Below are 261,235 nucleotides of genomic sequence, written 5' to 3'. Positions count from 1 at the left end.
TCCCCAGAGTCTGGCTGAGATGCAAGAGGAGAGGTGGCATCCCAGAGAGGAGGTGTTCAGGACAACAGATGCCAGCCCTTGCAAACCCAGCCCCAGATCTGCAAGCCTAGGTGGCCCGGGGAAGGCAGCAGCCCTGGGGCACCCATCTGAGCGCTGGATGGGCTGCCAGGTTTCCTTGCTCATCTCACTAATTTTTTGGTAGAGCCACCATGGAGGTGAACACTCTTCCTGAAGGAAGACAACACACCACCAACTCGTCACCTGCGTCAAACTGCTTGCATTTTTGGGGCATTCTCTTTTCAGCAATAAGCTGCTGCTCATGTGAGTGCACTTATTATCCCAGCCCAGCAGATGTGTGCAGCTCAGGGTGCTCCTCTGATGGAGGTGGAAGCTAGGGATGAAAACGTGAGAACGTGCCTAGGGAGGGCTGGCCAAAAGCAGGCATCTCTGTGTACCTGTCAGCACCCACTGAAGCTCTAGAGTTTATTTCAGTTAATGCAAAAACAAGTAGCAGCCAACAAGACAGTATTTGCTCTCAGGCAGAGAGGAATTAACTCCAGGGCAGAGATGTAGCCATTCCTCCAGGAGCACAAGATCAAGTGTTGATCATAACTCACGGAAAGCTGGAAAAAAGCCTCAGCTAGTCACACATCCATTTGGTACTTTGAAAAAGCCAGTTTCACAATGCAAAACAATTATGTACTAGGGCAAACTGTGAAATAGAACTCAGAAAATACAGAAATACCTTTGTAGGCTACTGCAACCAAAGCCTCTGAAAGCCACAGTCCCTCCGCTGACAAAGGATCCTTGAGATGGTTACAGAAATCGAACGTGTCTCAGAGAAACAATGAAAGGAGCAATGTTTGCATCCAAATAGAAAACAAACAGAAAAGGGGAAAGTTGCAATTAGTGTAATTTGGAAATTAGAAACTGGATAAATTAGATAAGGGAAGGAAAATAATACAAGAGACAAGCTGCAGCTACAGAGAAAAGAGCAGTAAGAAAAAGTCTTTAAAATATATTAGGGATGAAGAGAAGCCAAACAATGTCTTTGGACTATTACCAAATTGAAATTATAGAAATGGTAATAATTATGCAGGAAGGCAAATGTTTTTAATGAACAAATATTCCTGTTCTGAATCTGGGGAGAAAAACAACCACAAATGATGCATTCCCATCAGATGATGATGATACAAAAATTTGCATAACAGCAGAAGTTCAGGGGGTAGCAAGCAATGGTTACAACAGCTAAGCATCTTCAAATCAGCAGTCTAAGTAGTTTGCATAGAAGTGTTTTGAAGAGAACTTACTGGTTTTTCTAGACTGCTAATGCTGTTTTTGCAGAGATCATGGAGCACAGGCAAAATTACAGCAGGAGAGGAAAAGCTGCTATTTAAGGGAAAGTGGAATGATTTGGATATTGATAGGCCTGCTGAGCTTTGATCCTGGGGAGATAATGGATCCCAGACAATGAGAAACAACTGCAGAAATTAAAAAATAGGAAGGGATAATATTATTAATGCCCATCAACAGGGGCTGATGAGGAATAGATCTTCTAAAACTAACTGGATTTTTTTTTATAATGAGATTACAATTTTGCTTAATAAAGGAAATAGTGTTGATTTAAGCTTCTGTAAAATATTTGACTTGGTATTCCACAATGTAACGTTCAAGAAGCCAGTTCAGTACAAAATCAACACAGCACACAAAGAGAATTAAATACGAGCTAAAAGAATTACCTGTAAAAGACCAGTTGACGTGGGTATGTTTCAAGTGGGATCTCCACAGAAATCACTCCTTGGCCTCGAGGCAGGCAATGTTTTATTGGTTACCTGTAAAAAATCACATGAAATCGCATCAGATCTGGCTGGTCGCTGATCCGTGCTGGCGTGAGCGGTGAGCAGTGGAGAGGAGAGGTCCCTGATGCAGGAGCAAGCGTCCTGCTTAGCTGAACGTGATGAAACTGCGCACGTTTTCTTTTAGTTATAGGTAAGGTCATGCGCTGAAAGAGATTGTGGCACTTGTGCTTGGCAAGAATGGGGATGTGGTGGAGCTGTGCCCAGGAGATCAGCTTCCAAGAGAGAGATTTGGGTCCGAGGATGGGTAATTAGATATAAAATGGCTAAAGGGCTAATACAGGGGGGGCCTGAGACAATTATTTCTGAAACACGGTGCAGTGGGAAGGCTGCTGGCCGCAGCAGCACACTCGTAAGTGCTGAGGTGGATCCACTTCCATGTTTTCATCAGGCTTTGCAGTGAAAAACAGGATCTTTTATTAGAGCGATGGCACAGCTGGAGACTGCAGCCACTGCTATCAGGACTCTACCTATTGAACCGAGATCTCTATGTTTTCCAACGTCAAGTTCAATGGTTTTCTTTTTTAGCAGTTACTTCAGTGCAACAAAACTAGTGTCTCATCTCTTGGAGAGGGCTCAGTTTGGTGTAGGCAGATTCTTCTGTCTTTCCCCTTCCCCTCTCTTTCATAGAGTGGTTTCATCTCTTCCATGCTCAACTGCTGAAGCACCTCATCATGCATCACTTAATAGCTGGCACATGTAATGATTTTTCAGTCATTTGGCTTCCATACAGTAATGATGGATTTTTGGTTATTTTTCTTTCTAGTAGCTGATGATGGCTGAAGAGCTTTAGGATGTATTTGCATCCAAGCAGCTCATTTTGCGCAGCCTTTGGATCACTAACTGCAGATCCTCGCTGCGGGGGTCCAGGCACCCTGGCACCAAGCCTTGGCTGCAGTTCACCTGGGTGATGCACTGCTGGTACGGACAAGGTGAACAGCCTGCTCTCTGCACCAACATAGCACATTGCTCCTTTGGGAACACAACATATTTACAAAGTACCCTCTGGATCCATGTCTCCATATATTTCTTCAAATCTTTTCTTTTAAGCTGTGGAGATCTGTGAAGAGCTGGTAAAAATCAAGTATCCTGAGTTCAGTTCTCATGAAGGTCTGGATGTCACAGACCTATCCTGAAGCCAGAAGATCACCCCTCATGTAACTGAGGTGATGTCAGCAAGCTGTTTTTTGGATTGAACATGTTAATCATAGTTTAAAAGTATTCCCCAGCCTTTTTCTCCCCTGTCTTTTTGCCATTCTTCAAACAAAGCCACACCAGAATACCCGAGGTGGTCTGCTGTGTTCATGTGTCAGGCAGCAGCTCTGAGATGCCCATTTTTAACCCGATTTGCTGTGGTTGCAAGAACAAGCATTTGAGCTCTGGCAGATTAAACCACACCATAATGTCTGCTGGACCCCCCAGATTTAAATTCAGTAAGAAAAGCAGCAGTGCCGGTCCTTCCCATTGCAGAGAAGCAGTGCTGGAGCTGCTGCATCTCAATCCCCGGCCAAGCTGGGAGGCCATCTCACTGCGGTGGCTGCGGTCCCACATCATGGCTGCATTGCTCATGCTTTCTGCCCTCTCGTGCTGCCGAGTGCCGTGCAAGGAACGAACCCACCTTCACTTGGTTGCTTCTTTGGGGAACAAAAATGCTCCAGTGCAGACGTTTATTGCATTTCTAATGGATACGCACAGCCTTCATACCAGCAAATAGCTTTTTGGGGTGAGGGCCTGTGAATTAAAATTGAAATAAAGAATAAATCAACCTGTACCGTCACTGACAAATAAAACAAATCAGCCCTTGGCACCAACATAGAGGTCTGAAAGCAAATGGGGTCCTCATCTCCCCTCCTGATCGTATGCTGGGTGCCAGCACAGAGCTGGGCAGCGAGGAGACGAGACCCGTGCAGAGGCAACATGCTCACTGTCTTGGAGCATACGTGTGGATTTCGGCAAAGGCAGTTCTGTGCAGATGCATCTGCCAGTGGGAGGGCGGAGGAGAAGAAAGGCAATTAGAGCCATTATTAATCACTTGTGGACTGACTGATTACATGGCATTAATAAGGAGGGAGTAGTGATGAAAAATGTTGCACTGACCCGACTGCCTTTGCTTTTACCTCTCCGGGGATGTGCTGTGCTCCCTGTGCAGCAAGGTGCTGGCGGGGATGGAAAGCTCTGTGGGGTGCAGGGACAGTGGCCCTCGCCCTGTCCCCAGGCACAGCCACAGGGCTGGGGGAGCCCGGCTGTGCTGGCTGCCATGGGACACACCGAGCCTCTGCATGCCAGAGCCAGCTGGGACTGCTGCTAGTCCCTCCAAACAAAGCCCCTGGCTACGAGGCACCTCGGTAGGTACCGGCCATCCCGTGCAGGGTGCCCTGGAGACGAGTCCTCTGACGGCACGTCCTTCCCCCGATGCAGTCGTGGGGACGCTGCAGGACACACGGGCTCAAAGTCAGACCTTGATGTATTCGTGGAATTAGGGCTGTGCCAAAGGCAACCGAGGATGCCGAGCTCCCAAAGTGAAAATCTCCCCAGAGATGAAAAATTGCTTTTCCAATTTAATTTTTTTTTTTCCCCAGCTGAACATAGCAGAGAGATCAGAGCCTAAAAGTAGAGAGCTTTTAAAGAGCAGATTTCCCGATGACAGGGAGGGTTGCAAAAGTATTTGATGGCTGTTTTGACTGAAGATGAAAGCATTGCATTGCTCAGCCACACAGGAGGCCACAATCCTGTGACGGAAACAGTTACGTTAGAAAGGAGGAAAACCTAAATATTTGATACTGTTTCTTGGAAGTAATGATCAGAGATTTTATTTATATTTTTTAAAGATGCTGAATTATTTATTTTGTGATAAATATTACTTTAAAAAATTCTGGGAAAACTAATGCAAAACAAATGACTTAATGGAGATCCCCAAAAGCTTTCCTGCATAGCTATTATTTCTCATCCTTTTTGCAAGGAAAAGTCTATTTAAAGTTTCTATTTATGATAGTATTCAGAGGGCTTTATCTGAGCATGTGAAGTATTTCTTCATTTCATCTGTCAGTGGCTGCCACTGAAATCAAAGGCTTTACCAGGAGGCCAAACCTGTTGTGCTGCTTTAGTACATATTAGTCATCCCTAACTCTCCTCCAGCAGCTGAAGATCACAGTGTGACTTGTCCCCAGTGAAGCGCAGCGCCGTGCTGCTCCTCCCACGCCTTGCCAAAAGGGTATTTCCTTTTGATTAGATATCAGCTGAAAGCAGCTTGTCTGCAGGATCCTCCTAAACATCGCCCTTGCTGCGCTAACAAAGCAGGAGTTTGCGGGGGAGCAAACAGCTCCCCTGGGGATGGAGGAAAGCACCCGGCTCTGCTCCGCCGGACCAGCCCAGGGGCCTGATGTGCATAGCGGAGAGTCTCAAATAGAGTCCCGGCTCTCGCAGGGGGGGTGGTCTGATACATAAGTAATAAGAAATATATTAAAATATATTAAAATATTTAATATATAAAGCCAGCCCAGCAGCCAGCCCGGTCCACGGGCCAATCTCTTGAGGTGCTTGTCTCAAAACTAACTTCTGCTTTTGATGCTGCTCTTCTTCCTTGTGGAAAGCTTGCTGCTGCTGAGCATTCGTACGTGAACAAGAGTCGCTTCAGCTTCCATCATCTGGAAGCCAAGAGAGGAGAAGAGTCTCAGCTCCCAGGGCTGAGAAGAGAGCAGGACCCAGTGCCCTCCTGCAACACCATGTCCCCTGGGGAGGGCAGCACCGCCACCTCCTGCTGCTGAGCAGACAGGTGAGGTCAGTGTAAGCTGGAAACGCAGGAGTGCAAGGTGTCACATCAACCTTTGAGCTTGACTTCTCCAGCATTTCAGTTAATGCAAGCTCATTTTATTACCCCATGCAACAAGTGTCACAGGAGAGCACCTTCCCCTCCTCCTCCTTCCCCAAAGAAGCAAACCAAGGCCACTATGTCGCTGAGCTGGTCTAGAGACGCCTCTGCTCTTCTCTACTCCATGCCCAAGTGTCCTGGCCATGGAGATGGGGAATACCTTTTGCAGGAGAAACTCTACCCAAATATCTGGTACCCAGATGGGTCAGAGGTGGCACTGGGTTCACTGGGGTCTGAAAGCCTGGTTTGGTGTTCTGGGATGAGGCTTCCTTTTTGTTTTGTGGCCTCAGAAAATCTGCATCGAAAAAGCAAGTCCCCTGCCCCGGTTTTTATGCAGTCCAGCCGTGGGCGTGAAGCCAGGCGGGATGGAGCTGCAGCCATCTCATCTTCTCATTCAGCTGCACTCGAGCTGCTACATTTCTTCTCGTATTCTCGCACTTGCAGGAAGAGGCTCCCAGCATATGCCAGGAACCTGTCACAGATGTTCTTTGGAGCTCATTTACATTTAAGTGTCTTGTCCATAGCAACCTTGCAATTAAATGGGGCGACATTTTCCTCACTGAATCCGAAACCTGCCTGTCATGGCTGGTGGCCAACACTCAGAGACTGTCGGTACCGCACGCTGTGTCCTTTGTCCCCAGCAGAAGATGCCGAGAAACGGAAACCTGCGCAGAAGTGAGGCAGCACACTGTTTTGTTCCCATTCTGAGAGCAGAGCAGGAAAACGTATAAGGAGAGACAATATTTTACATATTTGATGCAAAAGTATAAAAGGTTCATAGCATGAAGAAATATATAGAAATATGTATGTTCAGTCAAGCCTGAATGGTTTGTGGGGATTACCCTGATGATGGATGTGAGTGCTGGGGCGCTCTGGCTCAGACACAGCCTAAGGACCAGGATTTGATGGGAGCTATGGCAACACTAACCCAGAGCAGCTCGGTGGGGGTGCAGCTGGTAGTAGAGTCTGTGTGTAATGGGGTTAAGGTCACAACTCTCACTCACTAAAACTACCAGGCAGACACTTGTGTGTGGGAATAGCACCACTGAAGTCAATGAGGCAATGTTAAGTACTTGCATGGCAGTAGCTTTAAGTGCAGACTGAATCTGTTTCTACAACATCACGGTCCTGTAACCCCCATTTCAGGAATAGAAAATGTTCAGGAACCGGGCAAATTTTGCACAAAGTTATTTCAAGGTATTCACCCTCCCTTCATAAAAATATCAAAACTTTTAGGAATTTTGAAGTCTTCTCCGTAACCAAATACCTCCAGGGTGGAAGTCAGAGATGTATTTTGGGGGTTTACTGTTGGGCTGGGGGGATGACAGGGAGTGCACAGGCAAGATGGGAGACACACAATGCAGTGACATTATAGTGTCAAAATCTATGAAATTTGAAAGCCTCTATCAGCCCTAAAGTTGCTGAACATCCCCACTGGTGTGCATACCTCCAGATACCTGCATGGCCACAACTAGCTCTGGTGTCTCTGGGACAGGCAGCTGGTCTGGGGGCTCGAGCTGACCAGGCTCACTCGTCAGGGATGTGATGGGAACGGAGATCAAGTATCTCAGCCGCAGCAGGAGGCTGTGCCAGCAGTGTGTTAGGAGTGTGCAATAGCCAAGGGTGGGAAACATTACAGGTTCGCTGCCCCCCTACTCACGCTCTGCGGATGCATCCTGCCGATAACTTCAGGCCCTTATTAACCCTGCCTTTCTTTTCATATAGGATTTATTAAAATATTTATCAGAATCTCAGTGCCATTTTTCAGGGATAAAGCTTATTGTCAATCCAGGCAGAAATCAGAAAGGTTTCTGTGCTCACAGGCAGTGGCCAGTGCCCAGCAGCCCCGAGGAGCTTTGTTATCAGATACCGTACCGGTGGAGCAGCCCAGGGTGTTGCTGGTGGGCACGAGAAAGCAGCACCAGCCTCTTCAAGAATTTAATACAGTCATCGGTAACAGGGAAACAACATAGCATATGTCTGCCTGCACGTTAGGTTTGGGGTAGATAGGAACGTGTGAAGGCACACACATTTTCTGGCGTTCCTTGTGTATTATTGAATTTTTTAAAGTTGCTCCTTTTTTATTTTAACAATTTGGGTGAAGACTTGTTCTTAGAATGATGTTTTTTTTTCCCTAATGGGCTGAAGATGTTATGTCTCTGCTGTGTTTGTTGCACTGCAAGGGAAAATATGAACGCAAAAAAAATAAACACATAAAATGGATTTTGAACCCACATTTTTTGAGTGATTCATAGTAATTGTAGCGCTTCAGATTTTCAAGAGTGCTTTGGGTTTCTGGGCTTGTACAGTTTAGAGCAATTTAAAATTAATGGAGTACTTAAAGTTTTTAAGAGCACTTCAATTTGCAAGTGATCAGAGTTCGGGGATGCAGAGAATAAAGTAATTTAAAATAACTGGAAGTGCTTTTCAGAGTGTTTATCGTAACTCTGGCATAAACGGCACCATGTTCATGGGCTGCCAACACTTCCATTGTGTCCTGTGTGCCACAGAGTTTTATCTCTATGACAATCAGCTCTTCAATATAATCACCTGGCTGATCATGGCCTCTTAAGAGACAATCTATATTTTTAAACAGCCAAAAAGCTGCGTACACTTTGGGCACCATTTCTTTGTCAAAGGCTTCTTTCCACTTACTTGAAAGGACTTAGGCTCAGCTGAAAAATTAGAGAAATCCTCAAGGTCAAATTGAAATCCGCCACCACACTTGCTGCTGGTTGGATTTGCTGCACAACAACCCTCATGTGCACACTCATGCTCATGACAGCTTTCCACCTTTTCTTGCCTCATTACACGTTTAGGCTTTATTTCCAGTTCTCTGGTTTCCCCTGAATATCCTGCTGCAGAAATACAGCAGGAATTGCATTCTCTCCTTTGCACAGGAGTATCTATAGTCATACCTATAGGCATGTAGATACAGCCTAAAAAAGCTGTTTCTGAACACAGAAGTTTAACTTAAAAAGAAGTGAAACAATTAGATCTTACAAAAAATTAGATCTTACAAAACCAAACCAAAATAAAATAACCCTTTGAGATTTCCTGGAAAAACACAGTTGTGAAAAACACAATCTTTTCATGGTAGGCGGGAGGTAGATACACTGCTATGAGAGCACTTGCACAAATTACATGTGATATAGCTCCTCAATGGACTATCAGGGCATTTCCTTGCTTATCTATTGAAACTTGTGACTAAGAAATTACTTCTCAGTTGTTCCATTCATCTGCAATAAATCTCATGACTGTAGAGAGAAAGATGCCATCCTGAAATTACAGCTTTCCTGTCAATGAGCTTGAACAGGTTACCCAGGGATTGTCATTTTTCATCTGAAAGCAGACATCAGAGTTCCTTTTCAAAGCGTTATTTGAAGTAGTAAATGATGTGGAGAAAAGAGCTGACAGCAGAAAGGAAAATAACATTTGTAAGTCTTCCGCAGCAATTTGAGACAAGGCAGGTGTCAGGGGAAGAGCTGATCTGCAGGGAGGTTTTGCCAAACTGGAGGAGGGGAGTTACCTGGGCTTGAACCCCGATTTGACATCTCTCTAAGGGTTCAAAGCTTTTGCTGTTTGTTTTCTTTAAGCAGGCGCTTAACAAATCTTGTCAAGAAAAGCTGATAAGATAATTAGGCTCAGAAATAACTCAGACCACAGAAAGTGCCCACAAACCTCAGCACAGTGAGTCCTTCTGCCCACGACTGTGGTTTCTGAACATTGCAAGAAAAGAGGAGGAGGAGGATTTTCCTGCTAAGAGAGCACTGGAAAGGAAGAAGGGATCAGCTGGAAGAAGCAAAGGGTTCAGCAGACCTGCCCAATCTTGGAAACGGGGAGTGGAAAAGGTGAAATAAAGAGAATTTCAATGAGAAAGTTTCTAAAGTTTCTCATCACCAAACCACGTATTCTTAAGAGGGCAAAAGAGCAACAAAAAGCATAGCAGAGAACGCAGAGAGAACCTCAGATGCTAACAGATATTACTGTAGCCCTTCCACTCCCCCAGATCAATGCTATGAAGCTACCATCATGCCCTGCCTTTGAGATGGAGCCTAATTTATGGAAAAGCAGTCACCTGAATTTGCCTCCAGTACCTGATTGAGCAAGGCAAGTGCAGGTGGGAGCATTCTTCCCCAAGAGGTATTCAAAGACCCACCAAACAAAGACATCCAAACAGCTGGATTAAAGCCAACAGATTCCCTATTGAGTAGTGTGCACAACCCAACTGTATGTGAATTCCCATGTGGAAAAAGTAACTGGGTTGGAGCAGAGCCTCCCACTGAGCAGCACCAGGAGCCCTGCCATCAAGGCCTGCATGGTCTCAGACCCTGGTGGAGCACATACCTGATAGCTGCTGGCCTTCAGGAGCAAACCAAACCTACCTCTCAAGAGTCAAGAGGATGAATCTCTTGGCAGCTTGGCAAAGGAGCCTCCTCTTATGTGAGCCATGATAGACATGCAGCTTCTGCAGCCTAGCATGGGGAGATGGAGGACACCAAGCAGGGAGTCATAAGGGACGGTTCCCCGGTGCCTACGTGAGTGCTGTCTCCTTGCCCTGCTCCTTCACCCACCCTCCTGTGAGCATAGCATGGTCAGCCACAGAAGAAGACCATTGGGACACCTGCCTCTAGGAAATGGAGGTTGCCTGATTTTTTAATGATTCCAACATCCCAGTCCCACCCCTTCCTAATTTGCACTTGATTATCAAGCTGTTTAAAGTTAATCACTCATTGCAAAACTCTGTACAGTATCAGGTAGCAGCAATATGTGCCCTGTTAATTAGTAGTCTTCATAGATGGATGATGTGTGCATGCTCACAGGGAATATTGCTGTCCTCTGGAAGGGTATAATCAGGCCTCTTTGTTTCCCGTGGCCTTCAGAAATAGCTTAAAATTCAGTAGTGCTGCTTTTAGACAGCTACAGGTAGCTGTAATATAACTTATCTAACCTATGTTCTGACTTATGAAAACATTGGAGCCTAGATACTGCACCTAAAAATGTGAGACACAAAGGGTATTAGTTATGGCATATGATACATAAGTCTACATACCTGATTTTAAGATATTTATAGTTAGATTTTTAGAAGGGAAAAAAAAAAACCATGCCTGAGATGCAAATGGGCAGTTTGTGGGATTTTGTAAATTGCCCGCGTATCTGGAAGTTGTGAGCAAGAAAATGCAAATGACTGCTTTGTGCATGGGTTGTTATTACAATTAACAAGTACCTTTGGCTTTACAGAACTCTATGATGGAAAGCCTCTATAGGATAAACAATGCAATTATATCTGCAAAAGGCAATCACATCTCCTGCAGAATAATTTACAAGGACATTAACTCAACAGGCAAATCATAATTAATTAAGAAGCTTAATGTGTTGACTTTTTAATGTCTAATTATACCTCTATTTATATCAGTTACAGGTAAGAGTCAAAGAAGTGGAGGTAGAATGCTTTTTAAAGAGTTGTCCCTGTTTTTAAAAAAAACATTTCCCAGAAGAATGTGAGATGAGAGCTTGAATTATGAAAGGGGTAAAAGAAGTGATGAGGTGGTGAAGCAAGAGTTTAATAAATCAAAATTTAAGCATATTGTATAATAAAATATTTTTATCATTCAAATACCTGAATGTAAACTTAGCTTCCCTATCAAAATAAAGTACTGCCTTTCCAAACACAAACATCAAACAATTTGGCTTTAAATTTAAAACAGTTCTTGTATGACAGACTTGGGCTTTCTGTTCCTCAGGACTGTGGAATGAGGCCAGTTCATCAGCCAGAAATGCTGCCACCTTCTTCCATCACAAACTAGATTATGGAGATGAACCTTTTTTTTTTTTTTTGTTTTTTCCAGTCTCCAGTGAATGCAGCCCTTTGGGATTTTCCCAGCCTTGGTAGGGTGGAGGAGCTCCACTGGAGTGAGATGGCAGTGATAGACCCCAGAATTTACCAGGAACAGTAAAGGGGCTGCAGTTGTCCTCTTCTTTGTCCCTTCCTTCTTCCCATGTGCTCCAACTGAGTGGGTGACCGGTGCCCAACACGGGACACCTGTCCTCACGGTGTCTGAACATGCTCTGCGTCTTGCTACAGGCAATGACCAGAAGACCATGCTCCTGAGGGCTGATGGACCAGGGCTGAGTGGGTGATGGATCATCCACGAGGTGCACAGTGCGGTAGGAGCTGGGGCTGAGCCCAGCTGGGAGGGCAGACTGCCTTCCCTCCGGCTCCTCGCAAAGCCAAAGCCTCTCTCTGCACATCTGGATCCGAGCAAAGCGCTTGTTCCTCTATCCATGTCATCGCTGTAAGGCGGCATCCAGCGCAGCGGCACCAAGCGTGGTGTGTCCCCACTGCGTCCTGGAGCTCAGCACGGCGGGGCTGGCCTCCCGCTCCCTACTGAACACCCAGCAAAAACACATCCCTGCTGTGTTGTTAGGCTGGCACCGCGGCGCGCTGCTTTCGTGTGCGTGCAGGCGTGACCCGTGTGCGTGGGGATCCTGGTAGCGAACCTGTTTTACAGAAAACCCACAAACTATGATAAGTAATTAACGCCTGCTAAACGATGATCTTTTCACCAGGTGTAATTTCCTGATTGCAGTCTGGTTTTATCTCAGTTTCAATCTATGGCCCCCAGATTCATAAAGCCGGCTTGTCATTATAAAGCACTACGAAGCACAGAATATGAATTCTTCATCTTCAGGGTTGAAAAAATGTTACAAATTGTATGAAGAGGCGTTAAGTTTTTTATGAAGAGCAGGATTTTGTATCTATTTAATGAAGAACAACATTAAAACAGGAAAAAGGAAAGAAGGGAGGGAGAAAAGAAGGAAAATGTCAAGAAGGAAAGAAAAACCTTTTTTTTAAAAAAAGAAAGTTGATTTGCAGGAGAAAATGTTTGAGTTACTTGCTAGCTTGCTTCTTTTCCCCATCATGGGCTGGTGTCACATCTTCAGTCCTAATTGTAGGCTAATCTGCCAGGCTGCCCATGGCAAGGGATGAGGAATGCAGACTCACTCGCCGCATCCCAGACATTGGTGGTATTCCTGTAGGGTTTAAGTCGCAAACCTGCTCTGATTCACAAACCCTACTAGATTTAGCTGCGGCTGCTAGCTTGAAGCTATCTGACCTGCTTTCTCACTTCAGGTCTCCCCCTCTTTATCGCTGCAGGCGGAACAGGCAGGGCGTCTTCAGAACATGTGGCCCTGTCCATTGATTTATATCACCACTGGTTTAAATCTGCATAATTTCTCTGAAGATTATTAATTCTCCACTTTCCCAAGGACAGAATTGCTCACTATAAATCAGAGGTCGTCTTCATAAATTCTTTTTGTCATCTGTGAGAAGCATGGATTGAAGTTCTTTTGCAGTCCTGATGTGATGCCTGTTGTCGCTCAAGCTCTCCAGGTACTCAGCTTCAGTAAAAATTACAGCAATACAAATACTTCCCAGAAAACTATAAAACACAGAGAACCTTCTACAAATTCAGCTAAAGTCTTCGCCTGCAGGAGCCTTACCGGCTTTCCCCTGTCCCCTGTTTGGCAGCGGAGGTGATTCATAGCTACACAAATAATGCTAAGCACAAAACAGGAGAATGTGAATAGTTTTATCATCACTCCCACCAAGATATTTTTCAGAGAATGAGTAAGTCTTCATCTATTAAACTACATGTGTTTTATTAGTTCTAGTAAGAATGTGTTAGACTGACAAGGATCTCGGAGGTATTTGTCTTTTTTTAATACCCAGGCTGCTATTGTATTGAGAGCTCCAGAGCCAGGCGGGCCAGAAACCATTGTGCTTCATCTAGTTGGGAAATTAAGTGGTGGACGCAGGGTGCATTCAAATGAGGAGTGCTGCAGTAGGTCTGGAGACCTTAGGGGAAGATTAGCTACAGCATTTTAAAGCTCTCTCCAGCCAGCAAAACGTGGAAAAGAGTTGCATTAAAGAAGGATCCCCATAAAACTGTTGTTGGACTCTGATAGCAGTAACAGAGCAACAGGAGAGAGTTAACAGTAATATCCTTTTAGATATTGACGTTTGTTTATTGTGAGCAGTTTGTTGCAAAAATTTCATTTTCAGAAGTAGCCTCAGGAAGGCAGAGAGGTTCGCAACCACCGAGCTCTGGGAGGGGAAATCAGCTCCACAGATGTAAGGTGGCACAGGCTGAGGATCTCTTGGAGAAGAAAAGGCCAAGCAGACTGGAGGGATGAGAAAATTCAGGATGTTCTGGGAAAGGCAATTTTTCTCTCTGAAGAAAGTGAAGGTATAATAATAATGTCAGTTACTTCTCGTAAAGTCACCTAAACAAAAGATTTGAGTTAGTTGAAATGAAGATCCGAGAAGAATTTTGTTCACTGTTGTAACAGTTTTTCCTTAGTTGATGACTCCTGAAGGGTACCTGCAAGCCAGTCAAAAATGACTTTTTTCACTGGTGGCAATGTGGCCAAAGCACTCAGCAGCTTCTTTTCCTCACTGCTGAGGTATCCCTCATGCATATGAATTCTCTGTGTTTGAAGAAAGCTGGTTAGAATAAATGGACTTAATTATCAAGCAGAATGAACTGGAACAAAGATGATTAATTAAGTGAACCCAGAAACCTCGAGGAAAGAAAAAAGCCTATAAAACATGTGAAGGTGGCCAGATCTGTCAGTAGTGGTGCAAGGGTTTGGAAGTCCCTAACGCTAGTGGTGGTACAAAGGGAGGAGGAGAGCAATGTTTTTGCTCAGCCAAGCCTGCAAGCAACAAAAATTACTGAACTAGAAAGACAACCTGTGCTGCTTCAGCAGGGCCATTTCAAAAGAAAACTTTCAGCAACCTCTGCCAATATTTTGCCACGCACAGACAGCTAACAAAGATCTCCAGTTAAAGAAGATACTAATATTGGATGAAAGCTGGCTCACTGGGCATGTTACTCACCCTGTAGCTCGAAGATAAATCCTGTAGCTGAAAGCACAGCCAGGCAACGAGCGTGTGGTATCGATGGTTATTAAAGCCCATCAAGAGGATGCAATATAGGTAACTATTAACTACGATTTTAAAAAAGTTTTTGAATTGTTAAACTCTGACAGTCTGTAAAATTGATTGATTAATCATTCATAAACTAGCAGCTGGTTCTTTATAATCTATAAATTCACCTTTACTATTAAGCGTAATGACAACTGCTGTTTGCCACGGCATCCACGCCACCACTGTGTACAAAAGCACAGTCCCTTGCTTACTCTGCTCGGTCACCCCACAGTCATCCCCCTCGCTCTGCCTGGGTTGATCTCTCATGAGGAAAAGGAGATTCCTGACTAGCACCTTTCCAATCCTGCCATGCTGAGAAACATAAAGTCTGGTGCTCCACGCTCCAGCCAGGAGCAGATATGTTGCTGTCATGAGCGGTATTTTTCCCTGTTGACTGAAGATGCATCACAGAATTTAGCTTATTTTCCAAAAGCAATCCCACTACTAATTATTCATGTAGAGTGAAAACCAGAGGCCTTTTAAAATTTTTACTGCCTCTCTCTTGCTGGCAAAATGGTTACTGGTTCAGCTCCATTGAAATCACCAGCCAAGGACAGCCAAATTACTTCTACAGCATGAAAAGCAGAAAACAAAGAGTCCCTGTTAATTTAATTGGGCCCTTTCAAGTGCTTCAGAGATTTTGTTAGCAGAGGTGCTAACATTATCATCTTGTGCTACTTAAAACCCAACACATTTCTCACTATGTTTTCAAACATAACACTTGATTTTATTTTTAAATATTGATGTGGCCTGTGAAAATTTCTTAGAAATCTTCTATGGAAAGGGCAATTCTGAGCAATTCTGGTTTTAACTTTAAGGGACCTTTCAAGTGCTGTGTGTGTTTTTCTCTTCTGGGAGAATGATAGGCAAACACTTTTCTTAATTAGCAAATGCTTATATAACTTGCCTAAATATAAAATTAGACTTTATTTTCAAGCTGCTGACCTACTAGATTTCTTTGTGTCATGTGGAGTTCTGGCACAATAGTAACTGTGAAAATACTGCTAAAATTGGAGCTGCAAAAATTGACTGCTTTATTTTTTGCTTTCTTATGTACACAACAGAAATGGAGGGTCTAGCAACACTGACGGTGCAGAGGAAAGCTGGAGTGGGATGTATCAAGCGTGGAGCAGGAGGGGTTTGGCCTTCTCTAAAAAGACTGAAATCTGTCTCCGTTACAGCAAGGACTTGTTTTGTACTGGACTGTCTGGGTGGAGGATAAAGTCTCTTTAATTTTCAACAGAGCTGAGCATCTGCTACTTTTAACTCCAGTTGTCATTACTTCTGCAAGCACTGAAAGCATGTTAGTACACAAGATACTATTTGGGAGATTTTATTCAACCAAACTCCAGCCAGACCCAGTATCTGCATACTTCTGTGAGGCAGGCTAACCCCCTGTTGTACACCCTTTGGGAATATCCCACCTCAGCTTTGCATCAGCTGCTCATCCCTGCAGGAGCCCCGGACCCCCAAGCACTGAACGTTGCAGACATCCAGTCCAAAAGATCCAAAGCTGCAGCTCTCCAGACTCTGAGTCACAGTCCATGAAAACGACAGTTTAACTGGGGTTTGCAGGAGGCTAAATTAACTGCAATTCAAGCTTTCCTGTGAATAATTCACTGCCCTGTGAAGTATGTGACTAGTCAATTCAATTTAGTATTCCAGTCAAAGAAATCAAATGAAGGAAACCCAATACATATATTGCAATCTCGTTTGGAACGTGCTGTTACTTTAATTTGTCTTGTAACCTCAAGCACTGAATAAAAATAATATACTTTCACTATTCCAACTGCCTTAAAGAAGGAAAGATGCTGGAACAAAATGTTTTCCACTTTGAAATTAACTGACCGATCAATTTATTCTTCCATGTATTGATCACGGAGAAGCTACAGATATAGTACAAATGGCACACACATGTCTGAGCATAAGCCATAGATAACCAACCTCGCTAGCACGTGCCTGAGTCTGCAAGGGGCCGAAGGCAACAGTCCAGGAGCAGAAGTGTGGATAAGGCATTGATGTCTTCCCAAGGAGCAAGGATGCTGCCAGAGCCCAGCCACGTGCTTATCAGCCCTGTCCTTATCTCACTGCCAGAAAAGCATTCAAGAAATACCATGTTGTGATGACCTGTGTCATCTAACAGTAATCTTCTCCAGTGGCACCTTCAGGGCGTGCAGCTGGGGTTGAGGGTGCAGGCTGGGAGACCCAGGTCACTTGGTCTCATAATTACATGATGCTGGGCATTTGTTCTTCAAAATTTTTAAATTACAGCTTTTGAAAAATGCACAGGAGAACATGAAACCTCCTGTGAAACTCACAGCTCATGGAAATCCATAAACTCTCTAAAAAGGTTGTTCATACTGGGAATGAGATAGGCCAGTATCTGAATATTGGAGGTTTTGCTTGCTTTAGTCATAAAACCAAGGAAAACAAAACATTTTGCCTGAACAGTGACTGTGCTAGAAAGTTGAGGACTCCCACCTCATGTTCTGACCTGAAGTTTTTCAAGCTTTTTTTTTTATGCATCATTGTGGAAAAAAATAAAAAGGAAAACCCACCGAAGAGTCCGGTGACTGCTCCCCCGGGTCATCCAAAGAAGCCAGCAAAGAGCACAAAAACAAGCTCTGGCCATTTGGTAAGGAAGAGGGGAAACGGAGGACAAATGGCAGATCTCAGTTCTGTCAGTCTCCTCATGAGGAAATTGAATTTGCTGGTCTAATGGGTTTTGCTTGACCTAGCTTTCAGTAAGTTTGAGTGACACTGTCGAGATCATTTATGGCAGTGAAGACCAGAAAATCATTATAGTTAAAAGTTTTCAAACACATGTTTTGTAATTTAAGACCAGGGAGGGATTTCATCCTTTCCTCTTGCAAGCAGGACTTTCCTTGGTGTTGATGGGTTGTAATAAGGACTCAGCTTTTATCAAAATATCTCCCTGTCAACTTTTCCTGTAGGACAATTATGAATACAGATATTTCTAAATCTTTATAAGACTCAGGCTGGGAGTTGCCAGGAGCCAGGGATGCTCAGAAATTGGGCTGAGCTGCAGCTGCAGGTGAGGAGGAGCTCAGGGCTGAGCTGAGGCTGATAACCATTCCACTTGCTGAATAAGTAAAAGTAAAAAAAAAGTAGAAGTCCCATTCAGCGGGGTCTGTTCCCAGCTATGGACGCTGAGCTGCTCCACGCCAGCATGTCAGCGGCCAGACTTCATTTAGTTCAGCATCTTGGGCTCTGTAACAGGTTTGGCTGAAACAGCGCTAAGGAGAAGAGCCAAGATTCAATTATGGAGAGCTAATTGATCAGCAGTCTGGGTGCGATGTCTTGCAGTTCAGTTGTCCATGGGCAGGTGGGAATAGGGTTGCTGTGAATAATGCGGCCACGAATGGGCATCTCCGTGCTGCATTTTGGCTGCTGAACTGGCTAAATGCTGGCGAACTCTTTCAAAGGAGCCTGATCCCAGGGAGAGTCTGAGGACGCCCTTTAGCCACCCTGGGGCTCAGCATCTGTGCAAAATGGGATACTTTTCCCTCTGGACCTTGGGCAGAGATTGCAGCAGAGGGAAATCCCTCCCGGTGCCTCCTCATGGCCATGTCCTGGCTGCTACGAGCTGACCTTAGGGCAGGACTTTCTCAGCCCTGCACCGAGACCCTCAAAGGCAAAGTAAGGCGCAGGCAGCATTTGAAAAACCTGCAGCTCACAGTCATTTCATGCTAGACCTTGCCTAGTCCTACCCCAGATGCTAATATACTGAAGTTCATGATACATAAAATAAGCACAACAATATCAATAACTATTAGAATGATAATAAACGCAGCAATAACAATAAATTTTAATCCAGAGAAGTACCTAATAAATGACAGCATTGCAAAGATATCGGGCAACCTAATGCACAACTAATGACTCCTTGTGGTAACAAAACTACAAATAAATTATAAACTATTAGAGCCCAATCTGTGCTGTCTCTAGAGCTGGGAGCTTTTGGAGCTGTGCTCCCTGGGGAGCGTGGGGCCACCGAGGCCACTGCCTGAGCTACCGCAGCCTCGGGACTGTCCCAAATCCTGCACACTGTGGCAAGATCACTGCATTTATTAACCATTCTCAACTCAGCATCTGTTACCTGTATCCAAGTACGGACATTTTGCCACACCAGATGCTTTAAGAAATCCATGGCAGTAAGCAGGTTCTGACTCATTTTTTGGTGTGTTTAACACAAAATTGTATTAAACTGAATGAATGTGTTATAAACTAATCACTGCACATCTCTGGATGTGGCCCCAAACTCGCTAAGCTGTATGTGGACAAGGGCACAGGGCCATCCAGCGAAATATTCACATTACAGCAATTTTGTCACACCTTCCACAGCTGTAGGGTGAGTTGGGCCTTTTCCTATCAAAGAAATGGGTGCTACAGCAAAGGCTGAGATTAGGCAGATGAACAGGCAGACTGGTAGAATATAGACCTCAGCGTTGCTTCATACCTAGAACAAAACATCACTTGAAGTAATCAGATGTTAAAGACAAAGCAATAACAACAGCCTGATTCATACACTTCCAGTTTGTAAATGTTTACATTGTAAATAAATAGATGAAATATGCTGTTTATCCCAGACATAAGCAATGCCTCAAAAAGTAAAAGCAAATACGAGTTATGCATTACAATACTTATATTTCTCATTTTTCATCAGCAGTTTTCATTTTCGAATTTCAATCTGTTGAGAGTACTTAGGAATCTTGTTGCAAAAATGCTTCATTGGTTGCTTGAGATTGCTTTCTTGATGCAATATTGAAAGGGAAACAAAATCCCTCCCGTTAGGGCTGCTCAGGCAGTGATATATTTGGGTGTAGTTTGACAGACTTTTCTTTAAGGGCCTGCTTACAAATAAATGAACAGTTTTAAACCTACATAATGAACTCTTTGTTCTTTAAGAGCTTTACATTATTTAAAGTCTTTCACCCAGCTTAGGTCTGCAATTTCTTTCAAAGCATTTTCTTTTGGATATCATGGTATCTGAAGAAGGATGTAAAGGTTAAAATGCAAACTATTAATCTGCTGAGCAGCTGGAAATTGCATGGACTGAAGGTGCCAAACCTAAAATAATTCCTCCTTGGAATGATCAGTCACTCTGCTTTTTTTATAGAAGTAATTTCAAGCATATTGTGGTGATGTCAAGACAACGCATTAGCATGGCAGCACGAATAAACTAGCTACTGAACTTTGCATGTGGCTGAAGATGTATCACGGCCCCCGGTGTACAGCAGAGCTGGCGTGGGGCCAGCCGATTCGCTCTCTTCTCCGTAAGTTAAGGACAAGTGTAAAACTTTACCATAGTCATTAGCTCTTCCCAGAGCACTTCAGACCCAGCAATCCTTATGGCCGCTGTGGAGAAGATTGCCTAACAGCAGCTCCCCAGAGAAAATGGGAATGAAGAATGTAAAAAACCCCATGAAATCCGTATGGACATAAAGGGCTTCCCAGAGGGCTGAAGTTGCAGGAATGGTGATTAAATATATGCATTAGCCAATATCTCACTGTATGGCTTGGGCTCTTTGCTCATTTTTTGCTGGACAAAGGTTTTTGTTTAACACTACTCTGATTAAAAAAAACAGTAAGTAGAGTCAATGAGACTGCAGTAAGTCATGAATTGTCTCAGTTTTAAAGTCAAATGGCACTATCTTCTCCCTTCACTCACCTAGCTTTGGTTATAAGACTAGAATTAAAGTTGATATTTAATCCCAGCCCTTCCTTAGCTGTCCTAATCACACTGCTTGTTTTGTTGTACGGACTGTGCAGTCGCTTGCAAGGTACATTGTAAAGCCATAAATAATGGTCATAATTGTGGTAATTGAGTGCAAGATTATTCTCCTGCTAACAAGGGATACTCAAATGGTTATCTTTTGATGAAAAAAACCAAGAAAAACAAGATTAATTGCTATATTTCCATCCCAAGCCTGGAGCAATGATTGGTTAAACTGCAGGGAAGTCTAATTAATACACCAGCTTTCCTTGAACTCCCCAGTGACATGATGAAATGCAGTTTTCTAGCTTTTCACGGAGTAAAAAGAGAGCCCTTCAGAACTGATGGTGCAGAGTGAAGGGGACGCCACTGAATTATTGCCAGGGAGTGTCAGATAATGTTTCACAAACACGTCTGGCTGATTTTCTGATTCCTGGAGTTCCTGGACCAAGTCCTAGATGTGGTGCAGTGGCTGGAGATCCCCTCGCAGCAGCGGTGCTGACAGGCATCCTGCCATCCCAGTGAGTTATCTTGCCCAGCTTTGGTCTCACTGGGACTGCCAGCACCATCCTCCCGCTGCCAGAGGCACTCAGAAGCTCTCAGTGACGGCAGGTCGTGTGGGTCCCCGTCAGTGTTCACACAGACCCCCTCAGCCCTTCAAAAATGGGAGGTAAATTGCCTCATATGAAGCCTTTGTGTAGGGATGGCTGATGCGCCGTACATTGTGGAGCCTGGCTGACTTGACCATGCGTCAGAGCCTCGCACTGACTGCCCACCACCATGTCCTGCTGAAAGGCCCTAGCCCCGGAAGGTCAAAGCATCTCTAGCCTCTAGCTAAATAAAGGACTAAGTTCCATGTAAAAAGCCATACTCTCTGTGTAGCACCTCTCCACCTTGTCTGAGGGAGCCAAGTGCATGAGTCAGGGCTGCGGGGAGGGAGTGGGACTCATCCTACTTTTCTTCTTATCCTCCTCATCCTGAAATTAATGGCAAAGCTCTGGAGAAGCTTGAGTACCTGTGGGTCAGGTCAGCCATGACATGTCATAGTGTGTGCCAGTACTACAGAATTTGAAGATGATGCCAGCTAATTTACTCACAAATTCTTCTTGAAATCCTCTTCTAGGAATATAAATGTTATTGAGAGGCACATTTCATACACTGGTTATTTTTCCTTTCTCTTGTTGGAGTAGCGAAGCACCAAGCCAGAGGCTGAAAAGCTTGAGGGAGGGTTATCTCATCTGTTCAAAGTATTTTTTAAAATCACAGGCCTATAGGAATCCCATATCCTGGTGGAAATCAAGTTCTTATCCATTTTTGTCATGTGCTCCGTGTCCCCTGGTCCTGAGAGCAAAGTGAAGCGGAAGAACTTCATAATGGGCTGAAAGATGGATGCTTGCAAGAAGTCAGACTGCAGGCATAATCTGTGCTTCACCTTTGTGCCTCGTGGCTTCAGAGCTTTCCTCTCTCCCTGTCAGCTGTAGTCTCCTTGCCTTGATCCTTAGGAAACAGAGAGAGCAATAAGATTGTGAATTATTTTTTGCAGGGGAATAAATTGGAGGCCACATCTAAAGATCTCCTGCTTACTAGCAGCTTGAGAAGTTCAAGGAATTTGTTCTGTTCAAGCAACTGAATGGAGTTGAAAGTGTTTCTGTGCATGCAAATTCACAGTGACACCATTGATTATGATATCAGAAAACAAGAAGCTGAAATAATATATTTGCTAGTAACCCAATTATGCAAAAGAAATAATTGCCAGTCATTCTTATCTGCACTGCGAATGTCACCAGCTAACAGACCTGAATACGACCCAAATTGTAGTACGATGCATGGTCATTTAAACTAGGAGGTTTTGTTGTGCATGCACAGATTTCCCTTCCACATAATAGAGACAGACCTTATTTGGGTTTTATTTATTTTTTAAGGAGATCTGCCCTAAGGGTATGGACTGTTTGTGATACTCATAGGCTAACAGGATCAGAAGTCATTATTTAGGATGAGAAATAACTTACAGAGACATGAGGAGCTGGAGCTGGTGATAACGTTAATTTTCTTAAAACTCATTTGTACCTTTAACTATGCCAAAGACTAACTAAACAGCAAAAATATTTGTTTGCATTATACAGTGGCATGGGGAAGTTAATCACGAAAAGATATTTTCAAGCTAGATTTATTTATTTATTGCTAATATTCTCATTAGCAGATTTGTTTCTGATATCCATCAAGGTTGCCACAGAGGTTCATTTATGGTCTGATTCAAAGCCTATTCAGTGAATCAGTGAGAAGACTCATTGATTTCAAATAAGTTTGAGTCTGACTTTTAATTTTATTGGCTCATGTGGCCATTTATTCTAACGTTTCTTCTGCTTATGCGTTACACTTCAAGGATTATTTCTTCCTGGATCATTCATTGTGCTATATATCTAATGCCTGAATTGCCAAATGCCTTGGGATATACATGTCAGAACTACTCGTATTTTCTTAGTATGAATTCTAGTTTGCTTTGGGCACAGGAATGGGTTGCCAAACTCAGTGGCATAAACAGAGCTCTCTCTTATATGAGAAAAGATGGATCGAGCCCTGCGAGTGTTTTGATAGGGACGTTGGGGGGAGAGCCCAACCAAAATCAGTTTAGATCAATGACTTTGAGCAATTTAACTGATCAAGTCCTGGTGACTGGCCCTGGGGGGGGGGAGGGGGGCGGTGATGCTTCAGTCTTCAAAGCGCTGTAGTTTTCAACTTTCTTCCTAATTAATTACCCAAATCTTGTTTGAAGAGCAACATAAAACAGCAACAAGAATCCTTTTCATTCAGTGGCTCAGAGCACTGTGCAGGGATTACTCTGAGCTCTACTATTAGGGTGAAGCTGGGAAGGTTTTTTTTAAGAAGTAGGCAAAAGCATTTCTGACTGTCATAAGCCCAACTTCTCCTTTCATGTGACACATCTGGGTTACGGTGAGCCTCCCCGAGGCAGACGGCTGGCGGTGGTTGTGTAATGTTACAGTTCAACAGCCCGGTGCCAAGCACAAAGGAGCAAAGGAAGAAAAATATATAGAAAAAAAATGAAATCATTTTGCAATTAAAATATAATGATGCAGGGGATAAGGAGGATGAAGGGTGTTTTTCATCCTGCAGTGGGTCTCATTACCAGAGGAAATGTTGCTCGTTGCTGCTTTTCTGAGCTGAAATGTTATTTTTGGCAGGGCTGAGGCAGCCGAGCAGGCAATGGTGTGCGGGGCTCCTGGGGCTGAGCCTCCCGGCCCCACCGGAGGAGACGCATGGTGCTGCCGGGGAGCTGGCAGGGTTTGCTCAGAGCCACAGCATCCAGCCTGCTGCCCAAGGGCTCCTGTGGCTGGCATGGAGGAAGCGGAAAGCAAGGGCTGAAATCTCCTGCCTAGGTTTTTCAGACTGAGACCAGCAATACGGGGAGGGAAATAACTGCTGTTGCCTCTGCCTCGCTCCTGGCAGCCTCAGGAGCAGTGTTTCACTGTGACACACTCATGCCCTTGAAAAACATTCTGCTCTTTTCAGGCGATGTGAGCATTTACATTCACTCCACATTGGGCAATTCCCTGTTATCCAGACCTGTGTTCTCAGTCCAGGGTACCGCAGTGCATCACCGTACAAAACCACTACAGGAAACAGTTTTTCACATTTTTAAATTAATGTAAAACAAAAAGTCATCAAGCAACAGTTGTAACATGAACTGGGCTTTCGAACAGGCATACTTGCCTTTGCATCTGGTGTCCAGCTTCCCCGCAGTGCTCTGCTCCATATATGCCACAGGTGCCATTGCAGGGGTGGAGGAAACCAAGGAGCAACCGAAGGCACCCCTTCACCCTACGGACAAGGCGATGAACAGCAATGCACATTTGCTGAGTGGTCCATAGGGTCACGAAATTTTGAACTACAACAGTAGTGAACTGGCAACTACGGCTTTCCTCCAATGACAGTAAGCCACAGCCACAATGATCATTATTCACTGCTCAGAAATGTCATCCCCTAATAACGCATTCACTTTCTGTGCTCGGGTTCCTTTAATGCTTTTATCTTAGTGAATAAAGAACATGAGTTACTTTTCATTTTAAATAGCCTCCTCTGGTAATGTTATTAAAATGCAAACTGAAGAATGATGAAATGGACAAACTCTAAATAAAAATGGAAATGCCAGCTAGCTTGGAAGCACTCATAGCTTTTAAGAAAGGCAAAATTAAACAGAAAAATAATTCTAGAAGTGCTTATGATTTTGCAGAAAGCAGAAAATACACCGTCATTTCTAAAGTCTAGGTTCCCCCTTGTCCCATAACTTCCTTAACTTGAACATCAAATCTTTCACTGTGATAGTGTTTATAGAGTCATGAGAAGGGAACAACAGTTCAGTCACCAAAGCCTGAGAAAAGAAACTGCAGATGTGGATTAGCAATTCTCTGTAAGATCCCTTACAGCCTTCCTGCCTAGCCTTGTAGCGCCATTGCTATTTTTAACCGATTCTTGAAGAATTGCCACCAAACGTCCTCTTCTGTGACCATCAGGAATATCAATAAAAGCACTATCATTAGATAACCTTGTTGAAGGGCAGGTGACGAACGCCGTCACCGGAGCGTGGCACACGATGACTGACTGCAAAGCAACCTCTACAGCACTTTCGGAGGATGCGAGGCTCTGCCTCATCTCTGCTGCAGTGGATTTGTTGCCGTCAGAATCTAGAGGCTCTTCAGCAAAACAGGGCAGTTTTCCCACCGGCTCCCATTCCCTCTCCCAGCAAAGGCGTTATTCTCATCACTCGCTACATCTTCGTCCCAAAGTATCAGCAATAAATATTCAGCACTCCAAAAGAAACAGCCATACATGGCTAGGATCACTCAGGGAACATGAAAATATTTACACTTCAGAGCTAGAAAAGCAATTTCAATGCTATAGGACATCATCTGTATGAATTTATTCATATAACTACTTTCCAGAGAGAGAAAATGCCTCTGAGCCTTCCCTGCTACTGAAAAATACTATAGATAGTCTATGAGCACATAGAAAGTTGACGGTAAGCTCTTTCCCTTTATTTTCACAGATTTTACAAAGCAAGCAAAGTATTTGATGTTTCAAATGCTATGGTGACATTTTTTGGGTGCCTTCTCCCCAGAACCATGATTTATGCTTTGGAAAGGGGGGAGGCTGCTTTAGGTAAACAGGAAGGGGAAGATCTGGAGATGTGCTCTGGCTGGCTGGAGCAAAGAGATGGTTATGGTTTTGTAACAGGACAGTAAAAAAATAAAAGCACAAGAAAAATGCCAGTGGGCCCTTAGGGTAACTGGGGATAGAGATGACCTCCCCAGACACGTTCCTTGCAGTGCTCATCAGCTGCAGTGAATTTCCCATACAGCTCCGAGGCTGCAGGTGCCATGCTTTGGATGGCTTATTTTAATGCAAATTGATCATCCAAATGCTTTTTGCAGTATAAAAATTACAGCCAAGATTAAAGTGCCTTTTAATGATGACTGCTCTGGTTTACAACCTTGAGACAGCCAGGAGCCTGAGCTTTGGAGAGTATGTCCAGGATCCACAGAAAATTTTCTGGTATGCTGGTAGAGATACAAGTCTGACAGACATTTCAGGCATAAGATTCTTTGCTCTATGAATCCTACTAATTTTGTGAGTCTGTGGCATCTGAAAGCACATGAGGATGCCAGTAGTTGGAAGAAATTCCTTAAAATCAATTTTCTTAAGCTTTTTTTTAATCTCACCAATATCAAGTCACTAAAGGAAATTATATAAGACTGGGGGGAAAAGTGTTTTTTTAAATCTCTTTTAATGAAAGTCCAAAAAGAGTTTAGATGCAACCAGAAATGTGCACTTCTCCAAAGCATGATTTGGCTCAGGCATCTGCTATGTGTGCTATGATGGGCATCTGCTACGGTCCTTTGGGCTGAAATCTGGAATTTATGCCCCTTCTTACTCCATAAATCCAACCAGGAGGTACTTGGCTAATTCTGCTGAGCACAGGAGGTTTAAAATGTCCAGCTTTTTATCCCACCACAGTGTTTGTTTGTTGAAGAAGACCAAGGAAAAAGATTATATGGGAACTCTGCCTGGCTGGGCATGGCCAGTGCAGACGAGACCCCTGTGGGCTGTGTGTCTCCTTCTCTGGAGCATAAACCTTGTGGTTTTATGGTCCTCTCTCATTTTTTTTTCCACCTTTGATCATTCCCATAAGCATTAGCCAGTGCTGACAGCAGGAATTTGTGCGAGCACAGCTCTGCCTACCTTTCTTTCTAACTCTTTCTTCAGATTTTCTTTTGGCTCTCCTTAGCCAGAGTTAATTCTGATCCTCCCCTCCTACTACTGGGAAATGACATAGCTATATATTGCGTATCTCCTTTCATATTTTAATGAAGGGCATGAAAGATAATGGCTGAATTTGTATAGCGGCAGAAGAAAGGACTTGGTAGATGACGCTGTTGTCTACACACGCACTGGGTCTCTATAAATACAGAAAGTCTGTAATTATCATTAGAAGGTTTGTTAAAATTGAAAAGTAGAGGAATGCCAGTTACCCATTAATGAAAATCTCTCTCTTCCCCTGTTACCCTCGGAGGAATCTGGCAAGCTGTTCCCTATTCTGAATATTGTTCCCCTACCTCAATCCTTTTTCCTCCCTTCCTCTCATTTCCGTTGCTGTCAAAGCCTGCAGTGCCTTCAGCATGATAAACACACTGCTCGTGTTCCTCCACTCCTATCTCACAGAAAAAGATGAGGCTCATTAAGCGCCAGCATTTTTATTTAACACAAATGCATTGTCTCAGTACCATTTTATTTCCTGCATATACCCCAGTGACCATGTGCTCAGAGTTAAATGTCTGGGAGCTTGTGTATGCCAGTCCCAGCCTGGAGCCCACGTCCCTTCTCTGAACGGGAGCATCTCCATGGGGGCCAGCAGTGGCAATCGTCACCTTGTTTTTACAGCTGCACCCTGTAAGATGTGGGCATGGTATCAGGATCCAGATTTGCATCCAGGTGTTTCTTCAAGAGACTGCATCTGCTCAAAGAGCACTTTATATATATATATATGTATATGTATATTTACACACACATACATGCACACACACACACATCTATGAACACATATATATTTATAAATTTATATAAATACATATAATATATATATAATTGCAAACCTTGGGACTAAATGTCAAAACCTGGACACAATTATGGGTGAAACTAGGCAAACTATTTTGGTTATTATTTTAGACTATTGAAAGCACTCCATCTCAGTGTCAAACTTTATTAAAATTTTTATTTCTATAACCAGCTTCACAGTTGACGTTAATATCACTTGGAAGATGAAGTGCAGGATTTTGTACTACATGATAAACATCAGCGCCAAAACATTTGGACAGTTTCAGAGACTTTTTCCTCTATTTTGAGCTAAGGAATCCAGCAAAACTAGTCCATTCCCATGAACAGTTTCATTTGTGAAGACCTACTATTTCCAGGGAATATGTGTATAATCAAAATACATAATTCATGCTCAGGTCTAGTTTTAATCTGAAATTTGAAAATTCAGATACGAAAACTCAAACAAGATTTCTCCTACACTTGCCAGTAGGACGTCTACAAAGAAAAAGCTTTTCTCACTGTGTTTCTCAAGCCCCATCCTGAGCCAGGAGTGAAGAAGTGAGTAAATACACGCAGTTGTCTGAACATCATCTGTGCATAAAGAAATGCCCGTTCCGTTAGTGAGACAGGGAGTGACTCATCCGTGCCCTGCAGAGGTGTGTAGCTGGATCAGAAACCCAACGCCGGGAGCAGAAGTCATTCTGCTGCTGTGAGCTCTTCTTCGTCAATGGGATGAGTATGTTACAGCCCATGGGGAGATGATTTCCCTGAATCTTAGCCATCCTTCAATATTGCGGTTTACCCAGTTCTGAGTAAGTGCCTGCTCTGTTTTGGGGCACTTAGCTGAAGCATGACAAGACTTCCAAAAATGTGTAATTTAAAATAATTTTTGGCGAGTCACTGTTAGACCTCTTTCACAGAGATTATGATAATGTCTTTTCATCTCACATCTTCTTTCAGCTAAGAGCACACTTGCAGTTACTGCATCTCAGAAGCTGTGGGGTAAGGTGTGATGTGTCAGGGTCCCAAGCACAGGCGGAATAACACAACACAACACGCACACAAACTCACCCTTTAATTTATATTGAATATATATTTTAAGCACCTTCACTTTAAAGACCTTGACTTATGCATTGTGGATGACATAGAAATGCCCCAGATCTGTTTGACATTTAGACTGGAGCCACAGACCACTGATAATCACGTAGCCACATGCTAAAATATCTGCAGCGATGAATATACAGTATTTACACGCACTGATCTTTGGGGCTGTAATCAGTCAGCTGGGGAAAATCTGCTCTGCTTATTGCTATTTGCATCCCTTATTATTATTTAGCATTCAGATGCCTAGGCATCAGTTTAGGATCTAAAATTTAGACATCAGTTTTTAAAAATATCCTTCTAACTCTTTTCATGGAAAGGTCACTGTACTGCTTGTTGTATCGCCAATTCTGAGGATGCCACAGCTGCTGGGAGAGGCAGAAGCCCCACTTGCAGACTTTCAGATCCAGAGCATTCACACTGTTGGGCTGAATTTCATATTATCCTTGTATTATTTTTTCCTTTCATCTGAACTGGGATGTTAATCATCAAGGTTATCCAGGAAATGCTATATATTCACAAGCTGCTGTGTCTCAAGAGTAAGGTAGAAAAGATAAATTTCAGAGAAATATCAGTAATGTAATAATTCATATCTATATATATGTAGATTTTTATCCTAACATACGCTGCTGGTATGTATAATAAAGTTGTTGGATTTTTTTTCTTTTCAATATACCATACACTTGAGATAATGTGATTATACTAGAATTAAAATAAATATAATTCCAGCTCTGAAGCGCATTTAGCATTGCAGAGGTGAATCTCATTTGGGTATTGTTATGCATTTCATTTCTTCTGAAGCTTTGCTGCCCAAGGCCAGAAACGTTTAAATAGGTCAGGGATAACTGCCCTTATCACACTGCATTTAGACGCTCCCTTTATATGACAGCACTTGTTTCACTTTGATCATCAACTTGTCTTGATGTGCATTTCAATAGTTATTTGAATTATCCCCTAGAACTACCCTGTAATCCCCCCTTTTAAAAAGTGCTGCTTGCAAGGGGAGGAGAGATCTAGAGACAGCAGAATGACTTTTGGCAATACATGCCCTTCCCAAGTTCAAGTTCTCTGTCCCTACTTTTTCATAACCAGAACGAGAGCAAGTGATCGGTTTGACTGCCACAGCAGCAGACAAGCATCCTTTCTTACTAACTTGGGATGCAAAGCTCCAAAGGAGTTGCTTAAAACTGATTTTTTTCCAAAAAACTTTGTGAGCTCCCGCATCGGCAAATCGCTCCGAGCACCTCATCAGCCTGGCCATAACCCTGCCTCTCCAGAACAAAAGATGGAAAAATGGAACCCCCACTCACATTCGTTGTATTGCTCAGAGCAGGTTTGTCCTTTCCGTTGCTTGGGCAATATTTGTTTCGTTGTATTTGAGTATGCAAACAGCGGCAATATTAGTCTCTGGTGCTCATCCAGTGCCTGTTCAAGTCAAATAAAAGACCTTCCCCGACAGCAGTGGGAGTTGGCATGGCCCAGAATGGCTCTAATGAGCTTCCAACAAGCACTTATGAGACTTAATTTTAGGAGAAATCTGTCTGCAGTTACTTAAACAGATGCTCATTTCTCTAAGCATTACAAACTTGTCTTACTACTTTCCAAGACCAGGCACTTTTGGATTTATGTTATCAACCAGAGGTAGAAGAAACTCAAAATCAATCAGAGTTAGGTTGGAAAGGGGGAGAATTGCTTTCCCAAACCAACTGGATGCTCTGTGCCTTGAGCCAAGCTGCAGGAGGGGTCCCTGCGGTGGGAGAGGGCCGGGGCTTGCACTGGCCTAATCCTTGGACGTGGCACGGATGGGACCTGGGAGGTCCGAGTGGTGCCTGTAAATATTAATGTACCAATGTCCAAAATATCCACTTCCAGGCAAAAACAGGAGGGCGGAATTTCTGGGAAAATGGGAGGGGAGGAACAAAAGGCATGTTGCAGAAATTGAAATGGAAATTAAATGCTTGTTGGAAAAGGTTTGAAACTGAACATCAGAGAAATTGAATCAAACCGACACCAAACATTGGAGAAATCAGAGCAGCCCCCATCTCTGCTTGTTCTCTCCCCTGCTCCACAGGTGTCCAAGCGCGGTTGGTCGTAAGAGCAATGCATGTCCAAACTGACCATATGAACAGCAGAATTTCAGCCAGCAGCACACACATCCCATTAAAGGAGATTGTTCGGCCTGTGCCATCTCTTCACTTGTGGCATGCTGGCTAACAAAAAATAATACCAGAAGCAAGATAAATAAAAATATGTTAAAAATTAACAAAATGTGCTTACCTCCTATTTACCCTTGTTGTTTAAACATCAAGACTTTGGACTTCAGTTAATCAGAGGCAGGGAGTCTGTCACCCACATTTTTGCAAGCACGAAAAGGTTTTTGACTGGAGACACCATGAGCACTATCTGACAGCGCAAGGCCACTGCCAGGAACATGCAGGCATGTCAAATCTGCATCATTTGTCTCATTTAGCATCTGTGGACACATGAATTTTTAACCTATTTTAAATTGAGTTGCAAGACCACGGCCATTTGGCAGCAAATAACCCCAAAGTGACTGGCCGCTGTGTATGATGTGCAGTTGATCAAGAGCTCCCGCGACCGTGCCAGGGGAGAGCTGGCGCACGGCTGACCTTTCCTGCAATAACTCGGGGAATGACTCAGCTGACATAATATTCCCGGGGACGAAATGCCCACTGCAGCTTCAGCCAGAAAAGGCAGAAGCACCGGGAGGCAGGACAGCTGATGGCCACCACGGGCTGTTTGGTCGATGGGTGATGCAGTGATGGATGGGGCAGCGGTTGGGACCATAGGAGATTAAATCCCAGCACAGCAGAGCAAGGCCAGTTGCAAACCCCAGGGCTCGAGGGATCTCTGACTTCCCTCCAGCACTGCCTCCAGGCAGTGGCACTGCCACTGCCATCACCCTGCTCTTCATGAAGCTTTACAGACCATCTTTTTAGCACTCCATTAAAAGAGCTTTTATACCCCAACCACAGTGGTGTATTCTCCAGTGTAATGGTGGAGAAGCATCACCTCCGTCCTTCCTCCTTTCCTAAGCTGTAGGCAAGGCCTGAACTCTTTTCTACCCCTCCTTGGGAACGCTGCCCTTCCTAAAATTTTCATTTCATTACCTGACTTGGCAAAAGCCAGGTGTGTGCTTTTCTTCTAAATGATCTTTTCAACTCTGGTAGTTTAGCACAAATTTAAACTAGCAATTCTGGAAAAAATTTTGTTTAATAGTGCTCCTGATACGCACCCTTGCTTCATGGTGGAAGCAGTCAAAGTCATTATGCACAGCAAGTATTCATTTCTGCAGTCAGATTTAAAGGAACTTGGACTACAAGATGCAAACACTGCCTTTACAAATAAAACTGAGCATTTACAGAATCTTTGTAAATACATGTGGAATTGTCCAGAAATTGTCCTTCTCCCATGGGCAGCCCCCTTTTGTCCCAAGACCCCAAGTGTGCCCTGTCAGCTTGTAATCAGTGGGGCTTGTGCCAACTGCATACAGGACTCTCAGAGTTACCCACTCCTCTCTTCTTGATTAATTAGAAATGAAAAATAATTTGTTTGCCCTCTGCCATTCCTTTCCTGTCATACCATCGTGCATAGGATTATATCACACTTGCAAAGTTAGACTGAAATAGTACTTTTCATGAAACATAAAGAATTTTATTGACTATCTAGTTAATATCTCTCTAAAATTTTGGGCTTTTCTGATCCCAGCTGACATGTTCGAGTAGTGCGATATACATCTCAGTGGTTTGACTTCCCCACAAAGGTTTACCTTGCTCATAGGTTCCTACAGGCCTGTTGGTCTGAGGCTTAAAATAGAGCTGTCAATACTGCTTTTCTTGGAAGAATGCAGTGCTGCTAAGCCGTTGTTCAGTATAAAAAGAGTAGAGCTTCCAAAGAAAACATTCTGTTTAACATGGAAAAAAATGACACAAAACCTACTGAATCAACAACTGGACCTCTCTCCTTTTTGGTCTGGGTTCCTGCCGTGAGTTACCCTAAGGGAATCAATGGTGTCCCAATATCAAAAACAAAAGAATAAATGTTATTCTTCCTTGCCCTCCTCAAGCAAAGATGATCTGATATGAAATTTGTTTGGCAGATGAGACAAATAACCTTTTGTGACTGCAACTTTTGCATGTGAAGAAGTGGACAGGTCTGTGATGGCTCCTTGTGCATCTGCCCGTGGTAGTTGCACATTGCTTACTTGACTGTGCAGCCCATGAGCTCCATGAGTAACGAGGCACGTCTGCCCAGGAGCTCGGGAGGGCACCGCCGGACCCTCAGCCAGGCACCGGGCACACCCTGCATGGGCCTGGGCTACCACACGCGGCTACAGATGTGCAAGGGGGTCTCTGTGCACTTTGGGATATGGGCTCTCTGTGCCCTTAGCTACTCAAATCCCCCTGAAATCCATGCTGTTTAAGCATCCCAATTCCTTTAGATATCTTGCCGTCAAACCAGACTCAGTTTTGGGTTAGGCTACTAGACTGTTCTGAGGCTTGCGAAGATATAAGTAGGCAAAACGGACTCCTCGAGCAGTTCCTTTCTTCTTTTTCTCATCCTCCCGCATCCTCTTCCGTGTGGCACATTTGCAAGTGAGCTGCCTTGCTTCACGGACTGTTAGGAATGTGGTTTTATTCCCCTATGGAAATCTTATATAATATGTTCAGAAAAATTAAATATAATCCTTTAGAAGACTTATTTAGTAGGGATATTCATGGGGCACATTTATAACTTGCTGTGTCACTAGGAATTTGTCAAGAGATAAGTGATTAGCAAATGATTAGTCATGTCCCTATGAAAATTTCTTCTGTGCTTTCCAAACACAAAGGAAGTAGGACCTACCATAAAGGTGCTTATGATTTATGTCACATGATAAAGTGGGATTAAAGGCTTTTATAAATGTTTCTGTTAACACATTTAATATCATTAAGACCTTAAAGACCAGCCCATTACTAAGTCAAAAAAACAATTTGTTGACAATGTCCTTTGAGATTTTAGGTATGACCTTGGAGTTTTTCTCATGAGCAACTGAAAAACAGAAGCAGGGAATGCATAAGAATGGCAATTTTCTGGATTAATTGCCCTAATGGGAAGGAGGTTCATGTTCAGGACCAGGACTCGGGGAACCCAGGGCTTCTTCTGCTGTGCTGCCCATAACACCTTGCCTCCGGGCTGTCCTGATGGGAGAGGAGAGGCGTGGGAGCAGAGCAAGCCCTGTACAGCTCTTCGGCTGTGCTTCGGCTTTCCCTGCTGCAGGCACAGTCCCTCACAGCCCCTTGGCCCAGGTAGCGAAGTAAATGAAGGTGAGAGACCTAGATTATTTCCAAACAGCTTGAGAGAGTATATTGTTACAGAGGGGTCTTGCAGAAAATGTTCTCCTCTATTTGCCCATATAGTGTCTCTCTCTCTGGTATCTGGAAAAGACAACATCATTGCATCTCCCATGAAAAATGAAAGAAACAGCACTGCATTTGGAGTTGGAGTCCTCCAAGGTAAACCTCCTCATAGCTTGCAGAAAGGTTTCCTTAAAGCCCTGGAAGCTGAGCTGAGTTCCTCTTCAGACTCTCAGCTTTTTCCTTCTTAAATCTGCAAGCACTGGAGAGCTAAAACCCCACCATTTCCTCCTAGTTGCCAGAATCCAAACAGGGCTTTTAGGACATCTTCCATTCTCCTTCACTCTGGTGCTAAAGGTAGCACTAGTAAATAATTGTCATCCCCACAGTACAGATGAGGAGGCCAAAAGAGCAAGTGAGTTGCTCAAGGTCAAAGAGGAGAAGAAGGAGACGACATGTTCTCTGGCCAACTTGCCTTCCCCTTCAGCCCTCAGCACCTTCCTCCTCTTATTATATCACATTAGTAGTGCATCTCAGATTTTGTCAGATAAGAGAAGTTTTGAGCTGATATATGTGTGTCTCTACCTTTCCAATCCTCTAAGCATCTTGCCTAATTAACACAAACAGTTGCAGAACCAGCAAAACCAACACTGTCTGTTCTACAGGTCTGTGCCTCGAGGGAAGCTCTCCCACATGCTGTCCCTGCTCTAACACAGCTTGGAGCTTGGGAAGAGCCTTCCCTTGAGAGCAGGCTCCTCTTGCCACCAGGACTGACCAGGGGATTACAAGGAGACAGTCTGAAAGAAGATGAACATGCACACACCTGTAGCACACAATGTACATAGCTACAGCACATCATGCATATACCTACAGCATGACCATGCATGAAAAACCAAAAAAGTTTAAAAAGATACCCTTCTATACAAACAGTATTATTTACTGAAATGGATTCAGAAGATGTTTTGCTGCCCTGAAACCTCTGAGGCCGAGTGTTGCTCCCATAAGGCAGCGAGAGCCTTGCCTGGGTGCAAGTCCCCTTTCCTTACGGACTGGATCTGGTCTCTGCTGGAAAGCAGATAAGCAACCAGACATGCATTGGCCTCAGGGAGCTGCAGAAGGGCCATGGGTTGGGGGCAGCCTCCGTGCACCCACCGCAGCCCCGGCTGCCGCCGCTACTGCTGTTGCCTCTGCCACCCGAGCCGTGTCCCAGCTTCCCGTTCCTGAGTACAGCGAAGTACAGAAATGGCATTGCCTCCGAGCAGCATCTCCCTGCAGCTCTCTGCTGGCAGCCCTGGCTTCCCATTAGTCTCAGTCAGTGATTTAAATTGGCTCAAGGAGTTTTTCTCGGCATCAGCAGGCTGGGCTGGGAGCAGCTTTCATAAAATGGGGATGCCAGCCCAAAATCAGGGTGCAGAGGTGCTCTGAGCAGACATCGGCAATAGCGGCACGTTCAGCTGCTGTAGAAAACCCAGCCATATGGGCGTTTTAGACACATAATTACCAATAAGCTTTCTTGGGCTGAGGTACTAAATCCAGCCACAGCTGCCCCACCGCCAGCTCATGACTTTGTTTAAATTTTTATGAGCTGTTCAATGGTTATTAAACTTGGTGCACTTGCTATTCAGCACAAAATTGTCATAATATGTCACAAGGAGAGAGTACTTGAGGAAGAATAGACTCTGGCGACATGCGAGAGGGATGAGCTCCCTGGGCTCTCCGCAGCACCCTTTATGTTGCAGGCCCAGAGCCATCTCGAGGACCGCAGGGGAGGTGGCATGAGCCCCTCCATCACTGCCTGCCAGGGGCTGGTGATTGCCATACTGCAGCGGCGTGGCTGAGTCAGGATGGCAGAAATCAGATAAGTTATTTGCAGAGTGAGTCATACCAGAAGCAATTGTTTCCCAGAACGAAAACTTGCAAGGGGGTAGGGAAGGCTTTGGAGTTAAATAAACAATGAAGGAAGCGATGGAAAACCACTGAAGTTGGTGGAAAACTTGTTGATGGCTTGGAGCCACATGGAAAGAGGGACAGGGCAGTGTGCTGAGATGAACACCTGGAAACAGCAACCTGGGAGATAAGGATAATGGCTTTGCTCGGTGTTGAACGGCAATTGTTCCAAGAAGAAGAATGAAAGAGGAGATTGCCATTGCTGAGTGAAATCTGCTATTTCTGAAATGTTCACTTCATCTAGGATTTTTCTTTTTTTTTTTAGCATTATTGCTCCATTTTTTTCACTTGGAACAAATGGCTCTTTCATGCATGCTGAATTCCATTCCAGCATCCCAGGCCACAACCCCAGATATGAGAGGTATTTTAGGCACCTAAGCTTGGACAGATAGACTCACCCTTGCTCTCCCAAATCCTGTGCATGATGACCTTTGCTGGATTTTCCTGAAGCTGAAAAAGGTCCCAGTGGAAACACCTTGTCTCAGGGAACCTCAGCATATGGTGGTCCCTGCACTGTGCCATGGACCAGGCAGGCTATTGACCACGTCTGAATGAATGACTAACCTTTGCCTTAAATTTTCTATGCTAATGGCAGCAGTGACAGTGAAAATTGTTTAAAGTTTGTAGCTGTCTAGAGGGTTTTTGATGAATCACTGAAATGAAGATCTTCTGTGTGTAAGATCAGAGCAAATAAAAACCAAGCTGCGTTTTGTTTTGATCTGACACCAACATGGCTAAGTTATACACATCTTAGCTCTCCTCAGCAAGTCTCTGAGATTTCTGCAGAACAAATACAGTCATTAAGGTGATATGCAGCCTCACAGACTCATTTAAGCTACCCTACCCCCAAACCGAGCCCTAGCAATTTGGGATTCTTCAATCTGATTGACTTTAAGTTGGCTAATTCCTCATGTAATGAGCTTTCTGGTGTGTATTGCAGTTCTGTCAAACACTTTGTCTGACACTTCACATTGTCTTCTTCTGTTAGAGTCCATCTTTTTTGTTCTTATCTTTGCTTTTCTTTGAACTTGAGCCATTTCTGTTATTGAGGTTTCTATCTGGGTGTGGGACTCTGTTGCCTTTACTCACTTTGAAGGTAATATTTTCAGGCCATTTTGGAAATAGACTCTCTACATTTCACATTCTGAATTTATTTTCATTGCTTGTAAGTTCCTGCACAGATTTCCTCTGTAACTAATCAGCTTTGCCATTAATTTTGTACCTGAATGTCATCTTTATTCCAGTGCCTTGCTTAGCTCAGTCTTTCTGCCACAACAATATCTTCAATCCCCTCCTTACCACGGCCTTCCTCAGTTGTTACTCGGCCATCAGAGAATCACCAGCTGGGATTTTTCTTAGAGGAAACAGGGAGTTTTGCATTTGATTTTCACAAGGTCACTAGAATGAGATGACAGTAACTGGGATGTCACCAAAATGTCTATTCAGGCCTTTGATCCAGAGGTGGGATGATATCACTTCATATGCTAGAAACTGCTGACTTAAAATAAAAAGATGTTTTGTAAGCTTTAACAAATTTGTGGAAGCGAATTTCTTTTGGCAAGGAGGAGGTAAATAACTTTTTACATAGAAAGTTATAGGTCCAATTTTAAAATCCTACAACCAAATGATTTCAGTAACCCTCCTGCCCCGAGCCAACAAGTGCTTTTGAAAATCCAGTCTCAGTATTGCACTGGACACAGGTAATGAAACCGTTTCCTAATATTGCTTTTCCCTGGGTTGTAAACACTAGAGACAGATACCAGAGGAAAGGAAATCCATCGGACACGGAAAGATGAGAAGATGAAACCTTCTCACTGCAACTAGTGAAAAGTTGCAGACATGTTTGGTCTTGGTTGGTCCCACTAAGTATTGTGCTTTATTTTTATCAGATAAACTTTCCATGAACTCAGAACTGTTCATAACGATAGACACAGCATAGAGAGCTCACTCAAATATTCGCTTCCACATATCCTTTGCTGACATCCATCATCATTTAGAAGAGAGAAGATGAAAATTCCCATTAGACCTCTTTGTTTAATTCCTCTTATTGCTTCTGTCGCTTGATGAGAGCTTAAGCGGTACGTGCGCTGATCCAAGGATACCCTGTCCATCAGAGGAGTGTGACATCCATCCAGACGCATCATGGAAAGGGTGCGCCAAAAAGGCGTATCTATGGGGAGAAGGTATAAAATGCAGAGTTGCTCCTTGGTGATTAGCTGGTTTAATGCAGAGGATCAACCAACATTTATTTATAGGGTCAAGAACCTGTTTGTGAGACCGCTGATGCAGCAACAATGCTCACCATTTGTTTGCCATTAAAATTCAATTTGTAATCTGTCATTAAAATACTCTTCTGTTCCCAAACCAACTGCTCCCAGAAGCTATGTGAAACTACCCGTTCCATACATCAATTTGCGCCCACCTTGGATGTCTGCGAAGCATACGGAGAAGGCAGTACATCAGGGGGCAGCAAGCAAGCAGCAGTGTCTGAGCTGCGGGGGCTCAACTGCCTTCCTGAGAGAGCTGGCAGGGAGCAGAGCCAGAGCATCCGTCCATGTCCCACCGATGGGATGCCGTCCTTGGGCTGGTCCCCACATAAGCCTTATACAGGGGTTCACAGAGGAGCATTCTGAGAAAGCATTTTCCTTTTTTGCTCCTTACAGCTCTCACTAAGGATAATTCAGTTCAGAACAAAGGACATCAGGTGGTTTTGAACTCACGTGCCAGCCTTAGCAGGGTGCCACCAAACCCTGCTGGCCTGCCCTTGGAGCAGTTATCTATACGAAGACCAAGTGCAGGTTTGGTCTGGAAGTCCCTTTAGGTTTAGTGTAGCCAATCCAGGCCACATCTTATTTTGTCTTCATTTCTTTGGACAATGAATTCCAGGCAAAACACACATAAAAAATAATAGGTAGCTTGCAGGTTGGGCATGTCCCACATATACCTGATCTATCTGTCTGATACTCTTTCGGGCATGGTGAGCTGCATGCTAAGAGCTTCTTTGGGAAGTTTCTGTAAGCACCACGAATGTGGGCAGCACACACAGGGTAGAGAGCCCTTGTATGTATTTATTTGTTTCAAATAAAAATAATACAGGGTGTGACAGGCAGTCGGTGTGCTCTGCACTACCATATGTCTCTTCTGCCTTGTGCTCGCAGTAGGCCACAGGACTCATCAGACAGGTGAAGCACCAATCCCTCCATCTTTTGTCCTCCAGGAATATCCAGGAGCTCAATCTGTCTGCAGGCAGAGCCTGCACTGAGAGGTGCTGTGGAAACTGGTCGCCACGAAAAGCCTTCCTGGAGGGGACATCTCTGAGTCAAGACGTCTCCGCTGCGCCCTCCTCCCACAGCCAGGAGGGAAGTGGCTGCAATTCCCCTCTCTGGAGGAATAGATGCGATCCTTTCTCCTGCTAAGCATCAGCGGAGGTCTCCAAGGAAGCTACAATGAATATGCTGCTTTGATTTTCTTTGACCTTGTTCTACCTAATCAGCTAAACCAACCTGCTGATGAAATGAAAGTGGGCCTGGCAGATAGGAAATGGGGCACTGGAAGTTATTTTTTAATATACTTCAGGATTTGCAATATACTAGATCCAAATTATGATATCTGCAAGTGGGTCAAATCTCCTTCCTCTAAGAGGGAAAAGGAGCAGAAAAACACTGCAAGACTAAATTTCTGCTCAAATTTCCAGAACAGTTAGGGTAAGTGTTTCCAGGGAGCAACAACTACATAAGTGACACGGGTAGTTTCAGGAAGTACATGTGGGACAGGCTCTGACAAGGGACAGTTGTCACACGAGGATACAGATGGCACTTCTAATGTCTACAGTGACTTCTACATGCGAATGCATCATCACTCATAGCATAACCTAACCAACCATATGAGGAGCCAACATATGCCAGCCTACATATTGCAGGGCTTTTGAGGTTTTCCAGCTCTGCTGTTTGTCATCTTGGAGATGCTTTTTCTTAACCACTTCCCTGCTGGTCTCCCATGGGGCTCCTTGGGATCAGGATCTCCTGGGGGCCTGAGGTCCAGCCCAGAGCGCTGCAGGGGCCTCATCCGCCCAAAGATGTGCCTTTCCACACCAAATAGCTGATGTTGCCTGGTTGCAGGTGTTGCACACTTTCTGGGGAACACATTGCCACTAAGTGCTGGTGAGATGTTCACGTACAAGTCTTCTAGATGAAAAGGACAGTTCGAGTGACAGGAATGGTAATTTGTCTCTGCTGGGAATAGGAAAAGCAGTATTTGGCACCTGGGGGTTTGTCCTTATTTTCTTTTTAAAGAATTCTGGCCCTCTAAGTACCTCTCCTGGTTTGTTTTCTCACCATCTGAAAAATGGAGCCCCATGAAATGACACAAAAGAGACACCAAAACCAGAGCAAATCTGCAGCAGAATTGATGCCCTGCAAGCTTGGAGCAGATATCACCAGGACTTTCTGAGTGACTGCTGCATTCATGTGGGAAGGCTTCTGCCTGACAAATGTGTTTGAATTCTGTAAGTACATTGGGGCATTGCTAGATAAGTAGGTAATAGAGGACATCATCTATCATGATTTCAGGGAAGCATTTGACAGTGTGCTACAAAGGGAATATGATTTACAAAGTAAGACAAAAATGGTATAAGGAAACTATTGATATCACTTACAAATCAGATTGGCAGTTTGAGGGAGAGGATAGGGATGGGACATATAGCAGAAGCAGAAGGCTGGACAAAGGCTGGATTTCTCTGAATAATGCTCAAAGTAACACTAATCTAATCACCCTGAGTACTTGGGACAAGGAGAAAAGAGAAAGCAAATGTGTAGAAGCTGAGCAAGCTTGCCTGAAATGAAATTGCATTCCAATATTCAGCAAGGCAAAGGAATAGGAGGCAAAAGCAGTCAGGAACCATAATCCACAAGCCATCAATGAAACCTAATTTGGAGGGCGACTCAGCATAGCAGACTGCCACAGGACTCTGCAGCCACTCCACATCAGAGACAGGACTGCTCTGACCCCGTTGGGAGCAGGCTGACCAGTAAATATGAACAGAGTGAGTAAATTGCTATTGCAAAATAATCTAGCACTGGATTACTGAAAGGTACATATGAAAACCTTGTTACAAACAGGCTTTGCCAAAGTATCTGATTGTCTCTGGCATAGCCATTCTGGCTGAAGGGTGCCTGGGTGCCCTGGGTGCACGTTCCCCAGCACAGGGGCATTTTGCAAAAAACATCTGCCCTGAGCTGGTCCGCTCACAAAGTCCATCACAGCAGAGTACTGGGCAAATGTAAAGCAGTGGGATTTAATCAGGCTACTGACAGCACTGTTTGGGGAAGAGGGATGTTTTTGTTATCATCAGGCAGAGGGATTTAAACACCTAACCCTCATAATCATTGCATGAGTTGTGCACACTAGTTTTGGTGCGCTGAGGTGAGCACGCCATGCTCACCATCATGGGCAAGCTTTCCTGAGCCTCTGCCAGGGGCAGGCAGCAGGGGAGCATCGCTGAAGTTGTTTTGGCTGGAAACAGCTGGCAGTTTGGTCCAGCATATTTTACAAAGAAAGATCACTTGGAAGAGGGAGGCAGAGAGCTGCTGATTTCCTAGTGCCTCTAAGACATGCAGTTGGGGAGTTATTTGTGGCTGCAGCTCAGGAAACCTGGATCAGCTCCTCAGTCCTGCCTCCTGCCTTGCCTTCGTCTCCCTCGCCTGTTAGGGCAGGAAGCTCTCTGGAGCGGGACCGTCTCTTTCTGGGGGGTTCTGCAACAATTTTGCAAGTGGACTCCTGGCCCTTGTGGCTGCTGAGCTGCTACCAAGTGATGCCGTCCCTGACGGGCTCTGGAAAGGTCCCTCCTGGCTCTCTTGCAGCCGGCTGGTCGGGAGCGATGCTCCTTGCCCCCATGCAGGCTCGCACCGCTGCCTGGGTGGATAGCAAATGTCAGACTGTACCAGCAGTGCACAGCCCAAAATGGCAGAGGGAAAGGTGCAACAAGAAATTTCTCATTTTCGCTCCTGCAAGGCTGGGGGTGCAAAGCCTACAATTTGTGCTTGTTCTCTGTTTTTTTCCACTGCCTGATTATTGCCAAGTATTTCATATAGACACAGCAATTTAGTTAGATTGATAGCCCTTGTCTCCCTAGTGACAAATGCAATGCCTGCCAGACGCTTGGCTCTAAACTGTCTTTACAATCATTCTGCTTTTTTAAAAGTTTAAATGCCCACTAGAGAAAAACTTAGTTTGTCATTTAGATTGGCCTTGGCTAAATTAGTTCATTCCTGAGCAACCATAAGACACAAAATGAGTACACTAGTCTGGGAGGCAAGGGGGCTTCTCATAAAGAGCAGCTACAGGGTGGATTTAAATTCACATCAAGGAAAACCATTAGAGAGGAGTTTGGGGCAGGAAGATAATGTTGGAAAGCAGGTATGCACCCAGCAAGCATGTCATGAGAGTCCGGGCTGCATCAGACGGGCAGCGAAAGACAGAGGATGGTATCAGTGAACAAGGGAGGGACGAAACCTTGGTCTTACTGCAGTCACCAGGAGCAGTGTCACAGCATCTCACCGAGGTGCTGCATCAGCATCAGGGTCTTGTGAAGCTGCACAATTTGCAGAGGAACCTTCTCCTTCATTTAAGGGCACCAGCGTATAAACCCCTTGTGGGAGCAGGAGCAGTGTCTGGCCACCTAGGCTTTATTAGCGATGTATGGGAAAAGGGAATACTCGTAGAGCATGTAGGATCAACTGGATGCTTAAAGGATCTTCCTGCATACATCAGAAATGTTAATTGCTGGCGCCTCATAAAAAATTGTATTTGAGATCCTTGATTTTATACTTTTGGGAGAGTAAAAGTGCAGGCAGGGACCTGAGACCCATGCTAAGAAGTATTCACCCATGTGCTTAACAGAGTTAGGTCTCAGGTTAGGAGCGGAGGCTACCCACACTGCCAGTGCAAGGAGACTGGTTTGCAGGTAGGTGCTCTTCGCTTCTCTGTCCTTGTGAGAGCACAGCTGCCTGGCACAAACCTCCCAGGTGGCTTTTACCTGCAGTCTGCTGCCCATGGGGCTCCCTTCTCTCTCCTGCCACGGACAGAGGTGGGCAGTCTGTACTGGAGCCATTCGATCCCTGCTAGTTGCATGGAGCATCTTCTGCATGGGCTTTGTTGGGTAAGAGCTAACAGTGCATGTGGAGTGATTCCCTCTTGAAATCTGACATGTCAGGCCAGTTTCTACCCCCCCCCCAGGTTTTCTACCCTGGTCAAGCCCTTGACGAGTGAGAACAAAGTCTATGCCTTAAATAAAAACAAAACTAGAAGGTTCCTCGGGGAAGTGAAAATATTTATTACTAGGAAAAGCACCCCAACCTGTCAACTTCCAATTCCCTTTATTTTCATGCAGCTTTAAAGAAACCCGGCATACACATTCAAAAATACACTTCAAGAATTAATCTCTTCTTAGCTGACACTTTAAATGTCAACTCTGAGCCTGGAGTAAATTTTCACAGGCAAGTTATAAAACTCTGAAAACAGGATTTAATAATGGTAATGCTGACAAAGCCTCAGCCGCAGCAAAGCTAGTAGGTGCCTCTGCGTATACCCACCAGACAGCTGGGCTGAAAAACAGATAGAGGGAGGGCTAATTTATTGTTATTAGGTAGGTGCACTTCTGAAAGTTTCAGAATTTGGAGACCTTCCTTTTCAGACTGGTAAAAGTCTGGATCTGGAGACAGATTAATGATTCTAATGTCTCCACCTATATTATTTTATTAGACTCGCTATGGAAACTGTTATTGTCGTTGTTAATGGGCCCTGCATACCTATTTCTCTATACGCCACGTGCAGAATGTGCTCCATTGTGCCCATCAGAATAACGGTGTTAAAAATACCAAAGCTGAGCCTGCTGTGCCTGTTAGTAGAGCTGAAATGAAAAATATCTGGCAGGAACCGAGTCTGGAGCAAACAAGAATTTACTTAGACTAGGGGAGAAAGTACGCTCTGATTTAGTGTTCAGCTCGGGTGCATGTTTTATGCATGTGCATATAGAAAGGGAAAATTCATTGATTTGCTTCAGAGCTAGTTTATGTCTTGATGGAGCAAAGCATGTAAGTGCCTGCTTAAGTCTATTCCTGTTCAATAAAGTGTTTAAGCAGCTGCCTATGTCCTACTGATACTAATATACGATTTAAGTGTCTACTTAGAGTAAAATGTTCTCAGAAGCTTTGTTGTATTGAGGCCTGATGCATGCTGCTGTATTCTGGACACGGCTGGTCACGCAGACTAAGGATGCAGAAATGAAGACCGGAGTGTCATTACCTCGTCACCACATGATGGCTTGTTCAGACTTTCTCCAGATAAAGCTCTGGGGACATATTTTAAGTGTTATCAGCACACGTACACAGGGATTTATTTTTAAATCATTCGCAAGTTCTCAGTCAATCATGTGAGTAGTTCATCCCCAGAACTGTAGCAGAAATTTGCAGGATCAAGACTGGTATGGGAATGCTCTCCATGCCAGTGATGGGTGTGAGAAAGCCAGCACCAACCCCTCTGTGGTTATCCAAACCCCTCCTCCTCTTTTTTGCTTTTTTTCTCTCATCTGGAATGGTCTGGGAAGGGATTTTTCTCAGAGTTACTTGATATTCAGAACGATTTTTGCAGCACATTGCTGTATTTCAGACAGTGCTGCAGTGGGCTGCTTTACATGGGTGGGAGAGAAGGGGACACATGGGCCACTCCTGCTTGGGATTGTAACACACCGTGGTGTGATGTGACTGACAGGTGATAGCAAGGAAAACCCTAAAAATATTTGGCATGATATTTGTGAAACTGTCTTCTTTGGGAAGGAGGCCATGGCAAGCCCCTGGGACAACCTGCCACCCCACAACCAATGGGGTTTCGAACAAGGTAACGAGTCTGCTGGCAGCATCAGGGAATTTGTGCAAAATGATCAATACCCCCCCAAAAACAGTAAAAAAATATGGAGTGCTAATTTTGAGGATCAAAGTCACCTAATAATTTTGCTTGCAATATCTATGAATGAAAACCGGCCAATTTTTCAATGTCGAGTTCGCTTTTCCAGCTCAGATGGGACATTCAGGGTTCAGTCCTGCTTGGGGCACATCACAGTGGTTATCGTCACCCTTATTTCTTGGTTTATCCCTAGGAATAGGCAGCTCAGCAGAAGCAGCAGCTCTCAGGGTCTGACCCGCACGCTGATAGAAGTAGAAACTCTAGAAGCGATGACGAAACCTTGTTGCTTTTCCAAGCTTTGTAACAGCTTTGGGAAGGGTTCTTATTTTTGCTTTCTCCCATGCAATCAGCACTGAGATTAAAATTTACTGTTGCTGCTATTTCCGGGGAAGAGTTGGGAGCTGAGCTGAGGTTTCCTTTTTTCAAGTGGTTTTTAGTGTTGATAGTGCGGAAGAGTCATTTGTGACAATTTTGTTTTTTCTGTCAGTGCAGCTTCCTACACGGGATTTATTTTTACAGCCAGGATCCTTCAGAATATTTCTTTTTTTCAATTCCATTTTCATTTAGCAAAGTAGCTTCTGTGGGTTGTCCCCACACAGACATTTTTATACACTCTAGAAAGCTGAGTTGCTTTGCCGATTCTGGAAATGAATTCCCATCTTCTGTGCATTGCAGCAGGATTATTTTAAATCCATATTAGTGTTGCGGATTTCAATAGGAATTTTGCCTTGGTCATTGCCAATGTCAATCTATACAGAGATTTGAGTCGCACACAACAATGAGTTTTTTTCTGAGGTGTGATATCTATGGATTACTTGACCATGAAATTAGTTTATCAGATAAAACATCATCATCTCTTCTCTTCTTTCTGGTCATCTTTCTTGCTCTTTTTTTTTGCTCGTTTTCCATATCTCATCTTATGTTAAAATTGTAGATAATTTGTGGCAAGGATCATCATGTTTTATTAGCAAAATTGCAAGCCAATTTTGAGTAGAATATATGTACAAATGTAAACCTTTATGTTTTAGGGAAAGGAATAGCTGTATAACAGCAACTGTAAGCATTCAGCTGTCCAGCGGCTCATTAGTCTTCTGTGCTTCCCTGGAGTCAAATTAAATGGTGAACACCAGTGTGCCCTTATATCACACAACAAAGCTTTCCACGGGGCATGGGATTACACAGTCACAGTGCCATATATACTACCAAGCCTCTGGTGTGGATTTTGCAGTGACTGCCATTATATTTCAGATACCAAGCAAATAAAAACATGTATTTCCATAGAAACTGTAATGTGTTGCCGAATACTGCCCTTAAGTATGCAAATATCTCTTCTAGTATAGTCAAGTGAGGCTGTTACTATATTCTAAAGAAGAATTTGGTGCCATATGCTGATACATAAATGCCAATCAGTTGCATATATCCCAATATCTGTATTTCACCTATTATTTCTACCTTTGCATGGTGCATGACAACTTCTACACAACGTGACTTAGCGAGCACCCATGGCGCAGGGCTGGCTGGACACCAGGACCCAGACTAAAGGACTGCCAGGGAAGGGGCACAGGTCTAAAACAGCCGTGGTCCCGTGGGCACCTCGAGGAACCTGGGTTGTTTAAAATTAAAGATTTAAAAAGAGGTGTCATTGCACAGCCGCTAATAGTCACAGGATTAAACAGCTAATATGAGAAAAGCGGAGGGACTAGTAATGTCTGCTGTAATGTAGTCTGTTGTCTCAGTTATTCCCAGGCAGATCTCTAATTTTAAATCATCGTCACATCTTATCTTTTCCCTCACAGTGCAAGTGCAATTGCCACGTGCCCGCTCTGAAACCCTGCAGGTGGAAATGGGAGGCTAATGCATTCATCTTCCCATGGGCAAAGTAAATCAGGTTTAACCAAAATGAGAATAATAACCATTAGATGAAACAATTAAAGAAAAAAAATTGAGTACACCTGAAACTTTTTGTTTGGCTTGGAATGAAAAGCTCTGATTCACTGTAAACAATTTCGTTATTTTCTTTCATTAAAAATTCAGGTCAGATTTTAAAAGAAAAAAGCTCTTATTTCAAATGAAGAGTCCGACAGCAGTTTGAAAGTGTTGAGACAAAATGCTTTACATTTCTAAAAACTTTGTATTTTTAATATTGACAAAATGCCATATTTTCCCCTATTTTATTTCCCCCCGGTTCTTTTCAGCTGGAAGTTTCACATTCATAGTTTTTTCTCTCTGAAATGCACCTTGTGCAGAGATTTTAATAGTTATTTCAATGAGTAAGATCATTATCCAAAAAATAGCCTTTGCTGCATGCAAAATGCTAAAATGCTAGCAAAACCCAGAAGGAAGCATGGCAATGGTTTCCATGTTTCACTCGCAATCAACAAACTCTCCCCAGGCAGGGACGATATCTCAGTGTTTTTTGCTTCCCAATCTTTATTACATCAAAAGAATCTGCCATAGGTGGATGTTGCTCCTTAATGATCATAATGGTATTTCCAAACATTTAATCATCAAGTTGACTGGGAACAAAATGAGGATAGAAGTAGATTATATGCTGTCTGTTGGAGAACATGTAGTCTTGGCTTTAAGAATTTGGATAAGATTTGGGCTAAGTTTACTTACTCATTTCTAAAAAATTACTTCTGTTTTGAACTGATGTTGGGGTTAAAAACCTTGAATTTTTTAGTATGTTTCAGTTCCAAAATCTCCTGTTTGAAGGCAATGTTAATAATTAATGACAGTGAACAAGCACAGCATATGAAAACACTTCCCCAAATTACAACTTGAAAGTCACGGTCTTTTAATGCACCCCTGTTCACACTGCTGCATCACTTTTGGGGGTTCAAAGCCAGGGAATCACCTCTTATCCTTCTCTGGAATATTGAAATATTTAATGAATCCCTTACATGAATGCTTAGAAAATGAACCATCAATGCATAGACTGGCTGCTGTCTCTTTACATGCCATTTTTCGTGTTGTTCTGGCTTTTATTAACTACAATAAAATTCAGTCTTTCAGGCCCAGCCATACAGAGTATCTTCCAGGGCAGCTGGGCTTGCTGTCAGATGTAAATAGTCCTTCAAGAGGCTCTGCAACACGCTAAAACTGAAAAAATCGATATGTATTCTAATAGACAGGAACAAACTGGGTCTTAAAGTGTAAATAGGACTGTGTGAAATACAATAAGGTAAATTTAACTAGTGAACTGTATTAACTGCAGTGATTATTCTGCATTCAGGGAGGATAATTTATATAATGATCGTCAGTGCTGTTGGACTTTCCACCATAGATCTTGAAGGTCATCGGCTGCGCTGGGACCTGAACCTTTCCAAAGGTAAAGAAAATCTTTTCAATTAGATTAAACCTCATTATTATTTTCCAACTCTTCTCACCTCCATTACACAGCTGACTTCTGGAAACAGTGCGGGAGGGTGGCTTGTAGTCTGAAAGCACACTCGGCAGCGCGCAGCGTTTGCCCGGTCCCTTGGGCCAGCAGCCCCGTCACAGCACGGGAGCTACAGCTACTGAATCACCAAACGACGATTTATCGACTCCCTCAGCTCAGGGCTGGTTTTCTCCACAGCAGACATAGTAGAAGAAAGAGTTCGGGAAATGTGGCTCTCTTCCCCTAGGCTGTATTTGCAAAAGAAGGCTGTGATTTTATGCTGATAAATAACAAGCGAACACATTTCCAAAGTAGCAGGTTTCTGCCTTAGAAATGCTCTTTTAAAGAAGAGTGGCTTTGGCTGAAGTTTTTGAAATCTGAAGTGAATCATTTTGACTTACTCATTTCTCTATTGTATCAAAAGACTTTGTTTCATAATAGCTCGAAGCTGTTTCACCTGGACTTTGATATAGTAGAATATTAGCTGTAATAATAGGGTAAGTACTAGACTATAGCTGTTTTCATGTTATTGAAACAAAAGTTAGTGCTGTATCAGAACTACATGATCCAGTATTAGTCAAAAGAAACACTCCCATGTTCCCAAACCAAATAAAAACAAAAAACATGTTTACAGGAAAATTCTGGTTTTGGATTTTTTTTCCATTTTGGAATGAATACAAACCTCAGGATTTTCTTCAGAGCTGAAAACTTGGCCAGTGTCCCCAGTGATTGCCACGTGCATGGGTTCAGCTGCTGAAGACATGCTAGATGAAGTCTCCAAACGCAGAGCATCTTGCCAAGACCCAGCACCAGCCTCTAGTCTTAAAGTGGCCTTTGGGGGTCTTCACTCTGAGTTGAATCTGGTCAGTGCTCTTCATTAATTTATGGTACTCTTTATCACAGCTTCCTGACTACATGATTGACATATAATACAAGCAAAAAGGTAGGCTGGTAGAGAAAACACTTACTGCATTAAGGAAGAAAAAATTTTGTTACCAGTATGGGTAGTATGGGTAGGTACCCCATTGATTTGAAAATAATAAACACCAGCAGAGGTAGAGGGAGGAACTGTGCCTTATAAAATAAGCAAATAAAGAAAATTAGACAAAAAGTCAATGACCCCTAAAAGGAAAAGGCAGGTCCACTCTCCCTGCAAATAGCCCTAGGAATGATCCCAGGGGTTTTCAAAACGATGCCCTCACTGCTGCAAGTGCAATATGGCCTAAGCAGCTTGTTGGTATTTAAAAAAATATTTTAATAAAAATAAATTGGTCAAATAATACTTCTGAAATTATCTTGCTAATTTCTGTGTAGTTAAGACCTGAAGCAATTTCTATATTTAAATGACATATACTGTGTGAGTAATGTCTTTTTCATTTTGGAATGGTCTTCTAGCATTAGTGCTTCACAAAATAAGGACAGCTAAAGGGATTTCTAATTGATAAATCTGACTGCATTTTAGGCATGGCCATTAGACTAATTAAAATCCAGTGTGACCAATGCCTTTCAGTTGATTTTTATTGTAAGTATACTCAATGAAGCTGTTTCCATTGCCAGCTCTGTAATACCACCCTGGCAACCAGTCCAGCTGGGTTTCAGTAATTTCCCCTTTTTTGCATATTCTGCTGTTCAGCCTTACCATATTACGGTGCTATTTAGATGTATTTTCTTATGAGAAGAAAAAGTTATGCAGGGTCATATTCTTGTCTGGTGGGAGGTGGCATCGCTCCACCGAAACCACTGGTGAGAGCCTGATCCAGAGAGGTTTCGTGATGCACTTCCCACGTACTGCGTTTCTGCATGTTTGTACCTCAGTGTCTGTTAAGAAACTCTGGTGGGGTCTTTGGAGGGTGGAAACAGGGTCCCCTGTCGCTAATGCAAATCATGGAGAGAGTCAATGAAAACTAAAGAAAACCGAAAGTGGGAGCCGATGGGAGCGTAGGAAATTTTGGGGAGAAATTACCCAGGTATTTGCCTTCTGGTAGTGTGAAGGAAGAGTTCAGTTTCTATTAACAGTATGCTCCCTAATTCTCCCAAACGCTAACATATGGATTACCTGTGTCTTAAAGTGCTAATCTTCAGCTGAAAATAATTTTTCATAACTCTGTCTGTAATGGTCTTCCTACATGGGATGAACTTGGCCTGACCCACAAAGGTAAAGAATAACAACAGACTTCTTTCTGTCTAGCGGTAAAGATTATGTGAATATGGTCTAACAATAACGTCCTTCCTTCAGCTGTTTTATTTCACCATAGCATTGCCAGCCAAGGTGACATCTGACCCAGGGAAATGGTTTGACACCTGAGTTCAGAAACCAACATAGGATGTACAGGACACAATGGCCTGGGGATCCTTTTATTGCTTTTAAGATTGATTAAAGCTGAAGAACAAATATTTATTTTCCGGGTAATTGTTCCAGTTAAAATGTTAAATCTATTTTTTTTTAAATCATATTTTGCATTCCCTCAACATCTGACTGCCCTCACCTGTGACACAAGACATGCTGTGTTTCAGTGTCCTCAGGCAGCAGGACCAACACCCTGGCTTGGTACAAAGCTCCTATTAGAGCATTTTTTCAATGATCTTGAGCAAAAGCGGAAGGGTCCAGACAGATTTTAAGCCCTGCAGGATCCTCGGCACCCTCAAGGAGAGAAAAGCAGCGTTGTGGGGAGGCTTCTGCAGATAACTGAAGGATCTTGGCAAAACTGAGATACTCTAATAACAGATGGTGGGGAAAAGGCTTAGCCAGTTCTCTTTCCATCATTCTTCAGTGCAGAAGATCCCTCCACATGACATCCTGCGCTGTTGTCTCAGATCTATTATTAAACGGCCCTCGCAGTACGTGTGCTCCACTCCCTTCCTCGGGAGACAGTCTCATGGGATCAGGCTTTGATTTCCACACCGGTGTGTCTGGCTGAGCCATCCCACCTCTGCGGGATTCGCAAGGTGGAAACATTTAACTCCTCTCCCAACACAGCCAAAGGTTCAATCCAAACCAGCGCAGAAGTGCAGGAACACCGAGGTGTAGTCACTGCGTATCTAGTCACTGCGTATCAGGCTCTACATCTGCTTCTCCTGCTTCTTTACAAGACCAAGGTGCTCTGTAAAGTCAGTTGTTCTGTGGCACTGGGATTCTCTTCTCTTTATCAGCATTTAATGAAAACAAACACAAAGGAGAAGGGTGATAACAGAAGGATGACAGTGTTACTCTTCCTCTGGGCACAAGCTCCAAGCTGCATCATGACCTTTTATGGCTCCGTGCGCTACAGGCTGAGAGATAAAAAAAATTAAAATCCTGCTTTTGAAAAGAGCATTCTTGTAACGGCACAACACCATGTCCATCACCTTCACAAACAAGCGATAGCTGGAAAGAGAAACCCTCCTGGCACTGGGCATGGGGACCAGCATCTGTGCCAGGACACCTCAAGGACTCTCACTTCTACTCCCCACAAGAATTCCCTGAAATCCCAAGCCTTTACTAAGATATTTGAGCTTAAAATGGCCAAGGGACATTGAAAGTGAGCAGAAACTGGCTCATGGTCAGTTAGAGATGCCCTGGGAAGAAAATAGTCTCTTTTTAATTTGCAGCACACTATCTCAGCTCTTGCAGTCTCGGATAGGTTTACAGGACAGTCTAAACTCTACAGTAAAGTATTATACATATTAAAATATTGTGCATTAAAAATCACATTAATATACAGGTAATAATACAGGGAAGCACCGTGGCAACTAATAACACACAGGAGACACATCTGTCCTTGCAGTCCCACCCCCAACGGCCAAAGAAGCAGGGTTGAGCCTGAAGTCCCTGGGCCTGATAGCATCCTGCATCCAAACTGAGTGACTTGAACAGTAGCCCTGCCCTGTTATGCCAGAGCTAAATCTGTGTCCAAGTATTTGAACAAATCCAAGGGGTTTGTCCCAGCAGTGATTGAAGGAGAGTTTTTCCACAGCTCTTTATCTTCACGTTCTGAACCTTGAAAGGAAATGTACCAGCCTTGAGCTGGAAAGGACTTAATAATGCCCTAGCACTGATGAAAAATAGCCCATATATTGCTGTGAATGGTAATGCGGCCCTTTCTGAGTGTCTGAGCACAGGAAGGTGATCGAGGTGTTGCTCCACAGCTCTGCTAGGCAGGTGGCTGCAGGCAGCGAGCAAAGGCTGGGCTGCGGGAGCTGTGAAATTCCACTTCCAGAGGAGTCTGAGAAAAGCAGGTTTAAAAATAAGCAATCAGGCTGGTTTCCTTTGTTAATGACTCAGTGATTCACCCAAGATAACGCATTTCAGCTTTGAAGGGCTTCACTCCTGGGAGTAGCTTTCTTTGGAATCCATTGTTTTGAATGAAAATGGGAAACGCATTTATAACCAGTACTGATGAGACTGTATCCACTGTGTCTAGCTTCTTTTCTTCACCTTATTTTCCCCTTTTTCTCCTCCTCCTCAACCATAGACCTACTCAGTCACTAATAGCCCCCTGCCAGGGGAAGCAGACCTTTTGCTCTTGTCTTACCTTTTAAAATGCTGACCACCACTACCCTACACTACCTGCTTTGGCTGGGAAACGTAGAGCTCAAGTAATCCCTCCGTCTTGTGCCATGCTAATAAACTGGTGTTACAGATTGCAGCCAGGGAAGTTTCACTGTGGCTTTTCTCCCACAGCTACAACAGGAACAAGAGGGACCAGAAGGAATGAACGTGCAACATGCCGAATTACTAGCGAGAGCTATGATCCACTTGAGGATGGTGTGCATAAATCCCAACGGCAGACTCTGGGAAAATACATTCAGTTCCCATCTTTGCCCTAGGCCCAGTGCATAATGCTGGGCAAAACTCCTGGCCAGCCTGTGCCTCTGTTCTCTAGCCACAAGTGGGGGGTTCCTGTGCGCCTCAACTTCCCTTTCACCAGGTATGAAATTCCCATCGAGAGGAATGGGGCAAGAGATTTTAGACTGATTCCTCCATACATGCAAAACTGCGATCAGGAGAAAGCCAGTAAGGAGAGGCAACACCTTTACTGGAGCAGCTGGTCCAGCTGGAACAAGCAGACCTGCTTTCAGATCTGCAGCCCCTTCTTCTGGGCTGAAGATTTAGCTCCAAAGACAAGCTGGACCCTGTAGAGGAACAACGTGGGAATAAAGGCTCATTCAACGTAGGTTTTGTTTCTACCTTTCTTTGTTCTCTTTGCAGTGCTCAGCCCACACAGCCCTACATTGGTAAGATTTCAGAGCTGAAGAAGAGCTCGTGTTGCCTCTTCTTCCAGCTGTTAGAGATGATGTAAACCAAGATGTTACCTCTCCCTACAGGTCTTGTCCTGTTTACATCCTTAGACTACTGGAGTTACAACACAGGAGAGACAGGTACTTCAGCCTTGGTTATCATGATAAGCAGATAAAGGAGTAAATGATGAGCTAAACCCCAGTGGATGCTGAAGCCCCTTGGTTGGATCTGTTGTACCAAAATCCAGGGAGCCAGCAGCCTCTAGGGCTGATCTCTTCGACAAGTGTCACGGTCTCACATTGTTCCATATTCACTTTTTAAACCATCTCCCAGGTTTGCACCCACAGGGATTTCACCCTGTGATAACGGAGGAAACGCAGAGTTTTGCAGAGGAACAGTGATGCACTAAATAACCCCTGCCAATAGCAGGCTAGTTCACTGCCAGCTCCAGATGGGTTTTTTAATCAGGCAGAGCAATATTGATGGCCTCTGCTCAAGCTCTTTCACTAATTGCCTTCCAACATGAACTCAGCAAAAGGTATGATAAATCCAAATTTCCACCAAACATAAGGCTGGGATGAAGATGTATTTTGCCTGTGTACAGGCAGCAGGCAGCTGTCGTGGAGCAAACAGGGAATCTTGATACTTAAGTCTTTCTTTTGAAGATGTGTTCACTGACTTCTCTGGATCTTGAAATGCGTAATTTAACGTGTTATGTTTTACCGTGTTTAAAAGAAGCTGCCAAGCCCTCACCTCCTTACCCACAGTTTTAAGGCAGTCTTTAACACTTCCAGAGGAGCTATATTAAGTATTCAATGCTCTCTGCTCATTTCCATTATGTTTACTAAGCAGTTAGTATTATTAGGTTGCTGCTATTTCTCATACCACAATACGTACTATGTAAGTTCTCAGATCTTCAGCACTCATCTACAGAAATATCTAATCAATTTCAGCTTCAGGAACTTGTGTTTAAATTGGTATTTAAGAGGGATTATTAGCATAAATATGAACATAGCTCTAAACTGGTGAAATATGTTCGAGCATTACAGAAAGCTTGGAACCTGCCAGAAGACCTTTTCCAACTTACCTGCCGTTTCTAACAGGAAATATGCATTAAACATCAACCTACGGATGAAAAGGAGGAGACATTTTAGCTGACATTTTTACCAGCTGAGTTAACTCTGCTCTGTTCTCTAACTGTGATGAAGATGACACTGTTTTCAATTATACACTTTATTTCATGTTCCTGAGAGTTATCACTAGTCCACTCTGTGCTTGGAGATTTTCTGGGCTTGGGCTGTGCTGCAAGTTTGGATGAACAAAGCTAGCTCTTTTTTTATACTTGTTTATTTCTCTTCATGGTTATTTCCACTCAGGGACCTTTTCATGCCCTCTCTCCATTGCCTTCAACATTTTCAGTCTTCCAAGGAAAGAGTGAGGAAAGTCCTTTTCTTTCAGCAGCCGTACTCCATTGCATGATTTCAAAGCTAAAACTGCTGGAGAGCTGAAAGGTTGGAGGCACCCTCACCTGCAGAGAGGGTCAGTACGAGGTTCGGGTTAGATGATGCTTGCTGCCCGTGGGGAGATGAAGAAGGATGAATCTGGCAAAACGCTAGTGCAAAGTGCTGCCTTGTGCCAGCTCCTTGGGTTGAGAAAAGCTCATTCTGCAGCTCCTTTCCTGGAGAGATGGCACAGGAGAAAGTGCATGCATTGATCACCGGCCGATCGCCCCAAAAGTGCCAGTCTGAGCAAGCACCAGGGAGGGGAGCTGATTGCAAAGAAGGTGAGGACGTGTGCTGCTGAGACGTGTTTGCAGAGGGGAAACCATCCTGATTTTAGGTGTGTCTGAAGCCTGTCCTCGAGGCTCAGAAGCAACCCCAACTGCATCCAGGCTTGAGGAGGGTTGCAGGGAGATGCCAGCTCTGCCCCAGGACAGAGGGGACCGCATGCATCAGGGCCTGCTGGGGCTGTGCAGGGACTGTCGCCTGCTGATGCTGGAACATCGGCCCTCTCCCATCAGTCTCCTGCAAACAAATGGAAGGAGGCTGATCTGATGCTTTGGAGCCGTCTGCCACCTCTAAGCATTCAATAGCTCACTGTCTAACTGTGCCTGCTTATGTTGCCCCTTCCAGTGCTTGGACTCATCCTGAGCATCTCCCTTTACAAACCTCCTTGTGCTCTGGGCGTCTAAGGCAATCTGCCCAGCTGCCCTGGGGCCTGGCTGTTTAACTACGTTAAGGGACAGTAATTTCCTGGTGAGACAGCCAACAATCTCCCTCATTTCAAATTTTCTGTTTAATTTCATTTTCTGTTTAAATTAATGTTGTTTCCTCTGTGCATGTCTCGAAGCGATCTCTCTCTCATAGATGCTCTCTGGGATTTCTGCCTTGGGCAGGCTGAAGGCAGCTCTGCAGCTTTTGGTGTCCTCGGACAGCAGGTCCCTGGGCGATGCTGCCAGCAGGAGGGTGCGGAGGTGGTGGGCACCTCCCTCCCTCCCTCTCCTTCTTGCTGGACCTGGAGAGTCAGGGCATCAGGCACTCGGCTTTCGCTGTGCAAGGGAAGGGAGGTTTTGACATGGACCTTGGACACACTTGACTCCTGCTGAGCACCAGAGACGTACACACTCCTTCCCAGCATGTCCGTGCCATGCTCTGAGAGGATGGCAACTCTGCTTTGCCTTTTGGTTCTGCAAACCCTGGTTTTGGAAGCAGAAAGGCCCCAGCCGTCCCATGCAGCAGGGATTTGGTTCCATTCCTGCAAAAGTGAGCGGGTTTCTTGTCCTGAAACCAAGACCGTCCTACAGAGACCCCTTGGGTACATTTCCCAAAGGTTCCCAGGTGCCACCCAGAGAGGCGGTGGGACAGACGGTTCCCAACTCATTTTGGTATAAGCTGTTCTGCGGGTGAATGCCTCAGGGTGCATGGCTGCACCCTAGCTCTCCTTCGTTAAACAAACAACTGCCACTTTTTACCAAGCAGAGAGAGCCTGGCTTCACACATCTTGCCTTCGCTCCCTGACGATTTCTCTGTCAAGGAAAGTCTGAGTGTTAACCCATCTTTGTAAATATACTTTGAGATGTTTGGCTACAATAAAAGCAGTGCCATGCAGGCGCTAGGTGTTTTCATTAAGCCCTGTGGGGTGCTGTAATTTTCATTATGTAGAAACCACTCAAACAACTCTTCAAGGATGAGAATGCAGTGCTAATAGGGCTTTCAAAGAGGGACAATTTATTGACATTACTGGAAGTCTCAGAGGTCAGCCTTCCAATGCACTCGATACTCCATGGCACAACTAAAAATACCAGGTCTCCTGCAGGTATTTTCCATTTTAACTTACCGGCAGAGCAAAGTGAGGAAAAACTGAATGCGCAGAATAGTGGGAGAGTTATGCAGTGCCATGGCATTTGCTTCAGCTCTGTGAGCAGAGAAATAAACTTCCCAGCAAACACTTTTAGGCATTTATTTGTGTTTTAGGACTAACAGGTTTCTATGGAATGAGTCATGGTGCCATATTCTGTTTTTAAGCACGGTGACGCATCCAGCATAAGCCTTTCTGAAAGTATAGCAGAGGACCTGCCTGAAGAAACCAGGCCCGCGATTAGCAGGGTGGTCACCTATGGCTTGCACAGCCTGCCTCCTCACTCCAAGCACGGAGCAGTCTGAGGGTGGGGATCTGCCATGCTGAGGGCTGGGGTACGTCCCGTGCCCACGTGGGGGGCAACGCCAGCCTCCGTGGACATGAGTGGGAATCCTGCAGTGATGGAAGTCTTCAAGTAGCTGAACTGCAAAGCATCAGGTCCCCTTCTTTTGAGATAATCTTTCAATTCGTGACAAATGGCATAGAGTGAAACAGTCAGTTTTGGAAGTGTGCATGGGCCAAGTTCCCAGAGGCCCGGGCAAGGTGCCCTCACATATGTCCCCTCCTGATTTGTCCACTTATTCGATCTCTTGTTAAACTTAATGAGACAAAGACCAGCTAAATCATCTTGGGATTTTTTTCAACTGATTAATCAAAACTGAAACGTGCAGTAAAAAGCTTTTCCAACAAAATTAATGAAAAGATGGGTTTGTAGATGCTGCAATATTGTGTTTGAATGAAGTGCAACCTTGATTTTCATTTTGAAACAACTTTCATTCTTCAAGTCCACGTAATTTTTCACCTCAGTCTTCTCCATGCAAAGATCTTTTCAAAAGGATTTCTTTTTAGTGAAAATTAATTAACTCAGTTGCCCAGAGCTGACTTCTGCTTTCAGTTTGACAAGCCAAAAATGTTTTCATTTGGATGAAAACTTGGAAAACATCATGAGATGGAGAAAAACTTCCTGGCTTTCCAAAATGGAAATCACTTCGTCCATTGATTTTCTTCCATGTAAGTGTGGGGTGAGTCATATTGAGGTCTGCCTCCCACAGTGGCTGGTAGCAAAGGACCAGGAGGAGATTAGAAGAATTAAAATGGATATGAATTGATGAAGTAAAAGGTAGGAAAATCCCAAATGCTTCTGCATTTGCAGCAAATACTGGCTGCTCCCGTGTTGTGCCAACCTCCCTGAGAAGCATTTAAAGGTGCAATAAGGATTTTTTGTTAGTAAGGAGTCATTACGGAGTCTCTGCTGAGCAAATGGAAGAAAATCGGTCTGGCCTTCGTTGCAGCTGGTTCAGGTAGACGCTCCCGGGAGCCCCATGTACTCGCTGGCACGGAGAGAAACTACGTGGTGCTGTGCAGGGTCCTTCACATCGGTATTTTCTCCTCCACATGCAAGCAGCAATGAATCACAATGCATATTATTTCTTACCTAAGTTTCACCTCCAGGGAATTCAAATGAAATACAGGCGCGGAGGAAAGCTGGCTCACTGCTGTGGGAGTGTGTCAATACCTTAACTTCAATTTGGAAAGATGAGCTCCCCCAGTTTTAAATCTTTCCTAAGATCAGCCCGTGCCCTGAGGCAGGGTATACAGAAAGTACACAAAACTAAGATTTCTTTCTTTGCAATAGAGGCATAAAAAACCCTCTTTTGGGTTAATAGATGACCTGTTGCTTCAGACTGGAGAGCCCAATCAACCAACACCAAGCTCAGGGGAGCTCTTCCTCTCACTTCTATCCCGTTCAAGTACTCCTCTGTGAGGCTCAGGTCCTACGGCTTTTAAAATGTGCCAATATGATGTCTATTCATACGAATCATCAATTACATATAGAATCCCATTCGGCTTGACATTCAATCCCATCTCTAGGCTAAGGCTTATGGTAGCATATCAAATGCTTTACCATTGCCCAAAAACTGAACAGCAAAGGGATTTTTGGCTGCTCAGGGAATTACTCTCGCGTAACTGCAGTGACAGCACAGCAGCAAAATATAGCAATTGCTTTCCTCTGGATGTTTTCTAACTTCTTTCCAAAAGAGCACAGAGGCTGGCAAGACCTGGCGTTCAGCTCAGAGGTGGCCAGGGAAGGTTTATGTGCAATGGATCCGAGTACATCCCATAAACAAGGTATGTGGTTTAGTCTGGGACTTAGCAAGGGACCTTGGAAAGAACAAGTAGCCAAAGGACAACACTCAATTTTTTCACCTGTTCAGGACACATTCTCAAACATTTTGGAGCCAGTGGGATCTTGGAAATGCTCTCCTGGGTTTTCAGCTCGTTCTTGCCTGCTTCATTATGTCAAATTACCCAAAAGAGCCTCTGATGGATTGAAATGCAGAGAATGGTCTTGGTGCCAGTAAAGACTGAGCAGATGCTTTATGCTTACTCTAGCTGCTCATACATTAAATTTTCTCCTGGGTAAATGTTGGACAGCCATTACCTCCTTGTCCTTTAATGACCTCATTTTTCCAACAGAATTTAGTATTAGACTTTAAAAAAAAACAGGTGGAAAACAGGCCCAAGAATCAACCAATTTTTGTTGCATCATCTCCATTTTTAACAGAATTGTCTCAAAATACTGCAGTGAGCACCTGCCTCTCACAACCACTGTGACGATTACCTAAAGTAGGAGCATGCCTTGAAGACAAATCATATGTAGGAAGGCTAACTATCATTACTGTGTTACTAATAAGGTTATTTAAAACTCAAAGTAGGTCACTGAAGGAGTTTCATAAAAAGACCCTGAAAAACACAGTATTTAAAACAATGTTAGCTGAGAACAAAGGACTAACAGTCTCAAATGAAAGAAGTAGATCAAGAATTAGGCAGTGTCTTTTAACGGGCACAATGCAGCAGCTACTGCAACCCGGGTGCAGCTAGTGGCTGTGCCAGAGCCAGCCTGCATGGTGAGACCGGTCCTGCACTGTGAGAGCTCTGCCCCGTCCTGTCTCCCCTCCCAGTCCCAATCGCCCCTCCAAAACTCAGCATATCTGAGCACGTCCCAAAGGCCATGATGGATTTCATTGGTTTTTTGGCTCTGTGCCCTTCTGGGAAGGAGAGGAAAGCTGTGAAGCCCAAGTTGATGCACTGCGTGGTTTCTTGGGCTGATTTGTGGATCTATACAAAATGGAGTGGGACAAGGGGTTTAGTTGCATTTGAAAAGTTTTATGTCAGATTGAGTCCTTAGTCATGGTGCTGTCACAGAGCGGGGCTTGGCCACCAGAGCCCGACAGAGCCTGGATTTGCTCCCTTCCCTGTGCAAGGTTGTTTGGGCAACTGCTCAGACGATTCCCGAAGATTGCCATCGCTGGTCCCTGGAGAAAGGAGCGTAGGTGTCCCAAGCCTAGCGACCCCACGGGTTCGCGAGAACCAGCTCCTGGCCTCGGAGCCACGCAGCCTGGGTGTCTCACCTGACCCGTATATCATTACTTTTTCACACTAAAGAATTGGAGTCCTGACAAATGGGGATGAAAGTTAAGCCACCTTGCTTTTGTCTAAAATCCAATGTATTAAATGCACCAGTAACACAGTTAAGCGACACAGGATGTTCTCTTTTTGTCTGCGTGTCTTTCTCGAGTGGGGGTGACTTGGTCAGCGTTGGTGGGAGAGCAGCAGTGAGGAACAGCCCCCTCGATATGAGCCCAGCATCGTCATGGCCATGAGGCATGACAAAACCAGCCCATAACCTAAAACCCCCTGAATGACAAAATAAGTTAGAAATGTGCACATGGGGAAAAAAACCCAACCAAACCAAAACCATCCTCTTACACTTTACTAGCTAAGTTCACACTGTAGTTGCAGCTATGCTTACCCACAAGCTTATACCGGATTTTACAAGAGATTGCATGGTATGTGCTAATACACACGTTATTTTGCCTGTCAACAAGCCACGATTAGCTTTGCTGATGAAGCCTCTCCCCCCACCCCACAGGCTGTGGACCCCCTGGGTGTCACAGGGTCCCGAAGGGTTTGTACACCCACAAACCCCATTTTTTCCCAAGCAAGCAGCTCATCCTGGGATGATTGCTGGAGCTACTAGCAAAGAGCGTGGATGAGGTACATTACTGACGTAATGATAATAAATGGAGGCTTTCACTAATCCGCGTGGTGCAATGAGCCATTGCCCTTCCATAAAATGAGCCAGATGCTGATGGTATGATTTAAAACTGGGAAAAGTACGAGCATTTCAGTTCATCCTGGGTTTTCAGAAGGACACACTTGCAGGAGAAGGGATCTTTTCCCCTAATTCTTGATGCATGAAGCTACATGACACCTCACAGGCAGCCTGGACTTAGCTTGTAACTAAACGGGACTAGACCAGGGCAGCCGGGGGGAAGGCTGGTGCTGGATGAGCTGCTGGTGTAGCACAAAAGTGTAGCTGCGATGTGCAGACCTGGCTGGAGAGTGGCTGGTTGCGGTGTTTGATTGCAAACGTTTGCCAGGAGGGAGGCTGAGCTGCTCTCTGGGGCGATCCATAATTAAGTTCAGGTTAAGGACCACAAGGTCCTGTGCAGTGCTCTGTCATCTGTTTTAATCAGACTGCAGGAGATAATAAACCCCCTTGTCTGGAGTGCAACCTGAGGGGAGAGGGGACTCATATCTGACAAAGAGACAGAGTGCAGGCTAGTGCTAAGTGACTGATCCACAGCAGCCCCCTCGTGCCATTGGGGCTGCTTGCTTTTTTCCTCAGAAATGGTTATTGCTGCAATGTTTTTCTCCTGAAAAGCACAGAAATGGACACCCAGTCCTGGCTGCACCTGGAAAACTTGCAGAAAGGAGTGCACGCCAGGGGTTTGTCTGTTCCTGGGACACCGGCGCTGGGAGGACATGCCAGCTGGAAGCTGTACCCAGGCATGATGCTCAATAGCCACGGATGAAATTATCATCCACAGATGCAGCTGATCCCACTTGAACCCATTGACACTTTTGGGTCCCATAGCTTTTCCCATGGTGAGTCTCCCAGTGCATTGATGGCACTGCTAGAAGAAAGGACCTACCTTGCCATAGGCACCTTGTCCGGTGATTTCCATGGAGGTCCCTGCAAACTCAGTTGAGCTGGGTAATCAATGACTATTTCCTTATGAAATATCTGAAGTGAAACTCAAAGGTGTTGCTAACAACTCATTAAGTTAAATCTAAGTAACAGCAGACACCTGAATGCCTGGATCAAATATCCCTGTCCAAGCCAATGGTGAGAGTGCTGAGCACAGGCTGGGAAGCAGGATAGGTGTATTGGCCCAGCAGCACTGGACCTACCCTGTTAGGTGTGTGCATTAAAAAATGGGCAAGGAGGTTCAGGTGCAAGATGATACCTCAGCTAAGACATGAGTGTAGGTGTATCTTTTCTGCGACTGGGAAAAAAGTTGATTTCTGGAATTTGGAAGGCTTCCTTACCTGATTCACTTTGGCCTTCTAATACTCTAATACTTGTCCATGACTGTACCTACCTGTAAATAAATTAGGCTGAAATATTATACTGCACCTGAGTCAACTGATTTCTTTGCTGACAGTGAGATATTCCTTTTCTGCAGCCCAGCATTTCCTGGCCAGTGCTATAATCACTATATTTTTTAAGTTCAGTTGAAGCAGCTTTCTGGAGCTCCTTGGTACCCACTCCTATTTTTATTCACTTCAGTTCACTGTCCCCGAATTTATGTCTTAGATGAGAGCCCCCAAACTCTCATCAATTCTTCCTCTGAGTTCTTATTTACAGCTACCCAGTCAAGTAGGACCTCAGATTATTTATTTCTTTAAATAATTATTTAAACCATTTTTATTCCTATATCCATGTACTGTCTGCAAACCAAAATATCGTGACAGGTTGGGAGCTCTTTGTTTTATCATCGGCATTAAGGAATAAAGGTTGGACCAGATGATCTTTCGAGGTGCTCTCCAACCTGGGCTGTTCTATGGTTCTGTGAAAAGAACATATAAAAACCTTGTAAAACCAGAAATGAGGAGGATAGATTTCTAGTTCATCCATTCCTATTAGCCTGAAAGGTATGTGCAACATAAGTTTGTTTTTATACAATATAATTTTAAACCTAATTGTCATTTTAAGATGCAGTAATTAAGAACAAAATCACTACTGATTGGTGTGGCAGCAGGCTGGGTTAGGTACCATGAGGATGAAGCAAACATTAGGGAATGCCATAACAAATTGGCCCTAAATTACATGAAGCTGCTAAAAAGATAAAGCTTTAATTATTAGCTCATAACACCAAGTGAGAAAAGAAAATGCTGCCATAGTGACAAGGTGCAACACCAGCACATCTGCACTTTGTAATCACATTTGTTAATTATGGTGGCACACGCTGATGAGGAGTAATCGGTTGGAGACCGCTGGTCCAGCATGCAGAAAGGCACTTGCAGGTAGGGAGCTGCCAAAACGCAGAGGGGAGGGCCCGGCGGAGGCAGGGAGAGGGTAACCTTTCCTCCCGGGGCTGCTGCACAGGCAGAACAGGGGTGTGCAGCCCCCCACTCACGCTTAGTGTGCGTGGGCTGCTTCGTTCCTACCTGCCCGGCTTTGGGGTGACACGGGTGCGTACGCAATGTACAGGTGGGACCTCATTTTTCTCCAGTCCTCAACCAGGCTTTTCCATGTGCACGCTGCCGTGTACGCAGGCGATCGGAGGAGACTGCGGTGCCCGGCAGAGGAACGCACCCGACTGTCCCCCCGCTCCTCACCCGTGGCGTGGGGAGGACCCTGCTGCGGAGCACACCCCGAGGACCTTATAGGGAGGCCTTCTGCAAGTACTTGAGATGCATATTAGGTAGGATGCTGCCTAATATATACCTGGAGTCTTCCACATTTGTATTTCACACTCCTCCATACACTCAGATGGACGTTCTCCCAATTAGCTTAACTTCTGCTAAAGCTGGCAGAACCAAGACAGCAGGAAATATTATCGTGAATGTCAGGGACTTAAAATATAACCTTTTCAGAGCACTGTCAGACTCTGACCACAGCTGAGGCCTCTAAATGATACTTTAAAGGAGATAAATAATATAATAATAGATAATAACAAATGTCAAGTTTGTCATAACTTGAAAATGCAATTTACCTTCTCAGCCAGAGGGAATATAAGCTTGTATGTTGTTCTTTGCCATTAATGTTCTGCCAGTTAATGTACTAGGTTTCTATAATTATCAACCCTCCTTTCATTATATTGGTGGTTGATTGAATGTTTGGAGATACACGCTTGCACCTCAGCCCACATCTTGGCCCTTGATTTATCAAATCTCAGCAGCCAAGACTCTGCCTATTTAATAAAGATGGAACGACTCAAGGCAGCTCTGGAGATTGTTGCTGTTTGCAACAGAAAAAATAAATTGTTACAGCTTTGATCTGAGCGGTTACCCCTGTCCACAGCACACTCGTTAATTATATCTAATGATGGGATGCTGCAGACAGATTTTGAGAAACTTCTTAATAAAGTTTGGGAGACAAGTGCTTGTAATTGTGTTATCTGTGCACAGGACTGAACAAGTCTGGGAAATATTTTGCACCCTTCTCAGCACTACCGAAATATCGACGAGGTCCTGCCTCAGACCTGTGCCGGGATCAGAGAGGAGGGAGGCGTGAGCTGCACTGCAGGCAGGGCTGTGCACTGCCTGCCCACACACCTCATCCCACCGGCAGCGCTGCGGAGCTGCCTGGCTTTTCCTCGAAGCATCTGCTGGTCCCTGATGGGGCAGGAGCCTCCTCCCTGATGGACTTCTTATATTGAATGTGCCCATCCAGGTCAGAGCGGTTTGATCTGCGGGAAAAAACGGTACAAAGATCTTTTATTTAAAGTCTCTAATGTCCCCCTTTTTTTGCAATTTTTTGTGCATAGGTTATAGAATGAAAATCTAAAAGGCAAGTAATTTACAGAAGTATAGTCTCTAAATGGAAATATTTTTTAAAATGTGAAGGGTTTTGGTGCGTTGCATATTTTTGCATACTTTCTTGATGTTTTTTCTGATGTACATGTTTTTTGGGATGGAAATCATGGCCCTTTCCAAAATAGATGGTCCTTCCACCTCGAACGCATTTTAAAACTAAAGATCACTTCAAAAAACTGTCATTTTTGAAGCACATTATCATTTTCAGCCACGTTAACATCTTCTGCAATGGTGGCTTTTTCTTCCTCCCTAAAACTCCCTGCCCTGAAGACATTTTGTATTTCCACACCCAAGAAAATGATGTGAAGTGTGTTTAGATATGCCGCACTCAATTCTGCTTTGGGTAGATCAGCAAATCCACCCGTGTGTACCAGCTCCTGCTGAGCCAAGGCCAGTGCTGGCAGCTGCGGTGGGGACAGCAGTGACAGAGATGGCAGGGAGATGGGCTTTATCTGCAGAGCATCACGTGCATTTGTGTCCTTACCTTCAGCATTGCCAAGAAATACCGTCAGAACGGGGACCTCAATTATCATAAGAGCTCATAAGGTAATTAACTGTACAGATAAAACCAGCGAACAAATTGATCCAAAGCAAAAAGACAGAGAGGGGAGATGTCAACTGTCAATTAGGAAAATATCCTCTTATCTGCAGGCTGGCAGCAGTGCAGCCGCTGCTGTTTTCGAAGCATGGCAAAAAGAGACAGGAAACCACCAGAGAAACATTAAGGTGGTTCAGATGTTAACTGCGGCATTAATAGCTGTGTGAGTAGTAGAACTTAAAATATGGGATCAGATACTTTAACGATGAAGTCCTGTAATCCATAAAGTAAAATGTAAAGATACTTCTGAAAGCTAGGAGACTTGACGATTCAGAAAAAGAACTACCTAATAAAAAGACCTAACTGGCGGGTCGCATCTTTGGAGCACAGAGCTCTGCTTCACAATTTTAATAAGCAATTTGAAAATCGCAACAGGAGTTGGTCTGGCAAAATAAATACATCTACTGATAAAATAATTTGCAAAAATACATCTAAACAGAAATTAAGGCCAACTGTTTCACAAAGCTAAGTGTGAGAACAAAGAGGTTTTCATTTGAATCCAGCATGCTGCCAAAGCATCTCTCGTTCACAAGTGCTATCTAGAAGATTAAAGAGAATGAAGTTTGCATGTTATAAGGCACAGCTAACCTTACATTTCTCCTGAAATTCAGATGATGTAAGATTCCCCATCTGCTCAGATTTGCCCTGCTGTGAGACTCGCTGTATTGCCTTGAATAGACAGAGGCACGTGGTCCATCAGACGGGCATCTCATCTGGGAGACAGGCTGCCTGCTAGGCTCAGGGCAAGGACACAGAGCAGTGTCCCGCAGCCTGGCCCTCCTGCCATGCTACCCACCCTCACACACCCTCCTCCCTCACTTTTCTCTTTCAGATAAATAAGTAAAATACGAATCAGATCAGAGAGAGTCTGAATCACATGCAAAATGTGGATCTGGAGTAAAAATCCCTGTTTTTCAGTAGTTATACTTAAAGCCCCATCCAAAGATTCTTGCCAGTAAGGGCAGTGCTTGCATGGACTTCAGCAGCCTGCAGCCTGGGTGTTTGCTGCTGGAAAGTGTCTTCTGCGTCTCCCTGGTTCTCTCGTGTCTCTGAGATAATACCCAGTGCAGCCAGTTGGTCTGAGCAAGCGGCTTCAACGGGGAGCTGGGGACGGCAGCTCGGAGCCATCTGGGTGCATGGATATTAATAATGCCTCTAATGTTGCAGGGTGATTAAGGCAGAGACGATAAGCAGCCAGAATCGCTGCTTTTGGGGATGTGGCAGCCGCTGGCGGGGAGATGCAGACTGTGCAAACCCGAGCGCGTCACCAGAGCTGCGGCCTCGTGCCCATCCCCTTCAGGGACCCAAATTCTCTCTCCCAGGAAGATGCAGACTTGGACAGAGCTGGGCGGTGAAAATCAGCCTCTGGAAGACATTTCATCTTCTCCTGCAGCTTACGAGGCATCTGCTGTATTCTGGTTTTCTGAAATGCTGCTAATATTGGCTATCTCAGCTTGCAAATGAGGGTGAGCCATCCATTAGCATGAGCCTTAGCCAGGGCTGAGGCCGCTCCCATGCTGCCAGGCTTTCAGATGAAATCGGCTCATTTTCACCTGCAGACTTGCGAAGGGCCTGCATAATCTTTCTATAGGCATCGTAGACTGTCTTGGCTCTTTCACAGGTTGTGGGAAGATGGAGCACAGAGCAAGTCCAAGGAGAGGCCTGTGCATTTTAAACACCTGATGTAACTGCAGAATTTTTAAAAAGCCATGAACCCAACGGTGATTTTTTTAAACTAATTCAACAGCACTGTCCATTCATAAAATAGCAGCTATCCCTCCATTGTAATTTCTAGGAATATGAAGTGTGAAAAAATGCACTTTGAGGAAAAAAAGCAGCGAGATGCAAGAAAAAAACGCCAAAATAGAGTGCTTTTTATAATACACAGCAGTTCATCATGAGCATCTGATGATGGCTGCTCACAAAGCCGACAAGCAGTCACTAGCAGGACCGTGGCCTGTTTGCCCCTGCGTAGCGTCTGGGGTGATGCAGAAGGTGACCGTGCGGCACGTTTCTGTGCACAGTGCTTCTCGTGGCATCCTCACTAGCACAGTGCTCCAGCAACCTGCAGCATCATCATGTCCCCCTCCGGTTCCCAGACTTTAGAAACAGCTCATGCAAGGAAACACCCCCTGCCCTGGCCCAATTCTGCCTCCTGACGGGTGGGAGCTGGAGGAAGCCTCAGCTCCCCGAGCAGGTCAGGGAACTCAGCACCTGGAATCTGGGCCGTGTCTGAGCCAACGTCTGCAGTGGATCATGCATAAAGCATCCCCCACGAAGCCTGCATCTCTCCGCTGATTTTAGACCCCAGGGAGGCCCCAGGCACAGCTCCTGCTGCCTAATGTTGGCTGAGACAAACTTCCTCCACCCTGGCAAGGTAAGAAGGATTCAGCTTTATATGGGAAAATGTTACGTGGAATCAAACAAGAGACTCATGACCTCAGTTGATGGTCCCCTGCTTCAGGGACATACATGCCTGGCGCCTCAGGGATGCTGGGGCTCCGCTCCCCACCACCGTGGTTGTTCCCCCCTCAGCTCAGCACCCAGCACCCACCATGCAAAGGCGATTAAAGCCCACAGTCACCAGCATCCTTTTACAAGAAGCCTTCGCTCGCCCGGAGCGTCTCCTGCCCACTCTTGCTGTGCTCCCACTTCTGCCGGTGCTTTTGGTTTCCCGGATTTCAGCAGCATCTGACACCTCCCAGCAGCAGCAGCAACACAACTGATGGCTGTCTCCTGCAGCTCCTACCACCCAGACCTGTCTGCCGGCCGTGGGAAGCGTATCGCTGGCACCGAGTCTGCGTCTAACCAGCTGCGTGCAAACGCGGGAGGGAGAGATGCAATTCATGATAGCTTTTCTTTTTTTTTTTCCCCCCTCTTCCCTGCTTCTTCTATGAGAAATGCCACCCATTCCCACCCTGATTCCCTATTAACTTTGCAGAGCTGGGCTGTCTCCTCCTGGAGACCCTGCAGGAGCGAGGAGGGGGAGCAGGAGCAAACTGCACAGCTGTGCTGGCCGCGTGTGTGAGTCTGTGTGTGTGTGTCTGTGTGTGTCTGTGTGAGTCTGTGTGTGTGTGTCTGTGTGTGTCTGTGTGTGTGTGTCTGTGTGCATATCCGTGTGTGTGCAGGGACAGGGGATGGCGCAGCCTGGATCCTGCCTAATGCCAGACTGCTCCTGGCTTCATTCACATCTCTCTGTAACTGCTCTCTGGTTAAACCCACAATTTTCATGAGCTAAATCCCTTCCCTGCACCCCTTAACACATCCTGGGCTCCAAAAGGCTTCCTACACTGCTAAATCATTGCTAGAAAAAGAGCTCTTCACCTATTGTCATATTTGATCTGTCCTCCTCCTAAAGGCATTTCCTTGAGATGAACTGAAAACGTAAGAGCAGGAACCTTCTAAGAGGTTTGTTAAGTGTAAAATATTGAGATGACTTAATGACACAATTATCTTTTCTCTTTTTCTGCTCAGATACGATCTAAGCTGCACCCACTGTATCAGCCTTTCAAAGATTCAGCCAAGCCGGTGCTATTTCACGCATGAAGCTGTCACATCCATGTCACATCAAATGCAATCATCCAGTGTGGTGGGCTGACCCTGGCTGGATGCTAGGTGCCCACCAAAGCCGCTCTGGTGGGACAGGGGAGAGAAAATATAACGAAAGGCTCATGGGTCGAGATAAGGACAAGGAGAGATCACTCAGCAATTACCATCACGGGCAAAACAGGCTTGATTTGGGGAAATTAGTTTAATTTATTACCAATCAAATTGGAGTAGGATAATGAGAAAATAAAACCAAATCTTAAAACACCTTCCCCCCACCCCTCCCTTCTTTCTGGGCTTAACTTTACTCCCGATTTTCTCTGCCTCCTCCCCCCAGCAGCACAGGGGGACGAGGAATGGGGGTTTGGGTCAGTTCATCACACATTGTCTCTGCCGCTCCTTCCTCCTCAGGGGGAGGGCTCCTCACACTCTTCCCCTGCTCCAGCGTGGGGTCACTCCCACGGCAGACAGTCCTCCACGAGCTTCCCCAACGTGAGTCCTTCCCACGGGCTGCAGTTCTTCACCAACTGCTCCAGCGTGGGTCCTTTCCATGGGGTGCAGTCCCTCAGGAACAGACTGCTCCAGCGTGGGTCCCCCGCGGGGTCACAAGCCCTGCCAGCAAACCTGCTCCAGCCTGGGCTCCTCTTCTCCATGGGTCCACAGGTCCTGCCAGGAGCCTGCTCCAGCACGGGCTTCCCACGGGGTCACAGCCTCCTTCGGGCTCATCTGCCTGCTCCGGCGTGGGGTCCTCCATGGGCTGCAGGTGGATATCTGCTCCCCCATGGACCTCCATGGGCTGCCAGGGGACAGCCTGCCTTACCATGGTCTTCCCCACGGGCTGCAGGGGAATCTCCGCTCCGGTGCCTGGAGCACCTCCTCCCCCTCCTTCTTCCCTGACCTTGGTGTCTGCAGAGCTGTTCCTCTCACATATTCTCACTCCTCTCTCTGGCTGCAATTGCCGCTGCGCAGTAACATTTTCCCCTTCTTAAATCTGTTATCCCAGAGGTGCTACCACCATCGCTGATGGGCTCGGCCTTGGCCAGCGGCGGGTCCATCTTGGAGCCGGCTGGCGCTGGCTCTGTCAGACATGGGGGAAGCTTCTAGCAGCTTCTTACAGAAGCCACCCCTGTAGCCCCCCCTGCTACCAAAACCTTGCCACGCAAACCCAGTACATCCAGTTAAGCAGGAACGTTTCTCCTAGACGCTGATGACAGGCGCCAAAGTCCCCTTAGGTTTGAAAGTCGGTGCTGTGTGTTCCTGCGTTACATAAACCTCTGCCCTGATCTGCACCCTTGGTGAAAGCACTGAGTGCCCAACATCACACGGGCTGGGGAAACACATCTCAGTCGTCTCACACGGCGCAGCGGTGCCAGCAGCAGTGGGCAAACTGCTTCTCTCTTCCACCTTTTGTTATCATATATTTCCTTTTTTTTTTGCCTTCCAAGAGACTCTCGCTATCTCAGCCATCCTCATCATTTTTCAGAGTTTTTTTAATGCATCTTCCCAATTTTCCCTTCAGTTGTCTTTCACATGTCACATATGTGGAAGCTCATATGGCTGGGGCTCGTTGTAACGCCATGTGTGTCTATCCATTTGTCTTCCTAAATCCCTGCAGGTTTTAGGGGTGGTATCTCAGTATTTCTGAGTTGTCTTCTCTTTGTACTGTAACGTTTCGTAAGAAAACTTGCTGGTGTTGAGATCTGTCAAGAGAGAGAGAGACAGCAACAAGTTAAACAGCTTCATGTACTCAGGAGAGCGATGACAGCGTATGAAGAACCAAGTGTTCAGAGAGCCTTGGGATATGAAAAGCCAAAGAGGCATAGAAATCGCAGGTCAAAAGCGGAGTCCCTCCTTCCCTTGCCGTGGGGGCTTTTGTAACATTATATATTGCTCTACAGTGTTGCAGAGCCTGAACGTGCCTGAATGTGGGATATTGGGTAACAGCTATTTCCCTGTGAAACTCCCCACTGATGCTTGTTGAACACCTGTATACATCCACAAATACATGAAAAATAAAATAAATGAAAATTCCACAAATCAGTTGTGCTCTGAGAGGAGTAAATGAGTTTCTTGGGTAATCAAAGTCCAAAGCATTTTGTTTTGGCTGAAAGTTTGTAAGCACTGTCCGAGTAGAGGACCCCTTCCAGATGAAGATATCTTCCTGATCAGGCCTTGGCAGTTCTTCTTTTCCCTCTCCTCCCCAGCTGCTCTCCTGCACTTCTTCAAATAAATTATGCAAAGATTTCTCTAATGGCCCCTCACTAATACATCATGGCTTGGATTAGTCTCTTTCTTTGCCAATATTGAAGGCAGCAGCGGTTGCTCTCAGGCTGAGCAAGGTAGTCAAGTGACACCTCTTGCATAATGTTGATCTAATGAAGGATCATCACTTATTAGATGGAGGGAAGAGAGCAGAAGAGAGCCAGAAAAGTATTCTAAGCAAAAAGGGGTTTAATTAGCAATCCAAGCCTCTAAGCCAAAGGAGAGCTTTCAAATCACATGCTACATGCTGTTACTCTGAATTATGCTGGGCCCTGTTTCAGCCCTGTAGCAGCAGAGGGCATAATTGAACCAAATCTGAATTTCCTGATCCTTCCTATTGCATTTTCTTTCTGGTAAGAAAAAAAAAAAAAAATTAGTGTGCAGACGTAAGACAGAGACCCTCTCACCTCCCAGCTTCAGACTTTCTACTTCCACTACCAAATCAGTGTATTAAAAATCAATGCAGTCTCCTTATGGTCAAAGACTGTCCCCTTCATTTCAAATTTTGAGAGGAAATCACGTCAACGTTTCAGAAGTCCCCTGTTCCTCATTTCTCTGTAACAGCTATGGAGAGGTCTTTTTAAACGGATTTTAGCCTGTGTTTTGTGTGAAGCAGGCACAAGAAGCTGTTTGGCAGCAACACTTTCCATGAAGATAGCAATCTCCTAGAAGAAGCTCAGAAGAAATGGAGAACTGCCTTTCCCGGATACATGGCCAGGGCGAACCTCTGCAGTGCTCTGACGTGGAGCCGTTCCTGCATCCCCGCCTTGGGCAGCATCCCTGGCTGGAGGCACAGCAGTGTGCACCCACTCAACCGGGGCAAATTAAACACGCCGTCTTGAAACCAAGCTGCCTTCTCTGAACTGAGGCATGAACCTGCCCTGGATAAGAGAGTTTTCTAGGAAATTTTGGCAGGTTTCCATGCAAAAAGGGCTTTTTTTGCAGGTAGGATTTCACTGCATTATACTCTAAAACATAGAGAGCAAGAAGGGACCTACTCCAAAGAGCTGACAAGTGTCAAGAGGTGGTTCCTGACAGATGAGGGAGCAGGAGGAAACACAAATCAAAAAGGAGTGGGGAAATAGGTCATGCTGTTGCTATTTTTGTAAGCATACTATTGATTAACCAACAGACTCAAGCAGTGCTTAAACTAGGTATGTGCTCATATTCCCTTGACTTTTTAGTGATGCTTTATTAAAAAAATTACATTCCTGTATGAAACTCTCAAAGCCCTGAAAGCATGGCCAAGCTGAAGCCAGTTTTCTGTGCCCCAGCTCCTAGGCTGGGGGCAGGAAAGTTTGTGCAAACTCTCAGTGCATTAGTGTATGAACCTCTCATTTTGTTAAACTCAGCACAACATTACTACAAATAGTTGGACAATGTGCAGATATTGGAATGGTATTTGTACAGAAAGTTCTAAAAATATTCCACTGTTATTTTATGCTCAACTGCTGTTGAAATCAGCGGGGTAGTACTGTAGGTAACAGGGTACTTAACAAATATCCAACAGTTACATTATGGTAAATGTGCCTCAAAATACATGCTTCAATATTCAAATAATCAGCACGGGCACATCAAAAGAAGAGCCCCATTATTAAGCTGACAATAAACCCCTAACTGGCATCATCCACGCAGGGCTGCTCTGTGATGATTGGCATTACGCCTTGCCCATAGCTTGGCGCAGGCAAGCGCAGGCTCTAGTGGCACTAGCCATAATTAATATCTCCTTGAGCGCGGTGCCAAGTCTTCCAAAGCCAAGTTGTACACCATGCCAGGCACTTGGGAGCATGCTCTCTTGCACTGCCATTTTCTGCCCTTAGACGGCACCCAACAAAATGATGTGTCCTTCTCGTTGGCAGGAAAGGTCTTCTCCAGCGACGTGTTGGCTTGGCATGAGGAGGAGGTCAGAGACTACCCTGAGAGCTGTACCCTACCGAGGCACTTGGAGAAACAGCCAAGCTTGGTGCTCTTCTCTTTTGCTTTCCAATCCTGCTGTTGAGTGCTTCTGTCTGAAATTTCTTGAGCTTTCTAAGCCATAGGACTCGATGGGCATTTTAGGAACATTTTAAAGGAGGAAAAGTGCTTGCAGGCAACTAAGGGAGCCCACCAGCACTGGCAGAGACAATGACAGGGGTGCAGGGAGGCTCACAGAAACTTCTATGAAGTTGATGTACTCTTTGGAGGTTTCTACCTTTATTTAATTAAGATAGGGATGATAATATAGCCTTTTTCATTAAACACTCTGAAAGCCCTGTAAGTTCCCCTGATGGAAGGTGCTGTGAAAGTGGCTGAGACTTGCTCTCATTCAAGTCTCCCACACTACAGAGAACCCCTCGGTCTAGGTGTGCTGCCCCCAAAGCATTATAAGCCAGTCGGAGACCTGGGATCCATTCAATGACCAGGCACCCAGCGGCCCTTCCCTGGAATAACATGGTCAAGAACAGTTACCTTTCAAAATATCTTAATTACCAGGTCAGCCTCAGAAATGGTACCAAGCAAATCACTGTGTATATAAAATAACTAGGAAAATCCTTTGTTTCTGAAGCAATTTTGAAAGAGGAAATGAAAAAAAATTATTAAGTCTTTCTTTCAAAGGGGGAGCCTTTTGCTAGCTGTCTCAAACCCAGAGAAAATCAAAATGACTGGGGATGAAATGAATGTGGATGGCTGGGTGCTGCGTTACACTGATAAGAGCCTCTCCAGTTCTGCTGGCAGCGCCATGCGCCCTTGCTCTCAGGCTCCCTGCATCCCTCCTGCTCCCCAAGGCAGCACCCAGCCGATGAGAGCTGCCCACACAGCGAGGAGGAGTGTGAGGAGGAAGGAGCAGAGCCAGCAGCACCATCACAGGGGCTTTGGCTTTCAGAGCCCCCCATGCACTGCTTTTGTAGCTGGATGCAAACATGCAATATCACCGCAGCAGTGCTCACCCCTCTGAGGGAGGCTTTCCCCTCTCAGCCCCACAATTTCAAGGGAGGGGAGGCACAGAGGGATCGGCAGAACAAAGCAATGGTCTCAGCTGCAAACGCAGTAGGCATCTGCAGGCCCTACAGCGTCCCCGTCACCTGGGGATGGAGAGGAGGGGTCTGGAAGAAGCACTCGCTCTGCTCCTTCAGCTGCAGCAATCTCACTGTCCCAGAAAGTTAATCAACCAAATATTGTTCTTTTGTACTTAATCTACAACTGCTTATTTTTTCCAATTATCCTAATTTCCCACTCCCCCCTGCCCCCCAGTGCTGGCAAACCGCCAGGAGCCTCCTTGTTGGACACGCAGCCCCGTGGCCAGCAAAGCCTTGAGGTCTCAGCATCACTCAGAGGCGTGCTTGGTGGGGCAAAGCGAGGTGACGTGCCACGCTGCGCCCTGCTGTGCCACGCTGCCTGTCACCACCTACATCACCTGCTGAGGCAAGGAGCCATGCTGTGAGCTGAGCAAGTCCCACAGGCACCGTGCTGCTCGCGGCTGGGGCTGCTGGGTGAGGTGCTTCCCTCGAGCACAATACACAGCCTTGGTTTTGCTTAGCTAAAGCAGCCTAGCTCTCACAGACCCCTCTCATATCCCCTCAGCACCCTAATACTCCCACCCAGCACCTTCTTGTTTGAGATGAGGGCTCACCAGTGCCTGGTTAGATCCATGCTATCATTAGAAGCAGCTCTCTGCTGCCACACCCTTGGATCCCATTTCCTTGATCCATACTTCATGTCTCTCAGTCTGTTAGCAACAGATACATGGAGAGCAATCATTTCCAAATAATAAGCCCTCGACTTACAGCAGAAGTGCTTGTTAAGTGCATTACCTGGTGCTTTGGTTCTACTAAATTACATCCCATATTTATTCCCCAGTGGTCAGATATTCTCTGTGGTAAAAATGCCTCCAGCTTTCTTTCCTTGCTAAACTTCATTAGCACACGCTGTTTGCAAAGGCTGTTAATACACGAAACAGGCTAAAGCCTGGGCTGCTTTTTGAGGAACACCCCCTTTATCATCTCTTTAGCCTGATATTGTGCTAAAAAGATGCTGATTTCTCACCTTTATCCAACTTTTTTAAATCATCACCCAGTTTTCACACGAGTCCTTTCTTAACTATCATATCCAATAAACTCCCTGGGGACACCATCAGCAAGCAATTTGCGGATGTCCAAGCCTGTTAAACCTGCCGCACTTCTCTTGGTTTACAAATCAGCTATTGTATTTGACTGACAGAGATCACAACCTCTTTAATGCCTCTTTTCCCCAGATCCTTGGAGGCTTCAGTGCAATTCACTGTTGAGTAGTTCAAGGTAATAAACTTTGGTGGAAGCAACTAGAAGTACTTGGCTGCAAGTAGCTGTGATCATGTAAGGGAGGAAAAAGCCTATGTTTAGTCCATCCCTAGCGAGTCGTGGTCCCTTGACCCAGTGGTGCTGTTGCCATCCTGCCTCGTTCCTCCCATGGGCTGGTAATGAGCTACATTCTCCGTGTTCATCACATGAAGATGGTTCTGGTGTTATAAAAAGACCTCTATGTTTAAGCTCATATTCAGAGTTGATAGAATTTAGCACCACTCCTTTGCCTGCCAGCATACGGCATGTTTGCACAATATAAGGGAGTTTCTTTACAGACAGCAAAGTATTAAGATAGCGACGTTGGCCCAATTGGGTGGTGTGCTCCAAAAGCGATGCCAAGTAATGAGTGGGAAGTTTGAAGCCCTCACCCTCAACCAGATCATGAATGCTGCACAGCATGGTAACTCAGGAGCACGGAAATGCTAAAATAGTATGCAAAATCAGTCCCTCTCCCAAAGCCTATACACCTTATCTGTGCACAGACACTGGTCTAATTTCTTTTTTCCTTCAAGTCCTCAGATGGTTATTCTTCATTAACATATCATATGACTTTCATGTACTTGCCAGTTCAGCCAAGGAGATTCTAGGTTAGAGCACATGTAATGAAATACTGGCTTTTTATTGAGTATGTCTGAGCCTCAGACTCACCGCCAGCTCAGACAGAGATACTTCCAAGTGCCGTTGTACCTTTCTGCAGCCTGTTCATCTCCTTCAGCAGAAAACAAAGGATCGAAAGAACTCAAACTGTTTCTGAATTGAGAAAGTACCCCCCCAACCTTCCTGATACTTGCGAGTTGGTACTGGAATGGCAGGAAAGCAGCGCAAAGGGGGTCATCTCAAACCTCAACTCAAGCTGGGAAAATAGTGACTCTGCTGGGAATAACAAGGGCAGAAGTGGAGCCCCATTCCCTGAGCGCGTGGCTTTCCTCGGCCACCCAGCTACAGCTGTACCAGGCCTGGGGTTGGATGCTCTCCTTCTCATCCACTCTTGACACTCATAGCTTTCTTTACATCAGTTCTAGCAAGCTTAAGGCCATAAAAATGGATGGTTTGTGGTCAACTCAGCTGATATCCTGTGACTCCACAGCTGTCTGATCCAGCAAGAAGGGAACAGAGCACAACTGCTTCTTTCAGCAGCAGCCCCAAGGCATATATTTACAAGCTATGATTTTCTGATGCTGTGCCCCTCACCACGTGCCCCAGTCCCCTGCCATCTTAGCAGCTCTCCAGGAGTCCACCTCCTCTTTTTCCACATCTCTTTTCAACTGGAGAACCCAAAACTGGATGATTTACACCAAGTGCATTGAGGGGTGGGGGGAAATAACTTCTCTTGATCTGCTGGCAAGGCTTTCATGGAAGCTTTTAGACATACTTAGCAAGTAAAGTTAGGAAAATAAATTCCCCTGGCTTCTGCGGAGAAGTCAGCTACATGCATGTGCATTTTGTGAGGCGTTTGACCTGTCCAAAAGAGCCAGATGCTCCATGCCAGCCCTTTGTCATCAGCTGCGGGATGGGTACCACTGCCTTTTTCCTCGGGCAAAGCCGAGGGTTTTAGAGAGCCACTTCGATGTGCAACCATGAATTAGTGCAGGAGGAGGCAAAGCAAGCACAGTGAGATTTGGGAAGGGATGACAGGCTCCCAATACGGCGATGGATTCCAAAGCAGAGGCGGGGGGGGGGGGTGAGCTGTCGCCCCCGGGCCGCCCGGCGAAGCGCGCCAGCCCCGCCCGCCCCCCCGGCGCCCGGCGGGGACAGCGGAGGGGCGGCTCTCGCAAAAGGAGACGTTCGGCCCCATCAAGTGGCAGCTCCGCAAATTGCAGGAAACCCCAACTGAATGAGTTGTGCTCCAGGATTAAGTATTCACGCGTTTCATTTTCCTATTGCCCTGCCACAATCAGAGTTACCAATGCTACTCTCTTTTGCAAATAAAAAGGGTGCTGGCCATTTTTAGCAGCGCCGATTTAAATGGTTACACTTGCTGAAGGGAAAGCTTAGAAACGGTCACTTTCTTTGCAACAATAAGTTCAGTTAATTTAAGAAGTACTAATTTGTTTTTTTCCAAGTACCACTATTTATAATAGCTGTTCTTCACTGAAAGTGTTGTCAGCTTTGTAAGGTTCTAGTATAATATACGTGCAATTATTTAGTGTAATGCTTAGAAATGTAGCTAAGACTACAGTATGTGTCTGTGCCTCACACATAAGAGTGTACAACTACCCTATGATGTGCTGCATAAGTGGGTTACAAATGATACAGTTTTGGTGAAAGGCAAGGTGGCTGGTTTTAGCTCCAGCCGAGGCTGCAAACTGCCCCATTCCCTGACCCTTACCCCAGCACAACCCAGGCAGGGGCACAAGTGCAACCTTCAAATACAGTTTCCCATTATTGGAAGCTTAGTACAAAATGAATTTTGGATTATTAGATGTATTACCCATCGCACGAACTACAGGCTTAGAAACCTCAAGCGCGTATTTCAGCACTTGAACGTTGTCACAGCAGTAAATGGATATGAAATGATGCTGTTACTGGCATTGAAGTGTTGTCCAGGGTTACGAAACACAGGGCTTGTAACGAATCAACAAATAGTTGAGATGCTTGATGTCCTGATTTCTAATGCTGCCTACACAGGTAGAGATGAGTAGAGAACAGGCTCTGCTGTTAGCAAGTCCCTGCATCCCAGCTCAGCTCCATTTCAAGTACACTCAAGAAATCTTCATAGGACAGAAAGTCATGAGAAAGTCTACAAGACTCTTGCACAGGAGAAAAGTTTCCAGTGGCCCTTGCTGTGGCTCACAAGCTGTGTTCCCTCCTCCACGTGCTGATCTGTCAGCAATGAAATGGCTCCTTGGCATCGCTAGAAGGGGCCTGTCCGGCTGGGAAAGCAGCTCCATCTCCAGCTGGAGATCTGCAGTTTAAACTCGACCGACCTGAGACCATTTGTGATTACCATCAGCATACTCAAAATCTTCCCATCCGTTAGGTACTTTCCTTCTCACATACCTGTGAAGAGCTTTGAAAGCAAGTCTGTGATTGAATCTGTTAATTATTTTCTCTCTTCCTCACCTTCTGTTATGTTCATTCAAGGAAATATCAATCTAAAACCTACTTCTCCTGTGCAAATGAATGCAGACACCTAAAGAAAAGACCAGCTAATTTGTGTCCACCTCAGCATGAAGTATCCCACAAGAAAAAACCTGCGCCTCTGCTACCGAAAACCAAAAATCCCACTTTTGTTGAATATTGATCATGACAGTCTTGCTGCTTTTGGATTCAGAGCACAACTTTTCTGATGGATCACACAGATGGAAAGCCACCACACCAGCCACCCAGCCAGAAGGACTCTTCCTGTTGCCTCGGCTCCAGCAGCATGTGCTGGCCAGCTCAGAGATTTAACAGAGGGCAGAGAGAGCAGGCCTGAAAGTGATGAAGGCTCCAGCAACCTCCACTGAAATTCAATATAATTCCAATAATCTGCTAAAAGGTCACTGAATAGTGAGTAATTCAGCACGCAGCCGATAGCAAGATGATAGTGTTACTGGCACACAGCCTACATGCTCTCACAGATAACTTGCTAAGTGAGGCCATTTTCCCTGAAAGACAAAGCTCGGGCTAGAAACACAGCCCTCTCACTGGGAGCTGGGATTTTCGGTTTAATTTCATGTTAGAGGATTTCTAACGCCCCCAAGGCACCCAGCTGGATCCTGGAAAGAGAAAACAAGCGGGTGCATACGCCTAACCGCTGCGCTAGTAAGTTATCACGCGTCTGAAAGAGCAGCCAAAAAACAATAGCATCGCTGGGGAAATCACTTGTCTGGAGGGAGAAAGCAGGGCCCTTGTTTCTGGGTGTGTTTAGGCAAAGAGGGAAGGTGCTCAGAGGGTGCTGTGACCGGGTGCCTCCCCTCTGCCCTGCCACGATGCCTGCCCACAGCGGGCAGCTCTGCAAAGTGCCCCTGCCTGCTCCTGCACCGAATCGTGGCTCGAGCAGGTGCCTGATGCTCATGGCATACCCACCCAGCCAGGGGGTCTCCAGGTGACCCGAGCTGTCCCCCAGTGTCCTCGCTGCTGGAGAGTCTGGCGCTGGCACCGGCACCACCTGAGCACCAGATACTGCCTCTTGCAGCACCCGGGGGGATGCATCCTCCGGCGCAGGGGAGAGTCTTTGCTCTCCAGCCCAGCCACAGCTGACTGGCATGTGTGTAAGGCATTTGGGGTCAAATTCTCAGCCAGCGTCAAGGACCTTCATTCCTGAGGTCAGATTTTGAACAAGGACCCAGTTCAGTCTGAGAAAACAGCTGAGTTTTGTGTTGAGGCAGGAGAAAATATGCAACTGCTGCTTTGCTCTAACAAACTCACTGTTCTTTACATTCCCAAGGATCTCAGACAAAACCTCTGATCTACTGTAATAAATAGAGCATGAAAATCAGGTTTGGGCTTCAATTTTATCCATGACGTTAGCTCTGCTTTCCTTTTTTTCTCCTGCAGGGTGAAGTCCTAATGAAAAAGGCAAAAGTCAATGCTAATAATCTGGGTATTATTTTTCCCTTCCTTTCTTTCAAACCTGAGTAAGGTGGATTTCAGCGAGAACGGATTTACAGTTCAGAGCTCTCCCGCAAGCCCTCACTGCGCTGCTGGCTAAGTCACCGCAACATTGGCATCTCCTAACCGCAGGATCTTCCCAGTGCCCACCGCCAGCAAGGATTTGCCTAACTCCCAACTTCTCACCTCCTCCTCCTGCAGAGAAATGGCTGATAAAAAAGTAAAATAAAATAAAAAAATCCATTGATCAACTTCTTTCCTACCAAGAAGCCCCATTTTCTCAAAATGGAAGGGTTGCATGGGAATTATCCACTTTGGCCAGTTTTTACAAGGTTTCTGGGGCCTGGGAGAGCACTGACATTAGAGGCCCCAGGTTTGGGTCACTCACCCAGGACACAGGACACATCTCCTGCCCCTTTCGCATCCTCACCAGGCAAGACTTTTTATAGTCTTTTATATCCAGGCTGATATCCACCCTGGGCATCCAGGGTGGGAGGCAGTTTGCCGGAGAGGTCCTGGCTTTGGGACGTGCTGGGAGCATCCCTGAACACACTCAGCTGCTCAGAAGCAAAGTCGGGATAAAGTCATAGTCAGGCTTGTCCAAAGCTGTAAAAAGCCTGATGGACTCATCTCGCTGCGTGTTTTGCTGTACTCGCTCATCAAAAGCAAAGCATGGCAGAGAGGCGTCTTGCTCTTGAAAGGGACTGGCAGCGAGCGTGGGTGGAAACACAGTCGTGGCTCCGATCAGGTTATCAATCATCCCTTCGCAACGTGGCCGTTGGTGCCACTCAAGTCGCTGCTTGACTGAGCATCCCGCAGTTGCCAGAAAACCACATGGCCCAAGCAGCTGCTGAGCAGTCAGCCAAGCAAATGTCGAGGACGGCGAGGGGAGAAGCAAAGACTTCAGCCACTTTTCCTGATTAAGAGAAGAACTAAATTTAAATTTGATGCTAGGCTTGGTTATTACCCCGCAGTTTAACTGACCAGGGGGTTTCCATCCAGGTTGGATGGCTGCTGAATTCAACCCCAGCGGGAAGCTGCCCCGAGCTCTGCTGAGGCAGAGAAGGATGGTTTCCTGAAGCGCAAAGTGCTGTGGGACTGTCTGTGCGAAGCCAGGCAAGGTCCTGGCTTTGCAAAGTGATTTGTTGTAGACATTAGAGTCATCTTCTAATTTAGGAGGTGAGAGTTAATGGCATTACTTAAATAATATTGCACGGTGGTGAATTAATAGTGTCTGGATAGTAAAACACTCCCTGGCTTAGCAGAAGTCCCCCTTTGATGCTTATCTATAGAAAGGAAGATTACTTTCCAGAAATTCACAAGCAGCAGTTCCTTTGCATCATAAAAGTCTCCTATTGCTCCAATAACATTTTCCAGAGGATTATTTTGGAACAACTTGTAGGATCAAGGCCTCTGTGTGACTGCACGGTCCATTTGCTAGCTACAGTCCTATTAGTACTCCTTTCAGCTCTGCTTTCTGTGGGAAACCTTGCCTGTCGCTAATGCTACTGACCTCCCAAAAGGCTTTGAGGTCCAGCGATGGCAAACGGTGTATAAGAGCAAGATGTTATTGCAATTAGCCAGAGTCGTTAAGCGCATCCTGGCAGGTAATGAGTACATGACATATGTCTGTACAATAATTCAGCAGCTTAAGAGTGTTGAAAAAGAGTTTGTTTTCTAAATGCCTTAGGTTTTAAAGAAGGGAATGAGGTCACAGCTGCTTTTCACAGAGGAGCCACGTGAGGGTGAGGTTGAGAGATGCTAAGGCTGTGGGAAAGGACAGACCTAGCCTAGCATCCCTCTTCATCCCCGTCATTTAACACCCTTTACATTCAGACCATCCAAGTGAAGGCTGTCCTGCGGTGAGCTTTTGCCCTGGAGGTAACCTTTAGGCAATGAAACCAGCCACCCTGGGGAAGTTGGGAAGCCACCATGGGAGGGTGGCAGAGGACCCATGTCCTGAACATGCCCATGGGGCCATGCCCAGCCACCACAACAAGCCGGGCCTCAATGCGGGCTCCTAAAAGTTGTAGGACTGAACCGTGACATGAAGTGCCTTCAGCTCCTGCTGCCAGCCCAAAAGTCCCTGCTGGCTTCTCTTGCATGGCAGGGTGCTTCTCATGTCAGCGGGAGGAAACCCTCCTCTCTTCAGCTGTTCTGTCCGGGTTGGTCCAAACAGTAAATGTACAGCTTGAGTGTGAATCAACATCATGATTCATCCTTCCTGCAATGTATCCTTTCACTGTGATTAAACAGCTATTCTGTAAGACATGAACTTCACTTAAGACTACACGGTTTATTTGGGTTTGGAAATACAGATGTGGTCCTGTTCAAACTGCCATGCCCGGGAGCCAATGACAGAATATAAAAATAGCTTATGCTGTCAGCATGGCTTTTTCTTATTTGTATTCTGAGTATCATCACTTTGGCAGGCACAGGAAGCTCTTCTTGTTTGCATTTTATTTTGCCTGCAGAAAATTTACAGTTCAAATGACTTCTCTATGCTTCATCAGACTAATCGGATGACAAATTGCTTGAGCTACAGAGAAGAGACCTCAGACAACAGAAAATTGTAATGGAAGAAAAAATTAAATGCCTGCTTTTGGTAGGAGCAAAGATTTTGCTTCGTACTAATCTAAGTTTTCATTTTTTTCTTCTATGTTAGTGCAAAGCTTTGTGAAATGGAAATCAGATTATTTAATCTGATTACAAGGATCTACAGGCTCGACATCATCATTTTCTTCAGTAACACAAAGCCTCAGAAATGCCTCCCTTCCTTAACCGAAAGAAACAGCTACGTACTCTATTTATGCTGCACTTCCTACTTCCACTGAAGCCTCATAAAGCATCCAGAGAGACGCTTATTTTGTCCTCATCTTATTTATTGTTTTTGATGGCTTGCTGCTACCCAGAAAGAGCAGTTTAACAAATACCCAAGATTTGTCCCTTTTTCAGAAGGGAATGGGGAGATGAGATGGGTTTTCTCTTCCTTGCCGTGCTGGCCGACCTTGCCTGGAGTGACACAGAGCAAAAGCAATGAAGATACATTGCCCTAGTTTTCAATAAGAGCCTTAACACAGACTAAATGTCAGGTTTTGAGCTCTGAACTGCCCGTGAAAATAAGTTTGCTCTTAAATTTCTATGAAGTATTATTTTCCGTGCAAGGACTCTCTTCTGGGCTGGCATTCATTTCACAGGCAGAACTGTGGCACCATCTTCTGGATGACTCTTTAGACAATAAAAAATAACCCACCTAAAGAGAAGATGTTTCTTTATCATCCCTAACAATGAGAGCAGCTTGAATATTCATTGACTGTGCACTCCTGATTACAGCAGGCTTTAAATCATTTAATTATGCCATCCATTTTGGAAACACTAAGAGCTAGTCAAGCTCTTGATTGCTGAATATTGTTGCGAGGGAATACAGATTTTGCTTCTCAAAGGATATTTCTACTCACAGAGTGGTAACAAGAAGTGCCCCATATATTAAACACAGGGGCATAACTCTGCCTGTTGTGAGGTTATGAGCTCAGGCTATTCTGTAATGAAACAGGGGTGAGTTATTCCGCCTCAGATGGTTACTCATGAAAAATTTGCATTTTCTAAGAGGAAAATTGAAGAAAGAAGTGCAAAAGGAGCCTTGAAAAGCAGCCTGGGAATGCCTGTAAATGTAATGCACAGCCCCAAACTACCTGCTACAGCCTAACACAGGTCTAAGGAATTAGAAAAGTTTACAAACTTCTTATAATCACAGCTTTCCTGAACACAGCTTTTAGACCAGTAATTACAGTTAAACCCCTAAGGCATCCAGCTACCTAAGGATAGCAAGCAGCTTTTTGGCCCTAGGGAGTTTTAGGAAGATACTGGTGCACGGCAGCTCTGCTGCCCCTCGGCTGCAAGGCTGCCAGTTCTGCGCATCTTCCCAGTGCAAGTGATCTTCAAAAAGCATTTTTTACTTGTGTACTTGTGTTATTTTCACGTGTTTTATTTGGTGGTGACCACTGAAAACTCTGTAACAGGTGAGATTACTGGTTGGATTCCAATTATTGACTGTGGGTCATCCATCAAGTTATTTTTTTCTTTATTTCTTATGAGACCCTGATGTCTTTTTTGATTCTTTGTGACTAAAATAGAAAGCTCTTTGGATTGTGTTTTTGCTGGAGATATGGGACTGAAGACGGCAGAGGTTTCTCACCTCTGCTGACTTTTCCTCTGCAAGTTCCACACTGAGAAAGATGAAGTAGGTGGGCTGCAGCTTTCCCCCTTCTGCCTCCCCCAGGTACCGCATCCCAGAGCCCTCACTGCACCCCCTTGGGAACTCATTGCACCAGGTATCATATAAATCTTGTGTGAAAAGCAAACCTAAATACCCAAACCATACTTGGGGCTGACACTTGATAAATCCTCTGCAGCCTCAGTCAGCATGAGGTGGCAGGCAGAGCTCTGTGCCCCTCCTGCCTCAGGTGAGCACCAATGCTGCTTTTCCTTGCAATGCAAATGTTTCAGGGTATATTCATTTGCACAATCAGTCTTCATTCTTAAATCCAGAGTACAAAGGCATCAGCCCATCTAAAGGATCCTTTTTTCTCTGTGCTTGAAACCATGCTCCGTGCACTGGGAAGCACAAACAACATAGATAGCTCCCATCCAAACGAAGCCAGAGAGCCTTAACTGTGTGTGCCGTATTGTGCTCTGCCTTTGATAGCTCTCGTATGTTATATGTGATCACTATAATCATGCCATTTATCTTGGATGAGTGATAACCGGGTTGTTTTTCATAGTTCTATGTTATGAGATACACAATCATTCCAAAGGAGCGCCATGACTGGTGTAGCCTGACATTTATGCTGTGCGACTGAGCTGCTCATCCACGTATGGAGACCTGCTACGGTTCCCAGAACCAGCAGCATATTATCACATCAGATGAGATTTCTGGGGGTCATGCTGCTCTATTTATAAGCACAAGAGACAACTTAGGTTGTCTCCTTCAGTGGCAGCTTGAAGATGCAATATCTTGCTTGAAATAATGCAGGGGATCAGGAACCTGATCCCAACCCTGCCCCCAGGAAATTCACGGGACTCCTATCGCCACCAGCAGCAGTTTCTGGGCTCGCTCTCACGCTCCTGCAGCATGCAATACTCCATCCCTCCCGAATTCAGCAGCTACAACTGCCCAGCTCACCCTGGTATGATGAGCAGGACCCCGGCCACCCGGCACTGACTGCACAGCCCTGCTCCTGCTGCAGAAATCAGCTCCTGGAACTGCTCCGAGGTCCCCACGGGTCACTGCGTGCCACTTACCCTGCACCACTGTTAATCCTATCAGCAGCAGTTTCTTCACTCAGATATCCAGTAATTGAAAGCACTGGGAATTTTGACTTGCATGCTGGGTTATAGAAAAATATTATGGCTAGGCATTAAACTCCTGCTGTGAAATACGACATATGCCAGAGGAGAATATCAGATATTCCTGCTCCTTTCCCTTTGAGGTTATACGTGGTCAAGGTACAGCAGAGATTGGAGGAACATGGGCAAAGGTTGCCTCTCTCAGCTGGCACAATAGGTACGAACTTTCAGGGAAAAACCATTGCTTAGACCTCTGTTCTCTCTCCCCCAAATTAAACTCTAGCTATAGAGTGGAGCACAGACCTCTGCTCTATTTCTCTCTGTTCAAAATTAAACTCAAGCTATGTAACAGAGCACAGATGTCTGCTCCATTTCTCTCCCCCCCAAATTGAAGTCTACATGCACAAAATGGCTCCAAAGAGAGCTTTTCATGCCGTGGCTATAAAACGTATTAGGGAAAACACACACATAGTGTGATTTGGGAGTCTATACAATGAAAAATGATGTATACTTTAGCCACTTACTATCCCTGGTGTTATTTTGATGTCTTCCTATGTCTGAAACTGAAGCAAAAGGGAAGTTCATTTGACATAAAAGTGCTTTGCTCTTCAAAACCTCCAAAGAATACACGTCCAGATGCTACACTGTTGATTAGAGAGGGACCAAGAGTGTGCAAATGACATGCAAATATATTTGCAGTCTCTAAATCTTGATGATATCTAGTCATGTTTGGATCACCTTCTCTCTTTTGCTTTTCCCACAATAATGTGTGTGACAGGGTCTGACTGCACAGATGTTTAGGAAGAAGCTTTTACCTGTGCAAATTCAAGGGCTCCTTCACGAGCGAATGCATTCTGATCTGTGCCAGAAGTTCTTACAGAACCATCTTTTCTCCCTCAGCAACTACACAATTACCTATGGCAAATGCAACTGAAGAAAATCAAATATCAAATCTGCTAAACATCCAGTACGTACTTCGTTTTCTTGGCAAAGCTTTCAAACAAAGCATTTTTGTTCTCCATTCCTACAGCTCCTAGCACATGACCAAGACTGTAAACTACTCTCCAATACAAGTAATAAATCCCATCTCTATTTCACTCAGAGATAAATACAGCCAGCTTTGAAATTCATATGCTCATGCAGAGCCAGGCAAGGTTTTTCTTTATTCAGGAAGAAAAGATGAATCGCCCAGCTAGTGGCTTTGGGCAGTACGCGGCTCCTTTGCTCACATCCTCTGGGAGAGGCACAGCGATGCTCCTGGAAAGAGCCCAGGACCTCAGGCGGGTTTGCTGCTGTTGGAGGGTCTGTTCAATAGGAGAAAATAGTTTTGTGTGTGGCTAGACTGTGGCCAGCACCAGAGCTAGGGATGGTAGATGAAATGCCATGATCGTGTTAGGCCAAGAGACTAAAAGGGGCTGTTCTGCACGCTCCGGTGCCAACAGATCTCATGATTTAATCACAAGCCTCGCAATGCTTAGGGATTTTCCTAGAGCTGTGGTGGCTTGAGGAACGATTTCAGGCTTTTGTTTGATGAAAAGAAAGATTTCACCCTTCAAGACTGTAAAAAATGTTGATCCCTGTGTATCCTAAGTTTGACTGTGAAGAATCCTAACTTTATTTTAGCAAAACATGTTTTAAGGAGCCAGGCCTGTAGTTATGAACAACAAAACCTGAATAATAAGGTAGACAAACAAGAAATGATAGCAAGCTCTCCTGGATCCTCAAGCTGAAGCTAAAGTGAGTGCAAGAGCCCAATAAAAGCTGAGAAGGCTGCAGACAGTCATACCTGCACCCTGCAGGAGCCGGCAGCGGCTGCAGAAAGTGACATCTGGTCTGGGATAATCTGCCTTCCCGGACAGTGGCTTTATGCGAGGGAAACGCCACTGATCTCGGAGGACTTGTTCCAGATTTAGCTCCGTGTGGGATCAGAACGAAACCAGCTGCAGCTGCTCCGGGCTGCCAGCCCCGAAGCACTGAGCAGCCTTGGGCGGGTGCTGCAGCATCCTCCGGGCCAGCGGTCCCCCGGGAGAACCCGGGAGGCTCCGGGTACTGTGGGAGCAGGGCAGCTGGATGGCTTCAGTGCCTTACGCCGCATTGGAAAGGAAGTGGCCAGGAAAGGACTTTCTGTTGGTTAAATGAACCATCCTCGGGCAGAAATTTGGCTCGCCCCAACTTCTTGACGCACATCCCAGCCCCGCAGCAGCAAATGGCGCTGGAAATGGCCTGCGAGAAGGGTGGTGAGTTAACCACCCGGTGCTGGTGCTCGATTCAAACCCAACGGTTTGAAAATCATTCTCTCTGGAGCTCACATCACTGATTTAAAGTGTTTGAGTGACAGCTTTCTCCCCCCAATCCTTTCATCAGTATCTGGACACTGGTCTTTTTATTTGCTCTCTGCCATCCCAAACCCACTAAGAATTTCAAAAGCAGAGGTGGAAAAAAGCCCCTCCTCTGCCCTGCTGGGTATGGCCACGCAGGAGAGAAATGGAGATGATAGCTAGTATGTGTTGCCAGGCGTGTCAAGGCAGCATGATGGCAACACAGAGGAAATTTGACTAAAAATATCCACCGTGACAAATTGCACAATAAAGCAAAAAAGAAATTAATATTTATAAAATATTTAGGCTTCCCTGATTTTCACTTTGAACATTATATTTTTTTTGCAAGCTCAGATTAACATGTAAATATGCATATAATCAGGCCATTATTTTCAAAAATTATTCCTGCCATCACAGAATACAAGCAGGTTTTTCTTTTTGATGCACTTTAGGTAAGGGGTCTGATTCTTACTCATGCTGCATTCTTTATGCTGTGCCAGCAAATTACTCTTATTTTTAGGCCCTTTTTGCTTTACCAAAAAGGTGTAAAAAGGCTTTTGTACAAATGAGGATTGGGAATGAACTGTTCATTTGTGAAATGGAATTATACTTCATCTGAATTATAAAAGATAGAAAAAATAGCTCAAATATTGAAGGAGTTAAAATACAAAACTCATGACCTTTAACATGTATTGCTGAAATGTTTATAGCTTATCAATAGTCCTCAATTCATGTTTTTCCCCATGATCTAAATGTTTTGTTTTTATAAAAGAAATATGATCATGGATTTCCTCACAACGAACTGAGTTGCTCTGAAAGAATTAGATAAAAGACAACTAAACAACCCCAAATCCTGCTGCTTTCATATTTGCACTGAACACCACAGAGCAGATTTTGCACTAGATGTCCTGCTTGAGAGCCGTGAAAATCTTCCTAAGAACCTATTTCGTCCTGTTGTATGCACATAATTTTCATTACTGCTAAGGTTTGTACCAAAAAAAATAATATATCCTTTTAAAACACGAAGAATGTTGTTCTGTTTGTGTTCATTCAATGACTTAAGTGCTTTCTTCTTTTAGTGGCATGGTGGTTTCTGGCAATAGAGATTTTATTGTAAAACAAAGGAAGCTGTCCCCCGTTTTCACATCAAAGGAAAGGAACATGTTATGAAATATTTTCTGAAAAGCATTTTAATCGCCTAACCTGTATCTTTTTAAATTAATCCAATTATTTAAATTGATAGAGTGTTTAATACGGCACTGTAAAGATAAGGCCTTGCTTTTAAATCAATAAGCCCCAATAAGAAGGCATTTAATATCAACCTTTTCACATCAATTACCATGGTTTTTACTTCTGAAATGTAGCAACTCCTGTGGGTCCTGGGCCTGCATGCTCAGACAGTGAATACTGAATGTGAGGGAGATCAGATCTTCAGCTGGAGGAGTCCTTTCTTTTGCTCCTTCAATCTGTTACCTGCCCATGATGGATTTTCTTAAATCTTTTCCTCCAGCACAACAGGACCGGATCAGGCACTTGTACACACGCATACACTCATCCGCTTTGCTTAAGACCTGTATAATATTTTAGGATTAAAAATTCATTGATTTAGCAAAGTATTCTTCAGGTTTTATGCTTATTTCCCTTTTTCCCTTCATTTCACTCATGTGATGGAGACAAAAAGAGTCCAGCCACGTCAGTCGCTGCTGTCCCAAATCTGAGCCCCTGCTCTCCCTCGGGGCAGCAACAGGACTAGGGAGCAGAGCATTGGATGCAACACTCCTCTTTTCTCATGCACGTATTTGGATTTCAGATTTGCAGGTAGTCTACATTAAATTCAGGAAGAGAGGAAGGAGACTGTCTCGAGGAGGCTCATTAGCCTTTTGCTTTATTTATAGAGCATCCAAACCCAGGTTATTAAATATGACTGAGACACAAGCCTGGGCAAAACAGATTTTGGGATTTGCTCCTCTCCATCACACCAGGAAAAGCTGTTGTCAAAACACAATTGAGCTTTCCGTCTAAACGCTACCAGCACTGTCAGATCCATCCTCAGAGAGAAACCACGAAGCAGCCTAAGTTTCAGTAGATGATCTTAACACCCTCCCAGGGCATCCCTCTGTCAGGAACCGATTCAGCCAGACCCAGTTTCAGGTTTGAACTGAAACCCCAGCACCAAACTCTCACCCCACAACCGCTGTTTCACAAGGCTTGCTCCCACATCAGTGACAGCTGCCAGAAACCCAGGAGAAAAGGAGCAGAGGAGAATCACATGGTGAGTTCCCCAGCTGGAAGTACCAAAATTTGCCCATTGAAGCCTTGATTTGCCCATTTTTTTTCTAGATTGACAGTTTCCACGCCATGGTACCTATCCAGGGAGGTGTAGGGATACACTTACACAGTCAAGGGCTGCTTTCAAGCCTCTCGGCCAAGGGGCCAGCAGTAAGTGCGTGGGAACTGCTGTTCCTGGCCAGAGAGACTTGAGCCTTCAGTATGTTTGCACACTCAGGACACTTGGATAGGAGTAACGCTCCCTTGCAGGTCTTGTTTTGCTCAGATAAGCAACTAAACTCTTTCCACTCTGCACCTTTCCCTGTGGTTACACCTTTCTCCTTCCTGGGTGGCCATAAGATCACACAACATCCAAAATTGTACAGGGGTACAAACACTTTATCCCCACTGAAAATACCACCCCTCAGAGGGTCCATAACTGTGTCTGCTTTTTCGTGGCCATATCGCACCACTGGCTCATAGCTGTTCTCTGACACATGAATAGCCAGACCCTGTCCTTCTAGTCACACTTGCTGAGCTCCCTGCTTCAGGCCAGAACAGCTGGATTTGGTCCTTTGGTCACACACGTGCCGTCTATAGCTTACACTACTATGCGGAGACACTGCCAATGAAGTCACTGTTCCTTTTAAGTGCTAGGACTGTCACCCACTAAGGTATGTGTATGAATATATATATATACACGCACACATTGGGCTTCTCTACAGATCTCCAGCCTCGCCATGAAATTCTGGTGTGTACAGGTCATTGCAATAAAGTATATGGCCTTCATAAAGATCAAGCTGCTCTAGAAGTTGCTTCTGCCAAGGCAGGTTTGGAGAAAAGCAGCGCAATGTCACTACACTGCCTTTTGTTGACAACAGCCTGGGAGGAAAGGAGCCTTCTTTATTTTCTTCTCCAGCCCCCCAAATGCTCTCAGACAGCCTAAGCTTATCATTTCTCCCGGATAAGTTATTTCAGAGACTCAAGCCTTTGTTTTCCATCTCCCAGACTGATTCTGTGAGAGCTGCCATAGCCCCCAGCTCCTTCTGCACCTGAAGACATGTCCTTGCAGGACTTCAAATGTTTCTGAAAACTGTAGCAGGAAATATAGCCAAAAGCCAAAGTTTGAGGAAGAGAGACAAGAGGTGACAAAATTCAAGGAGAAGAACAGAAAGAAAAAAGATGCTGCAGAATTCCCTTCTGCTACCCCCCCCCCCTTTTTTTTAAGGCCTCAAAACTCAAGATTTTTCTTATTTTTAAGAAAAATGACCTTCAGCAAGAAAAGAAAATTTATTTCTCTTAGGAAGCACATAGCTATAAAGAAGACTAAACCAGGAGATGCTCAGTAGATGTAGCCAGACTTTGGAATAGCTCAGTGCATAACCCTCTACTGCACTGCTGCCTCATGCAAAGCCCTACCTGCCTGCCTCCCTCATTCCACACACCCCAGAGCCGCCCCCCCCCCCCCAAAAAAAAAGCCAGAAGAAAAAAGCCAGAAGGCCCTCTCAGGCACTATACATGGCCTTCCCCACTCCTTGCTAATTGACTTATGATGCCTCTGGGAGGAGCTAACTCAATATAATCCCTCCCTCCAGCAAAGCTCTTTGTATCTTCTGCCCAACTGCAGCTGCTTGAGATTCTTGTGCTGGGCTGTGTCTGCTTTCTTTTTAATTGCTTTTTTGGTTATATTTGTGGTTTTTAATTCCTTTTCATTTTTTCTCCATCCTACTTTTCCATTTCAGTTTTCATGCTGTTTCTTGTGTTTGGTAACACCCTTTCACCAGGGTTTTTGTGTTAGTGGGCTTTGCCTACTCTCTGTCCTGCTGGGTTCCCTGGTGTTTCTCTTTCCAGCAAAGAAGGGGAGTTGAAATTCTTCAAAACAAAAGACAATTATTTGCTCTGCAATTTCATGGACTGTGGGTGTTTGGACAACTCTAAAAGGCTATTTCTAGCTAGATGGGAAAGCTAATTTATCCTGATAAAAACTGTGCGTTGTTTGGTAAGTAGGAATAATACACTGGCTGGTTCTCTGTGCTTTACAGTGCTTAAACAATAACTTCAGGAGTATTAACTAGATTCCCTCAGAAACAAATTGAGAAGAGGGGCTTTCCCCTTTCACACTGTCCTTGGGGCAGAGGAGAGCCCGGTCAGGATTTGACTAGTTGTGAGGATCTAGGCTCTGCTCCACCTTTGTGGGCACCTCTGAAGCTGCACAGCCAGCTTTACCTGTGAGTACCTGAGTCCTCATTTGAAACGAGGATGCAGCAGGGCCTGGAAGTCCTTGGTGGGGAGGGGAGACTTCAGCGCTGCCCACCTTGGGCTGGGGAGAGCTGGTGCTGTGCTGGGGAGCTGCACCCCTCCCTGCGAGTGTCTTGCAAGGCACAGTGCTGCAAGAAAAAAAGAACTCAACAGACTGTTGGAATGGGCAGTAAAAGTTGCTCTTTTTTCTTTTTTTTTTTTTTCATTTTAATCCTTCCAGCAAACCTCAAAAAAACCCTTGAATTATTTTACTAGTTTCAATTTGATGAAACACATTTAAAACCCCACAAGTTTAAAAACATAGTCCTGGGAGGAGGGAATGGATTTCAGTGTTCTCAACAGTGTTATAAATAGTATGTCAGCAAGCAGCATGACTGTTGAAACAGCTTTAGCCAGATTGCAGATCTGAAGGAAATTCAGATAAAGTTTAGCATGAGAAAGGGATGTTATGTTAATTGTTATGAAAAGGAATGTCTCCAGTTGTTTTTTGGTGATTATCTATTGTTTTAAATAGTTCTCTTTATGACAGGTAATAAGTCTTCTGTTTTGAGGTGCTACTGACAATCTGACTTCAGCACATGCTGGCAAACTATTCATATTGCTAACAAAATTTCCAATGAAATCCATCAAAGTTCCTTATTAAAACCTGAAGGTTTATAGCACTGTTTCTTGTTCAACCCCAAAGCTTGAGAAATCAGTTGGGAAAACTGTAGTCAGTGTGAGGAAAGCAAAGATAATGTGTGAATTGCCTGGAACGAGAACAAGAGGAATGGGGGCTGATGTTCAGGGATGTTATAGGCAGTCTCTTTTTGAGATCTGTAGGTTCTTGCTTTCCAATAATTTACACTTGTCTGTCTATTTTCTGTTTCTGATCTCAAAAAGGGGGATGTAGAGAGCTGCTCATTTCCTAAAAGTTTCTTGAAATCCTGTTGCAGATTACAGGAACTGGCGCCATGCTTAACTCTCCTATCCACACCTCAAGTACTAATTAGATGCCTTTTACAAGAACATCCAAGTGGGTCACTGTCTTTAATGCCTAGCATGGCCAGGCTTTCACCAGTGAAACCTGCTGAGTATTTTGATCTTATTTGGAGCATCCCCCTTGCTGCTGTGACCTTGCCTGGGCGGCACAGCAGATGATGCTTTGCCTCTCAGCCTGGCCTCATCTGCAGCCCTCTCCTTGGGGCACCCTCTGGAAAGGATGATGTGAGTTTGAATTTTCCCTGGCTGGAGAAGAGACTAGACTTTCCTCCCATGCTTTGCATGAGAGCTCAGACGAGCAGGCAGCAGGGTAAAAGGCAAGTAGCGGTTTTAAGGAGAAGGGGCTGTCGTCGCTCTCTGAAGTGATAGGGCACCCGCTCCTAGCTCCAGGCTGTGGGTGCACGTGGAGTTACATGGGTATGCTTTGGAGAGCAATGGTGTTTGGGATGTTTCCTATCCTTTGCATTTCTATTAGCTATCTTACATGGGCAGCTGTGAAAAATGCCTTCCAACTTGCAGGGCTGTGCTGGTGTGAATATGGGGATTTCGGTGAGTTTGTTTTTTTCCACTTTGTGTTTTGGGAGATTTGCACCTCCTGTGCTGCCAAATTGCAGAGCTGTAACCCAGACTAAGGGAGACAAATAGATGCTCCCCTAGCAAGGAAAGGACAGGGGAAATACCTCTTGGGATACAGAGACGTGCATGCAATATGCTTACCTCATCCCTTTCTAAGGATGTAAGTGGGGTGCATGTCCTTTATACCAGTATTGAGGGGCAAAGTTTGGGTTTGCAGTATTCCTCATTCAATCCTGGAGCTGGCAAGGTGAATCCTCCCCACTGCTGGCTAGCTCTGACCTTCTAATCCCTTACCCTGAAAAGAGCTTTTCCTCATGCAAAACAGCAGCAAGGTGGGTTTAGGGTTTTGCTATTGCTCTGGTGCCCTAAACGGGCATGGGGCCAGGGCACAGCACGGATGTGCAGACGTGTCCCTTGTGGGGCTGGGACAGCTGAGCGCATCATCTCCATGCAGGACATGGTGCAAGCATCTTCCTCTGTGGTTAGCCAAAGCAGCTCTGGTTTCTGCAGCTGTACCTTGGAGCCAGTGCACTGACATTTTCCCTCTTCCTTTAAGAAAAAAAACCCTAGCATTTAAACATTTGCTTTGGTAAAGGATGAAATGGAAAAGTAGGTCGGATTTGAAGGATCCCAGCCCTGACAGCGTCCCTTCTAGAGCTCCAGACCCAGGTTTTTGGAGAGAGACAGAACATGACTGCAGCGGTGCTTCTCACGCTCATTTGTGCTCTTTGTGTTCCTGTGTACAACATCACCCTCAAAAAGCCCAGGATAAATTATATCTCCATGCTTTTAAGGAAGGATTTGGTTGCCAGCAATATATTTATGAAATGAAGCTACCCCTGTTCAGCTCCTTTGAAACTTAGCTGGATTTTACCAGGAAGCAAGGTTATTTCTTGCTTTTAAATAGTCTAAGCTAAATTAGCTGGAACCTAATTACAGAATGCTTTTGATTAAAGCCAGACAATGCGCTCTGGAAGCTAGGATCAAAAATGACAAGACTTGATGTCAGTGAAGGATTAAGAAGGAAAAGGAAAATGACTGATTAATTTTCAAAATCAAATCAGGATCGCTCTTTGTACATGGAACAAAGGTTGCAGCGAAGACAGGCAAACCTTCTGGACTCAGGAAAACTTGACTTTCAGTAATATGACTTTTAATTTCATTTCATGGGCACATAACTAAAATCCAAAAAGAAACATCAAAGATGATTTCTGCAGCTATTCTTGGAGATCAGGAGAGAAATAATTGTAAGTCTTGTGTGAGATCTAGAAATCTTATTAATATAGTTTGACTTGTAGACATGATACTTTTCGGTCAGCATCAGCTGTGCAGCCAAACAGCTGGCTGCTTGCCTTAATCACTGAACCTTTAGAAAGTGCTCCATAATTATTTTCATATCATACTCTGAAAATAACCCCGCTTAAAGGAATTGTGCATGTTGCTAGAAAAATAAATGCTGATTCAAAAAAGCTCCTTTTAAAAATACTTTTGTACCTTTAGCTTAATAATGAGCAATGGCCTCATTGCTCTACTGATTTGAATCCTGAAGACTTCTTTTTATTGTCTATCTGGCAACATATTGAGACATGCATTTTTTTTTCCCAAGCTATTTTGCTCTGAAACAAGCACATGTGGGTTTCTGTATGCAGACTTTTTTCACCTTCTGAGGGTGGGGTATTCTGCAATACTGTGGAATTTTAGTTCATTGACCTTAACATATGGTGGGGGGGATTGATGTCCCTGCTTGGCCCTATCCTCTGGACACAAGGAGAATTGGGAAATGAGGTTCCTTGGGAAGTCAGGTTTATTAAGGATTATCTATAGGCAGGGGTGCAAACCTAGAATTTGAAAATGGAACAAGGGGGGAGGATTATGGGTGCTGGAAAATGTGGTACAGGAGCTGGCTGGGACCTAAGGGACAGAGACTGGTCTCTCCCACAGATCCCCACATGTGGTTCCTAGTCACATGGAAGGCAGTTCTTGGCTATCTCAAGGCCTCATATTTTGTTGCTTATCTGTTATTAAATTTTAGAGTGAAGACACCAAACAAATGAAGCCAAGCCATGAAATGACTGGCAATTGGCATTAGGATGGGAGAGTGAACTCCCCTGTGCCAGGAAAAGGTTAAAAGCTCCCTGGTGCAGAATCCAGCCCCAGGGGAAAATATTGTAACCTAATCAAAATGACTGGTAGCTTTAAAAACAGCAGAAAGATCCGAGAGGTGGCACCAAGCTCTCCCTTTCTGGGGATAATGTATTGCGAACAAATTTGATGGAGACCCTGAGAGGATGAAATGACCCTCGACAGTGCGGATCTTGAGAAGTTGACAGGTAGAGTGTGAGACTGAGGCCTGGCTGGAGCTGGGAAATCTGGTGTGCTAAGCGCCATATGGTCCTCCTAGCGCGTGTGCGAGACCTCTTTTCCACACCCAACTGCTCACAAAAAAAATAGCACTGGTGCTATCACCAGTTGCCTTAAACTCGCTTCAAACTGGGTGACCCCACCGTCTGGTCCTCGCTGCTGCAGCCTGGATGATCCATGGGTCATAGGCTTTGTGCTCTGCCACATGCAAGGAGAAATGCATTTTCAGCTATTTACTTTTTATAGGTGTGCATGCCTATATCTGTACGTGAGTATATCTGGCTTACATTTAATGTCCAGTCTAGCAGAACAAGAGATCATTCCTTACCACTTCCCCATTAGCAGATGGAAGTAAGATTTAAACCAAAGATAGCCCAAGCAAAGACAAATCCCCGCTGTCCTCTTTCAGCCCCTCAAGGCTGGCGTGGGTCTGCCTGCCGCAGCCCTGGGCAGGGGCAGCATCACTACCATCCCCAAAGTTAGTGTCCTCTTCTTGCAATGACTGTTTCTCCGTTCCCACAGGGACAATTTGATCCTGAGCCACGTGCTCAGGAGCAGCGCTGGCACAGCCGTGCTTGCATTGATCTGCTGCTTGCATTGATCTGATGCTTTCCAACGCGGCGTGGTCTGCAGTCCATGGGTGTGGAGCAAAAGGCTGAATTTAGTTGACTTGGTGCTTGGAGGAGACAGTAGGAAATTATTTGCCAGAATACAGGTTCAGGCAGGTCAGAAGTCTAACGCAGATCTTTTGGTAAAGCCCTGGGAAGAAAACCTTTCCAAGGTAAGAGTGAGAAGTAAGTACATCTTGATGCTTTGCCTACTGATATATAACATCTAACAAATGTAGTTCTTACACTTGCCATTAATCAGGGAAGCTTCCCACTCTCTGTACCCAAATGAAAAATCAGGGTACATGCTTCCTAGAAACAGGAAAGAAATCACTGCTTGTAGCTGATCAAGATGCTAATCCTGAAATGAGGGCTTTAGCTTTTAAACTTGCCATATCAGGATTTGTGCCAATTACATTTCTTTTTCCAAAGTGAAGAGGGAAGAGCAGTAAAGCAATAGGGTCCTGTGGGGGACTTTGGCCCCCAGCAGTGATGCAGGACTGGTGTTGCCGCTTCCCCTACGGCACTGGTGGACCCTCTCCAAGGAAAGGAAAGGTGGTGAGGCTCCTGTCTTTAGGCAGCACATTCATGGTGTGAGGTCCTGTCCCTGTGAAACACTTCTGGTCTCCTCAGACTATTTTTCATTCATCGTGGAGATTTGTAATTGCACCTCTAATGGCATTTTTTGATTAATGCATGTCAAGCACAGCCTCACAGGTGTGAGAACAGTGAATATAATTTAGTATTTTGCTGTAGAAGTTCTTGCTGTCTCTCCAGTAATTGCAGACATACCATCTCTGCTAGTTTGAACACACATTTCAGAGTGTGTCTTATTATGTAGTATCAAAAAAGTGTGGATCTTCACTGTCACTTGCAGAGCAAGGTTTGTGCTAGGAGGCTCAAGAACTGGGAAGGAGATGCTCTTACTTGTAAGCTAACTGGGACCGTGTATAAAGAGAGCAGCTGTGAAAACCAAAGAGAGACACTCTGCTGTATTGAAGTACAAATGCTAACAGCCATCTGGAAGACTTAATAACGGCTAGAAGAGGCACCGAGCCCTGACTATAAAATCAGTTTGCTGCCACAGTTCTGCAAGGATTTCCAGCCAAAGGGGGAGCTGAGGTGGGGATGGCCGAGCACGGCAGAGCACCAAGCCAAAATACAGCTGGGATGGTAGAAAGAGAATGGAAAACACAGCATGAGGGAGCTCCTGTAGCCGCTGCAAGCCCAAGTGTGCGGAGCTAGAGAGCAGCGGGAAACAAACCCAGTCTTCAAGAGGGCCCAACCTGTCAGTGGTGAAGGTCTTAAGAATATTTGCTTTTGTTTTTCTGTCTTTGACAATTTTTGAAAACTGAAGTTCAAGTGCTACTAAAAATCTCAACATTATAATAGGAGGTAATTAAAGGGTGAGTGAATCAGGCTTCCAGTTCTCCATGGCAGTCAATGGAGATTGGGCATATGTTTTTTCCAGAATACACTACCAATAAAATTAAGGAAAAAAGATTCTCCACACCTCCCCAGTCTACTGCTCAGTTATGCCTTTACTAAATGTTTTAGTATTTTTTTTCAGTCTCTCAGGAGGTTTTTGAACTGCTTCAATACATCCACAACTGTAAGTCCCTCCATTGAAGAAACCTATTAAAGGGCAACAGCACATGAGAGTCACGGTAAACCACAAGCAATGAAACTTCCCACGGCCAAGAACTTTGGTGCTGGCGCAAACTACCTATGGCTGATATCAGATACCAGAGCTGGAAATCTCTGCAGGAAGGAGCATGGTTACCCTGCTCTTCCTGGGGACTGAACTAATTTCTTCAGGCGTGAGAGCTGAAGGGAGGTGGCTTGCAGTGACCTGGCCCTGCAGCTCTGCACCAGTGGGAGAAGTTCTGGCTGAAAGTCAGAGGGGTAATTGTGTGTTCCTGCCTGCTTCTGCCTTTTGGAGATTTAGGGATGCTCAGTCCCTACTCCTCTGTGAAAGGATGCTGCCTCCCATGGCACTAGGCCACCAGCAGGCAGTTACTAGAATTGCTGAGAAGTGTTTTGTATTTCCTAGAGGTTGTTATTTAAATAAATAAAAAAAGCTTACTTGATAACATTTTGTAAGGAAAACTTCTTCATTTTTCTTTCCTGATTTTTCTCCTAGAGCAGAAAGAAAGGCACAAAATACAACCGTGGGTTTTTTCTCTTGAAAAAATGAAATGTAATTGTAATTCTGACCTCAAAGCTGGTTTTGATGGGGTAAAAAAGATTATTTAAAAAAAAAAAAACTGGACCCAGTCTCATTGCTACCACAGACTTCAGCTGGGCTTGTTGCAGATCCATGACTTCGACACAAAATCCTCTGCCTCAAATTCCAATGAAACCTTCAGAAATTCATTCCCCCCACATGCATCTTGTTTACTCCAAGAATACGTTTGAATTTTTTTTTTAAATAGAGCTTTAGTCTGGGCAAAACTAATTGACTTATTAAACTTTTGCAGATGGCTGATTCCTTACAGGGCGTAAAAGATTCAGGTATTTTTTAGGCAGATATCGCAGTCTCTGACCTACTTAGGGCCCAAATCCTATTTGAGCACTGGTGTCCTTCTGGTGGCACAACTGGTTGTCAGGGTGGCAGTTAAGTGAATATGCAAATGTTTGCAGAATCGGAGCCTAAATCTAGTTGTTGGATATGTGCTGTTAAATAGGATGATGGGTTTGTGCCCTCAGCACTTCCCTGAGCCTTTGCTGGAGCACGGCCTGGCTCCATCACAAAACCCTCATGGTCATGTTTTGATGCCATGAGGAACTGGAAGCGCTGTCAGCAAGCGTGGATGGACACAGGGAACCGCTGCTCCTGCCAGGCTGTGCCACCCAGGATGTATTATAATTATTAAGGTTATGTTAGGAAACGAGGCCAGAACAACAGCAAGACAGAAAACGCTGTTCTGCTGTCAAGGAAAAGGTACAAAAGCAAGAGGGAGCGAGCACTTCGAGAGCAGGCAGGCTAGCAGAGCTGCAGCCCTGCTGCCGCGGGGGGCCAGGGGCGGCAGGCGAGTTCGCCCCGGGAGAGTGAGAGGGGCAAGAAGGACACGGTGCAATGTGGTGCCATCCCCTGGCCCTGCTGCTTCCACAAAAATATTAACAGTTTCTTTGCAGGCGGTGGGGAAGGCAGTTTGTTTTCTTCTTTTTTTTTTTCCCCTTTCCCCGACGTCTTCCTTTCCCTTCCTGCCCCGAAACAAAAAATTATCTTAAAAAAAAAAAAAAAAAATTAATACTGATTTAAAAAGTGCCGGAGCGACGGGGGCAAAGCGGCGCGGAGGCGGCGGGCGGAGGCCGGGGCGCTGCCCGGGCGCGGGGCGGCTCCGCGGGGCGGCGCGGGGGGCGCGGGGCCCCGCCCGGCTGCTCCGCCCGGCGTGCGCGGGGGCAGCGCCGCGCATCCCCGGCTGGCGGGCGGCTCCGCTCCGCTCCGCTCGGCTCCGCGGGGCTGCGGCGCCATGGAGGCGGTGGACCAGGTACGCGGAGCCCCCCCCCCCCCCCCCCCCCCCGGGCGGGCGGAATGCGGCGGAGGGTGGGGAGCGCGGAGCGGGCGCGGTGCTGACTCCCTCTCTCTGCCCCGCAGCTCGCCTCCGCGGGCACTTTCCGCGTGGTGAAGGAGCCGCTGGCCTTCCTCAGGGTGCTCGAGTGGGTGAGTCCCGGGGGGGGGGGGGGGGGGATAAGTGCTTCGGCCGCGGGTGGGGGCTGTCCCCAAAGTGCGCTGCGCCCCGCGGAACAGGTGGGAACCGGGCTGGGACGGCGGCGGGGGCTGCGGAGGGGCTGGGGACTTTCATCCTACAGCGATGTGGCTGGCGGGGTGGGCTGGGAGCTGGGTTTGTGGGTGCCCCCCCCCCCCCCCCCGTGCTGGATGTAAACGAGTTTTTTTAAAAAACGAGGCGGGGGGGGGTAGGGGGGGAATCCTCATTATGCATTTAGCAAACTTGTCTCTGGGCCGAGCGGGAAGGAGGCAGATAATTGGTTTGCGGAGCAATGTCACTGTTTGTTGCTCTGATGCTCATTCGTAGTGAAGTCTGCAGGTCAAATGACATTCATCGCCAGTAGGTCTGCGGGGGGAGAGAGCCTCTCTGAACGGAAAGTTCAGAACATGTCATGGAGGATTAATCACATTCCCCTAATGCCAACTGGCTGGGGAATTATGTAAGCCGCGTATTTTGGGGGGCACGTCCCCGTGCCGGTGTGTTTATCCACATGTTTGCACCTGCTGTGTGCAGCCTGGCCACAGGGTGTTTGCAAGGGGGTGTTTTGGTGTGTTGAGGGCAGCTGCTTGCCCCAGACCCGGTCTCTGCCCACGGTCAGCAGCTCTTCTCCACTGGGCGCCTCGAAGCACCAGGCCCTGCGGAGCTGGGTGATGGGGATGTGGCGGTGCCATGGGCTTGGGACGAGGTGGCCCCGCAGCGGGGTGACCTGCGTGTTCAGGATGGACAAGGTCCCTTGTGTTCCTCGCCCAGAGCTCCCGCAAACCCACCCGGCGCTGCTGCTCCTGCCTTGAGGAGAAGTCAGGACGTTCAGGGGTTGAACCCCGGACACCGGTCTGGGGGTGCTTCAGCCACTCTGCAGCGCTCGCCGCGGGGCAGAAGAACGGGGAGCAAAGCTATTTCTATGGCAAATAGCTGCTGGGAGCATGGTCTTTTGACTATCTGCCATCTGCCCAGTGAAGCTATTTCTGGTGGTGGCTGGGAAGCGAGCTTCTCCAGGAAGGGCTCTGGGCCGAGGGGCGCAGGCTGTGCCCTCAAGGAAACTGTTCCCTCCAGTGCGTTGGCGTCCTCGGGACAGCAAGTGGGAACTCTTTTCTCTTGGCAGTTTCCTACGTCTGTAAGTTCTTCCAACAGCCGAATATAAAAGCTGCCTTTGTCATGGTTGAAAGCCACATGTAGAACTCTTCTGGCTGCTCTATCTGCACATTGCCTGGTTGTACATATATAAATGTACATGTGGCTGTATGTAAACAGAGCTCTTCTGACACGGCTGAGGTGTGTCGGTCCTTAGCAATAAGGGAATGCGGGAGAAGGGGGCAGAGCGTGTTAACATGTAAGATGGTCTGAGAAATTACTTTTTACCTTTTTGACATGTATGTGTAAGTAGAATTAAGCACATTTTAGTGTATGGTATCTCAGAGTGTGGAAGACTTTTTTTTTTTTTTTTTTTTTTTTAAATATACTTGAAGGGCTTTTTGGATTGCCCAAATTCCAGCTCTGTTCACTTCATCTTGTTGCTCCCATCTTCCTTCTCCTCTCACCATGCCTACCAACTGCTATCCACCTCTCTCTACCATCTCCGGTCTCAAGTAAGTGTCTATCTCTCCCTCAGACTCCTTTTATCAGCCTAATTATCATTTTAGCTTTAAAAAAAGACCAAATGCTCCAGCCGATTCTGCGGCTGCTGCCACGTTCCCCAGCAGCCTCGCAGCCCTTGGTGCGCTTGATCAGAACAGTCAAATTACACCGCTAATTGCTGGATTTACAGCTGTTTCATTTCAGGTGTTAAATGATGTGTGAGTGGGGTTTTTTATGCAAAAAGTGCTGGTGGCAGTGGAATTTATTAAACCGGCTCTTGTTAACGCTGATGAGTTTTTTTCGGAGCTTTACAGTAATCACCTGTCAGAGGGCGTGACCAGTTTCATGTGAGTGACCTGGCAGCTGAATCGTAACACCCGGTTTTGCAGAGTTTTAGGATTTGGGAAAGCAAGTGCAAGTAATTTTAATGTTGTCGTCTTTGTCATCTAAAAGGGAGGTGTTAACTTCTGCTTTTGGAAAACTTAAGCTTTTTTTAATGCATATTTCCCAGAAAGCCAAGTTTTGGATTTCTAGTGTGAAAAGCAAGCAGGTAGGACACAGAGGTGGGGAAAGCCCTTTCTGCAATCTAAGAAGGGGAAAACTGGCATTTCTGCCCTGTTGTTTGTGTACTATAGCCCATATGCTTCTCATGGCACCTCTTAACACCTCCTACTTGAGTCCTAGATTGCATCTGCAAAGAAATAAAGTTCATAGCCCAGCTGGTGACGCAGCGATTCTGGGCGTTGGGTGGCTCTGGGGGGCTTTGTGGTGTTGCAGCACAGATGGCAGAGGTATGGGAGTTCCTCAGAAAGGCTGGTAGGGTGGAGATGGTGTAGACTGAACATGTCCTCAGCTGGTCCAGGCAGCCCAGCCTTGAATTTGCACTCTCATCTCTTGGGCAATTTGGGTAGGCCCACGGTGGCTCAGGCAGGGGTCAGCACGTCTTTATTAATAAACCTCTCGTACAACGGTGCTGCTGAAATTTGTGCATTAACAAGTGCAAACATTTGCAAGTCTGGAGACAACTGAGGTGGCTGTAGTTTCTCAGGTGTGAAACTGTAACTGTTGCAGAATTAATCTATAGGTGTGCAAATTCTGGTTTACCTGTAGTCTGGCTCAGCCATGGACCTCTGTCTCGAGGAGCAGGGACTTTATCTGACCTTCTTCAATCTTCTACTTTGACTGTCACCTAACACCCAGAGAGAAGATGCTGAGATAGGACTGATTCTTCTGAATATTCACAGCACTGTAATATGTTTTCATTTGTATTGCCCATGTACTTTGTAATCTTATTTCCAGCCAAGAAATTGCATTTAGAAGCCATTAAGAGACAACATTGGCTCAGGCCCAGGAAAGGTTAAGCGAAAGGGGTGGGAAAAAAAAGTGACTTGTAGCAATTAAGCAAGAGTTGCATTTTTTGAACTCTACCTTGGTAATAGGTTGTGTACTTAAAGTATGTGGATCACAAATCTGGGCTTGGAAAACTGCACACAGCTGTACAACGTAGGCCCTGGGTGTTTCCAGCTTTGAGTCAACTCTTGCTTTGTGGCATGTGCTGGGGGCAGGGAAAAGCTGTTTAAAAGCCTTGTTTGTTCTTGCTCCTCTTTATTCCCCTGGCTGTTACTCCACAGATCTTTGCATGAGAAGAGGGTGTCCTTCTGAAGCTTATTTCTCATGATAATGTACTGCGGCACTACAACCACTTGCAATGTCACAAACACTATTACAACTTCACTTGAGAAATGACTCTCCTATATGCGCACCTGACAATAATGAATAAGGAAAGGTGAAAGAGAAGAAATATCTTCATTCATCTCCCTGGATTAATTTCAGTCCTGTGAATCTCTGGATGTGTTTAGACTGCTTTTATTGGGGTCCGCAAAAAGGGAGCAAGACAAGCAAGTTTGTCAGTTGTGGTCTGTTTGTTTTGCAGTTGTTGCCTCTCTGGAGCCCTACAGAAGCAAATTAAGTGAAAAGCAGGGCTCTGTGCATTGCAGTGTGATGTGTATATGAACTATCTCATGTATAATCAGGTGGTTACCTGAAAAAATATTTTTGTAAAAATGGAAACTTTGTATCACTGGGCTGAGGTTTTTAATTAGTTCTGCTGCTTCCTCGCAGTGATTTGCCACAAACAACTTTCCTCCTGCAGACCCAAAGCAACCTGACATCTGTCCAGTTTCTGTGTAAAATGACAGGAGCTGCAGTGCTGTCCGTAACACCTTTCCCTGTAATCCTTGATAAATAGCAGAGATGCAGCAACTCCACCATTTTGCAAGTTGGGAGGCGCTGTGATTGCCTTGCTGATTAGCTGCAGGTTGTTGCTCTAGAATACCGTGCAGCAAGCTCCCTGGTCTGCCAGCTTGCAGCCCTGTCTCGGCCGGTATGGGCACGGCAGAGGGGGTATTTTGGGCACAAAGACCGTACAAGCAGCTCTGTCTAAGCCAGTGCTGCTTCTATCAGGGCAGATGTGAGTCATTTATGTTGCAGGACAAATCTTGTGGACACTGGGTCTCTTCTTGATAGGACAACTTGGAAGTGGACATTAGGATGTTCAGTGAACCCAAATGTGCCTGAGGAGTTGCTTTAATTCTTGCCTTTGTGCAGAAAAAGTACATTCCAGGCCTTGCATGACTGCAGATCATCACTGCTCACAAGCGTCTTCATGGGATGTGCCAAAGATTTCCAAAGCAGTGCAGGGCATTTGGACAACAAATCCCCATTCATGGCTGGTGGAAATTGGACAAAGGAATTGCAAGGCGGTTTGAAAAAATCTGTGTGTACGTGGACGAAGCTAACCTTGCTTTGCTTCCTTGCCTTCACGATGTGATCATTTGACTGGTGAGCCAGGAAAAAGGCCAGGCCGTTGCCAGCCTGGCAAGAGTCAAGCTTGCTTTGATTGTATAGATTCTGAAAGGGTTAGCACCCCTTGCCTTGCAAGCAGATGTGTATTTGGAAGGCGAAGGGAATCTGAATCTTGAAAGACTGATAATAAGTCTTATCTTTTGTCCTAATGCTGATTGCTCATCTGGCCATGGAGCGCTTTTGTTGGATTATATTTGCATGCATATGAATGGACATAAGTAGAGGCATGCTATCAAGTGTGTCCTAGAAAAGCCTAGATATCTTGAGATGCTGAAAATAAATGAAAAAAAAATTAAGAAGGTAATGCTTGCATGAGGCATGTGTATTTTGCAAACAGTAGTTTGCCCTGTATAGTGTATTATGGCCTGAGATATTTCATAGTTGCTTGAGACTCTTCATCACACTTGCTTGTGTGTGTTTGGCTTTTGCTTAACCAGAAGGCTGCTGTCTCCTCTGGCATGGGCAGAGACTTTAGGTGATGGAGCAGGGTAACCTTGCTGAAGCTTAGTGCTCCTCGTGGATGCAGGGCTGGAGGAGTGTTTGATCTTCTCTACCCTCATATTGAAAGAAAAGCCTCGATAAAAAGAATATTTCTTTCTGCCTGCTGACGTTGCTTATGCAATACCAGGATCAGATGCTGCATTTAGTGCTGGGTCCATCCATCTTGATGTGTAAGATACACAAACACATGTAAAAAATGTATTGTCAATTTTTTTGATGTCTGCCTTGGGATGTAGGTACCTAGCTCTTCTTGAAAACCTGGTCCCAGTTACTACCTCAAAGGTCTTGTATGTGTAGCGTCAGGTCAATGAAACATGTGCCACTTAATCAAAAAATGTAAATCCATTTCTATGGTATTTTAATATTAGAAAGGTAATTACCATGTAACTAACCCTTCTCTGTAAGCTGTCATTAATTGGATGATTTCTTACAGGCAGCTTAGCATAATGCATGCAAAATACACTGCAGCTCTGTACAGACAAAAATTGCCACAGTGAAACAACGAGATGTGAGCGTCCAAGAGACCCGGGCCCTGTGAACAGGTTTTATTGGTCCTTGTCATTGAACCTACAACTTCTGAACGCATATTGGTGCATCGGTAATCTGCAGGCAGGGAACTCTGTTGGACAAGTTATTTTTATTAGGAAGAACTGGGAGGTGGATTTTGCCGATAGACATCAGGCTCTGTTGTGTGCGATAGGAAAGATCTGAAAAGTTTTTGTAGTCTCCCTGAAGACAGATGTGAAAGCCATATGTCGCTCTGTCAGTGGGACTGGGATAAAGGCAGCAGAGGCAATACCAGTGCCTACATGGTATTTTACCTTGTGGTCTTGAAGTCTCAACTTCTGGGAGTCTTGTGATTCTGAAACCTTTGGCTTTGATAAACCATATGCTTTTAGATCAGGGTAGCAGAAGAAGCATGGAAGCCCTAAAGACTGAAAACCCAGAACACAAGTGAAAGAGCAGAAAATCTGTCTTGTGATCCCATGGTTTTACGCAGACTGCAGAGCTGGCTGTTCTGCACACTGTTCACATGCATGTTTATCTGTGTGCATATCTTGTTGGAAATTGAGTACTGTGCTAATCTTGTCCCATTGAAAAGTTGCTGTTGAAATGGTACAAATGCTGGTACAGGCACGAGGGAAGGAGAAAAGTTCAGCAATGCCTGACCACATTGCAAATAAATGACATCTTTCATCTGAAAAGTGCCTACCATTTTCCACTTAGGCTCACGTTGTGATCATGGAAGAGTTGATTTTAAAAGGTCACTTAACAATTCATTTAAATCCTGATGATTCTCAAGCAGCTGAGAGTGGGACCTGATATAAACGAGTTATGTAGGATTAGCACATATGGTTGAGATACAGTGCTCCAGGAGGCAGGAGTTTTTGGAGTTATGTACTGCTTCCATGGAAATCCCTGGGTGAAACTGGTAAAATCTCCTCATGGTAAGCCACCTTCTTGATGGCAGAATCTGCTGGCGTTATCGGAATGTGGCTGTTGGAAGCGTTAGGAATAGAAGATGAGGAGAGAGACTCATTAATGCTAAATCTGATTATATATGCAAACCAGGTTTCTATGAAATGAAGAACAAAAATGATCTGACTTTCAAACTAGCAAGAAGATGCATGGAGATAGAGGGTTCTGCCATTAGACATACACAGTTAAAGTCTCCTTGGCAATCTTTATGAGGGAGATGTTTCAGTCGTCGCTCCTGTAAATCGGCATGTGCGTAATTGGAGCCCTCGGGTAAAAGCGCTGCATGTTGACATCTCTGGATTCAAATGTTGCAGTCAGGGGAGGACAGGCTTGGAGGTGCTTGTGATAAAACCCTTTCATCATTTGGGTCCTGTGGTCCCTGAGTTAACCTGGATTCGTGGCACTACGTGTGATCCCACGGGGGCAGGAGACCTCCTGGTCGCTGGCTGAAGTCTCCACTATGCTCTGGGAGAGAGGACCTCCTCCTGACGCAGGAGAAGGGGAGAAGCAGAGAGCAGGTTACATTGGGCTCTGCACAGGGCTGGCAATGGAAGGCAAAGTGCTCACGCCACACCTCTGCAAGCGCAGCTTTCTCCTTCAGCACCGAATAAAAGTGGTTAAGTAGTATTATGGTCCTGGGGTGCAGTGTGGAAAACAGCGGTTGGCTGTCTGTCTGGCTGTCCGGCCCAGCAACTGGCCAAAGAGGTCTTAATGGCTTTTACTCTCAGGGGGGGATCTGCAAAGTGCTGTAAAGAACATTATGGAAAGAACATACAGCGTGGAGGTGCTGCTTTTAAGGTATTTGTTGAAAGTGGCATATGTACTGCAAAGTGTGACATAGTTGCTAAGGTGACAGCTTGCTTGCTTTTTGGCAAAAGCAAAAGAATACTGAATATAGACAAACTGTAAGCTTTTGCTGTGTTTAATTGCACGGTTTTATCTTCTGGCCATTGTAGAGACTTCTCAGGTTTGTCTTTGGAAGCAGTGTTTTCCCATTTAGAATACTTTACTCGGTTAGAAAAGCTAATATTGCTCCCCATTCTTAAGGAAATGCTTAAATTGCATAAAATGGAGGTTTCAATGATTGTAATTGTAGATACAAATTATGGCATTGAAAGAGTTTGGTAATGGCATTCAGTCAAGTAAGGAAGTATTCTCTTAAGAACCTTTTATATAAACAAAAGATATTAGGTGTTGCCTCGTTAGCAGCCTATGGATGTGGGCACATCCATGAGCGCGCAGTCCAGAATGTTTTTTGCATGTAGTATTTGCGTGCATTTGCAAACTGCTCAAATCTAAGCTGAAATGCATGGTGAGGTGAGAACTCCTGTCAGTCAGGCTCAGAGGTTGGTTGTGATGAGAGGGAGCGAAGTCCAGACAGGGAGTCTTGCATCAGACGGCTCGGTTACTGCCGTGGTTGAGTATTTTCATAATGCTGCTGGGGAGAAGGATCAGCAGAGGATTAGACTGATGTGGCCCCTCAGGAGAGGGGGTTTTCCAGATGAGCAGCCATCTGTGGCATGAAGCAATGTTATGGTCCTCAGCGTGGAGAGGAAAGCAGAAAGGTCTCACAAGGCTAATGTCAACTTTGGTCCTTAAAGCAGCGGGGCACATGCACGATCCAGGACAATAGCCAGGAAATGCTGAAGTAATGTGCTCATTGCCCTTTATTGTTTTATCTTTTATTTCTTCGTGATGTTCTAATGGATAGATAAATGTGTTTCTCTGAACGAGCTGTTCTGTCTGTGCCTTTTCCAAAATGCCTTAGCATCTGGGGAGAAGGCTGTGTTAGATGCAGAGCCTGCAGGAGCTGCCGAGCTAATGCTGTGGGGAGCAGAAAGTGCTGCAGCCTGGAGCTTGGGATAAAAGTCAGGGGGAGCTCTGTGGGCTCCTGTTCCCAGATAAGTGCTGGTGCAGATGTGCCAGCCCCAGTTTGGTGGTGCCATCGCAAGGCAGAAGTTAGCGAGGGTATTTTCAGAGCGGTCAGAGATCCTGACACGCTACACAGGAGGCTTTTGCTGGGGGATAAGGGATGTCTCTTTGCTAAGAAGACCCCAGCAAGCATCCTAGGCACTGAGATGTGCAGGGGGGAGGTAGTCTCCTGTTCCTCTGTGTTAAGGAAGCAGGAGAAAAACTGTGGAGCAGGAAGATTTCAATAAAGTGTTATACATTTTCAGATGAGAGGTGTACAGTCCCAGAGCCACTGTCAGAAATAAATCTGATTCGACTGTCTTGCAAAACTCCTGGACCTGTCAACTTGATCTTTATTCCATAAGAGATACCAGAGCCTGCTGCAAACAGCCTGACTGAATATTCACTAGAAGTGCTCAAGAACCTGAAGTATTGAGGGTGAAATTCTGCCCAGAAGATCTCGGAAAGAAATGCTACCTAACATTGGCAAAATCATTGGTACATCAGGAAGTAATTTATAGTAACAGCTCTTCAGTAGCTCTTTGAATTCAAAAAAAAAATTTTATTGTGTCTGTCCTCAGTCTTCACTTTTCCTGATGTTAATGCTCTGCCCTCCTGTTATTTCTCAGGTGATGCAAATCCAAAGTATCTTTGGCTTGGAGTGATAAGCCTCAGCTCAAATCCTTTGGCACTTCCACGTTGGGTGCTTGTATTGGGGCCCCATGTTTGACACTGCATTTGCCAAGCTTCCTAAGATTAGGTGAAAAGCCTCTGTGGCACCCCAAATAATACTACAGAAGTAGCAAAATCTTCCTTGCCAGGTTCCCAAAAAGCAAAGAGACAACTGGCTTCTTGGTTCAGCCTCCCTGATGTGGGCCGTATGATGGCCTATGGCTGCCTTCAGCATCCAAGTCAAAATACCCCAGGATGCCAGGAAATATCTTCCAGTTATTTAACAAGCAAACTTGAGCCTTGCTTGGACTGTTTTCAGAATAATCTTCTCCCTGGCTGTGTGCTGGAGGTATGCTCGAAGCAAAACAAAACAAGACAAGTCCCCCATCTGTATGCAAGTTTAAAACCACATAGTTGCTTACTCCTGCTACTCCTCATGCAGAGGCTATGTTGCACACGCAAAAGCACTGCTCTGTGTCAGTTTTTTTCCCCCATTTAAAACAGCCTTCGTATGGAGAGTGGTGGCTGGGAGCGGTTGAACGTGGCAAGGTCACAGCTCCCTGTTGGGACTGTAAGGGGGAATGATGCCTGTGTATTGTGCCCAGCCCAATGGGGTTAGGTTTGATCCTGGAAATCGGCTTATTACTGCAGAATAAGTATATTGCAATAATTATCCTTTGGAGTTGAGCAGTTTCTCCAAGTGCTTTTTTAGACACTGGGCTTGAAAAACAAAGCAAGTGTGGGATTCCCCCACCGCCAAATCCAGCAGCCAATAAATCCGGCAGAGCTCTCCTGATTGCCATCTCCAAGGGCAGTCAGCGTGCTGGAGTGGAATTAGGTCCTGGTTTGAAAGAACACGCCTGCCAAAAAATTAAACAATGGATGCCTTCCTGTTTAATTTTAACATTTTAATTAAATTCTTTGCTGCTGCGTGCCTTTGATCTCAGCGAGCTGCTATACATGATGTCTGCTGTTGTGTGGTAGCAGCGTTTTGTTCTAATCTTGCATGCAGACGTAAGGATGCATTTGAGTATGGATAAAAGTGCAAAAGCTGCATGCTGCCAAGTACTGAGTGCATCGCAAACTGACTTTTCCAACTGGTGACCAAAGGCATGAGGACAGAGAGATTAGTCACGAGTATGGCTCAATAGAGCTTCTTTCTGAACATATTCTCTCCCCATTTTTAATCTACTTCTGTGAATGGTGCTGCAAGAAGAGTTTGCTGCAAGAAGAGTTTCCTTGATGGAATTACTCATTGAGAGGGTTGAGGCCAGGAGCTGAGATTTTATTGCAAAACAGAATCAGTTTCAAGTGAGATAATTAATAAAGTTTGATCCCTCAGTCAGAGAGCAGAAGCAACACTGTGTGATGTTGACTGGGCACATCTATTGATTAGTCCCAGCCGAGTGCCCAGTTTGAGGGCATTTGGCAGGCTGCTGGCTTTCTATGCAGCCATGCAACACGTGGGTACGAGCAGCATGTAGCCAAGCAGCCCCACTGCAGCTGATTTCTAAATGTGTGGAAAAGCCTTCAAATAAAGACGTGGTTACACGTTGTTTCCCCTGCGCTGTTGGTGGCTGGGCTTTGATGATGGCGGGAGGAGGTAAGCGAGCTGGGAGCACGTGGTATTTTCATGGCAAGGAAAGATATTAGAGTGAGTTTCTTCATGTATTATAGCCTGGGGCAGGTGACTGAGGAGGGTGTGGAGTATTTGTCCTTTGCTATTTGGGATGTACCTAGATGGCAGGGAAGCATCTGTCATTGCTGCATCAAAAAGAGTCATTGGTGGAGCTGATTTGGGAAAAGGAAATTCATTTCCTTGGGGGAAAAAATAAGTTTTTATCTAGATTTCCATTGGAGACTGGCATTCTGGTGAGATCATAAATGAAGAAATATTTGTGCCAGAAACTACAATATTTCATCACAAAATATGTCTGTAAAGAAACAGTGGTCAGGTTGTAGTCTCCTTCTCTCCACACCCCACTGCGATGCCCCAGGCTCGCTCCTCCTGGAGGAGTTGGTGATAGATCCCATGAGCGTGACCCTCCTGCCCATCGGGGCGGCGTAGTCCGACGGTGGAGCCTGATTTACAGAGCAGGGGCAGCGCGAGGGGCCAACCCAAACTCCTTGGAGGCACAGCAGTAACGTTCCCAGGGTAGATACTGCAAGCCCTTAGCACTGGGACTTGCAAAGAAGAGTCAACGTTTTTTGAGAGACGACAACTTTTTTGGAAAAAGATGGGTGTGTCTAAAATGCAGAAAATTGTTTTGGTGGAAAATTTGCATCTGACTTTTAAGACAGTGTGTGCGTATTGGTGTCGTAGCCTATGCTTATATTGTGTGCCTAGCCCTTTTTTTGGTCAAACGTGGAGTTTTTCAGAGCTGCGCAGAGGCAGCGCAGTCCACTTAAGAGAATCAGCGAGCCGCGTTCGTAAGCCTCCTTGTTTTGCTGCGTTGGCTCCGTGGGCTGTGCGCGCTCCCGCTGCTGCCATTGCAGCCTGTCACTCGTGGCAGGCGGCTCGGCGGAGAGGGCGCCCGTTCCAGCACAAAATCTGTGCCTGTCCAGATTGCGAGGCCCTGGCAGGCAGCAGGAGCTGGCTTCGCGGCGGGCCGACATATGCAGGGGACGCTGGGTGTGCCACGCGGCAGAAAGCCGCCTGCCACCGCCGCCGTGCGCGTTAGGGTGCTTGCTGGGGAGGGACGATGCCGTGAAAATGAGGTCCTTGCTTGCGGTCCTCCGCGGCCCGGTGGCACTCCCCACTGCGGGGACCAAGTGCTGTTACTGTTTTTTTTTTTTCTTTTCTTTTTTTCATCCCTTTCATCATGGTTTTCACAGCAGAACGACAGCAACAGGAGACTGAGACGGGGCTCAGGTCTCATCGCAGAACCGATCCAGCACAGCTTGCATTGCTGAGGAGTTTAATAGAAAAGCTCTTTCTGCCATATAGCCCACCATGGCATAGTCACTCATTTTTAAAAATAGTTTTACATCTTTTTGTTTATGTGCTCATTAGCGCTGGCCACCCATGGGTGCAGCGTTGGTTGTTAATGCAGCTGAAGAGGCTCTGACAGAGCTAATAAATGTTTTTTGCGCAGCTTAGTCCCCCAAAAGTAGTGACTCAGCAATGATCAAACATCTCTCGTGGGACAAACAGTTCCCAGCTATTCCCAACTCGCAATAAAACCTGCGTGTCACTGGGCTGCCGGGAGGCAGGGCTCGAGTACCCCACATCTGTATTACTTCTGCACAGAGAGATTGCTAAGCATGTCCTGGGTGTTAGGACAAGAGTACTCTTGCTTGGTTTAAAAGGGATTTTTTTTTCTGGGGATTTTTACATTCCACCCCGTGATGCGCTTTGGGATGCATTCAGCTTTCTCTTCTGAATAGGGCTCCAGATGATGGAAATAAATTATCATAAATTAGAATAGATTGCACTCTTCAGCATCTCTACATCTGTCATTATGTTTCTTTAACAGTTCAGTTTAACATTTATACACACTCTGACAGCAGCTACTGGTGTGTATGCTATAAATATTGGCTTGGAGAAGACATTAATGGAGTTTAGGTAAACGTTTGATGCCGCTGAGATTCTGTTCCATATGGTGGTACGCAGCAAAATCGGATTCAACGTGCCACGTATAGCGCTCATGTATTCCCTATAGACGGGTCTCCTGGCGTTTCATCAGCTTACCGCGTTACCAAGAAAGCGCAGGTGCCTTCAAAGAAGAAAATGACCTTCTTGCAGTCTGTTCTGTTTTTTACCACCCGTGTTGTTTGCGATGTTTCAAGCCAACGTGTAGCATGTACAGATGGGAAGGGCTCAGGAAAAAGAGACGTCTCGCAGGAGCAGCAGTCAGGAATTAGGCACGAGCTGTGGGAGCGCTCTGCTTTGAACATGTGTCAAGAAAACCCATGGGGTTTTCTGGCCAAGGTGCCATTTCGTTGGACAGTAACTGAGTAACAGAGCGAAAGCTTTGCGTGTTGGTTGGTCACAGTTGCTAAACCTGAAATTTGTGACTCTTAACCCCTGATGAAACTGTCACCAAAACTACACGTGGGGAGCGTGGCTTCAGGGTTTGAGGAGTCTGGCTTGCATCCCACTGACTTGCAGGAGGACAAATAGCCGAGAACATCATGGCAAGAGGCAGGAAGAAATACATTCTGGTCCCTCTGGTGTTCCTTCCATAGTTCAACAGAATTTGGATGTCTCCCACAAGTTTTTTTGGTTTGTTTTGTTGGTTTGGGTTGGGTTTTTTTTGGATTTGCCAATTGCAACACCTTGATTAGTGTAGCCTGATGATGTGGCTGCCTCCTCTACAGTATTTCTCTGATTTACCCCGCTTTCAAGCTAGCGTGGGGGTAAGAAGTGTGTTGTCCGGCTCGACACTGCGGAGGGGCAGTTGGGGTAAAGCAGCCGGGCAGCCCAGCCTCTGCGCCTGATGTGGGGCCCTGGGAAACATCTGGCTCGTGCCGGCCCCGGGGCACGTCTGCTGCAGAGGGGAGCGCGGCTGCTTCATCTGCCCCTGTGTAATGCAATGTAAGTAATGAAGTAACCGTAATGTACAAACTGGCTCAAAGCAGGGCAATCCGAAGAGAAAGTGCTCTTCACACTGTAAATTGCCAAAGGTCTTTATGATGCCAGTGAATTAAAAATCTGAGAAGAAAAAAACCCTCCAGTGCTGTAAGTTCAAGACACATCTTTTAAAAGCTGCTGGTGGGGAGGGGAAGAGATAACTTATCTGAATGGAAATGTATTTAAACTCTGTATCTTGTACAGTTCTGGGTTACTGCAAAGAAAACAGTGTATTCCCTGTCCCTTGGAGAGCTGGAGAAATTGTTGTATAGACTGAATGGGTTTCTGTGATCTGAATCGTTAGCCAAATTTTCAGATGTTTGCAGGTTGTTTCTTTTAAAAGAAGTTGCTTCAGATGTTTCGGTGATGCACTCCTGTTTATTCGTACTGGCAATACAGAGGAGCCTGGTGCGCTCCTGCATCCAGTGAGGGACACTGCGTCCGCAGCCTCCTTCCTCCCTGGCTGGGCAGAACCCCCTCTCTTACCTTTTCTCAAGTTTCCAGGGTTTATTGTTGTTCTGACTGCTTGTGTGGTTCTTCTGCCTCAGCTTTCCTCTTCTCTCTGGCTCCTGCAGTAAAAAATGTTTTGCAAAACATTAGCAAAATCCTTCTGCCCAGAGCAAAATCTTGCTTGTGATTTTCCTTTGGATAGCTAGTTGTGTCTGTCTGAGCTTGAGGCTGGCATTTATGCCTCTTGAATGATGCTATAAAGGAACTAAACTGTATTTAAAGAGAGGCAGCATTTACATTTGCCTGATTTTAAAGACATTTTAGCCCATCCAACAAGATTTCATGGTGAGCCTTGCTCCAGCAAGGAACCCTTCAGCCTTCTCCAAGCTGAAAGAGAAGCTGGACGCCGGGGAGCAGTTTCAAAGCATTGAAACTCTCTTATCGTTATTTGTTGTATTTCTTTTCTGCATCTTTTGGCTCTTTGAGGCCTGGACACTTCAGACCTGGACACTCTGGGTGCAGCCCCTACCATGTAGCTATGACAGGCATGGGTTTCTCCATGATGCCGTCACACGAGCATGCTGAATTTGAGAAGGGATGTGCAGCAGGAGGAAATTCATGTAAACAGTCTCCATTGGATCACTTGTCATGAGAACATCTCCTTGAATTGTTTGTTTAATTAATTGCATTTTTTAAATTTAGCTCTGATCTAGACTGTAAAGATACTCTTGGGTGGAGGGGAGAGAAAGGAGCCCTTATTCTGGGTGGGTTTTTCTGTTCATTTTCAAATATACGTGATGTCCTCATAGGAAATGGGTCTATGTACTCCTTTTTCATTAAACCTGCCAGGTTTTAGCTTTCACATATGACTGACGTTCGTAAATCCCAAAGCTATTTCTTTTAGGCTTTCTGTCCCCATAGTAAACCTGGAGATGACCCATTCCCAGTTCCTGCTGTCACCTGTACCTGGCTGAAAGGCCCTTCGGGGTAGGACAGGAGAAAAGTCACAGTTTTGCACTCCGGTCGGTGCTGGATCTTGGAGTTTAAAAATATCACAAGTGAAAAACATGGATGTGAGTCATACAGAAAACACCCTTCATTTCTAAGGGAATATAAATATCAGAAAAACACATTCTTCAGATGTTTCCTCCTCCTGAGAGGTAGCCACATCTAAGATTTCTGTTTGAAGTATTCAATCATAAACATCGGTCCCCTGCTGTCAGAGTGACCACTAGATACAGGAGACGCCTATTAAATGTTAATAGCTAATACTGTGCCAGAACTACATCAGTTGTGAGGGTCTGAGTGAGCTTTGCACAAAAGGAAAAGGCAGAGAAGGCCGCGACTTCACTTCTTGGGTCAAGATGCTCCAGCGATCACAGTCTGCAGTAAATGCCTCACTTCTGGAAAGTTTGGTGCTCACTTTGGACCTAAATGCTTATCCACATCTAACACATCTGGTGTCATATTCCAGGACAGCATATCTGCATGCTTTTGGGGGAGTGAGCTCTTTCTTTTCAGTCATCCCCTTTGCCCCTCAGCAGCTGGGAGACTATGATTTTGTATCTGCTGGGCTTAGTGGTATTTTTGAAGCAAGCATGTGTTAAAATGCATATGCATTTCCCTGTGTTTTTACAAGATTAATATTTTAAAGGCTATTTAATACAAAATTGCTGAAAATTATTTAAATCTGAGACATGCTGGAGAGATCAGAGAACTCGTATCAACTGTTGAATTAGTAATGTTGAATTAGACATGAGAAAATCCTTTTCAATTTAAGTGGCTTTTCTCAGAACTTTTTACATGTTTAATATCTTCATTCATCCTTCTAATAATTGTTCCAGTTTTTGCTCTCCCTGAGTATCTATGCAGATGTGCACAATGCATACAGTTCAGGCCCTGATCCATTCAGCCAAGCTGTACATCCCTGAGGACCATCAGGGAGCCCCAAAACCACTTGTCTCAGGGGTACGTTTTCCTCCTGTGGATGCAGTGCAAAGACTGAGCCCTTCATGGATAATTTCATGCTTGTATTTGAAAAAACTGGTTGTGCTGCTGTCTGAGAGAATGGAGATCATGAGTGCTCTTCAGTGTAGACACTTCAGCATTATCTTCCAAGAATCTTCGACTTAAAAATTTGAACTAGAAATAACGTTCGCATAATATTTTGCAAGAATGCTACCGTGAGGGTCTGCAAGGGGAATTACAAATATTGCTGCTTTTCCTTCATAACTCTTGGAGGCGGTCAGCCTCTCTCCAGCCCCCCTTGATAACAAGCTGCTGTGAGAGCTTAGCGGAGCAATGCATGTCCTGGTCACATTAGATGGATCTCATTTGTGTTGCTGTTCATAGTCATGATAGGCAGCAAATGGAGTGGAGCCTGAGGCAGCACTTTGCTGCCTGAAGTTGGTGCCTGATGAATTACGGAGATAAATAAGGCGAGAGTCTGCCTTTGCTTTTCCCTTTGAGTGTGCACGTAAGTGTTAGGTGGCCCATGTTTGAAGAGACAATGTGAAATGAGCTTTCAAATATTTCCTTGAAGTTGTCTTAATTATTTCATTATAATGGTGAGGAACAAAGCAGAAGAATCAATACACCTAATTATTACATCTAAATGCAAGAGAAATTAGCCAGTGAACTCTCCCTTCTCTGGGGAGGATTAATCTTCCTATGCTCTATTTCAAATGTCTTCCAGAAAAATGAAAGGCTTATCACCTAGGAAACACGCAGTCCTAATCACCCAGGTCTGGCACTGGGTTTTACAGACGGTGAGGGGACTCTTAGTTGGTCTTCTGAAGCACAAAATTAGGTTGTTTTGCTTGTGTTTAACCATTGTAGTTGGAGTTTTGTAGCTGGGTGATTTGAATGACAAATGCTAGCGGGGCATGCCCCACGTGGCATCCAGATATGCCTTGGCCAGCTCTGGATGAGCTGGTGGACCTACTCAATACCAGACAGTGCCGTGTGGAGGGGATGGGTTGGATCCTAATGTGATGCTGTCGATGGGGCAGTGCTAATTAGCTCAGCCTCTCAGCAATGAAGTGCTGTATTGATGAGTCTGTAATGCTTACAGAGCTATCTCATTTACCTTTGCACTGTGTAACAATACATGCTTTTTTGATAGCTGTATGAGACCCTGAGAAGATAACATTTTGCTGTGGCCTGGTGGCAAATAGCCACAAGATGCTTACAGGTGATCCTGGTGGGACTTGATTCTTCACCCTTGAATTAGTCACTGAAATGAAATGACAAAAGCATGTCCTGCGTACTAGGTTTAGTATGGCAATAAATTCTGGTTCTAGCTCCTTCCTATTGACTTGCACCAAGCCAATGATAATCTTGTGATATTTTCTACTAGGTTGATTATAACAATTTCAAGCTGTGACACAGATGTAAGATGATTTCAGATGAAGTGTTAAATGAATAAATCCATCTTTATATAAAATGTGTTTAACCTCCGCCCCCCATAAGGTCTGACTTTCTTTAGATTTTGTCATTTGTCGTCTTGTGTCATCCTGGTGGAAATCCAAGTCTGGAAGTACTAAGATGTGCTTCCCCAGAATATTACCACATTTTTGCACAGGAGGATCATACCCAGGAGAGAAGGGTTAGGTTTATTCCTTGCCTGCAAACCCACCTCATTGTAAAGAAGACTCAGCAGCTACAATATGAAGTCTAAATAAAAGGAAAAAAGGGGCCATTTCTTTGCATAACGCTGGGGAAATCAGCCTTACAGTTCACAAACCGAGATGACAGCTCGCTGTAGGGAAAACTTCAGTCCATCATTATTTTGCATTTTTGGGTTGCATTACTCATGGCAGTTCATTAATTAGTTTCCATTTGCACTCTTTTTTAGAAGAAAAAGATTTCAACTCATTATGTATCACCCTTGTACCTTTCTTCCTTCCCAAATTACTCTTTGCATCATGGTCAGTTCCCCATCTTTCCTGGCTGTCGAGTTGATTAACTGGGTGATGCTGACTGGAGGGCATGGGATGGGCCACTGATGCACCACCTGATTATGTGGTCATGGAAACCCCTGGAGGTAAGACCTCTGTTATCAAAATAAATTGGGATTTTCTGCCCACTAATGGTTGGCGAAGCTTGTGCTAATGCTAGATTCTGCTGGATGATGCACTATGGAAGCCAATTAGCCTTTGCTGATAAGCTAGGCTTTGATTAAGCTTTTCCAGGCTTTCTCATCGCAAGAAACATGTATTACTCATTGGACATGCAAATGCATTTGCAGTGTGTAATTACAAAATTTTCTAAAGGAGCGACCTGTTTTAAACAGGGCTTTTGTTTCACTCTTATTCCTTCATTGCGCTTACCAACTCAGTCACACAGTCTAATTCAGCAAACATAATTGACTGGTTTTAGGAGTTAAAATATCCTGTTGAATGTTTTATGCTTCAAATACCGAATATAATGAAGACCACTGCGGTGGGCGCGTAAGCTATCTGCAGCCACTCTGAAAGCCTTGCCCTTTGCAGCAAGCCTTTGGGAAGCAGTGGGCTGGCAATGCTGTGATCTGCAGCTTGAGCCAATTTAGAAGTGATCTTGTCCCAAAAATGCTGAGAACGAACTCTTTTTCTGTAGCCATAGGCAGGGATAACTTATCCTGCTGAATATGCAGCTCATTGCACTTGATGGGAATTCACTTATTGATCCAATTAGCTCCAGACCTGTTTACAGGGTGATTGTGGATGAAACAATGTAATTAAAATTGATTATGACTATGTATCATGTCTTAAATCTTTGCGACTCGGGATTTGGATATTATGACATGCCTTCTGTAGCTGATAATGGATTGTGAAGAGCATCAAGGAGTTAACGTATTTTCACACTCCTTAGGGATGCATTTTCTGTGTTACATTCTCATTTATCCTGTTGCTAACTGAGTGGCAGTATCATGTTTCTTACCCGGTCATACCTATTATGATAGCTTTAGTCACTTCATCTAAGAGATAGTGTGAGCTTGTATATCTGCGTCTATATCCATATGATGGTGCTTTAGAAAAAAGCCTAGGAAATGGAAATTTTGTTTCCAGGTCTAATTCATAGTTATAGTCCTCGAATGTAACAAAGGCATTCCTATAGCTAGATGCATATATTTCCTATTTGTGGTGCCTTCATTTTATTGCATGCCTAATAACATGGAAATCAGTTTTCCTATTCAGAATTATACACTGTGGTACACTGATGTGATCTAAGTTTGGCATAGTTGGCGTTTTCTGATTGAAACGCCTTGCAAAATTCTCAAATCAGAGCAGAAAGAAACGCAGAGGTGGGCAGTGTAATGCTCCATCTGCATTTCCCCCGTTGTACATCTCATCTCCTGTGGCATGGCTGCAGAGCCAGAGGCGAGCAATGGCAGGAACAGAGCTGCTCTATCCGCTGGGCCCACCATCGCGTGCACTTTCTCCCCCAAACTCCCAGTGCTGCACCGACACCTGGGGCAGGGGTAATGCTCTGCAGCGGTTGTCCCCGCCGCAGGGGGACCAAATCTACCGCTGCTGTCACAGAGCCTCTGAGTCCATCAGCATTAGTGCCTTGGCACTTTAGCAGATGCTTTTTTTTTTTTTTAAATGCTTTTTTGTGGGGGAGGGAACCAAGGGTTTGACCCCTGCAGAAAACTCTGGTTGAGAGTCATTACAAGCCGCAATCCTGCAGGAGTAATCTTGTGTGTGATACAAGGTTTTGTCCCTTTTGCAGATTATGATTGGCCTCAGCCTCCCATACCTTAGCACTGGGGCTGGTGGGTTCAAGAAATGCTTGATATGAAGATGTCCATAGAGCGTGGGCATCCTTCACTTGTGGGGCTTTGCTCTCCCAGCCCGTGCCCTCTTGCTAAGCCAGCTCCCTCTGCTAATCGCGCAGGTACTCCCGGGATTTCAGCTAATGATCACAGAGCAGACTTCTCTTCTTGCTCTAAAGTCATGTGTCTGTCCTCTTCCAAATTAGCAGTTTTCAAGTGTCCCACTGGACATTTGGCCTAAAATAGTCTGAACACTTCTGCTGTTTTATTGTCATCACCAGCTTTCATGCATGTACGCAGGCTCCGGTGAGGCCACAGTCTAAACACGTGCACCATTGCAGCCTTTATTTAAATTAAATTCCATCTATGGTAGGAATTTTGCAAGGGAAGGTTCCAGGACTGATGTTTGAGTGTGAATATCTGAATTATAATTTAAATTCTACAGCGTTTAGGCTTAAAAAGATTTTTTGTAAAATCTTAAGAATTGTAATTCTTTCCCATTCTATCAATAGTAACTGCAAACTTGAGCATATGCTGCAAAAGGCATGGAGGCAAAGCGTTCAGTTAGAGAACACAAGTGCCTTTTTCATCTGAGGAAAATTAGCAAAAACGAGACAACTTCCAGCAAACTGTGGCTTCCGATCCACAAGCTGATAAAATCTGCATATTAGTCACAAGTTGTTTTCCAGATTTCTAGTTCATTCTGTTTTCTTAATTAAAGATGCTGAAATTCTCTTTCAGCCTCTGTTTCATAACTACTATACTTGGTGAGGGGGAAAAAAAACAAACTCAAAATCATCAGCACCACCATTATTATAGCTCACATCTGGCAGGTTGTGATTTGTTTTTGTCTCAACCAACAAAGGTGCCGAGCTGCTTTTTATTCAGGAGTAAATCTAAGGAAGAATGCATTTTTTTATTGGGACCACGTTCTGTAAAAATAAGATTTTTCCCAAAGAGAAGGTGTTATTTTATGACAAAAAAAACCCCACAAGATTAAATTATTAAATCCAAACTCTTCATTGCGTGGGTGCTCAGCATCCCAGGACATCCAGTATTTGCACACTGGACTTTTTAAAATCTGAGGTAGATCTGCACATTTTATGCCAGTGTGGAAGCACATAGCCATTCTGAGTCTTTGCAGCGGTGGATGTGTGTCTGTCCAGGGCTTGCTCCACACTGAATTAATTGCTGTGAGGATTAATGGTACTTCACTGATTTCACTTGCCTGTCAAGGGGTTTAAGTGCCATAAGCTTTTCCTAATTATAGGAGACGTCCCTGGCTTGGGGAAGGGGTAACATCACTTGCCTTGTCTTGTAGCAGTGCAATCAAAGGCTCAGGGAAACGGTTCCTTATCAGGAAAGGTGGTCCATTTTGGTGTAGCAGTAGTGTCATCAGAGAATCGGCTTTTCTGCCAGAAATAGTAACCACTGGCTACAGCGTGGGCATTGCTGCTTAGGATAATATGTAAGAGTATTCTGGCTGCAAAGCTTAGCTTTTTACAACTTTGTAGCATTACAGTGACTGAGGAAATCTCTTGCTCTTCGCTTCAGTCACAGAAGGTGTTTTCTGCACTCTTTTGGCATGTGGTGGTTTGTGTAAAAGTTGTTCAGGTGGTGCTGCTGAGCCTGAGTTTCTGCCACATCATCACCTCTGGAAAAGCCTCGGCGTTCTCAGTGTTGTCTGTAGAGCAGCTGGCACGATCAAAGCAAGTACCATAAAATCTGTTGGCTCTCGTGGTTTCCTAATACTCCTCTAAGTTTGGTCCTGCCTGTTGTTAGTGTCTGTAAATTTTTGATTGGCTTTTACTGTGTTTTCTATCCTAAATTTAAATGTTATTCATTTCTGTAACATGGAGGGATGCACAGTGGGGAGGGTGCATCAGAGGTTATCAGAGAACGTACGCAGAACTTACAGACTGGGAATATTGACCTACAAGCAGAAGACAGCCTTCAGCAAGGGCCAGTTTAATATGTACAGCACATAGTTCCAGTTTAGTTTGTGGCAGAAAACTGTTCCACTGTATTATGCATTATTTTTCCTGCCAAGGAATCATCCATACTTGTGCTTTTCACTGGCCATTTTTCTTCCTTGCACCCCTCTCTTGCCCCATTTTCACTGCTATCAGCCTGATCATTGCCTAGAGACGTACATGCATTGGTCCATCACTCATGAGGGTGATTTTTTTGGTTGAAACAAGACTTCCCAAAAGGGCTGACATAGGGTTTGTATTTTATTCTTCAATCTGTAACAGAGAAACTTAAATATTTTCCAATGCACTCTGACTGATATAGGAGTTGAAGTGTATCTGCACATTTAGATACAGCAGTGAAGACTTTTTTTATCCCCTGAAAATGCCATTAAAGCAGAATGTTTGTAGTAATTTTATGTGTATGTATGCATAAAGACCGTAAAGGGAAGTGAACCTTATCGATTTGATGGCACTGATTATCCTAGAGCTATTTTTTCACAGGGTCCTTCTACCACATTTCTAGACCTTTTTTATTTTCTCTTAAAATTTGCCTTGACGTGTTTTGTCTTTTGGAGGAATTTTCCCTCCACGAGATGAAACGCCATCCTGTCATCTAATTTATTTCTTTATTTTTTTCACTTGTGGCAAACTCTTAGAAGTTAAATGCTGAATTCATGGTGGGCTAGGAGGAATACATGATTAAGTTAACCTTTATGCATTGTTCTGTACTGAAAATGTCCTCTATTCAATTAGTTTGCCTTAATAGAAAATAATTTGCCCATGCAAGATTTTACCTCCCCGGTGACATGTCATTAATAAAGACAGTGTTTTCTAATAGCTATAGCGTTGTGTCTTCTTTTATTATTATTATTTTCAGTGTGACCTTCATGTTGGTTTTGTTTGTTGTTAGGTTGAGCAAGTAACAATGTTCTGCAGTGTTACAACACTATCTGTAACAGTGATGTTGGGGTATAAATTGTGACTATTGTTGTTGCACCGTGTGTGGAGGTGATGGGCGATTTCTGTACTCCAAGATACCGCTCTTCTGAAAAGGCCGATAGAAGTAACACATCTCTTGGCTAAAGGAGCATTTCAGGAAAAAACAAATGCAAAGAAATGTTTTACAAAAGCAGCCTATGCTGGAGGAGTTGGCCTAAACAAACAGCGTCAACTAACACCTCAGTGTCTGCACCTGCAAAATCTGGGTGGAAATCATGCTGGGTTGGATACCGATTCCCTCCGAGTCATTTCTACTAGGTGGCATCACCATAGATTGCCATGACCATCTTCTTGACTTTGCAGCAAACCTGTCACTGGCAATGGATAAAAGTTGATTTTTTTTTTTTTTTTCCCTCCCTTCATGTTATTGTGGTAAGACATTTACAGTCACTGCTCTGGATGCATGCGAGAGAGAATGAGGGACTGTGTATGTGTGCCCAGCGTGGAGCTGGGCTGGTATCTGTCACCTGAGCAGGATACGTGCTGCTTTCTGGAGCAGTCGCAGCTGGGATACTGCTGTGCTGATGCTATAATATTTAGATCTCTGGAAAAGATGGTTGGTTGCTATAAAAGTTGGACCTCCTACAAAAATAAACGCAAAGTCTTTTGGATGATGGGAGAAGCTTAAGACATGGTTCACAGGGGAGCAGCTCCTCTGGATCCAGGCAAAGCAGGTGAGACAGCCAGATTTGGTGGTGATTTTGGATAACAAGGCTTTGGCATGTGCCCTTGCCCTGCATCTCCTGGAGGCAGGGAGGCTTCTGCTTGGGGGCTGGGACACAGAAAAGCCTGCAGGAAACCTTCCCTGCAAGCCAGAGGAATTACTGTGCCCATTTTAAAAATGAATCCCGATATTCGTAATTTAAATTTATCTCACCTCTGACATGCTTGAGACTTCACTACCTGAAATGTGCAATGGAGAGCCATTCTGCGGGGCTCTGTAGGTAAAAAAACAACGTATTTCCATGGACGCACTGATTTTTACTTTCTAAAGGCAGAGACTGTGATTGCAGTCTGTGTCCCCCAGGAGCTTGTTTAGAGCAGATATACCCTCTGAAGATTTAACTACCAGAAGCATTTTCCTCTTGTTTCACTATTGCCTTTTTTTTTTTTTTTTTAAGTGAAAGCTTGTAAAACATGGGCAAAATGTAAAGCTGAAAGGAAGAGAAGCCAGGAATACTAAAGAGAGAGAGAGAGCTTGCTCGAAAGTGTTGGCCAAGCAGCTGTTCATGCCTCCTATTTAGCATGAATGGAAGCCATAGCCCTGATTAAAAATGGTAGGTAGCAGCTGCACAGCCTGGGCTAAGGATTACCAGATGGTTAACTGTGATTGACTTGTCTCCATGGAGCTCAGTGGGGAGGGAGGAATGGAATATCTGAAATGTGATGAACATGCTAGGTACACAATTTTTTTTATAATGAATGTGCCAGATTTGTTTACATGCTTCTTGAATAAAATATGGCTGCTAGTTTGACTTAAGACAGACATCTTTAGTACACGCTATGTTGCAAAACCTTGCTCTTTTGATTGTAGGTGTGATGATTCCCCCTCATCTCTCCCCCCCCCCCCCCTCCCCCAGTGCTGTGATACAGCATAAAATAATTGGTTGACAGAATGTTGATTCTGCAGCACGGGGAGGATTTGCACAGATGGGAGTCAAAATATGTCTCTTTGCCTTATGCTAATGCCACCACAAAGGTTAGGGAGAAGTTCAGAACTGAATGTGGAATCCTTGTGCTGCTTTAGCTGTTGCAAAGTGTTTAAAGTCGGTACCTGAAGGAAGAAGATCTGGATCCAAATGCTCCGGTTGTCTGCTCCTTCTGTTTTACAGCAAAAGGGGACCAGCGCTTGCTACATATTCATAGTACAATGGTGGGTACGTGGCTGCTTTTCCTTGACATGTGCCCATCATGGCCAAAGTGGGATTTTTTTTTTCTAGCTCGGAAAGGGCTAGAAATCACAGATATCTCTAAAAATACCGTGGCAAGAGGATGACGCATCAGCATGATTCCAAACAGCATCTTCTAACGGGGCTTGGCCAAATTTCTCGCGAGTGCCAAACAATTGGCACTTGTTTTAAGCAATATGTTCTGCAGAGGCTGTAGCCACGTGCAAGGTGGTGTATTCATCGTACAACCTGCTCACGGGGGAGAAAGCAGGCATCGGTCAGGTCCGTGGCCAGAATGCCTCACCCACCTCTTCTCCTGGGTGATCCCTGGGAAGTGACTGCTCCATGACTCAGTTTCCCTTCCCCTCCCTCTGATCTCAACCCCTTTGCTATGGGCAGCAGCTCTCACGGTGTGTTTTTGGGGGAGTCCCAGAGCCCTCACTCTTCCAGCCTTTAGTTCCACGTGACTGCCCTGACTTTTGCGGTAGATGGAAATTACAAGTAAGAATAGAGGCCAGTAATTTGGAAAGTAATACCTTGGCATGTCTTTAGGAAAAAAAAAAAAAATAGTAATAACAGTGAATAATTTAGAAATGCCAAGATAAATACTGTGTTTGAGGGAATGTGTCGCCTCCAGCTGAGGGGAGTGGGAGACATTGATCGTGTGTTTCTTTATCCTCTATGTTGAATATTTTTACTCTGTGTTTGCATTAATTTTTTAAAGCAAATTACAAATATGTCAAAAAGATGGAGTTGTCAATTATGCCAACTCATTCCCTTGGATTTGAGTATGAATGAAATTGTGATGCAGATTTGTCTTCATAAATGCTTTGTTACCTAGAAAACATTATTTTTGAGCCTGTGACACTTAGTACTTTATTATTAGTCTCACCTGAACGTCATCACTGTATATAAACACAAATAAAATGCTAGTTCAATCTTCCGATATTGATAAGCAAATGGTTTATTTTGACTTAGTTGGATTTTTTTTTTTTTGGTGTTTTGGCAATATGAGAGCCTCTCTCCTTCTCCTTTCCAAAATAGAAAACCAAACCAAGACCCCATCTGATTGATTGAAAGTGGCAGAGTCTTAAAAGCAATGATTTAAAGGCTCATTATCCTCAAACAATACACATAAGTGCCGAAGGGAGGAGGTTGGGCTGGGGATGGCAGCCACAACCTCTGCCTCTACGTGGGATAAAACATTTGGCTGTGGGTCTGGTGGTCCCGCTGTAATGAGTGTCCTGGCTGCAGGGGCACAACCGCATTTCCTACATGTTTGAAGTGCAGAAGGAGAAGCTCATGAGGAAAACAAACCCGTGTTTGCCAGGCTGAGCACGAAGCCCATGAGGTTTGTGGTGCCTTCGTAAGGGAGCAACAAGCTTTTGGTCTCCCCTTGGGCACAAGCCGTTTGGATGCTGGGGTGCAGTGGACGCCCACGGCCGGCTCACTGGAGCGGATAGCGAGGTGCTTGTCGGAGGTCCCTGTACCTCCCTTTCTTCTGCGTGCTGCTGGAAGTCTGATTTCTGGGAAAAACTCATCCTCGGCATGGTCTGCTTCTCAATGTACTAGACACTGAATTAATCTTAACGCTGTCATAGGCCAGGTAATAGATGGAGATGATAAACCTGTAAGCAATCACGCCAAAAAGGCTGAAGTGTTCTACGTTTATGGAGGTTAGGCATTATTTGTGGAAGGTAAATGTTTACGGTTGGGCCACACCTTGCAAAAAGAGCAAAAGAGGTGGCCAAGGAGAGCTTTCCTGCCTGGTGTTTGATTTTAAATTGTTTTCTGATAGCAGGGAAAGGTGCAAAAAAGTGCTGGTGTGATGGGAAATGGATACTGCTGGGCAAGAGGGAGACAAAAGAGGGCTTGGCTTGGTTTTTCTGGTGTAATGGGCACACTTAAAAATAACTTTGCTCTTTAAATACATGAAGAGCAGAGCAGCTGTTTGAGCTAATGAACCAACTTTGTGTGGCTATAGGCACACCGTAGGTTAGAGGAACACTGCAGCCCTTGGGAGGAGGAGGCTCCTCTGCCAGCATGGTGGGAAGAAAGGAAGCAAAGCTAGTTTTGTGGGAAAACTAAGAAATTTATGAGAGTGATGATGCGGTGCTTCCTCAGCAGCAGGAGACTTGGTGACCCTCGTGGTTGCTTCCAGCCCTGTGAGAGCCAGGAGAGCGCAGTGGTCACGATGCCCTCGGGGCAGGACGGGGCAGAGGGTGGCCCTGGTCGCCACAGCTGGGCATTTCCTTCTGTGGCCACCACCGCGCTCTCAAGGGCTTGTCGCAGAGTGCGGGGCATGGGAGGAGAAAAATCTGCCCTCTCCCTACACGTGAGGGTAATTTCTTCCTCAGTGGTGCTTGGCAAAGCCACGTGTGAAACAGCCTTCACGTCTCACTGAAAAAAGGCAAGACTGCCAAAATGTTGTCTGTTTTGAGTCAGGAAGAAATGTTGAAATCTTGGAAGTCTGTTTGCCTTGAAAAAGATACCAACACCCCAAAACTCAGATCTGGTCAGCTGAAGTATTTTGATTTTGATCCATTATTCTTTCTTTTTTATGTGTGTTAAAATTTTCTAACATGGTATTTTTCAACCAAAACTGTTCATTTTGAAAACTTCAGAACAAGAATTTTGACAATGTAAAAAAATTTCTGTACAGAACATGTCATCCTTCCTGTCTACAATTATTTGTGACAAATCAAAGTTTTAAGGGGAAAACACACATGCGCAATAATAGTTCTTGGGAAAATTCCTTTCCAGCTGCATCGCTTAATACATATTTCAATTTTAATGGAAAAGGAAATGGCTAGTATAGACCTGTAGTGTATGTTGAGAATCAATGGTGGCAATTCCTCTTGAGGCGCAGTCAGCCAGTCTCTTGTTGATAGGAAGGGAAGATGGGTCTTCTGCTGTCCCAACAGCGCTTGGGGGAGCTCTCAGGAAATCATCTCCCACTGCTGTCCTCCTGTTAGCAGAAGCCAGGAGGTTTCAGAAGGACGTGGCTGATGGCACCGCTGTCACAGTCCCAGTGGGAGACGTGGCTTTATCTGCTGAAGAGCGAAGAAATGTTGAGGCATTTGGAAATGGAAAGACAAAACCGAGGAGCCAGCAGCTCTGCAACCTTGGCTCTGTGCAGGTGACTGATTGCAAATGGAAAGGTAAGGAGGAGAGAAGGTCAGGCTGGCACCTTTTGGGAAGAAATATGATTCATAAGGTGATCTTGGGAGAAATGCCAGGGTTTGGGGAGTACGGGTTCGCACAGTGCCTCCTCATGGGTCCTGCTCTTGCCTTCCAAAAGCAGCAGGCACCTCTGTTATCAGCTGTGGGGGCAGAGCGGTCAGGAGCAAGTGCACCCTACCAAAAGTGCATTCCCAGATCGAGAGGAGCCTCCTGTCCCTCAGGGGAAACTACCCATGTGCAGCACTGTGTCCGGTACTAGTTTTGTAGCTAATATGCCTGGCCATCAGAAAGTGGTGAAAGTGAGGGGAGGTAGAGCAGCACCGCTGAGCTGTCTGCCGGCATAGCTGCAGCTCAGGCTTTCCTGTTTGCTTTCAAAATGGTCAGCAAATACACGTTAATGACATGTCACTGAAGCTACCCTTGAAGGTAAGTGCCTATAGCCATGTTTTTTATGTGTCGTTTACTGCTGTGTGTTGTAAATACCAATATATGTGAAGAGAAGTGTTTATACCATATTGCTTCGGCACAGTATTGTGTTCTGCTCGTGCAAGGATGCCATAAAATATTTTCATCTTAGTGAGCTACACATCAATAAGTGCTTGATAGCAAACAAAAAATATCTGACTGCTGTTTATGACTCCATCATAAACAAAACAGATGCAAGTGGTTTTTCCTTTTAGTGTTGTGTGCTGAACTTCAGGCTTTGGAAAAAACAGTGCCTCCAAACCTATTTACATTCTGTATTTTGCCATTTTGCTCTCAGCACAAAACCCATCGTCTCCATGTCATTCCATCACATATAGCTCATTGCTTGACATTTTCCCAGCAATATTTCTAAGCAGACTTTTTGTCCCCAGTAGCATAAACACTGTGGATCAGGATTTATGCTTTGTAACTCAAGGCCTGGTATTCTGTACTGAGAATAACATCTCACCATGAATAAAAGCTCAATGTCCACATGTCAGGTGACTACAGCATCCTGCCTTCTGCACCACAAGATTTGTCTCAGAAAGGGTATGATGAATTAGCTCTTTGACGCGTAACTTCTACACGTGTAGTTGCTTTATGGGTGCTTGGGTGACTCACTAGGGCTCACACAATGTAAATCAAATCTCTCTCTCGCTGGCTGAATGCTACCTTGAATGTAGACAATAACTTCAGAAGTTGTCTTGTTAGAAACGGCATTGTTTATCAGCTTAAATTAACTGTTAAAATGAATTGTTTGCAGTGATATAGAAAAATGCGGACAATTGATGCAGTTTAAGACAAGTATACATTGATTTTGTCTAAACTTATTCCATGTTTTGAGAGTACAAAGCAATATAGAATTGGCTTAAAAGAGATTGCATCTATAATGTGTGATTTTGCCTTAGCCAGATTAACTAAAGAAGTAAATTTTTTTCGTCGCCCTGCTACAATGTAGAACCGGTCTATGTATAGATTATAGAAAATATGTATATGTAGGGAGAATATATATATATTTACACACACGCATGCACGTGCACATATATATAGGAATTAAGTATAGAGTGCCTGTGTGGATGGCTGTAGGAATCTGGATTTGAAGCATCACCTCTGAGTTTGAAATCCATACCAAACCTTGACGGGGCAAGATGTCACTCTGCTGCAGTTTGTATTTGGATGTGCCAAGAGTAGGCTGCATTAAACGAGGCTGGATTAAATCTCGTCAGTGCTGTACAGGTCATTAGCAATATGGGTTGGCCCTTGGCCCCCCTCCTTGCTCCAGTATTCACCATTTCTTTCAGTTGGGTACTTCCATGTAGTCATCCTTAAGAGTAATCTATGGATGGAAAATAAAGACCCTTTCTGACCTGGCTCGCAAAGACTGCTATAGTGCAAGCCCTGCATTTGGGATCATTCATGATGAACACGTGCAGACATCCCAGCATTGCTCTTGTGATGTGTGTGATCCCTAAAGCCTGGTATTTAAAGCTTGGATAGCATGGGGAGGCTGGGCAGCAGGTTTTACATGCATCTGTGTCTTGCATGCCTGCATTTTTGTCTCCAAAAGCAGCATTCCTTCTGTCACCTGTGTCTGTGATGTAAGGTGGTGCTGGGCTCTAATACTGATCCTGGGGGTGTGTTAAGCCACATGGGGCTCAGTGCCATTTGCACACGTGGAGAGGTGCCTCAGGACCTTGCTGCCCAGATACAGCGTCTCTTCTTGTGGTACCCTCTGTCTTCGTACAGCACAAAAATCTCATCACAGGGGATTAGAGGGTTTAGTTCTGCATTGTGCGGTTGAACCAGTTAAGCTGCACTTGGTTTATCCACGTGCCCAGATATCTTGATGAATTCATTCTGCCCTACAGCATGTGCACGTTCTGCTGAGAATTAGATTTATGTTTTTAAATTCCTTAAAAAAATCTTAAATAAACTGAGTTGAGCAATTGATCTGGATTAATGGGGACCAACTCTATTAGCCTAATACAACACTAATCTGATTCCAAACTGTTAACATATTAAAGCTGCTTAATTATATGTTTGTTTGACACAATGTAGTAATCCTGTATGATTTAGGGTATATTGTCACAGCTCTTGACTTGCAGTGCCTTACCATTGATAAAAACACAATTAAAACCCTTCAGTATGGGTTAGGCATTCACCTCACCCTTTGCTGTATTGAAACGTGGCTTGTAAGCCCTGCCAAACATCCTCCCCGCTTTTATACGCTGGAGAAACAGAGTCACCACCTCTGTTTAATGCATGGAAAAGCAAGGGGCAGGAAAGGCTGGTGTTTGCTTATGCAGGAAATAGGTGTCGGAGCTGGGAATTTAATCCAGGGTTCCCGAGTCCCCATCACTGATTTAATGATGCAACAACCTTCTTCCCCTACTGATGCTGCTAACAAAGCTGGGTTTCATCATACAGCAAGAAAAACAAAACTTCAATAGAGGAGGAGGTCTGGAATTACTTCTAGATTAACCAGGAGGTTAAGGGACAAGAGGATATAGCACTTTGTATTTGGGCAGTTGTCTGGTGTCGTGCAGTATTTTCTACCCGGTCTGGATACAGCAATGCTCCAAAAAGTGAAAAGCCTCCTCACATCTGCTCACTGTGAAGAGTGGGATAACGAGATGCAAAATCAAAGCAGAACACAAGCCCTCTTTGCTTGTTTGAGCCAGGCACTGTCAGAGGAGAAGGTTCCTTCACTGAGAAAATTGCTCAGCCATTTCTGAGTGCTGTTTATGCAAAGGACCTGATCGTGGGCTTGGGAGGAAGATGCTGCCCTGATCCACTGCGGGAGCAGGGCCAAACCTGGGACATTTCTGCCTGCCTCACTGCGCATCTCCGTAGTGCATTATGGTTTTTGCAGCAGAATATGCAGTGTGAAATGTACCATGGGCTGAAAGGCATGATGTGCGTTTCCTTGTGCAGAATACAGCATCTTTCTGGCTCTGCAGAGAACCAGAGAGAGCTGCAAGATTTGTGGCTCCTGGTGACAAATGAACTGAACATGCCGAGGTCACTCACTATTGAAGATCTTACCAGAACAATTCAGCTAATATGCCTGTCTTAAAACCACAGTTAGCACCTCTGCTTTTCAGACTGTCAAAATCTCCGCTGTCCCAGATTACAAGGGTTTTTTGACACCTTGTACAATACCATTGAGATTTTGCATTGCTATCAGGCGAGGCTGGGCTGCAAATTTTACATAGCATCTTTGAAATCAATACAGATTGGAGGCATTTTTACTTACAGCTTTGCAATGAATTGAAAATTTTTAGATTTTTAAATACAATTGAAAATCTTGAAGGATTTCTTGCAGTTTTGGTATGAAGATCTTACCTTAAGCTTGATGTAGAGGACACGGGGCTTTGGTGGCCATCTGAAGTGAAAATATTCCTGGAATGGATGCCGTATAAAGTGATGCCTTGAAAACAAAGTTAAACATTTCTGGTCTTGTGTCCGTCTCTTGAATTCAGCACCTGCATGGCCTAATGAAGCATCTGCAAAAAATTCAGATTCCAGGGATTGTCTTATATGAAGATATGGACAGCAACATCCCTGAACCTAACGGATAGTGTCTGCAGTGATGGTGCCTTCAGTGGACATTATAGTGACAATCTCAAAGAGTAAGATGACATGAGGACCCATCAGATGGATGCTATAAGTTCTGGGGTGTTTGACAAGGCTCTGGCATTGGGATGGATACTCAGAGGGAGAGAGAGGAAGAACAGAAAAGCCTAATTTTCATATGATTCTGAAGGTTTCAAGGCTGCTGTTAAGTTTTGTCACTCTCCAAGGGTTTGCTTGCTTGAACCAAAGGACCTGGGGCTTATCGACCAGTAAGGAAGGTCTATTCCCAGTTAAAGACATTTGTATCCATGGCAGGTCAAATCAGAATAAAAAGAGAGTTTTGAGTCCCTCCGGGAGTGTCTTTCACATGAGGAGGCAGTGTCAAGATGCTGCAAGAATATTTCCTCATTGATCATCTTCAAAGCATGGCAATGTCTGTAGGCACTGAGTATGGTGGCAGCATTCCCAGAGCTAGTGCTGGGTGCTGCTTTAGTGTATCCCTGCCTCCATGCGTGGCATTGCACTGGGAGCCTGGGATACATTATCTCCTGTGATAACTGGGGTTTTTTTCAGGTAGTTTTGTAACGGTTGCAGAAGTATTAGTAACTCATATTTTCTCTCTAGTTCTTGCATTGTGCTGATTGTAGAAACATCATGCATGTACTCAAAGATATGAGACTGTTTGGAAAGATGATTTCCCCCATCTGATTTGTTTTTCTTTCAGTCGCTCCCACTTTTGTGTTACTTCGGATTGCAATAGGAAGTCTCTGTCTCAGCACCGTTTGTTCCAGACACCAGGATAGGTAACTGCTTTTTACAGTTATCACTTACCTTTTTCCAAGGTGCTTTTTAACTCTCATGTCTTATACCTTGCTTTACACATCTAGGGGCTAACTCCTCCTCAGCTGGAGTTGTGGGATTGATCGAGACCAGTTCCCGTCTGGCAGACTGGACCATAACTGCTCTGTAGGTTGGTTTTTGACAGTAAAGCAAAGGCTGCAATACTGGGTTTCATCAAAGACTATCTCAGGCTTCAGTCTGCCTTGTTCAGAGGCAGCACACGACACCCCCAAGCCCCCACATCCTTCACGGGGAAGAGAGTTAAACTCAATGGTCAGGTTAGGTTTTCCTTTTCTATAAGGCGGCAGGCTATAGGAATGACTGCAAACACAAGATAATTATTCAGAGGCAACTGTACTGAAAGCTTTTGTACAAGAACGGAGACAAACAGCATCCGATTTTGGAGGGGAAAGTGGCTGTCTTTTCTGGTTATTCATGGTACGTGTGAAAATCGTCCCCTTGAGTAACAAATAGCCTGATAAAGGAGCATTTTCAGATCTGATCTGCGTTAACCAAGAAGTTAGTGACATCTGGTGGCAGGCTCCGGCCGGCTGTGAGACCTGCCGAAAAACATGCGCTTTTCTGCCTGACCCGGATTGAACAATTGCCCTGCTTCTGCAGAATTTGCTGCTGTTTTCTGACAGGGGCAAAATGCTCCACGTTAGAGTTATTGTTTGCCAGGGTTTTGCAGCGATAAAACCTGGTAGGTAGTTGTGTGCGGCAACGGGAGCATCCCGACTCTGATGTGGTTCCCGCCTGCACAGGCAGGATGATGTCCCGTGACCATCCATGCCTTTTTCTAGCTGCTTGAATTCAGCTGATCCCCTCCTCTCAAGTCACACAGAGTATGTTTTCTGTAAAAGATGAGGAATTTGGGGAAGAATAGACTGCAGCAGAGGTTAAGCTCAACTGACTTCTTATCTAGTGTATTTCGGAGTAACTAAATGCCATTTCTACTTATCAGGATGCGTAAGCTTTGCATTGCTTGTGGGTATCTGGCTCATCTTACAGAGACATAGGGAATCGGTTAAAAAGAAGATAATAGCATGCTTGCGTTTATCCATACCTGCTATACTTGCCAGCATCTAACTCGGAAGAATACTTTTGCCTGGTTAGGGTAGGTTTGGAGTCACCGACCCTTTTTGGTGTGAGCACCCTTCCTGCACACGCCCGGAGCCTGCCGGGCTCGTGCACGTATGGAGCAGCGGTTTGGGATGAGCAACAGCCACCATTCAGGGTGGTGTTCACCACTGCAGAGCCGAAGGGCGAGCCTCAGCAAGGTCGCAGTCGGGATCCTTCTGCATCTCAGAGAGTAAAATGGTTCCAAGTCCCAAAACCCTGTAAAATGAAAACCAAGTAAAATATTTATGAAGACTTCTTGAAAGTGACTTTTCATCCTTTACCATCACATCTTCTGGTCGATAGAAGTGTAGCATCATTATATCAGAGGAGTGACATGAAAGTATTATTCAGAAGGTATTGCTGCTGATGTCCTTCTCCAGTGATGGCTTTATTGCAAGAGATTAACTATGAAACATATTTCTTGGATGGCCTAAAACCGACAGTGTTTTAAGATCAGAGAAATAGAGACTTTTCCAAAATCCAGTCAGTTCAGTTGTACTAAGGTGTCTTTTCAGACATTATTTAATGTTTTGGAAGTCTTTTATGCTCTCAGTTTAATTAGTTTCCTCCAGTTGAATTTGGATTTTGCATGTTGACGAAGTGATTCTTCCCCAAACCGCCTGAGGCGTCAAGTTGATCTCGACAGAAATGCTGAAGTAAACATTATTATTTGGTAGCTGCAACCGTTCAGAGCCGCATCACTGGTGCCGAACTGTTACTCGCTGTGACAGCTCATTATCTCCCTGCTTTCCCAGGCACGGTAATATCAAAATCACTCTATCTGTGTTCTTAGTAGATCTTTTCATTTATCCTGGTGGGCTGAAAATAGATTTGTGTCTGTTTTGCCTGTATTGCTGTTTTCTATACAGTAGTATAACCACGTTTATTAAGTGTACAACATCTTACTTGTGTAGTTTTATTGGTGCAGAGGCCAATGGGGAGGCATGTACTGGTGTAAGCTTGTTTTATGAAGTCCAGGGTATTATTCATATATATATAAAATACAGCATATATTATTTTTTTACATATATACACATTTATAATAGTGTGTGAGCAGCTCAGCCTGTGCATGGATGAAGATGACAGCTATTTCCAGTCAAAGTCAAGTCTGTGTATATCTCCCAGAAACAGTCAATAAAGAGCTTTCCTGGTCTAAAATACTTAGAGATGTCTTTTTGAGCTCATCTGGCTTCTGCGATGGACAAAGACAGTAACGTGGTCCACTCTAGGTGATGACTTTAATAATACACAAGCCAAGTATATCTGTGGGGATCCATTGGGTGTTTGCTGGAATCGCTGTAAACTTTTGGAACTGTTCTGAATCTGTGTTAGATTTTTTTTTTCCTAATGCTCCATCTCAATAAAGGTGAAAATATTAAGCACTGAAACTCACTTCTATACTGTATGATTCAGATGGAATACGAAGATATAAAAGCCCATGTTTAATTGGCAGGTTTTCCCTCTTTTGGTTTGGAAGATGGCCTTTCATGCACATGTGTCAGGAAAATGGAATAGAGGGAAAACCAATGTTTCCTTCTCGGGCTGGGGGTTTGTGTTTCATCGTGCTTTATTGCAGCTGGGTCATCTTGGCAATCAAGCTTATTTTGAATGGGAGTTTCCTGGTTTTGCACAGGTGGCTATATTTACATTGAATCCCATAAAATGTTGCTAAAAGCAAACCAAAAAGACTTATTTCTCTTTACGTAAGAACGTATTAGGGGGAACAGTGATGGGATCATAATTGCAGAGACTTTTCCAGGTCAAAAATGCTGTGATTGGGGTTATGCCACGTGGATGGAGGACTCTGAATACAGAATGTATGTTCGATAAAACCTCTCTCAGCTTGAACAGCTAGTGCAGCGTCACCAGGTTGATGAAAGTCACTAATTTTAATTACTCTTTTAAAATTTTTAAGGAAAGATGTTGCCTTTTTGTTCATGACCTGGGACAACCTTGTGATTCTGACCTTTTGACCAAGCAAGTAGCCATTTTTACATGTACACAGAGTCTGTAATCTGCATTATACATATCAGTAGATCATGCCATATTTGGGAAAAAAAAAACCCAAACCAGATACCTGGCCTTACCTATGCAACCAACTGCTTTCCACTCTCATCAGAAATAGGAATGGAGCCATCTTGAAGGCTGCAGGTTTGCCTGCAGTTGTGGTTTAGAAACCACTTTAGAAAGCCACCAGTTGTGGCTGGTGCTGGGAAATGCCATGGCAGGGGAAGGATGTCCTGCTCTCATCTCTGCCCTAAGCAGATCCCAGGTGCAACAGGTTGAACTTTGCTGGCAGCCTGGTCTTTCAAGGCTTGACTGAAGGGATTATTCTCTTGCAAGGCGCTGGCCTGAGGATCTCTACTAACGTGATCTGCCTGGGTCTCGAGCCCTTACGGTGATGTCTCTTGAAGCAGTAATGTGATTTTATTTAATCAGATAGGGGACATCGTTCTCAAAGCTCTGAGATAACAAATGCACAGCTTAATGTGTTACAGATGTGTGTGATGGTGAATCAGGGCCTTGGAAAGCTTCCAAAGAGGGATGCTTTGCTGCTGACAGTCGTGTGTTACACGAGCTCGCGTCGGAAACCAGCCCTGTCATCCTTGCATACTTTGGTGTGGTGTAAATGGCAAGCAAGCTCCGAGGGGTGGTTTGCAGAGGGTGGTCGTTAAGAGACTTACTTGCTTCTCCTTAATTGTGTTTTCTTTTCCTTCATTTGCAATAAATTTCACCAGTGAAGGAACCAATGAATAATTTTATGAAGATACTGACAGTCATTCCAGACCAGAATATTTTTTCCCTAAATCTTTCTAATTTTCTCAGAAATGCTTGCCTTTTTCTTCAGCAGAGTCGATTCATTGCATTATGTATGTATCCATTGTCATAAAAATGCTGACAAAAGAATTTGCCAAAATAGCATTTGTTTGCATAAATTTAGCATATAAGAACCTACTTCTGATGAAGTTGAATACAGGGGAAAAGCTATTTGGTATGAAGAGCAATGGTCCCCATTTGCTGTGCCATTGGTTATAACTTCGGTATCAGAGACAGCAAAAGGTATTCCTATGCATGGATTAGTGCACATTTATGTGTATCGTATGGTAAGAGTGGTATTTTAATGGTATTTAAAATAGTGTGGAAGGAGCCTGTCTTGCTGCAGTGAGACAGTGAGATGCTGAGGGTGAAGGTTTGCATGCAACCCAACTCTCCTCTGGGGTGAGCTCCTATTGCCCATGCTGTGACCAAGCTCCTGTACTTGGCAGCAGCTGTGGAGCTGTAAGGATTTGAGAAACCCACAATTTCCCATGTTCTTCTCCTGTAACGTCCAAAATGTGGTAAATGCCTCAATCCCCACTCCCCTGCCTGTTCACCTACTGCCACAGTTGTATCTCCCCATCTGCAACGTACATGCTGTCTATGGTGTAAGAATATGGGAAAAAAACCCAAAACAAAACCAACAAACCAACAAAAAACCAAACCAAACCAAAAACCAGAAAAGGAATATGGGGCAGTTTGAAGGCTCGGCCTTATATTGAATGTACACAGCTCTCAGCCGCATTTAAATCCTCTTGCTCCTGTCACAACTGAACCTGTGCCATGGGGGATAATTCCATACGAGCAGAATCTATGTTTATCTGGGGAACTTCAACCACCCTGATATTAAAGGCAAGTACCAGGATGCTCTTTGCATGGGGCTCGGAGGTGAGAAAGGGAGCAGCCTGACCTTCTCTAGCAGTGAGGACTGATGACAAATAAGCGACTGTGTGTAAAAGGCAGGATCACATCCAGCCGTTCCTCAACAGATGTGTGTATGTTATATTTGGAGTGGTCACACTGGAAGCCTGGCCCAGAGGGGACTGTCTTCATGGATGGAGCATACAAAAAGAACAAACATGTCTTTCCCTGATGCAGCCCAGATCCAACGCTATTTTCTCAGAAAAATGCTAACAGACTGAGCTCGGCTGCTGCTGCTTGTGAAGCAGGGACAGGTTAGAGAAAATCAAACTCTTCTAAATGGGCTCTGCCCCAGCATGGTTCACTGCTTTGAGGGTGCTGATGTCCTGGGCCGGGCCCTTCTCCTGGGCAGGGCAGGGGGGCAATGCCTTGTCCTGAGAGCTGCTTGTCTCTGAAGTACCCCAGAGGAACCAGGTATACAGCCAGCGTAGATGGAGGCTGGAGGATAACTCTAGAGTGGGATTGACACAGGAAATGTTTGCTGAGAGCTCTTTAATGAACTTCACTCTCTGTCCTTCATGGGGTCTGCGGTGACTGCAGCTTTCCCTGACAGTAGTGGCACTGTAACGCACTTAGGAGTCTTCCCTTACTTTTAATAGACTTTTTTTCTGTGCTTCTTGGTGCTCTGAGCTATTAAATTACCCAGTTGTCTGCAGTGCCAGAGGGATGATGCAAAAAAGGCTGCCTCACAAGAGGTGAACACTAGCATTTCTGGGTATAGCAAATTATCCCACGCCGAGCTCTCCGTGCGTGCCAAAAGCACCTCACTCCATGCGCATCCAGAGAGTCAGAAAAGTCAGAAGTTTAAGAAGCTGCTTAAAAAGCCCTGTCTGAAGTCCATCACAAGGAAGGCATCATTCTCTGGTTGCTCCTCGCTCGCTGCTGCTTTTCCCAGCAGGTGAAAGCGGGGTGCAAGCAGGGCTGTCCCCAGCCCCGGGCTGGCGGCGTGGGGAGCACATCTGCCGGCAGCAGCGGTGCGGGATGCCTGTGGTCCGGTGGGTGGCACAGCCGCCCCTCCGACAGCACCGCCCGCATCCCAGCCACCGCAGGTTTGCCCTGTGAAACTCTCTGCCATCGTTTCCTCATCTCCATGGGCTTTTTATGGTAAGTGCCTCTCTGCATTGCCAGTTTTTCATGGCTCGGCTGTCGAAGCGGCACCCGCGGAGATGCTCCCCGAAGTCAGGCTGGTGCTGCAGAAGTCCTGTGGGTAATCCCACACTCACACTTTGGGAAACTTGCCTCTGGGTGTTACGTATTGATTCAGGTTAAGGGAATGGTAATTGAAAATATTTTTTCCTGGTTACCTATGTTTTGACACCGTACTGCACAGTTTCATTTCGGTTGTCTCCATAGTTATTACAAGCGTTTTAGTGTGTTTTTTTCAGTGGGTGCACAAATGGTGCTCCCTTACAGTAGAATTTAAAGCAAAGCATCTGTTTTCTGTTCTGTGCTTGTTTAAGCAACTGTGACAAACTCCCTGGCTTTACGGGCACTCTCCCTGCTTTCCTGTGGTACGTCAAACGAGTTTCCTCCTCGTTGCTGATCATCAGAAAATTCCTGTTCCTCTCCCAAGTGCTCCACTCCTGACCTTGCCCATGAATCTTGCAGGGAGACTCATGTTGTTGGTGTCTGGCACCTATGGGGTGATGTGGGCTAGGCAGTTATTAAGCTGAGCAGCCACCCCCGCAGGTGAGGTATGGCTCTGTGACACACTTCAGCCTTCAGATTCATACGTCACCCGGATAGATACATAAAATAATGCTTTTGATAGAAAGTTTTTATTTATGAAAGTAGAAGAAAACTGCAAACTGATAAACGGGCAAAAGCAGTATGGTGACTGTAAAGGATTTTTTGTTCAGCATCTCAACTAACCTTCAGTTCTTCCCTTTAGGTCAAGCTGGAATCTCCCTCCATTAGTTTAAGGTGAGGTTTCTTGCTTATATTTTCTAGAGGTTGCAGCTGTACCTTCTTTTTCCACATGGAGAAGGGAATGACCTGGGCAGGAAAAAAAACCTGAGTCCTGCACCATCCCAGGCAAGAACGCAGCACTTGTTCCTATTTCGGAGTATTTCCTGCAGTTGGGTATTGAACCGACCCGGCACATGGCGGGAGTGGTTTTCCTCCATCCCTCCTAAGGGTTTGGAGGTTTTTTTCTCAATTAACATGTTGCTTGAACTTAATAACTGGCCCAGTTCTGGTTTCTGGCTGCTATATTCTTCCACAGCCTTCTGAGGACACACTGTAGATCGTATCATGATAGGTACTAAGGGAATCATTTTCGTAACAGATTTGTAACTACTCTTCCTCTGTGAGTGTTACATGAGAGCAGGTATGTGACACAGACAGTGAATTTGGGAATAGGATGCTTGATATGAGCAGTTCTTTCCACAGCAGTGTGACCACACTTGACTTTACAGGATCTCTTCTCATTTAGAGAAATACAAAGATAATCAAGTAATTGCTCAATTTTGTCCGTCCAATGAGTAATAATTTTTCCATGTAATTCAGCTGTTTCACATCCTTTTTGATCTCAAGACTTCATTTAATCCATTCTCCTGCCCCAAGACAGGATCAGCCTAAACTATTCCTGACAGGGATTTATCTAACCTACATATTCCCAATGTGTCCTGTGATGGAGACCCATTACCTCCCTAAAAGGAACACAGTGCTTCAGTATCCCCAACTACTTATTTCCATTTATTTCATGGGAGTAGCATACTATGAAGAAGATAGAAGTTTGAAACAGATGGCTGTCAGTCTCAGGATAGTGTGCTTTGACATAAATTAAGCTGCGTAGCTTTTTATATTGTATGTAAAAAGTGCGCGATAGAGTATGTAAAAAAAAATTAAAGCATTTCAGTCACAGCCATAACCACATAGCAGTACTACGGCACCTGTTGCTGTAGGATTTCAAATGATACAGAAAACAAACACTTCAGTTTCTAAACTCAAATGTGTGACTTGGGAGTAACTGGATGTATGATAGCAGGCAATGGTGAACAGTCTTTTAAACAGCTGAGTCCTAAATAAATGAATAGCTTTTTATTTGAGGGAACTTGAGTGAAGTTGTAGGAGTCATTGCCTGATAATGGCATGAAAGTGAAAAGCAAAAAGGAGCAGGCAGATTTAAGGAAGAGAAGAGAAAAAAGTGGCTTTTTAAGATGATTTCCAGCTCAGCAAGTCTTTAACCCACTCATTGACAGAAATGGGGAAAGTGAGAATCAGTCTGTGCATGCCCTGCTTCCCCCCCTCTCCTCCTCTTTTCCCAAGTATTAGCTGGCATTGGTCATTTCTCAGCTGGGCAATGTGACGAAAGGACATTGAGCTGGGTGGACCTGCGGGCTGACCCCGGGTGGCCGTTCCTGTTTGCCGTATGGAGGATGCCGTGGAGTGACTGCTTGGTGCTGTGCCACGGTTGCCGTATTTCTCTCCACATCCCTTCAGACCTCTACCAACACGTTGCTGAGGTAGCGCAGAGCAGTGTGAGGCGTACGTGACGTTTATGAGACAACAAGACAAATTCCTTTTGACCTGTAGTAATAGATTTCACAGACACGGAGGAGTATTTTCTTAATTAGGTAGGTTTAATTTTCTTGTATGGATTTGCACTGCCAGGGCATTTCTTCCAGCCTTCCTTTGATAGGAAGGATGTGTTCATGATGCTGGACTGCCACCGAGAAATCTGGGCTCAGCTCTTGGCTAAGTCACAGACTTTGTGAGAAGCTGGCAAGCAGTTTCTTCTTGTGCCTCGGCTGTAAATGAGGAGATCTTCTTTTCCTCTATCAGGAGCTCAAGGCTGTTCCTTTTAATAATGCACCAGCCTCATTGCTGTGATATAAATAAGGCTTTCTCTTGCGTATTTCTGTGCAGTAGTTTCATTCATCACTTCAAAGTTATCTCCAGGTTTTTCATTGTTTCTTTATTGAGCAGTAGTATCCTGTCTCACATTTTCATTTGCCTTTGCCTAACACTGATGAAGAAGGGATACACACGGTGATAAAGTACAGCTGCTGGTGTTCGCCTTGCAGGGAGGGCTAAGGTGAAGAGCTTATCTGTTGCAAGCCTCCTCTCTTGTAATCCTGAAACGTTGGTTGGAGCACAAAAAGGACTCTTTCTGAATGATGTTGGAGGCAGCGTTCAACTCATAAATATTTGTGTTTCATCACCACATCAACGAAAATCTGGAAGGCTGTTATACCCAGTCGGTTCTGTCTTCAGTGACAGTAAAATTTTAATTGGTTTTACTTCTGGTGCTTGTTAACCCAAATGTAATGTCTGCTTTCATGTCGAGTGCAAGGGGAAATGAAATCCCTTCCAAAATTTTGGAAAGAAATTGTTTAAATAGAGGCCTGTTTTTGTGATTAATTTTTTCAAGCCAAACTGTTTTCTGCTCTTTGCAGAGGAAAAGCCTCCCACTGCCTTTATCCGTATCCTTAGTTCAGCCAACTTGTTTACAAGGATTGAGCTTTAAAATCAAAGCACCATAAGGACTCAGCTGTGACTTTGCCTGGATTATAGCAGTGACAAGATCACTAAATACCTGCATTGTGTTATTGCTTGCTGTAAGCTCTGTGGAAGAGGCAGCCTTTGCTCTTTTTTTTTTTTTTTTTTGTATACCACCTCCTCCAAAACACGCTGGCCTGTGCCCCAGGTGACACATCCACCCTGACCTTCCCATGGGAAGCTCTGGTCTGATACTATCTCCATAAGCCCCAAACTGGGACCAGGGTTAACAGAGCAGCGTTTTACCCTAACGGCAACAGGAACCGCCAACCTGCTTGAGATGAAACCTGGGGAGAACGAGGCGGATCTGCAGAAGAGAAGACTGATGAGCAAACCAGGCTCTGGAGAAGACCATCGCTCGCCACTGGGTCAGCGTCATCTCTGTTGGTGGAGCTGGATCTCGTTGTGATAAACTACTCTGCACTTGACTGGCCTCAGCCTGGGTTTAGGGAGTCCCTGCAGCAGAGCCAGCCCCGGTGCATTGCCCTGGGGCATCCCACTGGTCAGGGGGCTGCCAAATACCGGGGGGACGGAGAGCTGGAGAATGAATGAGTATGGTTTTTTAACAAAAAAATCTCTTCAAAGAGGGATTGACGTGTTTGAGAACTGAATGTTTTGGTAGCATGTGAGATTTCTGCACAAATTCCTCTGCTCAAGGTGCCTCTAGGACTGCTTTCCTGTGGAGCAGTGAGCGTTGGCCATGCCTCCAGCCGACCCCACAGGGTGCTCCTGGGGGGGCTCCCACACCGGAGTGGGCTGGCACCAAAATAAACTCCTCCAGCAGCAAAGCCAGCTTTCCCAGGAGTCCTGCACATGGCGGTTTCAAAGCTTCTGTGCCTTTCCTGGGTCCAAACCTCAAGGAGGGGGAGAGAGCAAAATTGCCGTGCTCTCTTTCTTTAATTAGCTAAAATCTTAAAGATTCAGTACAGCCGCCCTGGGTTGGAGTGGATAGTGACTGAACTCTGCCCTTCCAGGATAATCAAGCTCCAGAGAAACAAGGAAAACCATTGCAGAAGAAGCCAGAGATTTCTCCCAGCGTGTGGATACGTGGCCCCAGGTTGGGCCATGCACGGCATCCCCCGTGGGAACTGCATTTCAATCCCCAGTGTTAATTTGGGAATGTGCTGGCAGCGGAGAGCTTTAGCCATGGGCTTGGAAAACATGACACCCGGTTTTTAGAGGGTTTTTTGTGATGGCTCAAAAAGAAATAACTGTAATTAATTTTGCAGTGCTGTGGTTATTTCAGAGGGCTGGCTGAAATCATATGCCATATGAGTAATGGCCTGTTTCCCCCATCACCTCCCAGCACTTAATGGATGTAAAAGTGAGGGCAGAGTCTGACTTCTATTTGATTATGATGCAACTAGTTTTAGTCACAAACAGTGTCGATTCCCCCAAAGCTGAGTGAATGCACTCATTTTGACACCCCTTAGTATCATTGTCTACAAAGCCTCATTTAAGCTTGTGTATGTTTGAAGTCATGCACTTGCAGAATATGACTGAATTTTGTTGCTGACAATCCTTACACGGAGGAGCCAGCAAACTCTAGTTAGAAACAATGAAAAGAAAATGTAATAAAATAGTATAATACTACATGACTGGCTGAAATAAACATAGGACTAGAGATTTTTTCCTTATTTCCCACTCTTTCCTTCTCAAGGTACAGTGAAGTATTTGCAGTTTGAGTTAATCCAAAACATGAGCCCTGGTGTCATCTGCTGTAAGTGACCTGGCTGATTCAAACATTTCTAACCCTGCCCCAAATTGCCCAGTACAAACAGTAAGATGTCACCTCCAAAGCAGGTGTTAAAATCACAGTTGAGGTAAGAACCAGCAGTCCATTGATGACTGTAATTATTAGTCTTAACTGAAACTGGCAGGCTGGAAATGTTCTTTCCTGCTTTAAAATGTCTTCAGGCGATGGTACAATTTTGCAGAGCTCTATAAAACCTATTGTCTCTAGTGAAATCAGTCTCTTTGATCTCAGTCTCCATTTCGGGTTTCTACAAAATTAAACAAAACTATGCAAATATTTGAGAAGAGAATCAAATAGTTATATTACAAATAAAGCGACTTTTTTTTCTTTCATATGGAACGCGTTTTTATTAAAGCTGGTATTCCTGAATTTAAAAATACTTGCATGATAGAAGAGGAGAAAATGTGTTTGCTAATGATGTGGATTTGCAGCTACAAGGTGATTCTCAGTTTTTAAATGTCACATCCAATATTCTTTAATCCTTTTTTTTTTCCCCCTAACTGATGAGATAACTCTTCAAAAATACTTGGCAGCCAAATGAGACAGAAGAAGTGAGCTGCAGGTGCGAGGCAGAGAGACAATAAAGGGAGCGACCCAGGGGCACGAGGAGAGCAGTACGGCGTCTGCTGACCTGCCGGGGAGTGCGCAGGGAGCGTACGGCTGCAGCTCCCACCACCCATGCCTGCTGCCCCAGGCCATCGCTTGGAGGCTGGCCGCCGCCTGTCCCACCCCATCCCCACTGCATGGCTGCTCGCACCCATCTGCCCACCCAGCCGCTCCGGATGCCTCGCGGCACTGTCTGCCTTGTGAGGCTGCTTAGAAAGGGCACGTTCCCCAGCCTACAGGCCCAGGTCCTCTGCACCGGAGACTCTGAGCTGGGTCCCTTTCCTCCCCGCCATGGGATGCAGCACTGGCTGCCTCTGCAGGCGCCAGGAGAGGCAGCCTTTATGGGCATGGGAAGCATCACATAGGCGAGGATGGGCACAGTCTGCTCCGAAACCGCTGCGTGAAATGGCACCTGCATGCTCCCTCCACAAGCTCCTCCTGGATGGCCAGCTATGCCTAAACATTACATAAGCATGTATTATACATGTCATGTTTAATATGATAATATGTATAGCCAAATGCACAGACATAGAGATTTGTGCATTAAATTGTTTGAGGACTCTTGTTTACCACTATTGACTTATGCCAGCTCTGCTCTGATTTTAAATCCATCCAGGCCTTGGTGTTCTTGGGCTTTGATGGTTCATGCTCCTCAGATAGCAATTTGCATGTGTTTCATTTATAACTTCATGACAGGCCACAGTTTGCAGTAACAAAAAGGGTGCTTTACACTAAAATGATTAAATTGTCAAACAGCTTCTGAGCATCCACTGAAAAATTGTCTAAGCTAATTGTGTGTTTATGATTTTCATGAGAATTTGCATGTGCAAATCAGATATTTTGTTGCACAAGCACCATATGAGTTGCTGCAAATGCATACAAGCAGGTTTGGCAGGTATATTTGGGCTAGAGTCAAGAATTGCTATATGCTAAAAACCTGGAGGGTGGCTGGAACCAGGCTCAGTCTTGGTAATTAACATTAGAGGAATGTTATCTTTGTAATGCTGTTTAAACCTTGTCTGGCTTAATTTCATTTTATGCAGGGGTGCTAGTATTTTGTGTTCTCCTTGGTAGGGAGCTAGTCCTTTTATATTGTTTTTGAATTTATTACTTATATGCATATACAGTTTATCACTTCTGATTTTCATAAGCTTTTTTTCCCTGAGTGATCTGTAATTCAGAGTCAGCTTCTATGAAAAAATGAAGGGTTTATTTCAGACTGGTCATGAGACTTTGCAGCAGACCTGGAGGTAAAGTATAAGTTCAACGAGGCCAGCACAGTGCTCCAACACCACCATACATGATAACCACAGTCACAGTTAGAGGGATGACCATGCAGCTGGTGAAAGAAATGTATCTAATATTAGTATACTACTGTTGCTTTCCAGGAGTAATTTGTTAGTAATTATTTGGGGAACAGGGACAGTATCCATCTTAGTGCTCTGCCCAGCTCTGTTTAAAGAAGATAACTGCATGCCAAATTGTTCAGTACATAGAAAGGAGTGAAGGAAGTTTATCTGCAAATCTAAACGTTGCTCAAGTTTTGCACAAACCCGAAGTTGCCCGTGCTGTGCACAGCCTCTCGGTGAGGCCGAGCCAGGTGCCGAGGGATGGAGTGCGCGAGCGGTGATTGATGAGCTGAGGAGGAGCCCGGCCACACCTACAGCGAGTTTGGGATTTGTGAGAATGAAATTAAATCACCAAACCCTGAATGCCTAAGTCAGTGCAGGTGAGCTCAGGTTAACCAGACTGAAAGTTGAGGAGACTGTCATTAACCACATCTGCAGAATCTCTTTCAGCCATTGCTTTTAAGGGAGGAAGAGGAGGGAGTAGTGGTTTTGACCGAGTGGCTGGTGCAGATGCAAGCTGAGCAGGCGATGTGCTCGTGTAAGTCAGACCTGCCTGGGCCTTGCTGTTGCCTTTATCTGCAGCACAACTCCTGTGCAGCCATATATGAGGCAGGACTGAAAACGTGCACAAGGCAAGCCAAAGTGCCCAGTGAATAAGGGGATCAAGAGATTTTAGGATAATTAAATTGTGCTGTGCAGTCTGGCTGGGCTTTTTATGTAGCCAGTGGAAAGAAGTAGGCTGCTCCTTAGGGTAATTTAAGGGATGACTTTGCTGAGAAAGTATCTGGAGCCATCTGATTTTGTTTAAGCATCCTTTGGGGAGGTGCAGGAGCAGCTTCGGAAGTACAGCCTGGGGTGGGGCTCTGCAGGGAGGAGAGCTTTGAGGAAAGGGTTTGGTTATGACACAATGCTTCATAGACTGGAAGTAACAAGTATTCTTCTGCAAAGCAGCCAAATAGGTGTGGGGCTACAGCAAACTGGGAGGGCTGCCTAATGGGGAGGTGAGGCAATCCTTCCTGCTTTACGCTGTGCTGGTTAGACCTTGGGAAAGCATCCCACTTTGGGCTTCATCCTCAAAGGAAGAAATGATTGAGGAAGCGGAGTCCAGAAGGGTACAGAAAAAATAAGCTGAGAACAGAGGCTGTGGGGAGAAAAGTTGTGGGACTAAGGCTGTTTACTGTCAAGAAGAGAAAACTACAAAGAGACGAGATCACTGTGAGTTCTCCTGGGCTGCTGCAGAAAAGAGAATGGGCAGTTCTCTATGTCTGTGGTGGCTGGGATGAGAAGAAGTGATATTAAGGGATATATAATTTTAAGATGAGGATGGAGAAGCATTGGGATAGGTTTGCCCTGGGAAGTTGTGGAGTTGCAGTCACTGGGGGTCAGAAGTTAGACAAACGTCTGCCAGAAAAGATAGAGCGGACCTTGCCTCAGGTGGGGCGATGGGCTGCCTGGCCTCTGCTCTGAGGCTCCTTCCAACCCTCTTTGCTATGATGACATTGAAAGGAAATTCTACACGAAAATAGGTCAATGTGTTGCCTTTCCCCTGCAAGGAAGGAGATGCAGGATGTGCCCGGGAGGAAGAGATGTGGAATAAAATAACTGTGGCAAGGGGCAAAACGTGACTGAGACCTGAAACCAATATAATTATTATTTCCTTCCTTCTCTTTAAATATTAATAATAGACTTTTTTTTTCCACACTATCAAGATAGCCAGCATTCTTATATGCTGTTGCCTAAGCCATTAATGCACTGTGCTCTGAGTTATATTTTGCAGGCATTTTCTTTCCCCTCTCAGGAGAGATTTTTTTATGAAGTGCCATCGTAGGCAGTGGAGCCGGGTGCTCAGGTACAATGCAGTGTGGTACTTTATGAACGAGTTCCTCGGGTTCTGGAACAAACAGTGACTTTCTGACGAAAGACTCCTTTGCTTCCCTACTCAACAGTAGGCAGGCCTGCAGGATGATTGATTTGATAATAGTAAAGAAAAGCACACTGTGTGCACTGGGGAAATAAGAAGAAAAGGATTTGTGAGTGGTTTGGAGTGGGATTCTCAGGGCCGGCATCCTCGTCCGAGGGAGCTGTCTGTACCAGGAACGCCGCAGCAAAGTGCAATAAAAAAGTTAGCAAGTGTATACTGTCCAAAAACCTTTGCATGTGACAGCACAAGTGTGTCAGGTTTGGGAATTATGGTTCCTCCCAGCCCTCCTGAGTGAGGTGCAGCGAGCTGAGGTCTGGCAGCCATAGTGGTGGCTGGTGGAGTTGCTCTCTGGAATGCAGATCCTGCTGTAGGTGGGGTGGATGTGCCCTCAAACAGTCCTGCTTGCCCAGCTACAGGGGTTCCCATGGGCTGTGGTCATCTGCTTGAAACCAAAGCTAAATAAAGCCTGGAAGGTTTTGTCTGGAAGCATTTTTCATCTGTTGAGATGCTTAGCAGCAAGCCTGGACAGCGGAGTATCAGTGTGGCCCATAATTTCAGGTCTGTGTGATCAAAGCTTCCTGATGAGTAAAGCCTTTTTAGCAACGTCGGTGATGGGAAGAAAACAGGCTTTGTTCTCTCCCTGGTGCAGAGATTATTTGTATTGCCCTGTGCACCCTGGACTGCAAGGAGCCGGGACTGGCCCTGGCTGGCAGTGCTGCTGCTGTGTTGGCAAGAGACCGTGCCGCACCTGGAGGTCTTCCAATCTTAGTAAAGACCATCAAAGTAAGGAAATGCAGGCTCTCAGTTGGCTCACTAATGCCTGTGCTTGTCACTTCTAAGTGGAAATATGTTGTGTGGCTTTTGCACATTAACAGGCTTTTGATATTGGACAGGATTGTGGAGAATTCAGAAGCTGCTTGCAAGTCATGGGTTTTTTCCGTGTCTCAGATATGCTGAGGGTAAACAGCTCTGCCCTCTAGTGCCGTTTGCCAAATCTGCTAAAACCTAACACATCGGTGATCCTGGGAACCCAGAGCATCCCCTGGAGCACAGTGACCTGTGCCAGTCCGGGGCTGCTCTGGGCATCGTGCTGGCGGAGCCGGGAACGGCTGAAACCCGGCAGCTTCCAGGTAGGAGGGTTTTAGGCCCATGCCAGGCAGGGAGGCATGGCACATGTTGGCATACCCTCTGCACAGCATCCGCAAGTTCATTTCTGTATTTTCACTCAGGCAACCCCGTCGAGTCTGATATTTGCTTTCCCATAATGTTTATTATGCCTTTGAGAGACATGTAGAAGAGCTAAATGATGAACAACCATTTCAGCAGCTTTGCTCTTTCAGCCCCATAAATAATGAATTCATCGGGGTGAGAAAACACATGCCCAGACACAAACACATGCAGAGCCTTGCGGAGGAAAGGGAATAAGCACAGAAGCTTGAGATCCAAATGCAGAGCCCTGTGCCAGTAAAATGGGAACTGCTTTTTGGAATGAGAAAGTGTCAGAGCGTGGGTATGCAGTTAATTGCCTCAAGAGGAGACAAAAAGCAATTAGGAATGCAGGTGAGTGCTAGCTGAGGTTTGAAGTGATAGGTTGCTACCTGCTTGGCTTTTGGAGAGGGCCATTAGTTCGAAGGGGATGTTTGTTTTGTTGTCTCTAAGTCCTGTCTTTAAGCATCAGCTGGAATAATTCGGTTGTGACTCAGCTTGCGCGGCGGCTGGCTCCCTGCAGCCCGACGAGGTGTACAAATATATTTTGAACCTGCTGGCCAGCTTCAACTGGATGGGACAGGGTGATGTGGTTTCAAAGAGTCTGCGTTTCTAGAAGTTTTGTGAAAGTAAATAAATGAAACCCCACAATTCCCACACTGCTTCTGCTGAGAGTACTTGCAGACGTAGTGTACGTGCAACTTTTTAGAGACACCAGAGAATCCACAGTGGAGAGGACTGGAAAGGCAGCTCCATGGGGCTTCTTTAGCCCCAGTGCTCACAAACAAGTCGCTGTGGCTGGAGAAGCAAGTGTTGCGTGGCAAGGCATCGCATTGCGGAGCATGCCACACGTCCAGGGCTAATGCGAGGGGAAGGGAAGAGCTGGCTTCTTCCGCTTCGTTGACAATTAAAATGGGCAAGCACAGCGGGGTGAGGTCTGGTGTGCGCTGGCAGAGCATGTCAGTGGAGCCCCGCAGACCCAAGTCTAATCGGCTGAAATGCAGAGCTGCTACTGCTAGCCAGGGGCTGGGGAGACTGTTGGGATTTAATGCTTCATGCTTTTCTTTGCTCTGATGTATTTTCCCCAATTTCTTAGCACCGCCAGCTCCTGCCTTCAAAAAAGCGCCTGCCTGCTCTTTTGATCAACAAATTGCACATGGCTTGACGGTGACAGCCTCTGTCAGAGGCCGTGTCTCCTCTTTGGCCGTGGGAGCATGCATGAAAGACCCAAGCCTGCTGAATGTGAGAGGTGGCAGGCTGATTGCCGGCGCTACTGAGTCCTCATGGTGGTGGTGGTGGAGCTGCAAGGCAGCTGCGCTGTGCCAGACACCGTCACCCCTCCTGCTCTGCCGGGCCGGTTGTGGACCTCTGGGGTCTGCAAGGGCTCTCTCCCTGCTGATGCTCTTGGGTGCCTTTCCCAGGAGAACCGATGGGCAGCGGGAGGTTTGAGCCCAGCCGGTGTCGGGAGCCGCTGGGTGGGATGCTGGGCGGGATGCTGGGCAGGGCAGCGTGCGGGGTGAGCTGCCAGCGCCTGCAGGGCTGCCCAAAAACCAGGTGTCTGCAAAACTGGGCTGCATTGGGAAGGTAAATGAGATGCAAGTGGTTCACCTGGGCAACCTTAGCAATGTTTTGCTGGCTGGAGAATACTGTCTTGGTGATAACTCTCTGAAGTTCTTTTCTGGAAAAATAGGAAGGAAAAATGTACTGGTTTGCAATTAGTCCTTCAAACACAAGTGCTCCTGGACAGCCAGCGGAGCACATAGGCAGCTCTTTGATTTATGAATCACTGAGACTTCAGTTCTCTGATCCATCTTATCTTGATTTGCCCTGATAAGAGCTAGGGCATTTTCATAAAGTTTGATCATCTGCTTATAGCCTTGTTTAAAACATTTCACAAGTCAGTTCCCGAGATTATCTTTTGTGGAGCTGGAAATTTGTTTGGGGAGGGCTGGACAATTCAATTTGGAGGCACTTCACCACTCAGCGGGTGGTGATGGGGGGGGGGGAATTCATGCAGAGTTTAAAGATTCTGAATTTCTGAGCTTAACTGGGGCTTGCAGTTCCCATGTTGGCATCAAAACCATAACTACTTGACTATTGCATAAATAGCCCACCAATCTGCATGCACTGATTTATTTTTTTATTTTCCCTTGAAACTCAGGCCATCTATGACAACTCCTGATCTGCTGTATTTTTCTCATTGATCTCTGAAGCAAGTGAAGCCTACGAGATCGTGCTGTCTGAGCTCCTTCCTTCTCCCCATAGATTTTGGACTTCGTTAGCCTGTCTTAACCAAATTTGACTGGGGGTAAATACTGCGTCGCTGTGGGTTTTGTGACCCTAGGTGGCTGGGCTGAGCAGAGACCTTAGTGCCTGCAGAGGTTCACGCCAAAGATGACAAATGAAAGCAGGGGAGAAGGGAAAGAAAGAGGCATTAGTAATTCCCGAGTTCGGGAGAAGTTCAGCCAGAGCTTCCCCTGGTAACTGTCAGTTCCCTCATCCCTCCTTATATATCTAGTTGGTGTAATGATGAAAGCTCAAATGTGAATGCAAACACAAGGTAATTTTGCAGAGCATCATTCCTACGAGTGCTACAATCATTACAGGCTGAAATAATAAAAGTAGAGAGATAATAGCAAAGAGAGAGGAAAATGGAGAGGCATGAGCAAAAGAGAAAATAAGTTTTCAGCCGAGTTTTGGAAAGAAACAGGGAGCTAATGAGTTGGATCTCATCTAGGTGGCAGCAGCACGCATTGCTTTTCCTACCAAGAGAGGTGATGTGTGTCTGGAGAATAAAAGAGAATTAAAAAGTTGCCTGATTAGTGGATGGGGGTAGAAGGAGCTACAGAAAAGGACTAGGAGTAGACTGAAACAAACATGGATGTGTATGTACTGCAGTTTATTCAGAATGAGTGCCTGATACTGGGCAGTTAATAAAAACAGGCTGCTTTATCTGTCTAATCCCTATGTGCCTTTATTTTTAAATTAATGTTTGGGTGGAGCGGTTTTGGTCCTGTTGCTGCTACAGAGTGGCCAGGGAAGGAGAACGAAGGTGACAGCAGAGGGTTTGCCTCAGCCTGGAGACCAGCACCAGGACACGCCAGAGTTTGGGGCCATCAGCACGCCCACCCTGACCCCATTGCCTCCTGGCTGATGGGAGTAAATTTTTGGCAGCCGTTAGACTGAGCCGTGCCCTCGGTGTGGGCGCAGGGTGGTGCCCCAGCTGCAGGCAGCGCGGGCGTAGGCAGAGCCCTCCTGCTCGGCTGCGGTACCCCAGACAGCCAGGGTGGCCCGCGGATATGGGAAAGGGCAAATAGCCCCCAGCATCCTCAGGAACAAGAGGCACGTGTGTTTTGTGGGCTTGTTTATCCTCTGCCCTCTCCCATGAGGTCGGTCCCGGAGCACTGAGTGCCTCGGGGTGGCTGCAGCCTTTTGCCCCAGCGATGGTGCCAAGCAGGGGCTATTTTGCATTTGATGTAGGCAGCTCCTTTGCCTTTTTTTCTTTTTCTTTTCTTTTTTTTTTCCTTTGTGAATCCTGGTCAAGGAAGCTAATAGAGCCAGCAGCTGTATAATTAGTGGGAGCAGGTCCCCTCATTTGCGCGGGGCATTTGTTAGCAAGCCTGTTGCAGGCTGAGTGCACGCGGTGCGTGCGGAGGTGCTCGCTTGGCTCGCTCAGCCCTCTTGCCGCTGTGCCAGACAGAGACGTCGGTGAAGACAGACACAGGTGGGCTGCTTAGTGTGATGGAAAATAATTAGGAGAGCATTAGTTATAGGTTGAAATAAATGGGTTGTCCAGCTGTAGCTGCTGTAGAGAGGAAGTTGAATGTTAATTAGATGCCACCAGTAATTATGGTGATTATGTATTTTTTGAGTGGCTGTTGGGAATAGCTCAATTCACATCCAGAGGGTAACGTGAATGACATTTCTAATCGCTTTAAGGAAGAGGGAAGGTACTTTGGGGGTTTTTTTGCCTTAAAAAAAACCCCCAAAATGCCAAGGACAATTACAGTAAAACAAAGCTACAGTAGGATGCAAAGAACTGTAAATGGTTTGATGTAACTGCTCAGGAAAAATGAGTCTCGGTTGAAGTAAGAGAAAATGCTTTGTGTCTGGTGCAAGAAATACATCCTGCTTTTCTACATAGAAAGAACAGACTGTGGCAAAGATGGGACCTACGCCTGTTCTTCCATCTCCTGGTGCATTTTCTCAACTGTGAGACAGCAGTCCTCTTGAAAATAACTCTGAATTTATTTTGCTGACTTTCAGGCCTGTCTGATGCTTCCCTCCCACCCTTACACAGATAAACAGTGATGCTGCCAGTAAAATTCATGGAAACAGTGATTTCGTAAGAGACTATTACCTTATATTATTTGCAGATAGTCAGTTTTAATATTTAGACGAGAAACTTAATTTTACAGCCTTGTCCATACACAGGGCTACTCTGAAACAGTCGCTCCATGCATATTTAAGTAGGCATTGTGATAAAACAAGTGCCCATGTGCGAATCTATTCAGGAATAGCTGTTGTGCTCTAAATTCAATTTTTCTTTCAGTTTTTTCTTTCAGTTGTAGATCAAACCTCTCACTTATACCCACTAGTTAAGAAGTGAACTCATTAACATGCCACCCACTGTGTCTGATAACCTAACACCTTCGATCTCAGACAGTCTCAGCTCAAATTTACTCTTAGCATTATTTGTCAAGATTATTTGTAGAATAAATTTGCATAAATTCCCAACAAGCATGTACTGGACACCCAGACTTTTGTGCAATACCTTACTGGAAATTACTGATTCAGACCCAATAGGTGAGAGCTTGCATGCACTGTGCAAGAATGTTGTCTTCCGTGCAAACCCACTAAGTGCTTCTGGGGGTTCCTCACTTCAAGAAATAATAACAAACACTTGAATCTTATACATACGAAAATGTGCAAAAGCCCAAGGACAATGAGCTTATTTGCACGGAAACCCTCTGATGGTTGGACAAGGACAGTCTTCTGCGATCCACAGGGAAGGTCCACCTAAAGCACTTGTGCGGCTGCCTAAGATGAAACTTAAAAAGTAGAATCATAGAATCATTTAGGTTGGAAAAGACCCTTAAGATCATCGAGTCCAACCGTTAACCTAACGCTGCCGAGTCCACCCCTAAACCATGTCCGTAAGCGCCATGTCTACACGTCTTCTAAATACCTCCAGGGATGGTGATTCAACCACTTCCCTGGGCAGCCTGTTCCAGTGCTTGATAACCCTTTCAGTGAAGATGCACCATTCCCCTTCGTTCACAGGGGAAACACAGTACCTCACTACCTGACCTTCCTGAAGCTGATGTTTGGAAGACCCCTGCTACTGATGATTCAGGTAAGATATTATCTGGTTTTTGCATCAGCTGTGTTACTTGATGTCAGGGGCATGACTGATTTTTCTGAGCGTTGGGACCATACAAGATACATCCATGACATTCAATGGTTAGCATGTCTCAGACAGAACAAAACAGATACCCAGCACAGTGGCTTAGGCACCTTCTTGGTCTTGCACTGCACTATCTGCCTGGACATCAATTGGAGAGATGTAATCTTGCACCAAATGGCCAACCCCTTACCTTCCTCCAGCTTCTTTCTCCATCTGGAGGTTCTTCGGTGGTCCCTGGTCTTGTCACGTGGGACCACCTACTCCTTTGGGTGTGACTAGAAGTGCATCCATCACAGGGCCAAAGGGCAAGTGTCCTGCATCGTGAGATGGGTGCATGCAGTCACCACCTGTCCCCTGCAGCCAGGCACATGAGCATGTCTGTCCCATGGTGTGCGCTCGTCAGAAGCAGCTGTGTTTTGCTCCCATAATGGATGTAGTCGTGTGGCAGGGGAAGGATTGCAGATCTGAGGGAGCTGGAGCAGTGGGGGATTGATTGCTGGAGCAGTGGGGTGCCCCACATCTGGGAACAAGCCTTGGGTTAACAGCTGGCTGAAAACTTTTGGTGGGTTGGATGCATCCAGGGGCACAAGATTTGCCAAAGGAAAGGCTCCCCTCAACCGCAAACGCAACAGCCCTTGCATTCCTTAATTACTTCCATCTAGGAAAGTTGATGGCCTCTTTGATTCAACTATGTTAAGTGAAAAGTAGGTGGCAAGATGAATACTTTGCATCTAAAATCCCACTGCTAATTAGATGTTATCGAAACAGGAATGCACTTTTTTTTCCTTTTTTCTCTGGCCAACCAGTCAGTTGAAATCATTTTTACCCTTTCATCTATAGTACTTAAATTTGGGGAATAGTGAGACCCTGCACACATTTTCTTACATGCTCAGACCACTGTGCAAATTTGAAAGTTGGGCTGGCCTTGATTTACCTGGTGCTTATGCAGCCTGTGCTCTCCTCTTCCAGATTCCTCCTGAAGGATCTACTGCTGGTTGATGGGAAGTTGCCGAAAAACGTTGTGCCACATCGGGAAGAGCACAGGATAGCCTGGGACTCTCGTCCCTCTTCTTTGAGGATGAATGGTCACACCACGAGCAGTAGAGTCTGGGGGAGATGGAGGAAGATCGGGAGCCCCTGGCAGTGTTTGAGACTTTGAAGAATCGGTCCCGAAGAATATTCATCTAGATATTAAGGCCTGTGTTTACAAGAGTGATTGCTTTGCCATGCTGTCCTTGAGGACCTGGCTGAGCATCCAAAGAGAGGGTATATGCTGTCACCTCCAGCGGAGTTAGGCTGGCTCATGCCACTCTATCTGTTCTGGTGCTCTAAGCTTCTCTGCATGCTGTGCCATCAACAACGCTTATTTCCTTAGGAGTTTTCGGTGCCCCTGTGTCTGGCAGCTTCAGTTTTCCTCGTTTGCCCTTTACTCTTCTCCTTTCATCCTGTACTTGGACACAGGGATAGTTCTCAGTCACGCTAATGGGTTTGCTTCAGCCCTGATGCATCAGTGCTTCCCTCCTTCGTCCTTTCTATGTCCGGCACAGATGTGGAGGCTGTGGGCTCTGCTCGCTGGCCAGGGACTGGCAGTTCAGTGACACAGCCATCGCCAGGGGTAACTGGCTATCACACAGTTTCTCTGGGTCTCTGCAGCTTTCTGGGTGAGGAGACCCATCAGCCTGAGGGTTCATTTGCACAAACACCATGGGTGAGAAAATGAGCACTGCGTCAGGCTGTGTTTATTTTAATTCTGAGGGGCTGCTGAGAGCTGTGTCAGCCAAGGTAGTCCCACAGGCCCTGCTGACTCCAGGGGTGTCCTCTTGTAGTCTTGCTGTCTGCAAGCTGTGAGGACCACCTCCTGGGAGGCAGTCATACATGGTGTTGAGGCTCCTGGGGAGGCACCCCCCACCCACCCCACCTAAGCCCCAGCCCCTGGGAGCACTGGGGCTCTCCAGGCTGGGCTTGCTGGGAGCTCTCCTGGTTTGCCTGAGAGCACCGTGGTGCCACTTGGCAGCCCAGGCAGTGGCATAAATGATTTTTCTATCCTCTTGTCTCAAACAGTAAAGTGAGTACAGTGATGGAGGGAGGAAGGAGTAATACAGCTCAGGGAAGAGCTGTGTTCCTGCAGAGGGTTCCACTGGGCGCACTCGTGCTCTCACAGTGCACGCAGAGGGGTTTTTTAACCCTGGGATAGCTCTTGAGTGCTGGTACGAGTGTGTCAGGCTTGCGTGGGAAGCAGTAGTTTCCATGTGGCTGCAAAGCCTTGTGCTGGGGCTGGTCCCTCCTTGCTGTGGAGTGGGGGAGAGGGTGAGCAATTCTTCTTTTTGCGCAGATTTTTAAACTGCTTCTCTGCTTTTCTCACTCCTGGGTTGATGGACGCTGCTGCCATCCATCCTGAGGATGGCTCCAGCTGCAGAGCATGAGTGAAGGTTGCAGTACCGCAGCTCCGTGCAGTATCACCTGCCTGTGGCTGTAATAGGCAGAGCAGCAGCTCTTCCAGGAGGAAAAACCCCTCAGCTGAAGCAGTCTCCTGTGATTCCCCCATGGACCTGGTGGTACAGCGAGTGTGCCGGTGTGCTTTCTGCTGTTGGGCTGCACACATGAGTTGCAGCAAAGCGAGGGGCTGTTCCAGCAGTGGCTGAGCAGAGTAGAGGCAAGTGCGATGAATCCAGAGCTGGTTCAGGTGCATGCAGAGCCCTGGCGCTGGCTCCCTCCTGGCATGGGCACCCCGGGCCCTTGCTCTGGGACAGCACTTTGGGAAATGTGTTGTTTCCCTGTCTGTTCCTCTCCAGCTCTCAGCAATTTCTGTGCGTGCCCACCAGAGAGCAACCCCGGCACAGGGTTGTTGTCTCCAGAGAGAGAGAGACAGGGATGGTAGGTCTGGGTCTGAGGCCAAATCCATCTTCCCTCCCCCCTTCCAGCCCTATCACCTCATCCCAAACCTGAGCGGAACGGTGAGTTTGGCCCCAATGTGCATGCTGTGTCCTGGGCAAGAGGAGCATCCCACTGGGCAGGGAGGACATGCTGCCATGTGAAGCTCTGGGAAGAGACCCTGCCTGGGTCTTCTGCAGCAAACCCAGTGCCATCTCCAGGGAAGGACCATGCTGGGAGTTAGCAAGGAGCATCAGTCCAATGCACAGGGAGCAAGTAGGGGTTCAGGCAGAGCTTACAAAACTTGGATGAGTAAAAATCTGGTGCTTTATGCAGTCTCCTGAGTAAGTGCACAGACAAATTGTGCTCATCTCATAGAATCATTTAGGCTGGAAAAGACCCTTAAGATCGAGTCCAACAGATATCTCAGTGGCTATCTTTGGTGCTTGAACATGTAGCTGGGTGTCTCGGTCTGGTTTTGTATGTGAGATACCATCCCAGCACTTGGTTTGGGGAAGGAGGAAACCCGTGCTTTTCAGGCATCCACAGACTTTGCAAGTGTCAGCTGAACTTCAGTGCTGGCACAAAGTCCCAGGGCAGGCAGTCACATCTGGGCTTGGAGGTTGGGCTTAGCTATGCAACGTCAAACGTCTTACCTGAGCTGCTTGTGTCAGGAGGGAGAGATGGACAGGATTTATCTTGTCCGGGACAGACACACAGTGCAGGGGGATGGAATGGCCTTCTGGAAGGACCCATCCCTCTCCTCTGTGCTTTGCTTGAGCCGGAGGAGCAGCGTTCACGTGTCAGTGATGGGTGCAACGGTTCGTGGCACCACTGAGCTGCAGCCCCGGTACTTGCAGAAATGGGCTTTGGAAGAAAGCTAAGGGAAGAAACAACTCCTTGCTATTTTTATCCTTGCACCAGCCCCCGGGGATTTCGATTGACAGGATTAGTTATGAAGCCAATATTATGAGTTTAACTATGAGTGAAATAACACAACTTCTGTGGGAAGCGGACTAAAAGAGGCAATTATACAGTAGTTTAATAACAGCGCTCTGCTGGCTGGGTAGCTGAAAACTTACAGTTGACAGTAATTAGATTTTTTCATTCTTCCTGTTAAATAGCTATAAAAATGACAATAGAAATTCATCTGATTCTCTTTTATTCCATGCTGTTTTCATCATCCAGTCTGTGCCCATTTGGCCTTCAGATTATTATTTTATATGTTTTTAGTGTCTGGTATTTAAGACATGCAGAAACAGGACTTAATGTTGAAAAATGCAGAAAGCACTAAGAATAAGGGGGTGGCAGTAACACTCTTCTGAGCATCAGAAATCCAGGGGATGCTTGCATGGACAGTGAGGTCTTTCGAAATTGACCCACGCTGAATAACAGCTGGACTTCTAACCACAAGAGTTATTCCAAATCATGTAAAATTACAGTAAAAATGAGATGTTAGAAATTAAGCACTCTTTTGCCTGCCTGTTACTGTAATGTGCCATGCGTAGATGAACTGTCAGGAGGGAGGGAGGGAAGTGCTGTGGTGTATCAGTCTGTACGCTGGTTGCTCGCTGCCCTCGCCTCCCTTGTGGGATGGGATGGGATGGGAGTCAATGCGGTGATCTGGTTTTGGGCTTCGCTCCCACCTCGGGCTCTGTACTGGGATGGCAGCGTGAGTGGTGGGGGGTATTTGTTGGCTGGCAAAGAGCTGGACTTGCACTAGTTCAGGCAAGAACCTGTGCGGTCCCTCAGGTCTGCAGGGCGTCTTCTGTTCCCAATCTTTGCTGCTCCTCTGCAGCCCTGCAGTGCTGCAATGTGCACTGACGTGCCAGCAAGCTGGGGCTGTACAGGCATCTCATCTCCCTGATCATCCCAAGTGATGCTTACTTGTCAGCTGCCCTCCTTTCAAGAACTGTCCTTTTCTTTTTTGTGTCTAGACAGTAGTAAGTTTTCTCTTATGCCATAAAAACTTGAAATACTTTAGCACCTGTGTATTTCCAAACTTGCAGGGTAAAACTTGATGAGCCAGCAAACGTGTGGCATTTCGGCTGCTTATGATCATAGCTTGAAAGCGCTACACAGCACAAAGGAAAGAGCTCTCAGGTTTGCTCTCATCATTGAAATCTCAGGATGGGATATTTGGTTGGAGGCTAAAAGTATTCTTCCTCTTGCTCTCCTTTATAATGTAAAAGAGCCAGGTATGATAAATGATACCCTGGTCCTGATGTTGTGAAGGGGATTGAATGTGAGGTTGTGTTTTGCAGCTCCGGTGCGTGGTGGGATCTCTGACACGTGCAGTAAATATGCTCTGCAGCAACACGCCCAACCTCACAGCAGAGCATGTCTCATTTTATTTCTTTTCTTCTGCCATGGCAGGAATATCACAGTTCAACTTCACACTCGTGTTTTAGTTTTAAAACACTCTGGAGATGCCCAGAGCCGTTAGCAGGGCAAAGGCCACCTCCAGGTATGCTGCTACCCCATTTGCTTCCACTTGTCGACAGAAATACGCTGTGCTTTTGGCAGATGCAAATGCTCCAGATGGTACTGGGAAAAGTGCAAATGAAAGATTTGATTCCAGCCCTTCCTCACTTTAATAAAATCCTGTTCATCTCTCTGGTAGAGCCTTTTTTTTCAGGGGCTTTTAAAAATGCATCCCTCCTCCTTTCTCCTACCCCTAACTCTGAGCTTGTGACCTTCAGCCCATCTCTGTGTCATTGGAAGGCATGCTGCTGGTCGTTGCAGTCTGCCATCCAATGCGTGTGCCTTCCAGCACATCATTCTGGTGCTGAGATCATAGTCTGTAAAAACTGGATGTAATCCATTAATGAGGGTGTCCAACTGTCTCTGTGGTGGGGCCAGTTGCCAGGTTTGGGCCAGGTGGACAAGGTAGCGAGTGGTTCACGGGCTCTTGGCACCCAACCGTGCACTGGTGTGGTGCAGACCTTCAGTGTGTGCCGAGACAAATATTCCCTCATGCCCTGGGTTCCCACCACCCCCAGCGTAACCGCAGCAGGGGCAGCATGTGGCTCGAAATGCCCGGTGATGCTCTTGGGCTTTGCCTGCTGCCCAGGTAGGCAACATCCTTCTGCAAAGCCACGGTGGAAGAGCAGGGAGGCTGAAAGGAGTCACCCTCTGGGGGTGGTCCAACCCATGGGGCACTACCCGGACCTAAATTCGGCTTGGGAGGATGAGGGAGAGGAGAGCTGTCGTCTCCCCCATTAGCTCCATTTGGAATGGCATGTGTGCTCCCGATCGTGTGCTGTGCTGATGCTCATACAGTGCCCGAGTCACCACCCTGCATTAGCTTACACCAGCACATTTCCTTGTTACAAAATTAGATCCATTTTGCAAATTGCTGCTGCACTAGTCATTGAATTGAAGGGTGTTTTTTTGTTGTTTTTGTTTTTTTTTTCTTTTTTCGCTGGAGTAAATCAGGAATAAGTCAACAGAATCAAGCCCTTAGTGCTTTCAGCAACATGCTCATTTAAATTGGATGCAAGAGGGTGTCTGTGTTTACATTTGGCCTGCCAAGAATCTCTGTTTCAGAAACTGGCTTACATAATATGTCAAAATTGGTTTACTCATTAGCATTGCAAACTGCGTGAAACAAGCCGCAGATTGATAAACTCGCAGCAATATTTGCATCCAGAGCCGAACAGCACAGGGGGAGGGGAGGTTCATTAGGAAACGTTCCATTTCCACAAGAAAAACAAATGGTTTCCAGTTATATATCTCAGACTTCATTAATTTTCTGTCTTCCCAAATTTAAATAAAGATTGAGAGGGAAATGTGAAAATCTCTGTTGGCAAACAGACAGCTCATCTTAATATTTCCTGGGCTGGTGGGTTATTTGTAGCAGCAGCTCCAGGTTGGCTGATTCTTCTCTCCCCGGCCGGGGCTGCAGCCCCTCTGCCAGGCTCCAGCCTGCTCACACAGCCGCTGCTGCCTTGATTGATGTTTTCTCTGCAGCACGGGTGGCATGGAGGCTCTGATATTATTAATTAGCTCCTCCAAATGTGGAGTGGGCACAGATGCAGTAGCATGGTCCAAAGGGCCCGTGGCGGTGCTGCCTGCTCCTGCCTTAGCCTGGCCAGGGTGACTGTGGGCACGATGCAGCCTCGGGCAGAGCTGAGGACCGTGATGCTGAAAAAACTCCAGCTCAGGTCCTCCATGGCAAGACCAACAGAACTTCATCTCCACCATACAGTGTGTGATTTTATAGGCATCTGTAAATCTGCACACACACATGCAAGCATGAACAGGGCTGCTGGGGTAATATGAATGAATATGTTAAGAGTAAAGCAACACAGCAATGAGAGGGTCTAAGTGTAACCAGTGCTTTTGGGCTCCCAGTGTGGGCTTTAGGTGCCCTGCAGTGGGCTGGGGCCTGGGGGAAGAGACAGCAAAGCGTGGTGGGGAGCCAGAAGAGCAGCCCTATCTCACGCTGTGCTCGTGCAGATGCAGATGCCTCCCGTCACTACTGCTGTACCCGGGGAGGAGAATTTTCTCCCCAGGCTGCAGCCCTCACCGTTACTGGTGTCGCTGCATCCTTTTTAGCTGCATTGGCCATGAACCTCATACAGGCAGGGATTAAATCTCTTCAGACCCTGAGTGATGTGGCAAAGCTGGCGGAAATCTGCTGGATGTGTACAGCTTTTCAGTAGTATCTAAAGGAGTTTGGGGCTTTAAATCCCATGAAGCTTTTTAGTTTGCTTTGAAACTCCCAACTTAAAAATCAAAGGTGGAAAGCTCTGATACAGCATAGAGAGAGACATGGGATAACAGCACTGGCATTGGCAGCGGCTGTTTTTATGCTTGGCAATGCTGAGTGCCCCATCCAGTATTTCAGATAAATTTTTGAAAAGGAATCTAATAAAGCTGAAGAAAGCACCAGCCTGCCATGCTGCAGGGTCCGCCGCAGCCCGACAAGTGTTTTGCCTCGTCAACAAACACCGACACATCTGCTTTCAGCAATGTTAGACCCGATCCACAGCATTCATGGTGTGCCACCAGTTCAGAAAAAAAAGCAGGCTCTGATCTCCTTATGCCGTGGAGTCCGTGTTGCAGTATTGTTTGAAGGAGCTGTGCGACAGGACAAGTCATTGCCTGCTGCTCTGGCTAAAACTGCATCCTGCACCCCCACGTCCTGCATAGGTACCCAAGTGGGCACGTATTTTAGAGGGCTGAGACAGCAGCTCTCAGGGGCGCCTCTGCAAAACTATTTTAATGGATGTTTTTCAAAGTTTTCAGAAGACTTTAGTGAGTTTAAGTAACAGCAGTTGTTAGCTGTGGGAAGGGAAAATAAAATTATCTCACTGGAAAATGAAAATGAGAGGTGTTTGCATTTCACTTGCTGTCACACCTTGCAGCAAGAGGCTGGTCACCACGAGATACAGCGAGTTTCAGCGCCAGCTGGAGAGCTGAATGCAATGAAAAAGGCCAGGAGCAATGAGATGTATCAGCTGGGGAGCTCAGGCAGGCTGAACATCCTCCTGCCATCCTCTGCCAATGTGTGGGAGCAACACAGGCACCCGCAGGCTGGAGAAGAGCTCTCCCAGGGGTGTGGGAGAGCCAGCATCACCCCCTGTGCTGATGCAGTGGGTGGTAAGTTTTGTGTGGTCCTCAATCACCTTTGCCCATTTCTGGCTTTTGGTTCATGTTCCTCTTCGGGTCTGTGTTATTCCTACAAAACCTCCTCCACGCCTTGTCTGGGCTGCTCTGTCTTTTCCAGAGATGGCAAGGAAGAAGGAGTGAGATGTGTGAGCCCTGTCCTCGGGGAGGAAGGCGTGTTGGCCAACGCTAACCAGGCAAATGCCGAGACACTACTGCAGCCTGTGTGGTGTGAGCGTGGCTGCAGAGTGCAGTTCCTGCATGGATAAGGCATCAAAGGGCTGCTCACGGTACAGTGGGAGGAAAATGCTGCCCAGCTCTGCAGACCAGAGGCACTGAGTTGTTTAATCTTTGTGGCTGGGACTCAGGCAGTGTGCACGGTAGCTGGCGAATGCTTTCACATACGTTAAAATGCACCGAGCAGCAGAGCGGTGCTTCAGCCTGGAGAACTCTCTCAGCACCACGATGTCTCCTCATTACAGCATCAGCCGGCATCAGGCTGGTTCTGTTGGAAGCGCGGGGCCACATTGTCAGCTGTGACATCTGTCAGCGTGGCAATGCGGCTGTTTCTCGTGGGAAAGGGGCCTGGAGGTTCAGTGCTCCGAAAGGGCTGTTGGAGTCTCCTCTGTGCCTGGGTTGTGCTAGAAGTGCCAGCCCCAAACAGATAAATTGAATTATCAGATTAATTCAGTCTCCTTGGTTTTGTCTTCAGGATTTTCCCTGTGAATTCCAGCTCTTCTTGCACAATGTAAATCCCAAGCCGCTGGGGAAAAGCAATTGTGCTCCAATTTTGCTGCCTAGAGAACTGTTGTCACCCAGCAGGTGTTTCTGTATACCAGCATGTAACTTCTGTCTCCAAATAAAAGAGAAAGTTCACCTTGTGTCTCATCCGTTAAGTCACATGTATTTGAAAATATTTGATGCAGCGTGTAGAAAAGAGGGCAAAACAGTGATAAACCCAGGGCTGATAAATAAATAGCATAGAGCGTGATTCACAGTCTCAGTTACGCCAAACAGTGCTGGGGCGATGGGCTGGTGATGACGGAGGCTCACAGGGGAAGCGCAGAGCCGGGTGCCTTGCAGAGAGGGATCCGTGGATCCATTTTGTGCTTTTAACATGCTGAAGTCCTGAAGGCAGAGTGGAGACATGGGACCAGCCTGAAATCCCTCTCGTGAGGAGGTTTGCAGTGACCGGGCCTGGGGTTTGTGTCTTTGTACAGCTGCCGGAGGGAAGCAAATGTGGCATCTTTCCAAAGAAGTGGCATGCCTTTGCCACCGATGTGTCCCATTCCCAAGCGGGTGCCTGTATGTCAGAGGCAATGAGCTTACCTCCTGCTACCTTCTCCTCCTCCTCCTTCCAACACTCAAGGGAGGCACAGCAGAGGTTTTGTTTGGGTAATAGCACAGAAATTTTCCCTTTTGGCGCAAGGGAACCCATGCGTTTCCCGTAGGTTTTCTCTGATACACAAAAAGGGGCAAAAGCTCAAGTTCCAGGAAGACGCTTTGGAAGTCTGGTCCTGTGTGAGCACAGGAGGAGCTCAGTGCACATTAAAGTATGGGAGACCTGAGAGGTCTTTTCCCCTTTCTGGATGGGCTCCTTGCTGTAGCTGCAGGACAGCTTTCTGAGATGCAGTGAAAGGCATCTCAAAATATAACAGAGAGTCCAAAAAGCCCCCAAACCCAGCAATGAAGAAGCACTGCTCTGATGACAGTCTGTAAGTGTCAGAGCTTTGGAGGATCTTTAAGCTTAGTACAACTTTAGCCCAGAATTGTGAACTGTTTCTTTCCTATAGAGCACGCACAAGGACGAAAGCGATGCTGCATTAGCAGTGGGGAGGAAGGGGTTGCATCTCCCAGCCCGCTGTGGTGGTACCTGCACCACAACAAAGCAATCAGCCTCTCACCGAGGGGAAAGTATTCGCTTTCTCTACTTAGGCTGTGTGTAGTCATTGTCTAATAATATGAGCATTTTCCATCCCTGTGCAAATAAGGCTAGAGGCTGCTGCCTGATTGGTATATCATCTCACTTTCTCTCGGCATTGATTTTCTTGCTCTTCTTATTTGCTTCATAAAAAGCGAGGCAAGGAGCTGGTGCTCGCTCGCTCCCTCTCCCTCCCTCCCTTTCCCTCCCTCTCTCTCTCTCTCCTGTGAGAAGCTTTTGGGAGCCTTTATTTTTAGTATGAGACAAACCTTGCTTTATTTCAGGAGACGCAAGTTGGATTATAAATCCTTTTGTAAATGTGTATGGTGATATTTGCTCCGGTAAGTTACATGCATCTCTATTTATTTGTGTAACTGTACTGTTTGGGGGAGAAGTGGGGTTTTACAGGAATCATGAAGCCCACAAAATTGTTTTTAGGTTTGGTTTCTTTGTACTCTCATGCTGAGCCCAGCTGTTCCATGGTTTTTAGATACGTTGAAATATTTTCAGGTTGTATTTTGCTTTACAGAGGGGGAGTACCTGCTTTGAAAACTTGTTTTGCACTTCATTTTACAGCAGAAACGTGGAGAGTGAGGATTAAAGCGAAAAGGAATTCTGATTTATGGTGTTCCTTCTGGCATTTTAAATCAAAGATGCCTCAAAAATAATGCAGCAATATTTGATATAAAAAAAATCAGTAAAAGCTATTTAATATTGATCAAGCCGAAGTATGAATATCTGACTGCATATTACCTTAGAAAGATCAATCTAAAGTATGGCAGGTTGGCAGCAACATGCTCCTCATCAAAATGTATTAATGAAATAAAGAAAATCTTTGAAGTGATTAAGAAAATAGCTTGCTTTTCAGAGTGTGGCATCATTAATCCAGGTCAATAGACTGTTGCTCTGACTTTCTGCTCCCTGCCTCTGCTTTGTACAGCTCAGCAGCCTCATTCCTCAGCACTCTCAGCTAACTTGGAGACCTCTTTGTTACCTGTAAATAACCGTGAGGTGCAGTTATTTATCTCTCCCTGTCGTAGCTCCTGGTGTGCTTTCCAGGCAGTAGAAGACAGTGATTGTAATAGTACGGCTGAGGAAAACAAGATGTATAGCTGTAATACTTTTGGACTACATAATAAATACTTGAATTTGCAGCGTTATATTGACTAATTTATTGGCACTCTGATTCTTTCATATTTGAATCATATCCATGGGAGTTGATCACTTTGGTGTTTCAGAAGTCTTTAAAAACTCCAGCTGTAGCACAAGCTGGAGCTGCTGTGAGAACATGCTTGAGTATATACCTGCTCAGAAAATCAGCATATTAGACCCAGAATAATCTGCCTACTCTCGTGATACCAGGGTATGCTAATAGATATATGAAGTGTACTTTAATAAGATGTTAGAAGACTGTAACTGGAGAAGGTAAGGATGTCGTGTCTGCCAGTCCAAGCTAAACTCTACCAGCGAGAAATTTCAAATTGCCAATAACTGCTTAGTCATTTGGACCAGTTGAATTGTTCCTGCTTTTTCAAAACGGAATAGTTGCACTTGCCTGAAGAGCAGCTGATGGGAATATTTTGCGGCGTGCCCCTCCGCAGCAAGCTCATGAGCTCTGCTGCGCTCTGTGCCGTGGCTGCCCGAGCCCTGGCTGGGCAGGACCGGCGTGCAGCATCCCACGGGCAGCCAGCTGGGCGCAGGGCGTCGTACAGGCGAGCCCACGCACTCCCTTCCCAAAAATGTAGTTAATAGGCACCCAGTTCAGTGGCTTTTTGGTTTTTTTATGATTGCTGTTTCATAAGGACCATATATATTGATGCCAGCTGCATAACTTGAATATATGTGCTCGCCACAGTGTTAGAGAACATGGTACATAAAATGTGTTACGTACCACAGTGTTAGAGAACATGGTACATAACAGTAATTGTCTTTTTCACAGTCGTTTAACTCCTCAGGTGTGGAAGGCATGGGTGTCTGAGCAATGCACATCTCACACACTTTTTAAGCATAATCCTGCTTGCCTGAGGACAGCATTAAGCATTTCTAACTTTGCCAAGCCTTGGTATCTGGCTCAGTGCAGTGTCCTCCAGGTGAGCAGAAGAACGATGGTCAAAGAGCACATTTGGGTGATCCTGGAGGGGATGGGGCTGGGTAGCATGAACCGAGGAGGATGATTCCTGCTTCCTACCCTGCAAAACTAAAGGCTTGGGTTTTTTGTGCCACATAACTCATCATAGCAGGGGTGCCAGACTGCCCTGAAAGCTGGGCTCCAGTTTATTAAGAAAGCCAGTTGAGCTCATCTTAATAGCTTTGAAGCAGGAAAAGTGGCCAGGGATGGCTGGTTTGACTGCAGGCACGGGGAGGTCTCACCCCTGCCCCCAAAGGCAGGTCACCAGCGGCCAAGGGAGTGTAAGGCACAAAGTGAATAATGCGGTTAAGTCCGTCGCTGCAAGACTTTTCCTTGGCAGAGGAGCTTGTGGCCGAGCAGAAATGATCCCTTCAGCCCTTCAGCCCTACATGCCGTCTCCACAGGATACAGCTGAGACAAACTTGGGGGGACAGGAGAGTTTGCCCTGCTCCTCATGTTGTACATACAAAAGTCTTCAGTGTTCATGGTTTTCCATCTGTTGCCTTTTGCCCATCCTAGCGTTGCAATGTGTGGTGCTCCTTCATCTCCAGCTACTTGGCGGTAGCAGGTCTGGGGGCAGCCTCTCGGACCTTGGAGCAGGCTCCATCCCCTCCCCAAGAGCATGACATCCTCTCTGCAAGATGATCTCCGGCTGATGTGCAAACCAGGGCTTGGTGCAGCTGCAGGGACAGGTTCACAGCACGGTGCTCCACAAGCTCCAGGGCTGAAAACGTGAGATTTGTGCCAGTGGGATGGAGGAGTTGCTGTCCCTTTCTAGCAGGTGCATCAGGGTTTGAAAGGAGTTTGAAGCATTATTTTAGGGGTGCCTGGATCCTGGGGAGCTTCTTTTCCTTTGAGACCTGTCTCCCTGGCTGCTCCTCTAGCAGATCAAGCAGTTCCTAGAGAAAGTCCTTAAACTCTTAAAAAATTGATTTCTCAAATATCTGGCTCCTCCTGAATGGCAGATACTCTTTTTTTAGCCAAGTCCTTGGAAGACTTAATGAGTGCTTTCCTCACCTCTGTTAATCCTGTTCAGATCAATAGGCACTCTACAGGGGGAAAGGTATTTGCGTTGATATTGGATAGCAGCTGCCTGTCACTGCTGGTGATGGCAGGTGGTGGTTTATTCCTCATGTCACTCTTGATTAGGAGTTCCTGTACAATTATATGACCATTTTTTTCAGGTAATATTTCCCTGTACATAGGATGGCAGATGGCAACTTGACCTAGAGTTTGGTCTTTCCTGATTTTGCTTTTGGGCTCTCTTTCCCTCCGCAAGCTGAACACAAGTCATTTCAAATAGTAGCGTGGTACACCCTCGTAAATACAACGTGTTTGTGTGTGGTGGGCTGGGGGCTCAGCCCAGCTAGTCTGAGCAGAACCGAGGTCCCCGGGTCCCTGCCTGAGCTCTGCCTGCATGGATACCACCGCGGGATGCAGGCATACGGGAGGGCGTGAGGAGAGCCGTGGATTGGGGATAGGCAAGAGCCACGTCCCCGTTCAGCGCATCCCTACTCCTTCATCTGGAGCTGGCGTGGGCAGCCTGATGTAAGATGAAGAGATGAAGCTGCTGCCTGCCAGCACAGCACACACGTGTCCATACGCGGGACGCAGGGTTGCTAGAGAGCCCAGGCAGGCTTGAAGGAGAGATTTAGCTCCTCACCAGGGCGTGCGGTGGCATAGCGCCAGCCCTGAAGAAGTTGGAAGGGGCCCATCGGTGTGTCTGGGCTGCAGGCGAGGTTGGGGCTGGGCACACACACTCCTGCCCAGGCTCGCAGGGTCAGCAGGAGCAGAACTGTGGAGCGCTTGCTCAGTTTTTATTTAATTCAGTGTCCAGTGCAGATGGAGGGTCTGAGTCTGCCTGTCCTTAGTTTGCAAATGTGACTGTCGCCCTTCACCCGAAGGGCTCTCAGAGCCCTTGAACCTGCAGTGAAACTCCTCGGTAAGTGAGCTCTGGGGCCAGAGACATGACGATGCTGTGAAACTCTTCAGTCTTCCTCTCCTGTCATGTGCAACCTCTTATTTTGGAGGGAAAAAAAAAAAGAAAAGGAAAGAAAGGAAAATGAGAAAGATGTGCTGAGCCCTTCTGTAGAGACAGGGGAAGAGACAAGCGATCAGCATGGGGTGCCATATCTGCAGTGCTGCGCCTTTCCTCTCCTCTCCAAACCACGGGGTGCCGGGGCTGTCTGTCTGTCTGTCCATCCATGCCGTGCACGGGCTGTCTGGGTGGAAGGGCTCTGCGCCACCTGAATGGCTGCGCAGCGGCTCATCTGTCACTAAACTTCCCCGGCGCCGTGGCAAAGCAAATATGCTGCAGCAGGCTGGAAAGCTGTAAACATATGGGCACTAACAACAGATTAAGTGAGTGATTTAGTCTAAGGGGCTTGGTAGATTACCATAAAATGTATCTTAATTAGAAAAGCAATCAAACTTGCACAGAGTCAATGAGGATGAAACGTCCCTGTTGGCAACAGTGAGCGCTCTGTCCCCCACGCCGAGGGATAGGAATAGCGATGGATGTATCTCATGCCCACTTTGGGGGGTTTGCTGTGGTTTGCCCAATCCAGCTATGGGTGGAGGGTGCCCTCATGCTGAATTATTTGTTCTTTGAGCCATGAGGCCATCCCACGAGCTGCTCAGAATGAGACTGATGGTGAACTCGGACTCCTTTAACAGCATTAACAAACCAGAAACTGCTGAAGGTGAAAGAACAGAACATTTGCACATTTTCCTTAAAACTGTGTGCAATTACCCAAAGATATATTTGAGTGTTTCCCATGTATAGCACAGCTAGTCCCAGATAAAGGATTGGGGCTTCTAAGTGCTACCATAACACAAATAATTAATAAGTCTATCTCCCTCACTGTGTCGTCATCTTTTTAGTGAGCCTGGCCATAATTAGCTTTCACCTGATTCTGAATTTATAGTATGTTCAATTGCTTTTTTTATTCTGCTTGTGTTTTCTTTGCTTCCTTATTTTATTGGCCCTGGTTTTATTCCACAGGCCTGAATCTACAGATAAAAAAAGCTAGATAATCATCTCCAGCAGTGCAGATATAAAGATTGCAACAGCCGAAAACATATTGATGCATTATTGGTTTTGTACAAGTGCCTGCTTTTTTCTGGGGTCTGGGAGGATTTCAAGTACATTGGGAAGCGGCGCAGAAGATGTACAGCAGCTGCTAGCAGTTGAGAGAAAGGAAAGGATGCCTGGTTATTTCAGAATTAAGTACTTTGAACCACGAAGGAAATGGAGAACATTCAGGCAAGGTTTTTGCCAAGGTTTTTTTGTTACCTTTTTTTGTGTTTAGAAGCAGGTATGGCTGCAGATTTCAGGGAACGTGAATGAAAGGGTGTGAAAAGAAAAAGAGATAGGCAAGAGGTGTGGAGGAGCACAGTAAGGGGGAGGATGTAGAGGAAACAGGACAACTTAAGCTGTCCAGATGAAGTGTGTCAAGAGCTAGTGAGATAAGGAATATTTTTTAGTTTCAATTTAAAGACAATGTTATTAGCATTTCCTAAAAATGTTCGTGTTTAGGTGTTGCTTTTTATGATTAAGTGTGGGGAAGGAGAGCAATGCCATCTCTGGGGACAGAGTATAAGAGGAATGGCAGAAAAGAAGAGGAAAGGGAGGTATTAATTTTAAAAATGTTTCTTGCTCAAAATGTTCCCTGTGAATTCCCAGAGCTCAGCAAAGCAAACGTTCATTTATAGCCCATCATTTTAATTATTAGAAAAGAGATTATTTTTACCATGTGGGCTGATAGTTAGCCAGGAGCAAATTATTCTTCCAGCCTTTTGCACAGAGGTGGGTGCCGAGGTCGGAGCCAGCTCCAGTGGAATTTTCCATCCAAAACTGGTTTGAGATGAGCCGACGGGTCCTGCGTTTGGGTCCCACCTGCACGGGATGCCAGACAGCATCGTAATCGAGCCGTCCTCCATCGTAAAAGGTGCCATGGTGAGGCTGGGTCTGGAGCAAGAAGGGGACATCTGCGATGGTCAGATTAATGAAGGACTCCCCTAATGGGCCTCAGTGGCCAGGGCTGGGTGGTCCCTGGAGGGCTTTGCAGGTGTACTGCCTAGAAAACCAGCCATGCTTTTCCAAAAGCAGAGCCTTGGTTCCCAGTGGTCCTGCTCGTATGAGCACTGTGGGGCTGAAAAAAAGGAAAAAAATGGCCAGACATCATCTGAAAGAGTGCTGCTGGGTGTGTAAGAAGGATTGGAAGCCCCATTGCTTAGCAATTTGGAAGCACTCTCAAATCCTCATGGGAAAAAGCTGTTGCGCCAGATTATTAATCCCAAGGGTTTTCTGGATTCCTTCCCAAGCTAAATAATTTTCACCCATTTCCTTAAATCTGCTTAAGAAAGGAGACAGAGCTGAATGCAGGCATGCATGCGTGTGGGGCAAGCGGGTGGAGAAGCAGCAGATGACACCGAATAGCTACACAGCAGCACAGGGAGCCGAGAGGAAGCTACTAATGGCCTCTGATGAGCACAGACGTGGTAATAATGAAGTTAATGCCCTTTCATTCACCCAGAAACATCTTAGAGAACGTATAATCCCTGCTAGTCAATGGGCAATCATTAGGTCATAAATAATACAGCGTGATTGAAGGACAGGAGCCTTTCCTGTAATAATCATTTTCAGTCAGCGGTGATCCGGGGAGGGTTTTGTTGCAGCCCCCATGCTGTGCTGCGCTGTGGGGACCGAGCTGTCGGAGCATTTTCTGGTCAGAGGAGCGTTCCCATCTCTCGTTTCTGCTGTGTGCATCTGTCATCAGAGCAGGAAAACTCTCCACCGGAGCCCAGATCTACCAGGTAATGCTGGGAAAGAAGAGCTGAAGCTAATGGAAGGAACAAAGACACAAATTAGATAAGGAAGCAGTTACAGCAGCCATCAGACGGTGCTACCAGGGGCCTGGACCCACCCAGCGGTGCCTGGTGGTGATGCTGGGAGAGCTGGGGATGGGGTTGGGCTCCCCGGCTGGGAGAGGTGCCTCGTCCCAGCCCCAGCCCGGGGCAGACGGTGTGTGCATTGTGTACAACACTGCTTTTGCAAGCTGGGTTTGTGGTCCCCTGCCATCGAATGCTGTGGTGGAGGAGGTATGGTGTAGTCTTGGTTGTTGTTGAGCCCCTGAGGCTCTATCGACCATCAGGGGTTTAGCCCCCGACATTAAGTTCGGGGGCACTTTTCCCTTCTCAGAGTGCTTCCCATGTGTGGATGTCACTCAGCCATAATGTAAATCCCTGTGTTCATTAGAGGGAGTAAATCCTACTTAGTAATAACTTGGATCACGCTCTGTATGCATTTATGTTAGATTGTGGGCCATTTTAAACCCAGATGCTTTTAAACCCACCAAGTGAGCGAGGAAATGAGCAACTGTCCAACCTTTTTTATTTTATAATGAAATGTTTACACTTGTTACACAATAAATCCCATATAATCAGCCTGTAAAGCCTGCACAAAACCTGTGTTTTCAAGAGGGAGCAGGAACAGAATTACATTTATGCATGAACCTGAGTGTTTGCTGGGTTGCCGAACCTTACCTGTTAATAAAATAAGAATTAACATCATCTGTTAGAAAACCTCTCCGCTGCCTGACCGTGGCTTTCCTTGCTTTTTGCCTGTGGTGGTCACAGGTGATTGAGGCCAAAGCAGCTCATGAGACGATATGGGCACACGGGGGGACAGCTGGCACAGGCGAGAGGAAGGGGACCCAGCCCGGGGGCGGCCGCTCTCCTGGGCTGGCACTTGTGATGCTCTGGGCACTGTTGCAATGTGGATCCTGGTAGAGACCACCACGGTTGTCTTTTTTACCAGCAGTCTAGGACTGGAAAAGTTTTCAGGCCCAAAAAGGAGTGCATGTCTCTGCTGAAGTGATATATGTCACAACATGAGTTATTCAGGGATCGTATGTACAAATCTAAACAAATCTGTCCAACTTGTGCTCCCACCTCCTTAAAAGAAGAGGGTACAAATGTGGAGTTGTGGAGACTGCAGAGGAAGAGCTGTAGCTTCCAGACTGCTCTACAGCCTGGGGGGGAAAAGGGCTGCAGGCTGTAAATGCAGCAAAAGTACTGCTCTGTGATACATCCCAAATGAAGCAGTGTACACCCGGTAATTACCCCAGGTACTTGTAAATCTGTCCTCGGCAAGTATCGGTGTATTTTGTTTCATGGAAGACTCCTTGGCAATCTGTCAATGTCCACGTGCAGCAAGCAATTTATACAATAACTAAAAAACCCCAAACCTCAGGTCCTTGTAAATGTCTTCAATTATCTCAAACCTTTGACAAATGGTTAGAGGGGCTGGAAGAGCTTAGCGTCTCTGCCCCGCTTGTGTGAGTAGCTTTGTCCTCTGACAACTTTTCACTTCACTGAGTCCAAGAAGAGATGCTCTAAATATGTCTTTATTTTCTGCTTGTTAACTCTTCCATGCCATGCTGCCAACCTTAGCATTAGCTTTCAACGTTATGGCTGACCCATTAAATACTGGATGAAACACATCTCATCAGCTTGTGTTACATTTTGAACTTAAATAGGAAAGGCATTACACAGATTCTGTCTGGCCATCTGGAGGAACAGTGTTCTTTACCTCAACGAATGGCTGTCTAATCCTCTCATATACAGTTGGGTTTTATTCTATTAAAATATAATGAGAAAAGACTACCATACCATTATGTGGTGGAGCTAAATGGGATTTTTAGAATAATCAATGGAAGATGAATAAAAAAGATAAAGGTTTTCTTCAAAGAAAAAGAGAGAAAATTGTCTCCTTGGGATTAAAGTATTGTAGAACCAAATTATTATAACATGATCTTTACTCACTAAAGATACCCCAATTTCGTTTCCATAAATCTTTCCATTAAGAATCAAATTAAGTATTTTTTTTTCGTTTTAAAAATGCGAAGCATTAAATGAAATGCTGTGCTTTAAACAGAGGATGCTGCAGGGTTCCTGCCCGCCGTGGGGTCAGGTGTTTCCATCCAGCCAGCGGCATCGAGGGCTGCTCTCTGCGGGGTGCCCTAAAATGCCAGAGGTTTGCTGCTGCAAATGCCCCGGTGAAGACCCCAGCCAAGTGGGGAGGTCTTGGAGTGGGTTGGTCTCCTCCAAGTGGGTGGCAGTGGCTGGGGACATGGCGGCTCACACTGTGTGGGTCCCACCAGCCTCGGGGGCTGGAGTACATGGTGTTTTCCAGCAGTAGCCATCCTCATGGCATCCTCACGGCATCCACACGGCATGCATAAGAAAGGGCCTCATTTGCTTAGCTCAATGTAAAGCCATACAAAATTGTTGATGCAAGGATTTTCCTCCAACACAACTGTAGTTGCGTTTCCATTCCGCTTTCAGAAGACGCTGGAAACATTAAGTCTGATAGCCAAGTGAAAGCTATGAGATGCTTTGCGTGAGATCTGGACAGGTTGTATGTCCCCAGCTCCAGCATGGTGACACCAAAAGCCCTTTCCCAGCTGCCACCACATCCTGGAGGTGCCCGGGGACTGCAAGTGCCTCCCGGTGCAGGACAGTCACTTGAGTGGTCCTTCAGCAGTGTGCTAAAACTGAGGCACCGCTGGGGTTGATGTTTGGGCAGACATACAACATTCCCCAGATGGGGCATATGTGGTTCTTCGAGCCCCAAACTCTGAGATGTTCCCTCATCCCTGGGCTTTCCCCTCTATGCAGACCAGGTTTGGGCAGGCACGGGATCGTTCTTTGCAATGCTGCTGATTATTTGTAAGGGGGCACACTAAATCCCAGCAATTAGTGAACAATTGCTCTAGGGTTTATTTCTCAGCAGGAGCAGAATATATTTCAGCTTTCTCCCCGTATAGCTGTTGGAGGAAAATGACTCCTGCTAGTCATCACCTACCCTCCCAGCACTGCGTCGGCTGCGATGCTATCCACCTCCAATTCATCAACCAGTCAAGTTGATATAATTAGGAATCCCAAAGTCAATAATCTGATAATCTCCAGTGCACAAAGGCTTGTATGTAGGAGAAGTGATTCCAGGAAGTCTGCAGCTCAGATCCGTGCAGGAAAAATGCCAGATTTTAAAAAAGAAACAGGCAGAGCCCTGGAGGAGAGAGTGCTTCCTAATCCTTCACTGGTGACATATTTTGGGCCATCAGCTCTGCAGTAAATGTTTTCCCGTACAGTCATTTAGTGCCTTCGAACCTTCCCTTTACAGTCTTAATAATAATGTTCAATTACTGGTTCTGCTCTATAAATAAATAATCTCAGTTTAACGAGACACTCTGCTGGGTGAGCGATGCTGGCTGTGGGGGGACGTCTCCGGGGCCCTCGGAGCAGCGTGCTCCCTCCCCGCTCTCACACGTGCTGTTGGCCACGGTGAGCGGCAGAAAGTGTAAAGCAATATAACATTTGGCAAATGTTTTGCAGTCTCTTTATTGTGGCGATCTGGAGAAAGGGAAGTCTTACATCCAGAAATGATGCCAGAAAAATGTGCCTTTGTAAAACACTTTGGACGTGCAAAATGACTAATAAAAGAGCAGGCGTTTCAAATATTTCAGGTTGCTCTTTAAAGGTGTCAGGAGTTCCCCTTGGCTTTCCAGTGTTAGAGCAGGAGTGGGGGGCCAGGGGGGACCTCTCTGGGAAAGCGTCCAGCAGGTTCATTCCCATATTTCTCCCTTAACCCCAAGTGAAAGTGTTGAAGACCAACCCACACAGTGACCTGCGTGTCCCTCACAGCCTGTTTTTGGCCACCACAGCTCCAGGCAAGACCAACACAGTTTCTTTTTAAGATCTTGCCATCCTGGAGGAGTCATCGAGGAGCCCCCAGGCAGAGCGGGGATCTCCCCTTTGCACTGGGATGGATTTGGGGTGCATCCCCAGGGCGGCTCGATCTTGTCTGCCAGCGAGCTGCCAAAGGCTGCTGCACGGGGCAGACGTGCTCCCGGAAAAAGCAAGCGGCTTATGTAAAAGTTTCATCAATTTTAAATGACAGTGTTATCTTCCTAACAGGATGTTTTAGCTGTAACATGTTCTACATAAGCCTTTTAACTCGCCTTGTCAGGAACCATTCTGCCTTCTTCTGGTGCGCACAGCGAGCCTGTCGCTCAGCAGGCATTGAGGGGAATTGTCGGAAAGCCAAACGTGGAGAAACGATGGGAAATCATCCCATTTTTCCGTTCCGTGGCGGGATGAGTGATGTCCAGGGTCATGCGCTGAGGCGCTGCCAACTGTCTAATGCACAGCTGGGACTTCAGCTCCCCCAGGGCATCGCACACCCCAAGCCCCCGGCCACCGAGGATGGCTGGGCTGGGAAACGAGGGGACCAGCCTTGAGTCTGGAGTCTGGATAAATAACAGCTCCTGAATACTGAATTAGAGGATCCATTGTCATTGCGTTGGAGCCTGGCATCAGAAGGAGGAGGGCTTCCAGCTGATCCCGTAAATCAGCTGATGAACGTTTTTCTGCCCTGAGCTGGTGTGAGGAGCACGTGCTCTGCTGGAAATTATATTGCTATTTTTTCTCAATGTGCTAAGGAGCCAACTGATCTTTAAAACATGCTAATCTGACTTGACAGTGAAGGCTGTTTCTTATTGCACAGTACCGTAATAAATATAATTTCTATTGGTTAAATTAGACTGTGTGATTTACCTCACTTCCTTACAAAAATATACCAATAGCGTGGGCCAAGGCTGCATAGAGGGAATATCCCATAACAGGAGCAGGGGATGGGGTGTTAATCACCGTACAGAAAGGCATTGTGAGCTTCAGAGATGTGCTGCCTTGTTAGAGATGTGTCTGAAACCATGTGGAAGAAGGGTGATCTTCCAGCCAGGCTGGACTGGACTGGCCATGGGAGATGTGCATTGCTCCGGTCCATGCCAGGGAGCTCAAATAATGTCCCTTCCTCCCCCTCCCTTTGGCGTATGGCCTCAGCGGGTGGGTTGGTAACTGCTTCGATAGTGCACATCGAACGAGCGGGATGCTTGCTTGGGGTGTTATCCCACATCAAACGTGGGCCATTGATCCAGGCTGGGGACAGGCATTTTCCATTTCCCTGCAAGGGTCCAAGCGGGTGTGAAGGCACTGACCTCCCCGTTGCATCGCAATTCCAAGGCAATACCCGCTGTTGCAGCAGGGACGGGGTGCGCAGGGGATGGCTGGGCTTTGCCCTGCTCCCACGCCAGCGGGCAGGAGCAGCCTGGCACAGCCATGGCAGCAAAGATTTGTTGCCTCAAGGGCACCATGTTTCTCCCGGCTGCCGCTCCTCCAGCCAAGGCAGGCGCAGCGCTGGCCATCGGGGCTGAGCCTTGAGAGGCAGCAGCCATGTGATAACCAGAGGTATCTGAGTGCTGGGGAGATTTATCTAATATGAAGGGGAAAAGCAATATGCATGCACACTGCAGATGGGACTAGCACTGAGTGTGGATTTATAGGCAAAGAGTAAATAGGAACATAGGGAAACGCTTTCCCGTTCTCCATAAACTTTTCAATTTCAGAGAGGCCAGATTCAATAAAATTATCTTGCAGATGGAGGTTTTATTGAATCTGGCCCATAAAGCTCCCATTATGGGGTTTACAACTGCCATTTACACAAATCCTGCTATAATAAAATACAGTGGTGTTTACAGCATTCCTGCAACTGCCACAGAATTACAGTGTGCACAAAACCCAACAAGTAAATCTTGGCTTATTGCACCAGGCACTCCACTGACAACATAAAGCAGCAAAACTTGGAGGGAAAAAAAAAAGGAAAAATGCAGAGGTAGGAGAAGAAGGTTGCTTGGGCGAGAGGAAAATTATGCCTGCATACCCCAGGGAAATACCATTGATTTACAGCCCTCACCCTGTTCTCCTTCACTGCAAAACATAAATATGCTTTCAAAAGGTGCTGCCCACAGCTGTGGGGACCGGCCAGGCGTTACTGGCAGCTGGGCGATCCCAGCCGTTAGCAGCATCTGATCCAGCCACGGCAGAGAGCCAAGCTCGGGTTGGCTGAGCCCTTGCTGAAGTTCAGTATAAAAATCTCCAGCTGGGTCCTTTTCACTTTCTCACCTGCCTTGTGGGTGCTGCCTGGGTGCTTGTAGCAGAGCCTGTGCTGAGTAAGGATGGGAACTGGTGGGCAGCCCTGGTGGGTTGTGGCTGGAGAAGAAGGAGGCTGAAGGGCTTGCTGAATGAGTGAAAGCGTCTGAAAAGCTTCTGGTTAAGAGCTAAATGTGGGGCTAAAGGATGAGTAAAGGCTAGATCTGAACTGTGTGAGGGACTGAGACTTCAGGTGCCTGAGTCTGCTGTCAAAGATGCTCTCAATAGGGGAGAGGAAAAACTAGGAACTCTGGAGGAGATCCTTTCTGAGAAGGAATAGCCTGAGCTGTGTTTTTGGGCATGGCTCCATGGTCTTGGTGAATAAACATGGTGGCTGATTTCCAATACTTGATTAAAGACGATGCATTTCAATTGCATATCTTTCCTCTGCTTGTCCCTATGCTGAGAGATGACGGCTCTTCCTTTATGGCAGGTCCATCTCACCCTGCAGCCCTTCAGTTCCATCTTTATATATCACTGCATTAATCTTTGTGCCTCCCTATATATCTGCAAAACACTTGCAACTCCATTAATTAGGCCAGAAAGCAGGTCAGCAGTAATCTCTCCTGTTCTCCTTAATATGTTGTTTTTCTGACATCGCCTCACAAATTAAACTGAGATGATTAGTACTGATTTTCAGTGCTGTGCTACATGTAAGGGCAGAAACTTCTTGTATTTACAGAGGAAGTGTCTCATTTAGGATGAAGGAACACTATTCAAGTTATAGGAGAAACATTTATTTCATGGCACATATTTAACAAGTCAATTCACAGTAAAGATCATCTTTCCTTTTTTTAGTGAGCTCAGCATGAAGAATTCATTCAATAGAAGTTTTTATCAACTTCCCTTATTACTGGACACCTAAATACCTTTGCAATCTATCCTTGGTGATATGCCCTGGTCACATTGGAAGTGAGTAGCAGGGTGGGAACTTGCATTATTCTCCTGTTATTCTCTGTGCTCCATCGTGCTCAGCACATCACCTTGCAGCTGGGGAGGCTCTCCCTACCCCAGTGCTCAGGAGTCACCCCTGTAACCTGGCAGTGTCTGGGGAAAAGATGCACGTGCAAAGCTGAAGTCCAAGGAGGCTGCTGAAACGCCTGGCTTTGCTCGTGCTGTGAATTGGGAGAACTAAGATCAGCGGCGTGTTTCGCAGAGCCTTGTGCAGCAAGGATAGGTCTATTTTTTCTCTTTGTTGTATTTCCATGTTGCTTTTACTGAGTCATTCAGTCCTTTATTTTGCCATTAGATCTGCTTGCTGTATAATTTTTCGGTGTCCAAGAACATGTTTTCTTTTCCATATGTGCACACTGTTTGTTTCCTCAGGGTTGTTGACTTTTAGCTTATTTAATTGTGACTGGGATCAGGCGTTTACTTGTCATTTCCCATATCTGCCCCACTGTAGATCTTGGAGTAACTCTGTTAAAGCTGATGGAGTTACTTCAGAACTAGAGGGCTACAATCAACAGAATCTAACCTGTCCTTTAATTTAAATTACAACTCCATAAATGAACTGTCCTCACTTCTGCTCAAGGTCTTCCAAGGAAGCCTACATCAATGATGTTTTAAGACACCCGTGCCTGCTTCCAATTCCTCTGTTTGAACCCTTGATATAAATATAAATGCTGACGTGTCTCTGGCCTGCACACTCCCTCCTTCACCTTTTTCTCCTGGAAGATTAAGATGTGATATGGGTTTGCATCAGAACCACCCAAGCTCTGTTCCTGTCCGGTTTGCCCGAGCTTATCCTAAGTCTTGATTTTTTTTCTGTTTTGCTGAGTGTCAGTTTACTGCACCTCTATATCCGTCTTGGGTTATGGTAGTAATTTAGGAAAAAGAATAAAAAAATATTGTGGTTTTTTTCCAAGTCATATGTGAAATGGAAGAGGGGCAGCATGATTCTGTGTTTTGCCATGTGATGGGATGGTGGCCACATGAACTGTCTTGGTCTACTGTTGCTACTCCTGGTTGCTCCTTATGAATACTTCTGCCAGCGTTTTATTTGGATTAAGACTGACTCATTATGCTCAGTCAATATTCATCCTTCTCTTCGTGTCCGAGCTTGCCTGTCAGTGGGATGATTTAAATAGCTGCCTGGGTTGTGAATCCCAAATGGGGTTCAAGACGGGAGGGGAGGGCTGAGATGCCTGGCACAGACAAATGGTGATGTTTCTGTCTACGTGTGGCAACAGAGCTTCACGTTTTGTGGTTCTTTGTATTTGCTTTGGGGAAGGGCGCAGGAGTAATGTATGGCAATGCTTTGAATGCACGGAGTGATGGATAACCTGACCCGAGGGGGCCGGTGCTGCAGCGAGAGCTGCTGCATGGATCTGCTTGTGGTGGTTGCTGAAACGAAATAAAATAAAAATGTTGTTTGTTTTTGACAGCTTTTTGCAATCTTTGCATTTGCAACATGCGGTGGGTACTCTGGAGGACTGCGCCTCAGTGTGGACTGTGCAAACAAGTCAGAGAGTGACCTCAACATTGACATAGCCTTTGCCTACCCCTTCAGGTAACCCGGTTTGGTTCGTGGCGGTTTGTTTGCAGAGAGGCAGGCATTCGGGGGCTGATGCGAAGCCTGTTTTCAGTGGGGTTTCCCATCATTTATAGCAGCTTTTGATTAAGCACCAACCTGGGGCTCCTGAATTCTCATTATAATGCTGTTTAGGCTCTGGATGTGCAGGAGGAATGAATTTGGCTAGAGTTGGTGTGGATGCAGCCGCGGGAATCGCTGGGGAATGGGAGCTCAGCAAAGGAGAAGAGAGCAGTTGTGGGCACGCAGAGCCCCGTAAAGGCCAGGAGAGCTCGGGGAGTCACAGGGAGTGGAAAACAGCAGGCAAGGAAAAAGAACAAAAACACATCGGCCCAAGAAAAAAAATGGGGATAAAGTATCCATTAACTGTAGTGTAGCCATTGACTAAGCTGGAAATGAGGGAGGATTCCCAACCATTGGAGTAGCAAAGATCTGGAAGAGCTACTCCATGGGGAAGGGGAAGCAAAAGATAAAACAAGTTTGAACCGTAATTTTGAAATGCTATGAAAATTCTACTAATTGCCTGTCTGCATCTCTTGGTGCCTGAATACTTTAAATCTTAGAACCTAGTGACTTAGGAAAACAGATTTTATGTTGTTTAAGTATGTCTGAAAGCTGTAGTGAGGTTAACTATATATATATATAAAAAATGTTCATGCCATTTAGGATCCTGCTTCAAAAGAACATCCACAGTCTTCTGTTTTTAAAGATGTCAAGTCCACTCTAGAAACCTTTCACTTCTGTATAAGTGATTTCTTTAAGGAATTGAGATGATTAAGAAAAGAATGCGTAATCCAATCTCAAGTCTAGTACACTATGACTCTAAAATTATTTTGCTTCCTTGGGAAATCACATGCTGTTTTGCTTATGATTGCTATGCACAGGCCAGACGTAATAGCATCTACTTCTTTAACATGTTCTCAAATATAGCAACTTCCAAACAGGGGAAACTGAATTTGATTCCTTGAACTGTTGTTCTTCCTTGACACACATTTATTACTCCAAAGAGGCACGTTTCCTGGTATTACAAATGTTTATTTTTTGTCTTGAACTTGTCTGCATTTTCTTTCATTTCTGCTTAGTATGCATGAGAGAGATCCTGAAAATTGAGTTATGTGAATTTGTAATGTGATTCACTTCCAAATAGGTCATTTCTCCAGCATTCATTACAGAATACACCCTACAGTAAAGTGCTTTTAGTTTGCATGATTATAAAATAGTACTTTATGTAAGAAGTTAATAAAACAGAGAGAAGTAGCCAGCAGGTTTCTCCTGGTGTTTTACCAGGCATGTTGACCATTGCTTCTAGAAGTGGCTGGATCTGCAATTTCCCCACAGTCTTGCTTATGAGAAAACTGGAAATAATTGCTGCGTAATTGTAACATTCCGGCATGTTGGAAAGAGGATGCAAAATAGGGTTTATTTGCAGAAGGGATCCAACTGAGGCTGTAGCTGGCCCTTGAACTGTCTGTGTGGCTTCCAGCTGTGGCTGGGTGTGCTCAGCATGCACAGCTAGGGTGTACGGCATGTACGGTGGGATGGCTGGCCACGTGGTGTAAATATACCTGTAATTTGCAGGTGAGAAGGGAGATTACACTTAGTCAGCTGGTGTTTTGGGAGAAGCATGAAGATACTCAGTTCTTGGAACTTTGCACGCAAACCTGAGGCACGTGCAAAAGGTGTCCAAAGATGTACAGACTACGTGGGGTAGCAGATGTGTGCCTGGAAAATCTGGCCCAGTGCTACCTGTGGAACTTGGTGTCATTTTACTGTTTTATCTAAATATTCCTGTGACTTCCTCATGAATTTGCTTTTTCTGCTTTTCTCCAGTGTTCCTTCCACAGAATGGAGAGGGGATGCTCTAAAAACAGAAGTGAGATTAGTTGGGAAAGGTAACATCTCATATTAGAGCAGTCGATACCCTTGGAAAAAGCAGACACATTTTAAGTTCAGGCTCCCTCATCAAGACTGTGATCCTGAAGCTCACCTGTCTGCATGGGCATGTAGGCTTTGTGTAGGTAGGATGAATTTCCCACCAGTTGTCTTGCATCCAGGTCTGAATAAGTCCATATTCACGTGGCATTTTCCTTTCAAATGCCTTCAGCATTCTGATTATTGGCTGACAGCTGGGGGAGGTGCAGGTAGAAGGAGAGATGCTGCCGAGCATCTGACACCGCAGTGCTGTTGTGGCTGTCAGCAGTGACACTGAAGCAGTGGAATACCTGAGCGCTGCTTTTTGAGCGGCGCCTTCCAGCATGACTTGAAATGAAGAAAGCAATGCAGCCGTGCTACCAGCTGCTTTCATTCCTGTTGTTGTGAGTTTGAGGTTTTGTTTTCTTCTCCTAGAAGGTGAACTGCTAGACCTTGGCTAGTTGATGACTAAGTGTCAAGAGCTTTAAGCAAGTAAACAAAACTGTAAGGCTCAACAGGACAGCTTGGCAAAGCAAGAGGACTTGGATGTTTTGGAAGTGAGATTGAAGGAGCCTGAAAATGTTCCCATTAAAGCAAGATCAGAACGGGGAGGGAGTTTTCCAGACTGAAGAGGGGGGGCATTGCACTTGTGACCATGTGCTTCTGGGGCCCATCACCTTACATAAAGAAAGGGAGGGTGCAGGAGGGCAAAACCAGTGCTGATGGGGTCTGGGGATGTGTGATCAGAACGTACCGATTGCCAAGCTGACTTCAAACCAGTGATTCATGTAGCCCCAGACCAGTCCTGAATGTACTGAAGAAGCATTGCACTCAACAGCAGGTAGCTCCAGATGCTCCTGCAAACCAAGGAGCGTCCTCATACCCTCTTACTGAGATTTTTCTCATCCCCAACCTGCAAGTTGCAGAAGTCTCCAGCAAACAATGTAAATGAATTCAAGAGAAATCATTAGTTCCAGCAGACAGGGAGTTTTGAAGGGTACAGTTAAAAAAATCAAGAAAGAATTAATATTAGTTTAAAGTTATGGTAAGATGATAGTTGTGCTTGGCTCCTGCATTATCTTACTGCTGTTGTAACTCTGGCAGCAGGAACTTGTGGAGCACCAAAAGGAAACCCCCTGCACAAGGTGGTTGCTTCTCCTTTCTGCCAGAATCACATTCACTTCCCAATTTAATTCTGGACCTGGATTCATTTGGCCTTTGAAAAGGGAGAAGTGAGGAAGTACAGATAAGTATCTTAAACACTGGAGAAGACCGTCAGAGTAATCTGGTGAAGTGGTGCTTATGCACGGCTGGGAGAAGGGATCCCTTCAGAGAAAAGCCCATGTGGTGGGTACCTGTGTGGGGCTGTCGTGTGGCGGGAGCATGGGGAGGCAGAGCTGTTCCCTGTCTGAGGGGTACCCCATGCCGGGGCTCCTGCTCTGGGCTCATGCTGCTGGGGTGCAGTAACCGCAGAGGAGTCCCTCCAGTGTCACTGCTGAGTAAGTGAACCCAAATCTGGCTCCACCATCTCTCCTGGAATAGGAGGTGAGGTGGATGCTTTTCCATCTACAACTACACAGATTCATTTAAGCTTCCTGCAACCCACATCCATGACCCTGTAGTCACCCTGTAATGTGCAAAGAAACCTGTAGTCCAAACCCTGATACCCCCCGGCAGTGTCTCCTGGAGCTCTGCCACACTTTTCTACGAATCCTGCCGGACTCTTCCATGTCCAAGCTGATATTCATAAGGCCGTTTCAAATAATCACCTGAAGTTTTCTCTCATTTCTTCTGCCTGACTATAGTTTTGTCACAAAGGATTTCTTTTCCTCTTCATGCTTTAAAGTACAAATCAGCCTTTCTTCTGGATACCTGTTGATGTATTTCAAAAGTTTTACAAGTTCAAATATGAAAAAAACCTCCCTGGTCCGACACTAGCAGTTTTTCTCAGCATTAGGATCTGTGCTTGGTACAGTATCTATTGCAAATTTGGCACACATTAGGATGTTCAGCAGCTTGACCCTCACCCCAGTAACGATTCTTTGAGTGGGGAAAAAAAATCAGCATCTTGGAATTATTTGTTACTCTCGCAGTCCATCACCCTTTCAGATCAGATTTGTCACGCATCCAAGTACCCTGAAGCAATATTTTTTTTCTGTAGTAAGGGTCCTGGTGAAGGTCCTATTTGTTTATTTTTATTATTTTCTTCTGATCCCAGCAACATTTTTATCATATACTTTGCTATTCGTTGGTTTTACTTTGATAGTAAGTGGTTGAATAGTACACCTACTGTGCACATATTTGTTGCTTGTATTCATCGTTTTAAGGTGCTTTTCAACCAATACTCCTAAAAGCAAATTTTTTTGGTTGCCAGCTCAGTTGTCAGGCTTGACTTACCTAGTCTGTACTGAAGATTTTTGCTACGTAATTGTTCATGTCACAAGCTTAATGTTTTTCTTGTAACTGGCAGAGTTGCACTGAAATGTTTGGACTTCTTCAGCTACTGATTTAAATGAAACTTTGCATAGCAGAAGCGCTCTCACGATGCTGTGCGGCGCAGACAGGCAGCGCACTGCCAGCCAGAGATATTATCTGCTAATATCGTCACCTGCTGCTTTGTGGTTATCTCACTTCTGCAAATCCCTCTCCTGACCAAGGGAGGAATGCCTTGCTCAGACCCTGGCTGTAGGGTGATGCTGCACAGGGCCCATGGCAGGGGTGAGCACCGGGAGCGGAGGGTTTGGGCTGCACGGGTCTGCAGTGCAATGGGAAGGGATGAGCATTTCAATCCAATCCAATAAGTGTGCTGTCTGTTAAGTCTTGAGGCAGATCCTGAACTAAAATCTCTTTGCCTTTAGCTTTTGGAGGTGCTTTAGCCCAGGCTACATACACAGGGTATCCCCAAGTTAAATGCTGCATGGGAATTCATTTGGAGTATATCTTGCCTTTTCTTGTGGTATTCATCCTGCAAGCTACTTGGAAAATATTGGCCCAGAGGATCACATGATTAAATTTTCAACACAGTCTCACCTAAGCCAATGGTTAAGGTAAGAATGTGCATAGGTGTTAGGAGAATTGAGCCATTGCTAACATGAGAGCCTGATGAAAGAATATGTCTGTGCATGTCTTTGTATCACAGCAGTGAGCAAAACAAACGTTGTTTTCCATTTTATTTTAAATCACCTATTAGTATCTTTCCAGTGTGCTAGTAAAACTGTCTCTTGAAGTAATCCTTGCTTCTGAAGGAAAAGGAAATTGTATTTTATGGGAGCTTTTCATTCACTCTCTAAGCATCTCATTTGAATAAAGACATTCCCATTGAGCATCCTTTAAAGTGTATGCCTCATCTGCATGCGATGGGTAGGCTAGTCTTTCATTTGAAATATGACAGCCAGATCTAAATTGCCTACTTAGAAGCTACAGATGATAATTAAGGAGAAAGTAGCTAACTCTTTGTGCTTTGCAACTATTTTTCTTTGGAAAAAGCCTCTGTTAATATTAGCACATTTCTGTGCCAGAGTGCACTAGCCTTGTTTTTTTTATTATCCATTTGTAGTAAGTCTTGCTTCAGACTTCAGTCGAAAACATTTTGGCCAAAAGATTATAAATGTCTGTTATGGCTGGGAGACCAGGAGCTGCTGGAAGTCTTTAAACTAAGTAGTTGCCTGCAATGCTGACTTTCAGGCAGCTATGGCAGGCTCTCCTCCCAGCTGTCTTGGACTGCCGTACCAGTTGAGGCTCGGAGATAGGAAGGAATAAAGTCATCTAGTCAGTTAAACTCCCTAAGGTTTATGTTTTATTTTGCATGTGTTCATCACACAGAAGATGCCCCTTCTGCAAAGGCATGTTTTGGCCTCATAATACTTCTGTGGGTAGATGGAAGCAAAAGCAAGCCCGCAGAAGTTGCACTAGCTTCAGGTGTGCTCTGTGCCAAAATGTAGATGCCCCAGTTCCCAGGCGGATTTGGCAGAGCTCCCGGGAAGGTGAGAGGCGCTGGTTAAACTCTGCATGACCCATTCCAGCGTGATGAAGGGAGAAATCTACATCCTGGAACTCCTTAGATGAAAATTTGGTGCCTTTTGAAAAGCTGTGCTGTTGCACAAACAGGAGTTGCAGGGATGGTGGGGTGAAGTTCAGCAGTGAAGAGCACAAGCTGCATGGTCGCAGTGGTCCCTTCTGGCTCTGCAATCGGTTGGTCTATGAAAGCTACATCCGTTTAGTCCCTTTTCTTGCCAAACTGTGACCACCTCATCTAGCACTGCAGATCTGGGGTTAACATCTGAACTGACAAGGAAAGGCATTCAATAATACATCGGTGAAGCTGGAGATTTTCATCAATACCCTGATTATATAAACTGACTTTTTAGGATGGGCTCTAAGGGCTCGGTCATGGCTTTAATCACCTTCTTCCACAACAGTTTCAAACCCTGATCTCAGCAGTGCTTTTTATACCTAATTTTGGCCTCTTGTTGAATAGATTTGCCTAACAAGGACTTCTAGGTTTTAACTACTGTTAGTGGAAACTGGAAATGATGCGAGAGAGGAGCCTAATGTTGCATCCCGCTGAGCAAAATTAGGAAATAAATCCTTCAGGGTACAGATATCTCTAATTGTGACACCTTCACAAAAGTCTTCATATTTAATGTGACCTAACAATGCAAAGCAGACTGAAGCATTAAGATGTATTTTTAACTAGGAAATACAGACGTTATTTTTTCTTAGTTGTGATTTGTACATTCTGGTAATTTATAGGGCTGTCCAGCAAATTGCAGCTCCATTTTTTCAAAATCTTTTTTTTTCCAGTGGAAACCCAGTAAAAAGATTTTAGTCCGTAGTGACATGAACGCAAGACCTTTCTGAGCTATTTAAAGTACGGCCCCAGCACCTGGCTTCCCTGGCGGTGAAGGCATCAGAGACCTTGGTCAAGTTTCTATACTGAAGCAAGTCCATAAGCAACCTGAACGTGGAGCGCGCATAGCCAAGCTGAGCACTCTAGTCAATGAGCTATTGGCTTAGAGCTGTTTGCTCTTACATTGTCTCCTGGGCTGGGGAAAAGGTGATCCAGGTGTACAGAATAAATATATTTCTTTTCAGCTTTGAATTAACATAGTTTTTAATAGGAAAGAATATTTCACATTTTTGTAACCAGCTCTAGTTATTAGTAGAGAGTGAATGCCATAATTCAGAGCCCTGATACGATTTTTGTTTACTTCTGCATGGCTACAGACTACTGCAGTAATTAAAATCAGCGAATCGGTGTTCTCCAGTGTCCATGGGTCTTCAAGGACCACACTGGCTCTGGGAATACTGTCTTTAGACCAAGAGGATAGTAGAATGGGAGAAAAAGTCTGTGCTTTTGCACTTGGACAGCCGTGGTCTGCAGTAGTGGCTGTCTGAGCACAGTGTACGATTTAATTCCTGTTGTCAGGGAGTTTGATGAAATCATTGCTGGTCTGATTAAAACAGATAAAAATAAGGATGACTTTGAGGCTTTTCTAGTTTTGAGTGCCTCTTCCTGACCCCAATTACAGTCTTCAAAACCCACGTGGTAGAAATCTTCAAGATTGGCAACCTGGCCAAAGAATGGTTGTTACTGCCAGTTTGCACTTTTGTTTGAACTGTGGATAAAGGCAAGTATCCTCTTCCCAGCAGTGAGGGACTGGGGTATGTTTTCAGTTGCCTGATGCTTTGTTTCTCCATGAGATCTATAGAAAACCACCAGAAATCTGATACAGCCACATCTTCACCTTCTCTTTGAGGCTGACCCTGCGCACGTGGTCCTCAGCACAACCAACACACTGTGTCATATGAAGGAAGAGATCATCCGCCGCCCCCACAATTTGCTAGCTGATCTGAATGGCTTAGCTTCAGTGCCAAACTAGTTTGTACGCGGCCAAGAAGCCACAGCCCAAGGGTGGCTACATAAGTGGCAAAGTCTTTGCTCATTCATGCCGCTGGCGTGTTGGGCTGCGCGCAATGATACGCTGCTTGAGTAGGTCAGAGAAGGAGGTCTGGCTGCCAATATTTGTAAAACTGTAAAGTCCTCGGTCTGTTGCACAACCAGGGAGAGGCTGATTGCTCCAGCCAGTAGGCTCGTCACAGGGCAGCCTCTCTGCAGACAAGATGACTTTTCCAGATGTTGAGGTCTTCTCAGTTGCTGCTATCCTCAGTGTTCTCCAGCTTCTCCTTTTTAGTTTTTAATCTCTTAAAATTTGAAGCAAACATGTCCTTGGGTGCTGAACTGGGGCCATAGAGGAGGCTTGTCTTGCTTTGGGACTCTTCAGACTGGTCAACTGTTGTCTTCTGTTGCGAACATCCATGCACAAACATTGCATGAACACAGAGTTCATGGATACACAGCTGGCTGGGAAGGAAAGGGGTAGCAACTTTCTGGAGATGGTGTCTGCTGCAGAGAAGGGAGACTGCTGCTTCTTAAATCTTTGTTAAATTGTAGAAACTTTTGGCACTCAAAACAATTCGATTCTTGATGAATTTGGATGATATTGATCCAGTCTGGCTTATTTTGCTTCATAGAGGCTATATTTTATGCTTAACACTGTTTTGGTGCCAGAAAAATTCTTCATTAATACTTTAGCCAGAATTTGTTCTTAAAGTGGAAGTCACTTCTGGATTTGTTAATATATGCAGCTTTTTCACAATTTGAATTTTTAATATATATTCATGAATAGTCTCTGCGGTATTGTGCAGTGATGGTGTTTTGTCTGTGCCTGCTACAAAGGCTTTTTCTGAAAGTCAGGCTTTTTACAACTTCCCTTGCAAATTTCTTTTTGCACGTTTTCATGCTGCCGGTACAGCAGCAACAACAGCAGAAACCCTTTGGCTTTGCTTTGTTTGGCATTTGATCCCGTACCCCAGACGGCGTGTGGCGACCCAGCTAGGGGACAATCAAACACACGTCCTTCCCCTTTTCCCTGCTCCCAAATGTGCATTCACTGTGCAGCCGCCCTGAAGGTTTCCCCAGGACCGTAGGGAGCTGGATACGTGGGATGTCTTTGGTCTCCTCTCACACCTGGCTTCTACATGAATTTATTTGCCAAGAGCTTAATGCAATATTTCTTCTTATTCAATAGACTCTGGAGAGGGCAGGCATCCAACCCCATCCAGCATAGCCCCACTTAGTGAGGTACCTCTCACTGTCATGTCTGGATTCCCAGCAGTGACACGTCAAGGGTTATTCAGCGTGAAGGTGCCGGCAGTTTGTCCACAGGTCCGGCAGCAGACCCGCAGGTCTGCCTTGACTCCTGCCCTGTGTGCCGCTCAGCCTGCGATTGAGCCCACGGGCTACCCAAGAAAAGGATTTGATGTGTACTTTGAATGAAAATATTTTGACTGGGAGTTTTATTGGAGTCATGCTGTAAAACTCTACAGAGGACTTAATTTGATTGTTTAAGTACCTTAGGACAATTACTTGGGAAAATCATAGTTAAAATACAAAGTTAATGTTAAAATACAATACAAAGGAATAAACGTTGCTGCATCTTCTGTAATTGCCTTTGCATTTATCTCAGCTGGTCTTGGAGGTGAAATTGCTGCTTTCAGGGTTTATAGACCTTGATTGAACTGTATGTGAACCTGCTTCTCGCAGGGCAAAGGATTTATGCTTTCACGTGGTTCTGGCTGAACATCAGGTGATGCCCAAGAATTTGGATTGATTTTACGTGGAGTTCATAGCCCATTTGATTGTGGAAGGCAAGGTGGATTGGAGGTGGCGCGAGCGTTATGAACCGATGCGAGCAGCAGCAGAGCGCGTTGGGGCGCAGGAAGCGGGGGCTCAGCAGTCCCACATCGCTCCATGCAAAAGCACTGCCTGGGGATTTGATACACCCACTTCTCAGAAATGGTCTTATTAGATTCAGTGACTGGTTTTTAGTCCTTTACGCTTTCTATTGCTTATGTTATATCTCTAGATGTTTAGATTTTTGTGGATTTTTCTCCAAACGGAAGCTTTTGTTCTGCTCTGACAGAGGCGTGTTAGTATGGAAGCTGATTCCCATGTCTGTCCAGAGGAGAGGGCAGCAGGAGGGACATCAGAGGTTATGAGTTCAGTCAGGATCTCGTGTTGGGACCGGGTAACGTTGGACAGTTGTGTATGTGGCAATGCAAATACATGCGTGTGGCATTTCCAGGCCTCCTAATTTGCATTGTTCCATGGACACGATGACTTTTTTAAAGATAATCAAGGGTTACCTTCCTTCAGAGATAGTAGCTAAGCTTCCCAGTGACTAAGAAGCAGTTCACCGCAAGAAAATAGCTCAGTGAAGGAAAATCGGAGAGCAATGCCACCAGTCTGTACCACAGAGAATGTTAGTACCCAATCTGAGAAGGTATTTGGGTTTGTAAAAACCAGCGGAGCATGTCTTTGAGTGCTATGCTCTGCTTGCACAGCAAGGAAAAGTGTGTGTTTCTGAGAAGAGCTGTGAAAGTGTCTCGGGAGATAAATCTGGGTCTGGATGTAGGCTTGGAAGTGGGGTTGGGATCACCCACTCAGCTTTCTGAGCGCTCCCGGCGGCGCGTGTTCTATAATGAGCCGGTTTATTTCCTTTTTGGTGCTACGGCAGAGTACTAGAGTTTGCATTACTGTTACGTGCACAGTCTGGGGAGGTTCATTGCTCATTGCTACGGCTGGCACATGTCCGGGACGTTTCTTTTTCCGGGAGTGTGATGAAGCTGTTGCACAGGCTGTTTTCCAAGAGCTTTGTGAACACAATCACTGGGAGCGGGTCCTTCAAGAGGGATCCCAAGCTGCGGACACGGCACTGGTGCCCTCTCCCCACCACTGCTGGGGTTGTCCCTATTCCAATGTCTTTAAGACACCATCCTCAAAAGGGTTTTGTAGCTTCCCTTCCTGGAGACCTGAGCACCTCGGAGGGTCTCTGTCTCGTTAACAGGAGAGATGTGAGGTGGAGAGGGATGGAGCAGAGGACGTGCGTGTCACGCAGCTCTGGGTAGGCATTGCAGTGTGCCTGCTCCGAGCTGCCTGCGCTGGGGGAATTACCACCTCTCCCAGCACAGCACACACAATGTGGTGTCTTGAGACAGCAACTGTGGCTGACAGCTTGTCCTATTAAAAACAGTACTGTAGGAAAATAGTACTGGCCAAATGTTTGCACAACAGCTATGTGTGAGTGAGGGCTGGGAACCTGACAAGTTAAGAAATTGAAAATACGGGGGGGGGGGGAGGAAAGGGGGAAATATTTTCCATTATTTTGACTGGACATAAACCAGAAGAGAATATAGGTTGCTACAGCTTTCCTGGTCAGCTTCCCAGCAGCGTCTTCTGGGGTTTTTTGGTGATGCTGCTCTGGACATGCATTGGGATGGGTATAAGCCACTGAAGGCAGCTGTGAGAAAGGGGAGATCTTTAGGATGTTCAAATGTCCAGGACAGGAGTTACACATAAATGTTTGCAAGATGAAGTATGTAATTTGTGTGAAACTACTGGTAGTGTTGAATAATTCTAGAGAAATATGGGATTTGGGATATTTTTTTGGAAGAAATTGAGAGGTTTCATTGAGAGGACAGAAGTTCAAAGTGAAATACTTTCAAATACTCTCTGATCAGCAAACTGTATTCTTTCGTCTTCTAGAAAGCAAAGAAACAAAAGATCAAGCTTGGATTGCTGAGTCAGCTGGAGAATTTTATTTTTGTTTCCTATCTCCAGAGAAAAATGAACTGATTTCATAGGGATAGGTATGTGGTAGAAACTAACATGTTGCTGCTCTGGAAGGGGAGGAGACCAAGGAGAAGAGGGTACTGAAGGCACCTTTGGATGCTGGGGAGTCTGGAGGGGGTGTTGCTTTTGGGGGGCTGGTAGAGTGAGGTACGGAAAATTGCTGGGACAGTTAGGGAATATCGATAAGCACCTCACGGTTTCGAATGGCTGTGGCATATACAGGCAGCGCTGGGATGTGCATTGTGGCAGATGGGCAGTGAGAAAGGTGGGGGATGGGAATGCTTGAGTAAATGATAATTTCTTCATCTTGGGAAAAGAGCTGTCAGAGAGCAAGCTTGGGGTGAGAAACAGTCTTGTCGCTGTTAGCAAAGGGGTGTAAAACTCTGGTTTTGCCAGAACATCACAGGTGCAAAAGGGCCAGGGAGCTGTCGCCTCCGTGGTGCCTGCTGCCCCGCTGCTGGGCTAAGCCCATCGCATCCCCGCAGCTGTCCAGGGCTCTATTCACATTTCAGCTATCGGACTTTGAAGGGCTGGAGAGAACTTCGGCATTAATGACTTCAAGCAGTTCAAATATAGTATTAGCAGGTTGGCTGCCTCAAAAAGAGGCAACTTCAACAGGTCCAGGATGCCTGGGTGCAAAGATTCAGGTCCTGCGGGAATTACTGGATAATGGTTGTAATTGGCAAAAAATACGGACTGAGGGCAACTGCTTGGCAGTGGCTCCCTCTGGAAGAGTTCATGGTGTGTATGAGAGCTCGTAGCGTGGCTTCACTGCTGCGGAGTTCCCCCCGCTCAGGAGTCTGTCCTCAGAGAGCAGATCTGCGGGGAGGAGGAGAAAGCTGCAGAGCTCAGCTCCATCCACCTTCCCGAAGGCTGGAAGGAAGCCTGTTCCTTGCTGTGTGGGCGGCCTCTCAGATAGCCAGGATTTAGCACCGAGCCTGCGGGGATGCCCAGCACCGGGGGAAATGTTCTTTGCAGTGAGGAGCACTGTGTGCATTGCTTCCTCCTTGAGAACAGGCTGTGAAGAGTGTTGGAAGAGTCAATGGACCTCCATTTCATTAAAGAAAAGACCTTTCCTTCTCAGGCAGATTTCTGCCTTTCACCTGAGTATTAAAGGTTACTTTTAAAGTATTTTTCTTTATGCAGGTAATATCTCTAGAGAAGTCTTATGGGGATGATGAGCTCTGCTGTGAGGAAAGGCTCCCATTTATTAGTGTTCTTCCACTAAACCTATGAAAAATCCATATTTGGCACCCCGAGAAGGGGCATTTGCCCAGGGACTGGCTGGCTGGAGGCACCGGTGTGAAAGCACATCAGCATAGTCCTCTGAAACGAGGGAGCCGCAGTATTTCCAGGGCTAACTAAAAGAAATGCCTTTACTTTGTATCCCAGAGAAAGGAAGGCGAAAACTGCTGTCATGTTCTTGTGCCTTGACAGAGCAGTTTGACTTGCTAAGGGGCCCTGTGCATTTCAGCATTTCCCTACTGTATTTTGAAATTTCATTTTTCCCTCATTTTGGAGATTATCAGCCAAGATAAACATTTCACAACAAATTCCTCCACGAGCGCTACCTGCAGTAACTAATTTCCAGTGGTGTATTTCTCTCATTGCTTTGCAGACAGTAAATACAATTGACAGTTTGACTACCAGAAACAAGTGAGGGGGAAATAAAGCCCAATGAAAGGGTAATGGATCTCTGGATTTTTGCAAGCACGTGTGTGGGTGGTGCAGATTTTGCTCAAGCATGTCGTAGACGGGTTTGGGGGTGGATTACAAGATACTATTTTCAGAAAATAGGACAACCTGCCAAAACAGATAGCTTTTTTTGCCTGTTTTTCACCACGTCCTAGTAAAGGAATGAAGAAATGCTAACCCCCATTGAGAATTTTTGGAGGCAGAACTTTAGCTGTTATTTATTAATCCAGGCACTGATCAAAGCCCAGGAGAGGAAATCTGGGCCGGTTCATAAATAATACTTGAGCGCATACTTGCCGTTAATTGCATGTTCTGTTGGTTTCAAGTCCAAGCCCTGTGTGCATTGCTGAAGGGGGAGGTTTTGTGAGTCAGACAAGATTAGATCACTTGGTGCATACCCTCCTGCTTGGGCTCTTCTGTCTGCTGGTAGAGTGGGACATGGGACAAGACGGGTCTTTGGGGAGGTTGGCTCTGACCATTTTTGTGCTCAAGGATCATCAGGTGGACTAGGCTGCTTGAAAAAAAAGGGGGGCTATAATTAAAAGCAGATTGTGGCTTCAATATTGTACTAAGGGAGTTCAGGAAGGAAAGGCAACTTCGCATTTACATGGAGAGAGCACAGCTTCTGCTCCCCCACGCACCCGTAACAGCTGTAGCTTTGTTCGGCGTGTCTGGCTTCGTGTATTGTTTTCAGAGCAGGGGTAATTAGTGTCTGAAAACGTAACTGCTCTTCGCTATTGTGGAACAATGTAAAAATCCTTTTTTTCACTGTAAAACATTCCTACCCTCTTTTAATCTTGTCAAGCTAGACAATACAGCTGTCTTGTCATCATATTTCCCACGGCAACGGAAAGTTTGCCAAATGGTAGAAGAAACCTCAGAAGCCCTTAATTACTGTGACTTCATCAGCGAAACTTGACTGCCTTTGGTGGACTTGCTTCAGATGCAAGTGAATTTGAGGGAATTCAGACCTGGATGGCTTGGCAATGGCGGCTGTCGTTAGCAAACAGACCCAGCAGGCGAAGGGGATGGTGTCAGTAGCAATGAGCAGCGAGGATGACCTTAGTGCTGCTCCGCTGAGTGTGGGGTACGAGGTCACATTCCCGAGTCATCAACTTTATTTCTGAATTAAGAACAATAAGCAGTGTAATACAAGGCAAAAAGCACTGTCCAGCTCATTTTTGAAGAAACTTAGAGGGGAAAGGCTTTTCCTTACTTATTTCCCTAATTAGGTAAATTCATTACTGAAGTGTTCCTTATTTGCATTGTCCGTCAGTCAGTGAAAATCACTTCTGCTGATGCAGCCCAACAGTATTGCTCAGATGTGAAAGTGCAAAGGGCGTGATTGCAAAAGGTCACTCTCAGGGCTTCCGATTTTATTTAGGAAATGGAGAGGCAAAGGTGAAATGCAGGGGTGGTGCTGGAAATAAGAAGAGCAGCAGAAGGAAGACACTGGCCAAGGATGACTTGAAGGAAAAGGTGGGGTGTAAAGAATGAGAGATAAGAGAAGATGAAAGAAGAATAAATCACGAGGAAGTAAAAGGCAGAACAGGTAGAATTACATCAAAAGTGGGAGGCAGAGGTAGAAGCAATTAATTTTTTGTGAGTCATCACCAAGCCATCCTGCCCCCAGAAAGGCTGACTCAGCAACATCAGTGCAAAAATCAAAGCTTTCTGAGATGCCATTCTAGATCAAAGAGGTTTCGATTAGTAAAACTGGATTTTCTGTCACTGATCCTCCCCTGCTTTAAAGAAACTTTTCAAATGCATCTTGCAAAGTCAGCATCCACCCTAACCACCCCAGGGCTTGGCTCACTCACCTCTCTTCCCTGCCACGTCTCCTCTTCCCAGGTCTGAGTCACGGTCTATTTTGGGGCCCTTTGCACAACTGAGATCTCGGTTGTTTAGGCAGAGGTGAGGTGGCCACCAGAGGCACCAATTACTGCACATCCTCTTAGAGGCTAGGGAAATCTAAAAAGAAAAGCAAGTGAATAAAAATAACTTGATGGAAGAAGGCTTCTGTGATCTGGTGTATCCCTGACAGACGCTTGGCCACAAAAGCACTGCTGGGAAGATACGAGTGTGATGTTAATATAATATATGAACATTTTTTTCTGGCTTATCACGATTCAGAACTAAGGTGTAGTCAGGAAAACATGGAATAGAAAAGGAAAGTGGTCTCAGTTACTTTACCATGTTTCAGAAAGGCTGGTGGGTTGTTGGTGATTAGACTGGATGGGGCTGTGGTGACTGAGGCCAGTTGGAGGGGCAGGGGGTGGGCAGCAACTCCCAGTCTAAATCTTAATAGAAACATTCCTTAAGTTATTTCATCTTTGGTATGCGCAGGAGTTTGAACGGCTACTTGCAACACCATGCGTTGCCCAGTGTGCTATTTCAGGACTCCAGGGGAGAAAAAAAAAACCAACACCCTAAAGACGTGTTTTACACAATAAAATGCATGCAGAATTGCCTTGTTCTTTTTTTTCCCCAAAGCAATCAGATTGTATTTAATGTAGCTCGGCCCAGTTCCATAGTGCCTGTGCAAGTAATGTGAGGGCCAAAGCAATTCTTTAAAGCCTATTTGCAGTGTGAGGTGATAACATCAAACTATAGAGCTCCCACCATCGCAGCAAAGTCTGGCTTTCCCACGAGGGGCCAGAGCCTTCTCGCTGTGCTCGGCTGGAAAAGCAGATACTGCATCCTGCAGCGGGGCACTTAAAAAGCAGCTGTGGTACCTGAGTGTGGCTGTTCAAACACAGCAAACGTAGTTAATTATTTAAGAACCAGAAAATGCTACTTGGGGGGGGGGAAGACAACAACAACAAAAAAAAACCAAACAAAAAAACCACCCAATCTTGAACACCTTTGTGTTGAGTTGCAAAGTATGGGCTGACTGGGGGATGCTGGGTCTGCCAGTGGATGGGAGCACAGGGTGGTCCCCAGGTCTGGCTCTGCACACCATCGCAGGTGTCCTCCCTGCCCCAGGCTGCAGCCCCATAGCCTGGGTGGAAGGTGCAACCTGGCTTGAACCCAGCCTCAAGCCCTGAAGTAAAGATAGGACCTGAGGAGGACTGTGAGCGCAGCCTCTGGGTGCACAGCATTGTATTCCCCTGGGGAAGGAGGGATGGGGTCAAGTTTCCTGATGCAAAACTCCACAGAGGCTGCCGCTGTTTTCAAGGGGGTTTGTGCTGGGTTCCCAGTTTTGTTCTGTGTCAATACAGCGCCCAAGCAGCTGTGCATGAGGAAAGCAGGGAAAGCTTTCTTTTCTTTTTGCATGCAAATCATGCATTTCAAATCTTTCCGTAATCCTGGTGATGGATAAAACAAAACCACTTTCTCTCCAGGCTGCAAAATTAGCATGACAGGCACTAGGAAATCTTCCTTCCCCTTTTCCCCCCATCTTTAGGAAAGAACAATAAGCTCTGACAAAAAGTGTGCGTGCACTGATGCCAGGAAGCTTTGAAACCAAGTCAGGAAACTGTCTGATCGTGAGCGTTAGAGTCTCTCTCGTGCGTTCAGTTTTCATCAGACTTCGCTGTGTTTGCGTAGGGGAGGCGACTCAGCCGCTGCTCATCGCCGCAATCTAGGCAGACGTGTTTCTTCTTTTCATCCCACCACTACTATAGTGACGGAAGCTCAGGGAAGAAAATGCCTGAGGTAAACAACCGGCGTTATGCATCAGCCACTGATGAAAAGGTTCTGCCTACGCGTTTGGGCACATTTAGTTTGGACCAGGAAAAGCAAAAAGTCATGCAATCCTTCAACGTCCATTAATCCATCTTCTGTGATTTCTACTGCGGGTACTTTGTTTTCCTCTGGGGACCTAACTTTTTGTTTAGTCATATAGTCATGGCTGCTGCTGCCGTTGGCTCGCTGTTGCACACATTAATTGCCCTCGAGCAGAGGAATGTCTCCCAGAAGGCCTCATCCTTTCTCTGCACCAGATCATAACTTCTTTAATTGCTGCTATTAACTTGCTGCTGGCTTCGTCCCCTCTGCTCTCCCCCTGCGCAGAGCAGAACAGCGTGATCCCTCGTCGGGCCCCATGTCCCCGCTGATGCTAATCTGGGCCGTGCAACAGGACCTGCCAAAGTACCCCCTCCAAGGATCCACTTTCTGAATCAGAAATTAAAATTATTACAGCAAAAAAAGGTCTGGCAGGAGCTGCCAGACAGAACCACAAACCTGTTAGCTCAGTCGCTGATTGCAAACGGTGTGAGTGCAAGGTTAGGGCTTTGATTGCTTAAACCAGGGCATGCGGACTGTTTCTTTGACCCAAGTTATGTATTTCTGCTGCAGCTTGGTTTTAAAAGCTTTTAATGTAGAGGCACTATATGGCTCGCAGCCCCATAGGCTAACAGCCACAGGTAGGTGTGCACTAGGCAGTTTTACATAAGGAAGTCGTGAGCTTCCAAACAGAGGTATCCCATGGCCTTAATATAGAGGATAAGACCTGTTTTCTGCCGCCTTGATTGTAAGAATTCAAGAATCAAATTGTTTCTCATCTTACCCTTTTTCAGTTGTTGCCATGGCAAAACCCCAGAGAGGAAGGGGGGGTTTGTACCAAACCACTGGAACATCAACTTTTCTCTGAGATTGATTAAAAGATGAGTTCAGGTCCTCAGTCTCACCTAGAAGAACTTTACTTTTCACACGGAAATAACCTCACGTGTACGAGCAGCTCTGAAGAGCACAGCCCACAAGACTACTTATAGGGCCAGTTATTCAAGCAGGAGATCAGTGCGCATCAGGAATGAGCTAGGGAGGCAGAGCAAATGTATTTATATCTTTATTCAGGTAACAGTTTCCTTTTTCTATACTTCACCTGCCGCTCTTTGGGATGTTTTCCAGGTTGCATCAAGTGAATTTCGATGCTCCCACTTGTGAAGGCAAGCGCCGAGAAAAGCTCTCCTTGATAGGGGACTTCTCCTCTTCGGCGGAGTTCTTCGTCACCATTGCAGTCTTCGCCTTCCTCTACTCGCTGGCTGCCACCGTGGTTTATATCTTCTTCCAGAACAAGTACCGTGAAAACAACAGAGGGCCTCTAATTGTAAGTGTGCATTTGCAGCGTTTTCAGGCGTAGGTCTTAACCTCTTGCTTTTTTGGTGGTTGAGGCTGTGGCATGGTCTGGGAGATGCAAGTGGCCCAATGCCCAAAGCATCTCTGCATTCACCTGGGTCTTTTATCTTAATGGTGATTTAAACATTTAACATCAAGGGTAACAGAGACTATATGCAGGTGGAGTTTAGTCCTAATCTTGTATGTACTTGTGGGATTCCCTGCTTCTCTCCCACTGCCTGCAGTGATGATGTTCACACAAATAATGAACATGTTGCAGGATTGGGGTCCAAGCCATACATCTGTGACAGCAGAGCTTCATCGGTGGGGAAAAAAGGGAAGAGGAGATCTTAGGCATCATCCTAGCAGATAAAAGAAACTATGTCCATGACCAAAGTCTACCCAGGGAGATTGCTTATTGCTAATTACTGCTGGGTTCAGCCAAATTATTTTGCTTTGGAGAATTATGGGGCTGGTTTTCCGGTATTACCCTGAGCTCCCAGAACATTTGTGTCTCCGCGCTGGTTTATGAGGCTACTCACTTTCCAGTTATCTTTCTATGTACCCATCAAGCTGTGGCGGTTTGTGCCTTTATTTTTCTTTTTACTGATTCCTGAAGGCTTGTGATAAAAAGCAAGTGCTGCTGTGCATTCGTTTTCTCATAAATCAAGACTGTAAAGCCAGTGAGAGCTATTTTGTTCTAGATGTCCATTACCTGTTAGTGCATCACGCCCCGTGATACACCCCTTGGTCTTGCTAGGCAGCTGTGTGCTGATCCTCCGCTGCGCTGAAGTTGGGTCAGGTCTCTGCATCTGCGGGCTGTAGGGTTGCCTCACACTCTCCCTTCCACGGGCAACCCTCTCCTCCGTGACTGCAAGGATAAGGTTATGCTAAGGTAGAGGAAATATTTCTCTGAAGTCTTGGTGTGAGGAGAGCAATTCAAAGGGAAAGCGAGGGGAGTTTAGTGAGGACCGACGTAAGGAAAGAGTTAGTTCTTGTCGTGGTTTAACCCCAGCCAGCAACTAAGCACCACGCAGCCGCTCGCTCACTCCTCCCTGCTCCCAGTGGGATGGGGAGTAGAATCGGGCAAAAAAAAGTAAAACTCGTGGGTTGAGATAAGAACAGCTTAATAACTAAAGTAAAATAAAATACTAACAATAATAATAGTAATAAAAATGTAATAATAATAATAATTGTAGTGAAAAGGAATAGAACAAAAAAAAGAGAGAAATAAAACCCAAGAAAAGACAAGCGATGCACAATGCAGTTGCTCACCACCTGCTGACTGATGCCCAAGCAGCGATCTGCGCCTCCTGGCCAACTTCCCCCCTGTTTCTATACTGGGCATGACGTTCCATGGTATGGAATACCCCTTTGGCTAGTTCGGGTCAGCTGCCCCGGCTCTGCTCCCTCCCAGCTCCTTGCACACCTGCTTGCTGGCAGAGCATGGGAAACTGAAAAGTCCTTAACCGAGGATAAGTGCTACTTAGCAACAACTGAAACATCAGCGTGTTATCAACATTATTCTCACACTAAATCCAAAACACACTGTACCAGCTACTAAGAAGAAAATTCACTCTATCCCAGTCAAAACCAGGGCAGTTCTGGATTTCAGAAAAATCTAAAGTTTATGACTGACAGAAAACAGACATTTGGCTCAGACTTGTCCTTAAGTGCCTGAAAGCCACCAATAAAGAGCATCATAAAAATATAACAGAAAGGAAAATAAATCACCAGCACAGAAAGGCTGTACCTGTTAAAGGAAATAACTACAGTAACAGCAAGCAAAAGATTAAACTGTAGGAAGGTAATCTTAGCATCATGGGGTTTTGAGGGAAAGATTTTCCTGCTGCAAGGAGATGTGAGTTGTTTTATTTAAGTTTGCATAATTCAAAACTAATGACTTGTTACAGAAGGAAAAATTGTCATTCCACATCAAAGGAAATGAATCTCCTTCATTTGGGGGTTGTTGTGACCTTTCCTCTCCCTAGAAAATGGTGAGGAAAGGAGGGGAAATCTTCACAGAGGAGAGGTAGAACAGGCAAGATAAAGGGGTCTCTACAGACACAGTAAATAAATAAAGTGCTTTGCTTCTGCTTGATTCAGTTGATATTAAGTAATATCTCATTTCAAACTGTCTCATCAAGGAATTAGTTGCAGAGATCTGCCATTTTAATTTTCTTGCAGAAAATGATTCTTTCTTCTGACCAACCACATTATCCTGTGTAGCAATAGAAAAAGGAAAGAGAAAAATAATACTAATATGTCAGATTATGATGTGGCCGTTTGCCGTTGTCCAAGACTTTCCTGATACAGCTGCTGCAGTCATGCTTGTCACAGGATGCACGGTGCAATCCACTACAGCATTAACGTGGCATTGATTTAATTTGCTCTGTGTAATGGATTGTAATTGAATCTACACGTTAAATTTAACCCGTGTCTGTTACCAAAGCCTCTGTTTGCAATTCCCCAGTCTTTAAACCAAGCCTAAATGACCTTATTTGTTCAGAATATAAAGATGCTTCTGAGTTTGTCCTACAGCAAAAGCAGCTGCTGCCGGTGAGTGGTGGTGGGAAGCAGCTGAGGGTTATGCTCAGCTTATGCCTGCCAGGAAGGGAGTCCCATCTGCCCCAGCCACACGCTCCAGCATCTCCTTTGCACTGCCAGCTCTGTTGTGTTGGGTATTTTTAGCAAAAAGACCCTTTTTCACCTGAGCCACATCCTTGCTGGTCTCCCTGGCAGTTGCCCAGTGCAATGATTGCAGCACCACAGCCTGACTGGGACAGGGTGTGAGTCCTACTGTGCAGTGGAGATGTAAGAAAAATGCAGAGCCCCAGGCAGAGAAAAAGCAAGCAGCTGTAGCCATGAGGAATTCAAGGGTCAAGGGAAACTCGGAGTGCAAACCGGCTTCCCACGGCTGCAGGGCTCACGTAAGGGATGTAATGCATTGCGCAGAGGAGGCAGGCGACGCATCCTCCAGCTCCAGGCAGATGCTACGCTGAACTGACGTAGCCAGCAAGATCACACGTATATCAGATCAGATGTGTGACTATGTCTCATCCCTGAGATTGTTCCTCCCAAAGAAAAATGCTGCAGAAATCTGAGGTGCTTTGTACACGCCTGAGTCCAGGCAGCATTCCCCAGCACGTGTCGGTGCAGGAGGCAGGGCAGCCCTTGCTCCTTCGTCACCAGGCGGGATCCGTGTGTCAGGCACCGTTTCCAGACTACCAGTTTTTTACCTCTTAGTGAAGAGGTAGAAGATGATAGTTTTATCTGTCCTTGCTTCTGCTGCAGTGCCTGATCACAATTTCATATTTAAAACCATTCCCATTTTAAGCCTTGTACTTCCTCTTGGCTTGATAGTTGCTCAGTCTGGGATGACATCTGCCTTTAAGTGGCACCCTCTCAGAGCTGGCTGCCTTTCTTCCTGACAAATTTTCAGAATTTGAAAAATGAGTATGACAGGAAAAGTGGGGAGAGGAAAAAAAACTTTCACTTGAAATTTTAAAATATTTTTTCAAAAAACCCTTGCACAGGCAGTCAGAGCACCATCAATGCATTACCAACTTGCAGCGGCCTGACTGGATGCAGAATATAAGATCATAAAGAATTTAATGACCACTAAGTCATGAGAAACTTGCAGAGAAAATTTCAGTCACAAATGTTTCAAGTTTACCTTGTTTATACAGATATAGGGAAACCCAACTGCACGTGCTGAGATCTCAGCGAAGCATCACTTTAGCTGTGGAAAAATATTTTAACGTTCAGTGTGAAGTGAGACATCATGGCAAGGAAATATTTCCAGTAGGAGAAGCTGTTAACTCCTTCCATGGCTGTTTGGATGGCACCGGCATGTTTTATTCACTGTGCAGTGAGCCATGTCTGTTGCTAACGTTGCTTGTCAGGTTTTAGGGATAAAAATCTTCCTTTTGGTCACACAGGGCCCCGGTTGTGTTACTCATTTGTGATGGAGGTGGGAGTCCCCCCTTCCCACGGGGCTGTCAGCAGCGAGCCCTTGCCGTGTGTGCCCTCTGCTTGCCTTGCTGGCTCCATGGAGAGATCGTTCGGGGGGGTTCATACTAGGTAGAAAAACCTAAGAGAGGACCTTGGACTCCCAATTCCTAAATCAACAAGGAGCAGTTTACCAGGGATTAAATACCTAATAGATATGTGCAGTGTGTTTCTGAGCTCTGCAAACCGCAGCTGTGATTTTAATTTTGTTGCAAACTCCCGCCCGATGCACTTGTACAGCGAGGAGCTGGGGGCTCGCCTCGGCAGTTACAACAAGTGCAAGCCAGTTTCTCAAATGACTGATTAGTGCTCAAGAGCCAGAAACATTTTAAAGAAATTAATTGGAGATGGTGACTTGGACTTTAATGAATGCAATGCATGAAATCTCACCAGTTTTCAGTGTATCTGCATCTCTCAGACCAACCTAAGCTGGTTTCCACTCATGTAACACCTCGTACCCTGGGAAGGCGTTGCTGGTTTGCAGTGAGAGCAGAGATGAGCTGCAGCCTGGGACTGCCACCCCAAGCGCCTCTGTCTCGATACCCTGCTTCAGATCAGTATGTTTGCAGGTGCTTGCAAGCAAACGCTAACCGACCCAACAGTTAGTCCTGTGCTGAAGTTTTAGGGCATCGGGGTAGATGCTTCCATAGATCTCTGGAGCGGGAAAATAAAGAAAGAATAGTCACGGTCAGTGTGTATCAGTACCCATCACTCAGACTTTTTATTTGGAAAAAATATGGAAAAAAAGACTATTTTTTCCATAGTTTCTATACCCCATAGGTACTCCATTTAAAACCCACACTCTGACAACTCTGTCTCTATGTGCCTTCAGGTTTGTCTTCGGCAAGTTCTAGATTGGCCATGAAAAACCACATACATTCATGTATAAATGTAAATCACTTTATTAGTATTCCAATCAATTAATATAAAAGCATAAAATTATTTAGCCAAGAAAAGTGACTGACATAGCCCTGAAAAGAGATATTTCATTTTTGTAGTGATTACTTGATAATCTCATTCTTACAGTTAATAAAGATGCTTACATGTAAGAAGATGAGATCTTTCCTTTGCATCTGGAGTCCTGTGAATAATCACATTAAGCAGAAAGGCATTTGGTTCTTTACATATGTTGTGGACCAAGTGAGTTAAGTACACTCCTAGTCTGCTCTTTGGAGATGTCTTTGATTAAACATGTTTTATTTCCTTGCCTTTGTCCAGCTTTCTAGAAAATAGGAGAAGAATAAAAAGCCATCTGTAAAAACAAAGACTGAATCCTTTGCAGTTAAAAAATGAAATTATGAATAACCTGAATAATTCTTTGCATTTCAAAGACCTGTTTCAGCCCGCTGTTGTCGTCTCCTTTTTGAAACACAAGCCACGGTGACCTTGCTGTACACGCTGGTGCCTCCCAAAGGGCTCTGCACGTCCCTGCCAGAAGCAAGCTTGCAAGGCCATACACTGTTGCAAGAAGCGCCTAATTCTTTCAAAGCTTCATCCGTCAGAAAATCTGGGGTGGGACCTTGTTCAAACCGAGCTAAAATGGCACTGTAGGAAGGCGTTTGCTGCCTGCTGTTGGCCACTTGACCAGGCTGGGGCCGGGGCTATGGCTCTCGCTGGGGTGTTTCTTGAATTTTTAGGTCAGTTGTGACTGTGAAAGCAAATCCTCTGAGTAGTTTGCCCCTGCTGGGGTAAAGAAATCTCCCTCTGCTCCTGCATGGCTGTCCATGAAACCCGTTGGCAGTGCTGCCTGGCTAGGCAGGCTGGGAGGGTTTATAGGCTTTGGTGTTTGAGGAGTTGCTTCCTTGTATGCTGTAAATGTACGAGAGGGTTTTGTCAAATGAAAAGGTTTTGTAGCATGAGCGTTAGCGGATGGAAACGCTTGCAGAGAGGCACTGAAATCCCTGTGTGGAAGCCAGTTACGGGGCCAGCAGCTGCGGTTCAGCGAGGGGGGAGGGAGTGCAAGCACAGCAGGGATGCTAGGTGCCCTCCGGCCAGGCTGGAGCTGAGGTTTTGCATGTTTTCAAACGTAACAGCCCAGGGCCGTCGTGCCAAACTTGGACCACGTTGGCCAGGAGGGAGAGCAGGGCACGGAGTGCGCGCGGGGACACGTGTGTTACAGCACTCCGGGGGTTGCTGAAGCCACCGACCAGCTCGGAGCAGACGGAACGCGTCCCCTTTCCGAGCAAACAAGCAGCTTCTGCAGATGCTTTTGGCTGGGTGAGGTGGCGCTGGACACTGGGGGATCCGAAACTGCGCTCGCGAGACTTAAGCAACTGTAAGTGGCTGCCCCCTCCAAAGACGGGCATTTTGCAAAAGCCAGTGGCTTGATAGCAAGGAGAAATGGTTCAGTTGCCATGAAAAGAAAAGGCATTCACAGTTCTATTCTAAAACATAATATATAAAATTGTTCCAAGTAGGCATTTTTGGCAAACTCAGTAATAGCAAGTTTCAACTTGAAAAAGGCAGCAAGAATTTTTTTTTTTGTTACACATACTTCAGGCTCTTAAAAACTCCCTCCTTGGATATTCAGCATATTTTAAATCTTGTTTTCTGCTTTCTCCTACACGTTCCTATTTTGCCTCCTTCCCAAAGGCACCTGTAGGCAGACCAAAGTATCTCAGCTGAGATCTGAGAAAGAAACTTTGTAATTAGGAGTATAGTCTAACCGTACAACAATACACACTGAAGAGATCTGTAGACATCATTTCAAGAGTCCAACTACAAAAATTACTTTGCTCCAAAGAAAAAAAAAACCACCCATGCTATGGGGATATTAAACATTCAAATGCAAGATTTGTTTTAGTATGCAGACACTCTGGCTTTAATTACCAAGGAGAAATTCCCCAGATAGACATTAAGCCACAGAACAGCTTAGCTTGAAATTCACTTTTATTTTCAGCATGTCATTATCTTGTAACTCTGTTCCACCCAGAGCTGTGAAAATGTTCAGCCAGAAATCCAAACCCACTGGAAAAAAAGAGAGGTACAAGTTCCAGCCAAAACTGAAGGTTAGCAAAGATTCAAAATAAATAGGAAGACACGAGTTTACTCTAGTCGTATGTTTTGCTCCTTGCACAGTGCAGAGGAGACGGAACAAATCCTCCAAGAGCCCGAGTCCGGCCATGTAGCCTTGGTGAGAGCACCTGCTGAAAAAATCCTGGTGTTTCATTACCCTTTCTGTCCCATCTTCTTGACAAGCTGTTGGCCGGCTGGTGGACGGGCTGCATGGTTTCTTCTCGGAGTCCCACTGTGCGATCTGTCCCTTTTGGCTCCGTGTGTTTCTTGCACCCAGCCAGCCTTTACAGTTTTGGAGAGTTCCTGTATAAAAGGGGTGATCCCAGCCCCCCAGGAGCGGGGACCCTTTCCCCAAGGCTCTGATCCCCTCTCAAATAGGGGAATTAGTGGCAGAGAGGGTAGGGTCGGGCAGGGTTAGGCTTGTGGGGACACCTTGGTGCAGGGGAGCAGAGGAAGTCAGAAGAAGGCTGGAGGATGGGGTGAGATGGAGAAGACAAGACCTGAGACATAATATGAAATACTTTGTCCCTTTAGGACCAGCCCCTCAACTGCACAGAGCTACTGGATGTTCCTAGCAGTACTTTATAGCCCAAGACATGAGCTACTAGCAGTTAGAGTGAGGGACTCCTGCAGATTGCAGTCATTTGTGCCACGAGTTGTGCAAATGCCTCACCAACATGGGGTCAAGATCTGCCAGCTCGACAGCAGGTCTGAACCCCTGCTGCTGCCACCTGCTTGAGGAACTTTGCTCGCTTTTAAAACTTCCCTCTTTTTAGCAGGTTTAAGCTCCTACGTCGTGTTACTTTTGGTCAGTTTGTCTCTGCTTCAAATTCCTGCCTGCTGTTATGCATTTATTTTGTTGTTATTGCCAATGCACTGATTGCAGAGCTTGATTTAGCTTGCAGAGTCTAAAAGGGTGGTGGCATTGAGAGAGAATTGCTTGTCATTTTAAAAATGTATTCCCCACAACTCTAGCGTGTCCTCGTCTATTGTGTCAATCAGAACCTATATGGGGGCTTGGCATCCAGGTAGATATCATGTCAAACCTCATAGCAAATAAAGAGCATATCCCATCATAATCCACAGCTCAGTGAATATCTGGTGTTTCTACCAGCTGGAATTTTTAGAAAATGTTTGCAATTGAACTCTTGCCTCTAGGAGTTTGTTTCTCATTCAGTTACTGCTAGGACATATAAGATACCATAATTTCTTTTGCTGGAAATGTCCCTGAGAGGAAAAATTACTCTGGGCTATATGCCTCTGCCTACCCGGAGTCTTTTTGGGTGTTAAGATAGTTGTCAGCTCCTGGGCTTCACGCTCTTCAAGAGAGCCCATTTGGGCAGCATGGAGGGAGGTCAGAGGAGCTCAAAGCTCGGTGGCAGACACAGGCCTGCAGAAAACAAATTGTGGCACTGTTAAAAGAGAAGGATGTATCCTTTGGGAAAGCATCCAAGCACAGTTAATTTAATCCCATCTGTGTGAGCGGAGAAATCCTTTGTTCATGGCTGACTTGTGCGGCTGGTTTATTGACTGGTGCCTCTTCCATTGTGACCGAGGCTCTCGTCCTCAGTTCCCGCAGTGCCGCGGAGAGCTCCTTCCCCAAATGTCAGGTGTGCTTGTAGAAGATGAGAATGATGTTTCCTAGGGATCACTTATTTCCTTGGATAGCTACCTGAAACGCTGTGTTCTTAATGAACATTTTCTCTTCCTTCCATGTACACCTTTACTTTGTAAGGGGGAAGGGGAAGCAGCCCCTATGGGAGGTGGGATATCAAGACGCAGCGATGCAGTTAGTGGTATGTTAGACTTTGGCACCTCTACCATCTGTTGTGGGCTGACAGATGGGATGAAATATGACAGCAGAAACGCTCTTCTGTTTTAGCAAGACACAAGAAAGCTTGAAAAATCACACCTCCTCCCTCCTTTCCCCCCAAACCCACACAACAACAGTGTCACTTGGCCACTTGTTCTGGCTAAGACAAGGAGAAGTTTATGCCTGTGCGTGCTCCTGAGAGTCTTTCGAGGGAAAAGTGAGCAGAGTGGTTCAGAGCAGAGCTGTTCGGAGGCGCTGGATCCTGGAGGGACCGCCACCCCTTCTCCCCTCTTTTCATGTGGATGGGAATTAGGAGCAAATGCTTCACTGCGACAGAGAGGAGCTGAGGAGTCTCTGTGCTTGGCAAGTCTTGCTGTTTATTTGTTCACTCGTGATAATTAGTGGCTGTACGGCTTGTGCAGCAGGGACATTTGGCCTTACCTGTAGCTGGTGAGAAAACTCCTCATCTGGTAGCTGAGGATTAGCCAGTTTCAGGTTCTCCCTGAGATGCTGCCGCAGATGGAAACGCTTCCTATCGGAAACCCACCCCGGCTGTCTGTAGGAACACCCAGGGCGAGAGCCAGCCCTCAGGAGGGCTCAGCTCCTTTCCAGGCATCTGTATTTTTTAATTGATCCCAATTCATCAGCCAGGTGCCATGAACAGCCACATTTCCAAGGCAGCTCAGCATCCTGGGTACCAGCCACACGCTTATGGGAATCTGGCCTTGAGGTCAGAGATGCAAACGGCAGCCAAAGGGCTCTGCCCCGTTAGGCACATCAAGTGCTTCTGAAAATTAGCTCTGTAGGTGATGACAGTAATCACAACCTTCCGCAAAATAACAAGCTCTTGTTTTTCCTCTCCTCTGATGCAAGCCTTCAGGTTTCTGGTGATTTTTAATATTTTTTTCTTCCCAATGGACACACCAGTATAATGCTTCTAACTAATTTGTCTTTTAGGATTTCATTGTGACAGTGGTCTTCTCATTCTTGTGGCTAGTGGGCTCATCTGCTTGGGCTAAAGGACTGTCAGATGTAAAGATTGCGACCGACCCAGACGAAGTGCTGTTACTGATGTCTGCCTGCAAACAGCAGTCCAACAAATGCTTGCCTGTTCGCAGCCCTGTTATGTCAAGCCTCAACACTTCGGTTGTAAGTGACTTTGATTGCTACTTTTCACCCTTACCTTGCAAACGTATTTTCATCTCTATTACCCGTGTGTTGACCTAAATCGGCTGGTGTAAACCAGTTAGCTGAAATGATTTAATTGGAAGTACAGTCTTGCTGCGGGGAAAGGCAGAGCGTGACTCACGACAGCTATCTGCCGTGGAGCAGCAGCAGGATGAGCGTGCAGGGCTGGGACGGGGAGAAAGCAAAGTGTCTGTCCAAGTGCATTGGTTGGCCTGTCTGCTTCTAACTTGTTCACTGCAATGCTTTTGAAAAGGAGCCTGTGCGCTTCTTTAGGAAGAAAAGGTTTTGTGCCTTACAGATTCCTTCAAAAATCCTCAAAAAACAACATAAAATTGGTCTTCAGAATGTTTAAAAACAAAAAAAAACCAAAAAAACCCACCCTCCAGGCCAGCCGACCAATTAATATGTCTCTTTTTAATTATTTTCTTTCAATTTTATCTTTCCACAGTTTCTTTAAACTAGATTATGTTTTCAAACAAAAAAAATATTTTGGCCTAAAAACTCAACCTTTTTTTGGAAACAAACAGGAAAATAGACACCTTGTGAGCTCCAGCTAAGGGAGGTGAATTTGGGAATTTGCTCCAAAGCTGAGAAAATTTTCCAGCAGGTTTTGGGAGAAGGATGGACTGGGAGCAGCTTTGACTTCTCCCAGGACCATGCAGGGTCCATAACGTTAGGCTGGGCTGTGGGACTGCGGCTGCTGGGTGACGAGCTCCTCTTCTCCCCACCTAGGTCTTTGGCTTCTTGAACTTTATCCTCTGGGCAGGCAACATTTGGTTTGTGTTTAAGGAGACGGGCTGGCATTCCTCGGGCCAGCGGCACCCTCCGGACACCATGGAGAAGCAGTCCAGCAGCTACAACCAAGGTGGCTACAACCAAGAGAACTACGGGCCGGCTGGTGGCTACAACCAGCCGGGCTCCTACGGCCAGGTGGGTGAATACGGCCAGTCCCAGAGCTACGGCCAGAGCGGGCCAACCTCCTTCGCTAATCAAATCTAGGGTTCCTGCAGCACGAGCTCTTGCATCCCTCACATGTAGAGAGTTTAACACGTCTCAAGTTTCAGTGGTGCCAGATTTTTAAGGGTTTTACATAAACTAATACTACAACACGGTGTTTAATGTCGATTGAAGATCTAAGCCTCCTGAGGCAGATGGGAGGTGGCCGGTGGGCTGGAGTTGGCCTTTTTTTCCCTGACTAGCCAGATACAGGGGATATGCTCATTGCAGGTGGTGACCTGGAGTCGGTGTTGTAGTATGTACTGTAGAGATAACTTTATGGTAGTTTTGTATGTGCTAAGATGGTAGAAGCATTTTGTAGCCTCAAGTCTCTGTAGTATTTAATATGCATAATATAATTGAATTTCCTTCGCATTTTGGTGAAAAACAGAAGTGTTTTACTATTATTTCTACAGATTATTCTGTATATCCATGCATGTAACATTGCACCTAAATTTTCAAAACTGCCTGTCTGTGACTCTTCAGAGCATTTGTTTTGGTTATACCTTTTTGTTTCAGAAGATTTTACTATTATTTCAGTTAACTGAGTCATCCGTAATTTAGTGCATGGATAAGCAGTTTCATACTACCAAATGTCTGGACTGTATAAATGGAACTTCTCAACTTCTGCCACTACGTTTTGTTAAATGTATGTTTAAAAGACGTATGCATCTTTTATATATTTTGCAGAGTTGAATATATGGCTTACCCAAGTTCTGAATGCTTTGTAACTAAAATGTTTTTCCTTGAAATGGCATTCAGTAGTATATATGGTACTTGACCAATGTTTATTCCATTTAACTCAGCTAAGTATTCATTCTATAAATCACTATTTCTATGGATGTTTTGTGAATCTTTTAACGTGAGCTGTGGAGAATAAGGACCAAGTAACTGTGTTATATGTTTACAAAGGTATTTATTTAACTAAGATAAGAGGTGCAGATATCAGTATACAAAACCATGTGAAAATGCCCTGTTGCTTAATGCAGCAAAACATGACAACCGCATGTATTGTTGTGACCTTACAAAGCATAAATATTCATTTATACCCTCTTACAATAAGAAAACCTTTCCATCCGTGCTGTTTCAAGATTGTTAGACAACCCTCTGTTCTGTCGCTGCTCTGAGCGCTAGCTTGGTGCTACTTGAGAATGTAACTGGATTGACCAAATAACCCAGGCTTAGAGGAACTCATCCTAAAATAGCCGGAGTCAGACTTGTAGCCTGTTCGGATTTCTGCCTGGGAAATTCAGCCCTTCCTTACTACAGCATATGGGATGCATTGACACGAACGAAAGCCTGAAGCACAATATACTAATCAAAACTGATCATCTGCATTTCTAAATCAAAGTGTATCAGTATATAATCTTATTGTATGAGCTGTAATGTTGAAAGCATCTTAGCTTAAAACAGCTTAGTCTCTTCTATGATTGTTGTAACCAATTTATGGCTACTCGGTGGATGAATCTATATTGTGATATCTACTTGACCCTAATAAAGTTATTGCATACAATATATGTTTTCAGAGTATGTTAATATTAAAATGTCACTGCAAAATAACTAAGATGATAGATATATATTAAAGATAAATAACTATTCCTGTGCTTGACCTTATTGGTCATATTCTTACTATTTTCCAACACTTTTTTATGAGGATTGTTTTAATGTACAGTAAAGTACGACACTTCTACAGACACTTGTCATTAAAGGTCAGTGTCACAAGTTTTTAAAAAAAATTTTAAACTGTGCAATCTAATACCTGCCTGCCTCTTTACCTCTCTTTCCACCTGTCAGTAGGACTAGCCCAGTACTGTGCTAACTATCCCACTTCTGTGGATTGCTGGAAAGCCATGTTTGAGCTGTAGAGAGGGCAAACCAGAATATCTAAATGTCCTGGTATTCCAAATGGGAGCAAAATACAATTTTCTGAGTCAATGAAAAATTTTATTTTGGCTCTCAGTTCTTTTGTTCCTTGTTTTTTAAGTTTGGAAAAAGTTAGACATAGGCAAGCCAGGAGAAAGTGAAATCCGTGTGTGTGTGGCAAGGGATGGGGATGGGATGTATGCTCTTCATGCCCCCTCCCACATAGTCCTACTTCTCTTTTTTTTCCTTTTTTTTTTTTTTTTAAATTCCACTTTGTATTAGTTGATCAGGAATATCCCAAGTTGGTTTATCTAAGCCTCTCCACTAGAAGTAGAGTTTTTTGTGTCAACTAGCTTTCCCTTCATGAACTTTTCCACCCAGATCAGCAGGGTCCCATTTCCAAACTTTTCTATCCAATGCTGAGGGTTAGAAACTTGTGTTTCGCTTAGGTTTATTCCTGCATTTCGAACAAGCTGAAATTCTTGTGTAACCATGTGAGCACAGGGACTGCAGCTTTCAGGCCCTCAGGAGCTGACACCCCTGGAGAAAGGGCAGTTTCTGATATAAGATTGGGGACAGAATTAAGATGATTACTTATTTGGGGTATTATTTGTGTAACTCCAAATCTAAGATTTTCTCATGAAGGGCAGAGCTGGTGGGAATGTTGAAAAAAGTAGTGAAAGAGGCACGTTTTCAGCAAAGACTTGCCCTTTGCTTTACCCAGTTGGCCAGATCTTCACAGGTACCTCAGCTGCTTGCTGCCACGCAGAACGGTTGAACTGGTTGTTATCCTTTGGGGACTATAGTCTTCACTGTGAATTAGGAGGGATGAAAAATCTCTTCATCTGTAGCTTCTCAGATTTAGTATGGCAGCAGCAGAAGTGAAAACAAAAATGATGCATGCGCTTGTCTGTGTTATATAAGAAAATGTATCTGAATGTTTCCTCCGTGTTCCTCTGGATTCGAGTCTTATCACATCCTTTGGCAGTCGTTGAGAAATTGGAAGTTTATTTGAACTGGGAATAGCGACTGTATAGCAAAGCGTTGAGCAGCAAGATGGAAAAGACTGATGTTTTAAGACAAATAGCTAAGTAAACTCAAGCATCCTCTGTGAAACTGCTGCTGGCAGACCAATTGCTTTCCTACTTCATCATTGCTGAGTATCTCTGCCAGTTAGTTAAATGACTAGGTCAGCCTGGGAAAAAACATGTTCCTTGATCTTCTGTGCTGTCCCTCCTGTTTTCCCATGTATTTCTCTTCATAGCCCATTTCTCAGCTACCCAAGACGGGAGCGTTATTTGCATTATCAAGTGTAGAGCTGTGGAAGAGAGGCAGGTACCTCTGCAAGTGTGGTGGGGGAGGTGGGAGCACAGGACTTTCTCCCCAGTGCCTCAGAGGCCAAGGAAGAGGCATGCTCACACACTGGTTTAGGGTTTCCCGATTGCTCTTGACTGGGGAGGGGATGTACTTTGCAAAGCTGCAGCATCATACCCTCTGTGGGGAGGTGCTGGAAAGGGCAGGGAGCACGACTCTGGGTGCCCAGTGGCTCTGCAGCCTGTTTTGCTCCCTGCCCAGCACGTCAAGGAGACAAGGATTAATTTAGATGCAAATCCAGCCCACAGGGCTGTGCCCTTACTTGACAGGATATTTTTTTATTGTGCGATACTTTCCCGATGACTGATCAAATCTCCTTCACCGTGGCCGTCAAGCTGCCCATAACAGAGCCTCGATGACGGCCAGGACTTAGAGAAAGTTTCTGCTCCTGTTGCATGAATTCATATTGCAATTGCCTGGCCTGATTAGGTTAATTATTTCCAGTCTGTATATGCTCTCACTTTGAATGAGCAATTCGGGCTCTAGCCCTGAATTATTCTTGGCTGAAATTCTGATGTACTGATGAAAGAGGCAGTCGCATGCAACACGCATTGCACCTGTCTGTAGTCTGCTCCTGACAATACCTCCAGAGGTTCACAGTTAATGTTACAGACAGATAAAGAATTACCGAGTAAAAACTGCCACGTACTGTTTCATCCTCATCCTTTTCTGAAAAAGTTATTCTCATATTATGCCATATCATGTCATAAGCATTTAGTCCTCTGTCTACCGGTGTTAAGCCAGATTTGAGTCAAAATCTACATATGTGAGTGGATGGGCTACTTAGCTTCTGCTCTCCCTGACTTAACTATTCTTTTTCAGGATTTCCTTTCATTTCTGCCTTCTACTAAACCCAAGAGCTTTTCCCCCTGGAATTTTCTAACAGCAGCAATAATCTGTATTTTAGTATTAATATCTGGTGCTGATTATCCCATCATTTGTCAATGCCATATATCCTTAGTATGAAGATCTTAGCATTTCGATATGAAATTCTAATAGTTCAGCAGGGAGGCATCCCATTTGTTGCATTTAGCTACCAGTTTCTTTTCTTACATTTTTATTGTTGTGTCCTTCTTTAATAAGATTTTAGGTTTTTATGAATATAGCTGCTTTTTTGAAGTCTAAATGTCCTATAATAAAACATTTCTCAGAGGAAAAATTATTTGGTAATAGTATTTTCAGGCTTCCTTCTGAAAATGAACACCATACCAAAAATGTTGGGCTCATCCCTTATCCATTAGATTGTCAAAGAAACCGGGGGAGCTGGGTGCCTGCACGCAGGGGATCCCCGCAGCCACTGCTCCCCGACAGCCCCCATACGAGGCACGAGCCTATTTTGGCCAAAGTGCCGTACCACGTCTGAAAAATGCCTGGACATGAAATAAGAAACGATGTTTCCCTGCAGACAGACCGGTTCTAATAGCTTTTCTTAAATGACATTTTACCTGCTCTGTCTCAGCAATGGGATTCATAAATATTTTCATCATTCGTGACCCCAGAGCTAAATTGGAGGCTGAGCTGCGTTACCTCGATCTCCCACGCGTGTGGTAGGGGAGACGGGCTGACCCGACCGTGCCTCCCAGCTGGGGTCCCCCCCTCACCCCGACCCCTGCCCAGACCCGCCGAGCGTGCCTTGCGGGGCAGCGTTTTGCATTACTCGGAGGAGCGCTGGTCACAGCTTAATCATCAGGCACCGGTCAGCAAACTGCACCCAGCACAACCGATGCAGATAAATACTGGTGCAGATTTCACCCTTGAGTGCAATCAAATTGACTATGAAGAGGTATTTTTTAAAAAGGGTGATGGCCAAGAGGCAAAGGTTCCTGGGACACACAGAACACCACTTATGCCATCCCAGCACAGATGGAAGCAGCAGCAGCATGCACCCCAAAAGGCATGGTGATGGAGAAACAAATGAGTAGGAAGCACTCACTCTGTGATTTTATTTATCCTCCACATTCCCTACCTCCTGGAATAAGTGCAGGGGTTCAGGGGTTCAGGTTTTGGGGTGCTTAGCAGTGTGTTAGCATGGGTAAACCAGCTACCGGTGAGCAGGAGCCAGTTTGGCTCTGTGACCAGAGGGGTACCAGTGGCCGTTAGCTGACTTACATTTGTGCAAAGCAGACTGCTTGTTGCGGCAGTACGGCTATCAACCCCTTGAGCTGGTTAAATCCCCCACTAACCTGCGCTGGGTTGTGTCTCCTCTTTGCATGCCACCATGCAGAAGAGGAGGAGAAGGTCCTTCCCCAGCGGGGCTGAGCCCACTTGCCCGTGGGGGCACCACGGGTCGTGCTGGGGTTGAGAGACCAACCGCAGTGAGCACATTAGACCTGCTGCTTCTGCTAGCTTTTCCCACGTTAAGTTGTTGATTTCAAAGGGATGGAGCAAGAGGAAAATAGTATTAGGCTGTGGCAGCCAGTCCTGCTTTGGGTTAAGATGGAGTGGGGGGCTTCTCAGTCTTGGCTCTTTGGAAAAAAATACGCGTTATCATGCAAGATCAAAATGACCATATTCTGGTCACAAAGAAATCAAGCTATTACCTCCCTGGGTGCAAATTAGCAGCACTTCTCCTGCAGCTGCTGAAAGGTTCGCTGAAAAAATGAAGTCTGAGCGGCTAATGGTGTGAATGCATCTCCTGTTTTAGGTATTCCCTTGTGCCTCTGTCCCTCGGCTATGCCTGCCCGCCGCGGGCATGCCCACACCTGCCCTGCCGAGTGTCGTAGGGTCATCTCTAAGGGAGCCGGGGCTCCATCACACACAACTGTTTCGCAACATAAGTCTTCTTGAATTGCAGAAAGTACTTGAAAAAGGATGGGAAAACTCTGGGAAAATAACAAAAATGAAGTGGAGATTGCAGCTTTTTTCAGTGGCAATTATTTTAAGTGAACTGCCTGTAAAGATTTTGCAGTTTTAAGTGTCAGGTTGTGTATTTTGTGCAGACAGTATTGTTAAGTGTGAAACATGCTAAAAATTGACTGATAAAAGCACCTGGATATTTCAAACATGAATAGTGTGTATCAAAATAGATACAGAGCAGATGGCCTGGCTCCCTGCACACCTTGCTGACCAGAATACTCGAGCAAGACATACAGCCAAAATCTTACTGTCTTCAAAGCTGATCATCTGCAAAAGCAAGGGTTATCCTCATACTGCCCTTTATCTGTTAGGCAGTCATGTTCCTGCATACGCTAATTAGTATATCCTAGAGGGATAGTGTACCCCAGGCTTGCTTGAACTTGTTACTACCCCAGCAAAGCAAATCACCTGTTCTAGAGCTCAGGCTCTCAAAAGTCAGTTAGATTAAAAAAACTGCGAGCTGAAATCTGATCTACGGTGGAAAGAGCCCAAAACACAGAGGGCTGGGTTTGCCAGCCAGCTCACAGCACTGCCTGTAGCTGATAAACATGCAACAGAGTCTGTTTCTCACTCTCATTTTTACCTTGGACGCTAAGACCAAACATTACCATTCTGCGGATTAACCGGGATGTAAGGCTTTTCATGCCTCGTTGTATGGTTCAACAGATGTGAAAGGGAATTATCACTTCAACATGATATCAAGACTTTTTTTTTTTTTTTAGCTGATGGCAGATTACTAAGCCTGAATTCTTGTTTAATTTTAGTGTGTTAATTGATGGGATAATGAGCATTGATTATATGTGTTTTGGCGGCGTCATTGCAATTACAGGCTCTGTTTTATTCATGAGCCAGTCCTAAAGAATGCACTAGAGATCTAAGACAGCTTAAACCTCTCAGAAAAAGGCTCTGAATTGTTTGAGTAATGACACTCTTAGATGGAAAATTAAAGGTTCTCTTTTCCCATGCTTTTTAAGATAATTAAAATCCAGGAACAGTAAGGTGGTGAACATCCGTATTCATTAGCCTTCAGTAATTTAGCTTCTACTAAATGAGGAAAACATTTTAATTCTCTAGGCCATCTGTTGCAGTCTCCTTTGCATGTCCTGTTACATAAAGTCTCATCCTGGGTAGTTTTAACATCAGTATTGTATCCTTTCACCAGGAATGATGAGCTGGATGAGGTAGTTGAAGTCATCACCTATTAACAGACCACCCTGGGATTAAAACAGCCGCTTGGTCTTTTAGGTTGAAGTTATCCTGTCTAGACACCTCTAGGCAAAGGATCCGCAGAAAGGAGACCATGCACAGAGACAGGCAGCGTGACAAGCTGTGTGTTTTCTAATAGCGATATCCATGCCAATAAATAACAAAGTTCATCGGAGCCCTTCCAGTTCCTCTAATGTGCGACTGCTCTGCCATATGGCTCCGTGCTGCTTTTGGAAGCAGGCAGTATCCGTTCGGGTAGAAACTGAAGCAGAGGCTCCGTGCTGGATGCTGCTTTGCAAGCGGTTCAGAGGAAGAACAGATCTCCTCTTTGCACTGTGCCAGGGGAATAAATATTAAAGCAGGAGCGTGCTCACCTAGGATAAATGGTAGGTCAGGAATTGGGAAATGCTTGGTTTCTGACTCTGTCTATAGGAACAACTCAGTTTATAGCTTGGGGCAAGTTACATTAGCCCACGCTAGAAAGGTTTCCTGTTAAAATGATAATATGTATAGCTGAATGGATTCAGTGTCTTAGTTATTCCTGATGCAAAGTTACATCCCTACAGACTTAAGAGGATTCAGGCTCCATTAGTTTGGTTTGTTTCTGTCAAATTCTCACATAAAATAAAAGCCACGTGACTTGCCAGCCCAGCAGTGCTGCCTTACAGGGGCTGCTTCAGACCGACCGATGCATTTAGTCGGCTCTGTGATCACCAGGTAGCATTTACGTTATTCATAGGGCATGGCTGCAAGCAGGCTGCTTTCACAGGGCAGAGCTTGAATTCACCTGTTTGCTATTACTCGAGTTGCTTAGAGATCACAAACACCCCGGCCTCGAGATGTGTGGCTGCAGAGCAAGCGTTCCCAGCACGAAGCAGTACTCGGTCAATCAGCCAGCTCCTGCTTCCACCAAAAAAAGCCCTTCGGCTGCAGCAGGCATGCCCAAGCGGTAAGTCATCACTTTGTTCTTTGCATCTCTGCTGATCTGCCATTTGTCTTGAAATTCATCATCTGGATGTATTTGTCTCTATCACAAGCAAACTCTTCCGCTGTGTGTTGGCGGCTCTGCAATTAGTTTCCAGCACTTTAGCAAAAGTAAGCAGGCTTTCAGTTTTAATAGAAAGCAGGGAGGTGCTTCTCACAGGTGTGAGTCCTGCTGGAAATAAAAGCTATGTGTCTGCTCCAAACTGGGAGCACTGGTGAGTGGGGGATGACAGACCCCTCTGCGCTTCCCTGGGGATGGGCTTAAAACTGAGAAACTTTCTGAAGCTCATTCATGTTCTGAAGAAATTACTTGAAGGATGTTGCAATGCCCCTCTCTTAAAATTATTTAATAAGCACCTTTAATACCAACTCCAGGCTACTTGCTTAGGTGAAGAATTAGGAGCTGTGTGATGTTGTGTGCTGCTTGTAAAGGCCATTTGCCTTTCCACGGTGAAGGAAAGCCAGTCTCCCTTGGGAAGCCCTGAGTTCCTGGGGGCTTAACTGAAACAGAAGAGAGCAAGCTCACTCATGGAGAAACTATGTATGCACACACAATTCACCAGGTGATAACTCTGCCTCTCTTCTCTCTCACTACCAGCATACCTATAGCCAAGCAGCTGGCATCAATAAAAGGTAAGGGGACCCATTCGTTGCCCCCGGGGGGTTCAGGTCTTTCAAGGCCACAGCCCAAGTGCAGTAAATCCTGGTGATTTAGCAGAGCTGCGGAGGCTGTGCAGACCCTCGGCCGGTGCAAGACGAGAAGGTCTCATGTGTCCCTGTGCAATGTGCTCCTGCGTCGATCCGTGTCTCCTCTTCTGCTTGCCTTGCTAAAGATCACAACCCAAATCATCTGTGGTACCTGATGCTAACTGAGGGCTGTGCGTACGCAGTCTTTAGGATGTGGCGCAGGAGTGGGGGGAATGAATCTAGCCAAAATCCCAAGCGTACCGTAATGCTGAAGTGCAGCGCCGATGCTCGGACACGGGCATTTCTATTCAGCCAGGCTTCCCCAATGGGCCATGTTTTCTTTGATACAGGATCCTGGGAGTCCCAACGCGCCCAGGAGATGGCCGGCATGGCCTGTCCCCATGGCATGGCAGGTCCTTGCTGGATGCCCAGGGTGGGGGTAGACCAGATGGGTCTCACGTGTCACCCTGCGTTACTGCCCCAGCTCTGATCGAAAGCTTCTTTTCGGGCTGTGTTTCCATGGGACGTGAGGCATGGTACTGGCCCACTCCAAATAAAATCTGGGCCAGGTCCTCTGTGGGTATAAACAGTTTCAGTCTCATTAACTTTAATGAAACTACACAGATTTCCACCCACTCAGGATGGTTCTGACAGATTCCTTTCAATTATATCTCAAATACCACTTTTTCTGATAGGCTGATAACTTTCCCCCCCGCTCCCCCAGCTCTAGGAAAAGGCTCAGAACTTGAAAAAGCTTTTACTACCGTGGCTTTGGTGTATAACAACTCTGCTGACCCCGAGGGCAAGCTCAGCAAAGCTGAAACCAAAAGCTTGCTGCAAACCCAGTTTTGGCGTTTCATACAGGTGAGGGGGTTTGGGTGAGCGGATGGCACTGGGCCGGCACTGGCCGGGCGCTTTGGGTGCAGGAATGGCACCTCGGGCTCTGTCCTGCAGCTGGGCAGGCATCAGTCCGTGGGGTAATCCCAAGTGAGACTTTAGTGATTTGGTACAAACATCGTCAGTGAATTAGTTGCTTTGTGTTGAGCCTGTGTCTAACACAGGGCTAAAGGAGGGGGGACAGCAATAAACCACGGTTGACGTGCCTGCTTGCATTTTTTTAAAAGAAAATAGGGCAATTGCCAAAAAAAAAAAAAAATCTCGAACAAAAAAAAGAAATCCCTCAGACGATGACAAGAGACTGTATTTATGAAGAGAAAAAAACCCATTGCATTTAATGAGGCGTTTGGTAGTTTGCCAGAGCACTGACCCAGTACCAGGAGAGCCAGCCCTGTGCCGCAGAGCTGCAGGCACTGCGGTCGCTGGTGGGGCCGCTGGGAGAAAGGGAGCAGAAAGCACCTCTCCACCCACTCCGTCACCCACCCGAGGTGTCGGTGGCAGCTGGGTATGGTGAAAAACAGCTGTATTGGCACTTGTGGCTGTAACCTTCTTGCAGATTTTTTTTTTTCCCCCCTCCCTAAATTAAAAAAATGAAAACAGTTTTGTCAAGTGGTAGAAAAAACTATGTAGGACTAGTAAAAAGAGCTCAACTAAGTAAATGAGATGTTCAGGAGTAAAGACATTCTTGATGATACCTTTGCTTCCAAGAATAACAAAATCACATGGCTGGTTGGGGAGGGGGAATTGGTACCAAATTAGAAACTAGGCACCTTATGGAAAAGGACTTGAAAATATCAATAGCCAATCAAAGTTGGAATAATGAGGTATTTTGAAGATTGTTAAGCTAAAAAAATATCCTGGAACTCTTTTTTTTTCATAAGGAAATATGAATAACAGACATGATACATAATTTTAATAATCCCTTCCATTCCAACAGTAATGTCCAACAGGACAGAGAGTAGCATCTGCTGAAGTTATGTCTGTAAAATCAACAGTTTCTGAGACCTTCCCAGTATATATTTGAGGACCTGTCATGAATATTAAGGTTAGGAGGGTTGGTTGGTTAGTTGTTTCCTCTCCCCAGTTTTATCAAGACACAGGACTCCATTTTTTTCCAGCAGTTGCCAGCTACATCATCATCCCTGCCAGATTTTCAGTCATGACTGGGTGTCTTTTAAAAGATGTATTCTGGATTCAGGTAGAAACTTTGGGGACTGGTTGTTCTCCTGTCTAATTGCAATAATATTTCTGTTTGAGTTTCTTGGGATACCTTTAGAAAAACTAATATGAATATGGACATAAAAACCTGAATGGGAAGACAAAAAACTACATGAATCTTTACATAGGTGTCTGTCTGTCTTTTTTTTTATGATGCAATAAAAAAGGAACTTCATGCTTAATCTTTTTTTTTTCATTTAAAATTCTCCATAGGGCCAAGAAAACAAACCAAAATACCAGGAAATAATTTCTGCCCTGGATGAGGAGTCGGAGAACAAAATTGATTTTGAAGATTTCATGATCTTGTTAGTCAGTCTCACTCTAATGTCTGACCTGCTGCAGGAGATCAAAAATGTGAAAACCACAAAATGATCAGTGCTTTAAAAGAAGAAATAGCTTGGCACTTTATCAGGAAAGCAGGAGTGAACCACACACAGAGATAACACTGAGTGCCTGGATACCCTGTGCTGGTCCCTTGTAAATGGAATAAAGTCTTGTCCAAACGTGGCTGAACTCACTCCTCTGTAGAAATGGCCCGTGGAGTGAAACGTTGGTGCTCAGGGCTTCGTGTCTGCTACGTATGTGCTTTGGGGGGGTGTGCTGACCGGCTCTCGGTGGGTCCCAAGGCCCCAAACCCAGTTAGCAGCTGGGTGCAGCCCCCAGCCCAGCTTAACGACAGGGAAAGGCAGCCCATGCTCTCCCAGACCTCTCCATCATCTCCCGCACCATTGTGGGGAGGTGATGGGGAGACCACTGCAAAAATGTGCAGCCTCATCTCCCTTTGGGGCAGCAGCATGCATGGCATGGCCCATCAGCTCCCCAGGACTCTCCCAGTTACCCCAGGGTACTTCAGCCCTGAGCAGAGCGATACCAGTGATGGGTTTCACAGTTGGCAGTGACCGCAAAATCTGTTGCAGCCTTCGGTAAACATTGACTTTAGTCTGCGTGGTTTCCAACTCGCCATTAACCCTTCTGAAAGGAGCATTTATTTATTTTTATTTCCTCCTCCAGCTGACCTCTTCACTGAGTGATCACTATGGAAGGAATTTCAAGTCCAGCATTTGCAATGCATCTTTGGCAGTGCTGTGCTTATGTGAGGAAAGGGATGACTTAGTTAAACATGTCAGTCAGCTGAGTCTGTTGTTTCATGTGAAGAGGAGAAACCAGATAAGCTAAGAGGTGGTTCAGACTAGGGATGGTGGGGAAAAAGGGTGGCCAATAAAGTGTTTGTATTGGAGCTGAGTGATATTGGCTACCCAGCCACGGGCTTGGTTAGGGCCAGAGCCTCAGCATTAAATGCTCATCATCCTAATCTTTGTTTGGCTTCCTACCTATAAGGTCCTGGCTCAGAGCCAACATTTAGCCCCCTGTGATGTCCCTTTGGGGCACAAAAAGCAGTCTCACACCCCAGGAATGGAATATCCTCCGTAAGAATTTAACAAGCCGCTACCAAGACAGTTAAGATGAGTGAGCCAGCAAAACATTGCAACCCTTTTCATTTTCTCTTCTTCCTTGTCTGGAAAGGAGAAGACAAGAATGATTCAGCTTTGGTGCCTAATTTTTTAGAGGAAGGGATCAAAACCTTTGGTGTTAAAAGAGGGAAATTAATGCCGGCTGAGTAACGAGATTTAACTCGACATAAAAAGGCTCTTAGTGTTTCGAGAAGCTAAGAGGATGTTTTGTAACAGATTTTGGTGCAAAGAAAAGACACATTGCAGTAGGAGGCCGACAGCCAGTTGTTTTGAGAGGAAAGGTCTGTGTCTTTGTGCGGTATGGGGTGCAGCTGAAAGAAGAAAAGCAAATGGATGCGGTGGGGTTTGAAATGAAGCTCAGCAGGTAAGGTGCTGCTCCGTGGGGTTTGAACCTCAGCCAGGACATGGCCTGGCCTGGAGGCTAAACATTCACAAATGGTCCTCCTACAAATAAAAACTTGTATTAGCCAAGTCCCTTCCTCTGGTGGTGGGCTGCAAGAATAGGCAGTATCAAACCTGCAGCAAGAAGTGACAAAACCAGCAAGCAGCCGTTTCTGTGCGTTTGCTTGCTCATGGAGATGTCCTTCCCATACACCTCCCACTGAGGGACGGGTGGCCCCGTGCTGCAAGGATGACTGCCCCCATGGGGTGCACGTCAGATCTCCCAAAGATGGGATATGGGAGCACAGGGATGGATGAGGAGGGCAAACCTCTCTTGGAGACCATCCCTTCTGGGCTTGTGTCCTCTGAGGAAGCAGACCTTGACCAAGCATGCCAGATCAAAACCAGGACTTAATCTGGTAGCCTCATCCATGCGGGTTTCACAGGTTCATATTGATAATGTGTCCCTAGTGTTACTCAGTCTCTTCCCCTGTCTCCTTGGGTTTTGGCCAGGTAGAAGATCTGTGAAAGCTTAAAAAATCAGCTGATGCTCCTTTTCTGGGGTAGAAAGAGGGATTGAATGTGAGAGTCCCTAGAAGGCTTTCCCATTACCAAAATAAAGAAAACATGGCACAGCCCTGAAAAGCTTGTTTGGGAGCCACTGGTGACTCTGAAAGCATAAATTTCCTAATATCCCTCTGTTACAACAAAAAGCCGAAAGGAACAATATTGTGAAGCCAATTAAGAAAGAGTTCTTTGAAATCGCTAAGGCTGTAACACAGTTTCTGTTATTGCTGAAATGTTTCTTAATCTTGCATGACTTGAATTAATTACTTAAGAGCTTTTTATCAGATTAATTCACTCTGTCATCTCATCGTATGCAAACCCTTTTTATTCTAATGCAGTTGTTGTGAGCTAGCATCCCGAGTCCCTGGCTTTGATCAAAAGCCCCTTGTGCTAAGCACAGTGAAAATCCAAGTAAGAAGCAATTCCTGAACAACTCAATAGCAAAGATATTCAAATGGTACGGAAGGAATCAGAGGCACAGAAAAACCAAGTGCCTTGCTCAGCGCATGTAGCAGAGCTGGAACTGGATGCCAGTCTGCACTGGGCTTCTCGCACAGAAGACCGTGGCTTTCCAAGAGGCACTGTGATGGTTTCTGCAAGAGTTTCTGAACAAAGTGAATGGGATGTGCAAGGCTTGATCTGCATCAGTCCTTGAAAGTCCCACCTGATGCTCAAAAGCAGAAGGACGCACTTGGAAGAGCCCCAGCATCTTCTTATAGTTAGGAGTAGGCAGAAGTTTGCAGCTCGGCTGTGGAAGATGCTCTTTTATTAGCTCAGACTATTTGTGGCTGCCCTGAGCACTCTCAGCTAACGACTTTGAAGCTGATCTGGCATAGACAGCATGTCTGGCTGCGTCCTTGGGGAGCTGGCTAAAAGCTTGCTTAAAAGGCTACTGTTGTGCTTTATTTTGTTCCTAGCTTGCTCCTATTGGAAGCGGTGGGAGTTCATCATGGATTTCTTATAGCTGAGCCCATGCAGGTGCTAAGGAGTTGAGCAGACAGCTACATTGATGAAATCTGCAGGCTCCTCTGCCTCAGCAAGTGTGAATATCATATCAATATCTGATACTCCCTGGAAGTGAAGGCAGCACAAAGAGCAGCTAGTCAAAACCTGACCTCCGTGGGCTTGGGATTGGGTTGGGATTTGTGCAGCTCCACTGTCCAGGTGTGAATAGCCACCCTGGGAGGCTCTGCAGACTTCGGATCTAAGTTTAAAGTTCTGTTCTGAAAAGTCTGAGTCATCTCTGCAGTTACGTGAGCTTTCAAATGACTGCCAGAGGAGAAATGGGGGTCAGGGAGAGCCTCAGCCTCAGATCTTCAGCTTCCATTTCCTAATATCAGCTCAAGAAGGCAGGTTCATTCTCATACTTTAATTAGCACACCTACAGCTTCTCCCCATAACTTCTTAACTCATATCTGGCCTTAACCCTATGGCCTGCTGGACTTGGAAGGTTTTGAAAATCTGGCTTTAGTCTAATCTCTAAGGTGCTCTCCCAGATCACGGGGCAGCTCTCACATCCAGTCCACTGACTTTCAGGGGGTGCATCACAGCAGAGTTTTGCACGTTGAGCTTTCTGCTGGGAGCCTAGGGCCACACGCACTGTGCATGCAATTTCGCATGAATCTTTCAGGAAAGAGAAATACGCTCCCCAAATGTCTCGCTGTTATTGCACCTTCAGTGAGACCTCCTGTCTGGGACGCTGGAGCCTGGGTGCTGAGGAAACCTTGCAGGCTGAGAGACATTTTGCCTGTCTCCTCCTCCCTCAAAGTAAGTGTTGTGTTACTTTTTCACATAAAATAAAACTTGCCTTGGTTGCCTACACTTTGCAAGTGTGTGTGTGATGCACACCCCCACCTCGGTACTTCCATGTGTCGTGGCCCATGAAAGCTTCTCGGCAGCTGCTTGCTACATCACTCAGGTGGTTATTGCAGCAGGTCACTTCGCAGAGAGAGGTAGAGGTTTGCATCATAGCCTGCCAAGGTAGCAGTTAAATTGTGGCTACATGGTAGGAAAACCTTCTTCAGGAGTGTTGGAATAACTCAGAAAGATGCTACGTGGTTCGTCCCCTTAGGAGCTCACCACAGAGCAGATGAAAAGCTTTGTCCCAGAATTATGTTCTCTCCAAAGTGTGATAGTTTGTGAGCCACAAAGGAGCACTCTGAAACGCCTCCTGGAAAAAAGAGAGTCTCTTTATTTCAAGTTCAGTCAGGGAAGCTAGATAAAGAAGAGGGGGTGTTTTTATGGTTTTCTGAACTGACAGCTTTTAATTCCTGCATTGACTTTTACTGCAGTCAGTGGTTTACAAGGTTTCCAGTGAAGCTGTGTCTTCTCTCCTTACTTTGTTCTTCTGCTGTTCCCTCACCCCGCAAGTGTTTATAGCCCTAGTTCTGAGTCCTCCTCCAGCAAAGGTAAACAGCAAATGATGTTCAGCAGCCAGATATATCAGGCTGTCTCTCTAATCCCCAACCACACAAAGCAGCCATTAGACTTAGATAGATTCAGAGCCACGGGACTTATCTTTTATTCATTGTTATTGTAGGAGTGAGTTTATGCTATGCATAGCCATAACAACAGTCAGTCCCAGCATCCAGCACATATAGAGGAGCTGAAACCATGATCCCCCAAACTGAACATAAAGAAACTCATGGGATCGGCCCAAGCCCGGCGCTGGGTGTCTGTAGCAGAGGCTGGTTGTGCATATCTGGTGTAGTACCTCGATCATCGTTCCTCCCATTCAAAGGTCCCAAAAAGGCTAACTTGGAAAGGATCTCTTGTGCAGAGAATCACAGGTGGTGCTTGGTTACTCTGGGCCGAAACACAAATTGAGTTTTATAGCGAATGGGCATGTAACGGCTTGCCAAAGAGCCATTGAGTCTCAAACAGGACCTGGAGTACCAAGGGCCTCTGGGCAGGCAGGGACTCCCGCTGCCCAAGCTATCCCCCAGGTGATGGCTCCTCACATGATGGCAGCACAAACTGCAGACCCTAGCAGGGATGGGTGGCACCTTCACATTTCTGACACCCACAGTGCAACCCCTGGAGCCAAGGGACCAATTTCCATTTGTGATTTCCTCTTCATTTTATTCTGCTTGCCATGATCCAGCTTTCTTGGTTGCTATCTGCTGTATCTTGATGTCTAGAGAAACACAAACCACAGCACGTGCTCCTGTGAAGCTGCTGCTGAAATCAATGAGAGGCCAGGACCTCTTGGGTGGAAGGAAGCAGCTCCTCAAGTGAGCATGTTTCTAACCCTCCAGTAAAACCGTCAGCGCAAACGGATGCAGAAGTTCATCAGTGGGCAAAATCAAGACCCTGCTTGTCCTGAGATGATCAATAAATGACCTACAGGATACCAGGAGCTTTTCAACCCTTGCAACCTCCTGCACGCAGCAGCTAGTTGGCCTCTGGGCACCCTAGCATCACTGGAGCAAAGGAGAACAAGCATCACAGTAAATGATCTTTGGTGAAAGTCTTGCCTTGCTGCATGTGACTACTGTGTGGCTTGTTAAGTATTAGTCAATGTTACAAAACGAAATATGAGCTCTCTGGAAAGGCAGCTAAAACTAGGACAACTCTTTGACTGGATAAATTGACGCATGCTAGGTCTCTCCTTGAGTTTGAAAAAAAAGCTGGCTAGTACTGGAAACAGTCCAAGTATTCTTACAGTGGGGACAAGTAGAAAGATCTACTACCCAACCTTGAGACCTTTCCTTCTCCTCCAGCTGTGGCCCAGAGAGCCCTCCCACTATTTCTTTGATTCCTTTTCCCAGGAGTATGAGATTGGTTTACTTTGACACCTGGGACTGTTGGAGGAAGCCTGTGTACAGATGTTGACCCATTTCCCACATCTGCCGGTGGACTTCTCTTGATCTAGTTGTTCTGCCTCCATCCGCACATGATGCTCTTTTGGGGTTTGTTTGGGAACAACATGCACTAGTAGAGACATCCAGGTTAAGCATTATATGACAGAGTTTGCTTCCCTAAAGCTGGCAGGGGCAAAAACCACATCGGGGGACAGAACATCAACAGGTAAATATCCCTCTTTCCTTGGACACCGTAGCTGGTGTCACAGCTTCCCTGGGTTTATACGCCACTATGTGGATTTTGTAGGGTTTTGCCTAATTAATTAATGAAAACAAATTGCAAAATTACCTTCTTATTAAACTGATCTCACTACAGAAATAAGGCTGATTACTTCCCTGACAAACTTTAATTAGGCAGCTACAACAAACTCTAATAGAGAGCACAAATTAGAAACAGATCGTACTAGATGTGGCTTTGTCAAATGCTGTGTTAACACCGGGCAACATACACAATGATTAAATTATACGGAAAAAGCTCTTTTTTTTCTCCTGTGGTAAAAATCTATCATATTCCTAGAGGAAGAAGAGTTTATATAAAAACATCACATTAATAACCAACACATCAGTGAGTGTTTATCAGTAGTTTCTTTCCAACAGCAGCTCTTAACTTGTATGCTTTGCGAGACTCAGCTATTACAGCGCTCTTTATCTCTTCTCTAAATTTATGCTTGTAGTACACATGACCCAAGGTTATTGCAAAGCCTCTGAGGAAGAGAAAAGCTTTATTACCTGCACATATACTCCTCAATTTGTCTTTCCTCTTCTGGCTTTTTAGTGCTTGGATTCAGCTCAGCTGAAAACAGAACATAATATGAGAGCAATTTGCATAAGAATTGTAAGCAGAGGCCCACACAAATTAGGCATTAATTAATGAGCACCTAAAGCCTTCTGCTGAATGCGTCCTGAAGCAAAGTAATGCTGGGAGTGCTCAAGTATATGTGAGGGAAAGAGTGAGTAAGCATATCAAATAAAAGAGCAACGCTTAATTCTTCTCCAATATGTATTCTAGCCCTTGAGACAGCAGGAGAACTGCAGACTTTTTGCCCCTGTTACGGGGACGAGAGCTGCCCCTGTAGCAGAGCTGGGTTAAAAGGAAGGCTCTTCCACATCCACCTGAATTCATCCAGCAAATCCCAGGCTATGTTGAGCTCGGGATGCCGGACTCTGGTTGAGGAGCAATGATGCTGCAGAGCTGCAGCCTAGCTGCCCCCCGAGGAGGGAGAGGCTGTCCCAGCCCCACAGCCTGGGCAGCGCATGGGTGCAAAGTGGGGCTGGGGGTGCCTGGGGTGGGTGTTTGAGGTCTGGGATGTGGATGACATGCTGATGCCCCAGGACAGGCAGGCAGCACCTCAGAGATGTGGTGGAGGAGTCAGGTCTCTGCTGCCTGAGGCAGGGTCTGGGGGATTTACCTCCTCTGTGGGAGTAAAGAAGTCGTACAAGTCCTTTGGACTTGAGGGAAACTCAAGTTTGATTCTGGAGACTTTTGAAATCTGAAGTGATCATTTTTCTTATGATGCTAGATGCCTACATCTAACACAGTGGAAAAGGTGTCCTAAGGAAACTAGCTTTTAACTTTACTGGGTGGCAGCCATGCTCTGGACATGCCTGCTGCCCCCCAGAGCTGTTATAGCCAGAGCCTTCAAAAGAGAACATTTTGGCTCTGGCGCTCTCGTTTTTTCTAGCCGAGAGAAAAAATGTTTAGCAGCTCTTCCTTAGGCATTTAACCAGGAGCTCTCAGCTGCTGAGTGTTTCAAATCAGCTCAGAAATTCTGATAAAAGGAAAACACTCCTCTTCTGCAGAGTTCCTGGGAGAGAGGTCAGGGTGCTGGACTTCCTAGGCTGAGTAGATGGGAGAGCTGTTTTGTACTGCCTTACAGGTATGTAAAATGTCTCCTTGCATCAGAGATTTATTAATATACAAGAAAACAAATGCTGGTACTAACCAGAGTGTGGGGGTTGTTGGTGTCCTAACTGAGTTGTGAAGCTGTCTTGAGCACAAAGCTTGCATCCTGGTAGCTTTAGGAAGGTCCAGTCTGGCCTTGCTTCTTCTTTTTGTAAGCACCAAGAGCTTAGGAAAGGCAGGATTGTCCCCTTGAGCTGGAAGCCACGTGAGCCGTCTGTGTGCTCTCCTGCAACCTGGGAATGTTTTGCTATCGACAATTATTTCATAACAAGATTCCTGGCTAGATGTATGCATCCTAATGACTACTATGAGCTAACAGGAGCCAATAGGTACTTTAAGATCAATTGAAGTACTCAAGCAGTTTGTTAAAATAATAGACTAGAGCCTGAATTATTAGCTAATAAACAAATGATTTGAAACTGTTATGTTTTTAAACTCCATGGTACCAATTGCTGCAACATTTCAGGTCTCTGTAATGACTCATAAAAACACATGCTGCTCTTATGGGTTCTTCTGGAAACTGTTGCGTGGCTCTCAGCGGAGAGCAGCTGTCCTGGTTGTCTACCTGCCTGACTTGCTGCGTGGCTGGGATGGAAAGCAGCTGATGCAGCCTGGCTGTGTGTGCTGCCCCAGGGGAGAACAGGAGGGTTTGGCTTCTGAGGCCGTAGTAGAGCCCAGACTCAGGGTTTGGCACTTATTTTGCTCTGAAGGAATGCATTTAACTTGCTGCTAAGATACTTCTGCTGTCATTGCTCCACGGAGCCCTGCATGCTGCTGTGTTGCATTCGGTATTGCTAACTGCCTCCCTCCACATCTGCCCTGTGAGAGTGGCTGGTGCCTAGTGCCCAGGGAAAGACTAGCAAAGAGGGTGGCCATTAGCTTATATATACTTGTGTGTCTATATATAAAATACATATGTTAAAAATAATATCTATTTTGGCTTATATACACAAGCTATAATACATTCTATATATAATATATAGCTATTAATACACAAGCCATATATAAAATATCTCTCTGTGTGCATATACATATATAAAATCTCCTCCAGTTTTTACTATCCTGACTTATCTCACCTACAAACTTTGTCTTGCTTCCAAATGACTTTCTAGGCCACTTATGACTACAGTGAGCAGTACAGATCCCTGGGTACTTCCATCCTCTGTGGAAAAACTGGGGTTTATTCCTACCCTTGTGGGTTTTGGTTTTTTTATCCCTCTAGTTATTAATGCATTAAAGGATCCTCCCTCTCATCCTGTGACATCCTAGCAGCTTTAAGTGCCTTGGAGAGGGGCTTTGTCAAAAGCCCTTTGGCATTAAAATGCTGCTAAATGGAGTAGGCAATCACCGTGCTGGTCACCACTCCTCTTGTGTGCTGGTGCGACGGTGTCTTCCTCTGCCAGGAGCCATCCTGGTCCCTCCCTGCTGCTGCTGCTGCTGCTGCTGTTCTTGACAAAGCTCTCCCCCAGTTTGCCAGGTACTGAAGCTAACAGGTCTCCATGCCCCCACCCCTATCCCAGGGCCCTCTCTTAAAACCCAGTATCATGTTTGTTGTTTCTCATGTCTCTGTTATTGATGTTAATGAGAGAGGGGTTGTCACTCCACCACAGGCAGTTGTGGCTAGCATCTGTAGTGGAAGATCTTCAAAAAATACTTTTTTTTTAATCTGTGAGCTGAGTACTAGTTTACTGGCAGTAAGAGTGTACAGAGTACAAAGCCAGTCTTTTTCATAGCTTAATATTTGTCTTCTCTCCTTTCCTGCTAGTTAGAATCCAAAAGGTGCCAAGTATTTAATGAGTGTTTGGGTTTTTCCTGGCATGGGCCACTTTTTTTTTTTTAAATCTGATTGTTCAGAAACAACTCCTCCACTTTAATATAGCCCATTAGTTTATAAGGAGATGGCAGAGGAAGGGGGGCCATGACAACAGCAGAGACTTGCTAGTTTGCCATTTTGTCTGTAACACACTGCTGCGTTGTAACTGCATCTCGCTGAAGTTAATTACCACAGAAAAGTCATCAGCTCTTTCTCAAGAGACCCCCTTTCACAGGTGCATGTGGTGGGAGCCAAATGCTGCGTCCCACGTGATGTGCGCTCAAGCGAGCTCTGAGACACTGCTCCAAAATCAGGTCTCTCAATTATTCATTAGTTAATGGTTCCTTGGGGACGTAAGGAAGGCTGGGACTTGGGAGCCTGTCTAGAAATACAAGACCAAAACTACAAAGGGTTTGTATTATTTACAATAACAGAAGTCCTGGAGATGCTCTGTGTGAACCTGGCTTCAAGGAGGGGCACAACCTTAAATCCTTGAGTGCGCTGACTCAAGGAGCAACCAAAAAAACCCCAGCCAGCTGAACCCCCAGACCTGTGACATGGGGTGAGGAAGGGTGAGCAGGGAGTCCCTGGGAAGTGACCTTCCTGGGACTGCCCCGCTGCTGGTGGAGCTCTAGGAGACAAACTGGTGACTAATGGTGCCTGTACTGGGGTAACTGGAGTTACTCACACACTGAGATGTATAGCACAATACACGCGCTCTCCTTAAATGTGCGTTAGCCCAGCCAAATCCCAGCTCCCAGTGCTCTGCTCGTAGGCACTTGCCTGTGTTAACAGCGTGAGCCACAAAACTGCTGACACCTGTCGTTTGGAACAAATATCCTACATTAAGTGTGTCATCACGTCTCCTGAAGCCTCTGTACTGAGCCCTCTCCTTCCATACGCTTCAGGACATACAAGCCCAGCTCCTGGCTGTTTGATCATTGAGCTAAGGGAGCCTTCCTGACTTGCCCCACGCAGACTTTGTCCCAGGGACTCTGTTGTGTGACTGCTACACCACAGGGTAGGGATGCTGTTTGTCAAAGTATCCAAAACAAAATTGCATGGAATATTTAACAGCTTTTTTTCCAAGAAGTTTTCTCTGCTTTACTGCAGGGCTCTTAATTTGATGAATTAATGTAAGACATGCTAATGTACCAGCAAAGACAGCAGGCAAAGATCTGTCTGCTGATCCCAGACACAACAGATTTCAACTGTGCTGCTGCGGATGGTGCGTGCTGATGCCACTAAAAACTGCCATAAAGATAACAGCGGTATCTGTGCTTGCCTCGGAGGAAGATGCTTGTGGATTTTCATTTCTCTTCTCCCTCTGTGATAGGACTGTGTGCAATCATCTTTGAGACAGGAGCAGGCTGGTGGGAATCTGCTCCCAAGTGCCCAGGACAGAGGTGTATCCTACCAGCCTGTACAGCCTGAGACCCCAGCGTGGGTCCCTGGCTCACTGCAGGGGTCTTTTATTCCTGAAGAGATTGTGGGAGTGTTTTTGTGTGTCTCTAGCTCAGTGCAATACAGGCTTTGCAGTGCATTTTATTAAAAGTGTAGCAAAAAAAAGGATCAGAACATCTCTGACTCCACCACAGAGCCAATGTTGGGCCAGGTGCAGAGCTATTTCGCTCCAACTGTACTTTTTTTTTTTTTCCCCCTAGTCTGTTTAGTTTTTACCAGTGCGTTATCAGTCCTTGAGTGGTGACACTATTCCCCTCCAGAGGGTTTCTTTTAAAGATGCAGAGGGTGAACCCCATCCTGGAGCCTGCTGCATGCTGTGATCCTCCTGCGCTTGTTGCCCAAGAAGCGCGTCCTCCCTGCTGCGAGGGCTCTGGTCCTGCAGCAAGCAGCTGTGACTGCCCGGTGCTGCAGCTTGACAAAAGAAGCTCCCAGCTCCTACATCTGCAGTTCAACCCCAGGGAAAGATCTAGATCTGAAGACAAGTCAGGAAGCCCCACACTCCTCTTACTGGGCTTGGAAGAGGCCAGGTTAAAGTGCTTGGAGGGGAGATGCTACCTTGGTCCTCATGTATTTGAACAGGTAGCTCATTGGCTCAGACTTTCCACGCATAACCTATATAAATAGAGGTCTGTTGCTGGGATAAAGGAAACTCTTATTGTGTTTCTAGAAGTAGCTCTCCTGTGGTCACTGCGCACGGTGACATGTTGGTGCTTTCACACCATACAATAATGATCATGGTTTGCATATTGAGAAGCACCTTTACAGCTTTGCTGTCTGCTTGAACTTGCCCACAGCAGGCTTTCAAATGATGCATGTTGAAATGGAGCCACCTCGAGATGCCTGTGCCTAGAGAGAAATCTCCAACCAGAGAGGACAAGATTGCTCTGTTGCTATTTTGAAAGATAAATGACCAGACTGCGAGTGGCTGTCTGCTCACACAAGGAGCACTTAGTCATTTGGTGTAAAGCAGAATATCTAAACCATTAAGGTGTGTGGGCTTTGCAGTGCATAAATAAGTTACAAATTAGGGATTCTGAGTGGCTGCTCGCCCCTTGTGTGCAGTGCTCCAAGTGATTACTGTTCTCCTCTTTGTCTAATCAAAGATCCTCAGCTCAGAGCAGGTTTCTAATTTAAACACTTGAGTACAACATATCTCACTAAATTAAATAACCTTTACCCAGACAAATCATTGCAGAAATCTGTGTCTCATGCACAACAGATTCTACCCCCACCTTATATACGACTTTTTTTCCTTGTCTCTGTAATACAGCTTCTTCTGAAGGGTAAATGATTCCTAATATAAACATGAATAACCTAGGCTTTGCAGTACCGTATCTTCAAAAAGCTCATTTTAAGACCTCTACTAAAAAAATGGAGAAAGCACCTTGTAACTTTAGTCATGATGTCTTGGTTTATAGGTTCTCAGGCTCCCCAAGCTAAAATTGGAGTTACTTAGGGACAGGACTTGGGGGCCTCAAGCACCTGGCACCCCTGGTGTGTCTTGCAGCTTCTGTCTGTATTGCAATACTGGAGTAACTGTCTAAATAAAGCGTGTGTGCAAATATCATAGCACTGCTCCATAAAGGAGCCCTCCCTGTATAAATGCACCTTTATGTAAATCATTGGTAAGCAAAGTCGGTAGGTGGTCGTCAACACGGAGAGTATCTCTAGAGACTTAGCAGCACGTACGTCTTTCCTACAATGCCGCTGGGTCTCAGCTTTTGGCAGTGCTGTCTGCAGGGTTGAACACAGACTTAAAGCCTGTCTGATGAAGAAGCTGTGCTACAACTGGCTCCATTCCAAACTGGAAATTACTTTGGTTCTGTATATAGTAACAGAAAGATATTTAAGGTATCCAAGGCCCATGAAAGGCTATAAATACTAGCTCCTGTGCCTGACCCAATGAAAGAGGGAGTGTGGCATGCTTGATAAATGGTGTCACCTGGCAAAAGGTACATCCTGGGGGTGAGGGATGCAAATGGAGCATCCTTGTGAGTGAGGGGAGACACTTAATATGGCTACATGTGGGCAGGGGGAGAAGATTGCCCTTGCCTACATAGTGGATGAAGTGAATGAACTTAGAGCCTGACATAAGTGTGTGCTTGGGCTCTAACTCACAAAAAGGGTGGCTTTGTAGGGTTTCTTTTTCCCTCTGCCAGAGGAAGAGACATCTCAATCAGCTGTAAAGCAGCTGCTGAGCTGCTGCAGTGCGCAGATGAGCACATTAAGGCACAGCCGATGCAAGTTGGCTCAATTTGCTGAGCTGGGAGCTGTGGCCACTTGATAGATGCCTGAGATGTACTGCAGCAGCCATGGGAATAGGTGTGGGGAGCAGGCCACAATCACTGCATTTGTTCTCAAACAAGCTGTTTCCACAGGTAAATCAGAGCTAGGTGCGTGTGTGTACAAGCATTCAGAGTTACAAACACAGGCTTTTAGCTCAAGCTTGAAGCTATGCAGACATACCCTCATGCTGCCTTGATTCTGTTCATGTCTTGATGCTTGCTGCAGCCAGAAGATAGATTTTATAGGTGGAGGTTATCAGTTAACTGGCTTATCCTAAAAAGGATAGTGAAGCAGACCTTTATATGCATGAAAATATTCAAATATGATTTTTAAAAGATCCGTGAAACTGTGGCTTAAAAGGGATTCTTGGGATGGGGTTATGGCAGATGGGACCTTCTGGGACCCTCTGTGGAAGGGGTCAGCCCCATGCTTTGCTTGTGGAGGGTCTCTCATTGCCTTTTCTGAATCAGTTCTGGCTTTTGTGGAGCTCAGCTGCTTATCATCTTGGGAAGAGTTACATCTTCCACTCTGCTCTGGTTTTTTTGGCCAGGTTTCCCTATGGAGAGTGGTGCAGTCTTGCCAGTTCTGCCAGGCACAGGGATGGTGGTTGGGCAAAACCTCTCTGTGCCTGCCCAGCTTTGCTGTGGGTCAGCAGTCAGGGGCTCGTGTACAGAGGAGCTGGGCTTTCCTTTGGGTATGACAGAAGAGTTCAAGGGCATCTGTGTTAAAAAACACCTATATTTCCTGTACGGTTCATCACAGACCAGGGCCAGTCTGGTTTTATCTATGATTTGATAATCTTTCCATCTGTTATCTTACCCACGCGTGCACAAAGCTGGGGGGAGCACCTCCAGCATATGCATGCCTTGGCGCCTGGCAAGGAGCAGGATCATTACAGCAGCATCAGTGGTCTCAAGGAGAAGTGCCATCCATCAGTAAGGTGGTAGCAGCAATCGATGTGAAGCTGACACAGTCAGGTGATGAGCTGCAAATTAGATCTCCTCAATAAGCAGTTCATTTACACAGCATTTTCGGGGTGGTTTTTTTTTTGTCAAAGTGATCAACGACTCATCACTTCTGGATGTGTATCCATCAGACTGGAATTGTTCCTGCCTTCTGGTTTTGACCTAAACTGATGAATGAGAGAAATATTTTAAGGACAAGAGGATGGTGGATGCCATATTTCTGGTGTAAACTTTGAATAAGGAGGCACGTGCTAAAACTCATGGAAATTTTGTGAGCATCTCTCAGAAATGCCAATCTTTCCTTGGCATGTGAATAATCCTTAATAATGAATAAAGCTGTTGATATCCCAAAACAAATGTGAGGCAGTAGTTTGCCAAAGGAGCAGATGCTGTGTTGCATCCCATTGTATGGTTAAAACTCCCAGAAATGCCTTCTCGGTGGAAAAGCAAAATTTTTGCTACATGATACTTCCCAGAGTTGTTTCATTCTGCAAACTTCTAGCTCCTCAGAAAAAGCAGAGAGAACTAGAAGTAAGATGATACTTTCTGGCTGTGAAATGAAAATGTTCTGACTTTTTTTTTTACGGGGGAAAACAATTTTTTTCTTTAGCTTCCTTTAATCATTAAATACATTTCAATTGAAACTTAGGGTTTTTTTCTTTTAATTTTTCCTTCACTCTTTCCATTCCACCCAGGCTACTAACACACACCCCCACACATACACCCCCCGCCCCCCAACATTATTGTAGGAGATACCTGCATTTTAGTGCAAAATGGCCCTGGGAGAGGCTCCACCCAGTCATTCCTGTTCTTGTTGCCTGGGATCAGAGGGCGAAACCCCTCGAGGTGTGTTGTGTAGTAACAGATCAACCTTTGTAGCCTGCTGGCCATTCCAAACTGTCCCCTGTGAGCCCAGTCATGGTTTAACCTTCAACCCTGCCATCTTCCCTGGGGAAGTCCAGCACCACCACTGCTGTTGTAAACTTCTTGAGCAGAGGTGTAACCTGCTTTGTTTGCAGTCAGAGTGGGAGCAAGGGGCCACTGTTCTAGCATGGCAACGTTTTATTTTCACTTTACAATGGCATAAGCAAAATAAAAAAGCTCCCGTGACAGCTGATCGTGTTTGCAAAGTAGCATCAAAAGGAAATAACTACTCATTTTTGCCCCAGCTAATATTTTTTTCACTGCTGCTTTGCAAGCTTGTGTTGGCCAGTCTGCGCCCCAGTGTTGTCTCCGCTTTACATGCAAACGCTACAGCCCATGGGCAGAGACTGCAGTGTGCCACCCAGAACAGCAGTCAGCGTAACGGGCGGGTTGAGATGCCTGGATTAGCCCAGTCCAGGCACGGTACTGATGGCTTGGCTGTGACACCCTTGAAATCCAACCAGGCTGTTTGGGGGTCTGAGTTTGTAGCTCTTCTGGTGCATCGCGTGTCACAGAAAGATGGGGTTTCATGTCTTCTGAAAGCGTGTTATGAAAGATGTGGGGAGCACCTGCATCACCTGGCTGGGGTGCCCGGATCAGAAACCCAGCCGCTGCTCTTTGCTGTGATCTGGTTCACACTCGCTGTTTCTCAGACGCTGAATCGCACCCATGGGCTTGGCAATAGCTGTGGGTTTTTTAACCCTGATAATGTAAGTGAAATTAGCACTGTTAATAGCCTCATTATCTAGTCCTTTTAATACATTTTGCTTTCTAAATGGCAAGTAGGACTCTACCGTGTTACACAGACATGGTACAAGTTCGTCCAAAAGAAATGACCAATAACTCATCTCTAATTGCAGCGAGCTCAGGAGAGTACAAAGCACGTTACCAGATACTATCTGAAACCGCATTGCAGAGCTGCTCAAGTCCCTATCATAACTGTTTAGCTGAAAACTGTGGAGGTTTGTCCTGCCAGTACCACTGTCGGATACAATTGCCTTTTACAGAGAGGGCTTGCAAAGTGGCTGCTCGTCACTGTTCTCTTCAATGTCAGTTGTAACCTGTCAGGCTTTGAAATAAAACAAGCTGTTGGCACTGATATACGTTTATGCCACCTTTTGTGCATATTGCGTATTCTGTAGACCACAGGAATCTACATAATCAATTTACTCACTGCAAAAAGCTGCAACTCAGAGCCCTGACATGGCTAAAATATTAAAACTCCCTAAAGAGGCACTCCCTACCATCCAGACAGCCAGATACTTGCAGATTTCACCCGTTATTCATGAAGATGATGGGTTTCCTTTGGTGTTGCAGGTACAGCCCAGGGCTGTGGCATTCAAACAGTTTAAATCTCTTTTTGCAATATGAAATCCAGTGCCTTAGATGATTTTCTCAGGAATTAAACCAGGGGGGAAAATGGTATAAACACGTTGGCCAAAGATGCTATAGGGGGACTTGAACCCCCCTATTTGCTACTGATTGACAGTCAGGAGTCTGTTCTCCATCATTTGAAATACAAAAATCCCCCATGGAGGCAATCAGAGATGCCTGCAGGGCTCCAGCTGGCAGCAGTGCTTTATAGCGGGGGAGGCGAGGCGGTGGGAAGCCGGGGGCAGATGTCCCAGTTAGGACTGGGGTGGGGGGAGGCTGGAGTTACAGCTCCAGGATGGGTGTGTTACTGGTGGAGGAAGAGATGAAGGAATTGGAGATGGAGGAGGTTTGTCGGTAATGACAGTAGCTCGAGGTGCCTCCCATCAGGTGTGTTGGCCACCACCTCTCTGGTGATGTCCCAACAAAGCAGATGTAAGAGTCTCTGGTAATTGCTGGAACTTCTGAAATTTAGATGTGCTTGTTTGTTTTCTCAGCCTGTTGAATGGGCTGCAGAGCTTTGCTGTCTGATGATGCTAAAATGCAATTGTATTCCCCCAACCTTGGAAATCCCGATGTCTTGACTTCTCCTGGAGCTCTGGGAAGCTCTCCCTTCTGACCACAACAAGAAGGGCTCCCCAGACCGTGCTTTCTCTGGTACGCGCACACTGCACTGAGCAGCTCCGCGAGCTGGGAGAAAGATGTTGCAGCTGAAACACCGAGGCGACAAAACTTGACGGTTTTGTGTGTATTTGGGGAAGCTTTTCAATCGCACTGACCTGTTAGGAGTTTTTTTAATAGGACTGCTGTAGTTCAGAGTCTCCTAAAAGATAAAATACTGCTTGTAGTCCGTCCTAATACCCAGCGCTTCCAAACAGGTATCATTTATTCAGGAAAATGGGGATAGTAAAATGACAGTGATGGTATGCTTGAGAGCGAGTGATTAGAAGAGTGTAACTGAGCTGTATCAGAAAAGCTGAACAAGGATCCCAGAGACTGATGGCAAATGAATCACTGGTTGTTCATAGGAAATTCTTTATCTAAGATTAATGACAGGAGGTTAGTGGCATCTTGCTCCAGACCCTTTTTTGGCTCCGGGACCCTTGCCAAAGTTTAGACTCCCGTTCTGAGTGTTGACAGGCGGAGAGAGCACTTCAAAATGTGTTATGGACATAATTAGTTACTGTTATCACAGTTTTCTTAATTAGAATATCATAAAAAGGGGAAGTGTGATGATTTACATGGGGAAGATCGGAAGAGCAGCGATTCTAAAGGCCAGAGACTGAATGCCAGAGCACGCTATAAAGGTTATCTGCCTTTTGGATGAGGGATGGTGCTCACCTGGGACATTCAGAGGGATGCCTGGAGGTGCTCTCACTGATGACTGAACTTTTTATTTTCAACTTTCCACTAACTCAGCCAAATTGCACAAGCCTTTGTTCAGCAATTGCCCATCCATCTCCTGCAGGATGGCTCACTGCTGCCAGGATCCCTGCAATGCTGATAACTTGCAAATGTTAAAAGGAAGCTTATTTTTAAAAAGACAGCAGCTTCTTTCACAAGCTACATTTTTCCTGCTGTTTCCAGACAAGAGAATCTGAGACATCCAAGTTATTTGTTTTCACAATTGTGGGAAGAAACTAGAAACCTGTTTTAAAAAGAAAGCAAGCAGCTAAAGAAAACCCAGTTATTTTACTGGTATCTTCTCTGGCAGTTCCTTGTCAGGGCTGTGCCTCACTTCTCAGACATGCCAACCTTAAAAAGGCAAGGGGCCCAGAGCACAACTTAGGAAGCCCTGCTTCAGCACTGGCTGCTCCCAGCTTCGACACCTGGTTGAAGGCTGCTTCTCTAAGCTGTTTTCCAAATCTCTCTGCCCGGTGAGGAGTTCAGACCAAGCTATTTGCAGGCCTGGCTTTCTCTGCCATGCACAAGGTCTGCTTTGCTATTGCAGGGAGGAGCGTTTGACTGGCTTCGGGGCCAGAGCTCGGGAGCAAGAGAGGCCCCCAGTTATTTCTTGGGAATCTAAAGCTTGCAACAAAAATTGCCACTGATTACCAAAACTGCCACAAACCCAAGAGCTCTTCCTGAACGAGATGGGAACTGTGTGCTTTGGAGGAAGAAGGTGCTTTGAGGCTCGCATCCGGGCTGCGTCGCACTGCCTCCCCCTGCGCGGCCCTGCACTGATATAGAGAAGCACACGGCAGGGGATGTAACTTGTAATCAATGAACCTGTTTCTTTTGTTGCATTAATCCTTTGTCTGCAAGTAGTGATTAAATTGTTCCCAGGGAACCTGGGACGTGGCAGCCCACGCATGTGCTGTAATCCCAGCTGAGCTGCGGCTCAGCACCCCGGCGTGCTGGTGGCCAGGCACTGCATCTCTCTCGGTCGGACAGGAGGAGATGGCAGCTCTGCACGTCCCCTGAGCCCTGGGGATGATCCCTTTGCCTTGAGCAGCACCTTCCTCAGGCAGGATCCCCTGGCAATGACAGAGTCACACTTGGCTCTCAAGGGAGCACCGTGCAACGGTAAATACACCTTGCACAGAGCCGTGGTACCGGGATTCATTGGGATTAATTAACCCCCTCCCTTTGCCTCTTCCCTTGACAAATAGTTTCTGGTGCGATTGAACTTAAAATACCTAAATGAAATTCAGTGTGACTTTTTTTTCCCCATTAAGTAGTGACTGAATCATAGTTTTCTTGATGGCAAAAGCTATGTTTTTTCCTAATGGCATTCCTTGCACATATGGCTGCACGAACTCGCTCCTCTATATCTGCCTCTCCTCCACCCCCTCCGGCAGCGTGCACGCTCACACATGCACTTGTTGCTTGGAGGAATGATGGTTTCGGGAGTCATGAAGTGTCTGTATCCGTCAGGAGTAACTGAAACTACTGCTACAAGTGCAATCTGTGTTTAATCGCTGGGAAGCACTGAGCTGAGAAGCAGGGGGGAAGCGCTGGTTTTGAGGAAGTGGAGATTGCGGAACACAGACCATGAAAGCATCATGTTTGCAGGGACCTTCTCAAACCCTGGTCTAGGGCGTGGAAGGCTGAAGTTCAGGCTGTGTCACAAAATAATTACAGCAAGATATTTAGCCCTGGATGCTTAGAAGTCTTCTCCTGGGGGTCCTCTGGCTATTCAGGAGTGGCTCCAGGGGGACATTCCCCCACCCCAAATGACTGATGGGCTCAGTGCACCTTGGTGGGGTGGGATGTTGCACCAAGCGCACAGGTCACCAGAAATATTTTATTGTTTTTTTTCTTAATTCTGCGCCCTAATTTGACCCCTCCAGTGGGAGAGGAGCTGTGCTTGCCTGGTCATGGGAGAGGGGCCGCAGGAGCAGGCTGGCCCCCAATGGCACATCTCACCCCAATAGAAAATTCAGCTTATGGGATGGGAGACGGGCAAATTTCTTGTTTGCCTACCCCTGGTTTGCACTGTTCTAACAATAAGGCGAGCCCATAATAATAATGGTGATTTTTGAGACACCTTGGCATAAATCTGTGAAGAATTAGTATTTTTGTTCAACATTTGTCCCAGGGATATGTCCCCATTTGCCCTCCATGCTGGGTGTTTTTCAAGCGTAGGCTGCTAAGGCCCACCACCCCGCATAGCTAGCACCCAAATTTCTGCGCCTGGTGTTGTCTCGCAGCTCTCACCCAGGAATAATACGCAAGTACGTGCAATCGGTGTCGGCGCTGCAGGCAGGCGCCGTGCCCGTGGCGGCAGCACGCCTGCCTATTGTGCCTCAGCTCTGCTGGGAAAGAATGGGAAAGCAAGATGGGTTAAAAATGCAATAAACTTTGCACATTTATATGAAGGGACTGTAATTTTCACATTTAACACTCCGTTAGATCTAATGGAAAGCTGATATTTTTCTGTAGGTGTGAAATTAACCTTTCAATAGAACTAAAAGCTATCTTGAGCATTTTCAAGCTGAAGTTTAAAATAGAGCAATTATGAAACTTGCTGAAAGACTGCCAAGTTTTCTTGTTGAAAACTGCTGCAAATGAATTATGTTTCCCTTGTGATTTACAGCACAGTGTGAGGGAACTTTAGTTTGTATTTAAATCTGCTTCCGTTAAAGACTATTTGCAGCTTAAAGAAATTTAAAATTTTTTTTTTTGGACAAAGTTGTTGAATTCCATCAGAGAAAATTCCTTTCAATGTTTAATGCTACAAATTGCTAAACATGGCATTGTTTTTATGAATGCCACATGAAGTAATTTTATGTCTCGATGAAAGAAAATTTTCTTTCTGAGCAGGGATGGCTGATGCTAAACGAAGTAGCTCCCCTTCTTGTGGAGGCTGCTGGAGGCAGGCAGGGGGATGACGGGAGTTTTGTCTTTCCTTAAATCCCAGCGAAGCCATGCTCTTCCATGCCATGCTCCATTGTCTTCATTTAGGTTAAAAAAGAGAAGCTGAAACACGTATAGGTTTTGCACTCACACATGTACGCACAGTCGTGGTGTCTGTGTAGAGGATGATGTATGCCAACGGGATTGCTACGGGACGCTGGAAAAACTAATTGAGCCAGCATCCATTCTGGAAATCCAGCCAACTTTGCATCCTACCCCTAGAAACAAGGGATTAAATACCAATTCACAGCTTGCTGCTCTCTTTTACACAGTGATATTTACTGCAGACGACAAGGAAGAAATTTCTGGGGAAATGAAATTCCTGGGGAAATCGAGTATGGGGAAGGTGGTCGGTCACGGTATCATGGCTGTTGGGTCTGGAGAGAGAAGTGGCAGCTGCTTCACTAGCCAGTTTTCTAGGAAGTGGATTGAACTTTCTGTGAAATATGGCTTACAGGATATGAAAATAAGATGGGTCTGCAGAAAGGACTTTAAATAAGGAATTAACATTAAAAATATTCCTGCATGGAAAGGCTTTGTATCACCATACGTGGATACCATCATTTCATGTACATTGACAACTGCAACTTCAGCTGGATCCTCATAAACTAACTCCTCAGTGGCCTTGAAAGCTTGACAAAGCAAGCCATACCACTAATGCTAGGTGGTTATTAAAAATCTACATGGTTGGAATCATACATTCCACATAATGACAAGGTAATTCTTCGAGGCATTCATATCTGAGGTCAAAAGCAAAAGAGCGTTTATCTATGTATTTTTCTAATTGCATTCTGAAAATAGTACGTAAGAGGCAATAATCTCCTGTTCAAAGCCGCCTCCATCCCCAGTGGTCCCGAGGCAGGAGCGGCAGGTCCGAGGGCAGGAGGCCCGCCTGCCCTGCAAGCGCCATGGCATGGCGAGTGCTGGCTCCCACAGAGGCGAGGGTGCCCACCGGTGCTCTCCCCCAGCCAGGGACCCAGGACCCCGTCCCCTGGGAGGTGAGGCGGTGCCCGCGGGGTCTCTGCTGGCAGCTGTGCCTGGCAGCCTGCTCCAGCCCTGCCAAATACTGACAGGTATCCCCCAGCTTCACAAAATCAAAGCTTTTTGCTGTTTATTCTTGCTTGAATAATTAAAGACATGACTGCCGCAGCTCCCAGACTGGCAGTGTGCTATGCACAACTGTATGTCCCATGTTGGAGGGGTTAATCGGCTCAGCATGACCTGCCAGGGGCTCACCACCCCCCCACACCCCCCAAATCTCTCCTCCTTTCCCTGCTGCAGCCTGTGTACACCCAAGCCCAGTAGCACCAGCTGCTTTGTGCCACGTCCACCTTGCTTCCAGCTAAGGGTGGGCTTGGGTCAGGCTAGATACCACCATAAACGGGGCAGTTTGTGGCAAACAAGGCCCTTGGGCTCAGTTTTACTTCACAGATGGTGTTCCTAGCCTTGGTCTTGCTTGAAGAGCTTCCCCATACTTGAGGGACTGCTCTTTGGTGCAGAATGAAGTACATCTAGGGATCTGTCCTGGTAAAGACATGTTAGCTCAGCAACAACTGAATTATTTGCAATCACCTCTGTGCCTGTGTATCTAATTAAAAAGAAACCATTAACATGTCAAAGTAACTGATATTCTTGCAGTCTCTGTAATTATCCTCCATAAATGTCTGTCAGCTGTACAAGGCTCATATATTGCCATCCATCCTAATAGGAGATAGGCTACTTGCCTGGCTCGTGCAGATGGGCCTGGTGCTACCAGCTTCAGCAAGGTGATGATGATTTACATCACTGGAAACCTGTTTTGATAAATGTAATGGCTAGTAGATAATTGATTTCTTGGTAAAACTCAGCTGAGAGAGTGTCATGCTTCTTGAAAAACACAGCAAAGTGGCTTCTAAAAGTGATGAATCACAGTTCTGATCTCATTTATGTCAGCCTTGCATCAACGTAGTAGTGAAATTTGTTGGGGGTAGGTTCAGCTGTACTGGCGCTGAAGTCAGCATTGATTTAAAGGATGCTGAATCTAGCTCTGCTGTCCCAGAGCTGCCTGTGCAGCCCCACGAGGGGCCGGCTCCTGAAAACACAGAGGACCTGGTCCACTGTCGATGGTGTTTGAACTGTCTCTGGAGTGAATCAAGCATCCAGCACAGGTACTGAGGATGGGAAGCAAGTCAGTCCCTAAAAAAGCAGGAAAAGGACTTTTGTCATGGTTGTGTTGTGTGTCGAGTCAGTATAAAAAAGGTGGAGGTCACTCACAGTGCAGAATTAAATGCCGAAGCACAATGCACACCATCGGGGCTCCGGCACACATGGGGACGCCAGGTTTCACGGTCAGAGTAGTGCTGTGAAGGAAAACTACTTGAGAGTTGGGATTTTCAGTGTATTTTTAGCGTACAGAACATCAGCAGAGATTGTAAAGGATAGAAAAATGGAAGGTTTTTTTCTTAAAGGAAAAAAAGTGTGCTTTCCCATCATGCACATACTCTGCAGCAACCTGAATGGTGGGAACGCTCTCTTCTCCACGGGTGTTCAGATGGGGAGGTTGCTGCCCCAGTGGATAACTCTGGGAAATTACTTGCTCTCCTGTCTGAAATCGCTTGACTGCAGTTCCAACCATAATTATAAGTTGTCAAAAAGCTGCAACAGATACTGAATTTTTGCCAAAGTTATTCTTGGAGAATGAGCTATACCTGGGCTTGTGCTATAAACAGCACCAAGAGCTCATCAGAAACTCCTCATTATAATGAATGTTGAAAACGCTGCCACACCAACAACCAGGAGCTTAGCAGCAGCCATGGGTTTGAACTGCTCTTGGTTTATGGTGTGTTGCCAGTACCAGGGGGAGGTTTTGGCTGCCACTTAATATCTGAGAGTTCCCCTGTAATTCTTCTGTCTCCAATTCTTTTCCTGCAGCCTTGTCAGAATGACTAAATTAGCTCAAATTAGTTGCTAGGTTTTTGTGTAACCACTTTGGCTGAATAGTTTGCTATTGCAAGAGGGAAATATTTGTGCTGGATTTCTGAAAGGATTAGATTCTTGTAAAGCTATTAATCTTGGAAGCTGATAAAAAAGATGGAAAATCCCATTTCCTGTTTCAGGGTATAACACTGTTCCTTATGTAGTTAACAGCACAAAAGGCCTCATTTTCATGGAAACCTCCAAAGTTTTAAGTTTTCTGTTGCCAACATTTTCTTCAATACTCCTCCTCTCCCCAAGGTCCTTCAAAATTTCTGTTTACATGAAAAACCCTATTCAATAAAACACAGTTGGGAGATTTCAACCAGCTCTCATTTTAGTCAAATAAATTAACAGAACTCTCTTTACCCTGTAGAATAAAGATTTCTTTGGTAGCAAGTTACCTGCTGCTACTGCCAAGTCTTTCTGGTTTTGAGTTACTTGAGAGTATCAGTGGTGTTTGGTTGGGTTGTGCTGTGTGAAGCTGAGCTGTAGAGAGGATAAGGGGCTGCTGCAAGGTCCTTCACACCTACCATTTGTGATTACTATTTCTTATTCTCACTACTGGATCTTCTTTACAAGGACATGTGTAACAGATAAAAGTTCTGCTGGTTAAATGATGTCTCCACAAAGTGGAGAAGAGGGTGTGCAGTGCAAAAGTTTCTAAATTTCCCATCAAAACAGGGGTACAAGCACAATATCCACAGAGCCAACTGGCCTGCCCCAGCTCCCCAGCAGCAACAGGAGGCCGTTTGGGGAATTTCACAAACTTTTTGGAGGTGGGATAACTCATTATCAATTATTTTGTGGCTACCCCTAGGAAAAAAAAAAAGCCTGTTAAAAACGGATTAAAAGAGAATAGGTTTCTATATTTAACAAGGCCAGACAATATTAATATGCAAGTGCAGGGAAATGGCTAATGAATAGGATTGGTTCTTACTAAGGCAATTTATAACCTCTTTGAGTGCCACAAGTGGTGGGGAAGTCACTGCTGAAGTGACTAGAATTAATGAGCTGTCTCAGGAATTTTATCAAGTTCTCTATAAAAGTCTTTCACTTGCTCCCGAGGAGATGGATATATTCAGAGAGAGGCAGAGAAAAATTTTCTTTGTATCTGCTTAAAGGTTGAATGATCATGAAGGCTATAAAACCCCTGAGCTTAGGAAGCTCTTCATGCTGAATTTTTATGGGAGCCTTGAACAGCATCAGTCCCATTAGTAAAGAAATACGTTTAAACTCTTCAATCTGCTGGTTTACCTCCTATGGCTCCAATCCGTCAGGATTCTTCGGTGTATGAGCACGTTTAAAATGAGAGCAGTAGCATGAATAGACCAGACTAGGCATGGGCTTTGATGTAGGTTTTTAATAAAGACACTAGTCTACAGCTTGCACAAAACTGTTATTACTTAACGTTTTCCCAGGGCCAGATTGATTGAACCATCCTACGCTAAACTGATTATTTATGTAGCAATTATAGGAGTTTTAGAGGAAAACAAAAGCTCGAGGGTCTTAACGTATTTTGTCAGTGACTGGATCTCAGGTGAAGCTGCCTCATTTCTTTGGTATCTACATTTAGGGTGGAGTAGAAATGAAATGCCACTCTTCCTTCCTGTAGAGGGAAGCTGATGCTCACAATTGCCGTGTGAAGTAGTTACCCCTCCATATGTCCTACCTTGCAGTAACTGGAGGGTAAATGCATATTTACTAGAGCAGCTGTGCTATGGCTTACTCGAAGACAACTTATTCACATGCTCACATCACAAATGACGTGTTCTCTTAGATCAGAGCTCATGAGGAGGGCTCGGGTGCATATTCACCCCCTTCTTCGCTGCTGAGCGCTTGGTTCGAGCAAGAGCTAACAGAGGGGCATCGCTCTTCTTTAAAAGTATTTCCTTCAAGAAACTGAAAGCTCGTAAAGGCTCAGGGTGCATGTTTGAGTGTGTGTATATATGCATGTATTCATAATTTCCTGTGGCAACTGTCGTCCTCTTTTTATTAAAAATCTCTCACACATATCTACAGATATATATAAATTGTATGTAGGAGTTGCTCTCTCCTGTATCCTAAGAAGAGTGCAGAATAAGTAAGGGAAGATACAGGACAGAAATGTGCTTCCCTGACATTAACATTTGGTGCCTGTGTGTAAAAGTACTACCTATAATTAGACAGTGCGAGCAAAGAACAGCAATCTTGCTCCTGTTTTTTGCTCTTTTTTTACACTCAGGACTGTGGGTCACTTCCCAGCAAGTACAGGACCCTGCCAGGCTGCAGCGGGTGAGTCAGCTGAGGCTCTCCCCCTCCCGGCTGGGAAGCGATGCTAGAGGAGCTCTGCTCCAAACACTGCTGAGAGGTAAGTGGAGAGAAGGTGGCCAAGGGCCGGTTTGCAAGGCAACCCTATGCAAACAGCAGAGACACAAGCAGAGGGGAAAAAAGTCCTTCCACAGGGTTTGTTCTTGTTTATTTTTATTTTTAAAATATGAAATAGGAGGCTTGAACAAAGAGCTGAAAATAAGTAGATAAGACATCTGAAGAGCAGAACAAGTGAATGAATTCAGCGTTTGCCAACAGTCTTCTAAAGATGCAACTTCAGGGTTCAGGAGGTTTTTTCCAATTAGAAAAAAATGGGAAGAAGCTGTTTTCAACAGTTGCTTATGGTTTCAGAAGGGAAATGCAACCTGTCCAGGGAGGATTCTCTGAAGAGTGGTAACCACTTTGGTGGAACTATCTTTATAAAGAGAGAGCTAGCTGAAACACTTTTAGCTAGGGATAAAATAAATACATTCTAGACTGAAAGAAGATGTCACAGAAATGGTTCTAGTATCATCAACAACAAATGCTTTGCTCCTGCATAAAAGCTCTAGGCAGTCCTGTCACATACATGGAAAGGAAAGATGCTGCAAATCCTATGGACATAACCCCAATGTTTCTTAGTGTCCTATACTGTGAAGAAGTTAAGGCCAAGCACAGGACACTTAACAGTAACAAAATCCCACCCGTTACCCTTTGGAGTGAGTGTATTCTCTACTAGCATTGAATGTCACTGCAGCAAAGCTCAAAGTAAGATCTGCACTGGAAAACTTCATTACAAGGTTTTAATAATATGAAGACTAAATTCCATGGCAAATGTTAAGGCTGACTGGTGTTCTGAGATGTCTTTATGCAAAATCTGCTGCCAGTTCAAATTAACATCTCGCATAACTAGCCCTGGAATGAGAAGTGATCATCTGAGTGATGAACAAGCCCCAGTTTCTGTCCTTGCTCATGCCCTGCCCCGAGGCTAATCCTCCCTCCTTCAGCACAGCTCCTCAAAAGCTTCTGGAAAAGGTGTCAAATCGTGGTTCATAAGGTTTAAGCAGGAAACAAAAGTATGTTATCATAGCTTACATGTCACTAGTGCCTGCTAGAAGCTTGTCTTTGTAGTGCATTTGGTGCCTGCATCCTTCTGTGGGAGGGAGATGGACTCTCTCCTCTCCTGGAGGAGTTCAGCTCCGAGCCCTGGGGTTAGCTTTGTCTGCGGACAGCAGGTAACTGCACAGGTATGTGTTGTCCCTGTGCAGGGCACGCTGCTAACAGCAGTTACTCGGTTGTGTCTGGATTAAACTGGAGTATTTGTGTGGTAATGAGTGCTATGGCATACCCCTGCATGTTTAGGTACTTGAGCTCTCCAGCGCAGAAAATCGTGCTTAATAACCTGAGGTTTAGAAAAATATATATGCAAAATGTAAGTAATGGAAACAAATATTTGTGGCATTTAAAATCACATGAGACCAGGCAGCAATATCTGCTTCTGCAAAGGGCCATCCCCCTCTTTCGGAGGTGCGCTCCTCCTGAACAGCCGCAGGTGCTGGTGGTGTAAGGACGTTGCCTCCATCCTATGACAGCCCATGGGCCAAAATTTTTAAAAGGCCCTTTAGTGCCTGAGTGCAGAGGCAGGTCCCTGACTGGGATCTTCAGCATGGTCAAGGAGGCAGGGAGGTCTCACGGTTTTCTCAAGACATTTCTAAAAGTCACGGTAGGTGCTGTTCTCCCTGCACGTAAGCATCTAAAAGCTTTGAACATCTGCCCTGTGAGCTGGTGGAGGCTGAGAGGCTGCTGCAAACAGCACAGTTTTTGTTTGTGTTGTTTTATGAGTGAGCTACTGGAGGAGAAGGGGGCACAGTGCCTGGGGAGGGCAGGCGCACCCAGCCAGAGAGGCAACGGCGGGTGGAGGAAGCTGAGATGCAGGGGCTGGAGGAGCGGGAACGAGTTGGTTGAGTGAACTTGCTGCCCCGGCAGCTCTCGTAGCTGGGGTCAATGCCTTGCCCTTGCCTGCTAAGTCACAGCTCTTCTCTTGCTGCCCAGCCTGATGTTTCGGGTGGTTGGGGTGTGTGATGCTCGCAGGGCAGCAGGCTGTGGGTGAAAGCGGGGGCTCCAGAGCTCGCCTGCCAGAGGGAGCCCCGCACCAGGCAGCATTGTGGTAAGCTCCCTACCTGACAGGCTTCACGTCTTATCTTCCAGTGCAAGTGTCAGTGATGCTGGGAATACCGGCTCTGTGTAATTAAGACACGGCGCATCTCGTTCAGCAGGTTTTTATTCCCAAGTGTTGCTTCTGCTGAGCTCTGTGGGGACCCTTCCCTTGAGCCAGGCCTGAAGGGTGGAAATATGTTCTCAGAAATGCATGCCAGTGCGGGTGATTTTTCCAGGCAGCGAATGTCTCTGTGCAAAGCCTGAGCATCCCTGTGTGTCCCCAGGCAGGGAACGAGGGAAAAGCCTGTACACGGGTCCTCACTGGAGACCCGCGCTGGAAAAGGCAGGGAGGTGAGGAGGGGCCATGCCCTGGCTGGGATTTTGTCCTCACAGCAGCGAGGGCAAGGCTAGCCGTGTAAGCCAGGCAGCACGGCTTATAACTCCTGGGTCTTGGGAGATCAGAGGTAGCTGCACACTCCTACCTTACAGGCAGGTAACATTGGCTGCCCTGAGCATTTTCTGCTGCAGCCGTCTGTCCCAGGACCAGCCAGCAAAATCCAAGTCAGCAAAGGCATGTCTGGATGATCACTGCTGTGCCAACCTAACGGCCACGGTCTGTGTAGACTTCCCCGGATCAGAGTTTGTCATTTTTGTTACCCTTTTTTCAGCCTGGGCTTGGCTTGAAGCAGCTTGACCTAATAGCACCACTTACTGGGGGGTATTTCCATCACAGACCTGGGATGTGCAGTGGCTGCTGCAGGGTAGGAAAGTCTTCAGCAGAAAACTCACCGAGTAGGTGATGCTGGTGTGTCTGGTACCTGTACGCTCAGGGCCCATCGCTGGTTGCCACTTGGCTGTGTGCTGTTGGCTGCTCTGCTCCCCTCGACCTGCTCCGCTGCCGGGTCGAGCACAGGCTTGGAGCGTGTGAGCCCTTGCAGGGACGGGCAGTCCGGAGGGACTCCGTGTCTGCAAAGTTTGAACGCTTTGTCTGAATTCCTTAATGAAGAGGGGAAAAAAAAAGTGAACCACAGCTTGGTTCTGCAGTGCCTCAGAAGCAGAAGCTGGGGGAGCAACAAGCTTCATCTTGTTTTTAATAGTTTTGATATTGCAGGCTGGTGAGTTCTTAGCCTCCTTATGCTTAATGAAGTTTTATTGTTTAAAATATATTTTAAAATTTTAGGTAATAACTAAACAAATCCCCACTGGTACTTAGGGCACCTTCTAAACAGAGTTCAGTAAAGCTCCTCGGTGGTACTGAGCAATAGCCAGCCCAGTGGTTTGAAGGTGGAAAATGTTAAAGCAGCACTGTGTTGGCTTCAGTGTGATGGGAGAAAGCCTAGTGAGACACTTGCTGGCCTCAGAATGTCCCCACCCCATGCTGTGACAGAGGAACCATTGAAAGTTGAAGGAAAGCCCACTACTCATTAACATAAGGACTTCACTGAAATTTCCCCAAAGCTTTTAATAGGCACGAAACACATCTTAATAAGCAAGAAGTACAAAAAAACCTCCCTAAAACTTTAATTGCTGGTCCATAACTCTGGAACTGGCAATCTTGCTTTTAACGGGTCTGCTGTACAGCTGGATTGTCAGCCACTGAAGATACCAGTTTATAATTGAAATGCTGGCAGTTCCTTAATTATAGGCACTGCTACAATATCATTCACCACTGTAATTGTTTTGGCTTTCTGATGGGGAGCATAAGTAATTATTTTTCTTCAGGATCTTCAAATAAAATATTATTGGAAAGGATATGGTCATCATGTCAGTCTACCGGTGGGAGGAACGTACTGTGCTGGTGTGAAGCATGGTGTGAGTGTTCAGCAGGCGACTCTGCAGGCAAAACTGCCTCCAGAAAGAAAAGTTTTGGGGTGAGGTTTTCAGCCACCCAGGCTGACGGCAGAGTAGGATCTGACACGATAAATGCTGGCATTGCTCGCTCTCCTTGGCTGCTGGAAAGCTGGGGTGGCTGCGCTGATGGCAGGGAGGTAATAATGCTGTCCGAGAGCTCGGTTCCCATCTTACGTGAAACCCTACGTCTTTGTCTCCTATTTTCCTGCAAAAAAATTGGAGCACCATCAATAGAGGAGCTTTTTCAACCTGTGCAATGCTTCCTCTAAATGAGCAGTAGCAGAATTGCACGCTAACATTGGTGGCCAGATCCTGGCACACGAAGCCCCAGAGAGCGCGGCTGGGCTGGGGGGGGGCTGCCGAGGGGAGGTCACATCCAGGCGATGCTGCTCGGCTGTGTGACAGAGCCCAGCTTGTCCCATGGCCACAAGGACCTGGGGCGATGGCACAATGGCCAGTAAGGGAAAGTCAATCGGACAGCAAGAAGTAAAAATTTCCCAATGGGAACAGTCAAGCATTGGAACCGGGACCCAGAGAGGCTGTGGGACCTCCATCCCTGGGGACACTCAAATACCCAGGTCCAGGCTCTGAGCAACCCTGCCTAAATCTGAAGCTGGCCCTACTCTGAGCAGGAGGTTGCACTAGAGACCTCCAAAGATCCTTTGCAGCCTAAATCATTGAATGATCCTGTATGGCCAGTTCAGGTACCTTACTTTTACCTGCGAGCTAAGAAAAAGCAAAGAGAAGCAGGTCACCTGGTGTGCAGGAGGGGACAGGAGGGATGTGCAGCATCCGTGCAGTGCACCCAGGCACACCAGGTCCCTTGCATGCACACCAGGAGCTACTCTGCTATGGAGCCCCAGGAACAGACACCTCAGAGCGATTCAGTGTCTTTCTGGCTTAAGCGCACCATCCAAGGAGCTTTACAGCATTTTAGCGAACAGACACAACCTGCTCCCGTTGCACTTGCTGGGAATTGCTGCTGAAATTAATGGGCAGGAGAAGGACCGGGTGCTGAACCCGGCCCGCTGCAGCTGACGCAGCTAATCGCAGGCACAGCAACAGGCAGGTAGCAATTTGAAGATAACACAACTGGGAATCTTTCTTGTCTCATTTGCACTGACGTATCCATGTAATCAGTTCATTTTGGTTGGTTACTATTATTTCTCGGTGAAATTGCTGTTCTCTGCTCCGCGTGCCCCGTTTCTTCCCCCGCCGCTCCCTAGAGAGATGAGCAATTGTAAAGCAAACAAGTGGAGGAAGTTTGACAATGGGTGATAACAGGACAATGTGAAATAGCAAGGTAGCTGAACTTTCCAGCGCTTCCCCAAGTGTCGAGACAAATAATAACGAGTATTTATTCCTCCACTGTGACTCTGTGTTTGTATCACTGGCAGAGGCGTGGGAGTGGGAGAAGCAGAGGGGGTCTGGGCTGGCTCGATCGAGAAGTCATGGTAGCGATGGGTGTGAGGCTTTGAGCCACGGTCAGAAAAAATGGGAGCCACTGAGATGTGTGTCTTGATTTAATCAGTTTAAGTTTCCAGAAGTGCTTTTGTACAGCGTACCTGGCAGTCTGCAAGGTTTCCGCTTGCAGGGGGCGTGTGTGTGTGCGCGCGCACGTGCACATGTGTGCGTATACATGCGCATACAGAGGCCGTAGGTCTAGTCCTGGAGAATGGGAATAAGGCAGGGACAACCAGCTCTCAGTTAATTTTCTTTGCTTTTCCTTTCTTTTTTGCTTCTTTTTTCTTCTTTCCGCTCTTCCAAGAAAATAAGCCCACTGGCTCACATGTCTTACGTGGTCACTCCCTGCAGGCAATGCAGTGGTTTAATGCTATAGCCTGCCTTTGAGCACTCTGCCCTGAGGATTCTCCCTATGGAGTTGTGTCCCGCGGTTTCTTTTTGCCCCTAGCCAGGCTTGGTCTGCAGCTGGCTGCATGCAGGTTACAAGGTTTTTGAAGTCCTCTGCTTGCTACTTGCAATAGCAGGAGAAAGTAAATATTCCCACTGCTCTTTAGCAATTCTCGTCCTCAGGCGCTGTTAATGGCGTAAACCATCTATCAGTTGGCAGCAGGCTACGGCGGGAATTGGCACACTTGAAAAACCCATGACATCGGATTAAAAAGCATCCACAGGCCAAGTAAACACTGGTGAAGCCCAGGCCTGTGGGAGCAGGGAGCAGGCAGCTCCGGGCAAGGCCCGCAGTCCCTCGCTGCATCGCCAAGGCTGGGCTTGCACAGCGCAGCCTTTCTGCTGGTCCTGCAGTCGAAACTCTGTGGAAATGCTGTGCTGCCAAACAACCCTTTTGCTTTCCTTAGGATTTTGCCCTCAAACCATGCTATGATGTTTTTGTTCTTTCTCACTTCATTTTTTTCGTTTTATCTGAGTGGTTTTGCAACCTCCCTGCATTGTTTTCAGCGCAGCCCCTCACCCAGATCACAGGAGCAGCGTTATTTCCTTCTTAAGACTTGCCACCACTCTGTCCCCGAAGAGAAGTGCTTGTTGGGTGCTAGCTGCAGCCCTTATACGATGTCTAGTGAATCAGCATCACGTGAGAGGCCTGAAATACAGGCGAACTGTTTTGTTTTATTGCATATTACATTATTTGGTGTAGGATGGTATAGGCATACCAGTGTTAGCTGATGCGCTTGTAGGATTGGGGTCTGGGTTTAGTCCTATCAAGCTTAGGGAATGTCTCTATCTGCATCTTGAGAGACACTGCAGTGGAACACAAATCCCCTTTTTACATCTCTACGTTCAGTAAATACGCTAGCTATTTACTGTATTGGAGCAAGGAGATTACACGAGGGTTTTTCCTCATGTGCCTTGAGATCTTTTGTCGTTGCTTGGTGTACTTAGTGAAGCAGCTGGCAGGTTTGATGGGTTAGGCAGTAAGGAGGAGAAAGGGAGAGAACTTAAGCACAAGTTAAATACAAATATAATCTGTCTATTCAAAGAGGGATTTGCTGTCTCTTACAGCATCCTCCTGAATGAGTAGTACTGAAAAGTCAAATCCAAGCACACCCCAACTACACAGCTCTGCTCCCCCAGCTCTTCAGCACAGCCTTTATGCTCAGGTCGTGTCCTAGAGAGCGCTGCCCCTGGGGCCAGCCCCGCTCCCTGTCCCCCCTCGCTGCCACCCTCTGCCCCACGTACACGAGTAAAGGGACCCACAGGCACTGCCAGAGTCCACGCAACGTACGGGAAGAAATCTTCCCTTGGCTTTGTTGGATTTTACAGGGCCAGGAAAGGTTGGTCCTGGGGATTTTGTTCTCTCCATCAATGTGTCAAGGAGTGCTGGGAAGAACCTGCTTTTATATATGAGAAACTGAGTGAATATGTGCCCCTGACGGGATGAGTCCTGAGATGCAGAAGTTGTCTCATTCTTTCAGTGAATCACGCTGCTGTTACATACCAGCAAACAGTTTTGATGCTCACATTTTATTTGACTGAGGCACAGGTCTCCCAGGGAAGGCTTCTATCATCAGGTCCATCAGTTTGCCTTCAGTCACTTCTCAAGTCACCTCAAGAAAATGTCATGCTGGTATGTCAGAAGGGCAGAGATCTCACACAGCTCTACAAGCTTTGAAAAATAACCAGCACGTATCGGCCAGTCCGGGGAAAAGCTCCAGCGTAACCTGTCTCCCAACACCGGGGCATTTGTGGATGTACAGTCAGGTAGTGGATGCTCCCGCTACGGGAGATGTTCCCACTGCAGTTTTTGCACCTTGCTGGGTACTGGGGACACTAATGACATGGATGGCAGGGGTGGTGGCCCCAATGCTCCACGGCCCTCCGGTCCCAGCAGTCACAATAACAAAGCGAAGCAGAGTTGATCCAAAAGCTTTCTGTGAATCCATGCAGAATAAGTCAAAAGATATCGATGCTAACAGGCACTAAGCAAAAGAAAGAAATCAAGACATTAATTTTTTTTTTCCAGGTTTCCTGTCAAGTAAGTTAAAATATCTCCCCCTTCAAATTTCCACCACGTTGTAAACGTTTCCTGAAAGTAACTGGAAGAAGCTGCTCTGGACAGTGGTGGTTGTTTCCATGTGTTGTGTCTAAACCTGTCTGTTGTGCTTGGTAAGCAACCAGAGGCTTTTGGTTTCAGCTTTGAAGCTTAGTGTTGTTTGGGAGTTTTTTCAGCAGCAATACAACGCTTTAGGGAAAATATTTTGTTTGGAATAGGAGCTAATGCATGGGGATTTTGGTGCAGCAAGTTCAATGTAAAGATGAATTTCACTTAGGTTCTTATAAGGAGATTTAAGTGTAGTAAAGCTTTATGTAAGAGTCATGGGAAAGGTGGCTGCAGACAACTTGTCCTACCAACTCATAAATTATATGTTGTTTTTTGTTCCAAAAGGGCTACTAGTGGGGTCTATTTGTTACGTGCAGTACACACTGTTGTTTCCAGCATGTACTTAGGATGAAACAGTTTTCTGTTGAGAAGAGCACGATCCTTTCCTCCTTGGAAATAAACCATCATTTTAAATTCTCTCGGTGGTGACTTTTCCATTGCAAGCGAACTGGCAAAGCATAAAAAAGATTGTTTAGCTGGCTTGCTTTTTATTTTTTCCTTAATGTGACAGCAATTTAAAAATGCGTGTCTGGGCTGTTGACTATTTTAGGAATTCTCACGCAGTGAGAATTTTTGCCAGGTTTCTCACCGTGATGCTGCAACTTCTGAGCATCCCGGTATCGAACGATCCCGAAACGGCTCTCGCCTTGGCCTCAGGCTGCCGGGGCCGGGTGCGCTGCAGGCAGGAGAACCTCGCACGCCGGAGGGTGCTTGACCCCTGTTGCAAGCACTGTCAGGCTCTGCTCTTCCCGCCCTTGCGTTGGGAGAGGCAGCTCGGAGGGTTTGGTATCTGTCTGCTCTTTAACATCATGCAGGAAAATTAAGTATTGGTTACTGTCCGCTTGTGTCATGTCACAGGGCGTTACAAAGAGCAAAGGTTTCAGCATTGCACCTTTTGCTCCTTGGCAGTGTTTTATGTATTTTGGGGCATTTTAGGAGAGGCTTTGAGAATCAGGGTGGTTCAGGTGAGACACTGAAAACCACGCACGGGGGGGGGTGTGGTGGTGAGCGGAGAAAACCCTCTGTGGTTTTTAACCCCTCCAGACACTGGTGGGGCTGTCCGCGCGTGGAAAATGGAAACCTAAAAAAAAAACCAAACCAAAAAAAACCCCCAAAAACCCCAAAGGTTTAAAAAGGACCTGCAAGGCCGGGAAGCGATGAAAATAGAAACACGGAGGACCGTAACGCACGCTCTGAGTCGCCACCCCGGCTCCGCCGGCTCCCCTCGCAGGAAGGCAGCGCCCGGCCGGCAGCGCGGGGCCGAGCGGCGGCGAGGCCGGCCTCTGCTGCCCCCTGCCGGCCGCCCCGCGCCGCCGCCGCTGCCACCGGCGGCCCCCGGGAGCGGGCCCCTGCCCGGCCCGCGGCGGCTGGCGCGGAGCTCCGCGTCCCGCCTCCTCCGAACGCCTCCCGCTGGGCTCTGTGAGCCGGGACGGGGAGATCCGTGTGCGGGATGCAGGGGAGAAGGAAGGCGCGTTGAAGAAGCGGGAGCGTGGAGTCTCTGCGGCTAGTTTTGCGCTGATGAGGGAATTTGGCGTTAGTTTTGTACCAGTGGGGTGGAAACGAAATGCTCCCTAACTCATCCTGCCTCGGCCGTACTTCTGTAGATGCTTGTCTGCGCAGCGATGAATCATTTCGGGTGCAGGTTTCAGAGCTGTCAGTAAGCCCACGGGGCCTAACCCTTGGGTGGTGTAACTCAGCGCACCACCTTGCTGGCAGCTCCAGCTTGCCCGGCTCCCGGGAGCTGTGGTAGTTTGTGTAATCCAAGCGTGTGGCCCCCCACAAAAGCTACAGGAAACACAATTGTAACAAATGCAGAAAAATGAGTTTGCTTCAGAGTTCCTTCCTCATGGGTTCCTCTATCAATACCAGCTCCTGCCATTCACCCAGCAACACCAGCAGTGACTGCCCAATGCAACCAGCTCTCTGCTTCTAGCGAGGACAGACCTAGAGCTCCTCCTATTAAAAAAAGCCTTCTATCATTTCACCCTGCATAGAGGTGTAAGGCCCCTCATCCTTCCCTTCAGGACTCCGCCAACCTGGACAAAAACCAGGGCATACTGCGTCCCTGACTTTAGGATTACTCTTGAGCACCCAGGAAGCTCCTCGACATGAGGATGCCGAGTCCCGTCAGCGGGGATGCGCTGGGGTCCCAGCCCCTGTGTCCCATTCCCCAAGCGCCTTCGGCACGTAACTGAACAGCCTCGTGTGGCGATGCTATGCCAGCTCCTGCTGGCTTCTTGCCCGCTGCCGGCAGGCAGGTGAATCACGCCAGGCCAGGCTGAACATCAGGGTGTTTGCAGGCAGGCTGCTGTGCACCCTCTGCTCAGGACGCTCTGCTCCAAGCCTGGCTTTGCCTCCCGGCTGTTGTGGTGCTGCCCGGTAGGTACATGGAGGCAGAAACAGCCTTTTTGTTCTGCCTTTGCACAGCGCCTAGCAACACGCGGGCTCTGGGCTACGAGTGGTGCTTCTAGGGACTTCTGCAACACAGATAATAATGTGTATTAAAATAGACTTGGGAAATGAAGGCTGAGGTAACCCAAGAACACATTTGACAATTGGGATGAAGCATGAAAAGTAGAGCGCTTCTCTATTGCTAACTTGCTTTCCCTGGCGTCTGTTGTGTATATATATATTTTAAGTGGTTCATGCACTAGTATAGTATTTCCCTAATGCACATATTCTAGAAAATAAAAATCACACAGGTTCCCAGAGCAAAACTAACAGTACCTGCCTGTATTTCTGAAATTTTTTTTTTTTTTTAAACTCACAAAAAATGGAGAACCTTCTGAGACCCGAGAAAAGAAGTGGGGGAAAGGATGGTAAAAGTCAGCTGTGACAGCTGGAAAACTTACATGACAAGTATCTAAAATAATTAATAATTTCTCTCTTGTAACTCTGGGATATATTTTTTGCAATTTTCTTTGCTGGCAGCAGCTGTCTTCAAATTACCATGGTTTCAGAGACATCCATCACTTGGCAGGGTGTCACCGTGACCTTCTTTCTCCTCCCTCCATCCCTCCATGGAGCTTGCTAAATGTCTCTTAAAAAATTCTGCCCAAGTTACCAATTCTGTCCAATGTTCCACTCTACCGCTCTTGTTTGGAGAGGACAGAAAAGCAAGGCCTGGCATAGAAAATGTCAGCCTATCACTTCAGCATCTTTCTACTTGTATTTTTGCATCCATATGGCAATGGCATCAAGATGGAGCACTGAGGCATGTAATAATCTTTCAGCTCAGATAGGGACAAGGCAAATCCTAAGAACAGGAAAGATTTCTTTAAATAGTGTTGTCGTTGAGATCCTGAGTTTATGTATGTATAGATTTTTATATGTGTACGTTTAGGGTCAATGCAGGTAAGTAGCATCATACAGGACAGCTTTCCAGGCAGGGATGAAACAGTGACTATCATCTGTGCCTTGGAAATAGGATGCAAAGAAAACTTCAGCGGAAGAGTAAAGGAGATGCACATATCTATTTTCAACATATGCATAGCAGACTTGAACCTGGAACTTGGGGCTTAATAACAGAGCAGGTTAAATGTTGCCTGGTATTAGTGTTTCATTTGGGTTTGTTTCTCTTTTGGTACAAATCTAATGTTCAAGAGGTTAGAGGTATAAATACTGAAAAAAATAGGAGGAAATATTTCGAATGTCCCACTGAGGCTGCATTTGCAATGAATTGATGTCGCTTTTTTTTTTGGTTGCTCTCCAAGGCAGTATGGTGACATCACCCTCTTGCTGCCACATTGCGCTAGGGTGACTTGGCTTTCTAGGGCAGTAATTGCTTTTCAAGATTGCATCGCTGTAATTCAAACTAGAATACACTCTTTACTTCGCCATGCATTTGTATTGCTTCTCTTCCATACAACTTTTGTTTCCGCGTATGTATTCCTTACCAGAGGGACAGACTCGCCCATTGGCATGTTTCTGGTCAGGTTCTATACAGAGCAGCACAAGTTCTGAGATAAGATGGTTGAATGATCCAAGTCATTTTCAAAAAACTGTGTAAAACAATGAATGGAAAAATTTGAGGTTTTCATGACAGTGCTGTTACGGAGACCATTTTTAGCTGGTAAATGTCATCCTCCTCTGCACCAAAATACAATCCAGGTAGCTCACAGAGAGCCTTTCAACCACAAAAAATGTTAATATGCTTTAAAAGTGTCTTGAGACTTTGTCATTTATGATCTTCATAATTCATACATTCATGAAAGTGACTCCTCCCTGATTTGGCAATAATTTAGTATTGGTGCTTTACAAAATATTTTACTATTCACTGTTGTTAGGAGGGGAAAAAACACAGAACACTAAATACTTTTTGACAGTCTATTTTTCATATTAAATCCCTTTTGTTTGCTTACCCACCCCACACCCCCCAATCTGCAAAATTTGTAGTGCACGAGAAGCACTGCATGTCTACACAGGCTCTATCAGGCAAACCTGAGCTTCCCCTGTGTTCCGAGTTGACCAGCTGTGAACTAGAAGACTTTTGACAGCTTATTAGTCCAGGGCTGCACTGTGCTACCAAAGTTGTATGACTTCTCGTTCAGCTGGCTTGCCTTTAGCAAACCTGGAATGCAAGCAAAACAAGCTCAGATACGTCTGTTCAGCCCAACGCACATAGATCCACAGCCACTGAGAGTAGGAATTATATGGTATTTAGACTATAAAAGTCCAAAGTCACAAGCCTGGAAATCCCCCTCAGCTGTTCATCGAGTTTGAGGAGGAGGCTCTATTCTGTGTAACATCGTTATTTTACTTCGACCACGTACGCTTATGATTCAGTCTGAGCGAGATCCAAAATGCGTTCCTTTACCCAAACCACTGGAAGGCTTGATGTAAGAGGTGCTAACAGGTAGTGACATGACCTACTACTGCCCCTTGTTCCTTCTTCCCTGCCTTACAAAAGCTTAGAGCACACTCAACTCTCTTCTCTTGTTGGGAAGGTTGAAAGCTGTATTTCCTACCTCCCAACAGACTGCTCAGATTGCAGGATGATCCAGGCAGATAGACAGATTCCACCCTCCGTATTAATAATAAAAGTATCTGAAATTCTTTAACAACATGATTGCCGCTCTACTGCTTTGGTTTGTCATCGTGAGAAAGGAAGGGTTCCACCATCTGTTTCAGGAACTATGATGTTTCTCATAATAGTAA

The 261,235-nt window shown here is 45.7% G+C and overlaps 2 protein-coding genes across 2 annotated transcripts; both read left to right on the top strand.

The window, feature by feature from the left end:
* The first annotated feature begins 100,179 nt into the window (after positions 1-100,179).
* Positions 100,180-211,811, top strand: SYNPR (synaptoporin). The gene is made up of 6 exons (XM_050904584.1): positions 100,180-100,242; positions 100,350-100,415; positions 180,772-180,896; positions 199,069-199,267; positions 209,072-209,263; positions 210,035-211,811. The coding sequence occupies exons 1-6, from the start codon at positions 100,225-100,227 to the stop codon at positions 210,299-210,301; spliced, it is 867 nt and encodes a 288-aa protein (XP_050760541.1). The 5' UTR covers positions 100,180-100,224; the 3' UTR covers positions 210,302-211,811.
* A 6,625-nt stretch (positions 211,812-218,436) lies between these two features.
* SNTN (sentan, cilia apical structure protein) lies at positions 218,437-222,089 on the top strand. The gene is made up of 4 exons (XM_050904848.1): positions 218,437-218,546; positions 219,180-219,214; positions 219,993-220,132; positions 221,597-222,089. The coding sequence occupies exons 1-4, from the start codon at positions 218,437-218,439 to the stop codon at positions 221,753-221,755; spliced, it is 444 nt and encodes a 147-aa protein (XP_050760805.1). The 3' UTR covers positions 221,756-222,089.
* Positions 222,090-261,235: the final 39,146 nt, after the last annotated feature.

Source organism: Gymnogyps californianus, chromosome 13, assembly GCF_018139145.2.
Source record: "Gymnogyps californianus isolate 813 chromosome 13, ASM1813914v2, whole genome shotgun sequence".
Taxonomy (NCBI): Eukaryota; Metazoa; Chordata; class Aves; order Accipitriformes; family Cathartidae; genus Gymnogyps; species Gymnogyps californianus.
The sequence above is the reverse complement of the archived record's forward strand: the minus strand, read 5'-3'. Positions and strand labels throughout refer to the sequence as shown.

Coding starts and splice junctions, on each gene's coding strand:
- SYNPR (XM_050904584.1), top strand. Junction 180,897..199,068: donor GCCTTTGCCTACCCCTTCAG/GTAACCCGGTTT, acceptor GATGTTTTCCAG/GTTGCATCAAGTGAATTTCG. Junction 209,264..210,034: donor CAAGCCTCAACACTTCGGTT/GTAAGTGACTTT, acceptor CTCCCCACCTAG/GTCTTTGGCTTCTTGAACTT.
- SNTN (XM_050904848.1), top strand. CDS start 218,437: ATGTGTGGCTGCAGAGCAAGCGTTCCCAGCACGAAGCAGTACTCGGTC. Junction 218,547..219,179: donor GCAGCAGGCATGCCCAAGCG/GTAAGTCATCAC, acceptor TCTCACTACCAG/CATACCTATAGCCAAGCAGC. Junction 219,215..219,992: donor GCAGCTGGCATCAATAAAAG/GTAAGGGGACCC, acceptor CCGCTCCCCCAG/CTCTAGGAAAAGGCTCAGAA.